The 285,406-nt window shown below is 46.8% G+C and overlaps 4 protein-coding genes and 2 long non-coding RNA genes across 31 annotated transcripts; 5 read left to right on the forward strand and 1 right to left on the reverse strand.

Annotated features, from left to right (window-relative positions):
- The first annotated feature begins 36,115 nt into the window (after positions 1-36,115).
- Positions 36,116-42,444, forward strand: SRSF1 (serine and arginine rich splicing factor 1). 4 transcript variants are annotated; one of them, XR_006693050.2, is made up of 6 exons: positions 36,116-36,418; positions 36,827-37,011; positions 37,379-37,551; positions 37,752-37,938; positions 38,312-38,430; positions 39,352-42,444. XR_006693050.2 is itself a non-coding variant. In XM_045375080.2 (5 exons), exons 1-5 carry the CDS (start codon positions 36,225-36,227, stop codon positions 38,332-38,334), a joined length of 762 nt encoding a protein of 253 aa, XP_045231015.1. In that variant the 5' UTR covers positions 36,116-36,224; the 3' UTR covers positions 38,335-42,444. The 4 variants fall into 4 exon arrangements, 2 of the variants coding, with proteins under 2 accessions (XP_045231015.1, XP_015293833.1); XR_001486067.3 differs by lacking the exon at positions 37,752-37,938; XM_045375080.2 differs by having other exon boundaries at positions 38,312-42,444.
- A 12,706-nt stretch (positions 42,445-55,150) lies between these two features.
- VEZF1 (vascular endothelial zinc finger 1) lies at positions 55,151-72,708 on the forward strand. 16 transcript variants are annotated; one of them, XM_045375075.3, is made up of 8 exons: positions 55,151-55,303; positions 57,247-57,406; positions 57,926-58,137; positions 60,007-60,701; positions 61,466-61,529; positions 62,590-62,791; positions 64,051-64,206; positions 69,342-72,708. In XM_045375075.3, the coding sequence occupies exons 3-8, from the start codon at positions 58,132-58,134 to the stop codon at positions 69,767-69,769; spliced, it is 1,551 nt and encodes a 516-aa protein (XP_045231010.1). In that variant the 5' UTR covers positions 55,151-55,303; positions 57,247-57,406; positions 57,926-58,131; the 3' UTR covers positions 69,770-72,708. The 16 variants fall into 16 exon arrangements, with proteins under 16 accessions (XP_045231010.1, XP_073875303.1, XP_045231011.1 ...); XM_074019202.1 differs by having other exon boundaries at positions 62,608-62,791; XM_045375076.3 differs by having other exon boundaries at positions 57,247-57,372.
- An 8,786-nt stretch (positions 72,709-81,494) lies between these two features.
- Positions 81,495-83,251, reverse strand: LOC123569403 (uncharacterized). The gene is made up of 2 exons (XR_012425602.1): positions 83,095-83,251; positions 81,495-82,143 (listed from the first exon to the last, which is right to left on the reverse strand). It is a non-coding gene; the product is annotated as an uncharacterized lncRNA (long non-coding RNA).
- A 5,743-nt stretch (positions 83,252-88,994) lies between these two features.
- CUEDC1 (CUE domain containing 1) lies at positions 88,995-183,296 on the forward strand. Of its 8 annotated transcripts, none has more exons than XM_074019211.1 (11): positions 88,995-89,043; positions 159,106-159,764; positions 164,848-165,146; positions 170,901-171,027; positions 171,763-171,955; positions 173,259-173,342; positions 175,437-175,508; positions 176,387-176,480; positions 177,212-177,289; positions 178,086-178,156; positions 181,576-183,296. In XM_074019211.1, exons 5-11 carry the CDS (start codon positions 171,814-171,816, stop codon positions 181,824-181,826), a joined length of 792 nt encoding a protein of 263 aa, XP_073875312.1. In that variant the 5' UTR covers positions 88,995-89,043; positions 159,106-159,764; positions 164,848-165,146; positions 170,901-171,027; positions 171,763-171,813; the 3' UTR covers positions 181,827-183,296. The 8 variants fall into 8 exon arrangements, 6 of the variants coding, with proteins under 6 accessions (XP_073875312.1, XP_015293828.3, XP_005583866.1 ...); XM_015438342.4 differs by having other exon boundaries at positions 164,848-164,975; XM_005583809.5 differs by having other exon boundaries at positions 164,848-164,975; positions 181,649-183,296.
- Positions 183,297-195,428: 12,132 nt separating this feature from the next.
- Positions 195,429-205,961, forward strand: MRPS23 (mitochondrial ribosomal protein S23). Its single transcript, XM_005583808.4, has 5 exons — positions 195,429-195,506; positions 196,043-196,213; positions 204,485-204,562; positions 204,695-204,821; positions 205,513-205,961. Exons 1-5 carry the CDS (start codon positions 195,463-195,465, stop codon positions 205,663-205,665), a joined length of 573 nt encoding a protein of 190 aa, XP_005583865.3. The 5' UTR covers positions 195,429-195,462; the 3' UTR covers positions 205,666-205,961.
- Positions 205,962-208,408: 2,447 nt separating this feature from the next.
- Positions 208,409-212,213, forward strand: LOC141408793 (uncharacterized). Its single transcript, XR_012425603.1, has 2 exons — positions 208,409-209,480; positions 210,084-212,213. It is a non-coding gene; the product is annotated as an uncharacterized lncRNA (long non-coding RNA).
- Positions 212,214-285,406: the final 73,193 nt, after the last annotated feature.

A 285,406-nucleotide genomic window follows, 5' to 3' on the forward strand; every position in this document is an offset into this window, starting at 1 on the left:
TCATGAGATCTGGCTCAATTTTTATCCAGGTACAGGCGACGTGCCAGCTCCACCAAATTTAAAGGGTTAATGAAAGAGGAAACTTGAGTTTCTTTAGAAATACATCCCATGAGTTATGCTTGTTTAATGTAACAGTTGTTCAAAGAATGTACTGATTTGTTAAATTGCTTTGCTACGAAAGCTAGAAACAGTTATGCCATTTATAAATAGACCCCGCTCCTGGGATGATGTTCAGCTTTTGGGAGGAGACAGGCCAATGAGAGACAGACCTCCACTCTCGACGTCACTGCCTTGAGGGAAGCGTCCAGGCAGGAGCAGACCTGCTTCTACGGGCCTGGGGAAATTGTTACCCAAGGTCAGGCCTTCATCATGGTCTGCAGCTGGTGGAACACCACCGGCCTGTTCTGAGGATGCCCTGAGACTCGAGACTCTGCCAGCTTGCCTTGGACAGGAGAGACAGAGAGAATTATGCGGCTGAGCCTCAGTGCAAGAGGATCCACGAGCACAGAATCTGCTCCATTTGTCCAGATGGGAGAAATTCTACCCTGAGCTGGGTTGAAGGGGGTGTGGAGCTGTTGGTGCCACTTGCTTCTTGGTTCGCAGTGTGCCATCAATAGCCTCTTTGTACATCTGACTGCCTGGTGTAAGCACACTCACTTCAGCTGAAGCATGCTAGTGGGCAAGGGAGGATGGAAATAGAGAATGTGGAAATTACTCAAGATGGCTCAGAGGTCATGCATCTGGAAGGCACCCCAATGTGCTCATCAGACATGTCCTAGCAAGTTTGAATTCAAGCTGAGACCTAACCCCCAGGGCCCTTCTCCCTGCCCCATCACATACACACACACTCATACATGCAACATTAGGAAGTAAAATATGAAAACACCAAGAGTGAAACCCAGGACTTCTGGCACACTCCTGCCCACTGCAATAGTGTCCCCAGCGGCCTCCTTGCCTCAAAATTTTCCTCCTCAAATGCGGCCTGCACACCACCACCAGATTAATATCCCCGAATCCCTGTTTTAACCTTTCCCGTTTCTCAAGTATGGATCTTCCTGCCCCGGGAGGGCTCAACTCATCTACCTTCTTGACCTTCTCTGGGGCTTTTCTCCCATACAGCCCTCCTTCTTCTGTGGCTGCACCTCTCTCTTTACTGGCCCTGGACAGGCTTCAAGTTTCCCTCTGACCTGTTCACACGCTTCCCCCAGTGCACAGAATCCCACAAGCCTCAGGCACATGGGCCAGAGAAGCTGGCAGTGGACTGACACTGTGAGACGTAGTCACCTCTTCTGACTCTGACACTCCACTCTTCAGACCTGTGACCTACAGGAAGCAGCTTCCATCTCTAGGTCTCCTTTCTTCTATCACAAAATTATTAGACTGGATAATTTTGAAGTTTTCTTTTGTAGCTCAAAAATTTTATTACTGCCTCAGTCAGCTTATGTCTGAATACAGTCTCAACTCAGTAACTAAAATGTTCATATAATAATTATTGTCTCTCCTTCATCTCTGCTGAAAACCCAAGGAGTAAATCATATTTAGAGGGTAGCACAAAAGATAAAATGATCTGTCATGGGATTTAGGTTCACTTGGGTCTGGAATTACCAATTCCATGACCTAAATCTCATGACCTAAAAGGCTATTTCAGACCCAAGTGAACCTAAATTTTAGATAATTCCAGACCCAAGTGAATCTAAATCCCATGACAGATCATTTTATCTTTTGTGTCACCCTCTAAATATGATTTCTCTCCTTGGGTTTTCAGCAAAGACGAAGGAGAGACATATAATGATTATATAAACATTTTAATTACCAAGTTGAGACTGTATTCATACATAAGGTGACTAAGAAAGATCTAGAAAGTTATGGAATCTGCTTGAATTTTTATCCAGGTGCAGGTGACGTGCCAGCCCCACCAAGTTTAAATTTGCTTTGCTTTTGAGCATCTCAAATTTGCTTGCTTTTGAGCATCTCCACCAGCAAAGGAAACTTTGTCTTTTTTTTCTTAGCATATTCTGGGTCTCCAAATTTGTGTTTTTTAATGGCAACAGCTTGACTTGAGGCCCTGCTTCAAATGGTTGAAGGATTTTAAAGATTCTGCTGTCCAAGCTTTAATTAGACACAAAAGTTTCTGGGTTCATTTGGGGCCACAAGAATAGTTTTTTGTTTTGTTTTGTTTTGTTTTTTTAAGAGAGACAAGGTCTTACTCTGTAGCCCAGGCTGGAATGCAATGGCACAGTCTCGACTCACTGCAGCCTCAGCCTCCGGGGCTCAGGTGATTCTCCTGCCTCAGCCTCCCAAGTACCTGGGACTACAGGTGTGTGCCACCATGCCTCACTAACACAAGAATAGGATTCTAAAAGAGAGAAAGGGCAGAGGTTTAGCTGCAGTATTTTCTGACTAAATTTTCATCACTCAGGAAAGGCTAGAGACTACCACATAATAAGAACCTTGCCAAAGATGTTGAGATTTTGCCTGCTTATCTGCTCTTGGCAACTGCTCTGCTTCCACTCTGGGGATCAAGGATCACAGTGCCTACCCTCCTTTTCAATCCTAAGTCCATTTGAGAAACCCATTTAGATGGACATAGGAGCATCAAAAATGCAAAATATTTGCATTAAGGACTGGGATCCCTGGATACCAATCCTAGACAACTGTTCTATTAGTTGGATAACCATGGGCTAGAGTCTGAACCTCTCTGTGCCTCAGTTTATTACCTATAAAATGAAAAATAACAATAGGATTATCATGAGGATTAAATAAAATAATGCATGTGAAGCCCTTAGCACAATGCTTGGCAAAGGTGATTCATAGTATAATAAGGTATATATAACCACACTAAGTGCTCACAGTCACTCAGCTTTGTGCTCCTGAGAGTGAGGTTTGATAATGAGAGAACACAGAGAATGCAAGGGTCCAGGGTCTAATCCTTGTTCTCCTCATCTCCTTGCCTTTGACATGAGTTCCAAAGTATCCCTCCACCTACCTACCCTTCAGCACCATGCTACAAAAATAGGAAATAACATGCAGGCGGCAAGCAGTATGATGAGTGACCCTTAGCAGGACATAGGCATGGGCAAGGACTTCATGTCTAAAACACCAAAAGCAATGGCAATAAAAGCCAAAATTGACAAATGGGATCTAATTAAACTAAAGAGCTTCTGCACAGCAAAAGAAACTACCATCATAGTGAACAGGCAACCTACAGAATGGGAGAAAATTTTTGCAATCTACTCATCTGACAAAGGGCTAATATCCAGAAGCTACAAAGAACACAAACAAATTTACAAGAAAAAAAAAAAAAACCCCATCAAAAAGTGGGCAAAGGATATGAACAGACACTTCTCAAAAGAAGACATTCATACAGCCGACAGACACACAAAAAAATGCTCATCATCACTCACCATCAGAGAAATGCAAATCAAAACCACAATGAGATACCATCTCACACCAGTTAGAATGGCAATCATCAAAAAATCAGGAAACAACAGGTGCTGGAGAGGATGTGGAGAAATAGGAACACTTTTACAATGTTGGTGGGACTGTAAACTAGTTCAACCATTGTGGAAAACAGTGTGGCAATTCCTCAAGGACCTAGAACTAGAAATACCATTTGACCCAGCCATCCCATTACTGGGTGTATACCCAAAGGATTATAAATCATGCTGCTATAAAGACACATGCACACGTATGTTTATTGCAGCACTATTCACAATAGCAAAGACTTGGAATCAACCCAGATGTCTATCAGTGACAGACTGGATTAAGAAAATGTGGCACATATACACCATGGAATACTATGCAGCCATAAAAAAGGATGAGTTTGTGTCCTTTGTAGGGACATGGATGCAGCTAGAAACCATCATTCTCAGCAAACTATCGCAAGAACAGAAAACCAAACACTGCATGTTCTCACTCATAGGTGGGAATTGAACAATGAGATCATTTGGACACAGGAAGGGGAACATCACACACTGGGGCCTGTTGTGGGGAGGGGGAGGCGGGGAGGGATAGCATTAGGAGATACCTAATGTAAATGACAAGTTAATGGGTGCAGCACACCAACATGGCACATGTATATATATGTAACAAACCTGCACGTTGTGCCCATGTACCCTAGAACTTAAAGTATAATAATAATAAAAATAAATAAAAATAAAAATAAATGGAAAAAAAAAAAAAAAAAGGCTTAAGAGGGCCAGCCATGGTGGCTCACGCCTGTAATCCCAGCACTTTGGGAGGCCAAGGCGGGCAGATCACTTGAGCCCGGGAGTTCGAGACCAGCCTGGCCAACATGGTGAAACTCTATCTCTACTAAAAATAGAAAAAATTAGCCAGGTGTGGTGGCGGGTGCCTGTAATCCCAGCTATTTGGGAGGCTGAGGCAGGAGAATCGCTTGAACCCGGGAGGCAGAGGTTGCAGTGAGTTGAGATTGTCCCACTGCACTCCAACCGGATGACAGAGTGAGACTCCATCTCAAAAATGAGAATTTAAAAAAAGCTTAAGAGAAGGTGAAGGTAAAATGTAAGAACTGGGGCAGGGCAGGGGGGTGAGAGGACCTGGACTCCATTCACCCTTGAATTCTCTCTTTATAATAAGCAAAGGAAAATCCATAGAGTAATAGTGAATCAATGGTAAGACTAATTCAGGGAGATCTTGGTAAATGGCAGACCCAGGGAAGTAGCGCTAAGTCAAGTTTTAGGAAGCTGTGAAGAAACTGGTATTAGTTTTTGCCATTAATTGCCATTATAATTGCCATTTAGATTTATTGCCTAATAAATCTAAGCCATTTTCATTAACACCCTAAAAACTCTATACCCACTGGCAGTCACCCCCGATTTTCTCCCAATTCACACCCTAGGCAACCACTAATCTACTTTGTCTCTATGGATTTGTCTAATTAGCTTATTTCCCTTAGCATAATGTCTTCAAAGTTCATTCATGTTGTAGCATGTGTCAGTACTTTGTTTCTTTTCATTGTGAGAGAATATTCGGTTGCGTGGGTATACACATTGTGCTTATCTACTCATCAGTTGATAGAAACAGGCTGTTTCCACCTTTTGACTGCTGTAAATAATGCCTCTATAAACATTCACATACAAGCTTTTGTGTGGCCACATTTATTTGAATGGAAATGTCAGATTATGTGGTAACTCTGTTTGTTCATGTGACGAGCAGCCAGATTGTTTCCCAAAGTGGCTGCACCTTTTATACTCCTACCAGCAGAGTACGAGGGTTCCCATTTCTTCACATCCTCACCAACTTGCTACTATCTTATTTCTATTATACCCAGCCTAGTGGCTGTGAAGTGGTATCTCATTGTGGTTTTCGTTACGTTTCCCTGATGGCTAATAATGTCTAGCATCTTTTCAAGTGCTTATTGGCCATTTGTATATCTCCTTTGGAGAAATATCTATTCAGATATTTTGCCTTTTTTTTTTTTTTTTTTTGAGACGGAGTCTCGCTCTGTCGCCCAGGCTGGAGTGCAGCGGCGCTATCTCGGCTCACTGCAAGCTCCGCCTCCCGGGTTCACGCCATTCTCCTGCCTCAGCCTCCCGAGTAGCTGGGACTACAGGCGCCCACCACCTCGCCCGGCTAGTTTTTTGTATTTTTTAGTAGAGACGGGGTTTCACCGTGTTAGCCAGGATGGTCTCCATCTCCTGACCTCGTGACCGCCCGTCTCGGCCTCCCAAAGTGCAGGGATTATAGGCTTGAGCCACTGCGCCCGGCCTCATTGCCCATTTTAAAATTGAGTTGTTTGTCCTTTTATTTTATACATATACATATACACACACACACACACACACACACACATATATATACACACACATATTTAGAGAAGGGTCTTGTTCTGTTGCCCAGGCTGGCGTGCAATTGTGCAGTCTCAGCTGACTGCTGCCTCCAGTTCCTGGGCTCAAGCGATCCTCTCACCTCAGCTTCCTGAGTAGCTGGGATGACAAGTGTTCACCATCATGCCCCGCTAATTTTTAAATTTTTTACAGAGATGGGTCCTCACCATCTCACCCAGGATGGCCTCAAACTCCCAGGCTCAAGCGGTCCTCCCGGCTTGGCCTCCCAAAGTGCTGGGATTACAGGCATGAGCCACCACACCCGGCCCTGTCCTTTTATCATTGAGTTGTAAGTGTTTTTTATATAATCTGGATACTAGACTGCCATCAGAGAGATGGTTTGCAAATCTTTTCTCCTATTCTGGGTTGTATTTTCACTCTCTTGATGGTGTCCTTTGAAGCCTGTGATGGTTTTACTTTTGATGAAGTGCACTTTGTCTATTTTTTCTTTCGTCACTTCTGCTTTCAGTGTCATATCTGAAACACCAGTGCCTGATCCAAAGTAATGCATATCATTATTTGCCTCTCCAGGCATTTTGTTAGTGTGCAGCAATTTTGGGTGAATTATAAAATAACGATGTTTAATTAAGAAATTATATTTTATTCCATAAGATTTATTTTATTGTCTTTATTTCAGCAATATCACCCACTATGTTGCTATAATCTAGATTCTTCACATAATTTACATTCTATTGATCTAAGGGGTCAGCAAACTATGACCCACTGGATAAATTCAGCCCACCACATGTTTTTGTAAAGATTTATTGGCACATAGTTACACTCATTCATTTATTTATTGCAGTAATCACCTATAACCACAGAACTGAATAGCTGTGATAGAGATCACATGCCTAAAATACTTATTAGGCATGGTAAGCCTAAAATACTTATTATCTGGCTCTTATTACTTATTATTACTATCAAGCTCTTTACAGAAAAGGTTCACCAAGCCCTGATCTAAAGGATTGGGTATACAATTTAAATATATTTCATCAAAAATGTACATTAAAGGGCTGGGCGCACTGGCTCATGCCTGTAATCCCAGCACTTTGGAAGGCTGAGGTGGGTGGATCACTTTAGGTCAGGGGTTTGAGACCAGACTGGCTGACATGGTGAAACCCTGTTTCTACTAAAAATACAGACTGGGTGCAGTGGCTCACGCCTGTAATCCCAGCACTTTGGGAGGCCAAGGCGGGCAGATCACAAGGTCAGGAGATCGAGACCATCCTGGCTAACACGGTGAAACCCCGTCTCTACTAAAAATACAAAAAATTAGCCCGGCATGGTGGTGGGCACCTGTAGTCCCAGCTACTCGGGAGGCTGAGGCAGGAGAATGGCGTGAACCCGGGAGGTGGAGCTTGCAGTGAGCCAAGATCGCGCCACTGCACTCCAGCCTGGGCGACAGAGCGAGACTCCATCTCAATAAAAAAATAATAATAGTAATACAAAAGTTAGCTAAATGTGGTGGCACGCACCTGTAATCCCAGCTACTTAGGAGGCTGAGACAGGAGAATCACTTGAACCTGGGAGGCAGAGGCTGCAGTGAGCCAAGATCGCCTCACTGCACTCCGGTCTGGGTAACAGAGTGATACTGTCTCAAAAAGAAAAAAAGTACATTAAGGTCAGTGTCAAATATTGAAAAATTGAAATTATATTTCTGTTATTAAATCTTAAATTGCCTATTAAAATTAAGACAAAATTCAGACCAGGCATGGTGGCTTACGCCTGTAATCCCAGCACTTTGGGAGGCCAAGGTTGGTGGATCACCTGAGGTTAGGAGTTTGAGACCTGCCTGGCCAACGTGGTAAAACTCCATCTCTAATAAAAATACAAAAATTAGCTGGGCGTGGTGGTGTGCACCCGTAATCCAAGCTACTTAGGAAGCTGAGGCAGGAGAATCACTTGAACCCGGGAGGTGGAGGTTGGCGTGAACTGAGATCACACCATTGCACTCCAGCCTTGGTGACAGAGTGAGACTTCATCTCAAAATAAATAAATAAATAAATAAATAAGACGAAATTCAAGCTATCAACAAATAAATATCAGCATTTTAAATCAAAATAATTTAAGGCTGTGTACGGTGGCTCACACCTGTAATCCCAACACTTTGGGATGCCAAGGCCAGCAAATCATTTGAGGTCAGAAATTCTAGACTACCCTGGCCAACACGGTGAAACCCTGTCTCTACTAAAAATACAAAAATGAACTGGGCATGGTGGTGTGTGCCTGTAGTCCCAGATACTTGGGAGGCTGAGGCAGGAGAATCGCTTGAACCCAGGAGACAGAGGTTGCAGTGAGCCAAGATGGTGCCACTGCACTCCAGCCTGGGTGACAGAGCAAGACTGTTTCAAATAAATAATTAATTAATTAAATAAAATTGACTCTTTAATTTATTTTTGGACATTTTAATTAAATCTTAATATTTTTATTAAAATACAACTAATCTCCATTTGTCTTATTCCCTTAAGACTGCTATAACAAAACATCTTAGACTGAGTACCTTAGACACAACAGAAATTTCTTGCCTACTGTTCTGGAGGCTGAGAGGTCCAATATCAAGATGTCGGCAGATTTTATGTCTGATGAAGACCCACTTCCTTGTAGATGGCACCTTCTAGCTGTGTTCTTACATGGTGGGTGGAAGGAGTGAGTGAGTTCCCTTGGGCCTCTTTTAGAAGGGAACTAATCCCATTCATGAGAGCTCTACCCTCATGACCCAGTTACTTCCTAAAAGCCCTACCTCTTAATACTATTACTTAGTACTATTATACTTAATACTATTATGCTCTTGGGGGTTTGGTTTCAACATATGAATTTTAGGTGGTGCTGTAGTTTGGATGTTTGTCCCCTCCAAACCTCATGTTGAAATTTGATCCCCAGTGTTGAAAGTAAGTCCTAATGGAAGGTGTTTGGATGATGGGGGCAGATGCCTCATGAATAGATTAACGCCCTTCCTTGAGGGTGAGTTCTCATTCTATTAGGTCCCTGGAGAAGGGGTTGGTAAAAAGAGACTGGCACCTCCCATCTCTCTTGCTTCCTCTCTTGCCACGCAATCTCTACGCATGCTGAATTCCCTTCCCCTTCCACCAAGAGTGTAAGCAACCAAGGTCCTTACCAGAAGCCAAGCAGATGCCAGTGCAATGCTTCTTGTAGAGTCTGCATAATCATAAGCTAAGTAAGCCGCTTTTCTTTACACATTACCCAGCCACAGGTATTCCTTTATAGCAAAACAAAACAGACCAAGGCTGGAGACACAAACATTCAGACCATTGCACAATTCTAGTATACAATGTTCATCTAGTGACCAAAATAAAGAACCTGTCTCATGCATCACAAATCATGTTACCTACACTTTAGGCACATTTAAGACTAATATGAATTGTTCAATATTGCAAAATATTCCTCAGTCACAATGTGAAACTTTTGCAAATACCACATTAATTAGCATGAGCCACAAATGGAACAAAAAGAGAAGCAAGAAAATAGATGTGTGGTACTCCTGGGAAACAGTGCTTCATTATGCAAGAATCTATTGCATTCATGTTATCTAAGAGAAAGGATTTGACAAGTTAATTTGTCTTTTCTCTTACCTAATCCCCCTGATGCTCAAATCCAAAGCGTTCTGTCACCAGCACAGGCAGCAGCCACAAACCATTTTGTTTCATGGATACTGGGCACAGGCAGTGAAAAAGCATTGCCCTGGGGCCTGAAGAGCATTCATCATGAGAATGGATGTTTAGGATGATAGGTCATGTTGGTTCCATGCCGAGCATAGAATTCAGAATGACAAAGGCATATGTTGTTTTTAAAAATAAATGCGTGCTTGTGATACAAAGACCTATAAAGCATTGAACCCAGTGCAGGGGTCGCTCTTGCCTGCATCTAAAGGTGGTATTTCCAAGACTGTTAGAAGGAATTGGCATGAAAACCTGGGGTTTAGGTAGAATCATCTTGGAAACAGAGCTAAGAACCAATATTTTAGTACAGAATATCTTACTGTAACTCAAATCTATAACTATATTGTGGTACCGAGCCTTCGACTAAATAAGCCTAGTTGGTTGGCTTCTCTTGGATAAGGGACTTTATCTCATGAAGGTAGAGAGGTAGATGTTTGAAATGTCTTAGAAAATTTAAATTCTCTAAAATGTTAGATAATTTATTATATAAAATTTGTTATTTCAATTTGAAATGTTTAATGTCTTTAGGCATGATATTTTTAATTTTTTTTTTTTGAGACAGGGTCTCACTCTATCACTCAGGCTGGAGTGCAGTGGCACAATCACGGCTCACTGTAGCCTTGACACCTCCTGGGCTCAAGTGATCCTCCCACCTCAGGCTCCCGAGTAGCTGGGACAACAGGGACATGCCAGCACACCCATCTAACTTTTTTGCACTTTTTATGGAGACAGGGTTTTGCCATGTTGCCCAGGCTGGTCTTGAACTCCTGGCCTCAAGTGATCTGCTTGCCTTGGCCTCCCAAAATTCTAGGATTACAGGTGTGAGCTACCACAGGTGGCTGACATTTTAAAAACCTTAATCAAAGTTCTCTATGCTTAGGGATGTAAATATTTTTGTTTGTTTGTTTCAGATGGAGTCTCACTCTGTCACCCAGGCTGGAGTGCAGTGCCACGCTCTCAGCTCACTGCAACTTCTGCCTCCCAGGTTCAAGCGATTCTCCTGCCTCAGCCTCCTGAGTAGCTGGGACTATAGGCACGTGCCACCACTGTTGGCTAATTTTTAGTATTTTTAGTAGAGACAGAGTTTCACCGTGTTAGCCAGGATGGTCTCGATCTCCTGACCCCGTGATCCGCCCGCGTTGGCCTCCCAAAGTGCTGGGATTACAGGCATGAGCCACTGTGCCTGGCTGTAAATATGTTTTTAAAGATAACTTAAAAAGTGAAATGAGGGGGCCGGGCGCGGTGGCTCAAGCCTGTAATCCCAGCACTTTGGGAGGCCAACGCAGGCGGATCACGAGGTCAGGAGATCGAGACCATCCTGGCTAACACGGTGAAACCCCGTCTCTACTAAAAATACAAAAAACTAGCCGGGCGAGGTGGCAGGCGCCTGTAGTCCCAGCTACTCGGGAGGCTGAGGCAGGAGAATAGCGTGAACCCGGGAGGCGGAGGTTGCAGTGAGCTGAGATCTGGCCACTGCACTCCAGCCTGGGCGGCAGAGCCAGACTCTGTCTCAAAAAAAAAAAAAAAAAAAAAAAAAGTGAAATGAGGCCGGGCGCAGTGGCTCACGCCTGTAATCCCAGCACTTTGGGAGGCCGAGACAGGCGGATCACGAGGTCAGGAGATCGAGATCATCCTGGCTAACACGTGAAACCCCGTCTCTACTAAAAATACAAAAAAACTAGCCAAGCATGGTGGCGAGCGCCTGTAGTCCCAGCTACTCGGGAGGCTGAGGCAGGAGAATGGCGGAGCTTTCAATGAGCCGAGATCGTACCACCGCACTCTAGCCTGGGGGACTGAGCAAGAGCTGAGCAAGACTCCCTCTCAAGAAAAAAAAAAAAGTGAAATGAGCTGGGTGTAGTGGCTCATGCCTGTAATCCCAACACTTTGAGAGGCTGAGGCGTGCAGACTCAGAGTTCAAGACCAGCCTGCGCAACATGGTGAAACCCCATCTGTACAAAACAAAACAAACAACATCAACAACAAAATAAGCCGGGTATGGTGGCACGTGTCTGTAGTCCCAGCTACTTGGGAGGCTTAGGTGGGAGAATGGCTTGAGGCAGGGAGGTTGCAGTGAGTTGAGATGACACCACTGCACTCTAGCCTGTGCAACAGAGTGAGACTGTCTCAAAAATAAAAAATTTAAAATGAAATAATAATTTAAGCCTTAACAACAACAACAAAAACCATAGTTCCCCATCAGTTCCCAGTAGCATGCATTTCCAATCTTTTAGTTCCTCTAGTAATTACTTCCATATTTCTATAGCATATTGCTCTCTTTCATTTCATCAATTGCAAACAACATATATGACTTCCTATTATGGTAGATGAGAATGTTTAACTCTCTTATAGCCCCCATCCAATTTCCAAATATACTTATATCACAACTTTGCTTGGATTCATGTTTTACTTTTTTTTTTTTTAATGGAGTCTCGTTCTGTCGCCAGGCTGGAGTGCAGTGGCACGATCTTGGCTCACTGCAACCTCTGCCTCCCAAGTTCAAGCAATTCTCCTGCCTCAGCCTCCTGAGTAGCTGAGGAGCTCAGCCTCCCGAGTAGCTGTAGGTACTACAGGCACGCGCCACCACACCTGGCTAATTGTTGTATTTTCAGTAGAGACGGGGTTTCACCATGTTGGCCAGATGGTCTTGATCTCTTGACCTCATGATCCACCTGCCTCAGCTTTCCAAAGTGCTGGGATACAGGTATGAGCTACTGTGCCCAGTCCATGTTTTACATTTTAATTATGATGATTATATAAATATTGCTCAAGGTTGAGCCAATATTTTACTACGATTTTTCTTCATTTTTTGTAAACCTATTTGGTTCTCTTAGAATCAACATTGCCTCATTGTTAAAAATAAACTTTCAAAATTTGAGAATAGTTTTAGTTCACAGAGTTGTTGAGAAGATAAAACAGAGAGATCCCATATACCCCACACCCAGTTTCTCATATTACCTTAATGGGTATCTCTGTCACAATTAATGAAACACTAATGATACATTGTTATTAACTAAAGTTAATACTTCATTCAGATTTCCTCAGTGTTTCCCTAATGTCCTTTTTCTATTCCAAGATCCCAAGCATGATACTTTGTTACATTTAGTTGTCATGTCTCTGTAGACTCCTCTTGGTTATAATAGTTTCCCAGACTCTCTTTGTTTTTATAACGTTGAAGGATTTGAGGATTACTGGTCAGGTATTTTATAGAAAGACTCTCAATCAGGATTTGTCCGATGTTCTTGTAACTAGAAAGGGGTAACATTTTTGAAGAGGAAGATCACAGAAGTAAAGTGCCATTTTAATCATGCCATACCAAGGTTACATGTTATCAATATGACTTATCATTGTTAATGTTAACCTTGATTGCCCGGCTTAATGGAGTTTATCAGTTTTCTTTACTCTAAAGTTACTTTCCCCTCTTCATTTCTGGTTTTTTTTGTTTGTTTGTTTTTGTTTTTGTTTTTGTTTTTTGAGACAGTGTGTCGCTCTGTTGGCCCAGGCTGGAGTGCAGTGGTGTGATCTCGGCTCATTGCAACCTCCGCATCCCAGTTCAAGCAATTCTCCCTGCCTCAGCCTCCCGAGTAGCTGGGACTACAGGTACCCACCACCCCACCACACCCGGCTAATTTTTTAGTAGAGACAGTGTTTCGCCATGTTGGCCAGGCTGGTCTTGAACTTCTGACCTCTGGTGATCCACCTGCCTCAGCCTCCCAAAGTGCTGGGATTACAGGCATGAGCCACCACACCCTGCCTACCCCCTTCATTTCTATACTGTACTATAAAAGAAAACCACAGGCTGGGCTCCTAATACATTTAATCATGTATTTATATCATTTATACTGTGGTGATACTCCAATTCTACTTCGTGTACTTTTTTTTCTTTGTTACTTCTCAGATTGTTTTAGCTTGGGCCATTGGGTGCTCTGTCAATTGGCTCCTATATCCCTTAGACATATCCCCATTATTGTGGTGTTTTTTTGTTTTGTTTTGTTTTGTTTTTTGAGATAGAGTCTTGTTTTGTTGCCCAGGCTGGAGTGCAGTGGTGCAATCTTGTCTCACCACAGCCTCCACCTCCTGGGCTCAAGGAATTCTGCCTCAGCCTCCCAAGTAGCTGGGATTACAGGCATGCGCCACTACCATGAGCTACCGCAGCTGGCCTCATGGTGGGTTTTTAGTTTGGTTTTGGTTTTGTATGTACTTTCTTACTTTATGGCACTAAAAGATGCTCCAGACTCATTATGTATATTTCCTCTCCCAGTCCTACAATCAATCATTTCTCCAAGGAACGCTGGCTCTTTTATTGGAGAATGGTATTAGAAACCAAGATCTGGGTGCTGAGTGTGCTCATTGCTACTGTGGTGTCTTGCTTCTAGGCCCTCCCAGCTGATAGAGCAAGAAGATATATGTGTGTATACTAACATGTGTGTATATATATCTATATATATATTTATATGCATATTTATGAATATCTATATGTAGGCATCTGTGTTAGTCAGTTTTTGCATTACTATAAAGAAATACCTGGCTGGGCGCAGTGGCTCAAGCCTGTAATCCCAGCACTTTGGGAGGCCGAGACGGGTGGATCACGAGGTCAGGAGATCGAGACCATCCTGGCTAACACGGTGAAACCCCGTCTCTACTAAAAATACAAAAAAAAAAAAAACTAGCCGGGTGAGGTGGCAGGCGCCTGTAGTCCCAGCAAAGTAGTCCCAGCTACTCGGGAGGCTGAGGCAGGAGAATGGCGGGAACCCGGGAGGCGGAGCTTGCAGTGAGCTGAGATCCGGCCACTGCACTCCAGCCTGGGTGACAGAGCGAGACTCCGTCTCAAAAAAAAAAAACAAAAAAAAAACAAAAAAAAACAAAAGAAATACCTAAGGCTGGGTAATTTATCAAGAAAAACGTTCAATTGGCTCAAGATTCTGCAGGCTGTATAGAAAGCTTGACACTAGCATCTGCTTGGCTTCTGGTGAGGCCCCAAGGAGCCTTTACTCATGGTGGATGGTGAAGTGGGAGCAAGCATGTCATATGGCAAGAGAGGGAGCAAGAGAGAGAGAGAGAAAGTGGGAGGTCCTAGACTCTTTTTTTTTTTTTTTTTTTTTTGAGATGGAGTCTTGCTCTGTTGCCCAGGCTGGAGTGCAGTGGTGCAATCTTGGCTCACTGCAGCCTCCTCCTCCTGTATTCAAGCAATTCTCCCTGCCTCAGCCTTCTCTGGGTGGCAGTGGGGCTTCTTCCTGGCAAAGAGCTTTAGGAGTTCTTTTATCAGATCCTCATGGTTTTGTTTTTGTTGTTGTTTTTGAGACAGAGTCTTGCACTGTCACCCAGGCTGGAGTGCAGTGGCACGATCTTGGCTCACTGCAATCTCCACCTCCTGGGTTCAAGCGATTCTTCTTCCTCAGCTTCCTGAGTATCTGGGACTACATGCACACGCCACCACACCTGGCTAATATTTGTATTTTTAGTAGAGACGGGGTTTCACCATATTGGCCAGGCTGGTCTGGAACTCCTGACCTCATGATCCGCCTACCTCGGCTTTCCAAAGTGCTGGGATTATAGGCACGAGCCACCACGCCCGGCCCCAGGCTCTTTTAAACAACCAGATCTCGCATGAAGTAACTAAGCAAGAACTCACTCATTATCACAAGGACAGCACCAATCCATTCATGAAGGATCCACACCCAGGACCCAAACATCTCTCACCAGGCTCCACCTCTAACATTGGGGGTCTCATTTCAACATGAGCTTTGGTGGAGACATACATCCAAACCATATTAAGGTAAACATGAGTTCATGCTGATTTCTCTAATTGTAATCCATTACCACACAGATTATTCTAGCCCTTGCCCCTTGCTTGTCTGTCAGCTTTCCTTCTAACAAGGAGAGCCCCACTTTCACCATTGGCCATCCATTTTCTTTATTGTTCAATTCCAGTATACATGTATAATGATTTTGGAATTCTTAACCTGCATCCCTGTGAGAAACAACTAGGATTTTTTTTTTTAAATTAACTAGTGTATTTACAGTGTTTATATAGAATAACGTTTTCCTTATAATTACAGACTCCACTCATTTCCAAAGTTACAGAGGTCAGACCCTTATTCCCCCATCCTCTCTAGACAGATTGCTTTGTATGTTTGCAACACATTTAGATTCCTTTGTCACATTCCGCATTTCATGCTGAGTTCCCCCAACCTCCTAAATGATTTAAATTTTCATACATTAAACTTTACTCTTTGTATGGTAGTTTTAGCAATTTAAAAAATGCCTAATGTCTCGTGTTCACTATAACAGTATCATGCAGAATCATTTCATCTCCCTAAAAAATCCTGAGTACTTCACCTATTCAACCCTCCTCCTTGAGACTTTGTTGACCACTGATCTGTTTACCATTTCAGTAATTTTGCCTTTTCCAAAATGTCATGTAATTGAAATACATCATGTAGTTTTTTTCAGATTGGTGCTTTCACTTAGCAATATGCACTTAAGATTTATCCATGTCTTTTCATGGTTTGATAGCTCATTTATTTTTATTGCTAAGCAATATTCCACTGTATGAATGTGCCAATCCCATTTTTCATGCACTTAGATTACCTTAAACTTTTAGTTAAATCTTGCAACACTACCCAACATTGAAGTGTTTTCATGCAAGTTTTACATGGTCAGTTGGTCAATGCTGTCAGATGATCTACCAGTTCCTTCTCTTCCCACCTCCTGCCCAGAGATACCACACCTGAAGTTTTCCATTGTCCCTGCTCCAATCTAAACTAGCAGTCCTTGGCCGAGCATGGTGGCTCACGCCTGTAATCCCAGCACTTTGGGAGGCGGAGGTGGGCTGATCACCTGAGATCAGGAGTTTGAGACTAGCCTGGTGAAAACCGTCTCTACTAAAAATACAAAAATTAGCTGGGCTTGGTGGCACGCGCCTGTAATCCCAGCTACTCAGGAGGCTGAGGCAGGAGAACCACTTGAACCTGGGAAGCAGAGGTTGCAGTGAGCTGAGATGGCACCACTTCACTCCAGCCTGGGCACCAGAATCAGCGCTGTCTCAAAAAATAAAATAAAATAAAATAAAATAAAATAAAATAAAATAAAATAAAATAAAATAAAACAAAATAAAACAAAACAAAACAAAGCAGTCTGCTAACGAAGCTATGGAATCGTTGTCCTGGATCTGTTCCTTGACATCATGCTGAAAATTCCTTTGTCTCTCTCTGTAAACCTCTTGTTCCCTGCATCCAGTGTCTTCCTTTTTCATGGTTTATTTCTTTATTTTAGTGGAACATATCCTCCAGCAGCTTCCGGAGAAATAGTAAATGGAAAATGCACTTTAAAAATAAGAGCAAAAATGGGCAAAAGTCACAGATAAGCAAAAAAGAAAGAAACAGAGAGAGAGAGAGAGAAAGAAAATAGAAAATGCACCACTGAAAGTTGTGGCTTCACTCACAATTGAGAGTTTGGCTAGGTTTAGAATTGAACATTAAAAATAATTTTTACTCAGAAATGTAAAGAAATTGCTCCATCACTGTTATTGTTGATTTTACCTCCCCATGTTGTTGAGAAATCTAATGACATCTGATTCCTGTTTTTCATATGTAATCTATTTTGTTATTTAAAGGTTTTTAGGATATTTTCTTAATCCGTAGTGTTCTAAGATTTCATGGTGTTGGCCCTTATCAGTTTGAAGATTAATGTTCTTCAGTTCTGCAAATGTTTTGGGCTCTCTCTTTAATAATAATATTTTCTCTACCACTGTGCTTTTTTGGAGTGCCCATTTGTAGTTTTTAGACTTTGTGAATATTTTTTTAAATCTTTTTTCTCCTTAGTGGTATCTATTTAGTTTTTCTGTTCTAATTTCTAAGAAGCATCCTTGATTTTATCTTCTAACTCTTCTGTTTAGATTTTCTTTAATTTTTTCTATCATATTTTGAATTTTAAAGTGTGCTTCTGTCTTATTCCCTGATTTTTAATATATGTACATACATATGCATGATGCATGGATATGTGTGTGTGTACACATATGTATAAAAGATAGATGATAGATAGATAGATAGATAGATAGATAGATAGATAGATAGATAGATAGATAGATAGATAGATATTCCTGTTACTAGTTTGTAGAGATATGTTATATTTTATCTGTTTGGGGAAACTAATTATAGTTTCTTTGAAGTTTTTTCCTGTACCTCACATTGTATCTATTTTCTCTGAACCCTCTTTTTTTCCTGTGTTCACTTCAGTCTCTCTCATTGGACATTTTCCTTAAACATCTAGCAATCCTTGGCTGGCTATTCATATTTATAAGTAAGGCATTAAAAGTTGATTGAAAGCACCATATATATGGGTGGGACTTCACTGAAAGGAAATCTCTGACTGTAGTCTTTCTGCTTTTTGTCAAATGAAACTTTTCCAGAGATTTTATATTCTGTGCTAGCCCCACCTACCCAGGTACCTAAAATCTGTTTCTGAGCCTTTTTTGGGTTTTGAGAGAGAACCAGCTTGTTATTCAGGGTGCCCACATTTGCCCTTCTGTGACTCTCCCAGCTTGCCAAGTCATCTATCACTTCCCAATCTGCTTTCTATTTTCCTTTATGGCTCAAGGCCTCAAGTGTCTTCTTGTTTTCTTTACTTTCCTTTTTCTTTCTCTTTTTTTCTGCAAGATAGGGTCTTGCTCTGTTGCCTAGGCTGGAATGCAGTGGTGGCAGTGCAATCATAGCTCACTACAGCCTCAAACTACTGGGCTCAAGCAATCCTCCTGCCTCAGCCTCCCAAGTAGCTGGGACTATAGGTGTGTATTACCACACCCGGATAATTTTTTTTTTTTTTTTTTTTTTTTGAGACGGAGTCTAGCTCGGTCGCCCAGACTGGAGTGCAGTGGCCAGATCTCAGCTCACTGCAAGCTCCGCCTCCCGGGTTTACGCCATTCTCCTGCCTCAGCCTCCCGAGTAGCTGGGACTACAGGCGCCTGCCACCTCGCCCGGCTAGTTTTTTGTATTTTTTAGTAGAGACGGGGTTTCACCGTGTTAGCCAGGATGGTCTCGATCTCCTGACCTTGTGATCCGCCCGTCTCGGCCTCCCAAAGTGCTGGGATTACAGGCTTGAGCCACCGCGCCCGGCCGGATAATTTTTTTTTTAGTAGAAATGAGGTCTCACTATATTACACAGGTTGGTCTCGTCGAACTCCTGGGCTCAAGTGATCCTCTCCGGCCTTGGTCTCCCAAAGTGCTGAGGTGTAAGCTACCTCACCCAGCCAATATTTGTGATTTTAATTTTTAAAAATTAAAGACAATTTGGTTAATTTAATTTAATTTATTTATTCATTCATTTTTTACTTTATAGCCCAGTGTAATGTTGAAAGCCCTTTTTGTTTTCTTCTGTGGGTAGTGGAGTGGAGGGGAGGTGTGGGATGGGGACAGTGTCTTGCTCTGTTGCCCAGGCTGAGTGCAGTGGTACAAACATAGCTCACTGCAGCCTTGGATTCCTAGGCTCAAGCAATGCTTCTGCCTCAGTCTTCTGAGTATCTGGGACTATAGGCGTGAGCCACCATGCTGGCTAATTATCTAAGTTTTTTGTGGAGACACATTCTTACTATATTGCCTAAGCTGGTCTTGAACCCCTGGGTTCCAGCGATCCTCCCACTTCAGCCTTTCAAAGTGCTGGGATTATAGGCGTGAGCCATCGCACCCAGCTCCTAATTTTCTTTTCTTTCTTTCTTTTTTTTTTTTCCCGAGACAGAGTTTCACTCTTCTTGCCCGGACTGGAGTGCAATGGCACAATCCTGGCTCACTGCAACCTCCACCTCTCAGGTTCAAGCGATTCTCCTGCCTCAGCCACCCAAGTAGCTGGGATTACAGGCATGTACCACCATGCCAGGCTAATTTTGTATTTTTAGTAGAGACAGGGTTTCTCCATATTGGTCAGACTGGTCTCAAACTCCCAACCTCAGGTGATCCACCCACCTCGGCCTCCCAAAGTGCTGGGGTTACAGGCGTGAGCCACCACACCCGGCCAATTTTCTAAATATAATTATGTTATTATTGGATTGGTAAGCAGTGTTACATTAGGACATTTTTCTTTATATCAGATTTACATGATGGCCATGAGTGCCATTCCCAACACACTTGTGCAGCTAGCATTCTGGGTGTAAATTAAGTTACACCAATTAGATCTACAGGTGGACTATGCAACAAACTAAAACTTTCAGCTACAGCCAATGACTACCAGACATCTACTATCCACAGCAAAATAGCTACTTAGTAATGTCTGCAATGGATGCCTCTGTTTCTAATTGGAATTGGAAGTGCCAATGGAAGTGACCCAGTTATCCTTTCCCATTTCAATAGTGCTTTCTGTGTAAGCTCATTTGTTTTTGGTTGGTGTACCAAAAATTGAGCTAAAGAGTCTGGAAGATGAGGATAATCCATCAAAACCCAAGGCATCAAGATGACAGTATCAAAATAGAGAATACCCAACCATCAGAGTCCATTTACTGAGCAACTTCTGTTTGCCTGTGCCTCGGGCTGAAAGCTAAAAAGTCATAACACCTTTCCTCATGGAGGTTTCAGTTCACTTAGCCAAATCACAACATGTATATGAGCAACAATTACCAAACAAGACAGTGGGGAGAAAAGCGGCAAGGTCCATCTTCCTGACGCCCTGCAGTATGTGGTGCTCGTGAAATTTCGGCTTCGGTCTCTCTCTTTGGTGTTGAGAAGCCATTGCGGCAGTGGCAGCCAGGTAGCACAATTCAGTGATGAGACAGTTGTGGTTGTGGCTTCTACAGCTTCCTGATCCTGGCTTTATGATCTCTGAATGGCATTTTGATCAGTATGCCAGGGATCTTTTGATCCTAGTAGTTTACTTTTGGCCTCCTGATCTCCACTTTTCTGTCTGTGGCAAAGGAAGCATCATTCTTGATAGACCAGTTCTGCAACATTCTGGGAGTCATGCCAGAGGTATGCCTAGAGCCCACCCCTCCATCTCTTCCAAAAAGTTTCTAAATATCTAATCTAATCTACTGTATTTAACCCCTTTCTGCTTAAAATACCTAGAGTAGGCAGAGCGAGGTGGGTCATGCCTGTAATCCTAGCACTTTGGGAGGCTAAGGTGGGCAGATCACCTGAAGTCAGGAGTTCCAGACCAGCCTGACCAAAATGGAGAAACCCCGTCGCTACTAAAAAAATACAAAATTAGCTGGGCGTGGTGGCGCATGCCTGTAATCCCAGCTACTCAGGAGACTGAGGCAGGAGAATCTCTTGAACCCGGAAGGCGGAGGTTGTGGTGAGCCCAAGATCACACCATTGCATTCCAGCCTGGGCAACAAGAGCAAAACTCCATCTCAAGAACCAAAAAAAAAAAAAAAAAGAAAAAAGAAACTAGAGTGTTTCTGTTTCCTGCATTGAACCCTGACTAATGAACCTTGTTAGGAATTTGAAGTGTTTGAGAGAATAAGATATATTAAATTTTCAATTACTTGAAATATTTAATAAAAACGAATGAACTACTTATATAATACGCTAAATGTTTAAGGATTTAATTTTTTTTTTTTTTTTGAGACAGAGTTTTGCTCTTGTTGCCCAGGCTGGAGTGCAATGGTGCAATCTCAGCTCACTGCAACCTCCACTTCCTGGGTTCAAGCAATTCTCCTGCCTCAGCCTCCCAAGTAGCTGGGATTACAAGCATGCACCACTACACCCGGCTAATTTTTTGTATTTAGTAGAGATGGGGTTTCACCATGTTGGTAGGGCTGGTCTTGAACTCCTGATCTCAGGTGATCCACCTGCCTCCGCCTCCCAGAGTGCTGGGATTACAGGCGTCAGCCACTGTGCCTGGCCGGGATTTAATCTTTTACATTTAAGTATTTTAAAAAATATAAGTATTAATTGAATATTAATCACAGAACAAGTAAAAATAATGAATCTAATTTCTTATATAATACAGGATTAGATTAATAATTATCAAGATTGTAAGTTGAGTTTAAAGACTTAAGAAAAACTACTGGGTTTAGTGGCTTACACTTGTAATCCCAGTGAATCAGGAGCCCAAGGCAAGAGGATCATATGAAGTCAGGAGTTCGAGACCAGCTTGGGCAACACAGTGAGACCCTCACTACAAAAAACACAAAAATTAGCCAGGGGTGGGACATGGTGATGCACAGCTGTAGTTCCAGCTACTCAGAAGGATCATTTGATTCCAGGAGTTTCAGGCTGCAGTGAGCTATGATCACACCACTGCACTCCAGGCTGGGCAACAGAGAGACACCAACTCTAAAAAAAATTAATGTTTTTAAAAAAGAAAAACTAGGTGGGGCATGGTTGCCCAGCCTGGAGTGCAGTGGCACAATCTCTGCTCACTGCAACCTCTGCCTCCTGGATTCAAGTGATTCTTCCACCTCAGCCTCCTGAGTAGCTGGGATTGCAGGCACACACTACCACGCTTGCCTAATTTTTTGTATTTTTGGTAGAGACAGAGTTTCACCATGTTGGCCAGGCTGGTCTGGAACTCCTGACCTCAAGTGATCTGCCTGCCTCAGCCTCCCAAAGTGCTGGGATTATAGGTATAAGCCACTGCACCCAGCCTCACAATATCTAGTTAGTCATAAGATAGACTGACTTGAATTTCACATCTTATTTCTTCTGAAGAAGAGTAAAACTGGCTGGGCGCGGTGGCTCACGCCTGTAATCCCAGCACTTTGGGAGCCGAGGCGGGCAGATCACGAGGTCAGGAGATCGAGACCATCCTGGCTAACACAGTGAAACCCCGTCTCTACTAAAAATGCAAAAAATTAGCTGGGCGTGGCGGCGGGCGCCTGTAGTCCCAGCTACTCGGGAGGGTGAGGCAGGAGAATGGCGTGAACCCGGGAGGTGGAGCTTGCAGTGAGCTGAGATCACGCCACTGCACTCCAGCCTGGGCGACAGAGCGAGACTCCGTCTCAAAAAAAAAAAAAAAAAAAAAGAAGAGTAAAACTGATGAGTCTAACCACAAATGTTGAAAAAGCAAGGGAATAGGTTTTTGCAGCCTTAATAAGAAACACTGTTTATTATGGTGCAGGGCACAGAGTAGTGCAGAGCATAGATCACTACTATGTGCAGGGCACTTGACGACTAGTTGATTTCCATGTTATCTCATTTAATCTTCACAACAGCTCTGTAAGTGCTATTATTGACCCCATTTTATACATGAAGAAATAGAGGCTCAAGCAGGTTAAGAGAGTTGTGCAAGATCACACAAGTAAGAAGTGGTATTGGGGATTTAAACCCAAATCCATCTTGTTCAAAGCCCATCTTTCCACTGCACCTTCATGCCTTTTAGCGATAAGATACACGGGCCGTGCCTCTGCCAACTCGTGGCTGCCAATATGGAACATAAGCAAGAAGCAAACCTCAGTTATTTTCTTAAGCCACTGGTACGTCTGGAGTTGTTTATTACTGGAGCCTTATCTAACAGAAGTTGGCTGATAATAGGTATCTTTATTTTCTATGTACAGCGGTGTAAACCTTGGAAACTGTTTTAGTATTAATAACTTAGTACAGTGCAAAACATGCTTGGTGAGAACCTCTATTAATTTATACCATCCCCAAACAAGTACTTCTTTTTTTTTTTTTTTTTTGACAGGGTATCGCTCTGTCACCCCGGCTGAAGGGCAGTGGTGCAGTCTTGGCTCACTGCAACCTCCACTTCCCAGGTTCAAGCGATCCTCCCACCTCAGCCTCCTAAGTAGCTGGCACCACAGGTGTGCATCACCATGCCCAGCTAATTTTTGTATTTTTTGTAGAGGCGCAGCTTCACCGTGTTGCCCATGCTCTCAAACAAGTTCTTTATTTAGACAAATGCTCAACAATGATTGATGCTCTCTGGGGAAGACAATTAATCTGTTGGGGGCATGGCTTTGGCATTCAAATTTGTGGCAACATAAATTCCTGTATAAGTATCTAGAGAAGTATATTTTCTAAAGAGCAACTAGAGAATTTTAAAACTATATTGTCAGATGGGAAATGTAAATAGAGCCCCATATTTTCCTATGTGTATTTGCAAAGTAATGAAGAATTTACAAGAAACTTACTAGAATTATGACATAACATTATTAACAAGGTGCCCAGGCAAATGCCTATAATTTTTCCTACCCTGGATTTAGTTGAGGCTAAGAAAATGTATACTAAGGTGATAAGCAGTTATTGTATCTATAGAGGTGGAAAACCTGAAAAATTCTTTAGAACAGACTGTTTCCTTTGTGTTAGGAAGTCTACCTAAAGGGGCTCTTCAGTTGCACAAATTTAAAGCAACACTTGCTTATCTTGGGAAAAGTTATAAATCTTTTTTCTGAATGCAAATATATATATATGTGTGTGTGTATGTGTGTGTATATATATGTGTGTGTGTGTGTATATATACACACACATACATATTTCGAGACAGAGTCTCAGTCTGTCGCCAGGCTGGAGTACAGGTACAATTAGAGCTTACTGCAGCCTGGAACTTCTGGGCTCCAGTGATCCTCCCACCTCAACCTCCTGAGTAGCTAGAACTACTGGCATGTGCCTCCCTGGCTCTGTGTGTGTGTGTTTGTGTGTGTGTGTGTGTGTGTGTGTGTGTGTGTATCTGTAAACAGGGTCTTGCTGGTCTCCAAAAAACTGGAGACTCAGAGCCAGGGGAAATAATTTTTTTCTCCCCTGGAGTCTTAATTTGATGGAGCAGAAATTAACCTGGAGTGAATTGCAGCTGGTGAGCAGAGTGGCTCCTTGTCACATGGAAACAGATGGGAGGCAAACAAGGAAGGACACCCTGGACATGGGTCTGGACTGTAAACTGTAAACACATCTAGTAGCCTCCTGGGGACAGGGTGGTGGTACCAGCACCAGCCTGAGAGTGAGTGATCCCAGTACTGTAGAAAAACAATATGAACATTTTGGAAATATCACCTGCAAATTCCATAGTGAGTGGGCACTAATATTTACTTAGAACAAAACCTGTCATGGACTTATTGTGTGCCACATTACTTCAATGCAAGAATGGTTACAGAAACCTGCCATCATTGAACAATTTTGATCAACTAGACTGAAAAACAAAAGAAGGAAAGAAAGAAAAAAAAGATATCAACTGCAGTAGAGCAACACCTCCTCTTCTAGGCTGGGCAGATGGGCAGGATAATTTCTTTCCACCAGTTCTCAGTACCTTATTACTGAACTGTAGTAGTGGCTGATCAAACGCGTGTTAGCTACCTATCACTTGAAAAGGTTTATTATTTATGTTTACAACTAATAATATATTACCCATGACAGAAGCATCTGCAAGAGGAAAAGGACATGCATGACAGAGCTGAGTATTTGAATTAGTTAAGCACAAATGACAAATGCAGGTTATTATTTTCCTTTTGGTAAGGGGTTGACAAACTTTTTCTGTAAAGGGCCAGATAGTAAATATTTTAGGTTTGTGAGCCATTAAGTTTTTTTTTTTTTCCCCCTGAGATGGAGTCTTGATCTGTCGCCCAGGCTGGAGTGCAGTGGTGAGATCTCGGCTCACTGCAACCTCCTCCTCCAAGGTGCAAGCAGTTCTCCTGCCTCAGTCTCCTGAGTAGCTGAAACTAGAGGCACCTGCCACCACACCCGGCTAATTTTTTGTATTTTTAGTAGAGACGGAGTTTCACCGTGTAAGCCAGAATGGTCTCGATCTCCTGACTTCATGATCTGCCCTCCTCAGCTTCCCAAAGTGCTGGGATTACAGGTGTGAGGCACTATGCCCAGCAGAGCCATGAAGTCTTTGTTGAAACTACTCAACTCTGCCTTTGTTGAATGAAACCAGCCATAGACATGTAAACAAGTGGTGATGGCTGTGTTCCAATAAAACTTAAATATGGACACTGAAATTTGAGTTTCATATACTTTTCACATGCACAAAATATTATTCTCTTTTTGTGTGTTTTTTAACCACTGAAAAATATAAAAAACATCCTTAACTCATGGGCATTCCAAAGAACAGGTCATGGGTCAGAGGTCTGTAGTTTGCTGACCCAGTGCTCCCGGTCTAATAAGCTCTGCGATAGTCCTGCAAGTAAATATACAAAAGTAATTCTGAGAGATTTTTAGCTCACCTAATCTGAAATACCTTTTACAACAGTAAAGAGGAAGAAACTGTCACATACTCAAAACTTCAAACTAAAAAATTTATCAAAATTAATTTTCTAACATACTTGATAGTAGTAGTAGCATAGAATACCACCATCACTATTAATAAAGAAAGCTAACATTTATATAGGACTCACATATTTGTGATTTGTATAAGAATCACAAAAACGGCCAGGCATGGTGGCTTACGCCTGTAATCCCAGCACTTTGGGGGGCCGAGGTGGGTGGATCACCTGAGGTCAGGAGTTCAAGACCAGCCTGGCCAACATGGCGAAACCCCGTCTCTACTAAAAATACAAAATTAGCTGGGCGCAGTGGTGTGTGCCTGTAATCCCCACTACTTGGGAGGCTGAGGCAGGGGAATTGCTTGAGTCCAGGAGGTGGAGGTTGCGGTTAGCCAAGACTGCACCATCGCACTCCAGCCTGGGTGACAGAGCGAGACTCCATCTCGGGAAAAAAAAAAAAAAAAGTACAAAAACAAAGGTAGCATTTTTAGCAAATAAAGTATGCCTGCAATATGTTTTTATAGGATCTTAAAGAGCCACTTACTCTAATTAGGAAATGTACAATTTGAACTGGAGTCTGATTTTAAAAAGAAAGAACTAGGTAGAAAGAGGAGACGTAAAGTTATAGTAGTAATAGGAAAAGAAAAACATCGTGAAAATACATCTTTTCATAATTTTTTTTTTTTTTTGAGACAGAGTCTTGCTCTGTCACCTAGGCTGGAGTGCAGTGGCACGACATTAGCTCACTGCAACCTCTACCCCTCAGGTTCAAGTGATTCTCCTGCCTCAGCCTCCTCAGTAGCTGGGATTACAGGCACTTGCCACCACTCCAGGCTAATTTTTTGTATTTTTCTAGAGACGGGGTTTTGCCATGTTGGCCAGGTTGCTCTTGAACTCCTGATCTCAAGTGATCCATCTGCCTCAGCATCCCAAAGTGCTAGGATTATAGACATGAGCCACTGCACCTGGCCCATAATAGATCATTTTAAGAGCTGTTTCCTGTCAAAATCATATTCTATTATTATCAATAATGGGACAATAAAGATGGAAAGAATTAGCCAAAGATGAAACAAAATGAATGAAAGAATGAGGTGGGCAAGTCATGAAATAAGATTACTAAGACTGTATTATTAGATGAGTTATTTGGGCTTAAAAGGTGGCCATCTTTTTTATACCATGAAATAAAGAAACAGGCTGGGTGCAGTGGCTCACGCCCGTAATCCCAGCACTTTGGGAGGCTGAGGCAGGTGGATCACGAGGTCAGGAGTTCGAGACCAGCCTGGTCAGCATGGTGAGACTCCCATCTCTACTACAAAAATAAAAAATTAGCCAGACGTGGTGGCGCACACCTGTAATCTCAGCTACTCAGGAGGCTGAGGCAGGAGAATTGCTTGAATCCGGGATGTGGAGGTTGCAGTGAGCTGAGATTGCACCATCGCACTCCAGCCTGCGCAACAGACTCCGTCCCAAAAAAAGAAATAAAAAACAATCCTTATACCCATTGTGTGTATTCACTGACAGCAACATGATGAAGTTTCCATGGAAACAACATTCTGCTCACCTAACTTCCCACCTTTTTCAAAGAGCAGTCAGTAAACAGTCAATAATATTCATTTTAACAGATAACATACTGGTAATAAAGGGAGTTACAGCAGAAATCTGTCCTCAATATAATTTACTAGGGAAGATGAGACAAATATAAATGAAAAATTAAAAGACATGGTTTCTTTCCTTTTCAGGGAATATTTATCCCTGAATCAAGTGGAGTAAGGGAACAGAGAATCTTGCAACTGAATTGTTTCTGGAAGTAAACTCCTGTACACAGTGGAATCGAGTGGTAAGCCTAGCCTTTCTAAGTGTCTTTTTACCTAGTAGTAAAAATAAGAATTATCTGCTCAGAAGACAGTAGGGATTGGCACAACAAATGTTGGAAACAGAGTTTCCAAATTAGGAAAGCCATATTTCAGTACAAATTACTCTTGGACTTCCCCCACTCCCAATAATGCCTTTCGAGGACTGGTACTGAAGAGAGATTTTTCTGACTGTGGAGATACAGAGGTATTTTTTCCCCCAGTCATTTGAAAAAAAAAAAAAAAGTTACTGAGTTATAATTTACATACCATACAATTCATCTGCTTTAAGTAGACAATGCCATGATTTTACATATATGCACAGTTCTGTAACTATCACCACAGGTGGAGTTTTGAGTAGTAAGCAAATCACTGAAAAATTGTGTCTCGTGATTTCAGCTCTTACAGCAGTTAACTCTTTGAATTTCTTTCTTCTCCCACCCCCCAAGTAATCATTTCCAGGATAAAGTATGATGCTGACACTAATATGAGGGAACTTCAAGAAGTTTATGGAAAAAAATGGTATTAAAAAATAAAAATAAAAACTTTATTTCTCCATATAAGCTCCATCAAGCTCAAGACATTTCCGTAAGTAGAGATACCAGCCATTTAGTCCATCCCTAAAGAACTCCAGGTCCTGGGAATTTAACCATGTCAGCGTACTCTTTCACTTAAAAAAATTTTTTTTTTTTTTTTTAGATGGAGTCTCACTCCGTCGCCCAGGCTGGAGTGCAGCGGCGCGATCTCGGCTCACTGCAACCTCTACCTCCCGGGTTTAAGCGATTCTCCTGTATCAGTCCCCCGAGTAGCTGATTCCAGGCGTGCACCACCACGCCTGGCTAATTTTTTGTATTTTTTGTAGAGACGGGGTTTCACCATGTTGGCCAGGCTGGTCTTGAACTCCTGACCTCAAGTGATCCTCAAGTGATCTGCCTCAGCCTCCCAAAGTGCTAAGATTACAGGCATGAGCCACTGCGCCAGCCCCTTTTCACATTATTATTATTATTTTTAAAGGGTGCCATTTACACATTTTTAAAGATTAAGAAACAAAAAGATATCAGAAGGGGTCAAATAAAGACTGCAAGGTGAATGCCTAATCATTTCCCATCAAACCTCTTGCAAAATTGCCTTTGCTTGATGAGAGGAATAAGCAGGAGCATTGTCATGGTGGGGAACTCTCCAGTGACGCTTTCCTGGGCAGTTTGTTGTTATTGTTGTTTTGCTAAAGTTTTGGCTAACTTTCTCATAATAAGCCTATCTGCTTATTTTTGTAATAAGCACAAATTATCATTCTTTGGCCCTTCAGAAAGTCAACAAGCAAAATGCCTTGAGCAGCCAAAAAAACTGCTGCCATGATCTTTGCTCTGGGACTGGTCCATTTTTGCTTTGACTGGACCACTTCCACCTCCTGGTATCCATTGTTTTGATTGTGCTTTGCCTTCAGGATTGTACTGGTAAAACCATGTTTCATGTCCTGTTACAATACTTCAAAAAAAATGCTTCAGGGTCTTGATCGCACTTGTTTAAAACCTCCATGGAAAGCTCTGCTCTTGTGTGCAGCTGATCTGGGTGTGCAGTTTTAGTAACCTTTGAGTGGAAATTTTGCTCAGCTTAAATTTTTCAGTTAGAATTGTGTGAGCCAAACCAATTGCAATGTCTATGGTACTGGCTTTGGTTTCTGCTATTGTTGGTCATCTTCTATGAGAGTATGTGAGAAACAAACTTACCCATCCAAACCCAAAGAATGGACTCAGAGACCCAGAGAACTGTGAAAGTGAGACTTTTAATGACACTCTTGCAAGATTGGGTGTCTGATAGACAGGCACACCCAGCACAGTTTTTTAAATTTTATTTTATTTTTTTGAGATGGAGTTTTGCTCTTGTCGCCCAGGCTGGGGTACAGTGGCACGATCTTGGCTCACTGCAACCTCCACCTCCCAGGTTCAAGTGATTTTCCTGCCTCAGCCTCCCAAGTAGCTGGGATTATAGGTGCCTGCCACCATGCCCAGATAATGTTTATATTTTTAGTAGAGATGGAGTTTTGCCATGTTGGCTAGGCTGGTCTCAAACTCCTGACATATGCTGATCCACCCGCCTCAGCCTTCCATGGTGCTGGGATTACAGGTGTGAGCCACCACGGCTAGGCCCCAGCATAGCTGTTTTTTTTGAGACGGAGTCTCACTCTGTCAACCAGGCTGGAGTGCAATGGTGTGATCTCAGCTCACTGCAACCTCCACCTCCCAGGTTCAAATGATTCTCCTGCCTCAGCCTCCTGAGCAGCTGGGACTACAGGTGCCCGCCACCACGCCCAGCTAATTTTTGTATTTTTAGTAGAGATGGGGTTTCACCATATTGGCCAGGATGGTCTCTTGACCTCATGATCTACCTGCCTCAGCCTCCCAAAGTTCTGGGATTACAGGCGTGAGCCACCACACCCGGCCCCCAGCACAGTTTTAACAAGCAATTTATCCCCTAGTATGCAGGTCCCTCCCCCGGTTTCTCATAGGCTGAGTACTATGGGGTCACAATCTTCCCAGACATTGCCTATTAATTGTTGGGTAGGGGCTTTAGGTGTTTTTTTTTTTTTTTTTTGGCGGGGGGCGGGAGGTGTCTTGCTGCATTTTATTGCAGCCCACAATGCACTGCAATCCTAGTTAGCTCAGGGGCTTTTCAAGTATTTAACTTATGACCTAAGTAGCTAGGCAGGTTGATAAGAGAAGACAAAGTGAGCTATTTTGCAGACTAGTAAACTTTCATCTTAGACTAAACTTTTTCGGTTTGGATGAAGGCAACTAAAGGCGGAAGGAGAAGTGTTGGGGAAGACGGAGGGCGACAAGCAGGCATCAGCTATCCAAGCAGCAGCCCAGTATGTCCTGTTTCTTCTGTAGTTTGCTGACCTACGCCCATGTAAGGCATTTTGTCTTGAAAACGGGCCACTGTATACGTTATTGCCTTCAAGCATGAAAAGATTATTTTTTTCCTTGCAAATTGATGTGGGTAGTCTACCACTGCAGGCTTCCTCTTCAACACTGTCTCATCCCTTCTTAAAATTAACTCTCTAATTATAAAATACTGATATCTTTGAGGCATTGTGCCCATAAACTTTTTGTAAAGAATTAGTGATTTCACCATTCTTTCACCCAAGTTTCATCATGAATTTGATGTTTATCCTTGCTTCAATTTTAACAGAATACATGTTGCTCTGATAGGGGCTCTTTTCAAACATATGTCTTATTCTTTTTAGTACATCAAACTAGATGCTGTTCATACATGTTATAACAAGTTAGTACGAGTTTATTTTGGTGTAAAAAATTTTTCAAATCCATGCATGATTTGTTCATAACACATTTTCCATGAACTTTTAAAAGTCTCCTCCTGAGATTACTGGATTGAATCAAAAGTATTTAAAAAGTTTCTCTTGGTCGGGTGCGGTGGCTCACGCCTGTAATCCCAGCACTTTGGGAGGCCGAGGCAGGCGGATCACGAGGTCAAGAGATTGAGACCATCCTGGCTAACACAGTGAAACCCCATCTCTAGTAAAAATTTAAAAAATTAGCCAGGCATGTTGGCGGGTGCCTGTAGTCCCAGCTACTTAGGAGGCTGAGGCAGTAGAATGGCGTGAACCTGGGAGGCAGAGCTGGCAGTGAGCCGAGACCACGCCACTGCACTCCAGCCTGGGTGACAGAGTGAGACTCCGTCTCAAAAAAAAAAAAAAAAAAAGTTTCTCTTGGAGGAAGTAACTTTTACTAAACAGCAATAATGTTAAAAATTAGGTTGCGGCTGGGCGCGGTGGCTCAAGCCTGTAATCCCAGCACTTTGGGAGGCTGAGACGGGCGGGTCACGAGGTCAGGAGATCGAGACCATCCTGGCTAACACAGTGAAACCCTGTCTCTACTAAAAAATACAAAAAACTAGCCGGGCGAGGTGGCGGGCGCCTGTAGTCCCAGCTACTCCAGAGGCTGAGGCAGGAGAATGGCGTAAACCCGGGAGGCGGAGCTTGCAGTGAGCTGAGATCTGGCCACTGCACTCCAGCCTGGGCGACTCTCAAAAAAAAAAAAAAAAAAAAAAAAAAAAAAAATTAGGTTGCTTCCAACAATGAAGTTGGTAAAGTTCATGCTTAATAAATCCGCTGGTTGTGGGAGCAATTCATAAAACTGACAGTGAATGTATAACTAAGGAGTTTAGAAAACCCTCAAACTCCAATTAAGACGAGGATGTAATCTCAGGAGGCAAAACTGGAAGTGGTTGTAATTTGCTCAGCACAAAAGGAATCAACCATCTAGTATATTGTTTAGAGAATTGTGTGAAGATTAGTCTGTAGAAAGATAATTGCCAGTCTTTACCCAGCACTGTCCAGGGTACAGAGACACAGAATTCAGGTGCTGTGAATTTATCTGTCTTGGAGAGAAATACTTTGTTATGGGGGCAGGGATCATTTATCAGGTCTCAGGATCTGAATGAAATATCCCTCAAAATGATTCACCTTGTTTTGTTCTTATTTCCAAATAAGTTGTTGATTTGCTTTTTTGATGTTTTACTCTTGTGGACTGAAATATGTTAACTCTGGTTAACTGGTAATACCCTTAATTGTAATCATCACCAAGCTAACGCCATCCTGGGAGACCTGATAAAACAGCCGTCAAGACTCTTCCTGCCATATACTGACTTCATCATCAACTCCAGAACAGTTGGTTACATTCAAATACAAAAAAAGATGCCAGTGGAGAAATAAGAACGTCCTATTCACTCTCAATTAAGTTCTACTTTGTATTGTGCTGAAATGAACAAAATCAGAAATTACTGCATTAAATTAGACAGACAAGAATAAATCAAAGCAAATTCAGGTTGGGTGTGGTGGCTCACGCCTGTAATCCCAGCACTTTGGGAAGCCAAGATGGGCAGATAATTTGAGGTCAGGAGTTCGAGACCAGCCTGGCTAACATGGTGAAACCCCATCTCTACTAAAAATACAAAAATTAGCCAGGCGTGGTGGCATATGCCTGTAGTCCCAGCTACTTGGGAGGCTGAGGCACAAGAATCGCTCGAACCTGGGTGGAGGAGGTTGCAGTGAGCCGAGATCCTGCCACTGTACTCCAGCCTGGGTGACAGAGTGAGACTCCATCTCAAACAAACAAACAAAGCAAATTCAGTTATATTTTTCTGGAATGAAAATACCTTGAAATTAAAAGTACCTATGTATTGTCTCATCCCTTCTTAAAATGAACTATTCAATTATAAACTATGGATTTCAGTTATTACTTCAGTTATCATTGACTTATCATTAATTAACAGAAACTTTGCCTGCATAAATTTAAATTGATGGATAAAAGAACATAAATGTGTTCAGCAAATAACTGTTGAAAGAATCAACAGGCTGCAAGTTTTTAAAAACTCTCCTCTTTTCTGCCACTCACTTAATGAAACAATGCTAGAAACAGTAGATTTGTTGAAATAGTATCTTTTTTGGTCACTTTCTCATTTAAAAACATATCAGGCTCTGGCCAGGCACAGTGACTCATGCCTGTAATCCCCCCGCTTTGGGAGGCCGAGATGGAAGGATCGCTTGACTTCAGGAATTCAAAAGCAGCCTGGGCAACATGGCGAGACCCCATTGCTACAAAAAATACAAACATCAGTCTGAAGTGGTGGTGCATACATGTAGTCTCAGCTACGTAGGAGACTGAGGTGGGAGGATGGCTTGGGTCCAGGAGGTCGAGGCTGCAGTGAGCTGTGATTGCACCACTGCACTCCAGCCTGAGTGACAGAGCAAGACCCTGTCTCAAAGAAAAAAATTGGCCGGGTGCGGGAGCTCATGCCTGTAATCCCACTACTTTGGGAGGCCAAGGCCAAAGGATCACTTAAGGCCAGGAGTTCGAGACCAGCACGGCCAACATGACGAAACCCCGTCTCTACTAAAAATACAAAAATTAGCTAGGCATGGTGGCATATGTCTGTAATTCCAGCTACACAGAAGGCCAAGGCACAAGAATGGCTTGAGTCAGGGAAGCAGAGGTTGCACTGAGCTGAGATCACGCCATTGCACTCCAGCCTGGGTGACAGAGGGCAACTCTGTCTCAAAAAAAAAAAAAATATATATATATATATACACACACACACACACACACACACCCCCCTATATATATACTTGAAGGATGGTCTGAAGGATAGGCAATCTATCCCTCCCTTGACAATTTTCAGAAGTTCTTTTCCCTTTTGGGATCTATGGACTCCTTTAAGAAGTTGATTAAAATTTCAAATCCTCTTCCCAGAAAAAAGTACGCACATGCATATAATTTTGTACATGCATACATGCATATAATTTTGGAAAACATTACAGAAAGCTCAAGGATTACCAAAGGTCATCTGTGGATATACTGAGGATCTTCAGGCACAAGAGCAAGCATCCCTGCTCATTTCAAATTGAATATGTATTTTGGGGTCACCGAGAGACATTTGTAAAATACATTTCATCAGCTTTTAGAATTAAGAAAACATGTCCTTCTCCTGAATGACCTATTTATTTTTATCCCAAAGGCACTTTGGATTTTGAATACGCAATACTGGTGTACCCTTCTTTACCGCGACTTCTGCGAAGACTAAAGTAAAATTTGCAGTCTATCTCAACAAATTCAACAGGCTTTCACTGCAGGCATTTTGTATAGTAATTTATGCTTATTTCATTTAATCCACCCCTTATTTTCCCATTCCTCTAGTTTTTTTGTGTGTGTGTGTGAGATGGAGTCTTGTTCTGTCGCCCAGGCTGGAGTGCAGTGGCATGATCTCCGATCACTACAGCCTCCACCTCCTAAGGGTTCAAGAGATTGTCCTGTCTCACCCTTCCGAGTAGCTGGGATTACAGGCATGGGCCACCATGCCCGGCTAATGTTTTGTATTTTTAGAAGAGACGGGTTTCGACATGTTGGTCTCAAACTCCTTACCTCAGGTGATCCGCCCGCCTCGGCCTCCCAAAGTGCTGGGATTACAGGAGTGAGCCACCACGCCCAGCCTCATCTACTTTTAATAATGTTTTATGGTATCTCTGTAAGTTGCCTCACATCCTTGCGGAGAGGGACTGCTGTAAATAACATGAAGAACATTATCCCTGAAATTCAGGGTGTAGATCTGTTATCGCAAATTTATGACTGCAGGATTTGATTTTGTTGTTGTTTCCCCCTCCTTTTTTTTTTTTTTTTTTTTTTTAGGAGGAGTCTTACTCTGTAGCCCAGGCTGCAGCGCAATGGCGCGATCTCGGCTCACTGCAACCTCCACCTCCAGGGTTCTAGCGATTCTCCTGCCTCAGCCTCCCGAGTAGGCTGGATTACAGGCGCCCGCCACCAAGCCCGGCTAATTTTTTTTTTTTCAGTAGAGACGGGATTTCACCATGTTGGCCAGGCTGGTCTCGAACTCCTGACCTCAAGTGATCTGCCGCCTCTACCTCCCAAAGTGCTGGCGTGAGCCACCGCGCCCAGCCTGATTTTAATTTGAATTCATTAGCGACGTTTAAAAATCCCAGGATTTCACATAAAAATCCAGATTGCAGACGTCGAAAAAAAATGTAAAATGTTATCTCCCAATGTCGCAGGCAAATAAGATCACAGTCCTGAATAGCAACCGCGGTCTCTAGTGGATACGGCTCTCATCCATTTCGGTCCATTTTATTACCTGGGAGGACCGGTATTTTCAATTTCAGTAACTTTTAGAGGAAACTTTTGAAAAAAGGACTGCACACACGCACCTTTTCTTCCTTCTCGTTCTTTAAAAGGAAACAACAGAAACAATTCATTCTGCAGGCAATCTGCGCTAGTCCCACGGATAGGCGATTAACAAGAGATAAAGAGGTGTGGGTACCAGAAGCAGTACTGTTACCCCTTCTGGTTGGCGGGTACCACGTTGAAAGGTCGGGGTACGGGCCCACTGCGACTAGCACAAAGAGTGCTGAACTGAGCTATGCAAAGTTCTGACGAGAAGGTGGAATGGTTCTTAATGAAAAGGATTAAGGAATCTAAACCGGTTTCGCTAAATTAGACACATCTGTCTAAGCAGCCACAGCTTGTTCGCAGCAGGGGCGGGAAGACAAACCAACGCCCCAGCTCTCTATTCAGTCACCGGCAACTCAGCTCTGGACCAGACGCACTCTACGAAGATACCCGGGTTTCCGGAGCAACGGCCCGAGCCCTCCCCCTTTAGCCCCGCCTCCGAGTCTCTTTCCCGCCAAAGGCCGTTATCGCCGCAGAGCATGGTGGGACAAGGCTTTAGGCTAGGTTTCACCAAGTCCTTTGAAGGCGCCGAGTTGCTTTCAAAGCTCCTCATTCCTGGGGAAATTGACTATCCTTCAAGACTCGACCTGGATGACTAGCTCCTTTAACGAGAGTTCTTTATTTAACTTTTACCAAACGGCTGCTCACTCTATTCGCAAACCACCCCAAGCGGGGAACGCGGGGGACTTTTTTTCCCCCTTCGTGCGGAGGGTGACGTCGCGCGTGCGTGCGCGTGCGTTGCGCGTATCCCTCGCAGCACCCGTTGCGCTCCCGCGCGTGCGTGTTGGGATCGAATCGCTGTTTCCTTCCGCTTCTCTTCCTCTGTCTCCCCCCCATATCCGTGCGCCGAGCTGATAAAGGCGCCATTTTGGAGGGGCCGCGGGAGACGTGGTGCCGCTGCGGGCTCGCTCTGCGGTGCGCTAGGCTTGGTGGGAAGGCCTGTTCTCGAGTCCGCGCTTTTCGTCACCGCCATGTCGGGAGGTGGTGTGATTCGTGGCCCCGCAGGGAACAACGATTGCCGCATCTACGTGGGTAACTTACCTCCAGACATCCGAACCAAGGACATTGAGGACGTGTTCTACAAATACGGCGCTATCCGCGACATCGACCTCAAGAATCGCCGCGGGGGACCGCCCTTCGCCTTCGTTGAGTTCGAGGACCCGCGGTGAGGCGGCATGGGGCTTGCAGCCTTGAGGAAATAGGTCCGAGTAGTCGGGGAAGGCTCCAAGGCCTTAACATAGAGAACGGGGAAGCGGGGGCTCTTAGAGAGGTTGGGGCGAGACTGTATCGCCCATGCAGGAGTCGAGTAAGGAGCTGAGTTGGTGTGGCTTCTCTGGCGCCTCGCCTTGGACGTCCCCGGAGCCCATTCGCAGGCTGGAGCGGGAAACTGAGGCGCTGAGGGCTGGTGTAGTGGTTGGGAGCCTGGCGTGTTTCTGGGTGGGGGAGGGGCCATTCCTATTATGCGGCGCATGTGGGCTCTTCCACGTTGGGTGCGCATGTGCGGGGGGTTCCCGACTGAGCGAGCTTCTCCTCCTGGTCTTTCTCATGCCTTTTACTTTCTGCGATCCCGCAGAGACGCGGAAGACGCGGTGTATGGTCGCGACGGCTATGATTACGATGGGTACCGTCTGCGGGTGGAGTTTCCTCGAAGCGGCCGTGGAACAGGCCGAGGCGGCGGCGGGGGTGGAGGTGGCGGAGCTCCCCGAGGTCGCTATGGCCCCCCATCCAGGCGGTCTGAAAACAGAGTGGTTGTCTCTGGTGAGTGTACTTTGTTGTGTGGATTGATGTGAAGGGACGGAAGCTACCTAAAATTTTTGTCTTGCATGATCGGTTTAACAATTGCAAATTTTTCATGCTAGGTGTTAAATTGCTTTAGTTTTTGGGTGAATTTAATAAACGAGGATTGCTGCTGTGGTGATTTACCAAATTAGGTTGCGGTACTAGATACGAAGATCCGTTACAAATAATTTTGGACTCTGGATCCCAGAATCTTACCAGCTCTTTACCTGGTATCACTTAAGTACACCTATTAAGTATTTTAAAGTACTCTTTGTTCTAATGTATCTTACCAGCTTAACGTGAAATTTAAGATAATTGATACTAAGAAAAAAAATCACTTTTTCAGGACTGCCTCCAAGTGGAAGTTGGCAGGATTTAAAGGATCACATGCGTGAAGCAGGTGATGTATGTTATGCTGATGTTTACCGAGATGGCACTGGTGTCGTGGAGTTTGTACGGAAAGAAGATATGACCTATGCAGTTCGAAAACTGGATAACACTAAGTTTAGATCTCATGAGGTAGGTTATACGCTTATTCTTTTCTTTGACCAGAATTGGATACAGTGGTCTTAACAGTGGAATTTGAAGGTAAGAATTCAGGCAAGGGTGTCCAAGTAAATTGCCAGATTTCTGGTTGTAGTTGCATTGTATGCATTCAGCATGCCTGAAGATAGATGAAAGCTTAGATCTTTCAATGGAAAGTTCTGTCTATCCAATAGGGAGAAACTGCCTACATCCGGGTTAAAGTTGATGGGCCCAGAAGTCCAAGTTATGGAAGATCTCGATCTCGAAGCCGTAGTCGTAGCAGAAGCCGTAGCAGAAGCAACAGCAGGAGTCGCAGTTACTCCCCAAGGAGAAGCAGAGGATCACCACGCTATTCTCCCCGTCATAGCAGATCTCGCTCTCGTACATAAGATGATTGGTGACACTTTTTGTAGAACCCATGTTGTATACAGTTTTCCTTTATTCAGTACAATCTTTTCATTTTTTAATTCAAACTGTTTTGTTCAGAATGGGCTAAAGTGTTGAATTGCATTCTTGTAATATCCCCTTGCTCCTAACATCTACATTCCCCTCGTGTCTTCGATAAATTGTATTTTAAGTGATGTCATAGACAGGATTGTTTAAATTTAGTTAACTCCATACTCTTCAGACTGTGATATTGTGTAAATGTCTATTCTGCCCTGGTTTGTGTGAACTGGGATGTTGGGGGTGTTTGTGGTTATCTTACCTGGGGAAGTTCTTATGTTTATCTTGCTTTTCATGTGTCTTTCTGTAGACATATCTGAAGAGATGGATTAAGAATGCTTTGGATTAAGGATTGTGGAGCACATTTCAATCATTTTAGGATTGTCAAAAGGAGGATTGAGGAGGATCAGATCAATAATGGAGGCAATGGTATGACTCCAAGTGCTATTGTCACAGATGAAATTGGCAGTATTGACCTTATACTAAAAGGCAGGGGTTAAAAATGATTATATACGTTTTCCTTAAAACACTTGCAAACATTTTATTCAGTTATCTTTAGCTACAATTGCTTTGCTCTTTAAACCTTGGCAATTGTGGCAAAATTATATTGCCCATTTTGTAGCAACTTATTTTGCTCCCTTCCCCCCATTTTTGTTTTAATAGGGACTAATGTGGGAAGAACTGGCTAATTTGTCACAGTGCTTAGTTACAACTGTTAATGTGTGACCTGCTGTTGGTGTACATGTGGGTACAGGGTGTCTTTAAATCCAACAAGATAGAGTATAATATCAATACTGCTAAATCTGCATGTCCTCTGTGTGACTGATAGAGCGTTGCTATTTCATTTTTTTAAGACAAAATGAAAGCAAAATATAGAGTTCCAATGTATTGGTGTAGATAATCTAGTTGGGAATACTTTTAAGTCTCACCTTCCCCTTTAAACTAATATTCATAATTGATTCATATGTTTAAAAGACTTTAATTTACAAATTAAATTGCAAATGGGAGCATTAGATATAGTTTTAGACTTAGGTGGGTAGCAATGCCAGTAAACTTAAATTACGTAACTTCTTGCAACCACGAAACCTGTAATACGCTGTACAGTAACAAGTGTTGGCATTATCAGTTGAACTGTAAATACAAAATGCTTCTTCCAATTAGTCTCTATGATGATTAAGTTTCTAAAATTTATCTGAACACCATTCAGAAACTTGTTTTGGGGAATTTGATAGTTATTGATGTGCATCTGTTAAACTGATGACAGACATAACTCATCATTCCCCAGAAACCTTTTTTGATTACAGTATCTAACATTTTGCCTCCTCTTTTTTGGTTTTGCTGGTTATAAAGGTTTGGATTGGAGAGGGCTCACTGGATCCCAATCCTTGGAGCTGGATCATTGGATTCAAATCATAATGTGGATAGGATAGGGAGGATGAATTACCAGGATTCATGGAGCGGGATCAGATTACCAGGAACATAGGAGTGGATTCCTGCCCCAACCAAACCGCATTCGTGTGGATTTTTTTATTCAACTTAATTGGCTATTCCAAAGATTTTTTTTTTTCCTATTTTTGACGATTGGAGCCCTTAAGATGCACGATGGAATTGTGTTTTGCGTTTTTTGGTAAAAGGAGCAAAGCGAGGACCTGGAGATAAACGCTGGAGCAATCTCCTTGGAAGGATTCAGCACGAGTAGATGGTAAACATTTAAAGGGGAAAGGGGGGGTTTGTTTAAAATAGTAAATCAGTAAGTCACTTCTAAATTTAAAGAAAACAAAATTGGAGTTGAAGAATAAGTAGGTTTCCAATTGGCTATTGCCGTTTTTCTTTGAAAAAATAAACATTTTTTAAAAAACTATGCATGGTTGTCCTTTTTCCTCTTCATGTAAGATTCTAACTGGGTCTATCAGTTAATCTTTAAATTGTTAAGTAAGATAAGATTTTGACTCTTGTATTAATGTGTTAGCAAATTAAAAGTTCTTAAAAGGCACTATAATGGTATTAGCCATCTTTTATTGTTAATTGTAAAAGTCTTCAGGGGAAGGCAAAAGGGGAGAATAAGGCATTTGTGTATGTAACTTGGTAAATGACGGTGGGGGGTTGGATCTAGCATCTGAAAGATAAGCTTCTCTACTTTGTTATAAATTGGTTAAAAAACTGTAGATGCTGCTTATTTTCTGGTGGTCATAGACAACATAGGCTTTTGTGCAAAGTTGGTTGATGGCTAGTAAATTAATGTTCACTTGGAGATAGCTTTTGATATTTTCAATGAAACCCATCTCAAAAAAAGGTAAGTATTAAATGTTAACATCAGCACAGAGGTATTAGAACTGTTTTTTGTTTTTGAGACAGAGTCTCGCTTATTCCCCAGACTGGAGTGCAGTGGTGTAATCTGGGCTTACTGCAACCTCCACCTCCTGGATTCGAGTGATTCTCGTGCCTCAGTCTCCCGAGTAGCTGGGATTACAAGTGTGTGCCACACTTGCCTGGCTAATTTTGTATTTTTAGTAGAGGTGCAGTTTCTTTGTGTTACCCAGGCTGGTCCCAAAACTCCTGGCCTCAAGTGATCTGCCTGCCTTGGCCTCCCAAAGTGTTAGGATTACAGGTGTGAGCCACCATGCTCGGCCTGTAGAACTTTTAACACAAGTCACATTTCTTTTTTGAAAGGGAAAGTGTGTACAAGATTAACTGCTTCTTTGGATGAATCATTGCTAATAAAAAGCTGGGCATTTAGAATTTTGCCTTATAAGCCCTTCTCAACCATAAGATTATTTTGTACCTAAAACTTTGGTGTTCTCTACCAAAGCAGTCGTTAAAAACTTGTAGTCTGCTACTTTTTGTATTTGTCTACTGACAGCCCCCGATACTATTTAGGTTGGGGGAGGGGACCTAAAATAAGTAACTAGACTTTAACATTTCCCTTGGGTGCTAATCATAGTTGGAAGTTGAATTTAAGGTGATTATTCGGGTGACAATTAAAAACCTAGGGAAAACCAGAAATCTTAGTAGTGGAAGAAATGTGTAAGGTTACCCCAATCAGATTTTAATGAACGTTGTGGAATGTTGGGAAGAGGGGATGTTGAATGCAGAATTTCACTAAGTAAAGTACTTAGTTTAAATTTATTAAGGATGTAGCTCTTTTTATGTAAGAATTTAATATAATGGCCAAAAGGCAGATTTACTGTTTAAAATTTGAATAATTTTACATGACATTCTTGAAGTTCTAAATTCTGTTTTATGTGTAGAACATTTTTAAAATTCAGATTATTAAGGGGAAAATAAATGATTAATGATCATTTTGTAAGGTTAATGTGAGCTAGACTTAAGCAAACTTTGGTTCATTTGTGTTCATTGAATGTTTTGGAAACCACCAAAAAATGTAAATGGCCTTCACTCAAGTTTGAGTGTTTAAAGTTGAAAGATGTGCTCTACTAAAAGTTACAGTAATTCTAACTTCACATTGAAATGAGACAGCATTCCTTGTTATACAGGCTGAATTTGAAGATTAGAGAGGACCTCATGTTTACTTATGAAAGGTAAAGGGGCATAGATTTTGTAGTTAAGATGACCAGACAGCTAAAAGCTGTGATGGGAAGTATGGACTGCTCCTATTTATAGTTTCAGAAAATGGACCTTTAGGTCTCTATCCATATTGGCAATTATTAAAGGCACACCCTTTTGAAACTACAAAAGCTGTCTTGGAATTTCCCCTTCTCCCTATTTATGTCCCCTTAGAATGTTTTAGGGAGCCTATAATTATTTTCTAACCAAGGAAAAACTTAAGTCTCTTTAAGAAGCAATTATTTTTCATAACATCAGATTGAATAACCCACCTTGCTGTTCAGCCCACATCCTACTGGAAACAAAAGGTAAGAAACCCATTTTCTGGTTCCTGATTGTTTGGGTCTGAATTTTGTTTTTAAAACGAAGCTAAGTTTAATATTTTCAAAAATGCTGTTTGGAATATGTGAATAGATTCCCCATAAAATGGTTTTTCCTGTTTTATGCTTTAGAAAATATTCAGTGCTCACGTCTGCGCATCATAGTACTTGCATTTAATATGATTTATTGTAGAATCTCAACTTTTCTTGGTGTTGCCTTTGAAACATTGTCTTGGTCATTAGGGCTGGTGTTTTCACATTTCTGTGGTCAAGGTGAATTTCTTATGTGTGCCTTTTTGCTTACTTTGTATATGAATTTTGTAATTTAAATTGCAAGTAAGTTATATATATGTATTTACCATAAATAGTATTAAAAGATGAGAAACTGTTAGACTGAAGTTCTGTTGTAACATAACCACTCTTATTTCCATCACAGTATGAAGAGTGCAAACGCAGAAAACAGATTACAGTCTCTTATCCATTTTTTGAAATCCAAAAACTATATGAAAACGAAAGATTTTCTGTTGTTGAGCTAATTAAATGTGAAACCTGACCAGAATTGCTGCCTTCATTTTGCACTTAGTGTGACTAAACTGTTTCCTGTTGAACTTCATTATTCATTGCACAGTTGCCACAGACTTTGCTGAGGGTTTTATGTAATACAGGGTATATATGTACCTTATAAAGTGCATACAGCTCTGAATCCCAGATATGTCTCCAAAGAGTTCATATAAGGGAGTGTACTAGCATACACAGGCCTAGTGCTTTTGTCTGTAACTGGGGTGTCTTGACTGAAAAACCTATTATTGTGAATCCTTTATTGATTGAATCCATCTTTTTAGGCTGAAGCAGCCACAAGAAAAAAAGGTACGGCCCACATTTCTTTACATTCTGTTGTATTAGTGGACTCAACAATTATATCCCATTGAAGCAAATACTCAGGCATCCTAGAGTGTACAATACAACATTCTTTTGAGTTATTGTTTCTGTATCAGTACTTACAGGAACACTGACCAGTTAGATCCTATAGGAAAAGCTGGGATTGGCATGAAGTAAAGAGATTATAAGGAAACATCTGTTCATTGTGTGTATTGTGATTGTCTATTGAATAAATAGTAATGCTACCAAGGTAACTTTTGCTTTAAACATGGACCCCAAGAGATTATAGTATACTTAAACCAGTACTTATTCCTGTTATTGAGACCTTTGGAATGCTTCTTGGTAGCTTTGAAAGCTAATGCCTAACAATCCTGAGGGTGGTTGTGAGCTTGTAGTGATTAAAGGAAGGATTTTTTATTATTATAAAAATCACTCCGTGCTTCATTAATGCACAGAATAAAAATTGAATAAATGACTCTGTCACATATAAGTTAACTTAGGCAGATACAACATTTGTAGTTTACAACATTTTAATAGGTGCTAGGCTGGGATTTCAGGGGGTGAAAAGTCATATATGACTTTTCATAAGAAGTTTAATACTTAGGTAAGCAAAACAGAACACTTAGTTCAGCTTGACACTCAAGCATCGGGTTAAAAAGCATCAAACTTCTGTCACCAACTTCTAAGTGCCAACTATTGGTAGAACTGTGGACATGAAGATAGTGGAAACAGCTTTTCTAGGATACTATACTCATCTCCACCAAATGCACTTTGAACAAAACTTGTAGAAATATGTCTTTTTTTTTTTTTTTTTTTTTTTTAACAACATGCTGTACTGCTCTCCATTGGAGTAAGTGCTAGGGAAAATCACTTAGCCACTAGAGGGAGCTATAACACAAAATTAAGCAGGAAATAATCCCCATTGTAGATAGGTACAACAAAGTGGAGACCAGCTTAACTACCTTGATCCTCTGTATCAGCTCTAAAGTTAGTTGGTTTGGGTAAGTTTTCTTGTAACTTTACCTTTGTTTTCCCATCTTTTGTGCAAAATTCTTCCCCTTGTCAGCTTTTGCATCCATTTAGGTTTTCGGTAGAGTTTAACTTACAGTCACTCATTTTGTAATGGAAAAATCTAGGTTCTGGGACTAAGAAAATGCTGAAGACATAAGTCTGCTTGTTTTTCTGCCTACCTTGTACATCAGGTATGGAGTAAGAAGGCCTTGAATGTGAGAATTGGCAACAGGAGTTAGGTGTGCTGGGGAAAAAAATCTAGACTCAACAATTTGGTTATGAACTGGAAGAAATGAGTATGCTTTCAGAGACCTGTAGTTTGCTTTTATGGTGCAACAGTTTCAGGCGTGATGATCTTATTTCTCAGTATTACTAAGAGGTTCTTAAAATTTGCCTTAAAATCCTACTTACGTGTCAACTTAGCTGTTTGCTATTTTCTAGGCCTCACTTAAGTAGCAAGTTGTCTTGTGATCAGAAAGTCAGTACACACAGTAGTTACATGCCATATTAACAGATGAAAATTACTGAGAATTAAACACTTCAGTATTTTAGTATTTAGTATTGACTAAACACTTTAGTCATTCCCATCATCCCTTTCTCCCCAGGTTTCTTCTATAAAAATGGGAAGGACACAAACTTATCTCCTGTTTAAAGTATGAATTGTCATTGAGAATACTAAACCTTTTAGGCCCTCATGATGGGATTTAGTCATCCAGAAGACAGGTGTGGTACAACTGGCCTTAAAATTAATTTTAGAAAGTCGATCTGTTTCAAAGAATAAGGCACTAAAAGTGGACAAAGTGGACTTCTTGTGGGGGAAAAAGGAATCAAGTTTACACAGTAGGGATTTCCCTGCCTGCTAACACTAAGTAGCAAGGAAGGCTACAGAAAGTAGTTACTGTTAACTAGTAGTCTTGCTGAAAATTGGATTGACAGCTGAAAGGGCACTAGCTAGATTGAAACCTGTCTTTAATCCTGTAGATGTTAGCTCTGGTGTGCCTTTGATAATTTTTAAATAACTTTTGAAAATGCACTCTGAAGCCACAAATGAGGCAAATGAAAATTCAGAATTCTCTTTGTAGAAAGAAAAGTGCTAAACCTGGAGACTGTAAAGTGCTAAGAAAAACCATGGTAGAATTATTCCCTCAGGTGCTGTGTATTAGAGGAGTCTTTATATGTCATTTTGGGATAAGCTTTCAACAGTTATTAAGGCTTAATACATAGGACTATAGGATCAGTCAAACAAAAGGGAAGGTATAGCCTTTAGATAGAACTGGGAAGTCCTGGGTGTATCTCTTCCTCCCTTAATGGTGGCATGCCTAGAAATTTGAACTACAAAATAATAACCACCAAGAGTGACACTCACTTTTTTTTGGGGGGGGGGGTCTGTTTTTGACACAGGGTCTCTGTCACCCAGGCTGGAGTGTAGTGGTGTAATCTCAGCTCACTGCAACCGCCACCTCCCGGGTTCAAGCGATTCTCCTGCCTCAGCCTCCCAAGTAGTTGGGATTACAGGTGTCCACCACCACACCTGGCTAATTTTTGTAGTTTTAGTAGAGACAGGGTTTCACTATGTTGGCTTGGCTGGTGTCTGAACTCCAAACCTCAAGTGATCCGCCTGCCTCGGCTTCCCAAAGTGCTGGGATTACAGGCATGAGCCACTGCACCTGGCTGACATACACAACTTAAGGCTAGAAATGTAAAATGTTGGTTCGCAGTGCAATGAGCACATTCCAAAGAAAACTCAAATGGCTCCTTTGTACTCTAAAAACAGTAAATTTGTAGCAAGATGATAGTCAAGTTCTGTGTCTTCAGGGTGTCATTGCATCTATGATTTAGACTAACCTAGAGATTTGTTTACTTGCCAAATAGAGTTCTTCAAGATGCTGTTTGGATTTGTCTTCCCATCTCTAACTGCCATATCAGCATTTTTGTCTGTACCCAAATTCATATTTCTGAAGTGTTAGATCTGGTTTCAGTGACTCCAGTTTCTTCTTAAAACTTGTCACTCCCATAATATGAGTTAACAATGGGTTATATTCTACCTTTCCAATTTATCCTGTTCTCAATTACATCTTCCCCTACCCTGGTTGGTTTGGTAAATATATATATTTTTTTAACTCTACAGACCCAGGAACTTGAATATATTTATATTTCCCAATAAGCTAAATGCAGTGCTGACAGTTTAATATTGATTGGCGAGATGGAAAGAACTTAATACTCCCTAAAAGCAAAGCACTGTAGAAGTCTGTTTCACAAGCTGTTCGTTAACTGGGTGGATTATTGGAGAAGGTATTTTGATACTAATAACTCCTCAGATGTGAAGCCAGAAATTTTGAATTAATTTAAATGCTAGCCTAAGTCCAAGTATAATGGATAAGTAAATGTTGCACCCAGAATTGGTCTTGCAAAGTAAGACCAATTGTAAGACCAAAGTAAGTGGTTTTGTTGTAAGCTACGCACACTTTCAGTACAGATCACCAAGAACTGATGACATTGTCCCCTAGAAGACTAAGTAGTTGCCTCCTAGGTATCCTTTTTCAGTCATTCTCTTTTAAGCTTCTTACAGAAGAAGCTTTAAGTTGCCTCTGAATTTAGTGGTACTGCCTCAATGAGAATTTCTGCATATTTCTCTTTAGGATAGAATCATTTTGGTTCTTTTTTGTTGTTGTTGGTAACTATACGTAAAGAGATTAATACACAATGATGTATTGTGAAGAGACTAGTGTGTATGTATATTATTCCTTGGGTTGGGAGTCTTAAGCATTATTTCAGGACCCTAACCCTGGTCTTCAGGTTTATAGGATCAGCTAGCTTAAACAATGCTCTCAAAACCAAGAGACCCAGCATTCATACGTTTTAACACCCCACACCCTAAATCCCATAAGCAGCCCTGTTCCTTTTGCCATTAAAAATCTCAGTCCTTCATGATCACACCTAATGACTGAAGCATTCTTGAACTAATTGCATTGTTTCTGCTTTGCTTTGCTTCAGCATGTTTTAAAAAGTGTGCTACACATGCATGCACATGTTGACTTTAAGCTGTTCTCTAGTTCAACATGTATGTTTTGTTTCCCTCAGCTACATAGTAAACCGGGAGCAAAGGCTGTGTTTTTTGTTTTGTTTTGTTTTTTGTTTGTTTGTTTTCTAGATGGCGTCTCGCACTGTCACCTGGGCTGGAGTGCAGTGGCGCAATCTCGGCTCACTGCAACCTCCACCTCCTGGGTTCAAGCGATTCTCCTGCCTCAGCCTCCCAAGTAGCTGGGATTACAGTTACCCGCTAATTTTTTGTATTTTTAGTAGAGACAGGGTTTCACTATGTTAGCCAGGCTGGTCTCAAACTCCTGACCTCGTGATCTGCCCGCCTCGGCCTTCAACGTGCTGGGATTAGAGGCATAAGCCACCGCGCCTGGCCCCCCAGAGGCTATGTTTTTAATTTTTTGACATTTCTTCTAAGATGTCCAGAATGCTAGTACCTATACCTTAATAAATGTTTGTGAATAAATATATTATTGAAATCTTAGGCTGGTGTGCCACGTAGCTTAAATCTGAGACACTGTTCTTCAGTCAGATCACGCATATTCCTAGAATAGTAACCTTAAATTTGGGTTTATGCCCTTGCTACCTTTTATATATTTTTTGTAGAGATAGGGTCTTGCTCTGTTTCTCAGACTGTTTTTGAACTCCTGGGCTCAAGCAGTCCTCCCACCTTGACTTCCTAAAAGTGCTGGGATTACAGGTGTGAGCCATTGTTCCCAGTCCTGATACTGTGGCTCATATTAATCCTCATGTAGTATTTAGTCTCATTTTGCAGTTTGAGGAAATAGGCTCAGAGATGTTAAAGTGGCAGGCCCAGAACTTGAATCCAGGTTTTGTGATGAGAAATTTTTGTTTGTTTTACTACCAGGTGGTTTTTTAAAGCCAGCCTGCTTTTTCCAGTTGGGAGGCCTTGGGGAGAAAAGTCTGACCCAAGTGAAAAACACCTGTAATATCTACCAGATGCCAGCAGGGTGTCCCATGGTGCTGTCTTTGATCCACGTTCTTAACCTGTGTACTGAGGGTTGTTCTAGAGTAGGACTACATCTAGTCACAGTGGCCATGGTCCAGAGCCTGGCAGCAAGAAAGTGGGATGCCTAGCTCCTTGGCTTTCCAGTGTGCAGTGCATAGCCAGCTCTCTCAGAGAAGCCCTTGCCCTCTTTTGACCTCTACCATTGAGGCTGGCCCACAGGAGTACAGCTGGTCACACAGTGGCCAGGGCCTGGTAGCCACTCAATAACTATACAGCAGCCCCACAAAAAAAAATCATAGAAAAGAACCTGTGAAAGGGTAAATGTTTAAAACATCTGCATTTGTGTTGATAGCTGAGTATACACTTAAATTTTTATTAGTAACAGATCCACAAAAATGACCCACTCTAGGAAGATGAGTTTTAAAAGCCAGTGTGTGGTAACTTCCAGTTTCCAATAAAAATGTTTGCATTACACTTAGCATATGCATACAACCTCTTAGGTATCAGTTTTTGTATTCAGCAACCCTAGTTGGTAATCTACAGTGTCAAAACTATCACGTGAAAACAAATGAGCAAATAGTCCTTTAAAAATTTCCTTTCCCAGTGCTCCTTAAACACTTTGTACAAATGTCTGTAACTGTTTTATAATTATTTCTTTGCAAGTCTTGGTTTCTTCACTAGAGAATATTCTTTGAAGTATCCCCAGTGACAGTACAGCTCCTGGCATTTAGTAGGTGCTCAGTAATTATTTTACTGAAATACTAATGCTTCCATAATAGTTCTGGGATAATTCTACACACGAGCCATTTTTCTAAGGAGAGTTCACATTAGAGAGGTCTTTGTTTTGTATTCAAGATGATTAATTATGAACTGGGAAGTTAGTCCTTGGGGTGTCCTGGCTGGCCTTTGGAAATCGTCACTACATCTTTCTGGGTTGGAATTCTCACCACAGCTTTAATGTGGGGCTGTATCTGAGCTGTCTCTGAGTGCTGTCCGTTTGATATATCGAGGACTGGGTGTTTACCAGGGCTCTTCAAGCCATTGGGAGAAACAGCTAAAGAGTAACCTACTGATTTGAGATGTGTATTTGTGCCCCATCCCTTTCTCCTCCCTGTTTCCCACAGGAGTTTTCTCTCAAACTCCTAAGTCATTTTTAAGGAGATCACTGGAACAAACTCCAAACCTGCCCTCTAAATAGTCAAGTTTACCTGAATTTTCTTAGTTCTCTGGGGAGAAGACTAATCACACGTAGTACCAACTTGGACTTTTCATGTGCTTTTCTTAACTGATTAGAGTAACGCCTCAGCTACAGTGTATAGAACATACATGGGGCTTCCTCAGGCTTCAGAATCAGCTTCACTAGATGTGCTATGTAGGAGGCCACGGAAAAATTACTGTAGGAGTAAAAGTTACCAGTTCTGATGCAAACAATCCTCTCGTCCCCAAGAAGTATCACTAAGGGATTTTTTTGTCCCATATTATAAATTGGCCTGAAAATATCCTTTCATATGTGAGGAATGAGTATATGATGACTTTCTCCTTTAAAGTATGAACTGCTAAAGGACAGAGATAATATGTATTCTGTATTCCAACACCCACTGTGTGTTTCTGGTCTTTGTACCAGGTGCTCAGGAAGTGTTTTCACTGGCTTGGGTTGACTACTTGCCATCTGCTCTCTGAGCATTCATTTCTGAATGAAAAGGGAGAAAGTGAAAGGAGTGGTGGGAAGAAAGAGGAAGCTGGAGAAATAAGAGGAAACAGCTGGAGGAGGGAGGTGAAGCTGAGGAGGTGGAACTTACGTAAGGTCAGTAAAACAAAAAGCTAGCAGAGGGCAGGGTCAGGCCCTGGGGGTAGTGGGCTAATTAACTTCTGTCAGCTAGTTGAATAGAGCCTTGTGTGCTTTGTTAGAGACCAAAGGTACTTCAAAGGAAAAAATCTAGATTCTTCCCTGTGTACCTTAATAATTGTTCATCAGGTCAAAATCTGTCCTGTCCTCTAGGAATTCTGGTCTTCCCTCAGGCCTAGCAGAGAGCTTTCTGCCACTACTCAGGCAACCAAGGGTGAAGTGCTTCAAGTAGTATTTGTGGACAGCAGCAGGTAAGCTTGGTGTGTTATTCACAGCTTAAAGAGTAAATGCTGAGTACAGCTGTTGTCCATGTGTAGAGCTTTTAACAACCAGCTCAGCAGGCCCCTTCACCTGCTTTTATGCTGGGACCAGATGACTGAATGTAGAACTTCAGGCACTTTTTTTTTTTTTTTTTTGAGATGGAGTCTCGCTTTGTCACCCAGGCTGCTGGAGTGCAGTGGCACGATCTTGGCTCACCATAAGCTCTGCCTCCTGGGTTCACGCCATTCTCCTGCCTCAGCCTCCCGAGTAGCTGGGACTACAGACGCCCACCACCATGCCTGGCTGATTTTTGTATTTTTAGTAGAGACAGGATTTCACCGTGTTAGCCAGGATGGTCTCGATCTCCTGACCTGGTGATCTACCCGCCTCGGACTCCCAAAGTGCTGGGATTACAGGTGTGAGCCACCGTGTCTGGCCCTTTAGGCACTTTCTACTTCTCAAAGTCAAGAAACATCCTTTAAAAAGTTAATTCCCTTTTCTGGAGTCTAAGGCAGATCTTATCTAAGCCTTGTGTTGCCATCTGTTGGCATTGTTTTCTAGAATGGAGCAGCTTTCTCAAAGTTTGGTCTTGCTAGACATGAGGTCATGTAAGTGTCTTAGGTCACTGCTGCTCACCTTCCTTACCCAGGGAGCATACTGCCTAGGTTTCTGAACACCTGTTTTCGTTATTCACTGTTCTTCTCACTACCAAGAATGGAGGGACCCTCAGATGAAGATCAAATTGACTCTGAAGAAAAACTGGAGATGTTTCTCTTGGAGTTTGGATAGACTATTGATAACATGTTTTTGCCCTGCCTTGCTCTTCACAAGAACATTGGGCCAGACATTAACAATTAGTAATTTTTTTTTTGCATATGAACAGTATTTTTTTTCTGGCGATGTAGATAGGTGCACATGACACTAAACAATGCTGTTAGTGTCATTATATCCCTCTTAACTGGTGGGATGTATTTGGGGTGGAGGCTAGAGCCAATGAGAAGAGGTTCACCTCTGTACCCAATAAACTTTGTATAGGAATTTATTTTTTGACTATCAGCACAATGCTATAATTGAGCTAATCTTTGTAGTTTGGTGCAGGACCACCAAGTTTGTGTGACCTATTACCTACTTTTTCCATGCTCAGCCATTACCCTGTCCTGGGGCATCTGAGGGCAGTAAGGAACAGGTGTCCAAAGGAGGAATGTTGGTGCCTATGGTATGTTTTCCAGTTGTATTGAATTTCTTACTTGGTGTATTTTTGACTTGTCTTAGTTTCTTTCCTTGTGATCTATGCTATTTTACTTGCTATTTGTTGGATATTCTCCCCTGTCATTAAAAGGGAGTTATAAAATGGAAGTTAGTATTTCTGTGCAAATGCCTAGGTTTAGCGTTGATTTTTGCAGGTGTCCTTCAACAAGTGTGAAGGTGATAAATGTGTTTCCATGGCTTTAGACTCATTTTTGAAGTATTGGATTGTGTGAACATTCTTAGAAACAATAGAATGTTTTAATTAAAAGCCCTCGACTACCAGTTGAACTCAGTGTCTACTAGGAAAATGGGTAGATTTGTTACATTGTCCCTTTGCTCTCTATGACTTTGTTCCAGTTGTCAAGGAATTTAAATGGGTATTCAGGGAAAAAGAATTCTTGTTTCCCTTTCTTCACCTTGCCAGTTAAAACAAATAACTCCTGGTGATACTTCAGGTGGTAGAATTGAAACAAAACCTGACTTCTAACCACATGGGTCAAAGGCAAATGGCTTCATTTGCCTTTAGTGTGGTTATCCAGTTTGGGTAGTGAGGAGATAACTTCTGCTTTCCTCCCTGAGGAGTTTGGAGTATTTAAGCGGGGAAGGTGGGGAGGTGTCACTTTGAAAATATGTTGCTTTTTCTCCTGATTATATTGAGGCTGATATGGAAGGGTTATTTCTTTCTGGCCAGTACTTTTTGGTATTTGTAAATATTGTAATTTTGATTTTTACTATTTGTTAATTGTCAGTTCTGGCTTTTTTTGCATAAGGAGTTGGTCCATTAACTTGTCAATTTGAAGCTTCTAACTAGATATTCCCTACTGAAAGTTTTGGATTTGTTTTTAGTTTGTGGAGCAGTCTTAGCTGGGGACAGGTAATTAACAACAGCAGAGATACTTCCTTTTCCTAGGATTCTAAGTCTGTAATCCACATCCTCAGTGTATTCACAGGACTTTAAAATTCTCTCCAAATGAGGAAGGAAATATCCTGTTGCTTTCTAATGTTTACTAAAAGTTGTGTTTAGAACAACAGATTTTAATAGGCATCTTCCTTTGTTATGTGTCATTAGCCCTTTGCCCGTTTACCTTAGGGTTCTTTGAAGGAGAAATGGATGGGAGAAAACCTGTCACTTGGAAAAAGTAAAAAGGAATAATTAACTGACTCAGAGCTTATGTGCAGAGTTCCCAGCCTCAAAGTTAATCTGGAACTGCTCGATAGCACCAATAAAAATATTTATTTCACATCTGTTATTTCTGGAAAATGTTCTAAGCATCTTATATATATTTCTCATTAAATTCACAGGTGGCCATTGTGAGGTAGATATTTTGTTCTCATTTTCCAGATGAGGAAGCTGAGACCCTAAAAGGTTAGGTGACAGGTTATACAACTTGGAGTGTGGGAGGAGGAGAGAGGAACCTGAACAGGGCAAGTTGGGGATCTGACTTTTGTTTGGGTGGGTGTAGGCACATTGTATTTTTGGTTTAGACGCTTTATTCATCATGGCTGAAGGTAATACCATTTACTCACCGAAAACTGTTTACAATAATCAAGATGAATTTACTGTCTTTGAACATCTGTCTTTTGACTGGACCCCAGTAGATAGTCTGTGGAAATTCACTTAAGGAGAGGGCTCCTTTTTGTTTGGTTAGAGAAATTGTCTGTCCTAAAGGTAGAAATAGCCCCTTCTAGGTACGGATGGAGCATTTGATCATACTGATTTCATTATATTCCTCTAACAGTTGGAACTGATTGTTTTTGAGTACTTGTTTCAAACTTCTGAATATTTTCCTTCTGGAAAGTAGCTCAGTGTTTAAAATTTATATGAACTTAAAAAGTTAATTTTCTTTTTAAAGATGTTTGAGGAGCAATCAACAATTCTGGTTTTGTCTTATGGATAGAAATAGAATTAGTCATTTTCCTCAAGAAAAGTGATTCTTCTGAATCTTATTTCTTCAGTAATGAGAACTGGACTGTTTTCACTTGACCTCTGTTTCCTGTTAGTGGGAAACCCCTCCCCAGAGGTGCTGTGTGAAAGATTGCTGGGGAAAGGGTTTCTAGATCCCAGCATAACAAGTTCAAAAGAGCCCAGTGATATTGTCATTAGAATAATGGTCTTCATTAAGTACTGGTTTTCATAATCTTGAAGCTTCATTTTCACCAATTTGAAAGGCAGTAGCTAGGGAGGAGAGACTATGCAGGGAAGAAGGAAAACTCAGGAGTGCATCACAGACCTTGAGTTAAGGCAGGGAAGAAGCAGATTTGCTGTCCACTGAATGAAAATAAAAAGAATTCCATTGTCCAAGGTCAGAGCAAGAACATAAAGGTTTTAGTTTACTTAGTTAATTCCTTAGGTTTGGACATTACAGGAGACATGGGGGTCACCCATAGCAATTTAGCTGATAAATGTATCAGAAACTCTTTCATCATTTTCTGTCCCCTCCTGTCTTAGGCTGACCGGTTCCCTGATGTGTTACCTGCTTCTGCTACTGATCCAAACTGCAGAACTTCTCCCCCAAGGCCTCCAGGCAGTATCCAATGGGGAATCAGCTCTAAAAGGAACCAGACCAACGTTTTCCAGCCCCTTCATTCTGGTGACTGAGGGGAGGAAAGAATGGGAGGGGGTATTCTTGTCTAGTAGATGGAAAGGAAACACACTGTCAAATTATTGTATCTCCTTGGTTTTCTATTACAGTAGAATTCTCCAGCCATATTTTTATTGTCTATGGGGGAAGTTGGAGATGGTGACCTTGATTAGAAGTGTCTGGAGGGGGAAAAATGGAGGGGATAAGATTCAGTTGGTTTTGGAAAATGTTGAAGTCTTAATGCGTCCATCTGAAGAATGTTTCCTAAAAGCAGAGTTTATAAAAATATCACTGATACAGCCTGCCCCCTCATTTCCCTGCCACAGGAGATGTCTTGGACTAGAGACACTTGTTTAATAATAGCTTGTCTCTGATATTCCCAGTAGCTACCCTCTGTGTGAGGAAAGGATAGAAATGTTCAGGACATCATCATACAGGCTCCTCATCTACAAAGTTCCAGTAGCAGTGACGCCTACACGGAAGACTTGGAACTGCAAACAGAGGCTGGGGTCACCTCAGTGACATCTCCTGACGCTGTCCAACCAGAAGTTCGATTTTTGTTCTGGGGGTGAAGGAGGAAACAGACTGTACTAAAGGACTAAAATAATTTCTTGTCTATACTATCTCACTTGTTTTTATTTTTGGCGGGAGAGGAGGGGTGTTGGGATAGAATTTCACATCCTATCTTGGAGTGAAGGGGAGGATGGGGAGGCTCAGCCCTTCACCCAAGAATAACCCAGTAATGACATCTCTACGCGTGGGAAGTGTTTCCCTCCACACTGGGAGGATCTGAGGCTGCACCCCAGTGGGATTCCCTGCTCCAGTTGGAAGGCCATCTAGCCATGAGATGCATATCGTAGCGAGAGCGCGGAGGGCTTAGCCGACCAGGGAGGAAATGCCAGAGGGAAGAGACACTCGAAGTCGAAAGGGCTTCCCCCAATTTGGAGGTGGGGACCATGCTGTGCATGAGCGATTGAAGAGCCGGGTGTCCGCTGTGGCCTGTGCCCTCCGCTGAGGATCTGACAGGGACGCTACGGTGCTGGACACCGTGTCTGAGTCACGGGAGACGGCCCAGCTGTGCCCAGCGGGCCAGCGCCAGACCCTGGCGTCCTCCATCTTCTCTCCTGAGCTCCCCCTGCTACAGCTGCCTGAGCCACGGACCGCAGCACCACACACCCCCGCGGGGGGGGACGCCGCGCCCCATCCCCGCCCCGGGCCCCACCCCAGCCCCCCCGCGGGGGCCCTGACCCCACCGCCAGCGGGCACTGGCTGAGCTCCGAGGCGGCGAGCCGGCAGTGGGGACGCCCGGAGGGGGTCCGGGCGACTGGGGGCGGCGGCGGCCGGGCCGGGGCTCCCCCCCCGCCCGCGCTCGCCGCCGCGGTGGTGCGTCCCGGAGGTTACCGGAAGTGGCCGCGCTCGGCGCTGCCATGTTGAGGAGCCGCCGCTGCCGTTGCCGCCGCCGCCGCCGCCGCTTTGTTGTCGCCTCCTCCGGCTGAGGAGGCTCCCCGAGCGGGGGGAGTGGGGAGGAGGGGGGTCGGCCGCCGCAGCCATGGAGGCCAACTGGACCGCGTTCCTGTTCCAGGTACTGGGGGCCCCCCCGGGGGGGCACGGGGGGGACAGGGGGGCCGGGCCCCGGGCTGGCGGGCGGGCGGGCGCTCCTCCTCCCCTCCCTCCCGGCTCCGCTCTCCGGCCCGGCCTTAATCCCCCTTTGTTTTTCCGCCCGCCCGCCCGCCCCGGCGGAGCGGGGCTGCTGAGGTGAAAGGAGGCGGCCTCACGGGGTGCGGGGGAGAGAGCAGGCCTCGGGGTGAACCCGGGGGCCCCCCAGCACACACACGCACACACACACACTCACACACACCCTTCCCTCCCGCCCTGAAGGGGAAGGGAGGAGGCCGGTCGCTGTCACCACCCCGCGGCCCAGAGAAAGGAGGGCGCCGGGCCGCTGGATAGCGCGGGCTGCTGGGCCACTGCGTGCCGGCCCGGTCCGGCACGGTGGGGTGAGGAGGTCGCCAGGTCCTGCTCTGAGTCCCCTCCCGCCACTTCATCCATCTTTCGCTTGTTCTCTTTTCATCTCCCTCTTCTTTTTGTGTGTGTGCGTGCCTGTGTTGACTTTCTGACCCCCTCTCGTGTCCCCGCGAATAGCGGGTATCCCTATGTTCCCCGCCACTCCCCCTCACCGCCACCACCCCTCTCGTGTTTACCCAGTTCGGGGGTGGGGGGAGGATGTTGTGAGTGTGTATCCCCTCCCCAAACTTTTTCACTGGATTTACATTTTTTCTTTCCCAAGCCTCAGCCGAGCCTTGGCAGCTGACACCTTCTCCCTCTGTCCAGCTCTCCCGCCGTCCCATTGAGCCCGGGGAATCCCCTAGCCGGGCCGGCCCGGGGCGGGGGGAGCGGTGGGGGCCGGGACTCTTGGAGGCCCGACCTTCTCCCGAATCGCTTTTCTTTCTCGGCCCACCTCGAACGTTTCCTCCAAGTGGAGAGAGCAAACAAAGTCCGCTTACAAAGCCCCCAGATGAGTCACTCTCTGGGATGTTGGTCTTCGCTTTTTTGCAAGAAACTTGAAAGTGACTGTAGCCGATCTGTTTTGGCAATTCTCTTGCCCGCCCACTTTAGATGGGGGACCCCTCTTTGGCAGATCTAGGCTGGAACTTATTTTTTTCCTACTCCTTTCTATTTGCAAACGAAGCATTTAGTGGGCAGTAGCGATGAGCTCACGAGGAAACTTCGGAACTGGAGGAGGTTAGGAAGCTCGTCACTTTTAAGTGCGTTCTTCCCGCCTCTCTGAGTTATTTTCCTTTGAATACTTGGTGAAATCCCAAACGCGTAGCTGGGGCGCTTGATACCTTTTGGAACTAACAGGAACGGATGCAGAATTTTCAAAAAATTATTCTCCCAGCCACTGGATTCATCCTAGTGGAGTTAATGTAGGGATTTGGATAACTCAGAAATTACCTATTGTGTAGACTGGCCTTTTGTTTTAAGACGTATTTTTTCACATGTGGGCAATTTGATCTTTAAGTAGTTACGAAAATATATTTGGGCTTCTTAAAATTGAAAATACCCAACATTATGGAATTCATGAACTTCCCCCTTTTCTCATTCTGGTCAGTGTTGTTTTATTGTACTTTGATGAGCTTGCTAATAATGTGATAAACCAACTTGAAAATGCATTGGAAAAGAAATGATATATAACTAGCATGCATCCAGGTTGGTGTAAAGGTGGCACATACTTTTCCCCAGAAAAAAGCTCAAATAGTCATTTTAAAATATGGGATTGATGGGCCACTGAAGTGTTTTTCTTATGTGATTAAAAACCATATTAAGCATGGTGTCTATACAGATTGAAAAAAAAAAAAAAAGTTCTTCATGTAAAGGAAAAACCCGTAACGCATCTTTGGAAAGCTGGTTGAAAAATCTTTTGAAATACTTTTTAAAAATTATTTTTTCACCTGGATAAAACAAATGCCAAGCGTTTATTGATCAACTTTTTAATTGGATTTTATATTATTTAATTTTTTTCAGCTATTAAAATCTTTTTTTCCACCTGATGGAGAAGTGTGAAAACAAATATTTGATCCTGGGCTTGGCAATGTGTGCAGTGAAATTTGTTGGAAAACTTAAAATTTAGAGCCGAGAGCAGTTGAATGGGTAAAGAGAATATTTCAGTCTTTTCTATGGAAAGGTATGAATAGACTTAATCAGTTCTGGTTTTAAGTAATTTTCACTGGGGATATGGAGTTAAGTTATCTTGTTTGTTTCCTGGAGCATCCTGTTGAATTTATATTTTAAAAGAATTTAATACCTGCTTGCTTTCCAGATAACTTGGTGGAAAGTGAAAGCTATAGCTATTAAAATGTTTGATGGATGATTCTTCTAACAGGACATTCAAGATATGACTCACCGATGTTAATTTGTTCAGTACAAAATCTTTTACCCTCTGGCACTGGAGATTTCATGGTGCCATATCCTACTACCCTGGGTGATGAAATAACATTTCTGTTTTGTTTCTTGCCAGCCCCAGGAAAAGGAAAGCTTGGGCAAGGTTAAAAAGCCTTGCAGTTGAAAGAGATGGGATATAAAATTAAAACTTTGGTTTGATAATGCTAGTCAAATAAAAGCCTACCCAGAAGTTATATTTTTAAAATAAATCACTTCACTGAAGGCTGGCTGTGGTTGTTATTTTACTCTGTCTCTCCCCCAGAGAACAAGTTGGGAAAACCCAGTTCCCCCTTAGAAGGCTTCATGTAGAAGTGTGGGGATCCTAGGAATCCTCAGAGAGTGATTCCTGTAGTGGTTCTACAGCATTTCACCCAAGAAGCAGGGACCTGGTGTGACCCTCGTGTGAGAGTGAGCTTCAGCAATGCTGTAAAAATACTTTATGTTGCCACAGACATCTGAATTGGTAAAATGGCAGTAAGTGCTTTTAGTACTCCATCGTACTAATGGTTGTTTAGAGTTGAAAAATGCCTCTAAATGCTATAAGTCTGAACTTTGTCCAGAAGATCTGCATTCCCTATTATCTGATCTGTTAGCCTTTGAAATTGTATATCTTCAGCTATCTTCAGCTATTAACTATTTGTATACTGTATGGAAACTTGAGTATCCTACAGCCAGGTTGGAAAAGGGATTACGACTGGAGTCCAAATTCTGTAAGTTCCTACTGATGTCACCTGGGTTGATAGACCCTTGCATTTACAGGAGCTTCACAAATTAGATTAAAAGCGGACTGTAATTTGCTAGGAGCAGTAAGTCCAGAAAGAGACTCATAAGTAACCACATAATTTCTGAGAATGCTTCCAGGACTCAAAGGGTGATTACATCAAAATTATTAAATTGAAACTGAGCACTCTGGATATTACACCTCCTAATCATTTGGGGGAGACGAGTTCCAGGCTTAACTGTTATGCTGCCACCAAGTAAACATAGAGCAACGTGTGGTAGATGTTCTTACCCATCAGAGGAGGAGCTGTGAGTGAGTGTGTGCGTTTCTCCTTGTTTTTTCGTCCTTAATCAAGTTAGCTGTGGGACTTGTGGTTATAGAGTAAGAAGGGTAAATAACTGTCTAAAGTGTCTAAGATGATGGGATGGTCCCCTAGTAGGACATTGTATGCTTAAAATATTTGAAACTCCTCTTGAGTGCATGCATCCTATTAGGATTACAAAACTCAAAGCATAGGGGCTTGGGCTCACTGTCAAGAGTTTCAAAAATAATGTTGGTAAAGAACAACATATTAGGAAGAACTATTTCAGGAATTTTTTCCATCATTTCCTAAATGTTTATCAGTATGGAGAATTTTGAAAGTATCAGAACCAAGAGAGGAACTACTCATAAATGCCAAGAACCTGATCCATGGTGAAATTTTGGTTTCAGTGCAGCCAAAAGAATTTACAGTGTGCAGCCTCCAGTTTTGGGAGTGGAGAAGCACATCATAACAGCAAATGTCTAATACTTTATTGAAACCTACAACTGCTGGAAGAAGATAAATATGAAAGGAATATAAGTGTTTATAGTTTGTTTTTCTCATTAGTCTGTCTTTGAGAGTTTGGGATTTGAACAGCTAGTGTTGCTGAAAGATGCAGACTTCAGTATACAATTAAATAATCTGAGAAACAACTGACAGGTGTTTTGCTATGGGCTACCTTCACAGATGCCTTCCAGGGTTGCTTAATAGCAGATTTTGTTTCAACTAAACCTTTTAGTAGTCAAGTGAAAACTTAAAGTTAACAACTAGCAAATGTGTTTAGAGAACTAGATTTCTTTCATCACTTAGCAACAGCCCCTTCCTCAATCTGAGTTTTCTGATAGACATGATGCTTTTCTTCTGGGTGATAGACAAATAGATGATTATGTTATTGTGTGTACGTGAGTGTGTATGTGTGTGTTGCTGCAGTAAGGTACTATTAAATACTTAAATCTGGAGTTTTTTTTTTTTTTTTTTAATATGTTATTTAAACTTGGTTTTAGCACTGACAGACTAATGCAAACTGATTTCATCAGCTGGTCTGTCCCTTATGAACCAGGATAGTGTGTAGTTTAGTCAGCTGTTTAAAAGCAAGATCACTGTCAGCAACTTAGTTGCAAAAGTTTTGTGTCTGCACAGTGATTTTTCAATGCTTTGTATTGTGAGCTCTTAGAGTAACTAGGTGGTTGCTGGATTACCACTGCAGAGTAGCTGATAGGTTCTTTGACTGTTTCTTCTAGTCTCTATTGTCTGGAGCATGTTGAATTTCGAAGGCCTTTGTGAGAGGCTGAGTTTCTGAAGTGTAAATGTTTGGTTTTAGGCCCATGAAGCTTCCCATCACCAACAGCAGGCAGCACAGAACAGTTTGCTGCCCCTCCTGAGCTCTGCTGTGGAGCCCCCTGATCAGAAACCCTTGCTTCCAATACCAATAACTCAGAAACCTCAGGGTGCACCAGAAACATTAAAGGATGCCATTGGGATTAAAAAAGAAAAACCCAAAACTTCATTTGTGTGCACTTACTGCAGTAAAGCTTTCAGGGACAGCTATCACCTGAGGCGCCACGAATCCTGCCACACAGGGATCAAGTTGGTGTCCCGGCCAAAGAAAACCCCCACCACGGTGGTTCCCCTTATTTCTACCATCGCTGGGGACAGCAGCCGAACTTCGTTGGTCTCGACCATTGCAGGCATCTTGTCAACAGTCACTACATCTTCCTCGGGCACCAACCCCAGTAGCAGTGCCAGCACCACAGCTATGCCGGTGACCCAATCTGTCAAGAAACCCAGTAAGCCTGTCAAGAAGAACCATGCTTGTGAGATGTGTGGGAAGGCCTTCCGAGATGTGTACCATCTCAATCGGCACAAGCTCTCCCATTCAGATGAGAAGCCCTTCGAGTGTCCTATTTGTAATCAGCGCTTCAAGAGGAAGGACCGGATGACTTACCATGTGAGGTCTCATGAAGGAGGCATCACCAAACCCTATACTTGCAGTGTTTGTGGGAAAGGCTTCTCAAGGTACTGCATTTTGCTTTGCTTTGCTTTGTTTCATTATGGTATCAGTGTACTTCAGTTTTGTCTCCATGTGATCTAGAATTTTTATGTGAGAACAGATGTGGACAGACCTGTGTTATTAGAGGAGATTGGTGATAGATAAAGAAGTATTAACACCTTCAGGTCTAACCCCAGTTTGGTGTGATTGACAAGTGGTGACATAGTGATTAACCTGTTTTTTTCACTTAACAAGTGCCTCGCTGGACTCAGGCATTCATTTGGAACATGAATACTTATCACTGCAAAACCACCAGTTTTCAGTTCAGTTGGGGCACTAGACATGAGGGTCACTGTGCAAATTCAAGTAACATTTCTTGGAAGTTGGTATGACCTTGGATGCTCTTAATTAAACTTTTAGACTGTTTTTTCATTTTTCTGAAAGCACCAACATTTCACTAATTTTCATTTTTTAAAGTTTTTAGAGTTAGTATAGTGGTAGCTGTTTCTGGCAGGTGTTAAGAGTAAAACTTCAGGTATTTTGTGATTGTAAAGAATCAAGACAATATGATCTGATGTTGACTAGGAGAGAAAATTAACAAGTAGAGGCCTGAGACTTTGTTTATGGTAAGAGAGGGAAGGAGACTTGCACTGGGGGAGGGAGGTTGGTAATTCTGCTAGCTTTCTGTAAAATGCACCCCCTCCCAATCTGCCAAGCATGTAAGCATCACATAAATAGCATTTCTCTGTGTGTTCGATTATATCTTCTGTTGAAACTCTCTTTTTCACAGGCCTGACCACTTAAGCTGTCACGTAAAACATGTCCATTCAACAGAAAGACCCTTCAAATGCCAAGTAAGAGTTAAAATGACTTATCCTTAGTGTAGCACTTATCCAGAAGGTCTGAAGCAGTTGAATCTCACCAGTCTTGAATAGTCTTAAAATCACTGACCTGAGTAAATGTGGCCCATTTGACTTCTAGTTTTATAAAATATAACTGACAGCCTCTGTTTCTGTAAAGCAAGATCATTTAAAAATTTAAGTGTGTTGTTTTTGTTAAGCTATATTTCCCTTTCTTTGGGCAATAGTATTTTTTGTTAGGAAAAAAACGTTACGGTCTTGCAAAGGTGGTTGTGTATTTGAAATGAATAAAGGAATAAAGGGCTTTAATTTCTGGGTTGATTATTGAAGATGTTTTAACTGTAATAGGAGAAAATAATGAATTTTTCTCCCAAATGTTATCACTTACCGGATTTTTGTCTGTTATTACCAAATTGGAGCATTTTCTAGTTGTTTAAAAATCCATTCCAGTTAATGATTTTATTTGACATCAGTTATAATAATGAAAAGATTAAGAATTTTGCTAAATCAAATGACCGTTTTAGGCATTGGTAATTCTAGTTTGTTGCTGGAAGTCTTTTAGTGCACCTTTCAGTTAAGTTTGTTAATGACTGATTTTATTAAGTAAATGATTTGAATTCTAAGAAAGATCTAATTGGAGGAAGGAAGCTAGTGTCATTGAGTGAGTGCCTGCTATGTATACCAGGCTCTTCTTAATCCACTAGTAATTTTGTGAGAGATGTTATTATCCCCATTTTACAGATGAAGAAACCTTCAGATAGGTTAACCAACTTGTTCAACATTATGCTGTTTAGTAAATTGTGGAGCTCAACTTAAACCCAGGTTTAACTTACCCTAAAGCTTAATTTTTTGTGCTACTCTGTGTTGATGTATTTTCTTCCTTTAAAATGGAAGAGTCTAAAATTTATCAAGTGTTTTATTATGATTATGATTCTAGGTAACATATGCAATTAAAATTAAACTAGTTGTCAGCTTGCATATGTGGATAGGGTAATGCATAGAATATAACGTGCTTTAAAATGAGTAGAACAGGATAGTCTATATTTAAAAAAAGTTTTCCTCCCTCATGCAGACATGCACTGCTGCCTTTGCCACCAAAGACAGACTGCGGACACACATGGTGCGCCACGAAGGCAAGGTATCATGTAACATCTGTGGGAAGCTCCTGAGTGCAGCATACATCACCAGCCACTTAAAGACTCATGGGCAGAGCCAAAGTATCAACTGTAATACATGTAAACAAGGCATCAGTAAAAGTAGGTGGTGCTTCAGATTTTATTTCTTTTATATTTCAGATTGGTGAAATATGCATGTTTTCATAATGTATCAAAGGTATTAATATGTTTATATGTTTCCTCCTATTGCCAACATGTGCAAACAGGCAACAATGGACAGAATATATTTGTGTCAGAACTATGCTTTACTTTCATGTATGCAAACAGAATTGATAAGCTGCTAATAACCTCTAAGGTGAAAGCAGTGTTAATAAGCATGCTTTTCAAACCCAAATCTGTAGAGAAATGAGATATCATATCCACTTGCAGGTTTAAATGTTTTGCTTGCCTTAAATTCAGAGTTGAAGATAGAATACTTGCATTCACCCAGGATTTTTCTTTTAAGATTGCCCTAACCACTAGAAGAAGGCATTTTCCTAATCCTTTATTCTATTATATATGTATTTTATGCAGTAAAAACATCAAATTCTCAAAAAAATAGGTGGCCACAGGAGAATGGGGAAGAAAACTTAATGTGTGTTATATCTATCCATTTTTGCTTCTTTGTAAGTATGTTGGGTTTGTTATCTAGTGTGTTGTACTTTATAAGCATTCACTTCTTTTTTTTTTTTTTTTTTTTTTTTTGAGATGGAATCTTTGCACTGTTGCCCAGGCTGGAGTGCAATGGCACGATCCCGACTCACTGCAACCTCTGCCTTCCAGGTTCAAGCGAGTCTCCTGCCTCAGCCTCCCAAGCAACTGGGATTACAGGCGCACACCGCCATGCCCAGCTACTTTTTTTGTATTTTCATAGAGACATCATTTCACCGTGCTGCTCAGGCTAGTCTCGAACTCCTGAGCTCAGACAATCCACCTGCCTTGGCCTCCCAAAGTGCTAGGATTACAGACGTGAGCCACTGTACCCGACCTATAAACATGCACTTTTAGTGTACATTGTTGTGGTCAAGTAAAAAATATTTTGTTGAATGTTGATTAGTCCTATATTAATATTATCAAACTTCCATTTTTAAAGACACTTGGTTTGTTTTTTTTTTGACACTTGGTTTTTTTTTATAGCAAAGATTCCTTTTCTCTTTTATATTGTTTTTCGCTAATTCTCTAGACTTTTTAGTGCTTGTTTGTTTCGACCAATGTAGACACAGCAATAGGAAAGATGCACTTACTAAGAGCTATCAGGTTAAATGGTTAAGATCACAGAAGCATGAGAAGTCAATTTTGAAAAAAAAAACGGCAACAGTTTTACAGGTAAATACAGTGTTTTTGGTTTGTCTTTGTAATAGCATGCATGAGTGAAGAGACCAGTAACCAAAAGCAGCAGCAGCAGCAGCAGCAGCAGCAACAACAACAACAACAACAACAACATGTGACAAGCTGGCCAGGAAAGCAGGTAGAAACACTGAGACTGTGGGAAGAAGCTGTTAAAGCAAGGAAGAAAGGTAAGGCACAGCTTCCAGTGTTGAAAATATGGCTAGAGAAGTGTTTTCATTTAGTATGCCAAGTGATCAAAGTAGAGAAGCCACAGTTTTAGGAAATGTAGCTTAATGGAAACATGGAAATAGTGCATGCTGGGAACTATCTGGTAAAGTATAGTTATTGGCAGATAAGTTATTACTAGGAATTAAAAGTTCTCAGTACTTCTATCATGTTCTTTCTTTTGATTTACTTTTTGTTACAAACTTGGAGCCAAAATTGGTCCTTTGCTATGCCCAGAGTTGCATTTTTATTTTCAAGTTGATGTCAATCTCCATGCATTGTGGGTTTTTTTTTAACCTTTCTAAAATATTCCCACTTTTAGAGGTGGATATCCTTGTGTGTACATAAGTTCATTTTCTTACAACTGTGCTATTTTTGCTCGTTAGTGTTCTTTTTCATTGTATTATTTATTACATGTTTCAGATTCTATAGTGTTGATGTCTTTTCTCTTGGTCACACCCTTAAATCTCCTTCAGTCCATCACTATGGCTGGCCTTAACATACCTAGTCTTCTGCTGCTGAGGACTTTACTGTAATTGCTTAAAAAATTTTAAATGATTTGCTTTTCTCTCGTGTGTATCTTCTAACAAATCAGTTGGAATATCAGTTTTCAATATACTTTTCAACTTACTAGTACAGCTTTGGCTTCTGGACTATTGTGCAGCCATTTCAAATGAATCATTTTGTCAATGTACCATGAGCCAAAGGGCAGATTTGTAAATTCCTTCTTCCTCCTCCACCTCTGCAGTGTCTTACTATGTTAAATGTTAAGGAATGCTCTATCTGTGGGCTCCTCTGTATGTAATTCCTTTTCTGTGTAGTTTCTTCCATCTTTTGCTTCTTTGCTTCGTGTAGCGTGGCCCTCAGAGTGATCCCTTCTGTTTTTTTTTTTTTTAGACAGTCTCTCGCTCTGTTGCCCAGGTTTGAGTGCAGTGGCGTGATCTCGGCTCACTGCAGCCTCCACCTCCTTTGTGCCTCAGCCTCCCGAGTAGCCAGGACGACAGGTGTGTGCCACCACACCTGGCTAATTTTTGTATTTTCACTAGAGACAGGGTTTTGCCATGTTGGCCAGGCTGCTCTTGAACTCCTGATCTCAAGTGATCCACCCATCTCAGACTCCCAAAGTTCTGGGATTACAGTCATGAGCCACCGCACCTGGCCAGAGTGATCTCTAAACCTCCTATACCTGGATAAAAATAAAAGGAATAGCATTCTTCTTTTTTTTTTTTTGAGATGGAGTTTCGCTCTTGTTGCCCAGGCTGGAGTGCAATGGCGTGATCTTGGCTCACTGCAACTTCTACCTCCTGGGTTCAAGCGATTCTCCTGCCTCAGCCTCCCGAGTAGCTGGGATTACAGGCATATGCCACCATGCCCAACTAATTTTGTATTTTTAGTAGAGACAGGGTTTCTCCATGTTGGTCAGTCTGGTCTCAAATTCCCGACCACAGGTGATCCGCCCGCCTCGCCCTCCCGAAGTGCTGGGATTACAGGCATGAGCCACCAGGCTCAGTCAGCTTTCTTTTTCATACATTTACTGGCATTGGAAGAAAAGAGTACAGCAGTCCATATAGGCTTTCCACCATTCCTCAGGTGCTGCTTGTTCCTAGCTTCCATTTGAAGATTTGTCATTATTTTATTTTATTTTATTTTATTTTATTTTATTTTTTTTTTTTTTTGAGGCGGAGTCTCGCTCTGTCGCCCAGGCTGGAGTGCAGTGGCGCGATCTCGGCTCACTGCAAGCTCCGCCTCCCGGGTTCCCGCCATTCTCCTGCCTCAGCCTCCCGAGTAGCTGGGACTACAGGCGCCGCCACCACGCCCGGCTAATTTTTTTGTATTTTTGGTGGAGACGGGGTTTCATTGTGTTAGCCAGGATGGTCTCGATCTCCTGACCTCGTGATCCGCCCGTCTCGGCCTCCCAAAGTGCTGGGATTACAGGCTTGAGCCACCGCGCCCGGCCTGTCATTATTTTAATAAAATGTTTTGGCCAGGTGTGATGGCTCACACCTATAATTCCAGCACTTCAGGAAGCCAAGGTGGGAGGATCACTTGAGGCCAGGAGTTTGAGACCAGCCTGGGCAACATGGCAAGACCCCGTCTCTACAAAAACTCAAAAAAAAAAAAAAAAAATTTAGCCGGACGTGACAGTGCGTGTCTATAGTCCCCACTACTCAGGAAGCTAAGGTGAGAAGGTCGCTTGAACCCAGGAGTTTGAGGCTGCAGTGAGCTACAATTGCATCACTGCACTCCAGCCTGGACAACAGATTGAGACCCCCATCTCAAAAAAAAAAAAAACAACTTTTGTGTTAGAATGGGGAGAGGGGACTGGCAATGGGGAGGAAAAAGTGTAGTGCTATGGTAATTGTATAGTGCGTTGAAAGTATATTATGAAGGGTATTTTACTTAGATAAGGAGTAAAAATGTTTAAGTCATAGTAAAAGGTCACTTAGATTAAAAAGAAAACACGGAGGAGGAGGTAAGGGGGTCAGCAAATAAGAAAGTAAAAATTCTTTGGTGAAAGCAGGCGGAGAATATCCTCAGCAATACTCCCAGCACCTTAAAGTGAATTGGTTTTCTCTCATTCTCTCTCTTGGTGTACTCCTCTATTTGGTATTGCATTTCAGTTTGCTTGCACAATAAGACTTGATTGTTTAGCTCATCTTCTGACTTCCATGAAACAAAATGTTATTGTATTCCCATTCATAGCGTGAATCTCTCTGGAAAAGACCACTGATGTTAGAAACCTCTGTATTCATATTAGTAAATGTCACATTTTAGGGGAGAGGAGACTCCTGACCTGAAAACCTAAACTTGAATTTACAGCATCCCTTTAAATATTAGGCCTAAATAAGCTAACGTAAGTTTTCAAACCTGATTGATGATCATATCATCTGGGAAGCTTTTTAAAAATACACATTTCCCAGGTTGCATCTAAATTATCTAAATTTCACTATTGATTCTCCTGGAGTCCTTTTTTATTTTTTGAAGTCCTCTAGATAGTTGATTTTGATAATCACCCAGGTTTGGGAATCCCTGATAGGGAGAATGGTGTATGCCAAAGTTACATTGTATTGCTCAAGTAAGGGCTGCTTAACTCAAGGGTCCCCCTGCGGTGATAACACCTTTGTGGATCACATACAGATCTCTATCGTTAGTTCAAGTATGTTTCTCCATTTTGACAGCCAAGTCACAGCTAGCCTACCCATCATTTTACTGCTGTTTTCTGGTGCTGAATTTTTGTTGAGGGGTGGGTTGGGGATGTTACCTTGAAGGGAAGTATTTTTTTTTTTTTTTTTTTTGAGACGGAGTCTCGCTCTGTCGCCGGGGCTGGAGCGCAGTGGCCGGATCTCAGCTCACTGCAAGCTCCGCCTCCCGGGTTTACGCCATTCTCCTGCCTCAGCCTCCTGTGTAGCTGGGACTACAGGCGCCCGCCACCTCGCCCGGCTAGTTTTTTGTATTTTTTTAGTAGAGACGGGGTTTCACCATGTTCGCCAGGATGGTCTCGATCTCCTGACCTCGTGAGCCGCCCGTCTCGGCCTCCCAAAGTGCTGGGATTACAGGCTTGAGCCACCGCGCCCGGCCAGGGAAGTATTTTTTGTTTGTTTGGTTTTTTTGAGACGGAGTCTCGCTCTGTCGCCCAGGCTGGAGTGCAGTGGCGCGATCTCGGCTCACTGCAAGCTCCGCCTCCTGGGTTTACGCCATTCTCCTGCCTCAGCCTCCTGAGTAGCTGGGACTACAGGCACCTGCCACCGCGCCCGGCTAATTTTTTGTATTTTTAGTAGAGACGGGGTTTCACCGTGGTCTCGATCTCCTGACCTTGTGATCCGCCCGCCTCGGCCTCCCAAAGTGCTGGGATTACAGGCGTGAGCCACCGCGCCCGGCCCAGAGAAGTATTTTTTAAGAAGTGTGTAGACTTGGCTCACACCTTAATCCCAGCACTTTGGGAGGCTGAGGTGGACAAATCGCTTGAGCCTAGGAGGAGACCAGCCTGGGCAACATGGTGAAACCCGATCTCTACAAAAAACACAAAAATTAGCTGGGCACGGTGGTACGTACCTGTAGTCTCAGCTACTTGGTAGACTAAAGTGGGAGGATTACTTGAGCCTTGAAGGTTTGTGGCTGCAGTAAGCCATGATCATGCTACTGCACTCCAGCGTGAGCAACAGAAGGAGACCCTGTCCCAGAAAAAAAAGTGTTCAGGTTTTGTTGGGTTAGAAGGACCAGGGACCCCTAACTCACTGCAGGGTCTCCTTGCCTAGCTAGTTCTCTTTAGTATGTTTGGTGGTATGTGTAATATGTAGAGTTAAAGATACTAGGCATAAAATAGGTGATTGTATCAACATCAGAAACAGAAGAAGAAATGGGAGTGAGGAGAACATGAACTTATTGAGGAGTGTTTTTTTTCTTTCCTAATGTAGTTAAGAGACATAACCAGAAAGAATAAGATTATTTAACTGAAACATATTTCTAAAACTGAAACAAACAGATGATACTAAAATAGCTTGTTTATCGTTCCCCAGTTATGCATTTTTAAAACCTTAACAGAATGTGACTTCATGTCTCAGGCTTTAACATACTTATTGAGTATGCACACCTCTCTGTGCTAGTTACAGTGTGCCTTATGAGAAGATTTTTCTGATTATCTGTTATTGTGTAACCATTGGCCCAGCTCTGTGTAAACAAGCTCTTTAGCCTGGCCTGCTGGAGGTTGGCTCTTCCCAGGAAAGTTTTTAGAACTCAGAGGAACTGCATGAAGTAGTAGTGAGAACACTTAGCCCTGCACTGCAGAAGTTAACTGATCCTCTCAGCATCATTGTGAGGTAGGTAAGTAAATCTGAACTTGAAACCTAAAGTGCAAGGCTAAACAAGTTGCTTAAGTCCTTACAGGAGGTATAGCATCAGAAGGTGATTCATACACTGGGATCCCTGGCCCCCAGGCTTGTGCTCAGAAAGACCCTCTGTTCTGTTGACCACTTGATAGAAAACTGGAATTTGATTAAATGTTTGACATTTTTAATGAAAAGAAATTGATTCAGAAACTGTTTGTGAATTTTGCTCACTGTTTTGAGAATCTAAAGACCCTTTTGTCTTCTTATTTTAGAAGCTGCTAACCTGTGCCAAACCTCGACGGCTGCTACGACACCTGTGACTCTCACTACTCCATTCAATATAACATCCTCTGTGTCGTCTGGAACTATGTCAAACCCAGTCACAGTGGCAGCTGCAATGAGCATGAGAAGTCCAGTAAATGTTTCAAGTGCAGTTAACATAACCAGCCCAATGAACATAGGGCATCCTGTAACTATAACCAGTCCATTATCCATGACCTCTCCTTTAACACTCACTACCCCAGTCAACCTCCCCACTCCCGTCACTGCCCCAGTGAATATAGCACACCCTGTCACCATCACATCTCCAATGAATCTGCCCACGCCTATGACATTAGCTGCCCCTCTCAATATAGCAATGAGACCTGTAGAGAGCATGCCTTTCTTGCCCCAAGCTTTGCCTACATCACCGCCTTGGTAAACAGTATTATAAAATCAAAATATGGGTTAAAGTAAATATTTACCAGCAACTTAACTTTTAGTTGATTAAAGCAAAAAGTAAACCATGAAATTGGGAGATTTTGTTATATTAGTTAATAAGAGTGTGGTAGCATTTTCCTCCAATTTGGCTGGGATTATTCAAAGTAGGGTGTGTATGTAACTTATCACTGGACCACTTTAGTTTAATCAGAAATTCCTTTTAGCTGACAACATTGCTTAAACAGGATAGTAGTTGGCAAGATGAAATGCCAGAATTAAAACCAATCATAAATAAGTAGAACCCACTTCAAAATAAAAAAAAAAAAAACAGCATTACTATTTCTAATCCCAAGGAATCACTTTATTGTAAACACTAGCAGAACTCTTCTCCCTATACAAGGTGGATGGCTGATTTTAACCTGAAATTCTAAATCCACAGATTGAGAGCTAGTGTAGAATTGTCTGTGTTTATTGTTTTTATGAGTAAATACATGCATTGTCATAATAAAATGCATTTCAGAGAATATGCATTTTACCTTTGGGAATATGTTAATTTCAGGCAGCATTCCCTATGGGAAAGGTGATACCAGCTCTGATATGCAAAGCATATGATAATTTATCATTCTAACTTCAACATATAATAGGGATTGTGACCTGATATTTGGAGATGTAAATATTGCTCAGCATATTAATCCCGATGGAAAATAGCATTGTAGTTGACTTTTTAAAAAAAAAATTTAAAAAAATCTACAAATTGTGTTTTGCTAAGAAAAGCCTCAACTGACAGAGGAGAAGTCAAGTGTGTGGACAGGCAGCCTCCTAACAAACAGAGGCCAATGGGACTCCTGTTTAGGAGCCAAGGAGTACTTTGGAACAGTTCAAATATATTGCTTTAAATTGGAAGACGCTGGAGGCACTGGGATGTGATATGCCCCTCTCTCTCCCAATCAGAGCCTGTTGATGTTACAACAGGGACAGATGTGTTAGTTGCTCACTAGAGTTTATGTCTTATATTAAATTGTATACAGTTTTTATTCTAACCACTAACTAGGTAGTATATGCCCCTTCAGAACATGCAGAGTGTATCTTTTTTAAAATTTCTCCTTCCGTTTCTTAAGTATTGCTCAGATTTGTTCAACTTTGTAAATATGGACATCACCTTTTTTTTTTTCTTTGAGAAAACACTTGTATCAGCTTTGTGGTGGTTTCAGGGAGACAGCTGTCTGCACTCCCTGTAGAAACCCAGCAATGATTGTGCACGTTGAGACATGTGCTTTTTATTTCTTAGCAGGATATTTTATCTCTGTACATAAAGTAGAAACCAAAAGCTAGGGAAACAGATACTCTTTACACCATCATGCCACACATTGTTTTTAAAGCATTGTGTTAAAAAAAAAAAGTTAAACCAAGACGCTGTGATTTTTTTTTTTTAAGTTGCAATATGTTTTTGGTTTTTTTCATTTTTTAATCATTGCAGTTAAGAGAAATGGAAATTAGTTGTGTTAATCTTGCAGAATGTTTGCAGGACTGACTATCAAACTGGATGATTTCCGTTTATACCCTACTGTGTCAGTTCAAGCATCAAAATACCTTGCATCTGAGGCAGACTTCCTACATCAGGGACAGGTATCTGTGTGTCATTATACAAAACAGTTCTAGGGGGTTGAACTACATAGTAAAAAAAATAAAATAAATAGTACTTAGTGTAAAATAATTTTATAAATGATCTTTTGTACTTTAGGACATTAAATTGTACAACTTTTGTATATATAAAAGCTTAGGAACTTTCTGTTTAGCAGGAAGGCAACACATTCCTACACTTTTAATGTATATGTTTGTTATAATGTCCATGTAAACATGCCCTATGTTTGTGCCTTTTAATTAGTTTGTCTCAATAAACAAAATGTAGAGAAAAATATGTAGCTATGACTTTGTTACAACTGTTCTTATCCACAGTACAAAAATGGTTTGTTTTTAATATGTAGAGCATTATGTGTGGACTACTGGAAGGACTCGTGTAGGGAAAGCCCAAGAATGACCCTGCTGAGGCCTGAATTGGGAGGCACAGTGGCTACATTTGGAGGAAGTCCACATTTCCTGGCATGCAGACCCAAAATTGGGTTCTGGCTCTGCCTGCTGGGATCTGTTATCTCTGATGGGCTGGCAATCATAATCCACAATTCAGACAGCCCAGACTTCCTCCACAGTGGTCCAGGGAGCAGTCCTCAGTGGGGGCAGGTGTGGGCCCTACCCCTAAGCTAGAATGTGGTTGTCAGAACCCTGAAAGTATTAGTTCTAAAAAAAAAAAAGATATATACTAGAAATAATTGTTTTATCAATTCATTGTATAATAAACAGGAGTGAGACTTCATTGTATGACTTCAGTTAAAATGCTATTTTGTATGCATTCTTTATTCACTTAAGAAGCTTGTCTGCAATAATAAAGCCACGTCATGTCTTCTTTTGGGAGGGAGAGAGTCGATGGCAGGAGGGGGTTGTGGGTGGGCCACTGAAAAGGGGGACCGAATAGGTTGTGTGGTGAAATTCTCCTGTGTCTTGGAACTGGAATTGAGTTTCGATGTTGATGAACTGATTCAACCAGGTGTTGAAGGCACGACGGCCACTGCTCTACGAAAAGGGAGAGTATGTTTTTCCCTTCTGGTTGTAACCTGGTTAAGAGCTTCCCCTTTATCAGATTGGCAGCTAAACAGTTGTATTAGATAATCCTTAAATTTGACATCCAGCCTGTTATGCTCTAGGTTTCGCTGCTTGGCCTGCATTTGCTTTTTATTGTGTATCCATTCCCCTCCTACGGTGTGCTCCTAAATGAAGGTTTCTATGTAAGCAGATGATGATTTTACCTGTCAATACCAGCACTGTATTACTAACATGCAAAATACTGCAGATTTATTTTGAAAATTAAAGTTAACCGGTCACAAATGTTATGATGGATTGCTTAATACCTCAGAAGCTTCATCAGTTTGCTCTGATAATAGAAAAATTTTTCAAGTACTATCTTTTCAGGTGTGCACATCTCAGTATTGGGTTGGAGAGAGGAAAGGTCCAGTATCAGGCTGGTTGAAGGGTGGAAGGGCACCAGACTGCCCTTGGTAGGTGCACCCTCCCAAGCAACTTGGGTAAGGCCCAGGAAGCCAGGACTGGAGGCAGTGGTCACAGGTTGAGGTCCCTGTCTTACCCAAAAGAGAAGATGGGTTTAAAACATTTCTTCTCATGCTCTAGGACCCAATTTCCTTAGTTGAAAGGGGTGTTAAGCTGAGTCCCTTGCCCATTTGTGTTCAACTGGATTTATTAGATGTCCACTGAGGACCAACAATGTGCCACACACTGTTAGGCACTAAGGGGCATGAAAAGTTGATTAAGACATGGTTGCTGCCTTCAACGAGGCTGTTAAGGGAGATATGACGAGTGATGGTATCACCAGAGAGCAAATCAGGATGAATGTGACACTTCATTCAATGAAAAAGTTTTGGATACCTACATCTGTTTTATATAGAATTGAGGCTTTCCAAACTTCCTGTGATAATTGCTTTAGTCCTTTAGTGACTCAGTGAACACAGCTGGAGGAAAGTGTTCTTCGTGCTGTTTTTGTCCTGGGAACAAGGGAAGTGTTAGTTCACCGAGTTGCTAGTTAATCATTCCAGTCCTGGCTGTTTAGGTGTCCCCACTCATCTCAAGGGGCCCTGTAGTTTGGTCCTCTCTGAACAGACCTTGGTTTAGGATGTAGAGGGGATAGTGGAGGTTTTCACTTCAGTGTACTCAAGGATCATTGGACAAAAAGTCCAATCTGTTCATGGGACAGTAATCAATTTTTCCTCCCTGCCCTAATAGTCTTGGCCATCAGTCTTGCACTTTTTCCACTTCCTCCTTAAAGAGTCTTGTATCCTGAAAGAAGGCCATTTGTCCCTGGTTTGGGTCTATAAATCTCCCCCACAGCTGGCCTGACATTGGCAGATTACTGGAAAATCTCCCCTTGTAAAAATAGGGGGCTAGGCAGGGTGCGGTGTCTCACTCTGTAATCCCAGCACTTTGGGAGGCCAAGGCAAGCAGATCACAAGGTCAGGAGATGGAGACTCTTCTGGCTAACACGGTGAAATGCTGTCTCTACTAAAAATACAAAAAATTAGCCGGGCATGGTGGTGGGTGCCTGTAGTCCCAGCTACTCGGGAGGCTGAGGCAGGAGAATGGCATGAACCCAGGAGGCGGAGGTTGCAGTGAGCCGAGACTGTGCCACTGCACTCCAGCCTGGGTGACAGAGCAAGACTCTGTCTCAAAAAAAAAAAAAAAAAAGGTGGGGACTGGCCGGTTAGTGTGTAAATGCCAGGGCAGAATACTGACTAAGTTTGTGCATTAGTCCAGATTCCAGCTTCTCTTGGTTGCCCACCTCTGAGCAATCAAAGGCCCATGTAGTTCCCAAAAAAGGAATGAAGGATCACGAGCTTTCCTTTGAATCTTTGCATGAGGTAGCCCTCTCCTTAGACCTACCCATTAGGGGTTGGCTAGTTAGCCTTCCTCTTCGCAAGATAGGCACTTGACCCAGATCTTGGCCCTGGACCATGAAGGTCAAGTACACATCACTTTACAAACCCACCCTGGATCACTTGAGGCAAGGATTTGAAGACCAGCCTGGCCAACATGGCAAAACCCTGTGTCTACTAAAAATACAAAAATTAGCTAGGTGTGGTGGTACACGCCTGTAGTCCCAGCTACTCAGGAGGCTGAGACATAAGGATTGCTTGAACCTGGGAGGCAGAGGTTGCAGTGAGCTGAGATTGTGCCACTGCACTGCAGCCTAGGCAACAGAGCAAGATGCTGTCTTAAAACAAACAAATGAACAAAAAAAAACACCCTGATAGTTTTTGTTGTTGTTGTTGTTTGTTTGTTTGTTTTTGAGATGGCGTTTTGCTCTGGTTGCCCAGACTCGAGTGCAATGGTATGATCTCGGCTCACTGGAACTTCCGCCTCCCGGGTTCAAGTGATTCTCCTGTCTCAGGCTCCCAAGTAGTTGGGATTACAGGCATGCACCACCACGCCCAGCTAATGTTGTATTTTTAGTAGAGACGGGGTTTCTCCATATTGGTCAGGCTGGTCTTGAACTCCCGACCTCAGGTGATCCACCTGCCTTGGCCTCCCGAAGTGGTGGGATTACAGGCGTGAGCCACTGTGCCAGCCCTGCCCTGATAGTTTTTACCATGACATGATAAAAGAAGGAAGTTTTATACTTCAGATTCTCTATCACTACTGACTTGCATCATAATTTGAGAAGTCTTCTTCATCTCTAATTATCTTAAATTGACATCCCACCTCCCTCCCAACCCCTAAATATCTCTTTCAAAATTACATAAAATGAGAACTTAAAATCATGACTCCTTTGTAATGTATGTAACTGCTAACCATGTAGGAAGAACTCTGATTAATGGAGTTTCCTCAAAGTGAGGTCCACCTGCATCTGGCTGTGTCAGAAACTAAAGAAGCACATTTGAGGAAAATATTCTGTTCTGCCAATGAGCTATTCCTTTGGCATGACAGCTGAGAGAATGAGGAGATCAAGCGGAATGAAAGGGAGCGATATGCCCTTCCAATGACTGGTCCAGCAGCTCTCTCTTGCTCAGGCAAGGCTGGGACAGATGCACCAATTCTAGAGGCTGCCCATGGAGAAGAGAGCCATCCTCAAAAACTGGGATGAGAAGCCAGGTCTTTGCCAATCTTAGGGACAACTGGGGACTGCCAGAGGCTTATTATCCCTACAGAGTCAGCCAGACAGATCTGTTTTGAAGGAGCTTGGGTCCCCAAGGCCCTTGCCTGTGAACCAAGGAATTCTTATATTTGTTAGTGACAGGAAAAGAGCTAGAGAGAGATCAGTCTTGCATGTGTATGGAGGAAGAAAAAGGGGAGTCTTGGAGGTTAGGAAGAAGCTAAGCAAGGGAAAAGAGATACTTTGGAGGAAATGTCCTTGTGCTACCTGTGGTATCACTCCTACCCTGACCACCCTCTCCATGCACCTGCCCTGGACTAGACATGATTACTCAGGGAACTTGGAGACAGGCTGCTATTCCGAGCCAGCTGTGATGATTTTTGTTTCAGCCAATAGGCAGGAAAGAAGACATGCTTTTCTTCACCAGATAAAGGAGAAAAGGCCAGGTGTGGTGGTTCACACCTGTAATCCCAGCACTTTGGGAGCCCAGTGCAAGCGGATCACGAGGTCAGGAGTTTGAGACCAGCCTGGCCAACATAGTGAAACCCCATCTCATACAAAAATTAGCCAGGCATGGTGGCGCGTGCCTGTAATCCCAGCTACTCGGGAGACTGAGGCAGGAGAATCACTTGAACCCGGGAGGCAGAGGCTGCAGTGAGCCTAAATCACGCCATTGCACTTCAGCCTGGGCAACAGAGTGAGACTCCGTCTCAAAAAAAAAAAAAAAGGAGAAAAATCAGAAGCTGAAGAAACAGGCAAGATTCAAGTAATTAGGAGTGGGGACCTGTGAACCGCTTCTTGCTGGAAGAAGTGGGGTCCCACCCTTTCCTGAAATCCCAGAGCTCTGTCCCAAAAGAGTAGGTCCTGATTTCAGGGTGGCCCTGTCAACGTAAGGGAAGTTCTGTCACCTTGTCAACACCAGAGATTCTGTGGCTATCAGGCACCTCTGAGGTAGAATAATGGGGAGGAGGGAGTCTTTGGGAAGAGAGAGAGAGAAAGGAGACAGTCATTGCTTCTGCTGTTTTCTAGGCCTAGAATGCTCTCCCCATAACCAGCCCTCCAACATTCTTTCTCCACCGTGAACCCCTAGACATGCAGAAAGTGTAATTTAAATGTTGCTTCCTCTGAAACCTTTCCCTGCCTACGTCAGGCAGTTAGTTTGTTCCTCCTTGGTATAACAGGAATAGGTGGGAGATATCAAAATAAAGGTGGAGGCAGTTTAGCATCCCCAGAAGGGAGGCTAGTTTCCAAATTGGATCGTAGCTTCCAAAAGTTTTGCTACATTCCTAAATCTCTGATTCCAAATTAGTGGGTTCATGGCAGCCTGTGATTGTTGCTGATTTTGCCCTGTATTGATGAATCCCAATGTCCAGGAGACCTGAAACGCAACAAGGAACCGAGTACCAAGGACAGAAACAGGAGTAAGCACCAAGGTAAGTGAGGAGGGGCCGCAGGGGATCCAGAGCAGAGGGAGATTTGGCATAAGGAACAACTGGGAGGTGCTGTAATTTAGGGTTATGATCAAGAGCAGAGACTTGGCATCTGAGAGGCCTGGGTACAAATCCAAGTTGTGCCACTTGAAGCTATGTAACCTTCAGCAAGCTATGGAGCCTCTCTGCCCTCTGTTTCCTAAGCTGTAAAACAAGCATGACAATAAATCCAACCTAGTAAAGTTTCATTTTGTTTTGTTTTGAGATGGAGCTTCACTCTTGTTGCCCAGGCTGGAGTGTGATGGTGCAATCTTGGCTCACTGCAACCTCCGCCTCCTGGATTCAAGTGATTCTCCTGCCTCAGCCTCCAGAGTAGCTGGGATTACAGGCACATATCACGACATCTGGCTAATTTTTGTATTTTTGGTAGAGACAGGGTTTCACCATGTTGGTCAGCCTGGTCTTGAACTCCTGACCTCAGGTGATCCACCCACCTCGGCCTCCCAAAGTGCTAGGATTACAAACATGAGTCACTGCACCTGCTCCTAGTAAAGTTTTAATCTGAAGCATGTAAAGTTCTTAGCCCAGGGCCTGGTACAGAGGATGGAGCCTCGAATTCAATGTAGCCCATCTCTATCTGGTCCTCCTATTTCCAGTTTGGGTCATGGCAGCATCATTTTGCTCAAAGGCACCAATTGCATCCTCTGACAGACCTGCAAAGGAGCTGAATTGCCTTCCTGCATTGCTTTCTCACCTCAGATTTTGGGGGTTGGCATCCAGCATGGGGAACGAGCTTCATCCGAGGAATGAGAAAATGAGACGGATGGCACATCTTCTGAAAAGCAGGTAACTGGAGGCTAGAGAGGTGTGGCAGGCCAGAGGTGTTCAGATTAGACCAGGGAAGAGTCACCAGGCTGGGAGACCCTATATGTGCCTATCTGGGGATGGTGCATCCTGCTTCAGAGAGGTTATTCCACCTCCTTCATTCTCCACATTCACTATATCCAGAGAAGGCACCTGTACAGCTTCCCCTGGCAATCTCACCGTCCTGACAATCAAAGAGTTCGTTCGTCCTTCTCTAGCTGCAAGCTCAGCACAGGCCAGACCTCTTTCCTTCTTAAGAAGAAAAGGAACACCACCACCTAGCCAGGTGGGATGAAGGAGAGAAGCCCAAATCCTTCTAGCCCGCTCAGTCCAGAGTCAGCCCTCGCAGCTCCAACTCCGCTCCCTAAGGCGTCGGGGACTCACTTATCCGAGAGAGGAACCAGCCCCGCAGGGTACAAGGCAAATGTGAGTGTTGCCACGGCTGGATCGATCACCTTGCTGTGGAGCCCAAACTGGCTCCACATTGGCCTGGCACTTGGTGCCCCTCACCATTTGGCCTGATCTACCCTGCCGACCTCCTGGCCTCCTCTCTGCCTCTTTCCTCCAACGGTAGGGCTGGAGGGGACCCGAGACAGACAAACAACTCTTGGGGGTGTGGGCCCTGCCCGATACTAGAGCATCGGCGGGCCGGGATTGGCTGATATCTCCCGTGTTCTGATTGGGCAGGCGGCGGCCTGTATCTCATTCACAGAAAGCTTTGCTTCTCTTCTGCTGGAGCTTGGACATCGAATGTTGCTTCACTTTCTGCACTTTGCACAGGTAGGTGTACTCATTCGATGTAAATAGATACAATTCAGCTATATGGTTTCCGCAGATGACGTGCCCCCAAATGCAGTGTTGGGCCCTCAGGGATGGCTGAATCTGTCTGTTTATTGTATCCCATATCCAAATCACAGCTGTACGACTGACTGAATGGGACCAGGCTTATGGGAACTGTGGGGGCTGCATTTTGCATATCCAGGTGAGGCCACGGTTTGTTTTGTTTTGTTGTTTAGACGGAGTCTTGCTCTGTAGCCCAGGCTGGAGTGAAGTGGCGCGATCTCGGCTGACTGCAACCTCCGCTCTCCCGGGTTCAAGCGATTCTCCTGCCTCAGCCTCCCGAGGAGCTGGGACTACAGGCGCCCACCACCACGCCCGGCTAATTTTTGTATTTTTAGTAGGACGTGGTTTCGCCATGTTGTCAGGGATGGTCTCGAACTCTTGACCTCGTGATCTGCCTGCCTCGGCCTCCCAAAGTGCTGGGATTACAGGGGTGAGCCACAACGCCTGGCGAGGCCACGGTTTTATCCGGTGAGACCTTTTGCTGGGTTAGCCTTTCACCCACTTTCACCGGCAGTCCTTTCTACCATTTATACTTGTATTTCATATTTCTTTGTCTTTAGTCATGCTGTTCCACATACTAGGAAAGCTTTCTTCTCATTCACCTACTTTTAAAATGTGGCTAAAGTTCCTGCTCACTAGGACTCTTGGAGAAAAAGCCGATTGCAGGACTTGGACAGGGAAAACACAAAGTGAGCCTGGAATATTCAATATATATTTAGAAACAAAAACTTACAAAAAGTTGCAAAAGTGAAAATAGTACAAGAAATACCTATATACCCTTTACCCAAATTCACCTATTACTAACATTTTATCCCTTGCTTAATCACCTTACGGGGCTTTATCCATTTTTTTTTTTTTCTGAACCAGGGTTTCATACATCAATTAGCTCTTACCCCTAAATATTTCTGTGTGTATTTCCTAAAAATAGAGATATGCTGTTACACCACAGCACAGTTAACTTTATACACTTACATTTATATAATATTTTTATTTAATCTACCATCCTTATTCCAATTATGTTAGTTGATCTAATTATGTCCTTTTCCTTTCTTTTTTTTTTTTTTTTTTTTGAGATGGAGTGTCGCTCTGTCACCCAGGCTGGAGTGCAGTGGTGAGATCTCAGCTCTCTGCAACCTCCGCCCCCCGGCTTCAAGCTATTCTCTTGCCTCAGCCTCCCGAGTAGCTGGGATTACAGGCGTGCACCACCACGCCCAGCTAAGTTTTGTATTTTTAGTAGAGACGGGGTTTCACCATGTGAGCCAGGATGGTCTTGATCTCTTGACCTCGTGATCCGCTCGCCTCGGGCTCCCAAAGTGTTGGGATTACAGGTGTGAGCCACTGAGCCTGGCCCTAATTATGTCTTGTACAGCATTTTCTCCATTCCAGTAAAAGATCTAGTCTAGGGTCAGGTTATTCCATCTCCTTCATTCCCCACATTCACTACATCCAGAGAAGGCATCTGTACAGCTTCCCCTTATAATCTCACCGTCCTGACAATCACAGTTCATTCTTCTCTAGCTGCAAGCCTGGCATAGGCCTGACCTCCTCTTTCCTTCCTAAGAAGAAAAGGAGCGCCACCCACCTACCCAGTAGGGTAAGGGAGAAGAGCTCAAATCCTTTTAGACTGCTCACTCTTGAGTTGTCATGTCTCTCTAGCCTCCATAAATCTGGAACATGTACATAGCTGGCATTAAAAAAATACAGACCCTGCCTTATTTTGTTTTTAATGGAACATTCTCCATTTTGTGTTTGTCTGGCTTTTCCTCATGATCAAGATGAAGTTTTGGCCAGGCATGGTGGCTCACGCCTGTAATCGCAGCACTTTGGGAGGCCGAGGTGGGCCGATCATGAGGTCAAGAGATTGAGACTATCCTGGCCAACATGGTGAAACCTCATCTCTACTAAAACTACAAAAATTAGTTGGGTGTGGTGGCACGTGCCTGTAGTCCCAGCTACTCAGGAGGCTGAGGCAGGGGAATCACTTGAACCCAGGAGGCAGAGGTTGCAGTGAGCTGAGATCGCGTCACTGCACTCCAGCCTGGTGACAGACGAGACTGTCTCAAAAAAAAAAAAAAAAAAAAAGAGAGAGAGATGAAGTTCTACATTTTCAGCGGGAATACCGCATAGGCCACGTGTCCTCAGGATATTACATCTGGAGACACACAATGTCCCTCTGTCCTTCATACATGATGTTAACTTTGATCATCTGGTCAAGGTGTTACCCATTTTCTCTACCACATAATTACTGTCCCCTGCCCTTGCAACTAATAAACAGTCTGTGGGGAGACGTTTGAAGACCGTCTATATATCCTACTCCTCAACAAAATTTTGTCTTAGATTTAGCATTCATTGATGATCTAATTAAATCTTTACCACAATGGTTGAAATGTCTCTTTGCACAAGAAAGTAAGGAAGTGCTCAAAGAAGAGGAGGATTCAGCAGCAGAATGCCAGGAGTTGGCACGTGGCCAAGTCCGAAACACTCTAAGCCAAAATAGATAAGGATAATAACAAATTATACACAATTGAAGGAAAATAGTAATCCATGAATTCATAAAGAAATGAGTGACTACATCTTCCTGCTCCCTTAAATCTCAGTTCAGCCTTCTTGTCCCTCAGTGGTAGATGTGCCCCTCTATGCTACCATCTCCTGCTGTGCTTCTCAACCTGCCACAATAATGTGACACTTTCCTGACTGCAGAATGGAGCTGAACTGAGTCCTGGGCTCTACCTTCCCTACCCTAAAGGGAGTAGGCTCTATAGACTGGAGTGTGAGGCCTGAGGCTGAGGGTCTGGCTCCTAGGAATTCAGTCTTGCCATAGCTTCAAGGTCTTCTTGCCCCAGAGGCTCAGCCCTGCCTCTAGGAGGAGGTTTCTCTTTTCTCTTTTTAAGAAACAAGTTACTCTGAAGTCAGCTCTCTATAGGGTCCTCCACCCACCACTTTGCTGTGCAACCCAAGTGAGGCTCTTCCTCCAAAGAGTAAAACATTGTTGACATTTCAGCTAGTGCCCAGAACCCTGTTCAGGGGTCAATGATTTAGTGCCAGCTTTCTCTCTCCTCCTTCCCTGACCATTTGCTGGCCCAGCAGAGGTTCCCTCCCTCCAAGAAGGGAGGATTCTTCCCCAGGACACCAGGGCCATGCGGCTCCTCCACCTGCAGCACCTGCTCCCAAGTCCCACACAGGAATATTCATCCTGCTCCACCCCGCGACCTCCTCTAGGGAGCTTCATTTCTGGGAAGAACCAGATCTGAGCATCTAGACCAAATTGATCTCAGGTATCCTTTCTTGGAATTGGAAGAATGACAGTAAGAAAAACAGGCAACATTCATTGAGTATTAGAGTGATGAGGAGCAAGCCAAGGTGATGCTGGTGCGCACCTGTAGCCCCAGCCATTTGGGAGACTGAGGCGGGGGGATCACTTGAGCCCAGGAATTTGAGGCCAGCCTGGGCAACAGGAGGCAGAGGTTGCAGTGAGCCAAGATCGTGCCACTGCACTCCAGCCTGGGTGACAGGGTGAGACTCTGTCTAAAAAAAAAAAAAAAAAAGAGCTTAAGTTAAGAATAATTATGGAGGAAAGTCATTTATGTTTAACTATCCTCCTTCCAATTATAATGATTTTGAAGGCTAAATATAGACATATATACATAATCGATTATAAAGCAATGTATGTACAATGTAGGAAATTCAGAAAATCCAGAAAAATACTAATAACAAAATAAAAGTTATCTTTAAACATTCATCTAATGATGTTAATATTTTGGCATATTTTCTTCAAGTCTTTTATGTTTAACTTTTATTTTTACCAACTAAAAATAAATAGGATCACTGCATTTTGTTTTGTAACATTCTTTTCCCCAACACTGTATCATTTTTTACATTCACTAACTGTTCCTTTCTTTTTTTTTTTTTTTTGAGACGGAGTCTCACTCTATCACCCAGGCTGGAGTGCAGTGGTGCAATCTCGGCTCACTGAAACCTCTGCCTCCCAGATTCAAGCAATTCTCCTGCCTCAGCCTCTCGAGTAGCTGGGATTACAGGCACGCGTCACCATGTCCAGCTAATTTTTGTATTTTTAGTAGAGACAGGGTTTCACCATGTTGGCCAGACTGGTCTTGAACTCCTGACGTCGTGATCTATCTGCCTCGGCCTTCCAAAGTGCTGGGATTACAGGTGTGAGCCAACGCACCTGGCCTCACTAACTATTCTTTAAGAACAATTTTAATTATTACATGGGATTCCATTTATCTAGGTCTAATCTCCACCCCACTGCCTTGTAGAGGACGAGCTGGCAGCCTCTGTACAAAGGCGCAAGATCCCTGGAACCTCACAAACTGTTACCAACCAAGGGGAAGACAGTGGTTTTTACAAAGGCAAACAGGGCATGTCTCACTCGCCTGTTAGAATTCAGGCCTTTGGCAAATATTTACTCAATCTCGTGGGGTGCAGACACTGAGATAGATGGAAAACACCCCTTACCTCCCAGGAGTTCATGAAGAGACCAACTGTAATGGCACATACTCCGTCTCTCTATAGGCTGGCGGGATGGACACAGGGACTTCAAGGGAACAATTCCTTACGCAAGGGAAGAAGGGTTCACAGGAACTACCGCAGGCACGATGTTGGTGCTGGCACCCTGGGGAAGGGGTGAAAGTCCCCAGAAATCCTTTCAGATAGTCATCAAATTGGCAAGCCCACAGGCATCCATCTAGCTATTATCTCACAAAGGAGTTGCTTATTTATTTATTTATTTTTTACGACTGCTTCCGTGGTTCACCTGTGTGTTCTTTCAAATCCCCAAGTGATGTTACCAGTTCCTTAAAAGTTTCCTGGGCTGGGCCGGGCGCGGTGGCTCACACCTGTAATCCCAGCAGTTTGGGAGGCCGAGGCGAAAGGATGGCTTGAGCCCAGGAGCTCGAGACCAGCCTGGGCGAGATGGCAAAACCTCACCTTTACAAAAAAGTTTTTTTCTTTAAATAGCCGGATGTGGTGGTACAGGCTTGTAGCCCCAGCTACTAATGAAACTGAGACATGAGAATCTCTTGAGCCCAGGAGTTCGAGGTGGGAAGTTTCCTCTGAGTTCCTTGGTTAAATTGGTCAGAAGGAGAAAGGGAGAGGATTATCCAAATTACTTGGATGTTTACACTACTTGCTTTTCTACCTCTGGCCTTCTTAAGCTGTCTTTGGTGGTCCTAGGAGGAGGGGTGGGTCTCAGGGTGACAGGGGCAATGTGGTTGGTTGCAAAGCTGCTCTTCTTATCAACCATTCATGCCCTGGCATTCGCCCTGGGCTGGGGGAACTTCAGAAGGGAAATGTCCTGTTTTCCCCACAGTCCGATCAGAGCTCACCATTTCCAAGCCTGAGCCCAATGGCTCTCCATCAACCTCATTCTCACAGTAGATAATGCCATATGCTCCAGTGATCTGAGCTTCATACAGCCACAGACTTAGCAAAAGGCTTCTATCACCTTCATATTCAGTCTGTGGAAACAGCGAGTGTTCTTGGCTGGTTCTGTTTGTTTGTTTCTTTGTTTGAGTCTTGCTCTGTCACCCAGGCTGGAGTCAAGCATGATCTCGGCTCACTGCAACCTCCACCTCCCAGGTTCAAGCAATTCTCCTACCTCAACCTCCCAAGTAGCTGGGACCACAGGCGCCTGCCACCACCCCTGGCTAATTTTTGTATTTTTAGTAGAGATAGGGTTTTACCATGTTGGCCGGGCTGGTCTTGAACTCCTGGCCTCAAGTGATACACACGCCTCAGCCTCCCAAAGTGCTGGGACTACAGATGTGAGCCACGGTGCCTGCCTTGTTCTTGGCTGGTTCTAGCCTGGGAGTGGGTGGGTGGCATGAGGACAGAAATGGGAGGAGCTGGAATGGAAGTTAAGGGCACCCTGGGAAGGGCCTCTCTTAGGAGTTTAAATTTTGTTCTCGAAGCAGTGGGAAGTCATCCACCCTGTTCAGCAGGGCAGAGACACCACCAGTTTGTACTTTAGAAAAGTAACTGCTGGCCGGGCGCGGTGGCTCACGCCTGTAATCCCAGCACTTTGGGAGGCCGAGGCGGGTGGATCACGAGATCAGGAGATTGAGACCATCCTGGCTAACATGGTGAAACCCCGTCTCTACTAAAAAAAATACAAAAAGTTAGCCGGGCGTGGCGGCGGCGCCTGTAGTCCCAGCTACTCGGGAGGCTGAGGCCGGAGAATGGCAGGAACCCGGGAGGCGCAGCTTGCAGTGAGCCGAGATTGTGCCACTGCACTCCAGCCTGGGCGACTGAGCGAGACTCCGTCTCAAAAAAATAAAAAAAAAAATAAAAAAAGAAAAGTAACTGCTGGCACTGAAGAGGATGGATTGAAAGGCAGGGCCCTGGCGCAGGGCCTGAGCCAGGGCAGAGGAGAAGGGGCAGATTCCAGAGAAACTCAGAAGCAGAAAGCCCTGAGTTTACTGAGGAGGTTGAATGTGGGAGGGGAGGAAGGCAGCATGTAACATCTGCAGCTTGAGTGAATGGGAGGCGCTCCTTATCCAGGACAGAGAATTCTGGCAAAGGATGTGGAGATGATGGGCTCCAGGCTATCCACGCTGAAGGTGCAGTGGCTGTGGGACAGCTTGTCCAATGGCAGTAACACATGCCAGTCAGGGCTTGAGAGAGGGAGTGGGGTGCTCAGATAGGTCATCAGCACACTCCACTAGGAGCAGAGGGGGTAATATTAATAACATTTGGCTGGCCACGGTGGCTCACGCCTGTAATCCCAGCACTTTGGGAGGCCAACGCAGGCGGATCAACTGAGGTCGGGAGTTTGAGACCAGCCTGACCAACATGGAGAAACCCCATCTCTACGAAAAATACAAAATTAGCTGGGTGTGGTGGCCCATGCCTTTAATCCCAGCTACTCGGGAGGCTGAGGCAGGAGAATCGCTTGAACCTGGGAGGTGGAAGTTGCGGTGAGCTGAGATCGTGCCATTGCATTCCAGCCTGGGCAACAAGAGCGAAACTATGTCTCAAAAAAAGAAAAAAAAAAAAGTAAATAAAATAAAATTAAATTAAATTAAAAAAAAAAACCGGCTGGGTGCGGTGGCTCATGCCTGTAATTCCAGCACTTTGGTAGGCCAAGGTGGGTGGAGGTTGGGAGTTTGAGACCAGCCTGGCCAACACGGTGAAACCCCGTTTCTACTAAAAATAAAAGAATTAGCTGGGCATGGGGGCGTGCACCTGTAGTTTCAGCTTCTCAGGAGGCTGAATTGGAAGAATCACTTGAACCTGGGAGGCAGAGGTTGCCATGAGCCAAGATCGCGCCACTGCACTCCAAGCTGGGCAACAGAGCGAGACTCCGTCTCAACAACAACAACAACAAAAAATGTTAGCAGTCTGCAAGTGGAGCCATGAGGGGTTGGCACCTGCCCCACTCTATTCCCTCTGTGAGAACATCTGGAAAGAAGGGTTGGTTAGAAAATTAGAGGACTCAGCCTTGGAGAAGCCCCTGGGGCAGGCAGAGCTGAAGAAACGAGGGAGTGGGTAGAAAGATGCAGAGACTAGGAAGCCATGAGGGTGGGAGGCATTAACAATATTCAGGGCTCCAATGGAGTGAAGGAGTAGGACAGGGAGGAGGCCCATGGGTTGAAGCAAAGAGGAGCCTAAGGGTGCCTCCCTTGAAATGGTATCTTCCCCTAGGATGAAGGGGAAGAAAGCCAGATTGCAGGAAGCTGAGGATTGAATGGGGCTTGAAGAAGCGGAGAGTGGGTCTGGTTGCTTCTTAGGAGCGGCCTACTGATGAATGCAGAAGAGAGAAACAGGACAATGACTTGAGGGCAGGGTAGGGTTGGGGCCAGGTTCCCTTAGAAGGGGGTATCCTGAAATGTTTGTGGTTTTGAGGCAGACGGGAGGAGAAAGAAGAACTAACAGAGTCTCCTGAAGCACACAGAAGGTTGGGCTGGAAAGCAAAAGGGACATCTCATCTTTGGAAGAGCAGAGACAATAGGGCCTGAACCAGGCAGAAGTGGAGGAGTGAGGCGGGGAGAGAAGGAGAAATGAACAGGATCTGATAACCAGTAGAGTGCCAGGGAAGATGCACAGAAGACTGAGGCTTCCAGCCTCTGAGCCAGAGGCGGATTCAGGAGAGTAGGAGGAGGTGGCTTCGGGAGGGAAGAGGTCTCAGTTGCCTTTAGCCTCCTTGAGTTTTAGGTGTCTGGGAGACTCACAGGTGGCCCTCTGTAGGCGGCTGGTGTGAGGGGCTGGAGCCCTGGGGGCTCAGAGGCAGTGGTGGGAATGGGTGGAGGTGTCTGGGGGTGGGGAGGTTGTGAGAGGCAGGGAAAGGGTCTGAGAAAAAGCTTCCAGAAAGATAGACCCAAAAGGAGGAGTATGTTGGCAAAGCCCAAGAAAAGTGTGCTTCAAGGAAGAGTGCCCATTAGAGCAACTGGTTTTATTAATGCCTATAATAACAATGTATTTAAAAATTTTATTAGCCGGGCATGGTGGCACCCACCTGTAACCCCAGCTACTCAGGAGGCTGAGGCAGGAGAATCGCTTGAACCTGGGAGGTGGAGGTTGCAGTGAGCCGAGATCGCGCCACTGCACTCCAGCCTGCGCGACAAACTCCATCTCAAAAAAAAAAAATAATAAAAAAATAAAATAAAATAATAAAAAAATGTATGAGCAATCCACAGGTAAGTGCAAATGGAAATCTCCAAGTTTGCAGATGCATTTTCCTGCTCCTGAAGTGCCAAGGTGACAGGGATGAACTGCAGAGGGATCTTGCAAGTAAGCAGAAAAGTGACAAATGAACTGCACTATGAGTAAGTATAAGGTAACACACTTGATAACATAATCTAGACTATATTGGCCAGGAGGACAAATCCTGAGCTCTCAGTTACAACCTCGGAAAGGAGCCAGGAGTCAGTGTAGACGTATGGGTCAGTCCCTCCGTATTAAGAATCTTTAACCTGGGGCCTGAAGACCATCTTCTGGGATTTCAAGCACCCTGCCTCCCCCGGAAATTGAGAAGTGTGGGGAGAGAGGAGCAGGAGAGAGGAGATCCTCAGAGGGGTTTGGAAACCCAGTCCTGGAGTTCCGTTCAACATGCTAACCTAATGTTGGGCCTCCTGAGGAGGGTGTGGTTCTGAGGTTTCTCCCCCTCCCAGTTTCCCAACTCGCTGAAGAAACTTACCCTTGACATGCAAATGATGGAAACACATTGGTGTCTGGGGCACTTTGGTTTGTGGTTTTTACCATCAGCTGTCTCTGAGGTTGAGCGTGTGGATCTGTCTCAGCAAGGCTAGCAAATTGCAAGCGCTCAGAAGGGAGAGAGGGGGCTATTCCTGGGGTCTGGGCCCAGATGGGCAAATGGGTCTGTAAGGCAGACTTTTCCAGGAGGAGGGTGCAGACCCTTTGCAAGTTGTTTGGGGACATAGCTTAGATTGCATCTGGCCTTCACCCTCCTCAGATCCCCTAGGTGGCAGGGTGCTTGGTGGTCACCACCTGATCCAGGCTACCCACTCCCAAATTGGAGTATGAAACGAAAGCACGTGGGAAAAGAATAGCAAAGGTCAATTTCCTATTTATTAAACAAGTTCTTCCATGGAAAATCTTCCCAGGGCTCAGCAGCCCTTGAAGTGATCAGGGATGCAGGGGAGGTTGGGGGAGAAGAAAATGGGAGATGGCAGGTGTAGACGAGTGATAGCTTTGATTTGTTTCCCCTTCCCACCATCTCCTGTGACCTCAGCATTTGATTTGGTTTCCTTTCCAGGGCCCTAATTCCAGGGAGCTGCCCCTCCTCCACACCTGTGTCCCAAGCCCCAGCTGTGCGTCCTCACCCTGGGTTCCTGGCACTGACCTGGAACCTGTCGGGCAGCCCTACTCTTAGCTCCCCGCGGAATCTCGGAGGTCTCAGGTCTCCTCCGCCCACCTTCTCCGCAGCTGGGAGGGGCAGGATGCCCCGCACCCCGCTCTGCGCGGGAGGTCGAGGCGCCCCGCTGACGCCCTCCTGCCCGCAAGCTGGGGAGTCACTGCGGCCCGGGAGGGAGGGACAGGGAGGGCATTTTTCCAGTCTTCACCAGGTGCTCCCCTCTCCACCCCCCGCAACCGTGTAGGTTTCTGGACCCCCAGGTCCGCTTCCCTCCTCGCTGGAAAGGGGTCGGCCATCGGGAAAGGGCCCGGGGGCGCCGCAGCCTGGCCCCCACCCCGCCCGCAGCCCCGCTCCTCCCCGCGCGGCCCCACTTGTGGCCCTGCCGACAGCCGCGCAGGGACAGCTGCATTTCTCGCTGCCCGCCGCTAGGAAGCCGGCCTCGCCTCGCTTTCTCCGCCTCCCCGCGCCCCAGCCGCGCCGCCGCCGCCGAGCCCGGCCCCGCCGCCGCCGCTGCGGATTGCAGCCCCTCCCCCGCCCGGCCCGCGGCCCGGCCCCTGCGGCCCGCGCGGAGCGGACGCGCGTGGCGCTGCCCGGTAAGATCCCCGCGCTCCCGCAGCTCCCGCCCGGCCCTGGGCGCGGTCCTCGCCGGCGCCCCGCGCGCAATCCCGGCCCCAGCCCGGCGGCCCCACCTTCTCCGGACCCGTTGCACAGGCGCCGCCGGGAGGGCCGGGCCGTCGCGAGTTTGATTCCCGGGACTGTCGGCGCGGCTCCCCGGGAGCTCCGCGTGCGGCAGGTCCCCGCCCGCCCTTCCTTCCCGAGCCCCCACCTCATCCCGGGCCCCGGGCGCGGGGGGCGTGCGGGCATCTGGGGGGCCGGGAGCGGGGCGCGCGATTAGACTGGGGGGCGCGGGCCGGCGGCGCAGGGAAGGGAGACGAGGCCTCCCGGAGCCGGCGCCGCCCGAGTCCCCTCTCCCGCGGCTCCCTCTTTTGTGTGGGCGCCCCTCCCCGCAGTGCCCGGGCCTGGGGGCGCAGGCTGGGCGGCGACGGCAGGCGGGGGCGCCTGATGGGAGCTGAGCGCCTTTCAAGGGGAGGGGAGCTTCGCTTCCTGCCCCCGCCGATGTCACAGGTCGGCTCAGCCTTTTTTGGTCCCTCCCGGTCCCCTGGGAGCTGTATCTCCCGTCAGCTCGGCCAGAGAAAGTTGGGAATGCGCTGTCCCCGCCCCTGCTCCCCCGCCCCGCCGGCTCCTGTGCCCCGGGCTCTGAGCTCCAAGGGGCTGGTGTCGGCGTTTATTCATTCCGCCCTCTTCCTTTTGTCGGTCGCATGGTCGCCTTACACCCAGCACTGCCCTGCCCATTTCTTTTCCCCCTAAAAAAAGTTTTAGCTCCGAGAAACGTGCACTGAAATGAAATTCCTGAGAAGGAATGTGTTTTAAGGGGAGACAGGGTTTAGATTTTCCTTTTTTTGGTGGGGCAGAAGGTGAGGGGACTCCCTGGGAGTTTAGAAACAGGATGTCCTAGAGGCGATAGATGCAAGAAGACCATCCACCGTGCTCCCCACCTGATCAGCAGGCAGCGTCTTGTAGCCAGAGGAATGAACCTTCCCTGGGTGATCCCGGAGCACCTGAGCCACCTGGCCCAGGAGAAAGGACTCAGGGAGATGTTCTGGGCCTCTCACCCCTTTTCTTTATAGCCAGCTGTGCCTAAAGGAGGTGAGGGGCCCCAGGAATTCTCTCATGGAGGAAGTCATGTCACCATGCGGTTGGGCCCCTGCTGGATCAAGTGTGAAGCTGGGTCCTCTCTGTTGTTGGGGGTCAGTCCCACTGGTACCTCAGTTTGAATGGAGGGTGCCATCTCTGGGATGGAGACGTGCTGCTGGGAGAAACCTGGCTCAGGCCTCCAGGAAGCTGGAGCCTGTGCAGGAGGGCTGGATGTGAAACTTCCCTGTCCACTTTCTGCAGCTGGAAGGGTCAGGACAAAGGAAACAGGATACTGCTACCGACCTGGGCACATCCTTGAATAGAAGAGAGACCCTGGACAGCAAGGATGGCCCAGGGATGTTGATATGACTAGAGCTGTATCCCCAGCTGCTGGGTCAGGCCAACTAGGCTCAGAGGTTGGAGTCATGGGCCCCTTTGAGAATCTGGTGAAAGCTCTAACTCCTCTCCCTCCAAAATGCACGTGTGTAGGGAAACACTTGTATTCAATACGAGACAGTTAATATACCCCCTTGGAACTAGGACCTCCATTGAGACCCCTGCCCTAGAGTTACTGGCCTGACTTGGGCTATCAGGAACAGTTGTCACCTTTTTGGCTGGTCAGTGAATAATCCCAAGGTTCAAAGAGCAGACTGCTTCTAAGGTCTTTTCTCATGACCTCCCTATGCAACTCTGGGCTTGTGGCCATGGAGACCTGGAGTGTCTGGATGGATCCCAGCTCCCTACAGCTAGCTAGAGGATGGGGGTAGAGATGAGGTAGCCCTTTTCCCGGGGCTCATTTTGCTGTCTGTGTGGTGGCAAGGCCCTGGGCGCTGGGCTAGGACCATTGAATTAGAGGTAAATGGATTTGGGTGGAGGTGGATATTCTGGTGTTTCAGCTGGGTGTGAGCTCCAGCTTGTTCTTGGGGAAATGGGGTTGAGGTGCTTTAGTAGAGAGTGTTAAGTGTGAAAGATGCCTCTTAAGGAGGTCTTGGGGCAGAATTGTCCAAGGCTATGATCTGAGTATTGTCGGTTCCTTAGATCCCTTCGGACTCTTGAAGGCACGTGGGGCCAGAGGGCTGCTGTCACTATCCCCAGTGCAGCCCAGAGGAGGCCTGGCCTGCCTTTCCTTTCTTGGCTCACTAGGCCCTGGGCTGCTGCATAGGTGTTTGTGGCGTCTACGCTTGCGAGGGATCTGGAAGAGCTTTAGGAGGATCTGCCATTTGTGACTTCTCTACCTTGGGATTCAGAAGACTTCCTTAGGCTCAAGTTCCCCACAGAGACCTGTAGGGGATTTTTCTTTGTTTAAGTAGAGAGCACAGTGTTTGGCATATGGCACCACTCACACTGGTATTCTTCCTTTCGTGATTCCTACATTTGCTCTGGTAATAAGCAACAGAGGCAGGAGCATTCTAGAGCCTTGGGCACAGGAAGCTGGGTGTCTGACAGGGGTCACCTCTGACTATCCAAGGTGAGCTGGAGGAGGTGGTGCTTCCGTTTTACTAGCTCTTGCACTTACAGGAAGTAAGAGCTATAAAAGGCATTGGAGGCCGGACGCAGTGGCTCACGCCTGTAATCCCACCACTTTGGGAGGCTGAGGCGGGTGGATCATGTGAGGTCAGGAGTTCCAGACCAGCCTGGCCAACATGATGAAACCCCGTCTCTACTAGAAATACAAAAATTTGCTGGGCGTGGTGGCGTGTGCCTGTAATCCCAGCTACGCAGGAGGCTGAGGCAGGAGAATCGCTTGAACCTGGGAGGCGGAGGTTGCAGTGAGCCGAAATTGTGCCATTGCACTCCAGCCTGGATGATAACAGCAAAACTCCATCTCCTAAATAAATAAATAAATTAAATAAAACAAAATAAAATAAAATAAAATGAAGGGCATTGGAGACCCTAAAGGGTTGTGGTCCAGTGGTCCTTGATTTGGGAATTGGAAGTCTCTTGGTGGCATGCAAAGATCCTTGTTGCAGTGTCTGAGGATTCACTTCCCCAGTGGCCATGACTTCTCAGTCATGCTGTGGCCCTGGCTACCATGGGTTGGCGAGTTCAGGATGCTAGCTGTGTTGGCTCACTCAGTACTCCTCTGATCCCCTTGGCTTCCAGGCTCCCAGAACCTCTGATGTGTCAGAGCATTATCACAGACTCTTGATGATGCAGCTAAATGTCTTATCTTTAAAGCAGGTCATAAATGATAAATGTGATAACAGTCCTTGTAAACATAAACTCCCTTCTTATAAATGTGACCATTTCATTTCCACTGTGGCAGCACCAAGGGTCTTTGAGGAATTCTTGGTAGGATAAAAATGTTTAGGCTGGGCATGGTGGCTCCTGCCTGTAATCCCAGCACTTTGGGAGGCTGAGGCAGGTGGATCACCCGAGGTCAGGAGTTCAAGACCAGCCTGGCCAACATGGTGAAACCTGTCTCTACTAAAAATACAAAAAATTAGCCAGGCATGGTGGTGCGTACCTGTAACCCCAGCTACTCAGGAGGCTGAGGCAGGAGAATCACTTGAGCTCGGGAGGCGGAGGTTGCAGTGAGCTGAGATTGTGCCATTGGACTCCAGCCTGAACAACAGAGTGAGACTCTGTCTCAAAAAATAAAAAATAAAAATAAATTTAAAAAGTTCCAACTCCATTGGCCTAACTTCCACCCCCAGGAAGCAACTGAGTTATTTTTGCACATTTTCATCATAGCTTAGTTGTTTAGAGTGTAAGATCTGAAGTTAGGCATCTCCAGGTAGAATCCCAGCTCTCCATCTTACTCTAAGACTTTGCAAGTGCCTGAGTTTCCTATATTTAGAAAGAGTTAAAAGAGCTCTCACGTGTATGCCAGACAAAGAGGAAGTGTTCATTACATTGAAGCTATTATTATTATTATCATTTCTGCACAGGGGTACACAAATTCTGAGGCTCATTATTAAGGAAATCTTTGGTAAAAACTGTAGGGGCTGAGGATGGTTTTTGGAAGAGTGGGAGGGGTTGGGGTGAGGCGCTTGAATGATGAGCAGAGAGGGCCGCACACTGGAGGCGGGGGTGGGGAGACTGAAATGTCATGGGTGACAGCTAAGCATATTTGGGGGCAGAATGACTCAGCATCTGTAGCCCTGCTGTGGAACCAACTCTTCTCCCTTTTCTTTGGAAAATTTGCCCCAAAAGCTGGGGGCAGGGGTAAGGAGGCATAACCAGTGAGGAGGGTTGAATGGCATAAAGTTAATGCTAACATTGGTCCAGAAGAACAGGGCAGAGTTCCCTGGAGGAAGGGAACCTAGTGAGGGGATGGGGGCAGGCCCAATAGACAGTCAAGAGTGCAAGCTGGCAGGGCGTGGTGGCTCACGCCTGTAATCCCAGCACTTTGGGAGGCCGAGGTGGGTGGATCACCTGAGGTCAGGAGTTCCAGACCAGCCTGGCCAACATGATGAAACGCTGTCTCTACTAAAAATACAAAAAACTAGCCGAGCGAGGTGGCAGGCGCCTGTAGTCCTAGCTACTCTGGAGGCTGAGGCAGGAGAATGGCGTAAACCCGGGAGGCGGAGCTTGCAGTGAGCTGAGACCCGGCCACTGCACTCCAGCCTGGGCGACAGAGCGAGACTCCATCTCAAAAAAAAAAAAAATACAAAAATTAGCTGGGCGTGGTGGTGGGTGCCTGTAATCCCAGCTACCCAGGAGGCTGAGGCAGGAGAATCGCTTGAACCCAGGAGGTGGAGCTTGCAGTGAGCCGAGATCACACCATTGCACTCCAGCCTGGGCAACAGAGCAAGACTCCGTCTCAAAAATAAAGAAAAAAAGACGCTGGGCACAGTGGCTCACATCTGTGATCCTAGCACTTTAGGAGGCCAAGGCAGGAGGATTACCCGAACTGAGGAGTTAGTTCAAGACCAGCCTGGGCAACACGGTGAAACCCCCATCTCTATTAAAGTGCAAAAAATTATCCAGGTGTGGCGGCAGGTGCCTGTAGTCCCAGCTACTTGGGAGGCTGAGGCAGGAGAATCGCTTGAACCCAGGAGGTGGAGGTTGCAGTGAGCCAAGATTGCACCATTGCACTCCAGCCTGGGTGACAGAGCGAGACTCCATCTCAAAAAAAAAAAAAAAAAAAAAAAAAAAAAAAAAAGGTGGAAGCTGTGGGGGCCAAGGGTTTCTGTGAAGGAATAGGCTTGGGAAATAACCATTGCGGCACTCACAGGGGGTCGGACCCTTTCCAAGTGCTTCACATGGATCAGCTCGTTTAATCCTCGCAGGACCTATGAGATATTATACCAATTTTTCAGGTGAAGAAATAGAGACATAAGAGACATCAAGAGTTTAAATAACTTGCCCAAGATCACATGGCTAGAAAGTGGCTGACCCAGGACTTGAATTCAGGAAGTCTGGCTGCAGGCCCACACCCTTAGAGAAACTGTCAGAGAGAGCTGGGTGTGGTAGTTCATGCCTGTAATCCTAGCACTTTGAGAGACTGAGGCTGGTAGATCGCTTGAGCTCAGGAGTTCTAAACCAGCCTGGGCAACATGGTGAAACCTCATCTCTACAAAAATTAGCTGGGTGTGGTGGCATGCGTCTGTAGTCCCAGCTACTCAGGAGGCCGAGGTGGGAAGATCGCTTGAGCTTGGGAGGCCGAGGTTGCAGTGAGCTGAAATTGCACCACTGCACTCCAGCCTGGGTGTCAGAGCCAGACCCTGCCTCAAAAAAAAAAAAAAAAAAAAAATGTCAGAGAGACCCCTACTGAGCTCATGGGGTGGTCGTGGTTGGGGAGGGTGGAGATAGGGGGTTGTGGGGTTTGTGTCCTGCTTGAAGGGCTGCCAGTGCCATGTCCAGCCATCGCTGGAACATGCCTGGAGGGTTCAGGTTAACAGAGTCTGCTAAGAACCACAGGCCAAGTGCCAGATACTCTGCTGGGGCCCATCCTGGACCACAAAGATCACCAAGCCGTGGGCCCTGCCTTCAAGATGCCTCCTGTCTAGTAAGAGAGACAAACATGTTAGCCTGGAATTTCAGTTGCTGTGGCAAGTGCTGCGATAAGACAAAGCACTGAGGAAGGGGGCACTTTGCCAGCCAGAAGAGGAGTTAGGGCAGGGAAGGCTTCCTGGAGGAGGGGCCGTTTGAGCTGAGTGAGGACAAGATAAAGTGGCTGCTGCCTCCTGGGCTTTTGATCTGGCATGGGAGCACATTGTTCTCCCCCTTGGTGAACTCTGAGTAGAGCTAAGTGGCCAGCGTGTGGGTTTCAGAGAAGGGTCAGGTTTTGTGGGTTCCGTAGCACCATTGCCAGGGTGAGGCAGGAACTGGGCAGTGTGGTCAGCTTTCCTGATGCCTTTGTGGTTTTTAATAGCTGAGAAACACTGCCACCTCTTGTAATGCCTGCAGTGAACATGGTGAAGAAGACATAAAAGTCTCTTAAGAGTCGTTGCTCAGAACGCAGTGATTCAGTCTTGTCTCTCTGCACTTAGAAACAGAACCAGAGGCAAATGAATTTAAACTACGGAGGGAGGATTCAAGTAAGGTATGAGGAAGACATTCCAGATAGGATGTGAGATGTAAGAAAAGTGACTCATAGGCAGAGAGGGGAATGGCCTCCCCTGAAGGTCTTCAGAAATGGGAACAAGTTTCATTTGTCTTTGTGGTTTAAGAGGTTTCGTCTGGAGACAGGAAGATGAAGTAGAGGCCCCTAGAGGTCCATGTCAACTTGGTGATCGGAGGATAAAAGGAGCTGGAATTTTTGAGCTAGAAGATTACTTAAATCTGGCCTAACCTCTCCTTTGACTGTTGCAGTGATTGAAGAATGCCTGATAACACTGAGCAGCTCATCCATTAATGAGTGAGCCAAGGCACAAACAGAGTCTGCCCAACAGCTGGGACCCTTGCCTGCAGTGTTCCCGGTCAGCGTCAGCGGGGGTGCTCACTGGGAGGGACCTACAGCTCTACGGGATGGAGTCCAAGCCTTGTGAGGAGAGCTCAGGAAACCTGGAAGTAGTGGAGCATTTGTCTTGGTATTGGAATACAGAAAGCATCAGCCCCCATATACACCGTCTTTCTGAGAGTGGCACTCTCAGTTGGAGCTAGTGGGTTATCTCCTAGATGCACCTAGAAGAGTTTTAGACATATATATGGGGCCCTCAGTAAACTTTGTTGGATGAATGAGTAAATAACAGATAATCCAAGACTTAATCTCTCTTTGACCATACCATGCCCTTGTTGGACCAGTGCACTTAACCCTTCTTATTCTGTTTTACTTAAGCTGACATTAGGCTTTTTTCATAATACTGCCCAGTCATAAAGAAAGGTGCCCACAAGTATGCTGGGGGCAAGGGTAAGAAGAGAAAACACGGGTTAGGATCCTTCTCAATATTTATACTTCTTTGAAGGATCATCAAGACCTGACATTATGTTCAGTCATAATGGCTTTTTCTTTTTTCTTTTTTATTGTTTCAAGCGCAAAAGTGTTTTTATTTTTTATTATTTATATATTTATGAGACAGGGTCTCGCTCTTTCACCCAGGCTGGGGTACAGTGTGGTGTGATCTCAGCTCACTGCAACCTCTGCCTCCCAGGTTCAAATGATTCTTGTGTCTCAGCCTCCTGAGTAGCTGGGATTACAGACATACACCGCCACACACAGCTAATTTTTTTGTTTTTAGTAAAGACGGGGTTTTAACATGTTGCCCTGGCTAGTCTCGAATTCCTGAGCTCAAGAGATCTGCCCGCCTTAGCCTCCCAAAGTACTGGGATACAGGTGTGAGCCACCGTGCCTGGCCCAAGCACAAAAGTAAAAGCCTTCATTTTTCAAATTTCGGAAAAACATATAGTATAACAGTCTCAGCCACATTAGAGCACGATGGTTACAGGGATCTCAGAAGAGAACAGAGCTTGCTCTTGGAAGATAATCTGATTAAGAGTGAACCAAATATGAACGGATGCTGGACAATGAGTTTAAAAATAATACCGGGTGGTGAACTTTAGCTCATGGGGTGAACTGAAATAGACTTGTGCAAATAAGATGTAGCAGCAGCAAACATGATGGCAAGAACTTTTGCTTCCTCCTTGAATCCCATGATTCCCTATTCATTAAGAAAGTATTTGGTGTTAGGAGAGCACTGCAAAGCGTTTTTTTTTTTTTTTTTTTTTTTTTTTTCCTGGTGACCAGCAAGCTGGATTTGGAGCTCTGTTAAGGGGAAGCCTGTCTGTGGTCATGTAGGGTGATCAGGCTCCTGAAATGATTTCACTTTGCTCTGGTCTGAGATTAGTTTCGGTTTCAGGCTGTACCCACAGCTGGGAGAGAGCTAGTGAGTTCCAGGGAGGGTCAACTGGGGGAGTTTCAGCGTTGGCTGTGTCAGCCGATGGCAAGGTACGTGAACAGGGAACTCCTGTGCCGAGCAGAGAGAGGAAGAAGATGCGTCTGAGATGGAATTTGGGAAGGCAGCACTTGTGTGTTCGTGTGTCCAGAGACCGGGCCGGTGATGATGAGGAGGAGGGAGTGTATGAAGTATCAGATGTGCAAAGGACAAAACCCCCACCCATATAGGACCACTGAGCCTCGGGCTAGGGAAGTCTTAAAACAGATTGCCTGGGCTGGGTGGATTTTCCCTGAGCCGGTGTACCCCTGAGAGGAAAGCAAGTGTAAGCATGCCACAGAGTCAACATACATCTTGTACTGGCATCCTTAAGATCAGCCTCTACGGTGCAGCATTTTCTTGCATATGAGTTTCCTCAAAAAAAAAAAAAAAAGTCAAATTAAAGTTTGAGAACTGATAGTTGTGAACTTGCAGACCGTTGCATGTTGGTGGATTCTCTAAGAACTTCAAGTTGTCATTTTTCCTGAGACGGCTTGAGGCCAGTCTGGTTGGTTCACAGGGCATCATTACCCTAGAAAATCAGCAGTTTTCCTCCCCTGACTGGTTCTGGGTGAGGCATACACAGATGGTTCCTTCCCTCTTAGCAGTACTAGAGCATCATTACATTTTATTTCTCAAAGTTATACATTCATTTGATTTTGAAAAGAGAGAATCACTGAATTTTACAGCCGGAAAGGATTCTGAAGACTGCTTGCTTGGTTGCCTTCTGGAGGAATCTGAGGTTCTGGGTCGTTAAGTGCTTTGAAAAGACCGATGGTATGTAATTAAGAATACTGAATCAGAATGCCTGTGCTTCATCCCAGCCTCTGCTAGTTGCTGCTGCGTTCTTGGGGCAAGTTACTCAATCTCTCTGAGTCTTAGTTTCCTGATAGACACAGTGGGAGTGATAATATTACCAAATGGTTTCTTGGTTGGTGTTTTTTTTGTTTTTTTTTAATTTTTGAGATGGAGTCTTGCTTTTTCGCCCACAGCTTCCACTCCCCGGGTTCAAGTAATTCTCCTGTCTCAGCCTCCTGAGTAGCTGGGATTACAGGCACCCACTACCATGACAAGCTCAGCTAATTTTTGTATTTTTAGTAGAGACAGGGTTTCACCATGTTGGCCAGGCTGGTCTTGAACTCCTGACCTCAACTGATCTGCCCGCCTCAGCCTCCCAACGTGCTGGGATTATAGGTATGAGCCACCATGCATGGCCAAAATATTACATAATGGTTGTTAATTAGTACCAAATACTTGTTAAGCCCCTAGCACAGTGTTTTGCATATTGTAAGTCCTCATTAAATGTTAGCTGCTACTGTTATTGTTATTATTTTCATTTTGTGAAATCACACAGCTACTTAGCGGTAAAGCCAGGGCTACAATGTTAAATTCTTTTTATTCCAATTCTTTTCAGCATGACCATAAGATTTCATCACAATCTTGAAATATGAGAAGACCTTTACGAAAATGTTTATGCAGATGTCTTCTAATGAATGTTCATAATAGAGCTAGAAGAAACGGGCTTAACCTATTTATTTATTTATTTATTTATTTATTTCTTTTTGAGACAGAGTCTCGCTTAGTCGCCCAGGCTGGAGTGCAGTGGCGCGATCTCGGCTCACTGCAAGCTCCGCCTCCCGGGTTCACGCCATTCTCCTGCCTCAGCCTCCCGAGTAGCTGGGACTACAGGCGCCCGCCGCCTCGCCCGGCTAATTTTTTGCATTTTTAGTAGAGACGGGGTTTCACAGTGTTAGCCAGGATGGTCTCGATCTCCTGACCTTGTGATCCGCCCGCCTCGGCCTCCCAAAGTGCTGGGATTACAGGCGTGAGCCACCGCGCCCGGCCTAACCTATTTATTAGATGTAGTTAGACTTTGGGCATGAGGGCATATGTCTACCAAATAATTTGTTTCCACAAATATTATTCACTCGTGTTTAAAGGTTTCCTGAATGCCAGATTTGTTGCCTCTGCTGGGAGATTGGGGTGTTTTTAGATGTTTTCATTGAAGAGTTCTTCTCAAGTTGGAAACATCCATTTCAATGAGTTGTGGTGGCAAAGCGGGCTTTTGTGTGTAAGGGAAATATTTCTGTAGCCTGGCTGCTATTTATCAAGGGTGAAGACAGTGCAGATGTTTTGAAAAAATATATGGGCTTGGCAGAAGTCCATGTGTCTCAGGCCATGCCTACACAAATCCGTTCCCAAATGATCTGTCCTGACCTTTGGCAAATCGCTGACAGCCTCGGAGCCTCCCAAGGGAGCCGTTTTTGTCTGAAACATTGTTGAGGCCAGTGTGACCGCTGGCCTTGCATGGTCTTTGACACCTCTGACGGGGTGTCACCCTCTCCCTAAGGCAGCTTTGGTGTGTTTTCTTGGAATATGAAGACGAATGGAAATGAATTTTGTTTGGTGAATCCTGAAATACTTCCTGGAGATATTGTCGCTCTCTAGAGATTATGGAATTGGAATCTGGTTTTGATGCTGATCCGTGGGACTTCTCAAATTTCCGTGCCTGAAGGAGACAGTGTGTTAAAGTGTGAAATGTGTGAGTGTGCAAATTGGAGTTGACGACTGGAGTTCCAGTCTTAGCTCTGCTGTGTGTGGGCTGTGTCATTCTGAGCAGGTCACTTAGCTTCTTTATTTGTAGTTTTCTTGAGGCCAATCTATTATTATACTCCACAACAACACATGGCTATTGACTACATATGTTAAATAGAGCTGGTAAGAATAATCTCTGTGGCACAGGATTCTCGCGATAGTCTAATAATAGCTAATGGCCGGGCGCAGTGGCTCACGCCTGTAATCCCAGCACTTTGGGAGGCCAAGGCAGGTGGATCGCCTGAGGTCAGGAGTTTGAGACCAGCCTGGCCAACATGGTGAAAACCCGTCTCTACTAAAATTACAAAAATTAGCCGGGCGTGGTGGTGGGCGCCCGTGATCCCAGCTACTCGGGAGGCTGAAGCAGGAGAATCACTTGAACCCGGGAGGCAGAGGTGGCAATGAGATCATACCACTGCACTCCAGCCTGGGTGACAGAGTGAGAGTCTGTCTCAAAAAATAAATAAATAAATAAATAAATAAATAAATAAATAAATAATAGGCTGGGCATGGTAGCTCATGCCTGTAATCCCAGCACTTTGGGAGGCCAAGGCGGGCGGATCACCTGAGGTTGGAAATTCGAGACCAGCGTGACCAACATGGAGAAACCCCGTTTATACTAAAAATACAAAATTAACCGGGCATGGTGGTGCATGCCTATAATCCCAGCTACTCGGGAGGCTGAGGCAGGAGAATCACTTGAATCTGGTAGGCGGAGATTGCAGTGAGCCGAGATTGCACTGTTGCACTCCAGCCTGTGCAACAAGAGCGAAACTCCGTCTCAAAAAAATAAATAATAATAATAGCTAACATTTATTGCATGCTTACTGCATGCCAGTAAGCTTTCTAAGCATCTTGGGAATATTAATTTATGTAATCAATCCTAGATGAGAGGGTAGTGTCATCACTTTATGCAGGAGGAGACCTAGGCACAGAGAGGTTAAGTTAACTTGCATAAGATCACACTGCTGGTTAGCTGAGGAGGCAGGATGTGAGCTCCAAAGCCAGGAGGCTGAGTCCATAGATGTATTTACAGAAGTGCTTTATAACTTTGTAGTGTTAGGATTCTTATTATTTGACTGTTACTGTTCTTATTTGACAATCCCAGGGAGGGATAAACTGAGCCTAGAGGTAGATTAAGTGTACAGATCACAGTGTTGGAAAGAATGAGGAATGGAGAATATGAGAGTTTTTTTTTTGGAGTTCTGGGGAAACAGCTGTTTCTAAGTGTGGGGCAGAGCTGAGGAGATCTGGCAGAGACAGAGAAGGATTTTTTTTGGATGGATTTTTACTTTCTGCTTTGAGGGTTGCATGTATGTGGATTTAAGAGCCATGCGACTCTTGCCCCTCCTATCCCATTTTATTTGGGAACTTATCTTTAAATTCCAACTCACCTCTCCTCCCTGGCAGCCTTAGAAACTTAGAAAACTGCCATGGATGGTGAATTCTTGAGACATGAAAGGAAAGGTGAAGGGTGGGGTTCTTAGTGGAATTTCTTCCTTGTGGTAGCATTTCTATTAAGTGCATTTGGGGAATGGGCCATGGGGTGGCTTATGTTTGGCGGAGAGACGTATGGGAACTCTGGTGACTTCCCTTTTTCTCATGAGCTGATTTAATAAGAGAAAGAATCATCCTAATAGCTTTAATTCTGGAAAAGAAAGAAAGGAGAGGCAAATGAGTGAGATGGCATTTGACTGAAGCCAGAAGCCTTCCACGTTAGTCTCCTGGGGCGGGCACTAGGCTGACACCCAGGGCCCTGGCAGTTCGTGCCAGTGGTGAGTTCCCTCCAGGGGCTTTGGGAAGGGCACCCAACTTCTGGTCACTGCCACTGTCACTGTCAGCCCTCTCATACTTGTGAGGCTCTGGAACCTAAGGCCTTGAAGGGAAATGAATAGGGAGGCATGTCAAAAATAGACTACTGGTAAAATTCACATATAGTAGTGATCATTTTGAAGACGTTAACATAAAAATTCATCTCATAAACCTAGACAATTTGGCCGGGTGCGGCGGCTCACGCCAGTAATACCAGCACTTTGGGAGGCTGAGGCGGGTGGATCACCTGAGGTCAGGAGTTCAAGATGAGCCTGGCCAATATGGTGAAAGCCCATCTCTAGTAAAAATACAAATATTAGCTGGGTGTGGTGGTGCATGCTTGTAGTCCCAGCTACTTGGGAGGCTGAGGCAGGAGAATCACTTGAACCCAGGAGGCGGAGGTTGCAGTGAGCTGAGAGCACACCATTGCACTCCAGCCTGGGTGACAGAGCAAGACTCTGTCTCAAAAACCAAATCAAACCAACCCACCCCCTCAAAAAAAAAAAAAAAAAAAAGCAAAAAATTAGACAATTCAAAAATAGTTTTTGACCTATGGGGATGTGAGTGGGCCATTCGCACCCCATGGAGGTGGCAGGTGTCTTCTCTGTGCTAATGGCTGACCTCCTGGAACATCTTAGGAAAAGTCCTGTTCTCTTTTAGGACTCAGATGTGAGCACTCCCAGGCCAGCCAGCCCCACCTCCCAGCTGCCTGGCCCTTCTCTGAGTTTGCTGGGAGGCTGGGAGCACATCCTTTTCTAAGCCACTCTTTGTGGCCTTTCTGTGGATCACTGACCTTAATTTGGATTCTGAGCCGAGCCTGGGGTCCCCAGGGAAGTGTAAAGGCTGCCAACGAAGAAGGGGTTGCATGAGAACTCCTTCAGACCAGCCCTGCCCCCCAAACTCAATTTAGGAACATGAATAGGGTGGTCGTATTTTCGGACTCTGACTTCTCGGCACACATTTCCCAAAGGCTTGCTTTTTTAGACAATGTCCCTCTGTCCCCATTCACCTCGTTCTCCTTCCTGGCCCCAGCCATCAGCAGTGGCTACTGTTAATACTTCCCATTTGTAAGAGGACTTGCTCCATGTCAAACATGCTACTTATGTAATTTAATTTAGTCCTTATGCTGACCCTAGGAGCCAGGGATTATTGTCTTTTTGGATGTGGGAACTGAGGCTGAGGGTTAAGTAACCTGGCCAAGTAACACACCCACTCACTTGGTGGGGTGTTTATTTGGTTTTGGTTTTAACCTTTTACTGTGACAAATGTCAAAAATCTACAAAAGTAGAGAGGTTAGTATAGTAACTTCCCTTTGCTGTTGTGGAGAAGCCCTGGCTCCAGTTCTTCTGTGGCATACAGCAGACACCTTTGGGTGAATTAGAAGAAGGTGCCCTTCCTCTAGGGCGCACAACTTGGTGAGCAGAGTGTAGGCTGGATTCCAGCTCCATTTGCCCCTTTGGATGGGTGCGTTGTAGTGAACAGCCTGCATAGCTGTATATGGCAACCCTGTCTACCTAACTTATTATCTAGCTTTTGGCGTAAAGAAAGGAGACTATACCCAGACACCAGTTCCTGACAGAGTAATGACTTCTCTGCTCAGTCCTCAGCTATGTGGGGTAGGGGGAGAAAAACTCAATCATGGGGGACTTTTCCAGTTAAAATGAAACAGGGACATGATTCCCAGAGGAGACATTTCTGCTGCAGAGGAGGGTGGGGAAGATGAGCGGTGTCTTTTGCTGCTTCTGTTTTCCATCAGCCACCTGCTCTCTTGACGACTCCTCCTTGATGCCCGCTCCCCTCTGTATGTGCCCAGAGCAGGGGAAGCACTTGTAGAGTTGGTAGAGCCTGGGGTGTGAAAGCCTGGTGTGAACTCACTCTTGGCTGCCACCCTCCTGGAGTCACTACGACAAGCTGTCTTTGCCTCCTGGCAGCTTAGCTTCTATGGGGCTCAGGTTAGCCAGGGGCTGCGTGGGAGTTCTGCTTTGCACCTGTAGAACTGTTTCTTTTAGTCCCAAGTGGGGCTTATGAGTCACCAGATAGGGTGCTTCTTAAGGGTAGCTATTGTATTGTTTAAAAAACGACTGTGCCCTTGATTATACCCATGACAGCACCTGGCACTGGCGCTCCAGAAATATTTGTTAAACAGATGAATGTTAAACAAATGAATGCAGCATCCTGCTGAAGGGCCCAGGCTGAAAAATTCCTGTGCTTCAGTCAGGAGAGGCTGGATTATGCTGCAGGAATAATCAAATCCTGACATCCCAGGGGCTTGACACCATCTAGGTTTATTTTTTGCTCATGGAAAGTCTTGTGGGTCGGGCAGTCCACCTCCATCTGTAGCCACATCATCTGGAATATAGGGCCTTCAAGGCTAGTGTGGGAGGGGAGGAGAGAGATGGAGGAAACTGACACCTGTTACTTCCATTCACATTGCCCAGAGCTGGTCATGTGGGGCTGACCTTACTGCAAGGAAGGCTGGGAAATGCAGAGGAGAGAAGAGCTGTCTTTGCAGTTCTAAAGAAGAGGATTTTGAATTTCTTGTTTCCAGCTTCAGTCCATTGGAGTGCCTCTGGCTGAATGGCTTACTGTGCCACCATTTTTTTTTTTCCTTTTTGTGGAGAACAGGGTCTCACTATGTTACCCAGGCAGGTCGCGAACTCCTGGGCTCAAGCTATCCTCCCGCCTCTGCCTCCCTGAGAGCTGGGATTACAGGTGTGACACCATTTTTTTTTTAAACACTGACAGAAAGGGAATACCTGCCACTCCCTTTAATCCAGGGAAGGAGGCATGGGATGGCACTGAAGGAGAGTCACATGGCAGGGTTTTTAACGGTTCCTTTATTACATGTTGACTATATGACGTTCATTTAGTCACCTCTAGAGCCTCTTTCCTCATCTGTACAGGGAGGATAGTAATGCCAGCTTGTCTCTCAGTTCAGACTCTACTGAAGGCAAGGAACAGAAACCAGCTTGAGCTATTTGAAGCCATGGGGGAATTGAAGACTCAAAGGAGGAAGTGCCTGGTCTCCCAAGTGCCGGGGGTGTGTGGGGGGGTGGTGGGGGTGGCTGGCGCAGCTGTTCTCAGTGAGTCTGCATGGTGCACCTGCAGGACGCCGCTGCTGCTGTGGACATGCACCAGGTGGTGTGGCCCCTCAGCTCCCAAATACACCTGTCCGCTTTCCAGTAACCCTCAGAGACTGAATAGCGTCTGAACCTTGATGTGAAATCCTGAGGAGTCTGATGGGCTCGTGTGGATCAGCTGTCTACCACTGGGCCAGTCAGCTGGGACCAGGAGGGCATGATCACACAGCACCATGGGGTAGGAGCTTTCCCCTGTGAATGGGAGTGGCGGCGGTCCTCACAGGAGGGATATGAGCTGGTCAGACACCTCCAAAAGCTGTTCAGGGCAGGCGAAATGGTTCGCCTGTAATCTCAGCACTCTGTGGGACCAAGGCGGGAGGATCACTTGAGGTCAGGAGTTCGAGACCAGCCTGGGCAACATAGTGAGACCCCATCTCTACACATAATTTGAAAAATTAGCTGGGCAGGCATGGTGGTGTGTGCATGTAGTCCCAGCTACTTGGGAGGCTGAGGTGAGAGAATCACCTGAGCCCAGGAGTTCAAGGCTGCGGTGAGCTGGGATTGCTCCACTGCACTCTAGTCTTCACCCAGACTGAGATCTTGTCTCAAAAAAATAAAAAGCTAGACAGGGCATGGTGGCTCATGCCTGCAATTCTAGCACTTTAAGGGGCCAAGGCGGGCAGATCACTTGAGGTCAGGAGTTCAAGACCAGCCTAGCCAACAAGGTGAAAGCCTGTCTCTACTAAAATACAAAAATTAGCCAGGCATGGTGACACACTCCTGTAGTCCCAGCTGTTCTGGAGGCTGAGACAGGAGAATCGCTTGAACCCAGAAGGTGGAGGTTGCAGTGAGCCAAGGTCATGCCACTGCACTCCTGCTTGGGTGACAGAGCAAGACTCCCCCTTAAAAAAAAAAAAAAAAAAAAAAGCCCAGGCACGGTGGCTCATGTCTGTAATCCCAGCATTTTGGGAGGCTGAGGCGGGCAGATCACCTGAGGTCAGGAGTTCGAGACCAGCCCGACCAACATGGAGAAACCCCATCTCTACTAAAAATATAAAAATAGCTGGGCGTGGTGGTGCATGCCTGTAATCCCAGCTACTCAGGAGGCTGAGGCAGGAGAATTGTTTGAACCCCGGAGGCAGAGGTTGTGCTGAGCTGAGATCGCACCATTGCATTCCAGCCTGGGCAGCAAGAGCGAAACTCTGTCTTAAAATAAATAAATAATAATAAATAAAATTAAAAAACAAAATAAAAAGCTGTCGTCCGTGCTTAGCTGGTTCAAGGTTGCTGAGCTGGCTGGGTAATGTCTGTAAGAACACCGAGAACCGTCAGGTATTGCATACATGTGCTCTGGTATGGTGGTGCCAGGTCTCTCATTAGGAATCATGGCGATTGCACTGCCCTGAAGGTGCATGGGAAGGATTATAACTCTGTGAGGGAGAATTTAAAAGTCTTGGTGGAGGCAGGTGAGCTGTTTGTTGGAAGGCCATGGAGCAGGGATGGGAGGGAGTGGTCAGGGCCAGGGCCAGCACAGGGGATTGCTGGGGTTAAGCTAGGTTTATAGGGTGTTAGGCCATGACATCATAAACCAGAGAGTAAATGTGTATTTATCACCTGTGTAAGTACAGATGCTTCTACACTTGAAACTGTGTAATGGAGAAAGGATGTTAGTCCGGATATGGCACTTTGGTCCCTAGACCAAAGTCCATGTCCCCAGACTGTCTCAACTGGCTGTGTGCCTGTGAGCAAGTTACCTCATCTCTCTGGGCTTGAGGATCCTGTGTGTGCAGCCTGTGTCCATATAGCATGGGGGTTAAGGCCTGAAGACTGGGATTAGGCAGCTGGCTTTGAGTCTTATTCTTCACTTTCTGTGTGATCTAGGCAGATTATAACAAATTTTTTATTACAATTATTTTATTTTATTTTTTGGCTTCTCATGCTTATTTCCTACTGAGGCAGATTTTTAGATTTATTTTTTAGTTTTTCTTGAGACAGGGTCTCTCTCTGTCATCCCAGCTGGAGTGCAGTAGCACCACCGCAGCTCACTGCAGCCTGGATCCCCTGGGCTCAAGGGATTTTCCCACCTCAGCTTCCCTGAGTAGCTGGGACTACAGGCACTCACCACCATGCCTGGCTAATTTTAAAAATTATTTGTAGAGACAGGGTCTTGCTATGTTGCCCAGGCTGGTCTTGAACTCCTAGGCTCAAGTGATCCTACCAACCTCCTAAAGTGTTGAGATTACAGGAGTGAGCCACTGTGCCCAGCTTCTAGGCAGATTTCTTTTCTTTTCTGTGTTTTTGAGACAGGGTCTCACTTTGTCACCCAGGCTGGAGTGCAGTGGCACAATCTCGCTTATAGCAACCTAGACCTCCCAGGTTCAAGCATCCTTCTACTTCAGCCTCCTGAGTAGCTGGGACTACAGGTGCATGCTGCCACACCTCACTAATGTTTGAATTTTTTTGTAGAGATGGGATTTCACCATGTTGCCCAGGCTGATCTTGAACTCCTGGACTCCAGCGATCCTCCCACCTCGGCTTCCCAAAGTGTTGGGATGACAGGTGTGAGCTACTGCACCAGGTCTCTGGGCAGATTTCTAAACCTCCCTGAGTTTCAGTTTCCTCATTTGTGAAATGAGGATGTTCATAGTACCTGCTTTGTGTGGTTATTGTGAGGATTACATGAAATGAATGTGCAATCAAATATTAACTAATATTATTAATAGAAGCTGAGGCCAGGCTGATTCCAGGGACCCATGGCAGGGTGCCCAGGCCCTTTAAGAGTATGAATGAGGCCCGGACGCAGTGGCTCACACCTGTAATCACAGCACTTTGAGAGGCTAAGGTGGGCGGATCACAAGGTCAAAAGATGGAGACCATCCTGGCCAATGTGGTGAAACCCCGTCTCTACTAAAAATACAAAAATTAGCTGGGCGTGGTGGCACGTGCCTATAGTCCCAGGTACTTGGGAGGCTGAGGCAGGAGAATCACTTGAACCCAGGAGGCAGAGGTTGCAGTGAGCCGAGATCACGCCACCGCACTCCAGCTTGGTGACAGAGCGAGACTCCGTCTCAAAAAAAAAAAAAAAAAAAAAAAAAAAAAGAGTGTGAATAAACACGGAGGGCTGTGTGGCGGCAGGATGGGCTGGGGGTGCAGGAAGAAGCCCTGAGAAAGGATAGACAGGAAGCTGGAGTGGCAGTGGGCAGGAGAGTGGAGCTGCTGACAGAGGTGGGTCTGAGCTTCACCCAGGTTGTGGCTCAGGTCTTTCTATTAATCCAGTTCTGCCAGCGCAGTAGTGCCATGCTCTGTGGAAACAGCCCTGGAGCCAGTACTGCCTCCTCTCCTCCCACTGCCCATCTGCGTACCAGCCACTGTCCCTGAGGCCTCAAGATGTGTTGAACCATAGGGACGAGTCTGCAGAGTCCTAGAAGTTGGTTGCCTCCTTCTCTGCCATCCTGGGCCGGGGGCTTGAGAGGCACCTGGTTGTGAGGGCTGGGATTAAAGTGCTTCCATTGCGAAACTGTGGAGCCTGGAGAGTGAAAAAATAAATGAAGAAGCTCTGACCACAGAGCAATTTGAGGGCTGAATTATTTAGAGCCTCTGCTCCCTCTGGCTTCTCCTGGGGAAGGGCCAAAGGAGGAATGTGGAGCCGGGGAGGGCTGAGCTTCCCTGGCCAGGCTTGTGCTCTCTGGGGCCCTGGGAGTCCACACTGTCCCGCTGTGTCCTCAGCTGCCTCTGTCCTTGGGTCACAAGGCCCCTGTGGTTTCCCGCAGCCTACAGGGCCTGACAGGTTCAGGTTGAGGCTGAGAGGAGAGACCCCTGCTTTCCTCTTTGCCCCACCCCCGGTCTGGCCTCCCCTGATGCTGCTTGGCTCCAGGATATAGCGATAATGAATGACATAAATAAGTCATTCTCATTAGCAGCGGGTGGGTCACTGGCCCAGGAGACAGGACAGCAGCAGCGGAGGTGGTTGTGGGCAGGGCTGGTCAAGTCCCCTGGTCTTTCTCTCAGGAGCCCCAGAGGGAGGCTTAATCCTCTTTCCATCTCTCCAGGATTATGTTTTCAGCTTGGGGGACTTGATGAAAATCCATGCTTCCAGCAGTCAAGGGGGCCTGGGAGAGGGGTGCCAGTAGGGTCCCCTAGGAAGGAGTTGGGGTGGGACGGCCAGGCGCTGAAGCTGCTCCAGGCAGGCCTGGCCCGCCAAGGTGGACCGTGGCCATGGCAACCCCTGGCTGCACCCGGGGTAAACACAGGCTTTCAAAGGGGGCCTTGTTTTGTTCCCTGTGGAAGCCTTTCAGTTCCAGCCTGCTGGGGCTTTTCAAACCTCGGGAGGAAAGGGAGGGCAGCGGGGATGGGGCGGGCCTGACTGTGAGGAAATGTCACTCCTGGACCCCCTTCACCCCGGCCCCAGGCATATTTCCTGGAGGCCCCAGTTTCTAAAGCTCCTGCTTCTGGAGAATGAAAAGAAGAGTAAGCACCAGGAATGTGTCCAGTCTCTAGGCAACAGGGTGTGTGTGTGTGTGTGTGCGCGCGCGCGTGTGTGTATGTGTGTGTCTAATGGAAGGGAGGGAAGCTTAAAAAAAAAAATTACTGTCACGCTGGTCACTCAGGATGGAAGGCTTCACTGCTCTACACTGATTTCAGCAAACTAGCCGGGGCCGCCTGAAGCAGATCTTTAAGGATTGCTCATCCTGTTGGCATGGAATATCAAATAAGTAAAATCTCAGAGAAAATGCTAAACCATTCATTAAATGTAAGGTAAACACATTGGCAATTTGCATTCTTGTGTATTAGCCAGTGAGTTTTAGTAAGAAAGCCGATCGCGGATATACTTGAATAGCCTTTGCTGTCTTGGGGAGCTTGGTCCCTGGTTTCTATCCCCATCATTTTGTCTGTAAGCTTAACCCAAGTATAAAAATCGGGAATGGGCTGGGCGCAGTGGCTCATGCCTATAATCCCAGCACTTTGGGAGGCTGAGGCAGGTGGATTACCTGAGCTCAGGAGTTTGAGACCAGCCTGGCCAACATGGCGAAACCCTGTCTCTACTAAAAATACAAAAATTAGCCAGGCATAGTGGGGCATGCCTGTAATCCCAGCTACTTGGGAGGCTGAGGCAGAAGAATTGTGTGAATCTGGGAGGCGGAGGCTGCAGTGAGCCGAGATCGCGCCACTGCGTGCCAGCCTGGACAACAGAGTGAGATTCTGTCTCAAAAAAATAACCGGGAAGGATGGCATGTCTGCCCCCTAAGGTATTCTCTATGTATCTGTTAAAAAATGAGATGACAAATGCACTTCCACTTCTTAAAAAAGATAGGGGTTCATATCCAAATATTGTCTTTCTTTCATTTTTTTTTTAAGAGAGACAGGGTCTTGCTATATTGCCCAGGCTGGAGTACAGTGTCACAATAATGACTCACTATAACCTGGAATTCGTGGGCTCAAGCAATACGCCTGCCTCAGCCTCCCAAGTAGCTGAGACTACGGGTGTGCACCACCATGCCCGGCTATTTTTATTTTTATTTATTTATTTTTTGAGACGGAGTCTCGCTCTGTTTCCCAGCCTAGAATGCAGTGGCGTGATCTCGGCTCACTGCAAGCTCCAACTCCTGGGTTCAAGCCATTCTCCTGCCTCAGCCTCCTGAGTAGCTGGGACTATAGGCACGCGCCACCACACCCAGATAATTTTTGTATTTTTAGTAGAGATGGAGTTTCACCATACTAGCCAGGCTGGTCTTGAACTCCTGACCTCATGATCTGCCCGCCTCAGCCTTCCAAAGTGTTGGGATTACAGGTGTGAGCCACCGCACCTGACCTTTATTTTTATATTGTAGAGAAGAGGTCTCGCTATGTTGCCCAGCCCAGGCTGGTCTCAAACTCCTGGGCTCAAGCAGTCCTCCAACCTTGGCTTTAAATATTCTTTCTTGACACTGCATTCCTCTTTGCCTTGTCTGAAGAGGTGGTGAGCAGGATGGGGAGAGGAGCAGGAGGCAGACATGACTACATTTGTTAACATTGGGTTGGCCTCTCTCAGCCAGGTCCCCGGATGCTCTTAGGGATTCTTGAAGGAGGTGTGGGGATAAAGATCCCAGCCCATAAGTCAGGCTCCAAATAGAGCTGTTCTGGGCCTGCGTTCATTTGTTCTCGAGTCACTGTCGGCCTGGGGAATGCAGCACCCGATCTGGTAGATGGGAGTTTACTGCTGAAGATCCCAGCCTCATGCCTTCCAGTCTGGCCAGGAGAGGTGGGGCTCAGGAAGTATGAGTATACCTAGCCCAGCATCCCGGCAGCTCAGCAAGCTTTCTCCACAGCTGGAAGGTCAGATCAGGTGGCTGGGTCCTCATGGATTCCCATCTCTTCTGTTCCTTCCTCCCTTTGCAAATTCTCCCTTGTCATATGCTGTTGAACTAGGAGAGATGAAAGTGGCTTCTTCATCTGAGGTTGGGGTGGAGGGGGGCTCATGAACTTGCCCAGCTTTTTTGATTGGTATAAAATAAGAGGCACTGCAGACAGCTTTGTGGAGGCAGGGAAAAACAAGATATGGTTCCTGCTTCTGGAGAGATTTGGTCTAATGGAGAGACCGACCAACACATTAGAACATCAAAGCTATGTAAAGTTACAGACGTTGTTACTTGTAGAATCTTAGACCGGCTAAGAGGTCCAAAATGTCCAGAGCAGCTCTGTTCAGTGGTTCTCCACCTTGCTGCCCGTGAGGCTGTCTGATTCTGCTAGTGCTGGGTGGGGCCCAGGCATCGGTAAGTTTTATACGTTGCCCAGGTGTTTCTGTTGGGCAGCCAGGGTTGAGAACCATCTATCTAGTGCGGTGGTTCACAAGTGGGGATGATTTTGCCCCCAAGGAGACATTGTCAGTGTTACAACAGGGGGTGATGTTACTATTGGCATTTGTGGGTAGAGGCCAGGGATGCTGCTAAACATCTTGCAGTATACAGGACAGCCCCTTACTCTCTATTACTCTCTAGCCCCAAATGTCAGTTGTGCCTAAGGTTGAGAACCCTTGCTCTAGCGCCTGGACCAGACTTTGTTTTTTTTATTGTTTGTTTGTTTGTTTGTTTGTTTTAAATAACAGAGTTTCGCTCTTGTTGCCCAGGCCAGAGTGCAGTGGCACAATCTCGACTCACTGCAACCTCTGCCTCCTGGGTTCAAGCGATTCTCCTGGCTCAGCCTCCCAAGTAGCTGGGATTACAGGAGCTCACCACCACGCCCAGCTAATTTTTGTATTTTTAGTAGAGATGGGGTTTCACCATGTTGGCCAGGCTGGTCTGGAATCCTGACCTCAAATGATCTGCCCACCTTGGCCTCCCAACAGACTTTTTTGGTTTTTTTCAGACAGAGTCTCGCTGTCGCCCAGGCTGGAGTGTAGTGCTGTGATCTCGGCTCACTGCAAGCTCCGCCTCCCGGGTTCACACCATTCTCCTGCCTCAGCCTCCTGAGTAGCTGGGACTACAGGTGCCCACCACCATGCCCAGCTAATTTTTTTTGTATTTTTAGTAGAGATGGGGTTTCACCGTGTTAGCCAGGATGGTCTCAATCTCCTGACCTCGTGATCCAGCCATCTCGGTCTCCTGAAGTGCTGGGGTTACAGGCGTGAGCCGCTGTGCCTGGCCTTTTTTTTTTTTTTTTCCCCAGACACAGTGTCACTTTGTTGCCCAGGCTGGAGTGCTGTCCCGCGCGATCTTGGCTCACTGCAACCTCCACCTCCCGGGTTCAAGAGATTCTCGTGCCTCAGCCTCCCGAGTAGCTGGGATTACAGGCATGCACTACAACACCCAACTATTTGTGTGTGTGTGTGTGTGTTTAGTGGAGACAGGATTTCACCACGTTGGCCAGGCTGGTCTCGAACTCCTAACCTCAGGCAATGCACCTGCCTTGGCCTGCCAAAGTGCTGGGATTACAGGCATGAGTCACCGCTCCCAGCCTAGAGATACATTTTAAGCAGAATTCTGAAAGAGGGAAGGACACAACTGGGTGAGAGGAGCAGGGTTGGGGGTATTGTGTAGGGAAGCAGCACATGGCAGGGTTTGGAGGTAGGAGAATACGATTTGATATTTGCAAAGGAGAAAGAGGCTGGTGGTTTCATGGGGGTCCTCTGCAATCCAGAGGAGGCTTTTCAGCTGGATCCTCCCTGGATTCGCGATTGTGTCTTGTTGAGACACCTTTGGTCAGGACATGAAGCCCCTCTGACTGTGTTCCTTTGTGTGTTACTAACCCTCAGGCCTTTCTTGGCCCTCTGTGAGTAAAGTGAAGGAGATCTGTCAGCCACCATCAACTTCAATACCCAGTCCCACCCTGGGGCAGGCTTTCCCTGAGTCTATGCATATGTGAGAGCTTCTGCCCAGCAACTCACTTCCCCCCGCCCCGCCCCCCCAACCCCTCCGCCACTGCCAGAACAGCAGTGCCCTTTGACTTAGTTAACGGCCTCATGACCCGTTTATTGCTTATTCCCCACTTCTTTAGAGGAGGGTAAGGAGAAGGCCCCAGCCTGTGCCTCTATGCCTGCTTCCTGACAGTGCACGGCATGTGGCAGTGGCTTCATCAGTGTTTTTGAATGAATGAGCGACTGCCCTGAATGAATGGGAGATCTGGGGTTTTTCCTGCGAATTGCACCTCTCCCGCTTTTTTTGTTTCTTTTCTTTTTTAAACAGGATCTTGCTTAGTCACCCAGGCTGGAGTGTGAACACAGCTCACTGCAGCCTTGACTTCCCAGGCTCAGGCGATCCCACACTTCAGCCCCCAAGTAGCTGAGATTATAGGTGTGTGCCACCACCTGCAGCTAATTTTTGTATTTTTTGTAGAGACATGGTTTTGCCATGTTGCCCAGGCTGGTCTCAAATTCCTGAGCTCAAGTAATCTGCCTATCTCGGCTTCCTAAAGTGCTGGGATTACAGACATAAGCCACCGCACCCGGCCAGCCCCTTTAATAAGTCCTTCAGTCCTTGTACCAGAAATGGAACTAGGAGAGACTGAGGTTGGCACTAACGAAGGTTTTTAGTGTCAAGAATTTCCAGGGAGTAGAGCAGGTCATGGGAAGGTTACCTGCAGGAAGTGGGGACCGTTCCCCCTTTGGAGTTGGTCTGTTGGTGGCTCTTTCTGGCTACAGGAGTGGTCACAGACGGGTCATTTCTGCCCTCCCGTGTTGACCACAGCACATCCCTTCCTCTGTGGCTTCCAGCTTTTAATTAGATTTCTCAGCTCTCACGATAGATGTGGATATCTTCTTCTTCTTAGGAAGTAGAAAGTGCTGTCCAAACACATGTGTGATTTTCCCAGGCCATCACTGTCTGAGACCCAGCTTCAGTCTGGCTTGAGCAGAAGCAAAGAAGTGGGCACAGTTTTCTCAAAATGCTCCCTCCTTTTGGCTGTGGTTGTGGGTAGCGTTCCTCACAATGTTTGCAAAGGCTTCTGAGCTGCTTTTCTCTGCCTTCTGTTAAACCCCTGGGACTGAAAGGGCTTTGGTTTCTGACTCAGGATAAAAGGGCCCCTGGTCATCCCAGACGCAGCCTGGAGTTGGGGAAAGGTGTTTGTAAGGGCTACCTTCTGGCCTCCTCACAGCCGGTGCTAACTGGTGAGCCTTTGCTGGAGTCCGACTTGTTTGCCAGGTGAAGTTCGCAGCATCAGCCTCGTTGGCTCCGGTCTGCTTGTGCAATTGGAGACTTGCTACCCAAAGTCAGGTCCCCAGACTAGCAGCGCTGACATCACCTGGTTAGAAATGGAGAATTGCGGGCCCCACCTTGAACTTCCTGAATCTATCTACATTTTAAGAAGGTCCCCAGTGTTCGTGTGCACATGACAGTCTGAGAAGTGACCAGGCGCAGTGGCTTACGCCTATAATCCCAGCACTTTGGGAGGCCAAGGCGGTGGATCACCTGAGGCCAGGAGTTCGATACCAGCCCCACAAACATGGTGAAACCCTGTCTCTACTAAATACAAAAAAAATTTGCTGGGCGTGGTGGCGCCTGCCTGTAATCCCAGCTACTCGGGAGGCTGAGGCAGGAGAATCGCTTGAACCCAGGAGGTGGAGATTGCAGTGAGCTGAGATTGTGCCACTGCGCTCCAGCCTGGGCAACAAGAGCAAAACTCCATCTCAATAAAGAAAGAAAGAGAGAGAGAGAGAAAGAAAGAGAAAGAAGAAAGAAAGAAAAGAGAAAAGAAAAGAAAAGAAAGGAAAGAAAGAAAGAGAAAGAAAGAGAGAGAGAAAGAAAGTAAGTCTGAGAAGTGCTGGGCTACAAGACTTTGGATGCTGCAGGGACAGCTGGGGACGTGCTGAACCTTGTTTGAGTGTCATCTATGCCCCGTCTTTGCAGTGCTTTAAAACAGTGCTTCTCAAAGTATCTGAGGTGAAGGACAACGTGTTCTATTCCTTAGTTCAGGGACCGATGAGCATGACCAGTCTGAGCCAGTCTGAGAACATCCAGACTGGTCTATACCCTGTTCTAAGAGGGAAGTCCACAGATCACATGCTTGGATATTGTACTAATGTCAGATTGCTATAAACGTTTTAAAATCCTTCCTTCCTTTCTTTTTCTGTACTTATTTGGTAAGGACCCACAACTTAACAGTTTGCAGGTGGTCTGTGGACATACTTTTAGGGGCCCTGGTCTAGAGCCCTGTCTTTCGGGTCAGATAGATCAGGTTTGAATCCTGGCACTGTCACTGACTTGCGGTGTGTTCTTGGGCAGCTGTTTAACCTCTCTGGGGCTTAATTTTGTCATCTCTGAACTGGAGATGATAATGCCCCTGCCTCATAGGACTGGAGTGAGGATTAAATGAGATAAGTTTGGGTAAAGCTTATCATTAAGAGCCCAGCACACAGAATTTGGGCTTGATAATATTGGGTGTCAAATGTTGGCAGCAGCATCATTGTCATTGTTTGCTGTCTTGGAGCATCTGGAAATGAGGACAATGGCCTCAGTTAAGGAACACCCTTGTTTTTAGACAGACGGTGGCCTTTAAAACTGTAGCAAATTAGTATGGAATGGAAACTTTTTTCCCCGCCTGCTAATTTCTGATAGTTTGGGGCTGCCGTAATGAATTATTTTTCTCAGTGTGGATCCAACTAAAACCCAGGATCAGAATTGGGACAATGTTGAAACTTGTTTTTAAGTGATGGAAAGAAGTCATAAACACAGTGTAGGAAATCTTTTAATCCCGCAGGACCTGACTGTTAACCCTTTCCCTCCTGCTCCCCACCCCGAGTATATATCCTGGATACTCTCTCCCAGTCAGGCTGGGTGGACTGCCAGTGCCAGGTGACTCTAATTCTTGAATGCCAGTCTATTCTCCATTTCTGGAGAAACTCAAGTTGCCCTCTTCGCTATTACTTGATAGCAAAGAGGTGGCCTGAAAAAGTAGAGGACTCAAATCGGAAGATCTGTGTTCTAGAATGGACTTCACAAGGCATCGGAGTGTTGCTACCTTATTGGTCCTAGGTTCTTAAGCTTTTGTCTGGTCCCAGATTCCACGGATAATCTAAAGAGAACTTTGACACCCTCCCAAAAAGCATAGGCACACACAAACACATTAAATTGTGCATTCGATTTTGGGGATGAGGGGTTCCGTAGACCTCACAGAAACCTCACAGAGCCTTTGCTAAGAACCTTGTGCCAGGCTGTAAGCTTCACAAGGCGTATTTCTACTGCCCAGTGACTATCTGAGTGCCCCGTGGCATAGAATAGGGGTTACATACACAGGCTTTGGAGTCAGGATGCCAGGGTTTGAATCCCTCCTCTGCTACTTGTGGGCTTGTTGACCTTAGGTACAGCTATTTATCCTCTCTAAGCCTCAGTTTCCCCATCTGTAAAGTGGAGGAAAGAATAGTACCTACCTCACAGGGTAGTTGTGAGGTGAGATGGGACAGTATTTTTAAAGGCTTACATTGCATGAATTGTTTTGCCTACAGAATGTCCATTGCCATCCGGAGGAGTCTCATGTTGGTAGCAAGAACTTGTACTGTCTTTGTTGCAGAGCAACAGGTTATTGGGCTGTAGGTTAATGTGAGGCTTTCTTTGGATGAGTGGGGTTGGGGGACAGACCCCTAGACATACCTTTTGGAAATATGAGGGGTTGGGAGCTTTGGAGCAAGGCTCCTAGAAGCCTGCTAGACCCAGCTGCTCCTGTTCAGTAATTTCCATGTGCTGTTGTTGATTTTGGCTTTAGGCATGGAGAGCCCTGCCTTGGGAGCTTCCTTGAAACTGGATGCCCCAACCCAGAGGGTGTGGGCAGGAGGGAAGCCTCAGTGAACACTGGAGAAGCAGACTTTTTTTCTCTCTAATTAACGCTGGCATTTTTTTTTTTTTTTTTTTTTTCCTCTCTGGGCTTTCTGCAGCAGCCCCAGCAATTACCAGGAGTGTTAACTGGGGTCAGGGCAGTGGCAGGGCTTTGGGAGACTCCCGGGGGCAGTGGGGAGGAGGAGGAAGTGCCTCTCAGGCACCCTGGAATGAGGGCTTCACCTCCTGCTGCCCAGGCCCGACTGCCCCTGAATGCCCTTTTAACTGAGCTGCCCAGAAACCCATTGGCACCATCCATAACAGCCCCACTCTGTGTCCCAGGCGTTCTGTGAGAATGGCAGGGAGTTAAAGGACTCTCAACATCGGCCCCCACCAAGCCCTTAATTACATTAACACACAAAGCAGCAGGGCCGGCCATCCCTGTGAACAATTGCCGGCCTGTTTCCCCCAGCTGCGCCTCCCTTTCATCTGGGCCTCTTTCCCAGAGATGCCGGGTTCCAACCTCCCTACTTTTCCTCCTGTTTCATTGGTTTTGTCTCTTCCTTTCCCTCTCTGAGTCATTCCTTTCCCGCTTTGGTCCAAGAGGCCTGGTGTGGCACCAGCCGCTGAGCCCCATTTCCTATGTTCCAGAAGCAGCCCCATAACTCTGTTTTACAGTGGGTACATGAGTGGTCTGAAAAGAAAAACAATGCAGTTATTTATTTTTTTTGCCTCTAATTTGCATATTGTCCTGAAAGAGAAGCAAAATGCCTTCACTTTATAATGACTTCCCATGCATCTTAATCACACTTTCCATTTGTTTAGATTTTAACAGCTTTACATTTATTTTTTATTTTAAAATTTGTAAATAGAGACAGGGTCTTGCTATATTGTCCAGGCCGGTCTTGAACTCTTGGCCTCAAGTGATCCACTCACCTCAGCCTCCCAAATCGCTGGCATTACACAGGTGTGAGTCACTGCACCTGGCCAGAATTTGGTTGTTTTTAGAAGTCCCATCTCATACATTTCTCACCGATCTGTAAATGTTTTGATGTAGTGTCTAGGATGGGTATCACACCTATTTCAGGGGGTGAAGGGGCTTGAATGGGGACAAGATCTGGCTAGTCTGACTGCTAGGCCAGTGCTCTTTCCTCCTGCCCACCTTTTGGCTTGGTGTGGGCCTCTTTGGGTCCTCTCCAGTGTCTCAGCAAAATGCCAGCAACAGGAGGCCATGCAGAGGCACCTTTGGTGATGGTGAACTTGAGCTCCTTGCTATGAGTGGCAGGTGAGGGACCCCTGGAGAACGGGCATTTTTCACCTCTGCACTTGACTGTGCCCCTCCCGCAACTTCAAGGGATGAATACTTCACTTTTTTCCATTCCAGTGTTGGTGGGTCTCTAACATTTCCAGAGAAGGAAGTTCTCTAGTTATCCCCACTTTCCAGGGTCTCCTGGCACAGGGCCCCTGACCCGAGGATGAGGACATCCCAGTAAGCTGGGCTTGGGGCCTCCCCACCCAGCTTGGGGAGCCATCAGGCCTGCAGTCCCAGCCAGACCACCCTTGCCACCTCTGGGCCAACCACAGGCGGCAGAGAACAGGCAGTCGAGGACAGGCAGCCCAGGACAGGTGGCCAGGTGAACGTTGAGCTTGAGAGCATCTTTGCTGGCAGTACCAGGCCTGGCTAAGGCAGGACGGCCCTGTAATTAGTGTTCTTTTAGAGACAGCTGCTGCAGCTCCTTCTCTTTTGACCCTCTTCCTCCTTCACATTTGCACATGGCTTGGGGACCTGCCATTCTCCCTCATTCAGGCAGGCATTCCCAGGAGGTTCCTGCGCCCCAGATGGTGAAGCTTATCTCTTTTATATCCTCATGCTTGGGGGTGGCAGCGCTGGCAGGGATCCTCATTGGCTGGGGGTCTCTAAGGGACACTGGACCCTGCAGTGGCAGCTGTCTTCTGTCTTTTTGCCTGGGGCAGAGCACCTGAGCAGGCTGTGTTTCACTGCAGCGTCTTTGCCAAACTCCTTTAGAGTACTCTAAGGGCTAACGGGCTTTTGGTTATGTTCCCTGGAGAATTTCTGCCGCTGGGGAAGGGTAACCCACTGGCTTGCTTGTTTAGGTGTGACCACAGCAGAGCCCTGAGGGCCTCCGGATTACAGCTGTGCCTGTCCCATCTCATTGCTGTGGGCTGCCTGGAGGGGTTTATGCCATCCCAGCAGCTCTTCATCCTGACTTCTCAGACACACGGATTTTAGTCAGAATGTGTTCCCCTTGCCCTCTGGGTAGTTTACGTGCTCGTTAAAGGAAAACTGGAAAATGTTTAATTTCCAGTAAAATCGATCATTCTGATAATTTCAGTACTACTGCTGAAAACATTTGGTTGTATTTCCCTCTGTTCTTTTTTTTTTTTTTTTTTTTTTTTAATGTGCACAGGTTTTAAAAACTAGTTGTGATCTTACTGATTTACATACCTTTGAATCTGGCTTTTTGGTGTAACACTACATAATGAGAATTTTTAATGGAACGGTGTGGTTTTAAGACACTCTTTTAAGTGGCTGTACAGTGTTTCATCCTGTGGCTGTACCATTGCTGACTATTGTTGACACCCCCTCCCCTCCAAACTCATCTTTATTTTAAGCCTCAGAACTTTATGGAGCGTGAAAGTCAGGAGCCATTTGTTTGGGTTCTCTTGGTGTAATATTAATCCAGAGTTGGGGCCTCTGCCAAGGCCCCTGCTTGCCAAAGTGCTAGCAGGAGGGACCTGGCTGTGGTACAGGTCTGGGGCCTTGATGGGACAGCGGCTTCTAGCATGGCCTCTTTAGCCCTCGGCTCCATAGAAGTGGGATGCTCATTTGCGCGCCCTTCGACAGCTTCAGGAAGCTTCTTGTGGCTTATACAGGAGTGGGGTGATGGGACCCAGGCTCAGGTTGGCTCTCGGTCATTCATAGAGTCTCATTTCCAGCCCTGGGCCTGGGGCTGGGTGCCTTGCTTAGCCACGCAACACATGGGATAGACACCACTTCCAGTTCTATTGATTTACACACTTTCCCCTTTCTTCTCTGCCCCAAATGAAAGAGTAAAATGAGTCGCAGAGATTTTTAAGAGTTTTGAGCAGCAACGTAAACAAGCAGGAAGAGGCCAGGCACAGTGGCTCATGCCTATAATCCTAGCACTTTGGGAGGCCGAGGCGGGCGGATCATGAGGTCAAGAGATCAAGACCATCCTGGCCAACATGGTGAAACCTTGTCTCTACTAAAAATACAGAAGTTAGCTGGGCATGGTGGCGTCCACCTGTAGTCCCAGCTACTCGGGAGGCTGAGGCATAAAAATCACTTGAACCTGGGAGGCAGAGGTTGCAGTGAGCTGAGATCATGCCACTGCACTCCAGCCTGGCAACAGAGCGAGATGCTGTCTCAAAAAAAAAAAATTAAAAAAAAAAAGAAGCAGCAGCAGCAGGAAGAATTGGAGCACAGTGGTGTATGCCTGTAGTACCAGATACTTGGGAGGCTGAGGCAGGAGGATTGATTGAGCCCAGGAGCCCAGCCTGAGCAACACAGCAAGACCTCATCTCAAAAAAAAGTAGAAGTAGGAAGTATTGGACAGGCTTGAGTTTCATTTCTGGCTCTGTCCTGTGTAAGTTCCATTGTTACTTATCTATCGAGCCTGTTTCCTCAGGTGTACAATGAAGATGATGGTGCCCGCCTTGCAAAGTTGATGTGATTATCAGATGAAAATATTTATGTAACATTGTCTGGCACATAGTAGGTGTCCAGTCAGTATTGTTTTGTTGATATTCAGGGTCACAAAATGCACCAACCTCAAAGCCAGAGGGGCCTGCCACCCAGCTCCCCACCAGCTCTTGTTTCACGGGAGCCCATCAACTGTGCCTTTACTTTGCCATCTCCTGGTGGGAAGCTTTCTTGGTTGGCTGATCAGAGGAGTCTGGTTGACCAGAGTGGCCATTGTTTCAGCTCCTTCTGGCTGGGACATCCAGCCAAGGCAGGCCATGCTCTCCTATACCCTGCTTATCTGAGTGAAAATGACCAGGCCCCTTGTCTTCTGACTCTCCCTTGGATGATCTTGAGACGGTAACTCTACGTGAAGGCAGGGTGTGGCACCATGATTAATTTGCTAGTGCATCTTTGTGGCCACACTTGTCTGCAGCTCTTGGTAGAACCCAAAAAGCCAACAGGAAACCAAAGAGAGAGAGAGAGTCACCTGGGGTCAAGCTTTGGTTCTGAGTCTTCGTGCCCCAATCATATAGTTGACTGTCTGCTTCCAGGAGGTAGTGCAATCTAGCCTGGCTGGACAGAGGTGGCGTTTGAGACTGTCCAGGGATGAAGATTCATACAGCCTTTCCAGGCATCTGCCCAAGATGTTGAGTCTTGGGTGCCATGGACCAGTGGCATTGGCATCACCTGGGAGCTAGCTGGAAATTGGTAAACAAAAAATAAAATTCACAGCCAGATGCCGAGGCTCATGCCTGTAATCCTAGCACCTCAGCAGAGGCCGAGGTGGATGGATTGCTTGAGCTCAGGAGTTTGAGACCAGCCTGGGCAACATGGCAAGACCCCGTCTCTACAAAAATTCAAAAAATGAGGTGGGAAAATCGCTTGAGTCAAGGCTGCAGTGAGCTATGTTCGTGCCACTGCACTCCAGCCTGGGCAACAGAGCAAGACCCTATTAAAAAAAAAAAAAGAGAGAGGGAGAGGGAGAAATTCCCTAGGTGATTCTAATGTGCAGCTGGATTGGAGAACTGATTTAGACCCCTGTCTTTGGGATGGATGGTCTGGAATGACAGTGATCATGATGGTAATAGTTGCTGTTTATTGAGCTCTTACTATGTATGAAGAGCTTTATCCTTATTTGTAATCTTCCTTTTAAACTGAAAAGTGGTAGCACTCTTCCTGTCTTGCATATGAGAAAACTGGAGGCTCAGAGAAGTGAATCAAGTCACCTAAGGCCACTGAAATAGTGAGTCTGGAATTTTCTGCCCTGAGGCTTCTTTTGCCATTACTTTACCGTAATGAAAGCTCATACTGGTTTAGACAGGTCTGGTTCTCCATGGAAAATCTGGCTGGGGATTCTCTTCTGGGTCAGTTTCAATGATACTTTCAGACTATGTGGTTTTAGGATTGTTCTGTTTGAGGAAAAGCACAGCAACTTTTAATCCCCGGATTCATGTCTCCTAGAATGAACAGAGGGGTGAGGTCAGTGACAGACAAGTTGCAAATGAATGATAGATAAGTCTTAAGGAAAGGAGGTTATTTCCAAAGGTCATAGAGGAAGCAAGGATAAAGAAGCCTGGACTTTGGGGCCAGCGAACCCCACCCAACTCTGTTTGTTTTAAGCCGGCTGTATGAGTTTGAGCAAGTCACTTTATCCCTCCATATTCAAACTCCACACCCTCCAGATGAGCGAGGGGTAGCATTTGCTGCTCTTTCTGCAGATCTGATTTCTTTTTGTTTTTTGAGACGGAGTCTCTCTATCCCCCAGGCTGTAGTGCAGTGGTACGATCTCGCTCACTGCAACCTCCACCTCCTGGGTTCAAGTGATTTGCCTGCCTCAGCCTCCCGAATAGCTGGAACTACAGGCACATGCCACCACGCCTGGCTAATTTCTGTATCTTTAGTAGAGACTGGTTTCACCACGTTGGCCAGGCTGGTTTTGAACTCCTGACCTCAAGTGATATGCCCATCTTGGCCTCCTAAAGTGCTGGGATTACAGGTGTGAGCCACTGCGCCTGGCCAAGTCTGACTTCTAAGATAAAAAGTGGAAAACAGAGGCAGCGGTGAGAACTGAGCCGAACCACAGACCCCAAGTCTTTTGCTCTAAGAGCAACTGAGAGGCAGCACTGGAGACAGGTGCTGGTAGAAAGCCATGAAAGCAAAGGAGAGGGCAGCCACTGTGCCCAGACAGGAAGCACACAGAACACTGGGACAGAAGCTCCCCAGACTCATGATCCTGCAGAGAAACCGGGAGAGAAGCACAAAGCAAATGGGCCAGACATTGAGAAATAGCCCTTTCTTTTCATGTTTTGAACCACGTCCAAGCCTAACTTCTAAGTTCGAATAAGGATTTGAAAATCAGCCTGAGGCTCCCACGGAATCTAAATCCAGGTTACTCTGTATATCTTCCTTATAAAGTCATGGGATATCTGTATTTGGGGAATGGAATGAGTGCGGGTGAATGTTTCACTGCTTTTTTTTTTTCGTCTCTTTTCTTTTCAAGAAAACACTTGGCCCTTGCATTGCCAAGCACCTTGCAGTTCACGAGGAACTTTTATGCCTTTCACTGCACTGTAGGTCCCTAAAAGGGGAAGGGGATTCCCCCCATTTTATAGCAGAGGAAACACAGGCCCATGAAGGAGAGCCTCACGATCGCACGGCAAATCAGGGGCAGAGCCTGGAGTGGAGTCTTCCAGCTCCAAGCACAGCGCTCCTTTTGTTCCACCAGTACCTCCCTACTAACTCCCTACCTTGGCTTTCCACAGTCTGAGGCTGGATAGCTGACAATAACCTTGGATAGACGGAGCTCATAAAATACAGCTAATTCCCAGTGATCTGTACATGTGTTTTAAAACATGCTTTCCTTTTAAATTATATAACCTATTTACAACTATACCCTGTTTATTAAACATTTCAGCTGGGCATGGTGGCTCACGCCTGTAATCCCAACACTTTGGGAGGCTGAGGTGGGCAGATCACCTGAGGTCAGGAGTTCAAGAACGACCTGGCCAACATGGCAAAACCCTGTTCTCTACTAAACATACAAAAGTTAACTTTGCATGGTGGTGGTGGGCTTCTGTAATTCCAGCTACTAAGGGAGGCTGAGGCAGGAGAATCACTCAAACCTGGGAGGTGGAGTTTGCAATGAGCCGAGATCGCACCACTACACTCCAACCTGGGTGACAGAGCAAGACTCCATATCAAAAAAAAAAAAAAAAAAGAGAAAAGAAAAGAAAATTTAGATAATAAAAAGCCACCTTTGGCTCCTCCTAATCCCCCCATCGCATCCCATTTCTCAGAGGTAACCACTGATAACAGTTTGATGTGGATCCTCTTAGCCCTTTTTTAAAAATGCATTTTGCATGTGTTGCTGATGGATTATTATAATCCCTGACCATCTTGCTTGCTTTAATTGCCAGCTGTGTATGTGTGTGTGCATGGAGAAAGCAAACATTACATTACCTTCAGCAAGATAAAACCAGGATGGTAAAATCAGCCAGACTAAAGATTTAGAGCAGTGATGATTCTAAAACTTGGATGTGCATATGAATCCCTCATAGATTTTGCTAAAATGCAGATACCGATTCAGCATGTTTGGAGCAGCTCCTGGGATCCTGCGTTGCTCATAAGGTACCAGTCTCTGTTGATGCCGCTGGTCTCAGGCTGCACTTTGAGTAGGGAGGGTTTTTAGAGCACAGTCACTGGAATCAAAAAGACCTACTGGGCCCTTAATTGCTGGCTGAGTGAGTTGAGCAAGTCTTTAAGCTTTCCATGCCTGTGGATCAGGAGTAAGAATGGTACCTTTCCTGCAGGGTTGTTGTGAAAACAAAATGAGCCAGGGCCTGTGAAGCACTTAGTCCAGTGCCTGGCACGTAGTGAGCGCTCGATAAATGTTAGTTATTAATATTGTCTAGAGACAAATACCAAGTTGTCCAAGCCAAACAGAAAACGCCTGCTGGTTGGCTATTACTGGGGGCTGTTTGTGCTGATGCCCTTTCTCTTGTTCATTTAATGTCCTCGTCATCAGGATTTTGAATATACCTTGTATGGTATTATCTCCATGTACTTAGGGAGAAACTGAGGCTTAAGGAAGATGGATGACTTAACCTTCTGAGCCACACAGCTAAGAAGTGGCAGAAATAAAGTTATACCCAGATTTCAGGTCTAGTGCTTGTTGTATACACTGCAGCTACCTTCTCTTGAGAACTTACTATGTATATGGCTTAGTGGGTCTGTTGGTATGGGAGCTTAAGCCTTTGATCATGGCTCCAGGGAAGGAAAGCAACAGGCTTCAAACTTCTTTCACTCCTACACCTCAAAAGAATTTTGAACAACTGTGTATCCCCTCATATATTAAAAAATTGGCATATATTGCTGGGCACACGCCTTAATCCCAGCACTTTGGGAGGCCAGGGAGGGAAGATCACTTGAAATCACGAGTTCAAGACCAGCTTGGCCCATGTGGTGAAACCCTCTCTCCACTAAAAATACAAAAATTAGCTGGGCATGGTGGTACATGCCTATAATCCCAGCTACTTGGGAGGCTAAGGCAGGAGAATTGCTTGAACCTGGGAGGCGGAGGTTGCAGTGAGCCGAGATCACGCCATTGCACTCCAGCCTGGGTGACAAGAGCAGAACTCTGTTTCACAAAATAAAAATTAATTAAGAAAAAAAAAATTGACATATATTTGCTGGATGCAGTGGCTCACGCCTGTAATCTCAGCAGTTTGGGAGGCCAGAGCAGGAGGATCATTTGGGGTCAGGAGTTCAAGAGCAGCCTGGCCAACATGGAGAAACCCTATCTCTACTAAAATACAAAAATTAGCCAGGCGCGGTGGCGGACGCCTGTAATCCTAGCTACTGGGGAGGCTGAGGCAGGAGAATCATTTCATCCCGGGAGGTGGAGGCTGCAGTGAGCCGAGATCACACTACTGCACTCCAGCCTGGGTGACAGAGCGAGACTCCGTCTCAAAAAAATAAAAATAAAAATTTACATATAAAATGTTTTATCATAACTTTAAGTGGAATGTATTTCCAGGCCTATTGTATGCCATATACTTGCTTCAAATTTATTTTTGTCAAAGCCTTAGAACGGCAAACCCAGCCCAGGCAGTTGTGGAAAACGTCCACCATAATTCCTAATTGCCCAGGCTGGATCTTGTGGTTAGACCAGCCAGCCAAATCATACTTTGTGTCGGAAAAACTCTGACTCCTCTTTTTAATTCAAATATTTATTAAACAGGTTAAACAGGTGTCCCTGTGTCAGCTTCCTAATTCTAATCCTAAAATAAACAGATGGGTAGGTAAGATAGATAAGGCCCCCTTCTCAACGTCTTAAGGAAGTTCTTTGTCCTCCTGGAACTCCTCCCATGAGGGCTGCATTCTTCCGTCGTCTCTTCTATAACACAGGGCAGGATACCAGGGTGAGGCTGGGATGGCTGGGGGTAGGCCTTTCTTTTGGGAAGAGTTTACGAGGGCCTTGGTGAAGAGAGAACTGGCAGACACAGAGGGTTCCCAGCTGATCAGTTTTAGGAAGAAGCACAGGAAGTGGAGCTTTTAGAAGTTGATTCGCTGGAAGGCGAATCCATGTCTGAATACCCCTGGGAAGTCCCCAGGTTCCCTGAGGGTTTTGCACATGTACTCTGGTGGGAAGACTGTTGAGTAGAGGCCTGGAGATGCTACCTAGGGTTTTGCTCTGTGGACATTACAGAGCTTGTGGATCTTTGTGACTGAGCCTGCTTCTCCTACCAGCTCGCTGGTAATACCTTGAATGCACACCCCATGTTTCTTCTCAGCTCCTCTCCGTGAGACAGCAGGGGCTCACACTCTTAATGATGCCACCTTGTTGCAGGGGGTAAACTGAGATCCAGAACAGGAAAGTGACTACACAGAGAAGTCCACATACACCACCAAGAAAGCCAGCTGGCATTCCTAGAGGAGGCCTCACAAGGCAAAAAAGCCTTGGGGTGGGTCAGGAGAACTGGTCTTCAGAGTTCAGCCTCTGCCTCAGTGCATGTCACCTGCCTTCTCTCAGCCTCACTGTCTCCACCTGTTAAATGAGGCTAATGTGGCAGGTGTTGAGCCTGCTGTTCACAGGCTCTGAAGTTGGGCAGACCTATTTTTGAATCCTAGCTTTGCCAGTTACTCGCTGTGTGACCTTGGGCGAGTTATTTACCTCTCTGTGCCTGTCTCCACATCAGTCAATGGTGAAAAGAAAGGCCTCTCTCTCATGGGAGGTTGAGAGGATCAATGAGACAAGTGTTAGCGTCAGGCCCACACGGCATGCTCAGTAAATGTTATTGTTATCCTTGGTTTTGTTCCCTGTAAGAATTATAGTCAGGAAGAGACTCAGTGGAGTGAAGGCCTGGTTGAGACTCTCCAACGGCAGGGCTGTGTTGGTGCGTGGCCTTGCCTCTTTGTCCCAGGATGACCACATGTGCTAAGTGGCACTTAGTATGTGTCACCTGATGAACGGTGAGTGCCAGTCAAGAGGCCCTTATGACAGCCTCTGAGCCCCGGCCATCTGCTGGGCCTCCTGTTGGCATCTTCCTCCAGCCTTCACGGGGAGGCATCAAGCCACTGGCCTTCTCATCACCCTGGGGGAGATTAGGCTGACCCCACATTTCCTCATAGCCCGGTGGCTTTGAGAGCGCCTGTGTGCCCTGGTGGCAACCTCAGGGACCTAGTGGGACACTTGTTGCCGCCCAGCCTTCTCTGCTGTTCATGTTCCCATGTCCTCCCTATTGGATGGGCCTCAGGCACTCAGCCTGCTCACCTTTCTCTTCTAAAGCTGCCACGTCTCCATTTTCTTGTGGGCCTCTCCTAGGAGATGTTTTATGAACAGAGTCCAGTCCCTACCCCTCCATCCCCTCATCTCTTCTCACAAACTTTCCCCTGGAAGTTACTCCCTTGGCCCCCTCCTCCTCCTGTTCAGAGAAGTGAATACTGAAACAAAACAGACAGTGCACTCCAGGTGGGATTTTGCTGCTTGGAGGAATCCCTTAGTCAAGCAAGGAATCCTTTTGTAAAGTAAGTGCTCGCTGTGGATTTCCGTCCGGGACTTTTTGCTTGGACTGGTTCTCGAGAGTGGCGCCCAGGCGAGTTTGCGGCTGGGGGTGGGGGAGGCTGCTGGCCTCCTCTCTGTGGCCTGAAAGGGCTCCCAGTGTGGCTTCTAGATCCACTGATTACCTTTCATCCTTCCGCTGTCTTCCTGTCAGGGCTCTGGTCCGCCAGCATCGATCACACTGGCTTGGAAGGTGGTGACGGGTTTGTGTTTCTCCCTGTTTTGTTCCCTTGCTTCCCCGTCGCATCTCCATGGAAACAGGTGCAGCCTTTGTGTTGCCTTTGCTTTGGGCAAATCGATGCCAAGTGGGGACTTCTCTGGACTCTCCAACCCCTCCCCTCTTTGAGATCAAAGCCGGAGGAGGGGGCAGTGCAGGGCCTGACAGGAAGCCTTTTGGGGGCCTGGAGGGCCTGGGGTGGGAGACCCTGCTGCATGGCTCCTGTCCTGGCCTGCCCTCATGCCTCAGGCATCACAAGGCCATCGGGATGGAGCAAGAGTGCTGTGATTTATAAACACTCTCAGCCCCCCTCGGCCTTCTGCGTTCTCAGAGGCAGCTGCTGGCCACCTGCGGCGGGTTGCTGGGTAGGAGTCGGAGAGCTGGCACCAGCTCGGATTCTTTGGTGGGACCTTGAGGGCGAGGCCTTTAACCTTTCCGGGCCTTGGTTTCTCCTGAGAGGGTGGAGAGGTTTTGAACTCGTGAGAAGATGCGGCTTTGGTAACATGACTCCTCTTTTACCTTAAGGAAAACCTACATCTGGGTAAACTCTGCAAAGTTTTTTTCATATGGTTGTTCTATGGTGAATAGTAAATTCTGTGTTTGATGCAAACCGGCGAGTTGCTTGGCAGGAAATGAAACCTTCGGCTTGGGAGCGTGTCTTTAGACAGCCTCCCGAGGCCTCTCCTCCCTGCCCAGCTTGTTCCGCCTTCCCAGGCTCATAACAACCTATTAGGGAGCCTTCTGTTCCAGGCCAGAGCTCAAGTGTTGGCCCAAACAGCCGGGGGCAGTGGCAGCCCTGCCTTGAGTCCCCAAGGTCCTACCAGCATTTTAGCTGTGGCACGTGGGCGAGGGTGCCCAGGCAGGACAGGGCTCCCTAAGGCCAGGTGCCAGTTTTCTGCCTGAGTTGTTGCTCAGTCCCTGCTGGTTTGATAAACTGCATCATCCAACACTCATGTGCTAACTTTATTTTATTTTATTTTATTTATTTATTTTTTTTGAGACGGAGTCTCACGCTGTTGCCCAGGCTGGAGTGCAGTGGCGCGATCTCGGCTCACTGCAAGCTCCGCCTCCTGGGTTCACGCCATTCTCCTGCCTCAGCCTCCTGAGTAGCTAGGACTACAGGCGCCCGCCACCGCGCCCGGCTAATTTTTTTTGTATTTTTAGTAGAGACGGGGTTTCACTGTGGTCTCGATCTCCTGACCTTGTGATCCGCCCGCCTCGGCCTCCCAAAGTGCTGGGATTACAGGCTTGAGCCACCGCGCCCGGCCACATGTGCTAACTTTAATGTAGCCACAGTAACCTCATTGATGACACTGGCAAACTCCAAACCCTGCCCATTCATTAAAAGAAGACTTCATTTTAATATCTGAACTCTATGCCTATCTCCTTGTTAAATTTAGCAAAGGATGTGTTTGACTTTAGATTTTGCATTGTCCACAAGCCTCACTCGAGATGGGAGATAGAGCCCAGTCACCTGAGGGGACCCCTGAGCATGCCTGTGGTGGTAAATGTCAAATTGTCCAGTCTCCTGCCTGCAGAATGGGCATTTGATGTGGTTACATCTTTCAGGGATCTGTCCTAGGAAATGAACTTTCTAATACCTCTTTACAGTCAGGAAGTTTTTCTTGGAATCCAACCTAAATCCCATTTTATTTTGTTCTGTCTTTAAGAAAGATAGCAAATGAAGAGTAAGAATCCTTAATGCTTTACTTGAAGACCCTTAAATCTCTACTTGGCCTTGGCCAAACACCCCCAGGTTTTGAGGGTTGCCTCCTGACCTTCTCTCCTTCCAGCAGAACAATGCCTGAGTTTCCTGTTGGTAAAACAAGGAAAATAGTAGCTGCCTCGTTGGGTTGGTGTGAAAATTAAATCAAGACTGTGGGGACGCACCTTGCCAAGTGCCTGGCATATGGTTCATTTTCAATTACGCTAGCTGACTCTGAATACATTTTATTTCCTGCCTACTTTAATGCCACTCAGAGTTCCTGCTTTTCTTCACAGTCTCCCTTGAGTAATGCACCCAGGATTAGTGGGCCTCCTCCTGCCTGGCCTGATCCTGGACCCAGAGAGGCCAGGTGGGGCAGGTGCAGGCCACACCCCTCTGCTTCTCTCAAACCATCAGGCTAGGAGACTTGGAAGCCTTCTCTCTCCCCTGGGAGTCTGGACATGGGAAAGAAAAGCCCTTTCATGCTAAGGCCCCAGATAGCATTAAACTGTCCCTTTTCTAAATCGAGCTCCAGGAGCTCCCAGTTGGGACTGCTGACTCCCAGACCCTCCCAAATGGATGCAACAGGATCCCTGGTACCTCACTAAGAGAGACTTCCTGCAGAGATAAATTGCTCCTGTCCCTGTACACAGCAACCTGAACCTCTGCTTTATCCAAAGGGTGAAGTTATAGAGTCACTGTGACCTCTAAGGCACAGGGAGCAAGGACTTCAGAGGTAGCTCCTCCTGACCCCCCAAGGTATAACTCTTTTTCTCTTTGAAGCAGAGATACCCTGTGGACTATTGACCCCCTGTGTCTCAGGCTTCTCTCTCTGGCACACAGGACATGCTAATATAAGTATTTGCTATAATTTTCTGGAAAATGTGCCTAGGAGAACTGTTTGATTTAAAATCTCCTCCTCTCCCTTTCTTCTGATCAGCATAAGTAGACATATTCCTTGCCTGCTCTATGCTGGGCACTGAGCAAGGTGTTGGGGACCGAGAACTGAATGAGATCCAAAAAATCCCGCACCATCTGTTGGGGCCACCAACGGGCACAGTGGCAATCGTGAGAACATGTGACTCGTGCTGCCACATTGATGCTGGAGGAGAGAGAGGGTTCAACAGGCTAAAGCCACGTGGGAGTGAGCCAAGAAGAGCATGTGAGAGGACTTTCTGAAGGAGGAGATCTACAACCTGAATCCTTGAAATAGAGAGTTGCAGTTGGCCAGGGTGAGGCTTCTGGGACCAAGGAGTTAGAACCCAGGGCCAGGGAAATATGCTGGGGTGGGGTGCTGGCCAGTGGTGGCCAGCAGGAAGAGTGGCCCAGGACTCAGCCATGCATTGGATGAATCAGTAGGTCCCTGGAGGACTGGTCAGTTCAGATAAGGAGGATGGTATTTCCTCTCTAGAAATCCCTGGATGGGAGGCAGAAAGGAGGGGTTCTTTAATGTTGACCTCTCCTCCCCAGAGTCCCTGGGCCCTGTCCCTGCTTTACAGCTCCTGCAGCCTCTGCTCCTCCCTGCACTCCTCTTTGACTTGCTTGGGGTCTTGGGGATGGCGTTTGGGTGCACCTCAGGAAATTCTGATTCAGTAGAATTGACAAAGACACCTGGGGCTTTTTCTTTGAAAAGCTTCCCAGAGGCTGGCACAGTGGTTCATGCCTGTAATCCTAGTACTTTGGGAGGCTGAGGCAGGAGTACTTGAACCCGGGAGATGAAGATCAGTCTGGGCAACACAGTGAGACCCAGTTTCTTTTATCTTTTTTTTTTTTTTTTGAGATGGAGTCTTGTTCTTGTCGTCCAGGCTGGAGTGCAGTGGCATGATCTCGGCTCACTGCAACCTCCACCTCCCGGGTTCAAGTGATTCTCCTGCCTCAGCCTCCCAAGTAGCTGGGATTACAGGCACCTGCCACCACACCCAGCTAAATTTTTTGTATTTTTAGTAGAGACGGGGTTTCACCATGTTGGCCAGGCTGGTCTCGAACCCCTGACCTCAGGTAGTCTGCCCACCTCGGCCTCCCAAAGTGCTGGGATTACAGGTGTGAGCCACCGTGCCTGGAGACACCCAGTTTCTACAAAAAAATTGTTTAAAGTTAGCAGCTGGACCTGGTGGTGTGTGCCTGTAGTCCTAGCTACTCTGGAGGCTGAGGTGGGAGGATCGCTTTTGAGCCCAGGAGGTCAAGGCTACCATAAGCTATGACCACACCACTGCACTACATACAGCTTAGGTGACAGAGTGAGACCCTGTCTCTGAAAAAAGCAAGAAAGTAAAAGGCTCCCCGGATATTCTGATGCACCCATCCAGTTGAGAATCAGTGCGCCAGGGAGGCCTTTATTCTTCTAAACGGTGTCTGTTGTCGTGTGTGTGTGTGTGTGTGTGTGTGTGTGTGTGTGTGTGTGTGTGTGTGTTTTGGCTTTACTATCTTTTTTTGAGTAGTAAATATTAGTACATAGTGAAACTGAGGCACAAAGAAGTAAAAAGTTGTCCAAGATCACAGAGAAACCAACATCTACCTTCCAGAATCTATGATCTCTTCAGCCTGCTCCAAATGTCTCGCCTGGCAGAGGGCGTAAGTGTCCGGAACCCCAGATGTTTGAAGAAATGGAACAGGAGTCTGTTCCTCCGACATTTACCGCCTATTAATTAGGAGGTAGTGTCTTCTTGACTCCCTCCAGCGGGTCCCAGGCCCGCCTGCCCGAACATCTGTTCTCCTAACAATGTCTGCCCATAAATCCTGTCCCTGAGTCCAGGGTGGCTTAGCTGGGGAACAATAGAGCCTATGATGGCAGCCAAATCCTCACCATGGTTACATGAGGGTGTGACTGCAACTGTGTGTGCTTGTTGGCAGGCACCAGCACCTGCAACTGGGGCCAAGGTTGTGTGTGTGTAGCGGTCTCCAGGGCCAGGGGTGGGGGCGTTGGACTGCATTTGGGAGGGATCCTCACAGAGCACCTTCTGTAGGCTTCTGCTGCCACTCATGCTATTGTAATTCTTGGCCTCTGTGAAGAAAAGAGGTTTTTATTTTGCATATCCTGACATACAGTAGGTGCTCAGTAAGTGTTTTTTTGGACTGCCAGTGAATGAGCGAGTGAATAATTAGAAGTCTGTGAATGTCACTGGGGTGCCTGAGAATGAGACAGATTCAGTTCACCTGGGACATGAGGAATGCCTCCTGGGTAATGAGGAGTCACTAAAGAAATGTCTGTCCCAGTCTGCCCTTAAGAGCTGATAGGGGCGGGCACGGTGGCTCATGCCTGTCATCCCAGCACTTTGGGAGGCCGAGGAGGGCAGATCACTTGAGGTCAGGAGATCAGTTGAATCAGGCCTGGCCAACATGGTGAAATCCCGTCTCTACTGAAAATACAAAAATTAGCCAGGTGTGGTGGTGCGCGCTTGTAATCCCAGCTACTCTGGACGTTGAGGCAGGAGAATTGCTTGAACCCGGGAGGCGGAGCTTGCAGTGAGCCGAGATCTACCACTGCACTCCAGCCTGGGCAACAGAGCAAGACCCTGTCTCAAAAAAAAAAAAAAAAAAAAAAAAAAAAAAAAAAAAGGAAAGAAAAAGAAAGAGAACTGATAGGATGAAGGAGAGCCAGCCACACAAGACAGCAGGTGTTGAAGTGCTACACTGCCCCTGATTATGGCCGCTAAGTGCTCTCCCCATTTACCAAACCACCCTTAAGAGGAACAGGTGTTCTGGGAGGGCGGAGAGAGATCAATATTGGCTGAAGTTCTCAGAGATTGCCTCATGGGACAGGAGAACTTGAGTGAGGTCTTGAAGGATGGACAGGGCTTGTTTAGGGAGAACAGGTGTGGTCCCTAGACCAGTGGCGTCAGCATCACCTAACAGCTTGTTAGATAGCAGATTCTTGGACCTCACCCCAGACCCAGGGAATCAGGAACTCTGGGGGTAGAGGCCAGCGATGTGTGTGTAACCAGCCCTCCAGGTGACAGTGATGCTCACTGAGCATGAGGACTGCTGATGCAGAGGGAGGGATGTGATTTTTTGTGTTTTTTTGTTTGTTTGTTTGTTTGTTTTTTTGAGACAGAGTCTCGCTGTCTCTCAGGCTGGAGTGCAGTGGCGCGATTTCAGCTCACTGCAAGCTTTGCCTCCCGGGTTCACGCCATTCTCCTGCCTCAGCCTCCCAAGTAGCTGGGACTACAGGCACCTGCCACCATGCCCGGCTAATTTTTTGTATTTTTAGTAGAGACGGCATTTCACCGTGTCAGCCAGGATGGTCTCGATCTCCTGACTTCGTGATCTGCCCACCTCGGCCTCCTAAAGTGTTGGGATTACAGACATGAGCCACCGCGCCCGGCCTGGATGTGATCTTTACATAACAGACCGAGAAGTTTGGAAGGGACCTGGCCTGCTCTTCCGTTGGTGGCGTAGAGAGAAAATGGGAGGGAGATGGCAAGAGGAGCTTGAAGGCATCAGGGAAGCAGGCTTGGGAGGCTGAGGGTCTCAGCTGGATTGGTGGTAGCCATGGTAACAGAGCAAAGCCACGGGGTACTGTGAAGGCCTGGTGATACACTGGATCTCATGCCATACTTTAAGGGCACTCTTCTTTGAAATGTTTTAAAGAGAACTTGTCACCTCATGATCACATTATGATATGCCAATTGTGGAAAAATAAAGGAAGAAAAAGGGGGTGCTCCCAAAATTTCACCATCCAGGACAGTTATTGATATATTTGGCATATTTCTTTTCTTTTTTCTTTTCTCTTTTTCCTTTCCTTTCTTTCCCTTTCCTTTTGCTTTCCTTTTTTTTTTTTTTTTTGAGACAGAGTCTTGCTCTGTCGCCCAGGCTGGAGTGCAGTGGGGTGATCTCAGCTCACTGCAAGCTCCACCTCCCGGGTTCACACCATTCTCCTGCCTCAGCCTCCCGAGTAGGTGGGACTACAGGCGCCTGCCACCATGCCCAGCTATTTTTTTTTGTATTTTTAGTAGAGATAGGGATTCATCGTGTTAGCCAGGATGATCTCCATCTCCTGACCTCGTGATCTGCCCACCTTGGCATCCCAAAGTGCTGGGATTACAGGCGTGAGTCACTGCGCCCGGCCTGCTTTCCTTTTTATAAGAGACAGGATCTCACCATGTTGTCCATGGTGGTCTCAGACACCTGGGCTCAAGTGATCCTCCTGCCCCAGCCTCCTAAAGTGCTGGGATTACAGGTGTGAACCACTGTGCCCCACCCTAGGCATAGATCTTTTTGATCCTTTTCTCTATGCGTTTTTTTTCTGTAGTTGAAAACATAACATATATATGTCAATTTGCATTCTGTGCTTATTTGCATCTTGTGTTCTTTGCTTAAACTACCATAAGCATTTCCCTATGTGCTTTCAGGTGTGTTTTTTATTTTTATTGTCACAGGATCCCCATGGGTTGAGCAGAGGAGGTCACTGAAGTTTAGCAAGAAAAAAAAAAAAAAAAAAAAACTTACTCCATGAACTCCAGTCTGTGGGGAAGGCTAACATTGAATGGCCTGTGTTCTTTAACACAGAAATTGTAAGGAAAAGAAAGGGATGGAGGGAGCTAGGCATGGTGGCCTGTGCCTGAGATCCCAGCTACTCGAGAGGCTGAGGCAGGAGGATTGCCTGAGCCCAGGAGTTTGAGGCTGCAGTGAGCTATGGTCCTGCAAGTGCGCTCCAGCCTGGGCAACAGAAGAGAGACCTCATCTCAAACAAAACAAAACCAAACCAGAATCAAACACCCAGTCATTGTGTTGCTAGAACCTTTTTCGGTTATTTCCTTAGCCTGACCATTGGGTTCTCTTTAATGTGCACTTACCTGCTCTCTACCCTCACACATATATATATCCCCGCCTCAGCTGCCCTTTTTCTCTAACTCCTTCCCATTGCTCTGGAGAAGCCCAAGAAAGCAGTTTTGCATTTGCACACCCAGGACAGGGAACAGGGGAGGAGCCTAGGGATGCTAAGACATCCTTCTCCCTGGTGAGGCAAACTGGGAGAGCCTTTCTGAGCCTGGTCCTTGGAGGCCTGGGCCCTGCTAGTGTGGACATCAGAATTTAGGCTCCCAGCTGGACCCCTGCTTCTCTCTGCCTGGGTGTCAAGTTTCACAGGAAACAGCCAGTGCTTTGATCTTGGATGAGGCTGAGGACTCAGTGATGAGAGGACACAGAGCTCACCCCAGCCGTGTCTGCCCAGGAGATATGGAGGGCTCCTCTGCCGGGGATTGACCATCCATAGTCCTTGATCTCCCCCAGAAAGTCATAATAAAGCCCTTCCAGTTACAGTGAATCAGGGCTTATGTTCTAAAATACGTCCTGTTCAATATCATGGCCATTAACCATAATGGCTGATGAACACTTGAAATGTGATGGGATGACCAAAGAACTGCATTTTACATTTTATTTAATTTCAGGCCAGGCGCGGTGGCTCACGCCTTTAATCCCAGCACTTTGGGAGGCTGAGGCAGGCGGATTGAGGTCAGGAGTTTGAGACCAGCCTGGCCAACATGGTGAAAACCCATCTCGCCATAACAGAATGAGATTTGTTCTCAAAAAAAAAAAAAAAAAAAAAAAATTAGTAAATACATTTTAATTAATTTTAATTAAAATTAAAATTTTTATTGTCACACATGACCAGCGGCTACCTTATTAGACAGTAAGTTCTAGAAGAAGTAGGTCTCTGAGACAGCCATAGTGGCTAAATTATGATCTTTCTTTTTTTTCTGAGACAGAGTCTCACTCTGTCACCCAGGCTGGAGTGAGGTGGCACCATCTCAGCTCACTGCAACTTCTGCCTCCTGGGTTCAAGGGATTCTCTTGCCTCAGCCTCCTGAGTAGCTGGGACTAGAGGTGCCCGCCACCACGCCCAGTTGATTTTTTCTATTTCTAGTAGAGACAGGGTTTCACCGTGTTAGCCAGGTTGGTCTTGATCTCCTGACCTTGTGATCCGCCCGCCTCGGCCTCCCAAAGTGCTGGGATTACAGGCATGAGCCACCACACCCAGTCACATTATGATCTTTCAAAACTGCCTGTCTTCTTTCTAATGGGTGTACACACACAAATGCATACATGTAGAGACAAATAATACCTGGCATGTTTCAGAGAGCCCCTGGATACAACATCCTTTTGTTTAAAAATCTACTCTTTAAATATCCTTATCTCAAGTGAGGCAGAGCTGCCGCTGACCACAAATGTGCTCCACGCAAGGCTTCTCTTAGTCCTTGCATGATTGGAGATAAGTGGCTAAACCTCAGGAAACCATGCCCCTGGGAAACCTGTCTTGGCATCACAGTTCTCAGCATGCGGGGTCCTACTTGGGTGTGCCCAAGCTCCTCTGTGCTTCTCTCTTTCAAGAGGAACCTGATGGCCAGGTGCGGTGGCTCACACCTGTAATCTCAGTACTTTGGGAGGCCTAGGCAGGTGGATCACCTGAGGTCAGGAGTTCGAGACCAGCCTGGCCAACATGGCAAAATCTCGTCTCTACCAAATATGCAAAAATTTGCCAGGTGTGGTGGCGAGCACCTGTAGTCCCAGCTGCTCAGGAGGCTGAGGCAGAAGAATCACTTGAACCTGGGAGGTGGAGGTTGCAGTGAGCTGAGATCACGTCACTGCACTCCAGCCTGGGAAATAGAGCAAGATTTCATCTCAAAAAGAACCTGATGCCTGGTGGCTGGCCAGTGGGCACGCGTGTGTGAACAAGGTCCAGTCACAATGGTGTTCAGCTCACCCTGGTAGTTTTCATCTTATTCCCTATTCTGGATCCTATGGCTTGGCCTCAAATCACAGGAATTTGGGCCTTCTGCAAGAATAGGGGGGTGGGGTGCACTGGCAACTTTTTCATTCTCATTTTAGATAGGTACCATATATATATATATATATATATATATATATATATATTTTTTTTTTTTTTTTTTTTTTTTTTGAGACAGAGTCTCACTCTGTTGCCCAGGCTGGAGTACAGTGGCATGATCTCAGCTCACTGCAAGCTTCACCTCCAGGGTTCAAGCAATTTTCCTGCTTCAGCCTCCTGAGTAGCTGGGATTACAGGTGCCTGCCACCACGCCCAGCTAATTTTTGTATTTTTAGTAGAGACAGGGTTTAGCCATGTTGGCCAGGCTGGTATCGAACTCCTGACCTCAAGTGATCTGCCTGTCTTGGCCTCCCAAAGTTCTGGGATTACAGGCATAAGCCACTGTGCCCGGCCCATCATGTATTTTTGAACAAGATTTGTGGGGATACTGCAGATGTACAGAGGTATTTACCAGATGTAAATAGGGTCCTCTTATCGCTTACCCCCACTTTCCCACTACCCTGAACCTGGGAGCGTGCTCTTGTCTGTGGAGTGAATGATCCAGCCTGGCTGAGGGCCCTCTAGGACAGACTGTCCACTGATGCTCTTTTCCCAGCCTCTCCTGCCCGCTTCCTCCAGCATCTCTCTTCCCTAGTCCCCTCTTGTCCAAGGTTCCCTGATGCATGCTTTGTTTTCTAGCACACTAACCTTTTAAAATAACTGTTTCCTAGCGTATCATAACCCAAGGATTTCAAATGTCTGGAAAGTATCCCTGCAGTGCCGTCTCCCCCAGCCTTGTGGCATGCGTGACTCTGCAGGCCATCTGAACAGCCCTCATCAACAGGGGTGTCATTGTCTTCCAGCCCACTCCATGCAGATGGGGACAGAGGCCCTCTGTGCAGGCCAGGATTTCCTGTGTGCTGGCTGCCCTCTCTCTAAATAGCCCAAGTAGTGCCCTCTTCTGCCTGGTGATGGTGATTCATGATGTTGTCCTTTTTTTTTTTTTTTTTTTTTTTTTGAGACGGAGTTTCATTCTTGTTGCCCAGGCTGAAGTGCAATGGCACAATCTCGGCTCATTGCAACCTCCATCTCCTGGGTTCAAGCGATTCTCCTGCCTCAGCTTCCTGAGTAGCTAGGATTAGGCACCCGCCATCATGCCTGACTAATTTTTATATTTTTAGTAGAGATGAGGTTTCACTATGTTGGCCAGGCTGGTCTCAGAACTCCCTACCTCAGGTGATCCACCCGCCTTGGCCTCCCAAAGTTCTGGGATTACAGGCATGAGCCACTGCGCCCGGCCTGACTCATAGTGTCTTCTACAACCTGGTGCCTTATTTGTCTTTCTCTCTTGGTGGTAAAACATACTAAATGTAAAACTTACCATTGTAACCATTTTTAAGCGTATTATTCAGTGGCATTTAGTACATTCACATTATTGTGCTACCATCACCACTATCCATTTCCAGAACTTGTTTATCATCCCAAACAGAAACTCTATGCCCATTAAATAATAACTCCCCAATTCTCCCCCTTCCCTCAGTCCTTGGAAACCTCTATTCTACTTTCTGTCTCCATGAATTTACCTATTGTAGGTTCCTTATATAAGTGGAATTATACAATATTTGTACTTTTATGTTTGGCTTCTGTCACTTAGTATAATGTTTTCAAGGTTCATCCACATTGTAGCCTATGTCAGCATTTCATTCCTTTTTGTGGCTGAGTAATATTCCATTGTTCTAAGTATGTAGAGTACATTTTATTTATCCATTTATCTATTTATGGACAGTTGGGTTGTTTCTAGCTGTGGAATATTGTGAATAACGCCACTATGAACATTGGTGTACAATGACCTATTTGAGTCCTGTTTCCAATTCGTTGGGGTATATACCCATGAATGGAATCACTGGAGCATAGGGTAATTCTGTGTTTAACTTTGAGGAACCACCAAACTGTGGTTTTTCACTGTGTTTCACTATCTTTTTCACAGTGGCTGTGCCATTTCACATTACCACCAACAATGAACTTTATTTTGTTTAATATCTTATTTCAGACTGCAGAAATAATGCATATTTCTTGTAAGAACACCAAAAGGTTACAGAGGTACATGAAGCAAAGAGAAGTTGCCCCCATGCAACCCTTCCTCTTAGGTAACTGCTGCCTGAGATTTGGTGCATATCCACCCAGACGTCTTCCTGTGTGTACCCAAGTATACACATGGACATCCAGACATTTGAACAAAAATGGTATAGCGTACACATGGCCTGGCCACTTAGTTTATTTCATGCGATCCTATTTGACACTGGAAGGTGTCGGCTGCATGTGGTCATGCCCTGTGTTGTTTATTGCATATAGGGTATTGAGAGACAAGTGGGTGGTTCCCCATTTTAGATCTGCATTTATGGCTTTGCACATTTGGGCCTACCTTTCACCAGATCACAGCCTGTTTGGGGAATGTGAGCTGAGCACGCACTGGGGAGGCCCTCCAGCCCAGAGCCACCTTCCCCACCAGCCTCAGTCTTTCCCGAGTTGCTTGCCACCCCCAGTGCAGCTAAACTAAGCTGAGCTGTGAGCTTCCTTGTGAAGGAGGGCCACCCACCTGGCCTCAGCATGCAGGCAGCGCAGCCAGGCATCCCCTCCCCTCTGGGAATACCGGAGTGACTTAGAGCTGGGTGGAGAGTTGAGCAGCAGGCTGGAGTGTGTGTGTGTGTGTGTGTGTGTGTGTGTGTGTGTGTGTGTGTGTCAGTCAGAGAGAGAGAAGCCGTCGCCATTAGCCTGCTGGTCTCTAGTGGTACCGGGTGGCACTGTTCTTCGTGGTGACTTGTAGGGCCCTCGAGGCGTACAGCCCCCTCGCTCACTCAGGAAGGCCCAGTTAGGCCTGGCAAAAGGCCACCTGTAAAGCCAGGGACCAGCCGGGCTTTCTCCAGCACGTTTTTCTGCAGAGCCCCGGGCAGCTGGTGGGAGAGTACAAAGAGGCCTGGAAATTCCATACACTGCATAATCAGCCCCTGCATCTTGGCCGCTTGACTCTGTTTATTGCTTCCTGTCCCCAAAAGCCCTTTACAAAAAGAGCCGCTTTCGTGAGGGGGTGAGTTGGACCTGGTGGGTGGCCTGCCCCTGTGGTCCCAGCACGGACGGAGCAGGCAGCTTCCCTAAACAAGCCACCTCTGCTGCAGCCACCCTGCAGAGCTGAGGAAGGGTGGGAATGAGGTCGCCCCCCACCGCCCCCCTGCCACGGTAGCGAGATCCACCGCCATGCCGGGCCCCTAGGGCCATTTACTTTGTAATTGCCAAAGGACAGGGTTCTTGTTTCTCCTAATTTCCTCGAAGGCCTCAAGGTTAAGCTCTCATGAAGTGCAGGAGGGGAGCAGAGTGAAATCTTAGCCTCTTGATGACCCCTGTGAAATGGGACAGGAAGCAAGGGCCCATTCCCCGGGAACGAAGGACAGGCCTGAGCCCCAGGGCTTATGAGGCTTGCTCAAAGCCTGTTTTTTTGTTGTTTGCATTATGTTTTTAGAATCAGATTTTTCCTTGTTGACTTTTTTCCTCTGGTGACCATATTCCCTTCCTTCCCTCCCACTTCCCCAGCCTTCATCCCTCTTCTCCAGAAATCAGCCTTTCCCACCACTCCTGGTGGCTGACGTGTGACTTTTTAAGGGAACAGCTGCAGCTCTGAAAAGTTGCCCGAGACACAGTGTTTCAGGGTTGCTGGGTGCCCGTGAGGACAGTTATGGGTGTTTCCCTCGCCTAGGAGATGCGGTGGGGTTGGGGGGCCAGGACACCTGCATGGTTGGAGGAGAGGTGCCATCTTTTGGCAAGGGGGTGTAGGAAGGCAGCCTTCGTAGAGCTGGGGCTGCCCCCTGCCAGCTGGGGCGAGGGGGTGTCTTTCATCTCTCCCAGACACAGGGCTCCCACTGGGGTCTGGCTGCGCAGAGTCCCATCCTTCCCTCTGTGGCCAGCCTTGTGTCTCCTTCACTTGGTCTCCTTGACTTGGAACACCTTTGACCACAAAACCCTGATTTTTATGCCTGTTGGAAATCCTTTCTGATTTCTGTTTTTGAAACAGGGTCTCTCTCTGTTACCCAGGCTGGAGTGCAGTGGAGCCATCATAGCTCACTGTAGCCTTGAACCCTGGGCTCAAGTATTCCTCCCATCTCACCCTCCTGAATAGCCGGGACTACAGGTGCGCACCACCATGCCTGGCTAATTTTTCCTTTTGTATAGAGAAAGGTGCTCAAGCTGGTCTCAAGCTCCTGGCCTCAAGTGGTCCTCTCACCTCAGCCTCCCAAAGCACTGAGATTATATAGGTTTTCATCTACTGTGCCCAGTCTCTGATTTAAAAGACAGTGGAGATGAGTTGGCCTGTACTTTCTCTGTGGACCTGCTATATGGGGCCGTGGGTTGGCCTGCACTTTTCTGCAGGTGGCCTGTCTAAGCTGACTTCCACCTGGGACCTGTCTGTGTTTGAGCCTGTGCTTTGATTGTGCAATTCTGAGCCTGCCCCACCCTCCTAGCTCCTTCCTGAAAGTGAAATGCTACAGTCTTTGCTCAAGAACAAAGGCCTCAAGCTCAGCCCTGCATGTTAATAATTTTCAAGTGTGGTCACTTCCTCTTGCCTGGCCTGACTCACCCTGGCTGCTGCCCGTTGTGGCTGCCATGGAAATACAACTCGATGAGAGCCCAGACCAGGACAGGGAGGCCATGCTGTGGGTGGCAGTGGAGCCTGGCAAGGTGCCCTCCTGGCCTGGGACTGCTGTGGCAGAGGAAGCATGTGGTGGTGCCTCACCTGCCCAGCTCAGAGCTGAGGTGCCCCGTTGCTTTTTTACCTCCCTGCTGCCTGGCTGGCCCGCTGCACCTACACACTCAATGCAGCGGCTTCGCTCCTGCTCCTGGATGGCTGGAGGTGGGATCATTGCCAGGATGGCCTCACATGTGCCCAGGTCTCCTGGAAGACTCAGTTTCCCTCTTTGTCCCATGCAGAGGCGCAGAGGTTCATTATTGTAAGTGGGGTGACAGCGTGGTGAGGGGTTGGAGTGTGGGCTCTGGGGTGGAATCCTGACCTGGTTACTCCTGGCTGCGAGGCTTGGGGCAAGGTATTTAACTCCTCTGTACCTCAATCCCCTCCTCTGCAAAATAACAGTCCCTGCTTCATAGGATTGTTGTGAGGATGGCATGGCACCCAGGCCAGCTCTCTGCTATAGGGTTTGTACCCAGCCTGGAGCCTGGCTGAATGCAAAGGGTTTGGGGACTTTCCCGCAGCATCGTAAGCTGTTGAGTGCTGTGCACACATAAAGCACAATCATTGTGGATAGTCAGTGTGGTCAGAGTGAGAGGATGATCTCTCTTGGAATTCTCAAATGGCTAAGATCAGCAGATCCTGGCTACAGTTCACAGATGCTTCCCCTGTGGAAGCTGGGTTTTCATCCTTGCCTTTCCTGTTCATCCTTCCTCTTTAGTTATTTTGCACATGCACACAGGTTCACCATACACAAAGGTAGCATGAATCTCAATTCACCCCGTGTCCAGGCTGTGGGTCTGATAATCCCCACAACTCTACTGTTAGGGATCCACAGACCTTGAAGAATGAGGCAGTCATATGTTTGCCACCAGCAAGCAGTGTTCAAGCCCTACCTGAATGCATCATGGTCTTCTTTTTGAGACGGAGTCTTGCTCTGTTGCCCAGGCTGGAGTGCAGTGGTGTGATCTCAGCTCACTGCAACCTGCGCCTCCCGGGTTCAAGCACTGAATGCATCATGTTTTTTTTTTGTTTGTTTTTTTTGTTTTTTTTTTTTTTTGAGGTAGAGTCTCGCTCTTGTCTCCCAGGCTGGAGTGCAATGGCGCAATCTCAGCTCACTGCAACCGCTGCCTCCCTGCAACCTCTGCCTCCCGGGTTCAAGCAATTCTCCTGCCTCAGCCTCCCGAGTAGCTGGGATTACAGGTGCCTGCCACCATGCGTGGTTAATTTTTGTATTTTTAGAGATGGGGTTTAACTGTGTTTCACTGTGTTGGCCAGGCTGATCTTGAACTCCTGACCTCAGGGGGTTAGCCCGCCTCTGCCTCCCAAAGTGCTGGGATTACAGGTGTGAGCCACCACGCCTGGCCAATGCATCATGTTTTAATGATGATCATCAAAGGAGCCAAGGGACTGAGAAATGTCTAGCTGCTTCTGGAAGATTCTAGCAACTGCTGGCTGCTTTTCATGCTGTTTTCTCACATCCCTTAAGTCTGATTAAACTTGTAACCCATTTGTAGGCTGGGGCCATTTCGGCTACATCCTCTATACAGCCCAGTCCCTCATGCCCATTCTGTGCTGGGAGAGGGGGAGCACACCATTCACACCTCTCAGGTGGCTGCTTCCCTGTGACAAACAGAGTAGGTGCAAGTTTGGGCTTGTGAGGTGATTTGGCAGTGCCTTTGTTTGATGACTGTTGACTAAGCCCAGGTGTGCACACTCAATGTTTACAGAGTCCTGGTTGGCTCACGGCTGGGGCTGGAATGAAGAAAATAAATATTCAGGGGAGGGATAGGTGGCATGGACGATCCAGAAGTCATCTGTTTAGGGCCTAGAGCCAGAGGTAAGGTATTTTTGCAGGTTTCCTTAAGTCAACCAGACAGGAACTTTTTGTCATGAGTATCTACAGTGTGTGCTGGCTGCTATAGGGACCAAGCAGTCTGTGAAACTCAGTTTATATACCTGTGGACCAGCTGGGAACCTAGAGTGGACACAGAGGATGTTGGAGGTGAAAGGAGTCTTGGAGATTATTTAGTCCTACCCTCCCATTTTCCAGATGGAAACCTGGAGGCCCAGGAGGTAAAATGATTTGTCCGAGGTCACTTGGCTAATTAGTGATGGGACCAAAACTGGCATCCAGGTCCTGAACTGCATCACCTTGCAAGAGAGTGGTCCTCACACTTTCCTGTGCATGGGAATGACCCAGGGAGCTTGTTAGAAAGCAAATCCCCAGGCCATGTCCTCAGAGATTCTGATTTAATAGTGGGTTAGAGAATATGGGGAGTCTGAGGAAGGTGGTCGCCACCACCCTCTGAGATACACTGCTATAGTGCAAAGAGCATTTGACTTCTTAGACTGATGGAAAAGCTCATTGCATTTCCTGAAGCCTCATCAGTAGCAGTGAGCGGAACAGGCAGAGATGCAAACAACTTGAGAGATGGGAGCATGAGGGATTAAACCCAGGCTTTAAAATGCATTGCAAGTAACTGGTATGTCAGGAGACTTGACATGTACATGCAATTTAAATGTGGCGCAGTCCTGGACAATCTCTAGGTCACACACGACTCGGTGTATCTATCTATAAAATGGTCATGATGATGGTGGAGGGTAATAACCTACATTGTCACGAGGATTAAACGATGTGATGCATGAGAAGCACTTTGCCTAGCACTCGCTAAATGGCAGCTTCTCTGATTATGCATAATTGCTGGGGGTGGATGAGGGCAGGTTTCTGTTTAATGCCTTTACATAATGGACTTCTGCTGAGGGTTTCATTTGAAGAAAGGGGTTCTGGTTCTGTAGCTAAAGAAAGTGTACAGACCCTTCCATCCCTGGGGGACTAGGATGCAGCAGGCTGTTTCTGCAGAGGATTCATCCCAGTTTGCACCTTTCTCTGGTCCTGACCTACTCCGCCAGCCCCCACCTATATATCCCTGGAAGATTTCAATGATCAGACCAAACAGGGACTGTTTCTCTCCGTTTTCTAGAAGTAGAGATTGAGGCCCTCGGGAGGCAAAGGAGGCTGGTTATGGGACCTCTAAGAGCTCTTGTTCCCTTCCCCTGATTGTTAGATTTGGGGCCGAGGCTACCAGCCCCAGCTGGCCTGAAGTCCTTCCCTGCGCTGCCTTCTAGGAGCTGGGCCTGCAGGGAACCAGGAAGCTGGTGTCTTGGCCAGGGTGTGCCACTTCCTGGTTCTGGCCAGTTTTGCTGCCAGTCAGGTCAGCCTGACCTTACCAATGCTGTAAAATGCATTCTGGGTGCAGATGGGGGAAGAGAGGGATCCCAAGGCCTCATCTGGCCCTGCTATCGGCTTAATGAAGGGGGTGGCTTGGAGGGTGGGCTGTGGGAGGGCTGAGGGTGCTGTCAGTGCACACTAGTGAGTGCGTATAGAAGAGTGACTGTAATTTTAGCTTCAGAGTTGGGCGAAGAGGGGAGTAGTACATTGAGTGCCTGGGCTGCGTGGGATGGTTCAAGAAAAATCCTAACGCGGTGTCTGTGTCCTATGGCTGCGAGGGCCTGGGAGGAGCATGTGGCACTGTGCAAGTGAATGGGGTTGAGTGAGCTGGTGTGTGTGGCAATGAGTGGGAGCCTGTGAGCACATGCAGGCATGTGAGCTGTGTGCTGGCATGTGTTGCTGTATGTGCCCATACAAGGAGAGAGCACTGGCCAGGAGTCTCACGATCTGGGTTCGAATCCCAGTGCTGCAGCCACTGGGCTCTGTGACCTTTGGCAACATGCACCATCTGGAAGTGAGAAAATGAGGTTTCTCCTGCCTCCCTAACCGTGGCAGCTCCAGAGTATATGTGTGGGCACGTGGGTGTGCGGATGGGCCGGAGAGGGGACCTAGGCAGCTGGCATCTGGGCACTCCTGACTGTGCAAGGGGAGCTCTGCTGCTACACAGGCAGAGCAGGGGCCGAGGCCGGGCGGAGGGAGCAGTCTGTGGTTGGGGGGGGGTAGTTGGCCCAGCAGTAAGTGGCTCTAAACTATCCCATCTGCTGTCTGGGCTGGGCCCGTCTCACTCTGGGTGGAATTTCTGATGGTGCCCCGGCTGCCTGAGGCGGGTGGCCTCCCAGCCGCAGCTGCTGCCTGCTCTTCTGAAGCTCAGCCCTGGGCCAGCCACCCCTCCCTCCCAGCTTCTGTTCCTCTGCCCTGGGCCTGCATTCCTCAGCTGCCAGAGAAGGCATTTCTGAGAGGGCCACTCTGCCTGTGCTCCTGCTGCCCAGGGCCCATGGAGCCCCTCCCCTGGGGGGCAGTTCCAAGCCACCTCCTTCCCCTGGGTAGGAGTGGGCACCCTGCATTATTCCAATCACTTCTCCTACCCTTGGAAGCTTAGCTGGAGGGCAGGGTATTGGCTGCTGGCCCAGCTCCCTGCTCTTCCCTTAGGGTCCCTGAGCTCTCCCAGCCTGAGGTCGTAGAGGTCCCTGAGTAGGGAGGCCTTTACACTGCACATTCGCTCCCTTCAGGGCTGGATTCAAGGTCATATTCCCAGGCCAGACGTCTGGGCCAGACTCGAGACTCAGCCCCTTGGAACTATATGGCCTTGGGGTGCTATGGCCTGTGCTCCTAGAGTCTTACCAATAGCTGCCCCTGACTGACAGCTTCCCTTGTGGGGTGCTGTGCATGCCACCACAGTGAATCCCCTGCAGGAGCTCCATCTGAGATGGTATAGGTATCCCCATATTATAGATAAGGAAATATGCTCAGAGCAATCCTGCTTGCCCAGTAAGCTGCAGGATCAGGAGGTAAACAGAGGACTGCCCAACTCCTGACCACTCAGGCTAAAGCCCCACTCCTCACCACTCAGCTCCATGGCTTCCTACCCCAGACATAGCACCAGTAAACATCAACTTGTGGTTTCCCCTCCACCAGGAGTTTCCTGGCCAGACCCCCAGCCCTGCTGTGCCCCAACAGTCCCTCCACACCATGGTTCTACCTCTGAAACAGCTATGCTATGAGCCAGCACTTTGCCCACTCAACCCTCATTCCTTCCCTGCATCCCCAGCAGGAGGCAGGTGGGTCCCTGACCAAGGTTGGAGGGTGCCCCACGGGGGTGCGGTGACTGGAGAAAGCCTGCCTAAATGATTAGAGCAGGAAGGATTGGGTTGGGATTCTTAGGATTGAAAAGGTTTAAAGCCCTGGAGCCTCTGGGGTTTGCTTCCTTAAGATTTTTTCTACCATAATTCAGTTTTTTTTTTTTTTTTTAGACCTAGTCTTGCACTGTCGCCCAGGCTGGAGTGCAGTGGTGCAATCTCGGCTCATTGCAACCTCTGCCTCCTGGATTTGAGTGATTCTCCTGCTTCAGCCTCCCAAGTAGCTGGGATTACAGGCCCCTGCCACCACACCCAGCTAATTTTTTGTATTTTTAGTAGAGATGGGGTTTCACAACATTGGCCAGGCTGGTCTCGAACTCCTGACCTCGTGATCCACCTGCCTCAGCTTCCCAAAGTGCTGGGGTTACAGGTGTGTGAGCTACTGCACCTGGCCATAATTCAGGCTTTTAAAAATTTTGTTTTAATTAGAGAGTAAAGACATTCTAGAAAAACTTTTAATTAGAGACACTATAGGTTGGAAATTAAGCAGATCATGGACTCCGGGGCCAGACTGTTTGGATTCCAAATCTGGCTCTGCCACTGACTGTGTGACCTTGTGTAAGTTATTTAATCTCTCTGAGCCTTAGTTTTCTTTTCTGTGAAGTGGATGCATTCATTGCTGTACTGTGGGGATTCGATGAGATAATGCATGCCAAGTGTATAGAAAATGCATGCACCTAGCAAGTGCTCATAGATGTTTGCTGTAATTATTATTAAATAGTAACTTATGTCTGTTGTAGATAATAGAATATGCAAAAGACATGGCTGGGTGCGGTGGCTCACACCTGTAATCCCAGCACTTTGGGAGGCCTAGGCAGGCGGATCATCTGAGATCAGGAGTTCGAGACTAGCCTGGCCAACATGGTGAAACCCCGTCTTTACTAAAAATACAAAAAATTAGTTTGGCATGGTGGCACGTGCCTGTAGTCTCAGTTACTCTGGAGGCTGAGGCAGGAGAATCACTTGAACCTGGGAGGCAGAGGTTGAAGTGAGCTGAGATCACGCCACTGCACTCCAGCCTGGATGACAGAGAGAGACTCCATATCAAAAAAAAAAAAAAAAAGCAAAAGATATAAAAATCACTGGCAATGCTATTAATGTTCTCAGTAATCCAATAATAATAGATTATTTGCATATTTTATTTTTAAATTAATAAATGAGTATCAATCAAAATTTTAAAGGTATACAGGAATCTATAGTGGAAAAGTTTCCCTGATCTATCTCTTATGACCCAGTTCTCCCCAGGGGAAACATGTAAGTTTCTTGTGAATCCTTTCAGAGTTCATACACACACACACACACACACACACACACACACACACACACCCCATAATGCACTGTAGTAGAGTGACTATACTCATTGTTTGGTACCTTGCATTGTTCCCTTAGGTCTTGGGCTAAGGAGACATATTGAAATCCCTCATTTTTGTTTGTTATTGAATAGCATTATATATAGAGAGGAGGATGCTGATAATGTATCATATTTTCATCAGCCTGCTACTGGGTAGACTTGTAGAGTGTTTCCAGTCTTCTGCTGTTACACTTACAAGGAATATCCTTATGCACATACACAGTTGCAAACATATCATCTGTAGGTAAATTTCATAGAAGTGGAATTCCTGAATCAGTAGGTAGGTGCAAAGTGTGCCTTAGTGTGGAGGGTAGGGGCAGGGGTTGGGAGTTCTGTTTGCAGGACCCTCCTCTGCCCATCCCGAGCGCTCCTTTCTAATCATGGGTTCCTTGGCCTGGATTACCTGGGCATGTTCAGATGCTAAATTGTGGGGCATTGATTGCTGCCTATCCTGGGGGCCCAGAGGTGTCTCCTGCTGCTGTCCAGATCTCAGAACTCAGCCTGTTGGAGGGCTTCAGCCTGACTGCCTATAGGAGAAGCCCAGGGAGGAGCAGCTGACCCCTTTTCCCAAGAAGCTGGGCCTGGTCCAGTATGAGCTCATGCCTGGAGCCAGCCCAGCTTCCTTGGCCGTGCACCTGAGTTACTGGTGGCCTCCTTCCTCCAGCATGGGCCCTTTGACTTGGTAGCATGAACGCACGTGTTCCTGCCAGCCCAGTGGGGTCCCCTAGAGCTGTGGCACCTGCTGGGGGGGCAGGGGGGACAGTAACCCCCCTCATCCACTGAGGTTTGATCTCCTCCCAGGCACCTGAGTCGAATATCTTGGCTGAGCTGGTGGCTTTTGTTTATGGAGAGAGGGACTGTTGTGGAGATAGTCCCCAGCCAGCCCAGGTTGTGGTGGAAAACAGTTGGTTGCTCAGGCAACTTGACAACTTCAGTAGGGTGGGAAAAAGTGTTTGTGAGGAAACTGCCACAGTGTTGTCTTCTCCCTTGCTTCCTGGACATAAGCACCATCCCTTATACCTCCAGCGGCACCCAGGCACCCCCAGCCTCTCCAGGGGCAGCCCTGCCCTTTAGAATTCAATTTAACTCCCAGTTATTGGGTTCTTGCTGTGTGCCCACCTCTGTGCTTGGCTCTAGGGAGTATGGAATGGTGATCAAGCCCAGTGGATACAGAGCGTGAAATCTGGAATCGGACCCTCTGGGTTCAAATTTCAGCTTGGCCGCTTAGCTGTGTGACCTTGAACAAGTTACTCAACTCTTCTATGCCTCATTTTTCTACTATAAAGTGGAAACAGCAGTAGTAATATGCACCTCATAGAGCTGTAGAGAGGATGAAGAGAGTTAACATGCAATAAGGCACTTCGAGTCGTGGCTAGCATATAAGGAAGCAGGCAATAAGTGTTATCTATTCTCATTATGACTGTTATGACCATTATCTTGCTAAGATGAACCAAACAAATGACATGTTTCTCTGCTGAGGAGCCTCATCTTGGATCTTTTTCACTGGAAGGCAGTGTTGGCTTCTTGATGGTGCCTTTTGTGGCAGCCACGCCTGATATTTGGGCCTCAGGAGCAGAGATGAATGATGATATCCTTAGGACTGAGGCTCTGGGACCAATTTGTCCATGAGGGACCTCATTCACCTCCTCTGGAACCTCTTGCCCTCGTCCCTGCCCCACATCTCCCATTGGCTACAGACATGGCCACAAGTGTTGAGGCAGGAGAGAGAAAAATTAGAAAAGAAAAGGTCTTTTTTAAATCTTTTTTTTTTTTTGAGACAGAGTCTCACTCTGTTGCCCAGGATGGAGTACAGTGGTGTGACCTTGACTCACTGCAACCTCCGCCTCCTGGTTCAAGTGATTCTTGTGCCTCAGCCTCCCAAGTAGCTGGGATTACAGGTGCGCACCACCACACCAGGCTAATTTTTGTATTTTCAGTAGAGACGGGGTTTTACCATGTTGGCCAGGCTGGTCTCGAACTCCTGACCTCAGATGATCTGCCCACCTTGGCCTCTCAAAGTGCTGGGATGACAGGCATAGCCACCAAGCCTGGCCTTTCTTCTGATTTTTAAAGGTTAAAAACAAATTTTAAAGGAAGGCCCCACCCTTACAGATCTAAGTGATAGGGGTGGGGGTGACCAAGGCGTCATGCCATGCCCAGCCTGCACAGCTCATGGGGTAGCCTTTGGAAGGCAGGGGCTGCCCCTAGCCTCACCCCTGCCGGCAGCCCTGCTGGGTGGGCATAGAAACCAGGTGTCCTGTTTCTCTGGGTGACAGTGGGGCTTCTTGCTGGCAAAGAGCTTGAGGAGTCCTTTCATCAAATCCTCATGGTTTTGTTTTGTTTGTTTTGTTTTTGAGACGAAGTCTTGCTCTGTCACCCAGGCTAGAGTGCAGTGGCATGATCTTGGCTCACTGCAACCTCCACCTCCTGGGTTCAAGCAGTTCTCTGCCTCAGCCTCCCAAGTAGCTGGAATCACAGGTGCCCAGCACCATGCCTGGCTAATTTTTGTATTTTTAGTAGAGATGGTGTTTCACCATTTTGGCCAGGCTGGTCTTGAACTCCTGATCTCCTGATTCACCTGCCTTGGCCTCCCAAAGTGCTGGGATTACAGGCATGAGCCACCACACTGCCAAATTCTCATGTTTTACAGATGTAGAAGAGATCAGTGGTCCAGAGAAGTACCCAAGGTCACACAGCAGCGCATGACAGCATTGTCTGTCTCCCCTGCCCTCCTCCTCCTCCCCTAAGGTCCAGCAGTCTCTTTTCTCCAATGGCTGTGCCCGAGGGTCCTCTTTGCCCTTCCTGGCTGCCTGGGGGCGGGCACAGGTGTGGCTGCCCAGCAGCTCTGGGGGCCTCGGGAATGAGGCTGGCTTTGTTGCAGCCCCAGCAGCTGTGGCCATTTGGGTCGAGTTTCCATTAAGCCTTTTCCGAGCCTTGGGCAGGAGCAGGAGGCTCAGCGTTTAAAGGTCACCCGGCTTTTGAAGCTGCAGCGACATTAATAGCTTGGGAAGAAAACAAGCCTGTGCAGGGGCAGGAGGACAAGGCGTCTCTGTCAGGGCTGCCTGACACACACACGCACACACACACACACACACACACACGCACACACACCCTGAGAGCCTCTATCTGTCTCTTGCTCTCCTCTCCCCTTCCTTTCACCCCCTTTTGGGGCCTCTTCAGCTCTGAAGCCAAGAAGCTCAGGCAGATTTCCCTGCACCCCACCCGCTCTGAGGTGACAATTGGCCGAGGATGCAGCTGCCCCAGCCCAGCAGCCTCTGCCATTACCCACTTGAGGTTTCCGCAGGACTCAACCATGGTTACACAAGCCTCCCAGGGTCATATGACCTCATTCTGGCCCCACTGGCTTTTGCAGCCTGGATTCCTAATGAGACAGTGAGCCTGGGCTGCGTCTCCCCATACGGGAAATGAGAGCACTGGCAAGTGGGTTGTCTTGCATGCCAATTCTAATCACTTGGTCGTGGCTTGCGCAGAGGCCGTGTTGCAGAGGGTTCTGAGGTTGTGTGGGTTCTGTAGGACAGTAATACCTGGATGGATTAGTGATGTCTGCCAAGGACGAGGGCTAGAAGGTGGTGGCACATGTGCCACAGATCTCCCACCTAGGACTAAACGATTTGACAACTCTGCAGGTCTTGGGTACTAAGACCCCTGAGGCAATTGGGTGGTTCTTCTCCCTTTTAGTCAGTCCAAGTGTGGGGGTGGGGCACATTCTTGGGTTCTGAGAGAAAAGCCACTCTGGCCCTTTCCCTGGGAACTGCCCAGGCCTGAGCTCTGGGACACCACCTAGTGGCCTGGTTTGGCAGTGCCACTGGGCTGGGCCCAGATCTTAGGCAAGAAGCAAATCCCTCTGCAGGTAGGCATCATGACAATCACAGATGGACGCAGGGTCTGCTTCTTGGTGATTTTCAGAGGAGGGAGGCTGGGGTGTGCAGAGACAGAGCTGGTCTGAGGAGTCCTACCCTCCTTCCAGAAGAGTGACCTCTGGGTGGGGCACAGGAAGGTGCTGGCTGTTGGGACCTGTGGCTTCCTGTTCTAACTCCCACCTTTCAGGGTTGGGCCCTGATCCTCTTGGGGGGCAGAATGGAAGGTCAAGTCAGATCTAGGAGGGGGTTGACCTCCTGCCCCCGGTGCTGGCATTGGCTTGGAAAGGGGCAGCCTGCCATCAGCCTTGTGTCCATGTCACTGGGCTGCCTTGGCCTCAGACCCCTTGTCTCTGAAGTGAGATAATAACACATTTCCTTATATATCTTATAGGTTTGTTGTGAGGAGTAAATGAGTATGTGGGGGAGAGAGGGCTTTGGAAACTGAAAAGCCCCCCGCCCACCATTGCTGTGAGCCAGAGGAGGAAGGGAAGGGAGGGAAATGCACAGTTACTGCACTCCTCCATCTTTCCTTCCCTTCTTTACTCATTCACCTCATAAATACCTATTGACCATGCCAGGCACCGATTCGGGCACTGGGGATACCACAGTGAGTATGGCAAAGCCCCTGCCCTCATGGAGCTTACATTCTAATGGAGAAGATATCAGTGACAAATGTATAATATCCATGGTGGTCTGTTTCATGAACAGGACAGGTAAGCCTAAAGGGTTAGGAACACTGGGATGTTGGGGGGTGGACTTGCCTCTTTGGTCCCCACTCAAGGTGATGGTTGAGTAGGGACCAGAAGGAAGGGAGCTGTGTAGATATGTGGGAGCAGAACATAGCAGGTGGTGGAAAAAGTAAGTTCAGAGGCCCCTGGGTGGGAGTGTGCCTGGCTCATTGGTGGACTAGCAATGATCCAGGTAACTGCCGAGAGTGAGGCTCTCTCCGTATGTGTGCATGCATATTTGACAGCAAGGTCAAAAGGTGTCATGGGCAGGACCATGTGGGTTGGCCACAGTAAAACTCTGGGTATTCTGGGAACATGGGAACCACTGGGAGGTGTGGAGCAGAGGAAGGGCATGACCCCTGCGATGAGGGGTCTCTAGGCTGGCAAGTGGGAGGCAGGGAGCTAGGGAGGGCGTGGTAGCTGTGGAGGTGGTGAGGAGTGGCCAGATTCAGAAATCATTTGGAAGACGGGGAAGACAGGCTTTGCCATAGATTGGACACAGAGTGTAAGAGAATGAGAGCGCTCCAAGATGGCTCCAAAGGTTTTGGCCGAAGCCAGGGAGAGTTGCCATTAACAGAGATGGAGAAGGCAGGGGAGGAACAGGTTGGGGTTGGAGGGAATCCCAGGTCGGATGGATCCATGTCGTTGGAGCTGCTGTTGGGTGTCCAAGTGGAGGCAGCAGGAAGGTTGTATGAGTGTGGGGTTGAGGGGAGTGCCCACAGGAGAGGCTGGAGCACATGAGAGCCAGTGTTCAGTATGCACATGGTATTCCAAGGCGTGGGGCTGGATGAGATTGCTCAGGGAGTGAGTCTACCCCGGGAAAAGGTCCCAGGCCTGTGCCCGAAGCCACAGCAGCCTGTCTCATTGGGTGCTTATTATGCTCCAGGTACCCATGTACGTTCTATTAATACTCCTTCCAAGGAGGTGCTCTCCCTATGTCTACAAATGAGGGAGCTGAGGTTCAAAGAAATGAAACAATTTCCCCAAGTCACACAGCCTTACTAGGGTCAGAAAGTGCACCCAGGGCTCTGGCTCCCCGGCTCTCACAGCCCCCATGCAGACCGTCGCTGGCCTTGATGCGCCAGGCAGGAGGCTGGCTGGGATGACCTTGGGCAAGGCCAGATGAACTGCACTGGGGCAGCTTGCCCACCTCCGTGGGCCAAGCCGGGAGTGACTCAGGCCTTGGCTGCGTGCTCATGCTAGGAGAGGAGGTTGGCTGTTTGCCGCCCCTGCCAGGCCTGGATTCCTTTACAGGGGAGGTGGAGAGCCACTCTGATCCTGGCTCCCTGGGACCTGGAGGAGGACAGGTGTGGGGTTTCTGCTTCCCAGGCCCCAGGTCATCCACAACCATGAGTTCAGGGGAGCCTCTGAGTCAGCTTCCAAGAGGTCTGATAAGCCCAGTGGGTTGTTTGCTTCCTTTTTCAGAAGCCAGTCAGGGGTTATCTCCCTTTGTTTCCCTACCAGTGCTCAGCAGCTGGGGTTCTGAGAGGTGGTATGGTTTCTCCAAGGTCACAGATCCAGCTCTGGAGCAGAGCCAAGAGACCTTGCTACCATGCTGTCTGGGTCATGTTTCCTCTGCCGAAGTGTCCTCTGGGCTATGCCCAGTCTCCTGAACCTGGGGCACACATGGCTGAATTTCTTATGCTCCTTGGCTCATAGCCCTGTGAGCCTTACTTGGCATTTTTTGCCTCTTAGGAAGTGGGTTCCTAATTCTGGCTTCTCCACGTACTGGCTGTGTGACTTTGGGCAGTTTACCTAACCTCTCTGAAGTGGTTCCCACAGCTATGAAATGGAGGCAGCAACACCTGTCTCATGGAGTTGTAGTAAAGATTAAATGTGAAAGCACGTGGCAAAAGCTCATAAACCTGTCGCCTACTTGCCTAAATCCTTTCAGGTATTTTAAACTGCTTTTCATTTGAGCAGTGCTAGTTACAAAAGGCAGCCTGGCAGGGACAACTCTGAGCCTGCTCCCAGGCACACCACAGCCAGGGCCTCAGACTCTGCCCTGAACTTAGCCAGGGGGAGAAAGGGAAAGTGCTCTGAGAATTGGGAACCTCTATAGTCCACCTGGTTCTATAGGCAGCCTGGGAGTCTCAGACCTTATAAAGTCTTGTGGAAATGGTGCTTCTGTAAATCAAAATGTTTCCCATTACTGTTTCTGAGCCACTCTCCTCATCTACAGAACCACCCTTTAATAGAAAAGTCTAGACTTTGCCTTTACTCACTGTGTGTCCTCAGGCAACTCCCTCCTAGACTTGGGTCTCAGGCTCTTCACCTGTAATGTGAGGCGGGGTGTGGGCCTGGGCTGGAGTTGTCAGTCCTTTACATTTTGTGGTCCCCACAAGGATGCTTTCAATGCTTTGCACCTGGGCCAAATGGAAGCGGCTGCATGAGCTGCTGTGTCTCCAGTTGCCCAGGCCAGCCCAGCCTCCCCCGGGGCCGTGAGGATCGATATTTCCTTCTAGAGGCCTGAAAGAGTTCCAGGGATTGACATCCAGGTGCTGGGGAAAACTCCCCTAGAATTTCCCTACCCCATCCCCCTGCGGGGGCAGCTTGGCCAGTTTACCCACTGCTCCTGGCTCTCTACCAGCCTCCTGGGGCAGTGATAACTCGAATGCCACCTTCTAGGCAGTGTGCTGAGGATTATCTTATTTCATTCCCATTGAAACCCCCTAAGGGGTGCATCGAGATGAGGACATAGGGCCATGGAGAGGATGGGAGACTTGCCTGAGGCCCCACAGCTGGGGAGTGCGGAGGGGGACCTGCAGCCCTGTCTGAACCGGTGCGTGCTTCCTATAAGTGGCTTCTGGAGCTTCTCAACACTCAGAGAGGCCCAGAACCCGAGGGAGCTGTCCAGAGGGCTGCTAATGGGGACAATGTAGGTCTTGCCATCTTCCTTCTTCCTCCCCTGGGGATGGCCCAGGTCATCTTTCTCTGAGAGATTGCCTTTGGCAGAGTGAGAGCCGGGTCCCTGCATCTCTCTTAGTAAATTACCGGAGGGGCAGGGAGATGATTGATGGCTTTACTCCAGAAGGCCTTACACAAGTCACTGACCCCTGTGTGTGATGACACTAGGGCAGCAGACAGTAGCCCAAGGCATCAGCTTCTGGGGCCTCCTGGCCCTGAGGTCTGTGTTAGAGACTTGAGGGCAGGTTCCCAGAGCCCAGGACAAAGGCGGTTGTCAGGGTGGAGCCCTGCCTCGGAGGGCATTTTGGCTGAGGCGAAGCTGCATACTCTTCTGTAGGAGATGTGGGTGTGGGGGTGTTGGGGTGTCTAAAGCCAGCTATGGGAAACCATGTCATACTTGGCTACCTTCCTGTGTTCCTTCTCACAGCAAAACTCTCTTGGACTGATCATTTGAGGTGTCTCCTTGTGAAATGGCTTTGGCCCCTCTGGGCTCTGACTTGCTCATGTGGGAAGAGATGGGATAGAGGGAGTTAGATAATAAATCATGCTTCACTCAGTCAACAGAATACTATTCAGACACTAAAAATGATGGCGTAGCCCTACATATTCTGACATGGGAAGATGGCCACAATATCTTATGTGGAAAACACTAGTTGCATAGAATTTATGGTTTGATTACATTAGTAAAATAAATTCATTTATGGTGGTATATGCAAAGAAAAAATAATGCCAGGCGCAGTGGCTCATGCCTGTAATCCCAGCACTTTGGGAGGCCGAGGCAGGTGGATCACTTGAGGCCAGGAGGTTGAGACCAGCGTGGCCAACATGGTGAAACCCCATCTCCATTAAAAATACAAAAATTAGCCCCAGGCGTGGTGGCACATGCCTGTAGTCCCAGCTACTCAGGAGGCTGAGGTGGGAGAATTGCTTGAACCTTGAAGGTGGAGGTTGCGGTGAGCCAAGATCGCGCCACTGCACTCCGGCCTGGGCTGGAGCCAGACTCCATCTCAAAAAAAAAAAGAAAAAATGAAAAATTGAGATGTAGACACACCGGAGTGTGAGCAGGTTTTCTCAGGGTTTTGATGTGCTTACAAAAACATCTTGGCCAGGCGTTGAGGCTCATGCCTGTAATCCCAGCACTTTGGGAGACCAAGGTGGGCAGATCACCTCAGGTCAGGAGTTTGAGAACAGCCTGACCAACATGGCAAAACCCCATCTCTATTAAAAATACACACACACACACACACACACACACAAAAGGCTGGGTGTGGTGGCGTGCACTTGTAGTCCTAGCTACTTGAGAGTTTGAGACAGGAGAATTTCTTGAACCTGGGAGGCAGAGGTTGCAATGAACCAAGATTGCACCACTGCAGTCCAGCCTGGGCAACAAAGGGAGACTAAAAAAAAAAAAAAAAAAAGGAATATTTCTATATTAGCTGTTAAGATTGTGACTCCAAGTCCTAGAAAAGTGAAAACAGGTTTGCACCTGTTTCATCAAACTCAAGAATATTATTTGATGGAATGGTCTCTTAAAATCTGCCACTTTTCTACAATTAATGAAATTACTGTAAGGCTTGGAGTAGGCATGAAAAAGTCAGAGGTGGTGTTTTTAGGCACACTCCCTTCCCAGTGGTCTGTGCTAACAGAAATGCAACCTTGGCGGTGGTTTACATGCGTAGGTTTGAGTGGGCCAGGCAGTTTTCTGTGGCAGATTTAGGTCCCTCATTGTGCTTGCTATTCAGTTCCACCCATACATGTTGTCAGGACACTGTGCTGACCCTGGGGGCTGAGGGACACACATTGGCTGGGGCAGGGGAACTGGGCGTGGTGGGGATAATAACAGAATTTATGATGTATATGGTTTCTCAAGACAACTTTGAGAAAAAAACTTCTGGGATTTTAAAAAATATTTAGGGACACTGAGTGTTCCACAAGAACAAACATGTCTGTGATATAAATAAAACATGTCGGCCTGACATTGGGGTGAGGATAATGAATTCCAGGAGTTGACAATGGCCTTGCATCTCTCTGCATCTCTCTGTTGGGCTGGTGCTTCTCAGGGGAGCGGACTGAGTCTTAGAGCCTGACATGAGTTTACCAAGAGTGGGAAATGGGCCTCCCCATCAGCCCCAGGCTCTGCAAGGATGGAGCTCTGTTTCCTCTCTCAGGCCAGAAGCTCCCGGTGACACTGGAGGGTCCCGTTTCTCATCACTGCTGTCCCTGGGGTTTGGTGGAGCTCTGCACAAGATGCCTGCCCTGGTGGTGGGACCACGACGTTGGGGCAGTGATGTGAGAAGATGAGAACAGGAACTAGAGATCAGAGAGGCAGGACATCTTTAAGAGCCCCTCCTGCCTCAGTCAGCTCTTCAGGGGTCCTTGGCAGTAAGTGTAATGGTAGAGACCAGTGGCTTGGGGGCCATATGTCCCAGATTCAAATCCTGACTCCTCCACTAACTCAGCATCTATACCTCACTTTTTCCATCTGCAGCATGGGGATACTAGTACCTACCTTACAGTATACTGTCATGAGTTGGCCCCCATAGAACGCTTAGGATGGTACCTGGGTCGGAGGAAGCTCTTGCTAACTGATAGCTGTCCTGTGCTAGTAAAGAACTGCAGGGATTTCATTATTGAAGCTGGGGAGAAAGCAGGAGGAAGAAGCAAGTCTCCCTTGAGCATGGTAGGGGTCGCGCCTCCCTGCCCTCATTTCTTAATAGCCCTTGGCCTGAGCTCATGTTTTGCTAGTCTCGGCCCTGACTCCATTTCCCTCGGTTTCAGGTGGGACCATCCGTGAAGCTGGTGCCAGGATGCCCCGGGGGTGTGGATGACCGGCCGCCCAGCCCCAGCACGGCCCGGTCCCGCATGCCACCGCCCCGCGAGGACCACTATCCGAGGGCCGCCTGGGGCCCCGCGCGCCCGTAGTCTCCTAACCCGGAGCCCTCGGCAGCCCATTCCTGCCTGGCCACCCGGGGCGGAGGAGGCGCTGGAGTGAGCTGCCCGAGGCCGCAGAGCAAGCAAGCGGCTGACCGCGGAAAGACCCCGGGGAAGGGGCTTTGCTGCCGGCTAGAAACATTTTCTCCAAGCGGCTCCGCAAAATGACCAGCCTGTTCCGCCGGAGCAGCAGCGGCAGCGGCGGGGGTGGCACAGCCGGGGCGCGCGGGGGCGGGGGAGGCGCGGCCTCCCCCCAGGAGCTCAACAACAGCCGGCCGGCCCGCCAGGTGCGCCGCCTGGAGTTCAACCAGGCCATGGATGACTTCAAGACCATGTTCCCCAACATGGATTACGACATCATCGAATGCGTGCTGCGCGCCAACAGCGGTGCTGTGGACGCCACCATCGACCAGCTGCTGCAGATGAACTTGGAGGGCGGTGGCGGCGGCGGTGGCGGCGGTGTCTATGAGGACAGCTCCGACTCGGAGGACAGCATCCCTCCGGAGGTAGGGGCGCGGCCCAGGTAATTCCAACCACCGTTGGAACCTCTAAGAAGACCTGGGTTACTCCGCTGTCTAGGTTCTAATTAGCAAGCAGCCTTACTTCCCCTAGGGAAAAGTACCATCCGTCGTCAGTGACCTTATTTTATGGGCAGAAATCTGGCGTGTGAGACGTGGCACTAGACCCTGAGTCAGGAGGCATCACAATCAAGGTGCTTGTTACAAATGCAGGTGCCTGGGCCCCACCCCAACATACTGAACTCCACTTCCAGGCCTAGAGTTCGCTAGTGGCCAAGTTAGACCAGGTTTCTGCCTCCTGGAGCTCAGAGTCCAGTGTGGACTAGGAGCGGGAGTCCCGTACTGACAGCCAGAGTAAGTGCTCGATGGAGACGGGGAAGCAGCAGAAAGGGGTGGCTTCCCAGAGGAAGCGATGGCTAAGCCCAAACCCTAAGCGGAGACCCAAAGGAAGAGTGAAGCCGGGGGAAGGGTGTGTAGGCAAAGGGAACAGCTTGTGCAGAGGCTGGGAGGTGAAATAGTGTCTGACTGGCTAGGGAACTGGCAGCAGGACCATCTGTCAGGGTCCTAGAGTGAGAGGAGATCAGTGAGGTTGACAAAGCCCTGATGCTGAGAAAAAAGAGTGTGGCTGTATCCTGGGAGCATAGCCATGGAAAGGTAGTGAGGAATCAGACTTGCCAGTTAAATCCCTCTGACTGTGGCCTGATGGAAGCAGTAGTGAGCCATAGCCAAGCAGTCTCTCCAGGGAGGTGACTGGAGAGAGGGGACCTGCGTACTGCATCAGTACCCATCTGCTGGAGGTAGTGAGTCCCTCCCAGTCCCACCCGAGTTCAGTGGACATCTGGCCTCCTAGTATCAGCAGAGCCTGAGGTGCTTGGTGCAGAAGGGTGAGGCACACAGAGCCTGTTAATCAGAGGGGTGCTGTCCACAGGGCCATCTGGGACTTGCAGCCATGGACAAGACCAGGACCCAGATCAGGTGGGATTTAACTCCACTCTTTATTGAGTCCCGACCCATGCCAGGCATCATCCTAAGTGCTTTAGATGTATCATCTCTACTTTTTTTTTTTGGGTGGCGGGGGACAGAGTCTTCCTCTGTCACCCAGGCTGGAGTACAATGGTGCGATCTCAGCTCACTGCAACCTCCATCTCCCAGGTTCAAGCGATTCTCCTGCCTCAGCCTCCCGAGTAGCTGGGACTACAGGCATGTGCCACCACACTCGGCTAATTTTGTAGTTTTAGTAGAGACAGGGTTTCACCATGTTGGCCAGGCTGGTCTTGAACTGCTGACCTCAGGTGATCTGCCCGCCTCGGCCTTCCAACGTGTTGGGATTACAGGCATGAGCCGCCGCACCCGTCCCGATGTGTCGTCTCTTCTAATCCTCACAAACTTTGTGCTGTGGCGTTATTATTACCCTCGTCCCTGTTCTCCATCAGTCATCCTGCAAGGCGAAGTCTCCTTGCGTTTCCTCCTTAGTGTGTGCTGCTGAGACTTCTCCTGGGGGTGGAGAAGCTCTGTTGGCAAAGACATCTGGCTTATACCTGTGTCATCTGCAGCACCCAGGACGATCCAGGCACATAGCAAGCGCTTGGGGAGTGTTTGTTGAATGAATAAATGCTGCTGCTGTCTTTGTACAGTTTTCCATTGTCTCTCTCCTTGGGAGACCACTCCTTTGATCTACTTGGAGTAGGTGGTGGAAGGAGTATGGGAAAATATGGATCCTCTTTGTAGAAAGAAGGAGAGAGAGAGTGAGAGTGTGCGTGTGTATGTGTGTGTCTGCAGATACAATTGACCATTGAACAATGCAGCTGTTAGGGGCAGTGAATCCCCCCATACAGTCAAAAATTCACTTTTTAATGTAACTTTTGATTTTCCCAGAAATTGACTACTAATAGCCTATTGTTGACCTCAAGTCTTACTGTTAACAGAAACAGTTGATTAACATATATTTTGTATGTCATATGTATCATATACTGTATTCCTACAATAAAGTAAGCTAGAGAAAAGAAAATGTTAAGAAAATCATAAGCAAGACAAAATATATTTTCTCTTCATTAAGTAGAAGTAGATCATCGTAAAGGGCTTCATCCTCATCGTCTCACATTGAGTGGGCTGAGGAGGAGTGAGAGGAGAGGAGGGGCTGGTCCTGCTGTCTCAGGGGTGGTGGAGGTGGAAGAAAATCTGCCTGTAAGGGCACCCATGCAGTTCAAACTCATGTTATTCGAGAGTCAACTGTATACGCTTTAAGTGTGAACTGGAAAGAAAGCTCTCTGCAAGCTCTGACCCTTTCTGCAGTCTGATTTGCCCTGACAGTCTGGCAGGTAGGGTAGTATTTCCTCCTTTGTCCAAGGCCCCCATAGCCCTATAAACCTCTGCAAGGCTTCACCACCCCCTAAGTAGGCCCTTGCTGTATGTGCACTTCTGTTTTTCTAAGAATCTTGCTTTCCAAATTGAGCCCCCTCCCCTCCCTTGGCAGTCTCCCCAACCCCCCACCTTTGGAACTCTGCCTGGGCCCATAGGCAGGCAGCTCCTGAGCCAGCGGAAAGTGCTTCGGAAAATTTATGAGCCACAGCTGGAATGACAATAACTGCTGAATGGAAAAAAAAACCTTTCTGGGGGCTGATGGATGGTGGGCTGGCCCGAGGGGTATCCTTGCCATGGAGAAATATCTCCTGTCAGATAAATGGCCTACACCCTGCCCCCCTGGAGCACCTGGCAGGCATCCATCACCCACAATGAGTTAAGCCAGGAGGCTGAAAAGCCCAAAACTTCAGCACCTTTAGAACCAGAAGAACAACCTCTTTGTGGCTGGTGGCAGTGGGAGGGAGAGGCCAGGGAGACCAGCAGCGCTGCTGGGGTTACTCTCCTTGGGACTCAGGCCCTGCATTCTGGAGCTTGCCTGGCCGGCCATCTGCCTTCTCTGTGTTTCCCAAGTCCTCTCCAGGAGGCTCTGATGAACGTCTGTCTGGGCTTGCTGCCCTGGGAGGCTGCACGGAGGAGCTGTGTTGGGGGCCCTCCTGGTGTGGCTGGGGAGGCCTGATTGCCCTGAGTCTAGGGGGCTGACTGCTGCTGGCCACAGTCAGAGGAAACCCCAAGCAGCTTCCTTTAGGGGACAGTTTCTACTAAGCTCTCCTCCCCTCCTCAGCCACCTCACTCCGACCCACATCAGTGGGAATAGCCCAGGCCAGCCACCCAGACCCACCACTGCTAGCCTCAAGGCCGCAGCCCAGAGCCCTATCCCTCAGAGCAGAGGGGTCTGGGAAACAGGGTGTCGGGGCTGGGGGACAGCAGCAGCAAGTTCTCTGAATGAGCCAGGTACTTGCGGGGCCACTGTCCTGTGCCAGGCACCAAAGATTCGCCAGGGAACAGGAGCAGCGCTTACAGTGTTCTCTTTTTTCCTTTCTTGTGGAAATTGAGGGTAAGCAGAGCAGTGGCCTGCCAAGTGCTACATTCTTCCTTTCCTGCAAAAGCATCTGTTTAAATACTTTCGGCCTCAAAGGAAAGAACGTTAGTGCATTCCAGGGCGCGAGGCCTCCTTGGGTTGAGCTAGCTGTGTATGTGCAGAGCACTGCAGAGAGCACGTGTGCATGTGTGTGCATGTGTGCGTGTGTGTGGGTATGTGTGTGTAGGTGTGCTCACACGCACAGGCTCACCTCCCTACCCACCAGGTGCCCCTGGGAGGCTGTGTGTGCTGGGCGTGGCTGGTCTCAGGGCAGAGCTGTACCAGTGCAGCCTGGCCCAGCCCAGGCTTATACAGGCAGCGTGATTATGGTGACTTCTGCAAACTCACTCGAGGTCTGGGGGCTCTGGGGCACCTGAGAGTCACAGCCTCTCTGAGCTCCTCCCATGTTCTTTGATCTTGGAGGAGATGGGAACAGAGTTGTGGGGAGTGAGCGGGAGGTGAAGGTGTAGGCCAGGTTGGGCTGTGTGGTGAAGGATCTCCCAGTCAGGGGCCGCCTCCTGTGGTGGATTACTTGAGGTCAGGAGTTCAAGACCAGCCTGGTCAACATGGTGAAACCCCGTCCTACTGAAAATACAAAGATTAGCCAGGGGTGATGGTGCACGCCTGTAATTCCATCTACTTGGGAGGCTGAGGCAGGAGAACATATACTTTGATGTCTGTGGAGTGTGCCAGAACTGGAGAGTCAGAGGTAGCCATGTGTTTAGCTGCCCCAAACTCCTCTCTGGGTCTCTGGGGAAGAATCTAAGTTGGTCAGTGGAGCAGGACCCCAGACTTTGCCCAGTCCTTGGCCTCTCCCTGGCCCTCTTCTTGGCTCCTGGAGAAGACAAGAGCTTGGGAAGGACAGCAGGCATCCTAGGCACTCCCCTTGCTACTCTCCGCCCTGAGAGTCCAACCTGAGTGTGCAGCCAGTGTGCCTGAGGGAGGGATCCTTGTGGTCCAAGTTGAAGATCTATTCTAAAAAGCATGTGGCTTTTGCCATGTCACTTAGCCTAGGCCTGAGTTTCCTTCTGTGTCAAATGGGGTAATGAGCCATATCCTACAGCACCAGGTTGTTCGAGGTTAAGGTGACATCAGAGACGTGGAGGTACTTTGAGAGAGGGTATGAATGATGTTATCATCAAAGAATAGCGTGGGTACAGGAGCACATGAGTCACACGCATGCAGCTCAGTGGAGTTTCACAGCGTGAATAAAACACATTATCAGCACCAGCTCAAGAGCCATCATCCCCAGAACCTGGAGTGCCCCTGGTGTCCATTCCCGCCCTTACCCGCCCCACAGAGGGCACATCGCCCTGACCCTTACCACTGTGTGTTTGTTTCTGCCTGTGTTTGAACTGCACATGGAGGGAGAATGCTGCTGTGAACATTCTTTTGGGGACATATACTTTGATGTCTGTGGAGTGTGCCAGAACTAGAGGGTCAGAGGTAGCTATGTTTAGCTTTTTCAAAAAGGCAGTTTCCTAAAGTGGTGATTGTATCGATTTACACTCCCACTAGCAACACACAGAGTTCCTTTATTATACCTGCCCTCCCACACTTGATTTTGTCTAAATGGTATTTAAATTCAAGGAGGGATGATTAATATTTCTTTCTCTGTTGCCTCTGATTTAGATCTTGGAAAGGACTTTGGAACCCGATAGCTCGGATGAAGAGCCACCGCCTGTGTACTCCCCACCAGCCTACCACATGCACGTGTTCGACCGGCCCTACCCTCTGGCTCCCCCGACTCCGCCTCCCCGGTGAGAATCTGTCATGTCTCAGAGCACAGGGTGGTAGGGAAGAGGATCAGTGGCTGGGGCTGTATACATACAACAGGAAACTTGGCTGGACCCCTCAGTATATTCTCCAAGAACAGGCTTCTACTGCAGCAAGAGACATTTTAGCTAGATACCAAGGAGAACTTGCAAAAGGTAAGGATTGCAAGCGCAAACATTTCCTAAATTCCTACTGTAGGCTAGGCGGTGTGTCTCGTACCATATGGGACACAGAGTTAAGTAAAGCTCAGCCTCTGCTTTCTGGGAGCTTATAGTCAAGGGAGATGCCAGAGTAGGAATGACAAACAGGGAATGTGTACTGACACTTCCCCTCCCAAGCCCACAGCAAGCATGACTGATTCATCACTGTGCTCTTTCCTGCTGAGTCAAGACAGAGCCTCAGATCCTCCTCAACACAGAACACAGCATTCCCAGCCAGTCATCAGTAATTGATGGAATGGCTAGCTGCCATCCTTGGGCTAGGGATGTTGTGGGGATTTTTAAGCAGTGAGAGCAAGTCTCTTTCATTAAGGTAGTTTGATAACTGGAGGCAGGGAGGTAGACTGCAAGGTCCCTGGAAACTTCTTCCAGGTTAGAGACTGTAATTTGGAAGCTTAAAATGAAGCTAGGCTGGGCACAGTGGCTTACGTCTGTAATCCCAGCACTTTGGGAAGCCAAGATAGGTGGATCACTTGAGGTCAGGAGTTCAAGACCAGCCTGGGCAACATGGTGAAACCCCATCTCTACTAAAAATGCAAAGATTAGCCGGGGGTGGTGGCGTACGCCTATAATTCCATCTACTTGGGAGGCTGAGGCAGGAGAACCGCTTGAACCCAGGAGGCAGAGGTTGCAGTGAGCCAAGATGGCGCCACTGCACTCCAGCCTGGGCAGCAGAGTGAGACTCTGTCTCAATAAATAAATAAATAAATAAATCATAAATAAATAAATAAGCAAGCTAGTTGCCAACAAGGTCCCCCGGGTCTCTGGGGTGCTTGTTTTTCTGGGCTCCACGTTTGTGCTGGGGCTGCCGGAGCTGGGGTGTGGCCTCTTTGCCCTAGAGCTGCTGTTTCTTAGAATGGCTCAGGCCTGGAGTGGTGAGGGGGTGCGGAGATGATGGGACAGGGCACCTGCCCCAGTTGGATCTTCCCTTCTCCCCAGAACAGCCCTAGAGCAGTGGTGAACTCTGTTATCACACAAGTATAGCTAGCATTGACTAAGCACCCTTCCAATGCCAGAAGCAGAGCAGGTTCTTTACCTACACCATTACATTTAACGCAGAGGCGGGCACTGTTGTCATCACCCCTATTTATGGACGAGGAAACTGAGCCTTGAGAGATTCCATAACTTCCCCAAGACTAAGAGCTGGAGTTTGAATCCAGGTCATTCTGACTTAAAGCTAATCACTCTTCACTGCTGTGTCCTGTCACCTCCCGAATGAGAAAAATCTCTGTGATTGCAGCTTAGGGAGCTCATAGAGTCAGTCCTAGAAAGTTACTGAGGGAGGAGGGAGGGAAGTGTTTTGAGTCAGGGACAGGAACAGAGCTGGGATCTTTATCACGAATGGTACCAGGAGCTGGCAGGCTGTACTGGAGTGGGAGGTGGGGAGTGAGTGAGTGGGTCTGGGTGAGACATAGGCAGGACTTGCAGCCTGGGATGGATCACAGAGCCCCGGGCTAAATGATTTTCCTTTCTTTGACTTTTTGTTTTTTTGAGTCGGTGTCTCACTCTATCATCCAGGCCGGAGTGCATTGGCATGATCTCTGCTCACTGCAACCTCCGCCTCCCAGGTTCAAGTGATTCTCCTGCCTCAGCCTCCTGAGTAGCTGTGATTACAGATGTGTACCACCATGCCTGGCTAACTTTTGTATTTTTAGTAGAAGGGGTTTCACCATGTTGCCAGGCTGGTCTCGAACTCCTGATCTCAGGTGATTTGCCCACCTCGGTCTCCCAAAGTGCTGGGATTACAGATGTTAAGCCATTGGACCTGCCCCGACCCCCACCTTTTTTTTTTTTTTTTAATATTCCAAGATACTTTTGCAAAAAGTTCAGTTTCTACTAGGCAGAGTGGTTCCACCTATTTTTCAGAAGGGAAAACTGAGGCCATAAGAGAAAGGAGTTTTTTTTCTTTAAATAGAAACAGGGTCTCACTATGTTGCCCATGGTGAATTTGAACTCCTGGCCTCTAGTGGTCCTCCCGCCTCAGCCTCCCGAATAGCTGGGACTACAGGGCATACCATCAGGCTTGGCTGAAAATCCCAGTATAAATGTGGTATGGATATCCACGCCACATCCTCCCTCCCTACTCTGGCTGGGTGTTCAGCCTGCTGTGGGGGCGGGGGAGGGCAGGGTGGTGCAGTTCAGTGATGGGAGTCCCACTTGGGGGCAAGGTAACCTCAGCACTAGACCAAGGCTCAGGAGACCCTGTGGGCTTTCGACAAGTTACTGCTCTTGCTTGAGGTTCTGGAGCCTGACTCAGGAAATGAAGGCTTTGCTGGGTTGGGAGTGGATGCACTGAGGAGAACTTGACTAGTGGAGTCAGACAGAAGCAGTCTGTTTTCCCCACCCCTTCCTTCACCTGCCTAGCTTAGAATTCTCCAGGCACCTTTGCAATGTGACCTTTGGCTCATTGCTTGACCTCTCTGAGCTTTGTTTGCCTCCCCTGAAATGGGAATAGTAATTTCCATGTTAGCACTGAGGAGGACTGAATGAGATGTGTGTGGAGCACTTAGCACAGTCCCAGTTATAGACCAGATCTATAATCAGTGGTTTACTGCTCCCTCCTGTCCCCCAGCTACACTGGCTGGCCTCTGAGTTTAGCTCTAACATTGAACATTGAGACCAGAGGCGAGGCTTCCCCCAGAGGCCAGTGTTCAGTAGAGCCACGGGTCCCTTTGCCCCAGGATGGCTCTGCTAGACCTGGGCCTCTAGGCCATCTCCAGTGCCTTGTCCAGTCCCTCTATCCAAGACATTCATTTCCAGCATTGACTGAATTGCCTGCTGTGTATGCAGGTGCTGAGCCATGTGTGTGATGAGGTGGTGAGGACAGCACTCCTGAACCATGTGTGTGAACCATGTGCTGAGCCATGTGTGTGATGTGGAGGTGAATACGGTGCTGCCTGTTTCCCCACACACTGCCAAGGAGATCAGGGTCTAGGGAAGCCCAAGACACAGGGGCAGGGAAGGCTGCCAGGAGAAACTGATATCCAGGCTGTGACCTGAAGGTCACATTGGCAGTAATGTGGAGAAGCAGAGGACAGGGAGGCGCTCAGGCAAAGAAGGAGCATGTGCAGAGGCCTGGAGGCAGGAAAGAGGGCCCATCTGGGGGCCTCCTGGAAGTATCTACCGGTGGGTAAGGCTGGAGAGGTAAGCAGATCAAGGGCCCTGTGGCCTTCCAGGGAGCTTCCATGTTCTCTTGCAGCCAGCCGGGGAGCCATTCAAGGGCCTTAACCTGGAGAGTGACACAATCAGGCTCATGTTTTAGGATTCTTCCTCTGGCTGCTGAGGGAGATCAAATTTGAGTGGGGGAATGGCCTGGCCCCCTTCTGCTACCTCCAGTCACTGGGGTGCCGAGAACCTGCAGATGGAGCAGAGTTTGGGAGCGTGGGCATTGGCCTGCTAGGGCAAGAGAGGCAGGGCCACCCCCCGGGAGCATGCTTCAAATGTCACGATCCCTGGGTCCAGGTTTTGCCTGGATGATGTGTGTGTCCTGGGACATGGCTTGAACCACCTCTGGACTTCAATGTCCAGTTTTTACCAAAAATTTTACCTGGAAGGCCTGTCTCTGAAATCCCTTTCCATCAGGTCTGATGTTCCATGGGTAAACCTAGGGGTCCGATGGGGCTTGAAGTTGTAGTTTTGGGGTCCAGAGTCAGAGACTCTGGGCTGGGAAATCCTCCCGCCTCTCTCCTTCCCCTCCCCCAGCCTGTCCTTCCCTCCATCTGTCTGAAAGAAAGACGGTCTCTGAAACCCAGGGGACCCATCCACACAGGCCGCCTGCTGTTTTTCCGTTAAAATTACAGCCTTGGAAGTTTTTTTTTTATTTGCGTCTCAGCTCATTTCTGACATTCCTTTCCGACCACAATGGAGTTGCCTGGGCTGCCTGTGCTCAGGGCCCCCTGGCTCACGCAGCTGTGGGCTGACCTCATCTCTACCAGTGCCAGGCAAGGGGCCAGGAGGGGGCTGGGCCTGGCCTTCCTTCAGGACCACAGGCCCAGCAGCAAGGAAACTCAGCTGAGAACAGGGGCCTCCTCCACCTTGTCCCCTTCTGCACTTGGAGTCCTCGTGGCTAGAGGAGTCCAGATGCACCTTCTGAGGTTCTCCCTCCGCTGCTTTCCTGGGTGGCTCCGAGGTGTGGTTAAGATGGGGGTGGGCACCCGTGTCCCAGATGAAGACCCTGAGACCCCAAGAACGGGTAATACCCCTGGCGAGGGTCCCTCCCTGCTGTAGCCTGGGGTGGTCTGCGAGTCCCTGAGAGATGGGGCTTCCTCACTCCCCATCTCTGGCCTTTGGAGAAAAATGAAGCCTCCAACAGTGGCAGAAGGTGGCAGTGATGTAGAAAAAATTTGGCCTAGGAATGGGAGTCCCGGGTTGTGATGCAAGCTCCTCTCCAGACCATTCCCTCTCCCCTTGTGTCTGTGCAGCCAGAGGGTGGACGAGGCGTGCTGGGGTTCCCTTGGCTCCAGTCTGCAAGAGCTGAGCTCCCACCAGGCACTTAGCAGCTGGTTATCCCGTCTGCTGCCGCCCCCGCCCCTTCCCCTCGCCCCCGCCGCCGGCCACCCGCCCAAAATAGAAAAGGAAAGGAAGTTATTTCCATAGTCAGCTGCAGCCCGGAAAAGCTCCCCTCCAGTGAGGGGGCGGGCGGGATTCCTAGAGCTGGAGACCAAATCAAAGCCAGGCCCGAGAGAGCGAGAGCGGCCCCCACCGCCCGGCCCTCGGCTGCCTTCTCAGTGTGCCGTTTCCCTGACTCAGCGGAACACGTGTCCTGCGGTTGCCACGCTGCAGGCTGCCATGGAGCTGTGGGGAGCTCCTGGCTGGGCTCCGAGCTGCCCTCAGGCCCAGGGCGGTAGGGCGGGAGCCTGGGGGTCAGGGAGGGTGTGTGTGCCACCCCCTCTTCCTCTACTGCCTTGCCCAGCTGTTGGCTCTGCCATGGCACGGAGCTCCTGCCACACACACACCAGGCCTGGAAAGAGTGGTCCCAGAGCACCCTGAGAGCGAGATCCCTTCCACACTCACCTCTCCACACACTTTTCAGAACACTGCTCAGGACATGGCCTCCTGAGGGGCTCCCCAGTACCTGGGCAGGGAGGTAGCAGTTTCTAGCTAAGGAAACCGAACCCGAGAGGGGAACAGGGGCCCACCTAAGACTACCCCGCCGGCTGGTGGTTGAGCCAGAACTGGAGCTTGGATCTGCTTTACCCTCTGTACGGATCCTGGCGTCCCCATATGCCCCCTCTTCAGCAAACCAACATGCAGCAGGCTGTGCTGTTGGTGGCTTATGTGTCTGTTCCTTTGGACCATACCTGTCACTCAGCACCATGAGCCTGGCACTGTGTAGGTGCTAGCATAGAAGCATGAAAGAATACAATCCCTGCTGTCTTTAGGGCACATTTGTAAACATCTATAGCTAAATCCACAGAGTTCCACATGTGCACCATGGACAGACAGCGCTGAAGGTCTAGAGACCTGGGCGGGCATGTGACTGGACAGCATGAATGGCTGGGGAGTTCGCTGAGGCCAGTGGAGACATCTCCAGTGATGACACAAAGTGACGGGCCTTTGTTCCGGGGGCAGTGGAGGCCATGGGAATCTCTGAGCAGGATCTGACCTGCCTGAGGACCTGGTGTGATGGGGCCAGGAGACCTGGGGTTGGGCTTAATGACTCCCTCTTCCCTGTCACCTCCCATCCCCTAGTATCGACGTGCTGAGCTCTGCAGCCCCTACAAGCCAGAGACGCTATCGGAACTGGAACCCACCACTACTGGGCAACCTCCCGGATGACTTTCTCCGCATCCTCCCCCAGCAGCTGGACAGCATACAGGTAACAGGGGCCGCCCCCGCCTTCCACTCCCACCTGCCTGTCCAGCATCTCTCTTTGCCCACACAATTTGTGCCAGCCAGTTTTACTTCCTGATGTTTAAACCCAGGCTGAGCTATTTCTGTTGCCCTGGGTTCGTAGGGAAAGAATGCTGAACTGAAAGCCTCACTTCCTGCCTGGGTCTGGAGGTTTCCTGTTCTATCCAGGGAAGGTGGCAGCCTAAGGAGGCTGTCTGCTGCAGCAGTCACCTCAGGCTGGAGAGAGGCGGGCATGGGGTGGCCAATGGTGGAGGGCCAGAGCACCCCCCTTCCTCCCTCGGGAAAGGGCCAGAGGCAGCTTCTCGATAGATGTTGGCATGCTCCAAGGTGCCCCACAGCGGGGCAGGTCCACCCTGAGGCTGCTGGTGCCGGGAGAGGGTTGAGTTTGGGAATCCACGTATAGGCTGTTCCACAGTTTGCAGATTTCTTTTCAGGACTGTTCAGGTTGTAGATGAAGGTATGAGGTGGTCCGTGGCGTGGAGGAAAAATAGTTTTTAGGCTACTGCTGTGTCCCCTGCAGTGAGGGCTCTGACCTGTCCGTTGGATTTTGGCTTGCCACTAGGTTCCATTAGGAGGTGTGAGCCTCAGGTGAGGGCTAGAGGATCTTGGACAGGGCGTGTGTGCAACCAGAGGGATGTGGATGTTTGTGCAACATGTACCCTTGTGTGTACATGTTCAACATGCTCGCCTCCCTCCTCAGGGTAATGCTGGGGGCCCCAAGCCTGGGAGCGGAGACGGAGGTCCGCCTGCCATGACTGGGCCAGGGCCCCGAGACCAGGAGAGCCGCTGGAAGCAGTACCTGGAGGATGAGAGGATCGCGCTTTTCCTACAGAACGAGGAGTTCATGAAGGAGCTGCAACGAAACCGCGACTTCCTCCTTGCCCTGGAGAGAGGTGGGCAGTGCCTGCAGCCACTTCTCCCTGGCTGAAGAAGGGAGGTGATGCTGGCTTTAGCCTTGGGGCTCAGGAAAGCACTGAGCTGGGGGCTGAGGGGCCAGGTGCTTTCTGTCCTACTGAGCCTTGACTCCCACCAAGTTATCCCATGGGAGCCTCAGAATTCTGCCTATGGGGACCTGGGTCACTAACCCACCCCTTTCTCCCTCGGGACTCAGAGGAAGAAGGGTGTGCACTCTTAGGCCTTCTTCCCTTTGCACACCTGCTCTGTGCCAGGAACTGGCCTTGGCACAGGGCAGCAGGGAGAAGAGCACTGCCCCTCCTCACAGAGCCCCAGCCCCAAGGCAGGCGTGATGTGTCTGGAGCTCCGGGAACAGAATGACTGGGTTCGTGAACGCCAGGGTTGGGGAGGCTCTTGAGTGGAAGACCTTAGAGCAGGGGCTCTGGAACTTTGCAGGTATTTGGGTTGTCTCTGGGTTGGAGACCCTGCTCCCCAGCCTGGCTACCTTTCCGCTGCAGGGTGGGAGTGCGTTTGGGATAGAGGAAATGAGAGGGCAGTGGAGCTCTGTCCCTGTGATGGTCACAGCGTGAGAGCTTATGTGTGTAACTGATGGTGTGTTGGTGGGGGAGGAGCAAGTTGTGCAGGGAGAATGCTGGGCTGAGGCCCAAGGTTAGCCCCAGCTCTGCAGCAAAGGTGCTGGAAGGCTCAAGGCCTTTCTGTTTATTATTTATTTATTTATTTTTTTGAGACAGAGTCTCCCTCTTGTCGCCCAGGTTGAAATGCAGTGGCTCAATCTCGGCTCACTGCAATCTCCGCCTCCCAGGTTCAAGTGTTTCTCCTGCCTCAGCCTTTCAAGTAGGTGGGATTATAGGCACACACCACTGCACCTGGCTGATTTTTGTACTTTTGGTAGAGATGGGGTTTCACCATGTTGGCCAGGCTGGTCTCGAACTCCTGACCTCAGGTGGTCTGCCCACCTTAGCCTCCCAAAGTGCTGCAATTACAGGCGTGAGCCACCACCCCTGGCCAAGCCTTTCCTTTTAAATGAGAGAGTTTGGACTCTACAATCTCTCTGAGTCTTTTAATTCTGACATTTGAGATGGCTGTCAGGCAGTAGTTTCTCTTACTGCTGGTTCTTTGAGAGCTGGTAGATGTTGTGTGCACTCATATTTTGGGTGCCCGTGTGTGCTCATGTGCGATTCTGGGGACTTAGCCTCTAGCAAACTACCGTATCCCAGCCCAGCCTGTCCCTGGGAGCCCAGGAGCTAACCTCCCTGACCTATGAATGTGGTCCTTTTCCAGATCGATTGAAATACGAATCCCAGAAATCTAAATCCAGCAGCGTGGCTGTCGGAAACGACTTTGGCTTTCCGTCTCCTGTCCCAGGTAACTTTGCCTTCTGGGGAAGAAAACCTAGAGTCATGGGGGGGCTCATACCCAACTTTGCTTTGCATATTTGGAGTTTGGGAGTAGGGTGAAAAAACAGATTGTAGGAGGGGGTGTGGGCCTCCTCAGCAGGCTGGTGGGGCCGCTTCTCCCCCCACCTCCATATCCACTCCATTTAGCTGCTCTGGGGTCTTTCCAATCCAGCCACTGCTGGGCTTCTGAGCCCCCATTTGTGATCAAATAACATAGGCTGGCTGAACTCTCAACCTATGCCTTGAGTATAGGCTAGTCAAGGACACATGGCCAGGTGCAGTGGCTCACACCTGTAATCCCAACACTTTGAGAGGCCGAGGCAGATGGATTGCTTGAGTCCAGGAGTTCAAGACCAGCTTGGGCAACAAAGTAAGTCCCCCTGTCTCTACCAAAAAAGTACCAAAAATTAGGGCATATTGGCATGTGCTTGTAGTCCCAGCTACTCAGGAGGCTGAGGTGGGAGGATCACTTGAGCCCAGGAGGTTGAGGCTGCAGTGAGCTGTGATTATGCCACTGCACTCCAGCTTGGGTGACAGAGTGAGACCCTATCTCCAAAAAAAAAAAAGAAAAAGAAAGAAAAGAAAAGGACTCCAAACTGCCTTATGGTGGGACTCAGAGACTGATAACTCTTGGTCTGTTTCCTGAGGAAGTTTATGGTCTTGTAAGGAGAAATGCCCAGAAAACAGGTAGAACAAACTAGCAAAGCTGAGGACTTATTGATTTTAGCAAATGCATGGAAGAAAAGGAGGGCAGGATTAATCTGGGGAGTTGACTCATTCATTCATGACGTAGCTGGAGAATATCTCCCATCTGTTGGGCCCTGCCCTAGGTGTTGGAGGAAGAGGAATTTCTAGCTTTGTGTACAAGGTGGTGGGAAGTAAGAATTGCTGGTAAAGAGGGCCAGGCTCTTCTGCTCAGAAGCTCTAATGGCTGAAGGAGGGTTGGATGGGGGTGAGGGGTAGCAGTGCTCCTGGGATGCACAGACTACTAGGTTGAGCCACAGCTGGGAATGATGACCTGGTGCCTGTGTGTGAACAGTGGCCCCTCGTCAGTCAGTGCCTCCTGCCCCACGCGTACACAAGCCGCCCGCCTCGGAGAAAGGCTCTTGCCTGGAATAGACCTTGCATCATGCAGTGGAGTTGGGGGTGGAGGAGCAGAGGGATGGGGAGCTGAGCTGACCCCAGCTTGAAGGGAGAAAATCCTGTGGAACTGACTCATAAGCAGCAGGCTGGGTGCTTAGGCCTCAGCAGATGTGCAGCTGAGAGTTTTAAGCAGGAGCCTCTTGTCCTTGATCCTGAATTAACTAGAGATACCAGGGCTGCTGAGATGGATCAGAATGACTCAAAGGGGACTTAGCAGGCAAGGTGACTGGGGATTAACCACGTTGCGGGACAGAGAGCAGGGGTTTCAGAAAGGCAGCAAAAGACCCAAGCGGATGCCGAGCGAGCCCAGGAGACCGCGTGGCCAGTAGGGTTCTGACTCCAGGACTAGTCCCATTCTATTCCTACTCATTGTCTAATAGCCAGAAACCCTGTGGCTGGGAGGGAGCAGTGGATGGGCTTACCCTGGCAGGAAGGACAAGGGACTTGCTACAGGTGAATGCCGGCTCTGAACCAGCACCTCATTTGACCGTCACATGAATGTTGGGGTGCAGGAGGCCCCTTGTGTGCTGGTGAATGTTTCACAGCCAACTCTGGGTGCAGCAGGAGCCTGATATGTAGTGCTTGGTGACCTCCATGGTGGAAATACTCCCAAGCTACCACGGTGATGTCATGAAACATGGAGTTGGTCAGAGCGTGAACAGTTGGGAGCAGACACAAGCCGGCTCTCCGCACACACAGTAGACCACTAAACCCTCCCCATTTTTACAGAGGAGGAAACAAAGTCCACAAGGGGAAAGAGGAGCTCTTGGAACTCCACATCCTCCTTGCTTTAAACTCCCTCCTGGTCAGGGAAGAATCCTGCTCGCTCTTTGCATTTGTCCTCAGATGGGTGGGTATGGCTGGGACAGCGGCCATGGCTGGCCACACTGGCCGGCCTTCAGCAGGTGTCTCCTTCCAGGAACTGGCGACGCCAACCCTGCTGTGTCTGAAGATGCCTTATTCAGGGACAAGCTGAAACACATGGGAAAATGTGAGTCTCGCTCAGGCCCCGCTTCTCTCCCCAGCTTTTCTGAGACAGGCCCTGTGGCCTCCCAGGAGTAAGGGAGCCCTCCAGAATGTGTAATGCAGCTGACTCTTGGTGAACCAGTGACATTTTCATCACAGGCTGGCTCCTTCAGCCTTCCTACCTCACTTCCCTCTACAGCTGAGTCTAGAAACAAATTAAGTTTTAAATCCTCTTGAGCCAGATGTCTACAGAAAAATAACGTGCCGCACATGCCCTCACCACAGTCCTCATGTTCACGTTCTCTGTGACTTGAGGAGGCTTGGCCGGAGCTGACTGCACAGAGAGGCCCTTGCTAAGCCTCTGTGGGGGTGGAGGACCTCTTTCCACAAAGTCCTAGCAGCCTTGAATGCCCCCTTCCCTCCCCCTCACCTCCCCGCCACATAGACCCACAGCCATGTGTGAATGAGGCTTCGATCCTCTCAGGCTCCATTTCAGGGAAAATCTCGGATTAGTCATGGAAATCCCAGAACCAACTTTGGAGGTGGCTAGGGGAGGGGCGGGAAGGCGGTGGCGGTGGGAAAGCGAGCCAAGATGCGTTGCAGTGTGTTGCAGCTGGGGAGGGAATACTCGGATCTTGAGCCGCCTGCAGTCCCTGGGCCTGGCTCAGGGTGTCCTGTGCTGCCCCTGCAGGCTGACCCAGGATGCAGCCTCTCACTCCTGGGGTGGTATCCTCAGGGATCTGTGATTCCTGTCACCTCTCTCTCCCCAGCTCCCACCCTTGCCTGCCCCCTGCTCCCACTCCAAGGGGTCTGGGTCCTCCCCTGGCCTTGCCCATACCTGGGAGGAGGCCATCTGGTGTGCTGGCTGCCAAGAGAATGACTCACAGGTCTCTCTGCCCCCAGCCACCCGGAGGAAGCTGTTTGAACTTGCCCGAGCCTTCTCAGAGAAGACCAAAATGAGGAAGTCAAAGAGGAAACACTTGTTGAAGCATCAGTCGTATCCTTTCCAGCCTGGCACTGGTGGGGGTGGTGGAAGCCAAGGGCTACGGAGCAAGACCCCTGCTGAACTCCCTGCAGCTGTGCCCTCCCCTGGGAGTGGGACGAGGCTCTGTGGCCTTCCCTTCCTCCTCCCCTTCCCTCCATGAGCTTGGCCACCAGTCCACTGCCCATCTCTCGTTGCCAACAAGGGACCAGACCTAAGGACTAGGGTAGCAGCTCCTATCTCCCTTCTGTAGGCCCAGAAGTTGTCCTATAACTTTTTTTGGTCTGAGGTCATGTACTTCTTGGGAGAAAAAGTGGTTCTTCCGTCAAAATCAAACCTTCCCCTCATTTCTCTAGTTGAACTAGTGCACGAGTCCTCCTCACTCCAAGCATGTTGGCCCTGCCTTCCTCGAGTAGAAATACGGCTTTGCACATTTTTACCCGAACTCCTATTCATACTTCTCAAACAGGGCCTAGGATAGCAGAGACTCAGCAGCCAGAGGGAAACAGGGAGGAAGCTTCTTCTCCATCCCCAGAGATGTAAGCGGGGTGAGAGTGTCAGGGCCTGGCCATACCACTGACCTCAGGAAAAGGAGCCCGGGGGACAGTACTAGGGGTGTGGGGGGTCAGGTGGCTGTGTCAGATACCTCCAGAGCCTTGAGGGGTGGGGCAGAGAGTGGGTGGGACTGGGGGGACTAGGGCAGTGTCCTCTCATCCCTGGGATGGTTTTCCTGAATGGTCTGGCAGGCTGGGGGCTGCCGCGTCAACAGCCAACCTCCTGGATGATGTGGAGGGCCACGCGTGTGGTGAGGCTGGAGGGGAGTCGTAAGCTCCAACTTCTCTATGATCGGTGATCTCCCAGCGGAGTTCCTGGGTGTTTCATGGGAGCACCCACCCTGTCCCTTGGAGGAGACACTGCGGGTTGGTGGGCAGGTGACCCAAAGAAATGGATCCCCCCGACTTGGTCGACATCGCCTCTCCCTTCCTGCAACCCCCGAAAGGGGACCCTCCCCTACTTCCATCTAGATGTGTACCTGTAGCATGAAGTGCCAGGTACTGTTTCTGGGGAATATTCTCTTGGCTGTGAAGTGGCAGACAGGCCTACCCCCTTGGGGGACCCTCGGCCTGTCTGAACCAAGAACCAAGCACTGGGCAGCTTCCGTCTGTGGGCCCAGAGGCTTCTCAACTTTCACCCAGTCCCTTCCAAAGGCCACATGGGCCAGAAGACTGCCTCAGACCCTACTGGGCCCGCAGCGGATCCTTGATCCTCATGCCACATTCGAGGGTTGGGAGGCATCCAGAAACAAGGACCGGAAGGGCCTTGGAGGTCATCTAGATAGTCCAGCTTTTCCATCCCTTTTATAGATGAGGAAATTGAGGCTCAAAGACGAGGGGAGAACTTGTCCAAGGTCTCAGAGCTCAGTGGTGGACCCTGGCCAGCACCTGAGTGTCCTGCTGCCTCTCTCCCTGGACCCATGCATCATCCACCTGGGGGGAATCTTCATGGGCCCCAAATGAAGGGGGCAGAGAGAGTCGGGTCAGCTGTCTTGGCCAGTCTGGGGCCGTGGCTGAGCGAGGCCCTGCGGGGTAGAGAATGAGGTAGCTTCCCTCTCCTTTTCAGACGAAGACTTCCGGGGAAGGCGTCAGGAGGCGCCCAAGGTGGAGGAAGGCCTGCGAGAAGGACAGTAAAAGGTAAGGCCTGGAGCCATAGCTACCCAGGGACTGCCCAAGGCCAGGGCCCCCCACACTGTGCACCCCTTGTGTCCTCCCAGGTGTCCAGAGGCGCTGGGTTCAGGCAACTGGGTAGTACAGGCCCCACGTGTCTTCCCTCATAGTTGCGGCAGGGACACGGGAGTGGGAACTAGTCCATTGCATGTCTTTTTTGGTTATTTATTCATTTGACAAAAGATAAGCACACCTGCCTATGACAGATGCTGAGAACAGGAAAACAAAATCAGCTTTGACCTTGAAGAGTTTACAGTCCAGTTGAGAAGACAGTCCAGGACACACACAGCACACTGAGAGGACAATTTAAGAAAAACTGGCTGGGCACGGTGTCTCATGCCTGTAATCCCAGCACTTTGGGAGGCCGAGGTGGGTGGATCACCTGAGGTCAGGAGTTCGAGACCAGCCTGGCCAGTATGGTGAAACCCTGTCTTTGCTAAAAAATACAAAAGTTAGCCTGGCGTGGTGGCACGCACCTGTAATCCCAGCTACTTGGGAGGCTGAGGCAGGAGAATCACTTGAATCTGGGAGGCGGAGGTTGCAGTGAGCCCCGAGATCGCGCCATTGCATGCCAGCCTGGGTGACGAGTGAAACTTCATCTCAAAACAACAACAACAACAAAAAAAAGAAACAAAAGAAAAACTGAGGTGGTCTCAACCCGGCTATGCACACACAGAGCTCTTTCCAGCCCCCTGCTCGGGTTGGGTGGGCTGCGATCTGCCACACCAGGATGAGGAGACCCCTCCTGAGGCAGCGGTTTCTGGCTGAAGCCCCGGGCCTCCAAGCCACTCCTCCTCCTCTCTTCCTGCGCACCCTCTTGGGGAGAAAGAGAAAATGCCAAGGCCTCCTCCAGGACTTGGCCAGGACAGCTGTCCCTCTTCCAGCCCCCCCTTCCCATGGGAGAAGGGAAGCTGCCCGGCCTTCCCCAGCCACTGGTCTGGTCCCAGTGGGCAGCATCTACAAGGCTTTCTTGAGTTGATGGCGTGGCAGGCATGGCCCTGTGGCAGACCGTGGAGAAATACTCGCCTGCCTCAAGATAGTCACAATGGAGGGAAACCAGGAACAAGTAAATACAAGTGTCCTCTCCCCTCTGCCTGGGCAGCTGGCCCCCATACCTGTTCCACCTGACTCCCTACCACATCTACCAGGCACTGCAGCCCCTTCCATTCCCCTCAGGCTTTCCTCAAACACAGAGCCGCAGCCCACTTCCCACTGTCCTGGAATGCCCAGATAGAGCCTGCCAGGGAAACGCCCCCACTGTCACCCCACGCTGCTACTGTCTCCACGTCGTCCTCCTTCCTACTGGTCCCCAGGGAAAACAGGTCCTGTCCAAACCACGCCTACATCAGAACCTTGCTCATCATTCATTCATTCATTCATTCATTCATTCACTCACTCATTCATTCATTCATTCATTCATTCATTTATTTTGAGATGGAGTCTCCTTCTGTGGCCCTGGCTGGAGTGCAGCGGCGCAATCTTGGCTCACTGCAAGCTCCGCCTCCCGGGTTCACGCCATTCTCCTGCCTCAGCCTCCTGAGTAGCTGGGACTACAGGCGCCCACCACCATGCCCGGCTAATATTTTGTATTTTTTTAGTAGAGACGGGGTTTCACCATGTTAGCCAGGATGGTCTTGGTCTCCTGACCTCCTAATCTGCCCACCTCGGCCTCCCGAAGTGCTGGGATTACAGGAGTGAGCCACCGTGCCCGGTTATTTATTTATTTATTTTGAGACAGAGTCTCACTCTGTTGCCCAGGCTGGAGTGCAGTGGCGCACTCTCAGCTCATTGCAACCTCTGCCTCTAAGGTTCAAGCAATTCTCCTGCCTCAGCCTCCTGGATAGCTGGGATTATAGGCACCCACTATCGTGCCTGGCTAATTTGTTTTTGTATTTTTAGTAGAGAAGGATTTTCGCCATGTTGGCCAGGCTGGTTTCGAACATCTGACCCCAGGTGATCCGCCCACCTGGACCTCCCAAAGTGCTAGGATTACAGGTGTGAGCCACTGCACCCGGCCTCATCATTTATTTCTGTCCTAGGACTTCCAGCTTGTCCCTTTCCAGCTCGTTTGACAAGTTGACATCCTCTTCCTCCTCCCCTTAAATACCAGGGGTCTTTGAGTCTCCCTTGCTATCCTTCATCCTCTACAGGCTAACAGCCCCTCCCATCATCCAGATTGACTCGGAGGTTACCCAGCAGCTCAGGGCCTTAGCCTATTCTGCATTCTTCTGGTGCTCTTCCACACACACTCCCCTGATCTTTCCCGAAACTGCCCTCCCTTGGCTCCTGTGACCCCGCGAAGCCTGGTTCTCCTTCCTCTGACTGGCTCTCCTTGTTGCTCTGCCCTTGACCCTCTTTGAAGTCTTCTCACTGCCCACTCTGGCAGTGCCTCCGCCCTCTTTTATAGCACCAGCAACACTTCTGTGCATCTGGCTCCTACATCTGAATCTCCATCGCAGTTAGGCTTCCAGAGCTGCTTTGTGTCCCCAGCTGCACCCAAGATTTTCTTTTCAGTCTTGGGTGGCAACTCAGTCTCTCCTGCTGACTGCCGCCTTTCATTCTCTTTTCTATTCCTTCTATTACCACCCTGATAGATGCTCATCACCTAGGTCACAGCCCTGTTCTCTTCACTGCCCCTGACTACTATGATTATCCCACCACCAAAACCCCACTTTAGTTCCATTTCTCCTATGCTCTTTGAATAAACCTTTTTTTTTTCTATTTTTTTTTTGGGGAGGGATGGAGTCTTGCTATGTTGCCCAGGCTGGAGTGTAGTGATGCAATCTCTGCTCCCTGCAACCTCCCCCTCCCAAGTTCAAGCCATTCTCCTGCCTCAGCCTCCTGAGTAGCTGGGATTACAGGCACCCGCTACCACGCCCGGCTAATTTTTGTATTTTTGGTAGAGACGGGGTTTCACCATGCTGGTCAGGCTGGTCTTGAACCCCCGACCTCATGATCCGTCTGCCTTGGCCTCCCAAAGTGCTGAGATTACAGACGTGAGCCACCGTGCCCAGCCTGAATGAGTCTTCTGAGTAAAGTCTTAGGATCTCTTCAGCTTGGTGTCTGAGGCCTACCAGGTTCTGCCCCCAGTTTACTTTTTTCCACCTACAGATCTCTGTGGCCTAGCTCTCTTGAGCTATGACATATTAGAATGGGCCAGGTACCCTCCCACCTTGAAGCCCTCCCCTATAGCTGCTTCCCCCCAGGATTCCATTCCTCCGCTCCATCTCCTGCTGCCAGAGTCCCTGCAGCTCCGCAAGCTGGAATGGTTCTAGGAATTCGAATGGTGGGGATGACCCAGGCAGAGTTCTACAGTTGACCTCGAGTCCCTTGAGAAAGGGGAGGGCTTAGGTCTTTGGTAACTTCTCCCAAAACTGTCTCTCCAGGAACCAGTGACCAGGAAAGACCATTGGGCTCCTTTGAAAAAGACTCCTCCCATCCCCTTTTTCCCCCTGCCAGATGCCAGCAGCTCTTCCTTGCCAGAGATGATCTGAACCGGTGGGGGCAGCTGGAAAGCAACACTGGCCCCCAGCTGAAGGGCCCAGCTGCAGCCGGACAGATGGTGCTTGAGAACCGAGGCCCAGTGATCCTCCAGCCACAGTCCAGCCCAACCACTGCCACTTTCCATGGGACTTAGAACTTCCGAGTTGCTGCCTTGCAATTGGAGGAAGGACCTGGGGCCCCTAGAGGCAGCAGCCAATTACAGCTCCTTTTGTAGCCAGGCGTTCCTATGGTCAATGAGTGGAAATGCAGGAACCAACCTCCCTTGAAAAAAAAAAAATCCAGAAAGCAGATAAAAATTGGAATATGGAAAAGGGCAAGATGACCCCACCAGAGGCTCTTTGGCCAGGAGGTGGAGTCCCTGCCTCCCTCCGTTCCCTATCTGTCCTGTCCCAGACTCTGCCTGACCCCCTGTCCCCTTCCTCAGCTCCCTCCAGGCACTTGGGTCCCTCCCTTCCAGGGCCTCCCATATCTCAGCCTTCCCCCAGGGCTGCTGGCCCAGCACACAAGCCCTGCACCTAGCCTGGGTGGGAGGTCCCCGGCCAGTCCCCCAGGCACTCTGAGGTGCTATGGGCTGCTGCAGAGCGCATCTCCTGACTGCCCCATCTGGTCTCATCAGGCTGCTGCTGTTGGGGATGGGCTCACTCCCAGCAGCTCCCCATCACACAGCAGGGGTGGGGAGGGTGGCCACCCCAGGGTGGCAGGGTCTTTAATTTGGCAGCAGACAAAAGCCAGTTCTGGAGTCACACCACAGTGGGGGCTCACAGGGGCTCTGACTCCCCAGCTGGACTGGAAGCCCAGCTGTCCGAGGGTGGACAGCAGTGGGCCCTGGAGTGACCCCTTTGAGCAGGTAGCAGGGCTGAAGAGCAAGGTGGAAAGGCCGCCAGCCTGGGTGGGAGTGCCTAGGGCAGAAGGGCTTGCTGGGTGCCCCTGAGACGGGCGGGTGATCTGAGGAGGAGAACGCTGATTCTAGGAAGGCTTACACGGCACCCACCACTGCCACGGGGAGGGAGGCTGCCCAGCCCGTGGCCCCGCCCTGGACATGGGAGCGCGCAGACCTTCTGGAGAGCCGGGAAGCCTGGGCAGGCACGAGGCTTCGGCGCGGCTTCGGGAGGTTGGGAGTGGGATCCGATCCTTGGCGCGGCCCTGGTGGCCTCAGTGACCCCAAGATCACAAGGGCGTAGCGAAGGCGAGCCGGCGATTGCACCTCGTCCCACCCACCCTGCCCGGACTCCCGACGCCGAATTTCCCCTCTCTGGGGAGGGCCGGGACGCGCCGTCGCCGCCGAGCGTGACCAAGTTTGGAAACGCGCACGGGGCCGGGACGCTGGCTCGGGGGCCCTGCCGAGGAGCGGCCGCCCCCTCCACTGCTCCTCGCGCCAGGCCTGAGGTCCTGGAGGGAGGGGAAGGTCTCCGAGGAGTGCCTCGGGTCCCCAGCTCGAGTTCCCGACGGGTCTCTAAGCCTTCCCCGCGCCAGGACGGGCGCACTGCGGGGGAAGCCCCAGCCCCACGTCTGTGAGTGTTGCTTGTTATTTTTTTTCCTCCTATGTGTGGGTTTTTTCTTGGAGCTGTTTCATAGGAATTCCTGTAATAAAGAGTTGGTGTTCTCTTGGTGCTCTGATGTGGCCAGCGGCGTGGGCTGGATCCTCCTGCTCCCTCCTCCCTCCCCGCCTGGGGCAGGGTTTGTCCCCCTGGAGCCCCGCGTCGCATTCCTAGGGTACCCCTGCCTTGCCTCGCCCATTCACCCGCAGCGCTCTCCGACTGCACTCTCGAGGTGACACCTGCGGCACCGCTGCACCGCTGCACCGCATCTTTGCGGACCGGCTATGTCTAGCGCTGTCGCCTTCCTGTTTGGCCCAGGACAGTAAACCGCTTGCTGATAGGCAAGGGAAACACCCCTATGGGGAAAGCCAATCTGTTGCGAAAGCTCCAGACGGCCACCTCCCTAAATAAACAGCTTCTGGATTAAAGGCAGACTGGAGGCTGCAGGGAAGTGCAATTGCAGACTTCAAAGGGAACTCAGAGATCGCCCAGTTGATACATCTCTCCTTCCTCCTCCTCTCCAGCTCAGCTGGACTACCCCCCATCCTCCGCCACAGGGACAGGGCCCTCGCTGCCAGAAGAGGAAGCTGGTGCCGTTTCCAGACAGGGCAGTTCTCAAGGTCGAAGTTTTTCCTTGTGTTGAGCCAACAGCCTTCTAGGGCTTCCAACCACACGTCTTGCTCTTGGGCTCTGGGTCACCGTTGCCAAGGCTGCCTCTCTTGCCCCTGATGCCATGTTTCAGCTCAGTGACCTCACCCTCTCTCTTCCCTGACAACTCATGTGCTTCCTGCACTCCCTGCGGGGGCCTCCCCACCCATCAGGGTCTGGCCCCACCCCCAGTCAGACCCAGGGGGCTTGTAAAGTGGCACACCTGGGACAGGGTGATGCTCCACACGAGCTGTCCTGAGCAAACCAGGATTATCCTCTAGCCCCGGTTCTCTGCATCATATTCATTGCCTGGGAAGCTGTTCCAAATGCCAATTCCGAGACCTACTGAGTCGGAAACTCTGGGGGTGCAGCCCAGCAACCTGTATTCTGATGTGCACCACAGTTTGGGAATCATGGTACCAGGCCAGTACCTAGCACGGGCTGTACAGAATTACTTGAGTAGCTTTAAAAAAAATCCTGGCCAAGACCAGGCTCGGTGGCCACACTTATAATCCCAGCACTTTGACAGGTTGAGGCAGCAGGATCGCTTGAGCCCAGGAATTCAAGACCAACCCGGGCAACAAAGTGAGACCCACCCCCGCAAACCCCCACATCTCTACAAAAAAAAAAAAAGCTGGGTTGGTGGTACACACATGTAATCCCAGCTACACGGGAGGCTGAGGTGGGAGGATCGCTTGAGCCCAGGAGGTCGAGGCCGCAGTGAGCTGTGATCATGCCACTATATTCCAGGCTGGGTGACAGAGCAAGACCCTGTCTCAATTAAAAAAAAATAGATCCTGGCCAGCCCTTGTGGTTCATGCCTGTAATCCCAGCACTTTGGGAGGCCAAAGTGGGAGGATTGTTTGAGGTCAGGAATCTGACGTTACAGTGAGCTATAATTGAGCCACCGCACTCCAGCCTGGGTGACAGAGCAAGACCTCATCTCTATTAAAGAAAAAAAATCCTGATGTTCAGTACCCTAGACCAATTAAATCAACTATGGGTTTTTTTGTTTTTTGTTTTTTTAAAGCTCCCAAGGTAATTAAATTTGCCATCAAGTTTGAGGACCAGCCCACTTGGCAATCTGTTAGGTGTTTTATATTAGCCCATTTGATCTTGCCCAGTAATGATCACTTTACAGATAGTATAATTACAGTTCAGAGACATTAAGTAACTTATCCAAGATCACAGAGCTAGAATGTCATGAGGCCAGAAAATGAGGCCGAGAGCTGCCTGACTCCAAAACTTGTGTTGCCTCCTCTGCACCCACCATCCCCTGGGAGCTTGTTAGGAATGCATATTATCAGGCCCCATTCCAGATCTGAATCTGAAACAGGCGTGCATTTTAACAAGCCCTTCGGATCATTCTGATACATGCTTAAGTTTAAGAACCACAGCTCCACAATCTGACTACTCACAGCTTGGTCTACAGACCAGCAACATTCTTTATTACTTGGGAGCTTATTAGAAACAGAATCTCAGGCTCTGCCCCAGCCTTACTGGATCAGAATTTGCATTTTAACAAGCTCTTCAGGTGACTTCTATGCACATTAAAGCTAGAGAAACACTGCTCTAGAACACTGGTCCTCAAACTTGCTGTACATTAGAATCATTTCTGATGTGTGGGTCTCATTCCCAGAAATTCTGATTTAATTGGTTTGGGATTTAGCCTGAGAATCAGATTGTAAAATCCCAGGTGCTTCTAATATGCAGCAAGTTTGAGACCCTTACACCATTTTGCCTGTTAGTGTAGATGACACTGGAGATGACGATAATCAGAGAGAGAAAGAGAGGGAGAATGCTTACCAGGTCTACCAAGGAGTGCAGGAGATGAAGCCTCTGCCGGAGCCCCTGACTCCTGGTTAAAGATGGCTATGGGTCCGGGGATAGGGACAGGCTGGACCAGATGACTGCCTTAGCCACCTACCCTGACGCTGCTTGCTCATCTGCAAGTGCTGAGCTCCTGGTATCCACAAGGTGATACCTGCAGATTTATCCTCTGCAAAAATGCAGAGCTGGACTATCCGAAGTCTGGTCCAGCCAGGGCCCCTTCCCCATCTTGATGATGCTTTGATGTCCTCAGGGATCAACCCCAACTTGAAAGGCGATCATGGGTCTGGAAAATGCTGTGCCCACAAGAATTGGCCTGGTTATTACCAGGCTGGGGTCTCAACCCTCCCTCTGTTTTCTTGAAGCAACTGGTTGGAGATAGGGTCTGGGGGGAAAACAGGAGAATTTGCTCTGAAGAATGAGGGAGGCAGGCAAGGTATGGTATGATGAAGATGGTAGCTCTTTATCGAGTGTTTATTGTGTGCCAGACACTCTCCTAGGGTACTTTACATGCATTATTTCACCGAATCCTTCACAACAATTATATGAAATCAGTATTACTACTTGTGTTTCACACAGAGATGTGAAAGGCCTTGCTCAACATCTACCCTCAGTAAGAGGTGGTAGGACCTGCATATGAACCCAGGCAGCTGAGCTCCCGAGATGATACCTAAACACTAAGCATGGCGGGGTCGGGTTGGGATGCAGGGGGATGGGGTTAAGATGCAGCACCCCTGCACAGATGCAATCTGTGGAGCACAGAAAGGGCCCACTTGCTCAAAAACGTCACCACAGTGATCCGTGATCCAACAGAGTGCCTGGAACGCCTCCATTAGCATTCTTTATCTAGTTTAAAAAAAAATCTCTTAGCATTTCCATTAAATGGCAAATATGCTATTGAGAGAGAAGCACATGAACTCCTTATGCCCATTATCACAGCATAGATTAATTTGTTGGATTAATGGGCTGCACCGGCTGGAGGAAGAGTTGGAAATTTCTGGAGGTGGCCAGGTGGGAGAGGGCGGGCATGTGAAAGGGGCTGTGTGAATCGACTGCCACCTGGTGGTCATCTTGCAGAAGTGGCAGTCACTGGCCACTGAGACACCCAGAACGATTTTCCCAGAAGGAAGATGTGACCACCTGTTTGACCTTAGGCCAAAGAGACAGAGGGAAATTTACTCTGTTCACATGGTCATATGTTTTGTAAAATTTGCAAAACAAAGATATTTTCTTTTTCTTTTCTTCTCTTTTTTTTTTTTTTTTTTTGAGATGGAGTTTCACTCTTATTGCCCAGGCTGGAGTGCAATGGCATGATCTCAGCTCACTGCAACCCCTGCCTTCCGGGTTCAAGCGATTCTCCTGCCTCAGCGTCCTGAGTAGCTGGAATTACAGGCCCCCTGCCACCACGCCTGGCTAAATTTTTGTATTTTTAGTAGAGACGGGATTTCCCCATGTTGGCCAGGCTGGTCTCGAACTCCTGACCTCAGGTGATCCACTCACCTCGGCCTCCCAAAGTGCTGGGATTATAGGCTGTGAGCCACCGCGCCTGGCCAGATTTTTTCTTTTTTTTTCTTTTTTTTTTTTGAGACAGAGTCTCGCTCTGTCGCCCAGGCTGGAGTGCAGTGGCCGGATCTCAGCTCACTGCAAGCTCCGCCTCCCAGGTTTACGCCATTCTCCTGCCTCAGCCTCCCGAGTAGCTGGGACTACAGGTGCCTGCCACCTCGCCCGGCTAGTTTTTTGTATTTTTTAGTAGAGACGGGGTTTCACCGTGTTAGCCAGGTGGTCTCGATCTCCTGACCTCGTGATCTGCCCTCTCGGCCTCCCAAAGTGCTGGGATTACAGGCTTGAGCCACCGCGCCCGGCCAGATTTTTTCTTAAGAGAGCCACTAAGATTAGATAAGCTTCAGGACCCACAAAACCAGCATCTACCCTGAAGAGCTGAGGCTTGGAGTCAGGTGTCCTTTCCAGAGAGTAAAGGGTCACAATTCTTTATCAGGACAAGAGGATTATTCCAGGGACTCCAGTAGGAGGAATTGTGAAGCTCAGTACAAACAGCACGTGCTTCTTTGCTCTGACCTTGCCATTCAAAATGTGGTCTATGGATACAGCGACCAACTGTCCTAGTTTCCCTGGATGCAGAACTTTCAGTGCCAAAACTGGGAAAGTCGTGGGCATACTTGGGTGGGTTGGTTATCCCAACTGCAGATTTGCAGCATTGGCATCAACCTGGAAGGTTGCTAGAAATGCAGACCTAGACCTACTGAGTCACACTGCATTTTCCAAGATCTGCAGCAAATTCATGTGCATATTAAAGACTGAGTTGCTGTGACTTCCCCAGAAAGAGAAGGGCCCACATTGGCCCTGAAATGTATGCCTTCAAGGGGTTTGGTGGGCTGCAAAACCCCACAGAGTGATTCCAACTGGCTTTGAATTCCAACAATAAAAGGCCAGCTTCTTGCTCCAGGCCAAGCTGGCCCCTTTTCCCCTGGTCACAGTGACATAGGCCCCCCAGGGCGTAAAGTTCTTATTTCTCTTCCTGAACTGGATTCTTCCTGGAGGCAAGCCCAGGTTTGGTGAAGAAAAGAGTGGGTAGCTAAATGAAAATAGTTTGTAGGCCGGGGCACGATGGCTTACACCTGTAAATCCTAGCACTTTGGGAGGTCAAGGTGGGTGGATCATCTGAGGTCAGGAATTCGAGACCAGCCTGGCCAACATGGTGAAACCTGGTCTCTACTAAAAATACAAAAATTAGCTGGGCGTGGTGGCGCACGCCTGTAATCCCAGCTACTCAAGAGGTTGAGGCAGGAGAATCACTTGAACCCAGGAGGTGGAGGTTGCAGTGAGCCGAGATTGTGCCGCTGCACTCCAGCTTGGGTGACAGAGCAAGATTCCATCTGAAAAAAAAAGGAAAGGAAAGAGGAAAGGAAAATAGCTTGTATGTTGTTAGGTGAGTTATTTTCTTTTCTTTTTTTTTTTTTTTTTTGAGAGAGTCTCAGCTCTGTCACCCAGGCTGGAGTGCAGTGCTACAATCATAGCTCACTGCAGCCTTGACTTCTGGGGCTCAAGTGATCCTCCCACCTTAGCCTCCCGAGGAGCTGGGACCACAGGCTCCTACTACTATGCCTGGCTAATTTTTTGATTTTTAATAGAGACAAGGTCTCTCTGTATTGCTCAGGCTTTTCTCAAACTCCTGGACTCAATTGATCCTCCCACCTCGGCCTCCCAAAGTGCTGGATTACAGGCATGAGTCATGGCAGCCAGTCTCAGGTGAGATTTAATTCAAGAACATTGTTGCTCTTAAGCGTAGTCAGAAATTACCATCACTCATATTTATTGAGTAGTTACCATACACCGGGTACTGTTTTAAGCACTTAGCAGGTATGAACCCACTGGTGCCTCACTACAAATCCTCTGCTAGGTGCTATCATTATCCCCACTTTACAAATGAAGCTGAGGCCCAGGGGACTGTAAAAGAGAACTACCTGTCAGTGAGGCACACAGGACAGTCAGACCGGAAATGCTCATGATGTGCAGTGAATGGTGAGGTAGGGGATTATTTCCGTTCATCCACAGCTCTCTCCCTATCTGTGTATCTGGGGAAGGCCTCAAAGGAAAGCTGGGCTTGGGAGGGAGGGAGGGAGGGCTGGGTGTGGACAGGCAGTGAAAGGAAGGCGGAGATGACAGCATCCTCATTTGTCCTAATTTGGCTTTATTTATCCATGAGGTTCACTAGAAAACTCTAAGTAAGAGCTGTGGGCCAAGCACCAGGCCTGGTGTGGGGAGGCAGAGCTAAAAGTCCTAGTTCCTGCCCTCAAAAAGGCCCCTGTAGCCAGACTCAGACAGGTAAACAGACTTCCAACACATACAGAGCCCTCAAAGAGATAAGCATAGGGAGGGAGGGAGCAGGTCTGGGCACTCACGTGATCTTACTGACTGTGTGCTGGGGGCCAAAAGCTTTCCCACCTGAACTTGACAGTTCCTTGAAGCCTAGGAATGGGGTCTGAAGGGGAACTCTCAGAATAGGGGCACAAGCCCCGCAGCCGGAAGCAAAGAGAAGGCACTCTGCCTCCTTTTTTTTTTTTTTTTTTTTTTTGAGATGGAGTCTTGCTCTATCACCCCGACTGGAATGCAGGGGCGCGATCTCAGTTCACTGTAACCTCCACCTCCCAGGTTCAAGCAATTCTCTTGGCTCAGCCTCCCAAGTAGCTAGGATTGCAGGCGCCCACCACCATGCCTGGCTAACTTTTTGTATTTGTAGTAGAGACGGGGTTTACATGATGTTGGCCAGGCTGGTCTCGAACTCCTGACCTCAAGTGATCCACCCACCCCAGCCTTCCAAAGTGCTGGGATTACAGGCTTGAGCCACCGCGTCTGGCTGCCTCCTCCTTTAATAGCCCTCCCTGCCCTTCATCCTCCTGGACCTCAGACTCATGAAGCCTATAATTATTTATTTATTTATTTATTTATTTATTTATTTTATTTTTTTTTTTTTTTGAGGCGGAGTCTTCACTCTGTCGCCCAGGCTGGAGTGCAGTGGCACCATCTCGGCTCACTGCAAGCTCCGCCTCCCGGGTTCGCGCCATTCTCCTGCCTCAGCCTCCCGAGTAGCTGGGACTACAGGCGCCCGCCACCGCGCCCGGCTAATTTTTTTTTTTGTATTTTAGTAGAGACGGGGTTTCACCGTGTTAGCCAGGATGGTCTCGATCTCCTGACCTCGTGATCCGCCCATCTCGGCCTCCCAAAGTGCAGGGATTACAGGCGTGAGCCACCGTGCCCGGCCGATTTATTTATTTTTAACTGATCCTGATATAATCCTCTCTCTCTCTCTCTCTCTCTTAAAGTTCTCACTTTGTCACCTAGGCTGGGGTGCAGTGGCACAATCATAGTTCACTGCAGCCTCGAACGCCTAGGCTCAAGCAATTCTCCTCTCTCAGCCTCATGAGTAGCTAGCACTACCAGCTTGTGCCACTGCACTGGCTAACTTTTTTCTTTCTTTTCTTTTCTTTTCCTTTTTTTTTTTTTTTTTTTTTTGTAGAGACAAGGTCTCGCTATGTTGGCCAGGCTGGTCTCAAACTCCTGGCCTCAAGTGATCCTCCCACCTCGGCCTCCTAAAGTGCTGGGATTACAGACATGATCCTCCACAGCTGGCCTGATATAATTCTTAAACCACGTATTGAATATACTGTATTGCTTTTCTCCCTTTAAAGCTAATTGCTCCCTGATTTTAGCTGTCTGCCATAGATGAGTAGCAGCATTCATGATTTCATCAATATGCTGGGAGTTTCACAAAGCTGTTCCACTATTGGGGATGATGCTCTTCCTCATTTTGTGTGACAAATTCCCACACACTATTTATTTATTTATTTTTGAGATGGAGTCTTGCTGTGTTACCCAGGGTGGAGTGCAGTGGTGCAATCTTAGCTCACTGCAACCTCCGCTTCCTGGGTTCAAGTGATTCTCCTGCCTCAGCCTCCCAAGTAGCTGGGATTACAGGCGTGTGCCATGACACCCGCCTAATTTTATTTATTTATTTATTTATTTATTATTATTTTTTATTTTTAGTAGAGACGGGGTTTCGCCATGTTGGCCATGCTGGTCTCAAACTCCTGACCTCAAGTGATCCACCCGCCTCGGCCTCCCAAAGTACTGGGATTACAGGCATGAGCCGCCACGCCTGACCTCCACGCACTATTTAAATAAGGGCATTGTCACAAAGATGCAGGCAGAGTGATGGGAAGCCACAAGGGATGGCCTAGACCCCATGGTTAATAACAGAGGGGCATAGCTTGCCAACTATGTCTAGGCTTGAAGGGGCAGGAGAGGGACAGTGGCTGGAACCTGGTGAGAGAGCTGTGATTTTGTGTTCTAGAACTTTATGTTCCAGGAGGGAGCCAGTTGGCAGTACCAACTGGAATCCAACCAGAAGCAGAGGGCAAGGAGCTGGTGGATGCAGGCCACAGAAGCCAGCCTCCCGAGGCGCAGAGCAGGGCGAAGGACAGCAGAGAGTGGGTGTGGAACTGCTTGGGCAAATGGGAACTATTCAGCACTTACCGATCAATGTTAGGGGCTGAGTTGTGTCTCCCTGAAAATCGTACGTTGAGGTCCTAACTCTCAGTACCTCAGAATGTGACTATAATAGGAGGTAGTCTTTGAAGAGGTAATTAAGTTAAAAATGAAGTCAGTAGGGTGGGCCCTAATCCAATAAGACTGGTGTCCTCATAAGAAGAGATTAGGACAAAACCTTCCCACAAAGAAGAAAGACCATGTGAAGACGCTGGAGAAGAAAGCTGTCTCCAAGGCAAGGAGAAACTAGCCATGTGCACAATAAACTAAACTTGCAGACACCTTGATCTTGGACTTCTGGCCTCCAGAACAGGGAGAAAATTTGTGTGTAAGCCACCCACTCTGTGTGCAAGTGGTGTTAGGGCAGGCCTAGCAAACTTCATACAATCAACAAGCTATTCAGCACATAACTTAATATGTATGTATTTGCCTCTGTTTTCCCTACTGGACAGTTGGATTCTCTAAGACTCAGAATAGTCAAGGAGGTGTTTACATGCTTCTGGAATGAATGGATCATCTAACAAGAAAGTAAAACAGTAAGGCAATCTATGAAATATTATCAAAATGCTGCAGTCCAGGTGGCAATGGGTGGATGACACAGCACAACAGCAATAGCGATGCCATTACAGTCACCAGGCGTGTCGCTGCTCACAGGCACTCACTATGTCCCAGGTGCTGTGAATAGTGCTTTACATGAATGATCTCTTTTACTTTTGCCACAAGCCACGAAGATAGTTGACACTGCCATCCATATTATTATTATTACTATTTTTGAGACAGGGTCTCAGTTCTGTTGACCAGGCTGGAGTGCAGTGGTGTGATCATGGCTCACTGCAACCTTGAACTCCTGGGCTCAAGCCATCCTCCCACCTCAGTCCCCTGAGTAGCTGGGACTACAGGCATGCACCACCACACCTGGCTAATTTTGCCCAGGCTGGTTTTGAACTCCTGGTTTAAGCAATCCTCCCACATTGGCCTCCCAAAATGTTGGGATTACAAGCACGAGCCACTGAGCCCAGCTCCACATTTTAACTGTTGGAGAAACAGAGGCTTGAAAAGTTACGTAGCTTGCCCAGAGTGATGCAATTAGTGGGCACATCTACAATGAGACAGTGGGATTAATATGAGGCTGAGTGGTGTTGTAGTGGAAGGAACGTGGCCTTTGTGAGAGTTTACAAGCACCACTTCCTTATCTGTAAAATTATCAGGACATTACGTATGGCAGCAGGTGGTTGAACGACTGAATGAGACACTTGAGGTTCCTTGGTACCTCCTGCAGCATGGTAGTGCATGGTGTAAGTGCCCCAGCCCCTCACAGCCTTGGGTGGCTGTGGTCCCTACTCTAGAAGACAGTCTCAGATGTCCATTCTGCCTGCCCCCTGCTGCCCAACAACTCCCTCCTGTATTATGAATGAATGCTTCTTGGGTGTGTACTTCTTGTGCAGCCTCGGAAGGCTGTTATCCCAAAAGTACCTACAGTCTGCCCACCAATATTCTGCTCTCAGTCATAGAAGCAGGCTGGAAAGGCAAACTTCAAAGGATTGGAAGAGGAAGGGACCACCCCAAGATTAGAGAGAACATTTCTGCCTTGCAGTTCTTCCCCTATTGAGGGTTTGTGTCTTTGTTCCCCCTCCTTGTTCTTAGAATAAACCCTTTAACTCTTTAGCTGCAGTGACTGCACTAACCTACAGTAGCAGTTCCTGGTGGGAGAAGAGAAGTGTGCCTGTAATCTGGGCTGGCAGATAGTGCTGGCTGGGACAGAATTAGAAAGTTGTTAGGAGGCCTGGGAAGACTATATTTAGCTGGGAGCATGTTTACTCTCCCCAGAGCATGGCCTTTTAGACCTCCTGAGGGCTGGGAGACTACAGCCTTTACACTTGGCCTGGGGCCAGAGCTGTGCTGTCTCTTCTCTGTTACAGAGGATCTGGAGGCAGCAGTGAAATCCACTACAGGTTAGCCCTGGGCCTCAAATCAGTGGATTCCTGCTCTGTGTGTGTGTGTGTGTGTGTGTGTGTGTGTGTGTGTGTGTGTTGTGGGGAGAGGGGCGGGGGAGCGGCCTTCTGCTGGGCTCTTGAGCCTACCAGCCTCCAGCTTTAGGCATAGCTTAGGCAGCAGTGTGAGGTCCTGGAAAGGGCCCTGTCTGCCCCGCCCCCACAGGCTGGCTCTATCAGTTGCTTATCAGACAAGTTTAACTTCCTGAGGCCTTGCTTTCTCATCTATAATGAGGATGTTAATAGCTACCTTATGGGAAGGTATGTGGATTCAGTAAGATAACACACACAAGTAGTAAGTGCTCATCAAACAGTCCCTTCTTCCCCCTCACCAGCCTCTGAGTGGGAGGACTCTAGCATGACTTGACTAGGTTCCCAGGAGACATTGTGTGTGATTCAAAACATTCATTGGATTAAAAGTTCAAATATGAATACCATCTCTTTACAAGTCACACTCTGAAGCACGTATAAAGGAAGAAAAAATTCTCCCTTCCCTGCCTGCAGTTTCACTCCAAGATACCCCATGTTCACAGCCTTGGGTGTCCTTCTGCAGAATTTCTATCCTCAAACACAAACATATATAGAGGTGTTTCTTTTTCTTTTATTTTTCCTAACACGTTGAGATTCCATTAAACATGTTTCTTTGCCACTTCGTCTTTCATTTAAACATGTCATGTACGTTAACCTAGGTAAATACATATGGATCTAGCTCATTCATTTTAATAGCTGCATAGGGTTTCAAAGAAAGTATGAACAATAATTTTCCAGCCATTTCTCATCTGATAGATTTTTTTTCCCACTACAAACAATGCTGCAACGATGATCCTTAAGCAAACATCCTCATGAATTGATGTTTTAATTTCTACGAGATTCTTTCCCCGAAATATGATTACTGGGTCAAAGGGTATACGCTACACACAGTTTATATTTTTTTACAGTTTAACACTGAGAGATGACTTTCTGCAGATTTTTTCGTTTCCTTCTCGGCGTTTGTTTGTTCCGGACACTTTCACTTTTCGAGTTCCAAGGAGGAGGTAGCCCGCGACGCCGGCCGCGGGAAACACGAGTTGCAGCCAGCACCCCAGTTAGCGTGGATGCAGGTGGCACTCCGGGGACGAGGGGCTTAGTGGGAGCACTACACAGCCAGAGGCGGAGGCCCGAAATCTAGCACGACGCTGGGCAAGTGACGGCCCCTCTCCGGCCTTCGTTTTCTTCTGCGTAGTCTGTGACTCTGAACAACATTAGGCTCAGCGTGGGCCTAGAGCTGGTGACCTCAAATCTCGGCCTTTGTTGGCTTCCCCAGGACCGTAGGCTGCGCCTCACCCCCACTCTGCCCCACTACTTCTCCTCCGCGTGGCTCCACCTTTTCAGAGGAGTTGGCTCAACAAGGCGACAGAGAGTAAAGCAACCACCATAATGAATCCCTCCCCCAGCTCGGTCATTTATTATTTCTGTCCGGCTTTGGCTCGCTCCCTCCCTTTTGGCTCTGCTATCGAGTGCTCCTGCCTGAAACTGGCAAGTAACCTCGGAGCGCGCCCGTTCGGCCTATCACTTGCTTCTGCCTGCGCCGCTCTCCCGCAGGGGCTGTGGTGAAAGCACAGTGATCCTCGGCTCGGCCAGCAACTTACGCGCCCTTTATCTGGAGCAGCCGCTTCCGGTTCCGGTAGCAGCTAGTCACGCTTGATCCCAGGCGCAGATCATGGCAGGCAGCCGGCTGGAAACCGTAGGGAGCGTCTTCTCGCGGTGTGTGCTCCGAGCCGCGGTGGGCTGAGGGTGCTTCCCCCAGGCTGGGGTTCTCAGCTGGTCACGCTCTTCCTTGGGGCGGACCTGAGCAGGGCGAGGCGTTCTGCAGGGTGCGGGGGCTGAGCTGGGTGAGACTCCCATGTTTTCTTCTGGCTTCGAATAGTTGTGCCTGAGGATGCCTCTCCTTGCGTTTATGTGTCATGTTAAAGATTATTGCAGCCGCCTCTCCCCGAGTGGAGGTCTCTGGGAAGAGGAAGGGAGGAAGAGCCCGATGGGCCTGACTAGACCGCTCTTGAATTTTTCCGTGACGGAACGTGGGTGGGACGCACAAAAGAAGATAGAGGGATTTAACCCCTGAGCGTTGTTAGTTTGGTTTGGGATGTGGACAGACCTTCCCTGTAGGTGGGGAGCAGTCCTCCCCCTATCTGTGTTGCAAACCGCGTAATACCTTTAATGTCCCAAGCTGTGCTAGACTGATTAAGGGGCTTTGGCAGGCTACTGCAAATGACCCAGTTTCGTTCTGTTCCCTCTCTAAGGACTCGGAACCTGATTCGGGCCGGGGTGCTGAAGGAGAAACCTCTGTGGTTGGACATATATAACGCCTTTCCCCCGCTGAGGGAGCCCGTCTTCCAAAGACCCCGATTGCGATATGGCAAAGCCAAAGCTTCCATCCAGGACATCTGGTACCACGAGGATCAGATTAGAGCGTGAGTGCTCAGCCCTGTAGTGGACAGGAGGCAACAGAACTTAAGAAGGGGAGGTTTCGGTAGCAGTCTGGGAATTCAAATATGAAATTGAGTCAGGGGCTTGCCCTGTGGAGAAGACTTATCTAGCCAAATTAGGGAGTCAGCACCCCTTCCCCATAGTGAAACTGAAGTTCTGAAAACTGGAATCTGGAGCCCAGCAACTGAAAGATCATTGCAATTATAGCTGCCTGTTTCTGGGCATCTGCTTTGGGCCAGAAACTGTACTTTTGCAAGCATTATCTCATTCTCTAAAGGCCTTACTCTAACTTACAAGGAAGTATTGCTTCCGTTTTATTCAAGGAGACTGCGAAGCTCCGGGAAATTAGCTAACTTCTATTAATTACTAAATACATAGGAGGGTGGCAGATCTGAGAATCACATCTCTGACTCCAAGCTTATGGTGATCATTATGCCTGCCTTCTCCAGGAGTAGAGATAGGAGGAACGTGGTCTATGGATCTAGTAGTCCGGATCTTTGAAGCCACTCAGATGAAAGCATGCTTAAAAGTCTAAGAGAGGCCGGGTGTGGTGTTTCACGCCTGTAATCCCAACACTTTGGGAGGCCAAGGCGGGCGGATCACCTGAGGTCAGGAGTTCGAGACGAATCAGACCAATATGGTGAAACCCCGTCTCTACTAAAAATACAAAAATTAGCCGGGCATGATGGTGGGTGCCTGTAGTCCCAGCTACTCGGGAGGCTGAGACAGGAGAATTGCTTGAACCTGGGAGGTGGAGGTTGCAGTGAGCCGAGATTGCACCACTGCACTCCAGCCTGGGCGACAGAGTGAGACAAATCACTAGGAATTTAAAGGAAAATCATGTGTTCTTTGTTTATTTTTTTTAGCATCCGTTTTCTCTTTTTTTCTTAAGCTCAGTGGCAAGAGTATTTCCTCTTTTGTTCTAAAAGCAACACATGCTACTTGTAGAAAATTTAGATACATGAGGAAAGCATAAAGAAGAAATCACAGGCTGAATGTGGTAGCTTGTGCCTGTAATCCCAGTGCTCTGGGAGGCGTAGGCGAGGATAGCTTGTGCCCAGGAGTTTGAGACCAGCCTGAGCAACATAGCAGGACTTGTCTCTACCGAAAAAAAAAAAAAGGAGTTGTCTTAGTTTACACTCTGATTAGCAGTTTCTGAGAGTTCTTACTTTATCCTTGTCAGTATTGGTAATGATTATTTAAGATTTTTTTTTTTTCTGAGCCAGGTATGGTGGCCCATGCCTGTAATCCTAGCACTTTGGGAGGCTGAGGCGGGCAGATTGCCTGAGTTCAGGAGTTCGAGACCACTTTGGGCAACATGGTGAAACCCTGTCTTGACTAAAATACCAAAAATTAGCCGGGCATGGTGGTGGGTGCCTGTAGTCCCAGCTACTCTGGAGGCTGAGGTGGGAGAATTGCTTGAACCTAGAAGGTGGAGGTTTCAGTGAGCTGAGATTGCACCACTGCACTCCAGCCTGGGCAACAGAGGGAGACCCTGTCTCCAAAAGAGACAGGATCCTGATCTAGGTAGTTTTTTTTTTTTTTGAATCGGAGTCTCACTCTGTCTCCCAGGCTGGTGTGCAGTGGCACGATCTTGGCTCACTGTAAGCTCTGCCTTCCGGGTTCACGCCATTCTCTTGCCTCAGCCTCCCGAGTAGCTGGGACTATAGGCGACTGCCACCACGCCTGGCTAATTTGTGTATTTTTAGTAGAGACGGTGTTTCACCGCGTTAGCCATGATGGTCTCGATCTCCTGACCTCATGATCCGCCTGCCTTGGCCTCCCAAAGTGCTGGGATTATAGGCATGAGCCACTGCACCTGGCTGATCTAGGTGGTTTTAAAATAATAACCCCAGCACTTTGGGAAGCCCAGGCAGGCGGATCACGAGATCAGGAGTTTGAAACCAACCTGGCCAACATGATGAAACCCCGTCTCTACTAAAAATTAAAAAATTAGCTGGGTGTGGTGGCCCGGGCATGTAATCCCAGCTGCTTGGGAGGCTGAGGCAGGAGAATAGCTTGAACCTGGGTGGCGGAGGTTGCAGTGAGCTGAGATGATGCCACTGCACTCCAGCCTGGGCGACAGAGCAAGACTCTGTCTTGGGAAAAGAAAACCAGTAATTGTGTCTAGAGATTTTAATTTCTGTTTCTTTGACAAGTTTCTCTACTTTCATGATTATTGGCCATTTGAATTTATTTTTGAAATATCTGTCTTCTTTACCTATTTTAATAATTGTTATTCTTGATCAGTAAGAATTCTTTATTGAATTGAAGATACTAAGTCTTTGACATACACTCCAGACATTTATTTATATGTTATTTGTTATTAATAATGCTTGTTTAATTTATAGAAGCTGGTTATTTCATTCCACTAATTTTTTTGGTGCCTTCTATGTGTTAAGCATTGTGCTAAACATTGTGCTAGGCACTGAAGTATTTTATGTATTCAAATCTACCCACTTTTTCTTTTTGCTGGCTTCATTGCCTTTAGGCTTAGCGGGTTTGGGAAAGTCTTTTTCAGTAAACTCAACTCTCTTTTTCTGAGTTATCTTTCAAAGTGCAAATGAGGGGTTGAAACTAGTAGAAATATTCATTCTTTAATCTTCTTTCCTCCTTCACTCTCCTTTTCCCAAAACTTAGTCACAGAAAATGTGCTTCTAATGGTTTCCTAGCAACATTCTTTGTTGTTGTTGTTGTTGTTGTTGTTTTTGAGATGGAGTCTCACTCTATCACCCAGGCTGGAGTGCAGTGGTGTAATTTTGGCTCACTGCAACCTCCACTTCCCGGGTCCAAGCAGTTCTTCTGCCTCAGCCTCCTAAGTAGCTGGAATTACAAGTGCACGCCACCATGTCTGGTTAATTTTTGTATTTTTAGTAGAGATGGGGTTTTACCATGTTGGTCAGGCTGGTCTCGAACTCCTGACCTTGTGATCCGCCCACGTCGGCTTCCTAAAGTGTTGGGATTACAGTTATGAGCCACCCTGCCCGGCCTCCTAGCAACATTCTTAAAAATATCTTTAAAGTTCTCTATTTTTTTCATACTAAAAAAAAAAGAAAATAGATATCACAACTTTTTTGGGACTACTTTTCTGCTGCCAGTCAGTTTTCATGTTTCCCCTTTTGTATGCCCTGAGAGCTTTGTTCATACTGCCCCTGTTGTGGCCTTAGCTTGTCTTTAATAGCTCTACATTACAAATGCCCTGTCTTTATTCAATAACAAACATTCATTAAGCACTGTCATGGGCCAGGCATTGTCACATTCATTCCTGTAACTTCAGTGCCTAGCCCAATGTGTGGCATGTAAGTTGCTTATTAATTGTCTCTTGAATGAAGAAGCTAATGGATTAATGAACAGATGAACTATGAGGCTGGTAGAGAGAAATGCAAGAAAATTCCTTGGAGAGGAATGGTGGAGGGCCAGAATTGGGACTGTTTGGAAAATGGCCATCAGAGTTTTATTAGTTTTCTGAAACAATTTCAGCAACAGTAGGCTAGAAACCACTTCTATGGCCACATTTAGCATCCCTATACATTTATCTGAGATCTAAATAAGTGGTAAATCTCTCACTAGGAGTTTAGTGACAAAGCCCCTCCCCTTGAATACTGATGTTAGTTAGCTTTTAGTACCTAGAATTTGTCTAGTTCCTTTTTCTCTTAAATATTTAGACCAATGAATGTGCCTAATTGACTTTGATAATACACATCCATTATTCTTACTGTTATTTCAGGATGCTAGAAAATGGAATTTATAAGGTCATTATGTTCTGAATTGGAGCCCAGGCTTCCCCCTGGGACCCCTAACCCCAGCACTCTTTTAAGGTAGTAGAACAAGTATGTTCTTGCTCTACTTGGAAATTTTCGGCATAGGACATGAGATCTTTAAGGAGATTAAATGCTTTTTCAGCACCTTTCTTCTCAGACCCATTGCATGCACTTTGTGGTTCATTGATACATTAAAATCATTTGTGCTTTGCTCTCAGGTATAATCCCGGCACTTTAGGAGGCTGAGGCGGGTGGATCACTTCAGGTCAGGAGTTTGAAAGCAGCCTGGGCAACATGGTGAAACCCCATCTCTACTAAAAATGCAAAAATCAGCCAGGCGTGGTGGCGTGCACGTGTAGTCCCAGCTAATCTGGAGGCTGAAGTGGGAGGATCGCTTTAACCCAGGAGGCGGAGGTTGCAGTGAGCCGAGTTTGCACCACTGCACTCCAGCCTGGGCGACAGAGCGAGACTCCGTCTCAAAAATAAAGAAATAAAAAAAAAATTAAAAAAAAATCATTTGTGCTTCTGCTGTAGATAACATTGGAACTGGGTGATAAATGATTGGAGAATGTGGAATAGTTTACTGGTCCCTCTTGTTAAATACTACCTTTTTTTTTTTTTTTTTTTTTTTTTGCGACAGAGTGTTGCGCTCTCTCTCTCTCCCAGACTGGAGTGCAGTGGCTCAATCTCAGCTCACTGCAACCTTCACCTCCCAGGTTCAAGCGATTCTCCTCCTAGGCCTCCCGAGTAGCTGGAATTAAAAGCATGTGTCACCACGCCTGGCTAATTTTTTTTTTTTTTTTTGTATTTTTAGGGAGACGGGGTTTCACCATGTTGGCCAGGCTGGTCTTAAACTCTTGACCTCTAGTGATCCACCCACCTCGGCCTCCCAAAGTGCTGGGATTACAGGCATGAGCCACCATGCCCAGCCTGTTAAATATTATTTCTTTAAATTCTTTTTTTATTCTTAAATTTTTTACTATTGTCAGAACATATAAAAATTATTTCTATTAATGCCAAAATATTATCTTGTATTTATATAATTTATGGAAGCTCTTTGTGGCCCTCTTTTTTTTTTTTTTTTTTTTTTTGGTGTTTTTGATATTTAAAAAAGCTTATAGAGTGGTTGTACATGCCAGTAGTTCCAGCTACTTGGGAGGCTGAGGAAGGAGGACCATTGGAGTCTAGGAGTTCAAGGTTGTAGTACACTATGATTGTACCTGTGAATAGCCACTGCACTCAGAACAGCCTGGCAACATGGCAAGACCCCATCTCTAAAAAAAAAAAAAAAAAAAAAAAAAAAAGAAGGCACTTACAACAAAATAAATAAAACAAAAAGATGTATTAAAACCTAAGTGTAAAAAGTGAGATCATAACAGTACTGGAAGAAAACATAGGAGAATTAAAAAATCATCTGAGTGATAAAGGTCTTTTTAAGCATGATATAAAACTCCGAAGCCATAAAAGAAAATATTGGCCAGGCGCGGTGGCTCAAGCCTGTAATCCCAGCACTTTGGGAGGCCGACACGAGCGGATCACAAGGTCAGGAGATCGAGACCATCCTGGCTAACACGGTGAAATCCTGTCTCTACTAAAAAATACAAAAAACTAGCTGGGCGAGGTGGCGGGCGCCTGTAGTCCCAGCTACTCGGGAGGCTGAGGCAGGAGAATGGTGTAAACCTGGGAGGTGGAGCTTGCAGTGAGCTGAGATCCAGCCACTGCACTCCAGCCTGGGCGACAGAGCGAGACTCCCTCTCAAAAAACAAAAAAAAGAAAATATTAAAATTTTCTGTATAAAAAAGTACCATAAGCAAAATCAAAAGACAGCCAACAAACTGGGAAAGATCTTTGCAATGGACTTTTGCAATATGACAAAGGACTAATTTTCTATGTATGTGGCTACAAAGTTTGCTTAGAAATCATTAAGAAAGAGACCACTGTCATAGTTTGGGCTGCTATAACAAATTACCCTAGACCAGGTGGCTTATAAACAAACGAAATTTCTTTCTCATAGTTCCAGATGCTGGGAAGTCTGAGATCAGGGTGCCAGTAGGGTCAGGTTCTGGGTAGGACTGTCTTCCTGATTCCTCACATTGAGAGAGTGGAAGCAAGCTCTCCTATCTCTTATCGGGGCACTCATCGCATCATGAGGGCTGATTACCATGACCTGATTATCTCCAAAAGTCTCCATCTCTAAATATCATCACATTGGGGATTAGGATTTCAACATACTAATTTTGGTGGGACACATTTAGTCCATAGCAGCCATCAAATCAAAAAGTGGACAAAGAACTTGGACAGTTCACAGTAAAGGAAATTCAGTTTGCTCTTAAACTCGAAAAGATGTCCAGTCTCTTTCAAAAGAAAAGCAAATTAAAACTATAAATAGAGTTCTGGTTTCTTACCTATCAGGTTGGCTAAGATCAAAAAGTTGGAGAACGTGTGTGCGTGTGTATGTGTGTATGTGTGTGTGTGTGTGTGTTTGTGTATTTTTTTGTTTTTGTTTTTGAGACAGGATCTCACCCAGGGTGGGATGCAGTGGCGCCTGTCATGGCTCACTGCAGCCTTGACCTCCTGGTCTCAAGTGATCCTCCCACCTCAGCCTCCTGAGTAGCTGGGACTACAGGTGTATGCCACCATTCCTGGCTAATTTTTAATTTTTTTGTAGAGATGGGGTCCCACTATATTGCTCAGGCTGGTCTTGAACTCCTGGCCTCAAGTGATCCTCCTGCCTTGGCTTCCCAAAGTGCTGGAATTACAGGCATCAGTCACCACACCTGGTCTAAATATATATATATTTTTTCACTGGGATTACAGGTGTGAGCCACTGCACCTGGCTCATGTGTGTGTGTATATATTTTTTTGTTTTGTTTTGTTTTGTTTCTTTTTCTTTTTGAGACAGGGTCTCAGGTCTCACCATATTGCCCAAGCTGGTGGTGAGCTTCTGGCCTCAAAAGATCCTCCTGCCTCAGCTTCCCAAGCAGGTGGGATTATATGTATGAGCCTCTATGCTCAGCTGGAGAATGTCATTTGGTCAGGGTGTGCGGAGATAGGCACTCATGTATTACCGATGTGAATGTAAATTGGTGCGGCCACTTTGGAAAGCATTTTGGCAATTTGGAAGGCTTAATTACAAAGGCACGTACCTTGATCCAGTAATACCACATTTGTGAATTTATGCCACAGACTTATTTACGTGGTGCGCTAAAATTATAGAGATAATGATTGCAGCACGGTTTAGAGTAGCAAAGGACTGGAAACAATCTCCATGCACTGATAAGGCAAGATGTAGGGAGGAGAAATGGGGAGTGACTGCTCAGATACAGTGCCTCCTTTGGGGGTGATGACAGTGTTTTGGAACTAGATAGAGGTGTTAGTTGCACAGCTTTGTGAGTTTTCTACATGTCGCTTAATTGCACACTGAAAAATGTTAAATTTGGGCTGGGGACAGTGGCTCATACCTGTAAGCCCAGGATTTTTGGAAGCCAAGGTGAGAGGATCTCTTGAGGCTAGCAGTTCAAGACCAGCCTGGGCAACATAGTGAGACTGTATCTCTACAAAAAAATTTAAAACTTAGCCAGGCATGGTGGTGCTGCGAACCTGTAGTTCCAGCTACTCAGGAGGCTGAGGCAGGAGGATTGCTTGAGCCCAGGAGTTTGAGGCTGCAGTGAGCTATGATCACAGCACTGCTACCTGCCTGGGTGACACAGCGAGACCCTGTCTCTTTGGGCGGAGGGGGGGGAGTTAATTTTATGATGTGTGAATTTTATCTCAGTTTTTATTATTTATTTTTATTTTGTTATTATTTTTTGCGACAGAGTCTTGTTCTGTCGCCCAGGCTGGAGTGCAGTGGTGCGATCTCCACTTACTGCAACCTCCGCCTCCTGGATTCAAGCGATTCTCCCACCTAACCCTCCCAAGTAGCTGTGACTACAGGCATATGCCACCATGCCTGCTAATTTCTTTGTATTTTTAGTAGAGATGGAGTTTCACCATGTTGAACTCCTGGTCTCAAGTAATCTGCCTGCCTCAGCCTCCCAAACTGCTGGGATTATAGGCATGAGCCACTGTGCATAGCCATACCTCAGTTTTTAAAAAGGCAAGATGTAGAGCAAGGTTTACTATTCTTTGGGTTAAAAATGTGGCTGGGGACAGGGAATGATAGTGTATATGTGCTAGTATATTAGTGGAATATTTCTGGATGGATATACAAGAAATTGGTTAGTATTGCTTCCTGGGAAGGGAACTGGGGGGCTGGGGTACAGAAATGGGAGGGAGTGTTACTTTTCACTGGCCACCCTTTTGTGCTATTTGATGTATTTACCATGTGCATGTGTGCATTACTTATCTAAAAAAACAAAACTGTTCAGCTTAGGCTTTGTGGGTTGTACTGTACTTAACTCTTCAGGAACTAGCACTTATTTATTTCTTTTATTCCATTCTCATTCACAGTCTATAATCAGAGATTTATATTATGTTGTTTGCATTTTCTAGGAAGTTTTATTCAGCGTATGGGTCTGGTCAAAGAGCTTTTGATCTGTTCAATCCAAACTACAAGTCTACCTGTCAACGGTAAGCCATTTTATAAGTCCTAGGCTATTCATATTATTTTTTAAGGATTTCATTATCCATTTGATACTGTGTAACAGCGTGTCTTAACAACGCTTACAAACAGACCTAAAATGTGACTGCTTGGAATTACAGGTTTGTGGAGAAGTACACTGAGCTGCAGAAACTTGGAGAAACAGATGAAGAGAAGTTATTTGTGGAAACAGGGAAGGCTTTATTGGCAGAAGGTGTCATTTTAAGACGAGTTGGCGAAGCAAGGACTGTGAGTAGTTCATTGTTAAAATTGTTACTGGGTTTATAGTTGTCCCTCAGTATGCACAGGGGTTTGGTACTAGGGCCCCTGCGGATACCAAAATTCACGGATGCTCAAATCCCTTTTATAAAGTGCTGTAGGTTTTGCATATAACCTACACATATCCTCCCATATACTTTAATCATATCTAAATCACTTACATAACACAATGTAAATGCTATATAAGTAGTTATACTCTATTTTTAAAAATTTATATTTTTTTATTGTTATTTTTTAATTTATTTACTGCTAAAATATTTTTGATCTGTGGTTTGTTGAATCTGCATATGTAGAACCTGCAGATGCAGAGGGTTGACCAGAGTTGCCAATCTGATGGAAGTTAAAGAGAGACTTGGTTTTCTTTCCCTAACCTTGGCTTATGTTCTTAAACTCCAGGTCAAATACTGTTACACTGAATATACTAGAATTTTGTGGTAATGAGTGCTACTTGAAACAAGTGAGTCGTCATTAGGGCTTTTGAAATTGTGGTTCTATAGACTTTTTAAAATCATGTTTACTATTTGTTATAGTAGAATTGGATCTGAGATATTAGTGCTAAATTTTTCACTCAGTGATAGAATATGCCTAGTTATATATCTTTAGCCAATTAATTGAGTGAAAATATAACACCTGTGTGATACTTAACATCTGGTCTTTTAAGCAACATGAAGGTAGTCACGATTCCTGGAAATCCGAACACTTGAGTGTCAGACCACAGACTGCGGTGGAAGAGAACGAGACTCAGAAAGAAGTTCCACAGGACCAGCATTTGGAGGCACCTGCAGACCAGTTGAAAGGTCTCTCGCCTCCCTGAAGGACCTGTATACTGTGTATGCTGGCATTCACGCTACTCACTGGCTGAATGTTGAGCTATTTTTAAAACAGTTGAACTGTGTAAATGTTTCCTGATCTCTAAGGTATTATGTTTGCCTTCTCTTAGTTATTTCTGGGTTGTCATAAAGCTCGGTATCATAGTTTGACAGAAGCAGTTATGCGAACTTTTATGTTAGGACATTACTAAATAAAGAATTCCCTAGCTGCTTATAAAGTAAATTTACTTTGAATTGTAAATAACATGAAGAAACCTTTATAAAGATTGTTCAAATGGGACTCAGTCTGACCAGGCTTGCTTTGATGTTTGTTAGTATGTGGGCTGGCTACATTTGATTCCCTGGTACATATTTCTTCTGATCCATCAAACTTCTACATGTACACATGCTGTGATCCCTTGGCTAACTGGTTTTGTCTGCAGAGAATCTTTGTACTTCTTGCTATAGAATGATTATCTTTCCACTTGAGAGGCCAAGCTGACTTGCACTTTGTGGTAAGAGTGGGGACCTGTCATTGCTAATGCACAAAGGCCAAAACTGTAACTTTAATGTCATGGATTGAGTGTGCTGGAGACAGTTAACATAGGTCTGCACAGACTAGGCTGTTCAGTAAATACTTGCTGAATGAATAAGTGAATGAATGGTTATATCCAGCTAAAGACTGGATTCATATGGTATAGATAACAGGATTGCCAAGAAAGGAGGCAGCTAATTTAGGTGATGCTCTCCACCAGCATCCACCTGCCTCCCTGGGGCCAAGGTGTACCTACAAGTCTTTATCAACTGCCCTGCCTTCCTCATTTCCCTAGGTTTTACTAAATACATGAAATATCCCTCTGAGATTGCAGCCTTTGTATATGTGGTCAAGCCAGTGGTTTTCAGCTGTCAGTAGTAAGCTGCTTCAGAAATTCCCTATTTTAAAACTCATGTAGCTTTTCTATCCAGTGGTTCTTTGTGTGTGGTCTCGTCTCTCCTGGTACGCTGTGAGGCAGGTCCACATCTCACAGTCTGGACATGGTACACATCCATGCACGTGGGTGCTCAGTTATGCAGGTGAATGAATACATGAGGCAAAAGCAGCTCTCAGCCGTGCTGCTTCCCTCTCGACCTTTATCACTGTTTCACAATTGCTTGCATTTGGAGAATGCTTTGCTTTTTGGTAGGGAAGTAAATTTCATCCATTCAAAGACATTACACAACCATTGAGACCAAACATTGGGCCAGACCTTGGGAAGAGGACTTAAAAAGCAGATGAAAGACACAGTCTGTTCTCAGAGGAACAAAGAATTGAGGGGTCACTCATCTCTTTAAACCTTAGGTTTCTGGGTTTTTTAGGGCAGGTTTTTTTTTGCCACAATGATGAAGACTTAAAAAAATTTTTTTCCTTCATGTCTGGGTTGATGTCCCATTTTTGTTTGTTTTCCTCCTCTTGTAGATTTTTAATTTTTTTTTTTTTTTTTTTTAAGCGATGGAGTATCACTCTGTTTCCCAGGCTGGAGTACAGTGGAGCCATCTTGGCTCACTGCAACCTCTGCCTCCTGGGTTCGAGCAGTTCTCCTGCCTCAGCCTCCCGAGTAGCTGGGATTACAGGTGTATGCCATGAAGCCTGGCTAATTTTTGTATGTTTAGTAGAGACAGGTTTTACCATGTTGCCCAGGCTGATCTCAAACTGCTGGCCTCAAGTGATCCACCCGTCTCAACCTCCCAAAATGCTGGGATTACAGGCGTGAGCCACCATGCCTGGCCTTACATTTTTTATAAATTTTAGGAGATGGGGGTCTCACTGGGTCACCCAGGCTGGGTGCAGTGGCGCATATGCCGCTGCAGTCTTAAACTCCTGGGCCGAAGCCATCCTGGCTCACCTCCCGAATAGCTAGGACTACAGGCATGTGCCACCATGCCTGGCTCTTTAACCTTTTTTTTTTTTTTTTTTTTTGTAGAGATGGAATCTTGCTATGTTGCCCAGGCTGGCCTGATCTCAAACTCCTGGCCTCAAGCGATCCTCCTGCCTCAGCCTCCCGAAGTGCTGGGATTACAGGCCTGAGCCACTGTACTGGGGCTGAAGACTTTTAAAGAAGTTATTTGTTGCATAATTCTTTAAAAAAATTATACATGCACATGGTTCAAAACTTAACAGTAAAAAGCTAGTCTACCACCCCTGTTCACCAGCCACCCTTTTTCCCTTCCCTGAGGCCACCACTGTCACCATTTCCTTGTGTGTTCTTCCAGAAATATTTTGGGCATGGATGGGACACTATGCATACTGTTCTGTACCTTGCTTTTCTAGTTAATATGTCTCAGAGATCCACTGTGATTTAATCAGTGCCTGACTGAAGAAAGTGTTCTTTGTTTTACTGTGTTGCAATTGGGCTGCTAGAGTTACGGGATGCTGGATCAAGGAGTAGATCATTTTGAGTTTGCAAATCTTCGTCCATAGAAATTGTGCTGGCTGGGTGCGGTGGCTCACGCCTGTAATCCCAGCACTTTGGGAGGCCGAGGCGGGCGGATCACAAGGTCAGGAGATCGAGACCACGGTGAAACCCCGTCTCTACTAAAAATACAAAAAATTAGCCGAGCGTGGTTGTGGGCGCCTGTAGTCCCAGCTACTCGGGAGGCTGAGGCAGGAGAATGGCGTGAACCCGGGAGGCGGAGCTTGCAGTGAGCCGAGATCGCGCCACTGCACTCCAGCCTGGGCGACAGAGCGAGACTCCGTCTCAAAAAAAAAAGAAATTGTGCTTAACTAGACTCTCATAGCAATGTATGAGAATGCATTTCCCTACACATTCTGATCTTGTTAAACCAGACTGGGACTCTGGACCAGAAGGGAAAGACCATCCCTGTATAGCAAATTTCTGGATGGGGAAAAAAGCTGCTGTCACTCATTGACTTCTTTAGGTTGAGTCTCAGTGATCAAAACATAGTGAAAGGTGTGAAGCTTACTCTGGAAACTCAGAACTATTCCCACAGTTTGGGCAAAAGCCATCATCAGATCCCCATCACGTTTTGGAGAGAATGGAAGCATGACTGCATTCTTGGCTTTAAAGAGCTTAAAATCAGGCCGGGCTCCGTGGCTCATGCCTGTAATCCCAGCACTTTGGGAGGCCAAGGCGGGCGGATCACCTGAGGTCAGGAGTTTGAGACCAGCCTGGCCAACATAGTGAAACCTCATCTTTCCTAAAAATACAAAAAAATTAGCTGGGCGTGGTGGCGTGTGCCTATAATACCAGCTACCTAGGAGGCTGAGGCAGGAGAATTGCTGGAACCCAGGGGGCAGAAACTGCAGTTGAGCTGAAATCGTGCCACTGCACTCCAGCTTGGGCGACAGAGCAAGACCCTGTCTCAAAAACAACAACAACAACAACAACAAAAGCTTAAAATCGAGTTGGGACCACAGGAGTGACTTGTGAAACAGCAAGATGAACAGGAATCCTTTTAAACTCTGATATAAAAGTACAGTAGAGGTTCAGGGGCAAGGAATCAGTTCTGGATTTGTCTAGGAATACTGCATGAGACCCTGGAAAGGCAGTGGGATGGACATGTACATGCAGTTTCTTTGGCCAGGAACACCGTCCCTTCCACCATGGTCTGTAGGAATTGAACCTTCCGTGCCCTTTTCAAATGGTGTCTGTGCTCAGAAACTACATAATATCAAGTCCCTTACTGAACCCCCTACAGATTGTATTCATAAGGTGCTTCACTGCTGTTGGTCTACCTGGTCTACTGTTTGTACTCCTGCCTCATTTACTGTGGCCTTCATTCAAGTAGTAATGATTCTCTACCTATTAAGAGTATAGGGTGGGTGTGGTGGCTCATGCCTGTAATCCTAGCACTTTGGGAAGCCAAAATGGGCAGATCACCTGAGGTCAGGAGTTTGAGACCAGCCTGGGCAACATGATGAAACCCTGTCTCTACTAAAAATACAAAAATTAGCCAGGTGTGGTGGCAGGCACCTGTAATCCCAGCTACTTGGCAGGCTGAGGCAGGAGAATCGCTTGAACCCAGGAGGTGGAGATTACAGTGAGCTGAGATCATGCTACAGCACCCCAGCCTGGGCAACAGAGGAGACGCCTTCTCGAAAAATAAAATTAAAAAAAAAAAAAAAGTAGTATAAAAGAGGGCAGACATTCCTTTTTTTTTTTTTTTTGAGATGGAGTCTCGCTCTGTCACCCAGGTTGGAGGGCAGTGGTGCGATCTCACCTCACTGCAAGCTCTGCCTCCTGAGTTCACGCCATTCTCCTGCCTCGGCCTCCCGAGTAGCTGGGACTACAGGCGCCCACTACCACGCCCGGCCAATTTTTTGTATTTTTAGTAGAGACGGGGTTTCACCGTGTTAGCCAGATGGTCTCAATCTCCTGACCTCATGATCAGCTCGCCTCGGCCTCCCAAAGTGCTGGGATTACAGGTGTGAGCCAGCGCGCCCAGTCAGGAGGGCAGAAATTCTTATTCTTTTAACCCATTGAAACGTTAAACAGCCTTTCAGGAGCAGACCCTCCTACGGGTTTGCTGAATCCAAGGCGCGAGGAAGGCATATATCCAGGTTACAGCGAAGTTTGCACCAGACAAGAAGATTTGGGTTCTAGATCTAGATACTCTAGGCAGTTTTTACTGTGTGACCCTGTGCCTGTCACAGTATTTCAGCCTGTAAAATATGGACACTGTTTGCCTTTTTGGCTTCCAGTTAGTGCTGTGAGGATTAATTGAGATATTGAGTGCAAAGCTCATTTGTAATGTGTGGCAGGTGGTTTTATTGCTATTTTGAGCAGTGGTGGAAAAGCCCATTTGAACAGAGAGGATGAGATAAGAGCACGGTGGCCTTGACAACTACCTGGAGGAGCCAGTTGGGTATGGGGAGGTTTGAACAGGGAAAGAATGTAGTGAAAGCAGTGTCAGGTCAAAGAAAGGTTTGCCTAGGAGTGATATAAAGAATGGGATGGAGGAGTGGGCAGCTGAAGGAGGAAAGAGGAGACATGTCAGAGGGACCAAAAAGGAGGCAGCAAGTCCAAGGTCACAAACCTGAGTAATTAGAAAACTTAGCAGCATCACTAACACCCAGTTGGTGACGTGGAACTGGTGCTCTCCGGGGAGAGAGCTTCAATTCTCAACCAACTAAGTTGAAGGTGATGGTACCATGTAAGTGGCAGACAGAGATAAGGGATAGGTGTCTACAGGGGTAAGATTTGGAGCCAGGAGAATAAACGAGCTTTCCAAGGGTAGTGGAGAGAGACCCAGGATGTGGGGGGCTGGCAGGTAAATGCTTTAAGTGATAGAATAGGAGGGATGAGAAAGCTAGCAAGAGAAATTCACATCCCACATCATCCATCACTTACATGTCCAGACTTATTGAAGTGGTCCCGGATTCACCAAATTTTATAGAGCTCTGCCTTTGCTTTTATTGGGTAGGCCTGATTTTTGATGGTGTCCTTAAAAGGCTAGCCCGATTCTTTTTGTAGTTTTGTAGAACACTTTGTATCGAGAGTTCTCTGATAATGAAAGTGGTATTACAGAATAATCTGCCCCCGGAAGGATTCCTGATTTTGTTAAAGTGATACCTTTCTCTGTAAATAAATGATGGTGTGCCACTTAAAAACCTTCAGCAGATTTCTTTTTTTAAGCAAAGCCACTCAAGTGGGACAGTAAGATTTTCTCTGAGGCTGGCTCTGGTGCCTGCCTCTGCTCCGGGGAATCCAGACGTGGCACACCGGAGTTGGGCCTCATCCATCCTCAGTTTTCATCTGCGACCAAGCCTGACTCAGAATGGGCTGGCAGTTTTCCTGAGTACATGGGAGTTAGGGCAGAGAACACGATGTGGTGCTGATAGTCAACGCAAACTGGCACAGCCTCAGCCGGAAGACTGGAGCTAGGGGCAAGCAAAGGCGAGTGGAGGAGGGGATGGGGAAGGCCGAGGCTGTTTTCTTCCTGGTCTCTATGTTCCTGAGCTCAATTCCAGAACAGCTGAAAGGTGGGAGCCTGACTCGGGCTAAGTTAGTCATGCGTTCTGAGCCTTTGACCATGCTGGGTAAGATGAGGGATGGCTGAGCAGGTTCAGTGAGCAACTTGGTCGAGGTCACCTTGGCTGGCAGAGGAAGGGCACCTGCCCTCCTGTGGAAAAGACAGGAAATGGCTTTCATGTCACTCCTAGGGTAGCGCTCAATGTGGCAGGCGGGTCCCTGATTGGATGAGCCCAGCCCTGAAGCAGTTTCTGTGGTGATGCTGAACCAGACAAGTGGTTATTGCTGCAGCACGAAAAAGAAAAGGTTGCTAGGGGAAGGCAGAGGAGGCAGGAAGTTAAGTGTTACGTTCCCTACAAAATGTTGCCACTGCCAGCCACCACCACCACCACCACCACCCTCCATCCATGCAGATTACAGATGGGGTTTCTGGGGAATACTGGCTGACAACGAAAATGCATTTCAAGTATCATTTTACCCTCAACAAACGCTTTTCCTGGACTGCAACTGAAATAAATGTCAGTCACCTGACCTTCTAGCTGCTCAGTTCTTTTAATTAAAAGATAGTTCTAAGCAAGATCCAATAGTGGTCTATTTATTATTTATCAAGCATTTTCCTTCCAGCAGTTAGTGAAAGGTCAGTGGCTTCAACTGAGCTTTGTTTTTGGTGAGCAGCTTGGATGAAAAAGATACACAATCAATCTCTCCTGTTTGCTCATGGGCAGGACACTGTTGAATAGTCATTGTGGCATTTAGGATCGCAGGCCTCTGAAACATGCAGAAAAGTGCACGTGCCCTTGCTGCTGAACATTTCTCTAAAAGTAAACATCAGGTTGTGATTATGGTTAATAATGAGATATTGATTGTTTGAAAATGTCACCGCCTGGGACCTGTTGGTTTCAGCACCACTAGATGGCGCTGCACTCTCATGCTGTTCAACTACAGTCATGTCATTTCCTTGCCTCGGGGTACCTTGCCTTTCAAGGTTGACGAGTGTCCTTGTAAAATAATGTTCTGGCTGAAATTTAGGAAGCTGAGGTCCTGGGGTGCTATTGGGATGGGGTAGAGATGGAGGGGACAGGCCACGGGACAAATGACAAAGGCCTGCCGGGGACAGCGGCACTGTTTGTACCATAATAGGAGCTGGAGAAGAAGGAGCTTACTGCGCTGAGCCCCTGGAGACTCTGCCCAGAGCAATGTTTCCTAACCTTCTCCAGTCAATGACACATCTGCGAATTGGCTGTGGAGGACAGCGGGAGAGAGAACAGTGCAGGCAGGGAGGCGGAGCAGCGGAAAAAACCCAGGCCTTGGAGAACAGACCTGGATTTGAAACCCTGATCTGTTGCTTTGTCTGGTGACATTAGGGGAGTTAGTAAACAGTCTGAACCTCAATTTCCTTATCTGTAAAACAAGGGTAATAACGTCTACCTCACTGAGTTGCTGTGAGGACTGAATGAGAACGTGAACAAAGTTCTTGCAGAGTACTGTCTTTGCTGTCAATGCCTAGAAGGCTTTCAGCCACTGTCTTGGGCGGGGAGGGATTAACATGTGCTAGGTTAACACGGAGAAGAAACAAGAAGGGGTATTGTGTCCCCTTTCACCAGCCACTCGTCTAAACACAGCTTTCTGTGTCCCTCACCCCCAGTAGTTATCTCCTTCCAAACTTCTAGCACCAAGTAAATGAATCAAATTAAAAAAAACACCACCAACAACAACAAAGGAAGAAACTAGAGAACATCTTGGGAACTATCCACTTTTGGAACTTATCCCATGCTGGTAGGTTCCACTGGAAAATGTGCATTTATTTAGTAACTTCTTGGATTGTGTATGCGCGTGGGCAAGCGTGTGTGTGGAAACTAGCATTTTAAATGACACTCAATGACACTCGTTCTGTTTCTTCTTTCCTGCTTCCTTTTTTAAAAACTAGGGACAAAGTCTCGCTCTGTCACTCAGCCTGGGGTGCAGTGGTGCAATCATAGCTCACTTCAGCCTGAACCTCCTGGGCTCAAGCGGTCCTCCTGCCTCAGCCTCCCAAGTAGCTAGGGCTACAGATTCATGCCACTATGCCAAGCTAATTTTTAATTTTTAATTTTTTTGTAGAGATAGGGTCTCTATCCTATGTCGCTCAGGCTGGTCTCAAATTCCTGGCCTCAAGTGACTCTCCCACCTTGGCCTCCCAAAATGCTGGGATTACAGGCGTGAGCCACCGTGCCCGGCCCTTTTCTGCCTCCTTGCTGCCCCGCTGCACTCCCCCCCACTGCCTTCCTTTCATGCACACTTTTCTGCTTTCTTCCTCCACCCTCTTTGCCCCAGATTATGGAGGAAAGCCAGAGGGTCACTACCTAGAGGCCTGGCCAGGGAAAATGGGTCCCACGTCAGAGATGTTGTTTTGGGGATGTGGGGCTAGTCAGCAATTAGGGAGGAGTTTCTGAAACTCTTTCTGGAGCTTCTCCCTATGAAGGGCAGGGGGAGGCAGTGGGTGCCAGGGCAGAAATGATGGGCAGGGTGGGGGTGAGGCCTGGAGGACCAGAAAGATCTATCCATAACCTTCCTGCCCTTCCTACTGTCTCATACCCTCCCACTCTATTTTGCTCTGGTGGTCTGCAGGTGTATGGTGAGCCCGTCTGCCTTGGATTACCTGGGTTGTGAGGCCAGAGGAGCACAGAGCTAAGGGTGCCACCCAGGTGGGTTACAGGGGAAGGGCTCTGACCTTTTTCCTCTCTCAGTCAAAAGGACTGGGTTCAAACCAGTCCTTTGTGGCCATGGCTTTGGAGAAATCACTTGACCATTTTGAGCCACATCCAGCCCCAGGAGAGAATCTGGAACCTAATAGATTTTTGGAAGTACATTTGTCAAGTGAACAAATGAATGATTTCCCTGTTTTTGACACGGGGAAAATAATATTAGCATCAAGTATGTTTTGGGGTGCAAAACCCAAACAAGATGCTGGCCGTGCAGAACTTTGTAAACTCTATGGCCTTCTACTGTTACACAAAATAACAATTCAGAAAAGAAGAACATGGCTGTGGGGCGGGTGGTGATGCTACTGGCCTTCAACCCAGAAGCAGTGTGGATTCCAAGATGAGGGCCTCCGGAGAGGGAGTGTGGCAGGATGAGGGACAACTAGTGGAAAAGTTCAGCTTTCTGGTCTCTGCCTCCTAGAAAATTCTGCAGGAAATGCAGGATTGTTCTGCAAAGCCTCTCCTCTCCCAGTTGCTCGGGGGAAACCCTAGGTGTGCTCAGGGTTATCTCTGGAACATTCAGTGCATACGAGGAGGTCCTGAGCTTTATCATCAGCCCCCACTGGCTCCCGCCCAGTGGGGTGAAATGGCCCTGCCCCTTCTCTGCAGCTCAGGTGACCTCCTCTGCCCTCCCGGAGCCCATTGCCTTCTCGGGTCTGGCTTCCCTCTGAGAACCAGGCTGCTACAGATGTCACTTGACTGGCTCCTCAAGGCTTCCAGCCCCCTTGAGTGTGACGTCAGGGACGATAGGCTGGCTTTGCCACTACTGCCAGCAGCCACAGGCTGACTCCCATAGCATGGGCAGGGGCTCCATTTTCAGATGGGAAAAGGGAAGGCTCAGTGCCCGGGATCCAGGTCACCTCGGTGAGTGTGCCTGAGCCACATCTGGTTTCTCTGCCTATCCACTCTTCTAGGGCCCCCAAGGTTAGAACAAGAGGTAGTGGGCTCAATCCCAGAAAAATTCCAATTTAAATGTAAGAGGTAAAGCCTGTCTTTGGCAACTTTGCCCCATCCCCAACTTTCCTACTTTTGTATGTGAGAGAAGACAAAAGCGCCGTGGGAGATGGGCCAGATAAGGAGGAGGGTCTGGCAACCCAAGCTCCAGGCAGACAGAAGGCACCAGAGTGTCCCACAGTCCTGTAGCATTCTGACCAGGCCCCTTCTGGCTTATTGGGCAACCTAACCTCTGATACTTGGGACTGTTTATTTCTTCCCTTTTGATTATTGAAATGGGCCTAGACTGGCTTTTTTTTTTTTTTAATTTAGATTTAAATTTTAATTTTTTTAGACGGAGTTTCAATCTTGTCACCCAGGATGGAGTGCAGTGGTGCGATCTCCAGTCACTCCAACCTCTGCCTCCTGGGTTCAAGTGATTCTCCAGCCTCAGCCTCCCCAGTAGCTGGGATTACAGGCATCCACCACCACACCAGCTAATTTTTGTGTTTTTAGTAGAGACAGGGTTTCACCATGTTGGTCAGGCTGGTCTCGAACTCCCGACCTCAGTTGATCCGCCAGCCTCGGTCTCCTAAAGTGCTGGGGTTACAGGCGTAAGCCACTGCCCCCGGGCTTTTTTTTTCTTTTTTTTTTTTTGAGATGGAGCCTTGCTCTGTAGCAGCCCAGGCTGGACTGCAGTGGCGTGATCTTGGCTCACTGCAACCTCCGCCTCCTGGGCTCACATGATTCTCCTGCCTCAGCCTTCCAAGTAGCTGGGACTACAGGCATGTGCCATCACACCCAACTAATTTTTGTATTTTTAGTAGAGATGGGGGTTTCACCGTGTTGGCCAGGCTGGTCTCGAACTCCTGACCTCAAGTGATCCACCCTCCTTGGCCTCCCAAACTGCTGGGATTACAGGTGTAAGCCACTGTGCCCAGCCATAGACTGGCTTCTTAAAAGAACCACTTTAAACACCTGTGAAGTCTAAGAAGGTCAAATTTAGGAAAATCTCATCTGCAGGACTGAGGTCCCCTGAGCCACTGGCCACTTGTAATTAATATTAATGAGCTCTAGATGACAGATGTTTATTGCTCGACTGACACATGCTTTGCCAACCCCCAAAGGAGTGCCTCTAAGATCTAAAGGACTTGAATATACCTCACTGTTATGTTGAAGAGAAGAAAACTTTCAGGGTATAGTCAGGGTTTGTTTTTTACGTATGAGATCCCAGTGACCCATGGGCAATGTCTGCCTTAAGAAAAAAAGAACTGAGCGTACTCCGGTTGCTTATTGACATTTAAAAATAGCTCCTTTTGTCCAAAAATGAGGCAGACGTGAGACTGTAGACAGGACACTGGGTAAGGCTCCTGGAGACCCCAGCCTGGCCCCAGCTCATCCACTTGTTGGCTGTATGACTTTGGTAAGTCTTTCAAACCTTTTTAGCCATTGGTAAGATGAGGGGGTTGAGCTACAGGATCCCTGAAGTCCTGTTCTTTGGGTCCATAGGTCCAAGCGGAGCTCCAAGATGAATAGAATCAGCACCTTCCAAGATTTATTAAATACTTATTTAAAATCTTTTCAGACTGGGCACGGTGACTCACACATGTAATCCCAACACTTTGGGATACCAAGGTAGGCAGATCACTTGAGGCCAGGCGTTCAGGACTAGCCTGGGTATCATAGTGAGACCCCATTTCTACAAAAAAATTTTTTAAAAATTAGCCAGGCATGTGTGGTAGTGTGTGCCTGTAGTTCCAGATACTCCAGAGGCTGAAGTGGGAGGATCCCCTGAGCCCAGGAGTTTGAGGTTTCAGTGAAACCTCGATCTGTGATCATGCCACTGCACCCCAGGCTAAGGGACAGAGCAAGACCCTGTCTCAAACCAAACCAAACCAAAACAAAACAAGCACATTTTTAAAATTTGATTATGGAAGCATTCATAAAAGTAGAGAGAATTGGCTGGGTGTGGTGGCTCACACCTGTAATCCCAGCACTTTGGGAGGCCGAGGCAGGTGGACTGCCTGAGCTCAGGAGTTCGAGACCAGCCTGGGCAATATGGTGAAACCCCGTCTCTACTAAAATACAAAAAGTTAGCCAGGCATGGCAGCGTACACCTGTAATCCCACCTACTTGGGAGGCTGAGACAAGAGAATTGCTTGAACCTGGGAGGTGGAGGTTGCAGTGAGCTGAGATTGCACCTCTGCACTCCAGCCTGGGTGACAGAGCAAGACTCCATCTCAAAAAAAAAAAAAAAAAAAAGAATCATATAAAGATCCTCCATATGTTTATCATGTAGACTAAGCCATTATTAATATTTTGCTATTTTTGCTCATCTATATTTTTTCTGAAGTGTTTTTTGTTATTTTTTGTTTGTTTTTTTGAGTCAGGGTTTTGCTGTATCACTCAGGCGAGAGTACAAGTGGTGCAATCATGGCTCATTGCAGCCTCAACCTCCTGGGCTCAAGGGATCTGCCCGCCTCATTTTTTGATTTTTTGTAGAGACAGGATCTCACCAGGTTGTTCAGGCTGGTCTCGAACTCCCGGACTCAAGCAATCCCTCCAGTTTGGCTTCCCAAAGTGCTGGGATTACAAGCATGAGCGATAGCTTCCAGCTTTTCTAAGGTATTTTAAAGCAAGTTCCCGCAAAACCTCTCTCACCCAAGGCTTCAGCCTACTTCTCTGGAAAATAAGACCCTTTCTTGTATCAATACCATACCATTATCAAACCCAACAACATGGTATTGAACAGCCAGTTTTTGAAGATTTCCTCATACTCAGTCCATTTTCAAATTTCTCCACAATTTTCTGAACAGGCTATCCACCCCTCCGACCCCAGGCCTGTTCTTGGGGCCAACTAGTTTTAACCATTTCTGTTTTTAGTGCGTCTGGTGGGTACCTTTACATCTCTAAATAATCAGCTTTTTTTTTTTTTGTTTGAGACAGAGTTTCACTTTTGTTGCCCAGTCTGGAGTGCAATGGCACGATCCCAGCTCACTGGAACCTCCGCCTCCTGGGTTCAAGCGATTCTCCTGCCTCAGCCTCCCACATAGCTGGGATAATAGGCATGTGCCACCAAGCCTGGCTAATTTTGTATATTTAGTAGAGATGGGTTGGTCAGGCTGGTCTCGAACTCCCAACCTCAGGTGATCTGCCTGCCTTGGCCTCCCAAAGTGCTGGGATTACAGGTGTGAACCACGGCGCCTAGCTGGCTCCCTCCTTTGTAAGATGAAGGTAAGAGCCAACGGTTTCAACAGACCGCTGGATGGACTCAGGGTCCAAGATTTCTGAGTGATCACGAGAAGAACTAAACAAAGGGTGAATGCTTTCAGATCCCAGGACTGTAGGATATCCTGATGACTTGTCTGCAGCTACGGGTCCCAGGCCCCTGAGCAGGAGTCTGAAGGAGGGTCCTTCCCAGAGTTAAGGCTGTGTCAGTCCACAGGCTACCGTGGCCAAGTCGGCCCGCTTCCCTCTTTCTCACGAAGGTCTGTTCTCTCTGGAAATATCCCAGAAGCTGGCAATAAAGACAGTTCCCCTTATAGAGCAGCTTCTTCTTTTTTAAAATTTAATTATTTTTATTTTTTATTTTGGAAACAGGGTCTCGCTGTGTCACCCAGGCTTGAGTGCAGGGGCGTGATCAAAGCTCACTGTAGCCTCAACTTCCCAGGCTCAAGCTATCCTCCTGCCTCAGCCTCCTGAATAGCTGGGACTACAGGTGTATGAGACCCTGTCTCATTTTTCAATTTTTTTTTTTTTGTGTGTGTGTAGACAGGGTCTTTCTTTGTTGCCCAGCCTGGTCTTGAACTCCTAGGCTCAAGCGATCCTCCTGCCTTGACCTCCCAAAGTGCTGGGATTACAGGTCTGAGCCACCTCGCCCGGCTGAGCCGCTTCTTCCGAACGCTGCTTTGGCATTAAGCCATTACAATGCATCGAGGGATGCTAGGAAATGGTTGTATGAGGCAGACTTTTGTTTTTTTCTGTAGGAATGTTATTGCCCATTTTTTCCTCTATGAAGGCCCATGGGAGAAATATCTTTCACGTTTTAGCTTAAGAAAAACAAAAACTGTGCTGCTTTTGAACAACTGGGGTGGTTTGCTTCTGTGGTCGTGGCAAATTTGGTGTCTTAGTTTCCCTCTTAGCTTTGGCTGTGGGGAAATTCAGAGCTTAATTTACAGTTACATGCAGCTCTGGAATAGGAGATGGCACTGTTTTTGATTATTATGAAATACTTCAGGCATTCAAAAATTACAGAGACTATACAACAAATATCCATGTACCCATCACCCAGGTTAAGACATAAGCCTCTTGTATCCATTCCTGATCTCTTTCTTCTTATCCCTACTCTTGTGGTGGATGTTTTCCTGGACTTTTCCCACTTAAAAAATAATATTTTTTTTCTACAAACATATGCATCTATAACAAACATACAATATTGTTTTACACATTTTAAAATATTATAAAAGTGGCTTTATACTGCCTGTATCCCTCTGTAATTTGATCTTTTTACTCAAGAGTTTTCTTTAGAAACTCACCTGTTTTGCCACATGTAACTCTAGTTAATTCATTTTCACTGCTGTATAGTAATCTATTCTAAGACTAGTGTATGAATACGTAGGGTTTAAGAGTACGGCTCTGGGGCCAGGCTGCCTTGGTTCAAACCCCAGCCCTGCCACTTACTAGTTCTGTGACTTGGGCACATGACTTAACCTCCTCTTCTTGTGTCTGTTTCTTCATCTGTAAAATGGGGCTGATGATACCACCTGTCTAACAGAGGTGAAAATAAATGATTCAATAGGTGAAAAGCATTTAAAATATTCCCAGTATGTAGTGTAAGACTTGGTCTCATAAGCACTAATGGAACATTCTTTTAAGAAATGCCATATCACTAATGTCCTTCATAGAACAGAACAGGAAGGTATGTAGAAAAGCGCAGACATCAATGACATGGAGTCCGAAAGGGATTCATACATGTCAGACTGAACAGGAAGATGTTTTAAGACCACATTAATAAACTTAATTCACCTGTAGCTTCTATTTTTATGTATGTAGTAGAATGAAAACACTATGTAAATAAATTAAAAAGAGTTCATAATTAAAAAATAAACATTAGAAGTAATTTTTGGCTGAGCATGGTGTCTCACACCTGTAATCCCAGCACTTTGGGAGGCCAAGGCGGGAGGATCACCTGAGGTCAGGAGTTTGAGACCAGCCTGGCTAACATGGCGAAACCTCGTCTCTACTAAAAATAAAAAAATTAGGCTGGTATAGTGGCGCATGCCTGTAATCCTAGCTACACGGGAGGCCGAGGCAAGAGAATCACTTGAACCCAGGAGGTGGAGGTTTTGGTGAGCCGAGATTGCGCCACTGCACTCCAGCCTGGGCAACAAGAGCGAAACTCTGTCTTAAAAAAATAAATAAATAAAAATATAAATAAATAAATAAAAACAATAACAACAAAACGATTATCCTGGCTTGGTGGTGGACACCTGTAGTCTCAGCTACTTGGGAACATCCCTTGAACTGCAGTGAGTTATGACTGTGTCACCGCACTCCAGACTGGGCGACAGAGCTGAGACCCTGTCTCAAAAAAAAACCTGATTTTTTAAAAAGAGAGTTGGTTATTATTGTTATATATTTATTTTCGTCTTGGTGGAGGTTTAAGTTGTTTATTTATTTATTTATTTATTTTAATTTTTTTTTTTTTTAGACGGAGTCTTGCTTCGTCGCCCAGGCTGGAGTGCAGTGGTGTGATCTCGGCTCACTGCAAGCTCCGCCTTCCGGGTTATGCCATTCTCCTGCCTCAACCTCCCGAGTAGCTGGGACTACAGGCGCCCGCCACCACGCCCGGCTAATTTTTTGTGTTTTTTTTAGTAGAGACGGGGTTTCACCGTGTTGGCCAGGATGGTCTCGATCTCCTGACCTCGTGATGCACTCGCCTCAGCCTCCCAAAGTGCTGGGATTACAGGCGTGAGCCACCGCGCCCGGCCAAGTTGTTTATTTTTATTTTTATTTTTGCTGTCCCTAGGATGTTGCAGGGAACATGATTATCCCTGTTTCTTTGTACATGTGTGCAGGGAAGAGTCCCTGTGAGCCAGGGTATGCCATTGGGAGTGAAATTGCTGGGCGGTAGAGCTCATCTTTCCCTTTCTGGGTGATGCCAAGTTGCGCTCCAGAGTGGCTGCACCGACTTGCTCCCACTGGAGGGAATGGGTGTGCCCGTCACCCTACTCTTACTGATTCTTGGCATTGTTTTTGTACATTACTTTCGCTTAAACTTCATTTTATCTTTCTCCCCCTTTTCCCAGATGTCCCCATTCTTTATATTCATCCTATTATGTATTTCCATAAGCACCTTTTTTTTTTTTTTTTTTGAGACTGAGTCTCGCTCTGTTGCCAGGCTGGAGTACAGCAGCGGGATATCGGCTCACTGCAACCTCTGACTCCTGGGTTCAAGCGATTCTCCTGCCTCAGCCTCCCAAGTAGCTGGGATTACAGGCATATGCAAGCATGCCCAGCTAATTTTTGTATTTTTAGAAGAGACAGGGTTTTACCATGTTGGCCAGGATGGTCTCGATCTCCTGACCTCGTGATTCGGCTGCCTCAGCCTCCCAAAGTGCTGGGATTACAGGCGTGAGCCATCGCACCTGGCCCCATAAGCACCTTTTTATCTACTCTCCCCCTTTTTTCTTTTGAATGAAGCAGCATATAAATACATAAAAATTAGACAGCATCCCCCAGAATGAAGAACACAATCTCTAGGGGCAGCCTGCTACCCTAGGCCTGGACCTAAAGGCTTCCTGGCACTCAGCATTGTGAAGGTAGCTATTAGAAGAGGCTAACATTTGCTGCGTGTTTATTACATGATAAGTGCTCTACAAACATTACCTTATTTAATCTCACAGCAACTCCATGAAATAGGACTGTTATTCCAGGAATTTTGATTCAAACAAGGCAGAATGATGCCAGAGTCTATGCTTTTAACCATAGGTCTTCCTACAGGGCTGCCATGTGGGGTGACTCAGGCCGCACATTGCACAATTCCAGGGGGCACCATTTGTGCAGACTACAATGTGAATGGCACCCTCTGGGGGTGTGCGTCGCAGTGGTCCTGGCCTTCTACTGAGTAGGAGCTTAAAATGCTTAGAAATGACAGGCTTAGAAGAGTAAGCCCCACTACACACTGAGGGGCCTTTCTGCTCTGGATTTATGGTGCTTTCTGAAGGTCATGGTTCTTCATGTTTTAAAAGCCTATTGGCATGAGAGCCCTCCCACCTATACAAACATTTGTTTAGGAGGGGAGAGCCCAGCGTGGATCCTGTGCTCTGACACCAGCCGTGTAAGGGCACAGACTCGGCCACTGGTCGTGGCTTTCTCCCTTGGCCACTGCAGACTTATTGAGCAATATATTATGAGTGTGCCTCACTCTGATGATGTGTTATGGATAAATCATTAAGGAGGCAGCTCACCGCGGTGATGTATTGGTGTAATAGATCATCAGAGTGAAGTCTTCTACCGACATACGGGCTGGCTCAAAGGGTGGTGTCATTCAGGGAAGAATTAGCCCAGCAGCAGATCTGGCTTAATTACAGGATAAAAGGTTTGTGAATGATAGGCTGAAGTCTGCGGCACCAGCATTTTGATTCTTGATGTAAAAATATAATTGGGCTTCCCGAGGGAATTTTTGATTATTTTCAAACAGCCTTCCGCTTTATCATAACAGCACAACTTGCCACGTGGCTGCAGGGGGACCTTTTATCCGGGGGGATCTCCAGGCCCTTTCCCCATCTGAATTATTGTCCTCCTTTCAATTTGTAGGTCACAGAATGAGTTAAGGGAGATAAAACTCAGGAGACCTGCCTTTCAGGCCTTCAGAATAATGTCTTTAGCAACTGGACCATTGGAATCCAGTGATTTATTCAAATCATCATTAACTAAGGCAGTGGTTTCCAACTACTGAACTAAGACTGCGAGCATCTGTGGGGGAGAGGGGATGGTCTGGTGAGTGTGTGTCTCAGGCCATCAGCACCTTAGGGATAATAATAATACATGTTTTTCCAACACTTAACAGGTGTTGTTGTGCTAAACGTTGAGCTAAAGGCTTTGCATGTATCATTTAATTTCATTCAATCCACATGACAACATTGTGAGACAGGCATCATGATTTTTTTCTTTTTTTTTTTTTGAAACAGTCTCTCTCTGTTGCCCAGACTGGAGTGCGGTGGTGCAATTTCGGCTCACTGCAACCTCTGCCTCCCAGGTTCAAGCGATTTTCCTGCCTTAGCCTCCTGAGTAGCTGGGATTACAGGCGCCTGCCACCACACCCGGCTAATTTTTGTATTTTGTATTTTTAGTAGAGACAGAGTTTCACCATGTTGGCCAGGCTGGTCTCGAACTCCTGACCTCAGGTGATCTGCCCACCTTGGCCTCTAAAGTCCTGGGATTACAGGTTGTGAGCCACTGTGCCTGGCCTATGATTTTTATTATTCCCATTTTCCAGATGAGAAAACCAGCCAAGAGCTGGCCTTATTGGCCAAGGTTGTACAACTGCTCAGTAACAGAGCCGGTGCACCTGAGGCTGTGGGTGATTCGTGTGCACTTCCCTTCCCACCCCCAATGCCCCCGTTCCTTTGAAGACCCTAAACCAGTGCTTCTGGAACTACAGGCCTCAGTAAGCAGAAAGATGTGTTTGTGAAAACTCAATTATTTTGTTTTAAAATACATACATCAACTTTAGGTCTTTCTTAACACCTATTAGTAGGGTCCCCAGTTTGGCCTAAGTTGGTTTTTTCTTGAGAAGCCTATAGGGTGAGACTTCCTAGCAATGGTAGGCTAAACTATGTGGACCAACTCTCCCACTGAAGACAAATAACAAAGCTACATAACCTATTATTTAGAAATCTTCAGTAGTATGAAATTGCTGACAAGATATAAATGACTAGGTCAGGCGGGGCGCGGTGGCTCATGCCTGTAATCCCAGCACTTTGGGAGGCCGAGGCAGGCAGATCATGAGGTCAGGGGATCGAGACCATCCTGGCTAACACGGTGAAACCCCATCTCTACTAAAAATAAAAAAAATAATAAAAATAAAAAAATTAGCCGGGCGTGATGGCGGGCGCCTGTAGTCCCAGCTACTCCGGAGGCTGAGGCAGGAGAATGGCGTGAACCTGGGAGGCGGAGCTTGCAGTGAGCCGAGATCGCGCCACTGCACTCCAGCCTGGGCGACAGAGGGAGACTCCGTGACTCCGTCTCAAAAAAAAAAAAAAAAAAAAAAAAAAAAGGAAAGAAATGACTAGGGCAACAGGGAAGAGAGAGGGAAGAGAGAGAATAGGAACCAGAGAGGTGAAGGAGCACCAAAGCTGTTTTTGCCCGGCAGGTATTTGCTGGTCCTTTGTGGGGAACTTCCCAGGATGGGCTGCAACCTGGCTGGAAATGGAAGCCAGGAGCCAGCCAAGGAGAGGCGGCCCTCCTACAGTACACTGGGACTTCCCAGCGGGGAGGGTGGCTAGAAGTGGAGCAGCCCTCTTGAAGAATCATAACTCAGGTTCCAATTACTCAGATTGTCCAGGTCCAGGAAATCTCAGGCCTTGGATTTGGCTTAAGGTGGTCCCAAACTGATATGACCCCAACACGTTAAAGAAGCAGATCATCTCTGGGTATATCTACACCCAGAGGCCTCATGTTATTCCTATACATAATGTTTAAAATACTAGAATATTGTCAAAGATAACCAGGTACGCAAGGAAACCAGATAGAATAGAAGCAGATCTATAAAGATGTAAGCTATTGAGATTATCGAACTACAGACAATAGGTGACTTTTCTTGCTTATTATGGTTAAATAAATAAAAGATAAACTTGAATATATCTCCAGAGAACAAAAAAATTTTTTTAATTTGTTATGGGACAAATATGTCACTAACAATCTTGTTCTTACCTCCCACTCTACCTCCCCAAGGCAGAATAAAATTCTGGAAAGAAAATTTATTTATTTATTTATTTATTTATTTATTTTTATTTTTGAGACGGAATCTTACTCTGTCGCTCAGACTGGAGTGTCGTGGCATGATCTTGGCTCACTGCAACCTCTGCCTCCTGGGTTCAAACGATTCTCCTACCTCAGCCTCCTGCGTAGCTGGAATTACAGGCACCCACTACCACGCCCAGCTGATTTTTGTATTTTTAATAGAGACTGGGTTTTACCATGTTGGCCAGGCTTGTCTCGAACTCCTGACCTCAAGTGATCTACCCACCTCGGCCTCCCAAAGTGCTGAGATTACAGGCGTGAGCCTCCGTGCCCAGACTGAACAGCAAAATTTAATATGAAAATCTCACAGTATTAGGCAAACTACAGAAGACATTGTCCTGTCCTCAGTATATTTATTTTTAACAAAGAAGGTCAAACATAGAACTTCCTTTTGGCTTTTACTTGTGACTCTAAAAAATTAGAATTTGAAGCTGGGTGTGGTGTCTCATGCCTGTAATCCCAGCACTTTGGGAGGCCAAGGGGGGCGGATCACTTGAGGTCAGGGGTTTGAGACCAGTCTGGGCAACATGGTGAAAACCCGTTCCCAGCTACTTGGGAAGCTGAGGCAGGAGAATCACTTGAACCTGGGAGGTGGAGGTTGCAGTGAGCCCAGATCACTGCACTCCAGCCTGGGTGACAAAGTTAGACTCCATCTCAAAAAAATAAAAAAAAATTAGAATTCGCATTTTATTATTAATATGGAAGTAAGAAATACCTTTCAATAAATTGACTAAAAAGTCTTGAGAAAATACAATGGACAATATACTATACTCCCATTCCCCAAAAAGCAGGGAGGAAATACAAACTGAAAATTTTAAATCACTGTAGAAAATATTCAATTTGATATATAAGTGTTGAAGTATGAAATGTAAGTGGATGTGATGTTATGATGTATAGATGACATGGCCAAAAATACTTAGGATATTGGAGTATAACGTCATAGTTTAAGAACACAGGCTCCACATCAGACACACCAGGTTGGGGTCCAGCTCTGACACATTTTTGAATCTTGGGCAAGTTATTTAACTTCTGAGAGCTTTAGTTTGGTTATCTGCAATATGGAGATAATAAGAGCATTGCCCCTGCTTCTCGGAGTTGTAAGGAGTCAAAAGAGATTCTGGATGTTAAGAATTCGGCATTCTGCCAACATGAAACTTGCCACCGTGACTTTAGTTTCTTGGAGAAGCATTACTGCATCCAGATGAAAGTGGCATTTGCATTTTGCTTGCACTTCAAATCCAGGAAAGTTTTATGTAAAGAGAGTGATTGCCTATGTGTAACTAGTCACAAAAACTCTCTTACCATAAAAAGTTGATGAAATTTGGTTCCTGAGGACTGACTCAGGGCTGCTCAACTTGGACATTGACAGTGAGCCTTTTGACAAAGAAGGCACTTATTCTGGCCTCTAAAATCAAGGCCATCTCCTTGTGAAGGGTAGAAATCCAGGTGAGATAAGATTGATAATCCTGTATTACAGAATTTATTGAAGATGTCCAGATTAAAAATTGGGTTGTCTGTCAGTCTATCAGCCTGTTTTCTACATTTTTCTCTGTCATTTACAAAAACTATTCCTGTATAACACTGAATTCCCTGTGGACCTCATCAATGCTAATAGCCCTTCTTCTTTCATTCAGAAGGACAAGCTTAGTCATGTTTCCTAGCAGAGGTCCCTGGGTTTGTCCTTGCCTTGCTGAAGGCTTCGCTATTACTATTTAAAGTTTTTTCAGTTATTTGGTTTCAAGTGGGGAAGGAGGGCACATGAATGGACATGACCATTGAAGTGTGGTATAGGCGGGATTCTTTTTCTTTTGGGTAATTTCCTTGAATCTCAGTGAGAGGGTACAGGTTGGAAACAACCAATCTGAAGACCAGTCAAAGGCTCAACTGTTGATTGGCAGATCACTGTGTAACGGTTTGGGTCCCTTGAGTCAGGCGACTGAGTCAGTATCATTTGTGTTTCCCAGTATCTCAGCCTGAGTTTGGGAGATGCCTGAGGTTGGGTTCCCTGGAAACAGACTCTGAGATAGAGAGCTGCATGCAGAACATTAATTAGGAGTGTTCTTGGGAGATGTACATGTAAGGGGGCAAGGGAGGCAGGACGGGGCAGAGGGAGAAGCTGCCCCACAATGTGCTGGCCATGGAGACCTCAGTTAATTCTACAGGGAGCTCTGGAGCTGGGATGGCCCTCCAGAGTTGTCCTATTGTGGGAGAGCTGGGCCTTTGCATCCCCCATCAGCCAGTCATTGACTAAGGCTCTCCCCCAGGAGGGGATGTGCCTTGGGTCACGCATTTCCCAATGAGGGATGAACCTCTGAGCCATTAGCAGCCCCTATTCTCAGTAGCTAGGGGATGGGTGTGTGGGCCCTGAAAAGGGATCTGGGTGGGCAGTGTCTCTGAGAGACGACCCTTCGACGAGTGGCTCTTTTCTTCCTTCCTTCCTTCCTTCCCTCCTGTCTTTCTTTCTCTTTCTTTCTTTCTTTCTTTCTTTCTTTCTTTCTTTCTTTCTTTCTTTCTTTCTTTCTTTCTTTCTTTCTTTCTTTCTCTTTCTTCTCTTTCTTTCTTTCTTTTCTTTTCTTTCTTTCTTTTTTCTTTCTCTTTTCTTTCCCTTCCTTCCTTCCTTCCTTCCCTTCTTTCTTTCTTTCTTTCTTTCTTTCTTTCTTTCTTTCTTTCTTTCTTTCTTTCTTTCTTTCTTTCTTTCTTTCTTTCTTTCTTTCTTTCTTTCTTTCTTTCTTTTGCTTTCTCTCTCTCTTTATTTCTCTCTTTCTTTCTCCTTACTCTGTTGTCCAGGGTTGAGTGCAGTGGCAAGATCTTGCTGCAAGCTCTGCCTCCTGGGCTCAGATGATTCTCCTGCCTCAGTCTCCCAAGTAGCTGGGATTACAGGCACCTGCCACCACGGCAAGCTAATTTTTGTATTCTTAGTAGAGACGGGGTTTCACCATGTTGGCCAGGCTGGTCTTGAACTCCTGACCTCAGGTGATCTGCCAGACTTGGCCTCCCAAAGTGCTGGGATTACAGGCATGAGCCACCGCGCCTGGCCTGGGAGCTACTTTTCAATGGGTGTGTAGTTTTTCTTGCAGAGGGCATGCCCTGCTTCAGAACTCTAGGCATCTATAATATTATTTCTTATTGGGGCTCACCAGAAACTCCATGTGGTGTTTCTTCCTCCACAAAAAACACAGAACCTTTAGTACCACAGAGTCTGCCGAGTCACACAGTGCAGGAGGCAGGGCTTTCTGATCACAGCCTGAACCTGCTGCAGAGTCCTTTCCGGCTCTGGGTCGCTTTCAATGCTGGCAGCCTTCTTTGTTACCTGCAGGGTTAGGGTAGTATTCCGTAGTGTGGACTATGGCACCTCCAGAACCTGATGAAACCCACCAAGCATCATACTTCTTGATTCATTGTGGAAGCTGAGGCTCTGGAGCTCTGGAGGGGGAATGGCTATTTAGAGTTCTTCTAAAGTGATACAAAACAAAACAAAACAAAAAAGTAGGTGTTTGCATCCCTGCCTCAGCCAGTCCTTGATCATAATCTGTCCTGGAAGGGGCATAATATTGGACAGGGCAGTTCCTTGTGGCCAGAGTAATTCTCAATGAGGGATGTAGCTGTGAGCTTAGTCCCCAGAGCTGGAACAGGTGAAGAGGGGATCTGGGGAGGGGAGCACAGCTTTCATGACACCCAACCCAACTCCAGGGGTAGGACTAGGGTGAGGCAAGTGAGACACATAGGAACAAGTGTAGCGAGTCCCTCAGACTCGGGTTATGTGAGTGCAGATTCAGCTCTTGCCTCACCCTAGTCCTGGGCCTGTCAAACACCCGTGGGACACTAATAGCAGGAAATCATAGGAAGTTCAGTTTGGCTAGGAGAAACTTCATGTCTCCATGAAGACAGACTCTTTCTGGAATGGGTGGAATGATGTGTTGGACAGCATTGTCCTAGACTATTTCCTTTCCACTTCTCTGCAGGGGACCGGGAAGGTGGACACTAGAGAAAGGTGTCAGCTGTCACTACTGCCAAAAAATTCAAAACACCTTTCCTATCAGTTATTCTATGACTTTATTTTTCTGAGCCCCATGGTCATCTTTGTGTTGTGGAATGAAGTCAAAGGAAGGAGTTTAAGCTAGAAAATTTTGAAATTTCCTTCTGTTATTATGGCATTGAAGATATTGTCTAATCCTGATCCTACTGGCCAGCTTCCGTGGGTAGAACCAGCCTGGAAGCATCAGGTCTCACCGGTGTGAGGGGGTGGATTACACAATGGCCAAAAAACAGAAGACCAGCCATGCCATTCTGGGAGAGGAGGAGATGATTTGAAGGCTAGGCACATAACTCATAGGCAAGTAGGAATTAGAATTAGAGCTTGTTATGCTCTGAATGTTTGTGTCTCACCAAAATTTATAGGTTGAAACCTAACCCCTGAGGTGATGGTATTAAGAGATAGGGCCTTTGGGAGGTGATTAGGTCATGAGGGCAGCATGAATGGCGTTAGTCCCTTATAAACGAGGTAGAGTGGCTGGGTGTGGTGGTTCATGTCTGTCATCCCAGCACTTTGGAAGGCTGAGGTGGGTGGTCAGGAGTTCGAGACCAGTCTGGCCAACATGGCGAAACCCTGTTTCTACTAAAAAATACAAAAATTAGCCAGACATCGTGGCGGGTGCCTGTAATCCCAGCTACTCGGAAGGCTGAGGCAAAAGAATCACTTGAACCCGTGAGGCATAGGTTGCAGTGAGCTGAGATCATGCCATTGCACTCCAGCCAGAGTGACAAGAGTGAAACTGTGCCTCAAAAATAAAATAAAATAAAATCAAAATAAATAGAAGAGGTGGAGCCTGTTTGCCCCTTCTGCTGTGTAAGGATGTAGCAAGAGGTGCCATCTATGAAGAATGGGCCTCCACCAGGCACTGCATCTGCTGGTGCCTTAATCGTGAACTTCCCAGCCTCCAGCACTGTGAGCAATAAATTTCTGTTGTTTACAATTTACTCAGTCTAAGGTATTTTGCTGTAGCAGCCCAAATGTACAAAGACAGAACCCCATGGGAAGAGAGAACAGGAGTTGAGTACAGAGCAGGCTGAGTGAAGTAAGACATGAGTGTGGGGCTAGATCATTCCTAGACTGGCCCTGAGCACACTGAATTCTGGTCATGGCATCCAGTGTATGTGTTGGCATCCATGGATAGTTTTGTCTTTCAGGATCTTGGACCACTTTTCCCAACTTAATATATACAACTTAAACATTTCTAATCAGTTTTCTCATTGCAGTTTTTACTTTTAACTTAACAATTTGATAATAAAGTTTAACTGGAAGGATAAAATTAGCCAAAATAAAACTTTGAAATATAAGCATACAATATTATGTATATAATACTATCTATCAAATGTGTTATAAAGCAACAACCATGAAAACAGCATGGTACATGTATAGGAATAGGCAATTAGACCAGGGGAATATGTACAACAGGGAGCCTAGAAAAAAATATGTGTGTATATGATAATTAAATAGATGACAAAAATAGCATTTCACATCAGTGAGAAAAGGATGGTTTATTACAGAAACAGTATTAGGGATAGGTTGTGAATTTCAGATAAAATTTAAATTTGGTTCCTGTGCCCATTTTCTGGTTCCATACCTGAAATAAATCCGAAATGGATTAAAGGTCTAAAAATAAAAATTAAAACGATAAAAGTGCTAGAAAAAAATATAGGTCCTTTTTGAGCATGACACTAAAACCAGAAGACAGCAGGAAAAGAACGACAGTCCTAACTACATAAACAAACAAACAACAATAACAGCTTCTGTATGGTGAAAAATGCCACAGACAGGTTAAAGAGTGGAAGAAAATATTTTAAACATACGTAACTGATAAAAGTGTAACATCCATAATATACAAAAATGTCCTACAAATCAGTGAGAAAAAGAAATACCATAGATAAATGAACACAGGTGACATCCGGGCAATTCACCAAAGAAGAAACACATGTGGCATAGAAAGCATGAAATGATACTCTAAATTAGCAACAAAATACAAAACAACACAACTAAAATCAAAAGAAGATGTAGTTTCCCTACCAAAATTAGCCAAAATTAAACAGATTGCTAGTACTCAGTGTTTGGAAGGATACAGATAAAAAGGCATCCATAGCTGACAAAACTAAAACTTGCCATAACATTTTTGATGAAGAGTCTGGCAGTTGCAGTCAAATTTAAAATACATTTTCCCACTGAGCCAGAAATTATGCTTTTAGGAATGTATCATAGGGAAACCTTCTTCAAGAGAAAAGAGATGTATGCTTAAAGTATGTTTACTTAGCATTCTTTGTTATAGAAAAACACTGCAAATAATTCTTCAGGGTAACAGAGGTTGGATAAGTTGTAGAAAATCCGTACAATGGAAAACTATTAGAAAGAACAGCTGTGCAGACATGGAGCTATGTGCACAAGTTGTTAGTTTTTTTTGAAGAGTAAACTGATGAATGGCACATAAAGCAAAATTCCATTTTTTAAAAGTTAAAAAAGGTAAAACAGTAGTTAAAAATGTAAGCTATGATTGTAGTTTTTGTTTGTTTGTTTGTTGAGACAGAGTCTCTCTCTGTCAGCTAGGCTGGAATTCAGTGATGTAGTCAGGGCTCACTGTAGCCCTGAAATCCTGGGCTCAAGCAATCCTCCTACCTCAGCCTCCTCAGCAGCTGGGACTACAGGTGCTCACCACCATGCCGGGCTAACTCAAAATTTTTTTTTTTCTTTTGTAGAGACGGGGATCTTACTATGTTGACCAGGTCAGTTTTGAATTCCTGACCTCAAGGGATCCTCCTGCCTTGACCTCCAAGTGTTGGGATAATAGGCATGAGCCACTGTACTTGGTGTATTGTAGTTTTTTTTTTTTTTTTTTTTGAGAAGGTCTCATTTTGTCACCCAGGCTGAAATGCAGTGGTGAGATCCCGGCTCACTGCAGCTTCCACTCCCAGGTTCAAGCAATTCTTCTGCCTCTGCCACCCCAGTAGCTGGGACTACGGGCATGAGCCAACACGGCCGGCTAATGTTTGTATTTTTTGTAGAGATGGGGTTTTGCCATGTTGCTCAGGCTGGTCTTGAACTCCTGACCTCAAGCAATCTGCCCTCCTCGGCCTCCCAAAGTGCAAGGATTATAGACGTGAGCCACCGCCTGCAGCATTTTAAAAACACATTAAAAGTAAAGAGTATAGTATATGAAACTCCATATCTCATCACCTGGTTGCAAATATATATACATGTTTGTGTGTGTATGTGTATATATATATATATTTATTTATTTTTTTTGAGACGGAGCCTCACTCTGTCGCCCAGGCTGGAGTGTAGTGGTGCGATCTTGGCTCACTGCAACCTCTGCCTCCCAGGTTCAAGCAATTCTCCTGCCTCAACCTCCTGAGTAGCTGGTATTACAGGCGTATACCACCACGCTCAGCTAATTTTTGTACTATTTTTAGTAGAGACAGAGTTTCACCATGTTGGCCAGGCTGGTCTTGAACTGCTGACCTCAAATGATCCACACCTTAGGCCTCCTAAAGTGCAGGGATTACAGGCGTGAGCCACCGCGCCTGGCTGGTTGCAACAATTTTAAGCTCTTGGCTATTATTTTTCCATCCCATTCATTGCCTCCTTTACCCATGGATTAATGTGAAGCAAATCCCATATACCCTAACATTGTACCTGTAAATAACCTTGGGGCCATTTTCACATTTAAAGGATGGCTCAGGCAGAGAAGAAAGGCTCAGAGGATACACACCAACTTGATGTTAGTGATCATCATTGGGGAGTAGGATTGAGGAGTATGAGTTTTTATTTTAAACACTTTAGATTACTAAATATATAATTTATTTTTGCATTTCTTTGTTTTTTAAAAATTGAGATTTGTACGCACGAAAGTGAGAGGCTGGGTGAGGTGACTCACACCTGCAATCCCAGCACTTTGGGAGGCCAAGACAGGTGCAATTGTTTGAACCTAGGAATTCGAGACCAGCCTGGGCAACATGGTGAAACCCTGTCTCTACAAAAAAATACAAAAGTTAACCAGGTGTGGTAGTGCGCATCCATAGTCCCAGCTACTTGGGAGCCTGAGGTGGGAGGATCACTTGAGTCCAGGAATTCGAGGCTGTAGTGAGCTACGATTGCACGCCACTGCACTGCAGCCCAGGTGACAGCAAGAGTCTGTCAAAAAAAGAAAAAAAGAAAAAAAAAAGAGAGACCTCAACAACTATCCTTCTTATCTATATAGAAACCCCTTTTAAACTTTAAAAACAGCAAACAGAATTATTCTTACTTGAGTTTTTCAAAAGCCACCTCAAATCTTTTATGGAATGGTTTGGGAATTCATCAGTAAATATATTAAAACTTGAATACACAATCAATACCTAGAATATCCCGTTTAGGTCAAGTTTTTGACAGTTGAGTTGCAGCCTTTATATGTGCATGTCCTGTATGTATATTATAATATTGGGAAGTGCTTATACATCAATCTGTACGTGTATGACCGTTTTGTAGAAATAGCTCAGTGGCTCACCTGCAAAGTTTCCAGAGGAAGAATTTGATTGGCCCACTTTGGGTCAGCTGTTCACCCCTGTCCCAATCAGCTGTGACCAGGGGCCAGGGAAGGCGGGGCATCTGCAGACTGAGCGGACTTCTCACTTCTTCTACTACTTCCTGTACATGCCTAGCACCAAGTAGCCCCTAAGCTCCTCTTTATCATCACGTGTGAGCCTGGGCTCCTCATTCGTTCAAGGACATGCTCCACACATACAGTGTGGAGGCCTGGAGTTGCCACAGCACGGGCCCTGTCACTGCAGACCATGGGGGAGGGCCTTCTCCTTTGCCTCCATTTCCCTACTCTGCTCCTCCTTTGCCTCCATTCCCCGGCCCAGCAAGCACTGTTTTCACGACAGGGCTCCTCCGCGCTTCCCCTTGACCTTGGAGTTCAGCCCCCCGGGTGCTTCCTTATAGGCCTCGCCTTCCTGCTCAGGCCCATCTCCCCTCACCACAGGCCTCTCCACAAACCCACTCGGATATGAGCTAATGCCATTATCTTCCTGAAATTAAAATCAAGCCTCAACCTATAATGTTTCACAGAGAGGGAATTGGGGTTGTATATTCCTGCGCTGAGCGGTATTCTATTTCAGTCATAGCATTTAATTACGATTGGTATGTTAGTGCCCATCGGAGCATAACAAATTGTCATTATGTTATTCTGCTGAGTCTAATTTAATTGGCAAGTTGTCACAAAAGCAATTATCCATCATTTATTTTGTTGCCATAACCACATCTCGAAGAGCACCTGCTGTCTGCCAGGAGAAATGCGCCACAGTCTCTCAGCCCTGGATCCAGGCCACGTATCTGACACAAAGACATTGCTTCCCCCTTCTGATTTAAAAATATGTTCCTCATTTCCTGCTGCGGTTTCATGAATCCTCCTGGGGGAGCCTCAAAGTGCCAAAGGAAATTCATGGTCTGGGAAGTTGCCCGAGAGGTCTGCCCTGCCCTGTCAGGGGTGGGTGGGAGGCAGCGGGAGGACACAGACCCCCGTGGAGGGCCCGGGACCCGACTGGGTCAGGCTTCGCTCCGTCAGCTGTTTCAGCTGCCACCTCAGTGATGGATTTATAAATATTTGTTGCTCTTTTCTCCCCGGGCACGCCGCGTGCTCGCTCCCTGGGAGGCGGGATTGTTCGGTCATTTCACAGAGAGAGAACCCGAGGCCCAGAGAACTGAAGGCCCCGGGTCGTGAGGGAAGTCTGGAGAGCGGCCAGGACCCCAGCGAAGACCTACGGAGTCCAAAGGCTTTTTCCATTCTTTGGATCAAACATGTGCAGGCAAAAGCTAGTTACTTTAGGCCTGCCAGAGCTCCAGACTGTGCCTCTGGGTGCAGGGGGGACCTTTCTCTGTCGTCCTAGGTCTAGATCTCATTGGCCCCATTTCCCATGGAAGCATCAGGCTGGGAGCTCATGATAGCACGTGGGACAGCGACTGCCCAATCTCCCTGGAGCCTCTGAGCCTAAATCTCTGGGAGGCCGTTTTATCCTGCTCCTACTTGGGTGCCTCTCCGTGCCTGGACCGTAACCCCCACACCCACACGCAAGCCAAGGCAAGCAACATTGTCATATGATTTTTTTTTTTTTCCCCTGAAGCAGGGAAGATAGTCAGTCCTAGGGGAAGATAAAGCCTGCAGGTCTGTCTCTGTTCTGGAGGCTGGAAGTGGGTGAAAAAATTATCAATGTTCTTGCTTCCATGATTTTTTTTTTTTTAGTATAGTCACCAAAGAACTCGTTAAAAACAAAAACAAAACAACAACAAAAAAAACACACCACCAATAAAACAAACCAAAAACCTACCACTGCATTGCAAAGGGGAAAAAGGAACCAGACTTTTAAATAAACCAGTTTTTTCTTTTGGGTCAGTCAGGTACAATTTCCAGGCTTTCTATTTGAGGGCAGTGGAAGATGACCAGCTCCTTGAACAGGCAGATCATCTCTTGCAACTCCAAACAAACAAACAAACAAACAAACAAACAAAACCCTCTCATTGCAATTGCTGATAAAATAAACTAGGGATGTTCAGACTCCTCCCTCCCGGACCAGCATTATCTCTAAATAATATTCCTTGTGGCTACAGAGAAATCACTTTTTCTACCACAACACAATGTTTAGGATCTCTGCTTACTGCGGAGGGCCCCACTTGAGCCTGAAGTTATACAGCCGATATTGGAGCAGGAAAAAGTTGAATGTGCAAGGAGGGGACTGGGCATGCGTCCCCTGCTGGGCGCAGTTGTGGCAGAAGGTCGTGCTTTCCCACATCATGAGTGAGTGTGTAGATTCGTGCAAACTCTGTGGAAAGTAAGCTGGCTAAATGAGTGAAGAGCCATACAACATGTGCGTCATTTTTGACTCATTAATTTCATTTAGGATAAACAAATTTCATCAAAAACAGAAGAAAGATGCTTGCTCTAGTGTTATTTATTTATTTATTTATTTATTTATTTATTTTTGAAATGGAATCTCACTGTGTTGCCCAGGCTGGAGTGCAGTGGTGTGATCTCAGCTCACTGCAACCTCCACCTCCCAGGTTCAAGTGATTCTCCTGCCTCAGCCTGCTGAGTAACTGGGATTACAGGCGCCCACCACTGTGCCCGGCTAATTTTTGTACTGTTAGTAGAGACGGAGTTCCCCCATGTTGGCCAGGCTGATCTCAAACTCCAGACCTCTAATGATCCACCGCCTCGGCCTCCCAAAGTGCTGGGATTACGGGTGTGAGTCACCAAGCCTGGCTGGCTCTAGTGTTATTTATAATAGCAAAATCAAAGTCTGTGCTAAAGAGCAAACTGACTTGGAGCACACGGCTACAAGCAATGGGTGTAGATGGAGTTCGGTTTTTGTTTTCTGGGAGAGATGTTGAAACAAGAAGAATTCTTTTTTAAAAAATAATTTCAACTTTTATATTAAGGGGATACATGTGCGGATTTGTTACCTGGGCATATTGTGTGATGTGGAGATTTGGGTATGATTGATTCCTGTCACTCAGGTAGTGGGCACTGAACCCAATAGTTAGTTTTTCAGCCCTTGCCTCCCTCCCCCTCTCCCCACTCTAGTAGTCCCCAGTGTCTATTGTTATCATCTTTATGTCCATGAATACTCAAGGGTTAGCTCCCACTTATAAGTGAGGACACATGGTATTTGGTTTTCTGTTCCTGCATTTATTGGTTTAGGATAATGGCCTCCAGCTGCATCCATGTTGTTGCAAAGAACATGATTTCATTCATTTTTAGTGATTCATAGTATTTCTTGGTGTATATGTACACCATTTTCTTTGTCCAATCCACCATTGATGGACACCTAGGTTGATTCCATGCCTTTGCTACTGTAAATAATACTGTGATGAAAATAATTTATTTTTGAGGCAGGGTCTCTTCTCTCTGTCACTCAGGCTGAAACTCAGTGGCAAGATCATGGCTCACTGCAGCTGTCAACCTCGTGGGCTCAAGAGATCCTCCTGCTTCAGCCTCCCATGTAACTGGGACAACAGGCATGCACCACAATGTCTGACCAAATTTTTTATTTTTAATAGAGATAAAGTCTTGCTATGTTGCCCAAGCTGGACTTGATACTCCTGGGCTCAAGCAATCCTCCCGTATTGGCCTCCCAAAGCGCTGGGATTACGGGCATGAGCCACCGCGCCTGACCAAAAGGAATTCTTTATGTAATTTCACAAAGTAAGCATTTACTGAACACCTCAATTTATTGTAGCCAGGTTATGCATGTATGTAAATACAGACGAGACATATACACATATAGGTCCCTCCTATATTAGTTTCCCATTGCTGTTGTAACAAATTACCTTCCATTTCGTGCCTTAAACCAGTAGTCCCCAACCTTTTTGCCACCAGGGACTGGTTTTGTGGAAGATAGTTTTTCCATGGATGGGGGTGGGGTGGGGGGAGATGGTTTGTGGATGAAACTGTTCCACCTCAGATCATCAAGCATTCGATTCTAATAAAGCGTGTGCAACCTAAATCCCTCACATGCACAGTTCACAATACAGTTCACTCTCCTATGAGAATCTAATGCCACCACTGATCTGACAGGAGGCAGAGCCCGGGCAGTAATGCTTGCTCGCCTGCCGCTCACCTCTTGCTATGCGTCCCGGTTCCTAACAGGTCACTGACTGGTACTGGTCCACTGCCTGGGGACTGGGGCCTCCCTACCTTAACCAATACCAATTGTCTTATGGTTTTCTGGGTTGGAAGTCCGAAATGGGTCTCCTGGGCTAAAATCAAGATGTTGGCAGGGTCATGTTCCTTTCTAGAGGCTCTGGGGGGAGCCTATCTCCTTGCCTTTTCCAGCCTCTAGAGCCCCCAACATTCCTTGACTTCTTGCCTCCTTTATCCATTCTCTTTTTTGTGTTTTTGAGACAGAGTTTCACTGTTGCCCAGGCTGGAGTGCAATGGTGCAATCTCGGCTCACTGCAACCTCTGCCTCCCAGGTTCAAACAATTCTCCTGCCTCAGCCTCCTATGTAGCTGGGTTTACATGTGCACACCACCACGCCTAGCTAATTTTTGTACTTTTAGTAGAGATGGGGTTTCACCATGTTGCCCAGGCTTGTCTGGAACTCCTGATCTCAGGTAATCCGCCTGCCTCAGCCTCCCAAACTACTGGGATTGCAGGTGTGAGCCATGGCGCCCAGCCTTCCTCCATTCTCAAAGCCAGCAATGTTGAGCCAAATCCTTCCCACTGTGTCACCCTGACCTTCTGTAAGCACATTTCCCTCTGACTCTCTGCTTCTGTTACACTTTGAAGGATCCATGTGATTACATTGGGCTCACTCCAATCACCCAGATCATCTCCCTGTTTTAAAGTGAGTTGGTTAGTGACCTTAATTCCAGCTGCTAGCTTAATTCGTTTTTGCCATGTAAGGAAACATATTCACAGGTTCCAGGCATTAGGTTGTGGACATCTTTGTGTGGGGGTAGGGGGTGGGGGGAGTGGCATTATTCTGCCAATCACACTCCAGACCGACCAGAAGCCCTCAATTGAGTGGGAGAAACACGTGAACACATCTTTGGCGTACATGGCAGAGCGCCATAATCAGCTCTTGGAATCTGGGAGGCAATATGCATATTTATACATAATTCAGAAATTCCTTGCCGGGAGGCTAGATGCTGTCCAACTCAGTTTTCCTTCTCTTCCCAGCACAAATTCTCAGTTCTGGTCACTTCAGTCCCTCCACTGTTTCTAGTACTTAAATATTATAGAATATTATGGAGGTACTGAAGAATTCTAGCTACGGAGGAGGCTGATGCGGGAGGATCACTTGAGTCCAGGAGTTTGAGATTTCAGTGAACCATGATAGTACCATTGCACTTCAGCCTGGATGATGGGGCGAGACCCTGTCTTTAAAAATAACACCCATACTTTTTCCCATTTCCCTCTTACCAGCTGCCTTCACCTCCTCTTACCCTCTGTCCAAATCCCACCCACCCTTAAGTCCCACATTCAGACTTTGCCCACATTCAAGATCCAAATCAAGTCCCACATTCTCCATGATCCTTTCCTGTGCCCCCCTCACATTACAGCCCAGGCCTTCTGGAACACATGCATTCTCAATGACATAATAGTCTACTTCAGTGTAATTGCTTTCACAGGCTGTTGTTTCAATGTTAGTGTGTTCTTATATCTCAGCTAGTTTTTGATCTGACATCAGGGGTCATGTGCTATAGTCCATCTGTCACCTCCACAGCACCTGGCACAGTGCTGCTGAAGAACAATTTGCTAAATTTGTTCAAGTCCTTTTTTGAATACTCTCAGAGGGGCTAGACCCTGAGGGTGGCACTGTGCTCCAGGGGGTGTCCTGCTCTAAAGGAGCACTCAGTCTGAAAGGGAGACCGACAAGAAACTGGCGGGTCAGGGTGTGATGTGACAAGTGCTAGAATAGAATTACGCACAGAGGGGTCTCCAGGTCAGCTTGTGGGTGGATCAAAGATGGCTTTTCAGAGGCAGTGATGTTTGAGCTGGGTTTTGAAGGATGAGTAGGAGTGAGCTGGATAAAGGGATGTGGGAGAAGGGTTCTATTTGCTTAAGAGGAGGTCCATTTAAAGCAGAACAAAGAGATTGACTGAATTCTGGAAAAGCTACTTACCTCTCTCTATCAGCTGTGAGTATTATAGGCCAAACACGATGGATAAGCTCTAGAGATCTACTGTACAACATTGTAACTGTAGTGAACAATAAGGCATTGTATACTTAAAACCTTGCTCAGAGGGCAGATCTCATGTTAAGTGTTCTTACCACAATAAAATAATAAAATAATTGAACAGAAGAAAAGACAAAGAGTAGTATAGACGCCAAATCCTGTCCAACTTGGTTTTCCCAGCCTCCTGGAGCAAACTCTTCTCTGATTACTTCAGCCTCCTCTGTATTCTATGGTCGTGGCCTGCCTCTTCCCAGTCCCATATCTTTGCCTGTTAAATTAGAAAAAATGGTGAAAGTTGACATTCACAAGTGAAGCTGAGAGGGAAGGGACAAAAATCATCCAGTCACTCTGAGTCAAAAGATTAATGACAATACATATGACAGACAAGAAACAATATTCCTAATATGTAACCTGATAAGAAGAAAAGACAAAGCTTTTTAAAAAAATGGACAAAGAACATGAACAAACTTTTTCTTTTTCTTTTTTCTTTTTTTTTTTTGAGATGGAGTCTTGCTCTGTCACCTAGGCTGGAGTGCAATAGCACAATCTTGGCTCACTGCAACCTCTACCTCCCAGATTCAAACAATTTTTGTGCCTCAGCCTCCTGAGTAGCTGGGATTACAGGCATGTGCCACCACACCTGGCTAATTTTTGTATTTTTAGTAGAGATAGAGTTTCACCATGTTGCCCAGGCTGGTCTTGAACTCCTGACCTCAGGTGATCCACCCGTCTTGACCCCACAAAGTGCTGGGATTACAGGCGTGAGCTACTGTGCTTGGCCTATGAACAAACATTTTACAGATGAGAGAATACAAATAGCTGATAAGTACATGAAAAGATACTCAACTATATTTGTAGTCAGGGAAATGCAAGATAAAACAACAATTAATACCATTTTCACTCATCAGATTGGCAAAAATTAAAGATTGATAACATCCAATGTTGTCAAGGGTTTGAGTAAACAGGGACTCTGGTACATTGTTAATGGATATATGAATTGCTAAATCCTTTCGAGAAAGCAATCACAAAGTGACTGTTAGAATTACAAATGAACACATCCTAGCTGTTGGCATACATCTGTAGTCCTAGCTACTTGGGAGGCTGAAGTGGGAGGATTTCTTCAGGCCAGGAGTCTGAGACCAGCCTGGACAACATAGAGCGACCTCGTCTCTACAAAAAAAAAAATTTAAATTAGTCAGGCTTGGTGGTGTGTGCTTATAGATCTAGCTACTTGGGAGGTTGGGGTGGGAGGAACACTTGAATTCAGGAGTTTGTGTTACAGTGAGCTCTGATCATGCCACTGCACTTCAGCCTGGGCAATGGAGTGAGACTCTCCTTGTCTAAAAAAAAAGAAAAAGAAAAAATCCTTTGGCGCAGAAATCTCAATTTGAGAATGTATTTTAAGGAGATATATACATATAATATTTATTGCAAGGTTGTTTCTAGTAGCAAAAACTGGATAGAATCTGAATTTCCATTAATAGGGGAATTTTAGGTAAATTATAGTACTTAAATATTATAGAATATTACAGAAATATTGAAGAGTGCATTAAACCCATACATGTTGACCTGGAGGAATCCCCATGCTACCATGATATAATGTTAAGCAGTGAAAGCAAAAAGCAATCAGCAAGGACAGTGTCATAGTGCGCGAGGCGGGAGGGAGAGACATATGGGGAATGGCTGTGTACTATTAAATGATCTCAAAGAAAGATACAGAAGGCTGCATACTCTAGGACGTTAACAGTCATTACCTGAAGGGACAGAAATGGGAGCTAAGGAAGGGAAGACATTAACTTTAAAAGTCTGTGTTGGTCCAGGTGCAGTAGCTCAGTGCTTTGGGAAGGTAAGTCAGAAGGAGTCTGAACCCAGGAGTTCAAGGTTACAGTGAGCCATGATTACACCACTGCACTCTAGCGTGGGTGACAGCATGAGAGCCTGTTGCTAAAAAGTTAATTTGTAATGACAAATATTGGCCGGGTGCAGTGGCTCATGACTGTAATCCCAGCATTTTGGGAGGCTGAGGTGGGTGGATCACAAGGTCAGGAGTTTGAGACCAGCCTAGCCAACATGGTGAAACCTCGTCTCTACTAAAAATACAAAAAAAACCTAGCCAGGCATTGTGGTGGGCACCTGTAGTCCCAGCTACTCAGGAGGCTGAGGCAGGAGAATGGTGTGAACCCAGGAGGTAGAGCTTGCAGTGAGCTGAGATAGTGCCACTGCACTCCAGCCTGAGTGACAAAGTGAGACTCCGTCTCAAAAAAAAAAAAAAGATAAATATTAATAACATGGAAAAAAAGTACTGAAAAAAGAAATAATTGAGTGAGGTCTCAATGTTCAGGGGTGGGCAAGTTCCTGAGTTCAGGGCTATTTACCCCTCCCTGGCTTCTCTCCTATTCAACTATTCAAATAAGCTAATTCAACAAAAGTGAGGTAGTTTGCATTTTCTTGGTTAAATGGGTTTAGATGCTGGGGTAAAAACAGCCTCATTTACATATGTAGTTTGACCCTCTGTGGATATCAGTGAGCTCCAATAATGAATTAGAGCCAGTCAGTCCCAACTGCCTCCCTGAGGGTGACTTTCTTTTGGTGCAGGCATCTGTCTGAACTAGGATCAGGGCGAGTGTATTGTTAACGCCTCTACCCATGAGTAGCAGGGTGGGCCCAGAGTCAGTTGTGCTGCATCTGAAGATGGTCCAACACTTTCCCCCCAAAACACCTCGACATAAACTCATTAAACATCTGCCCATTGACTGAAGAGAATGCCATTTGTCTCTCTGTTCCCTGCTTCTCAGCCACCCTGGGGAAAATCCTTTCTTCTGAGCCTGAGCTACCCTGGAGGTCATAGTCCCACAGTCACCATGGCAACTCCCTTCAGGGTATGATGGAGGGAGCTGAGGAAAAGAGTCAGAAACTTACCAGGAGGCCCCAAGAGAAAGCCACTTTCACAGAGAAAAATTTCAAAGTCTCAATGATTGGGTTGGTATACGGGGCACTGCCTCGTATGGGATATGTTATTTCTGGAAAGTTGCCCTATGTCATTCTTTGGGGTAAAATTTTGTAATGTTACTTTAAACATACACTAGAGTTCCCTATATTGGGAACCTTGTTGTGAATTCTTTTACAAAGTGAATAAAAACCCTCATTATTCTTTGAATGCAAGCATAGATATTCAGATGTCAACTGGTTTTGCAGTTCAGCACACCAGTGCTTTTGGATTTGGAAGGTGTTGGCTAGTAAGAGTGTGAGTGGGGCCTGGGAAGGAATCTACTCTGAGTGATGCTTTGGGTGTTATCTGGATGCTGTCTTAAAGTTAGTTACTACCAAAAGAAAAGCCTGGGCCGAGAAGTCCAGTGTAGGTGATTTATAAAGGAACTGCTCTCAGGAGAAATCTGTAGGATGGGAGAAACAGGATAGGGAAAGAAAAGAATCCAGGCAAAGGTCAGATATCAGGTCCCAGACTCAGCCTGATCCCATGGGGAGTTTTGGGGTGAATTACACCCCAGCATTTACCACCTTGAATCAAAGGAGCTTGGGCTTCATACTCTCGAATTAGTCAATTATTGCTTATAGGTTTCCCAGGATAAAGTGTAAAATTTTCAGAGGGAAGCAGCTTTGGTACCCCTGGTCAGTCTTCTGAAAGTCATCAGTGCAAGCTGTTAGCAACAAAGAACACAGAGGTGGAGAGTGGGCATGTGGAGCTGGTGATAGGGATTTCAGGGGATCTGGGAGGGCTTCAACAGAGTCTACTATAGGTGCCAAATATGGTACATAAATGACTCTCCAAGGGCTCGACCTTAACAACAAAAAATCAGTGAAATTAATTAGCTTCCCACAACACAGTATTTAGAACCATGTTTTAGAAGAAAGATAATAGTATATGTAGGCAGATACAGAATTGGTTGAGTGAATATTTCTGAAGAATATGGCAGGAATGGCTGTCGATTGGGTAGCTAGCTCTAAAAGTATAACACAGGACTCCACCTAGGGCTTGTATTGTGAAATATTTATATCTACATCTTAGAGCAGATGGAGAACTCTTGCCAAGTATATCTGTGGATTCTCCTAAACTGAGAGGAAAGCTAATGGAACAAATGACAAAAGAGTTGAAAGGAAGATTCCAATGAATGAATAACTGTAAGATTAACATTAAAGAAGTAAATGTAAATGTAATATGAAGTTAATTTCATTATGATCATCCACGTAATGGAATATTATATAGCCACTCTATTAGTCTGTTCTCGCATTGCTATAAAGAAATACCTGAGACTGGGTAATTTATAGAGAAAAGAGGTTTAATTGACTCACAGCTCTGCAGGCTGTACAGAAGGCATGGCAGCATCTGCTTAGCTTCTGGGGAGGCCTCAATAAACTTACAATCATGGCAGAAGGTGAAAGGGGAGCTGACATTTCACATTGCTGGAGCAGGAGGAAAAGAGAGAGTGAGGAGGTACTACACACTTGTAAACAACCAGATCTCATGAGAAATCACTATCCCCATTCAGTCCTTCTAGGCCTCAAGGCCTGTGATGGGTGGGGCTTCCAGGAAAGCCTCTGAAATGCCTTCCAGTCCTTTTCCCTATTTTCTTGGCTGTTCATAGTTGGCTCCTTCTTTTCACTTATGCAAATTTCTGCAGCCTGTTTGAATTCCTCCGCTGAAAATGGGATTTTCTTTTGTACCACATGGTCAGGCTGCAGATTTTTCCAACTTTTGTGCTCTGCTTTTCTTTTTAAATATAAGTTCCAGTTTTAGATTATTTCTTTGCTCATGCGCATGAGCACAGGCTGTTAGAAGCAGCCAGGCCACATCTTCCACATCTTGAACGCTTTGCTGGTTAGGTATCGTAAATTATCACTCTCAAGTTCAAAGTTCCACAGATTCCTAAAGCAGGGACGTAATGTAGCTAGGCTTTTTGCTAAAGTGTAGCAAAAGTGACCTTTACTCCAGTTTCCAGTAAGTTCCTCATTTCCATCTGAGACCTCCCTAGCCTGGACTTCATTTTCCATATCACTATCAGCATTTTGGTCAAAGCCACCCAATAAGTCTCTAAGAAGTTTCAAACTTTCCCTTATCTTCCATCTTTTCTGCCCCTTACACTCTTCAAACCTCTGCCTGTTGCCTAGTTCCAAAACTGCTTCCACATTTTCAGATATTTTTATAGCAATGTCCCACTCCTCAGTACCAATTTTCCATATTAGTCCATTCTTCCACTGCTGTAAAGAAATACCTGAGACGAGGTAATATATAGAGAAAAGAGGTTTAATTGTCTCGTGGTTCTGCAGGCTGTACAGGAAACATAGTGGCTTCTGCTTCTGGGGAGGCCTCAGGAAGCTTCCAATCATGGCAGAAGGTAAAGGGAGAGGGAGGCACTTCACATTGCCAGAGCAGGAGGAAGAGAGAGAGAGAGAGAGAGAGAAGGTTCTACACAGTTCTAAACTGGCAGATCTCATCAGAACTCATTATTGTGATGACAACACCAAGGAGGATGGTGCTAAACCATTCATGAGAAACTGCCCCTGTGATCCAATCACCTCACACCAGGCCCCACCTCCAGCATTGGGGATTACATTTCAATATGAGATTTGGGCTGGGACACAGATCCAAACCATATCAGCTGCTAAAAATAATGTCGAAAAATAATAATGACATGGAAAAATATTCATAATTATTTGGTTATAAAAGGCCATCACAATGTGCATGGAAAACATTTTCAAAGACATATTCTAAAATGATGTGATTCTGTAGGTGGAATATAATTGATTTTTGCTCTCTCATTTTGCTCACCTCTATTTATATATTTTTAAAGATTATAAATCGTGAAAAAACCAAGTAGCAGTTGTTTTTGGTTGTTTTTTGTTTTGCTATATGGGGAAAATATAACTAAAAACAAAAGACATAATTCTAAATCTGAATGCATTCATTAACAGAGCTTCAAAATGCATGAAGCAAAATTTATAGAGCAATGATCAATAATTAATAGAAGGCCAGGCGCGGTGGCTCACGCCTGTAATCCCAGCACTTTGGGAGGCTGAGTCGGGCAGATCATGAGGTCAGGAGATCCAGACCATCCTGGCTAACACAGTGAAACCTCATCTCTACTAAAAATACAAAAAATTAGCCGGGCGTAGTGGCGGGCGCCTGTTGTCCCAGCTACTCAGGAGGCTGAGGCAGGAGAATGGCATGAACCGGGGAGGCGGAGCTTGCAGTGAGCTGAGATTTCACCACTGCACTTCAGCCTGGGCAACAGAGCGAGACTCTGTCTCAATAATAATAATAATTAATAGAAAAACTAGACAGAAAATCAGTAAGGCTATAGAAAACTTGAACACCATCAACCAAACCAACCTAGTTGACATTTGTAGAACCTCTTCTGCCTCTGCCACCCCTGGGACAGCACGACCAACACCTCCTCTTACTCCTCTGCCTCAGCCTACTCAATGTGAAGATGATAAGGATGAAGACCTTTAGAATGATCTGCTTCCACTTAATGAATAGCAAATATATTTTCTTTTCTTTATTTTGTTTTTAACATTTTTTTTCTCTAGCTTATGTCACAGTAAGACTACAGTATATAATACGTATAACACACAAAATATGTGTTAATCGATTGTTAATGTTAGTGTTAAGGCTTCTAGTCAAGAAGGCTATTAGTACTTAAGTTCTGACTGGGGGAGTCAAAAGTTATACACAGATTTTTTAACTGTGTGTGTGTATCAGTACTCCTAACCCTACATTGTTCAAGAGTGAATTGTATAGAACAACATTCCTCATGAACATCGATGTAAAAATTCTTAACAAAATATTATGAAATCAAACACAGAAGTATATAAAAAGGATAATGCATCATGACCTAGTGGATTTTATACCAGGAATTCATGATTGGTTTAATATTTGAAAACCAATGAGGCCAGGTGTGGTGGCTCACACCTGTAATCCCGGCACTTTGGGAGGCTGAGGCAGGCAGATCACCTGAGGTCAGGAGTTCAAGACCAACCTGGCCAACAAGGTGAAACCCTGTCTCTGCTAAAATGAGAATTATACCAAAGGAAAATCTGCATTTACATAAAAGAATGAAGAACACCGGAAATAGTAGTAAATATGTGGAGAAATATAAAAGATTTCTTTTCTTTTCTTTTCTTTTCTTTTCTTTTTTTTTGAGACAGAGTCTCCCTCTGTCACCCAGGCTGGAGTGCAGTGGCATGATCTCGGCTCACTGCAAGCTCCGCCTCCTAGGTTCACGCCATTCTCCTGCCTCAGCCTCCTGAGGAGCTGGGACTACAGGCGCCTGCCACCATGCCTGGCTAATTTTTTGTATTTTTTTTTAGTAGAGACGGGGTTTCACCGTGTTATCCAGGATGGTCTCGATCTCCTGATCTCGTGATCCACCTGCCTCAGCCTCCCAAAGTGCTAGGATTACAGGCGTGAGCCACCACGCCCAGCCAAAAGACTTATTTTCTTATTACTTAAGCCACCTTAAGAGGTAATTGATGGTTTAAAGCAAAAGTAACCTGGCATGGTGGATTTTCTAATCCATGTAGAAGTAAAACGTATGACAACTATAGCACAAAGGCCAGAAGAGGGGAAAGGAAAGTACAGTGTTGTAAGGTTCTTATACTGTACGTGAAGTGTTATAATATTTCTTGAAGGTATATGTGATAAGTTAATGTGCATTATAAATCCTAAAGCCATCACTAAAAGAACAAAACAAAGCCGTTTAGCTAATAAGTCAATAAAGGTGATAAAATAAAATCATAAAAAGAATACTCAATACAAAAGAAAGCAGTAAAAGAGGAAAAAGGAACAAAAACTAGATGGCAGAAACAGAAAACAAATAGTAAAATGGTACACTGAAATCCAACCACATTGGCTGGCCGTGGTGGCTCACACCTGTAATCCCAGAACTTTGGTAAACTGAGGTGGGTGGATCACCTAAGGTCAGGAGTCCGAGACCAGCCTGACCAACATGGTGAAGCCCTGTCTCTACTAAAAGTACAAAAAAAATTAACTGGGCATGGTGGTGCACGCCTGTAATCCCAGCTACTCGGGAGGCTGAGGCAGGAGAATCGCTTGAACCCGGGAGGTGGAGGCTGCAGTGAAAGACTTTCTCAGTGTATAGAATTTTATGGTTTGTTTCCCTCTAGTACCTTAAAGATGTCACTCCATTATCGTCTCATTTTTTTTTTTTTTTAATTTTTTAAATGAGACGCAGTCTCACTCTGTCTCCCAGGCTGGTGTGCAAGGGTGTGATTTTGGCCCACTGCAACCTCTGCCTCCCAAATTCAGGTGATTCTTGTGCCTCAGCCATCCAAGTAGCTGGGATTACATGCGTGCGCCATCATGCCTGGCTAATTTTTGTATTTTTAGTAGAGATGAGGTTCCGCCATGTTGGTGGAAAAATAAATTTTTATTTATTTATTTATTTACTGAGGCAGAGTCTTGCTTTGTCGCCCAGGCTGGAGTGCAGTGGCGTGATTCCGGCTCACCACAGCCTCCACTTCCTGGGTTCAAGAGATTCTCCTGCCTCAGCCTCCCAAGTAGCTGGGATTACAGGTGCATGCCATCACGCCCAGCTAACTTTTTCTATTTAGTAGAAACAGGGGTTTTACCATGTTGGCCAGGCTGGTCTCGAACTCCTGACCACTAGGTTCAGCCTCCCAAAGTGCTGGGATTACAGGCATGAGCCACCATGCCCGACCGAGAATGCTTGTAAAAATACTTCATCTTTTAGATTTATATATAGTGAACTCTTTATGAATAAAATAATGTAATGTTTGACATTTACTCCCAAATAATTGGTGGGGAAGAAGGAAGTGGGTGGGAATGCCGATGAAACAAGATTGGCCCTGAGTTGATAATTACTGAATCTGGGACAAGGGTATATGGGGTTTATTATACTCTTAAATTTTCCTTATAAAAGTGAAAAAATTGTTTAGCTCTTTGATTGGCTGAACAAAAGATAAATGGCCAGGAGTGAGATGGGTGTTCAGGATGGGGAAGGGTGTGGAAGAGAAGGAAGTTAGAGGTTTCAAAGATGCAGGACCCTCCAAGAAGTTGCCTGGAGGCTACCAAACCAGAGCTGTCTCTGACAAAATGAGGGGGCTTCTGACAGTGGTCCTTTTGTTTGTTTCCTTATGCATTTGTCTACCAATCTCTTTCCGTTTCACAAACAGAATACTCACAATTAAAAGGTGAGTCTAACAGGCTCTCAAGCAGTATGCAAAAAACAAAAAAACAAAAAAAACAACAAAAATAACGCCCACCCCCTCCCTAGCTCCTAGCTCACTCACTCTGGAGCTCCCTCGAGACCTGCCAATTCTGCCTTTACAGGGGGTGTCAGCCCTTTGGGACAGAGATGCAGGTGGTGCTGCTTGGGCTTCCTGCCTGGTATCCACCCAGGTATTCCCTGAAGTAGTTCTGTGTCTTTAGGATTCAGGATGCTGCACACAGGTCACTGTGATTAGTTGTTTCTCCTTTTCGCAGGGGTTGCTGGGGGTGGGTGGGGAGGACTTCTGAGTGGCCCTGGCTCATTCCACAGTTCACAGCACACAGGTTCTGGACTGTTTCGGCAGGCTTGAAGGAAATGGGTTCGCACACTCAAACTCTTCTTCCTCCTCCATTTCTGGGGTCCTCTCATATCTGTGTCTGCAACACAAAAGACGGGTATTCCTGAAAGATCTGCCTGGGACTGCCCATAAAGAGATGCAGTATTTTAGGTAAATCAGGTCATCTGATGCAAGGCTTTATCCTAACTTTCTTGGGGTGTTCCTGCGTAAACAGCGGTCTATAGTTGGCCGTATATATCATAATTGCTTCTGCCCCCACTCGACATCCCTCCTGTTTGGAGACAAAAGCTCAGAAAGCATGGGTATTTTCAGGGAGCAAAGATGTGTGAATACACTTCCAGTGGCAGAACCTGAGAGCTTGTTTGGAGGTTCTAGCAGGGGAGCGCAGCTACTCATATGCCCTGACCGAAGATTGGTCCTCCTCTGTCGGGGATGGTCATCCTCTTCAGCCTCGGGAGGGTCGCACGTGGAGTGGTGAGGGAGGAAGGGAACACCCACCTAGCCAGCCAGATCCGCCGAATCAACCCTTACGATCAATGGAGTGACAGATGTTGCAGCCAGATCGCCCTCACACCCGGAACTTGCAAGCCAATAGACTTTTCAGTGGAATGAAAGAAATTCTGGAAAAATGACTTCCATGAAAAACTTTTCATTTTGAGGTTAGAACAAAAACTTTTGATGGATTTTCTAATTTGAAGAGACCCATACTTATTTTCCACTTTAAAAGTAAAACACCTCATCAAAGAACTCTTGAAAAATACAAAAGAAGGGGAAAAAAGAAAAAAAAAAATCTAGCCATAGTTCTGGATAAATCCATTTTCGTCTATTTCATTCTGTTCGTTTTCTTTTGAAGTGCACTGTCTCCACCATCTCCAGCCAATGGTTGAAATTCTAGCACACAAATGTTAGTGTAACTGTTGTTTCCAGCCTTGTTACAAAATGTCTCCATGTTTTCATGTACTCTTCGTAAGAGACATGTTGCCAGATGGTTTCTCAAGGAGCTCCTCCTGATTTTTTTCACCCTTCCCCTGTAAATGGGCAGATGGGATGTTTCCATTTTTGCCCCATAGCAGATATATTTTTCTGTATTTGGAGTAATTTCCTTAGGATTGAATGCAGAAGTGAGAGTTCTGAGTCAAAGATAACGGATATTTTTATGACTCTTGACTCATTTGGCCAATTTGCTTTTCACAGATTTTGCATAAACTTACACTCCCACGAGAGTTCGGATTTGAGTCTTTAAATTTTGAACATTGTTCCATGTACCACACCTTCTGTAGTAAATATTTTCCTGCTCAGATACAAACTTTAAAGTTTCTGACACCAGAGACAGTGTCCTCTCCTATGTAAAGCCTTCAGTTCTTTTTGAAAAATGCTGTAAAGCAGGCTTGTGGTGGAGGACATGCTTAGAGTCTGTCCTTGTTCTCCGATTTCTCACCTTAGACCATTGGTGTTTATTCCTGCCTTTTCCTCCTGGGAACAGTTCCCTAATCGGAATGTCCTGTAGCAATTCAGAAACCAATTCTCCCAGCTAGACCCTACCTGGTGCCTACTAGTCTGTGGTCATGTTGGCCACTCCCTGGTTCGGGGTCTTTCTAATGCTTCTCAAAGTCCTAGTGGAGGTGGAGGGATTAATGCTAAGGGGTTAAGAGCTCAAATTCTCTGGTCAAGGAATGCAACATTCTTAGCCCCCTTCGATATGCAATAAAGTTGTTGGCAGGTTTTGCCAATTTAAACTCCACCCAGGAGAAAAAGATACTCCCTGCTTCTTTTGATATTAGGAGAGAGGGAAAAGAGAGAGATTAACATATTTACAAGTAGCCAATCATCCCCCCCTCTTTTGGAAGTCAAGTATTAGAGGAAAACAGACAGACATCTGTGAGCATTTAGAGAGTGGAAAAAGAAACAAGCAGGTTTCAACTGGAGCCAGGCAGGTGGTTGGCAGCACCCACCCAGGGCATGGAGTTTCTGTCCTGATTATATTGTTTCATTTGGCTGTGGATGCAGCAGAAGCGGAGTGCTGGGGGTGCCGAGGGAGCCATCTCCATGTTTAATTCAGCTTACTTTGAGAGTAAGTTAAAGTCTTGCAGCAAAGAGTTCCTCCACAGCAGAAATTTGGGAATCTAAAAAATGCCAGAAAAATAAAGCTTGGAAAGATGTGAGACTGTGCATAGACCTAGAGCAGAGGAGCCAAGAACACACGGATAGCTCCTTGAGGTGGGAAAGAAGCACAGTGGTTCAGGATGGACGGTTGGGAAGAAATGATGACCATAATGACAATGACCATAGCTAACATTTCTTGAGTGCTTATTATGTCTCAAGTACTATCCAAAACACTTTACACATATTAACTGTTTATTCCTCACTGCTAACTTACATGGAAACGACTATTATTGCTTCCATTTATGGATGAGGAAACTGAGTCACAGAGAGGGTGTGTGATGAGACTGGTAGGTTGGAGCTGTGAGTATACTGGGGACAATTACACAGGCTGGATCTTGAAGATAAGGAAGAGAAAGGAAAAAGGGGTGGCAAACAGTCTTTCTGGGGATGTGGATGTCTAGTTATCTGCACCCAAAAGCTGGGAGTATCCCTGGACTTGCCCCTCTCCCTCTTCTCCAGTTACTCCTGTAATTTCCCTGGTTTGGTCTATCCCCAGCACCGTCCCCACCACTCACAGCTGCTCTACCAGTGTCTTGCCTGGGCTATTGCAGTGACTTCCCAACTGGTGAGCCACCTTCAGCCCCCAACCCTAATCCATCTTCTAGATTCTTTCCCAACCCAATAATCTTCCTCTAGGATTCCTTGGCACCTTATAAATATCTCTATTTAGTATTTAGCACACGAGTGGTAACTGAATTTATATCAGTTTATCCAGTCCAAGTATTTGTTGAATGAAAGAATGAGGTCATATTCAAGGAGAGGAATTAACATTTGAAGGCTGAGGGGTAAACTTTGGACCCATAGAGAAGGGACTTTGCATTCCCAGGGCCCAAGAGCACCAAGAAGAAGTGAATCAGACCTTAGACTGAAAAAGGGTGAACTAGCATGGGAGGCTAGGGATAGAACCAAGTGGATCAGGGGGTTGCTGGAAGATGTCAGTGCTTTGCACCTATGCCCATAGATATTAATAATACAAGACATGATTCTGATAAGTTAAAAGTACCATGAATATCAGAAGCAGGATCTTCTGCATGGTGGCAGCTCAAGGTACTCCATAATAAACAGAAGTGGGAGCCAGTTGAAACAGCTTTTATTTATTTGGAGATGTCTCACTTACCCAAAGGCATCCCCATCTAGGCAAGATGAACACAGGAAAGTGATATTGCATGTGGCTGGGAAGTTGATAGACTCTGGGAGGGTGCAATTTGTGGAAAAGCGCGGATTTCTAAGCCACTCTCCTTCTGTCAATTTTTGAGTATATTCTTGGTCTTTCTTGCAGTGCACACAATTCTACAGTTGATCTTTAGGTGAAATAGTTGGGAGATTTAGATTTCGAAGCATTGACCCTCTTTCTCCTGAAGATGCTACAAGGTCAGGTGCATTTCTGCTTTTATTTAAGAGTGTGATTAGAAACAGCCAGGGCCATCCCGGACCCAGCTGGCATTTCCCTGAATGTTCATTATTTTGAATGTATCACTAGGACAATGAGTGATAGAAGTGATGACGTGATGTAACAGAGAGAAAATCTGGGGTGAATTATTTCACAAGTTTGTCTCTGCTCCTGTGATGGGAAAAAATGAAATCTGATTGTCCAGCTCAGAAGTGGAAGATATCATGTTATCTCACAACCTTTAAAGGTTTTACATAATATTTTTGAGACCGAGAAGGCTAAGGCATTATTGCTCATGTTCTAGTTATAGGCCTATCTAGTGGGTTATTGGTGAAAGACAAAGCACAGAGTCATGAATATGTCTCTGAAGTCAGTGCTGGGGCTGCCCTTGGATCTTTTGCCTCCTAACCAGGCAGTGGGGGGTTGCCAGTATGGACTAACTCATTCCTGTAGTCACACTTTTTTTTTTTTTTTTGGATCAGAGTCTTGCTTTGTTGCTCAGGCTGGAGTGCAGTGGCACAATCTTGGCTCACTGCACTCTCCACCTCCCAGGTTCAAGCAATTATCCTGCCTCAGCCTCCCGAGTAGCTGGGATTACAGGCATGCACCATCACACCCGGCTAATGTTTATATTTTTAGTAGAGACGAGGTTTCATCGTGTTGCCCAGGTTGGTTGTGAACTTCTGACCTCAGGTGATCCAACCACCACGGCCTCCCAAAGTGCTGGGATTGTAGGCAGGAGCCACTGTGCCTGGCCAGTCAACACATATTTATTGAGCAGCTGCTATGTGCCAGGCACTGTACTAGGAACTGGGGATACAGCAGTGAATACAACAAAGTTCCTGTTCTCATGGAGCTTACAATCTAGTTGGGTGAGACAAAAAATAACTATTAAACTTATACTATGTCAAGTGATGATACATGCTATGAAGAAAAACTACACATAGTAAGGGGAAAGGGTGGGGTTTCTATCTTACAGAGAGTGGTCAGGGAAGGCCTTGCTACTGCAATGAGCACAGATTGAATGGAGTGAGGGAAGGAGCCTTGTGGTTGTCTGGGATCAGAGTGTTACAGGAAAAGAGAGTAGTAAGGACAAAGGCCTCGGGCGGAATCATGCTCGGCACACTCCACCAATGGCAAGGAGGCCAATGTGGCCAGAGTGACGTGAGCACGGAGAGGGTACGAGATGAGGTTGGAGAAGAAGCCCGGGGCAAGACTACATGTGGCCCTGGAGTCCGTGCAAGGACCCTGCATCCTCTTCTCTTAGTGAGAAGAGAAAGCTTTGGAGAGTTTAAACCAAGGAGTGACACAATTCGGCTGTTGTCATAAAAGATTCTTCTCTGCTGCTATGTGGAAATGTCCACAGAGGAACAGGGTGAAACCTGGGAGCCCAGCCAGGAGATGGCCATGGCTGGGACTGAGTGTAGCAGTGGAGATTTCAAGAAGTGGGCAGATTCTAGACACATCTTGAAGGTGAAACTGATTGGATTTGCTGATAGATTAGTGGAAGGTGTGAAAGAGAGACAAATAAAGATAAGCACTCTGTTTGACCTGAGCAACTGGAACTGTGAAGTTACCCACATTAGGATGGGAAAGATTTCTCAGGAGAAACCAGTGAAGAAAAAAAAAAAAACGATGGGAAAGACAGGGAGGAGAGAGGAATCAAGAGCTCTGTCTGGATATGTTAAGTTAGATGTCTATGTTAGATGTCTATGGGGCACCCAAGTGCAGATGGCGAAGGCGCTGCGGGATATGCAAATGTGGAGTTCACGAGAGGTGCTCAGCTAGAGATATGCATGTGGGCAGCGTCAGTGTGCAGCAGTTAAGGCATAAGGCTGAGAGGACGAACAGATACAGCAGAGGCTGGACACTGAGCCAGAGTGTCCTGACATTTGGGGGTTGAGAACAGGAGCTTAGAGTCAAAGGTGACAGAGAAGGACTGGCCAGAGAGGTAGGAGGAGAACCAGGGGTGAGTGGAAGGAAGAAGTTCTTCAAGGTGGAGGAAGGAGCTGCCCATCAACTACGTCAATATCACTGATGGGTGGAGGGACGAGGCCTGAGAATGGGCCACGTAATGAGTGGTGTGGGGTCATGGTGTTTTTGACAAGGGCAGGGAAGGTGAAGTGGGCACAGACAGTTGATTAAGTGGGTTCAAGAGCTAACAGGACAGGAAGGGAGTCACTGAACATGTTTCAAGAAATTTGGCCCTCTCGGGGAGGAAAGAAATCTGGTGTAAGGGGCTAGCTGGAGGGAGATATGGTGCAAGGGAGTTTTTTTGTTTGTTTGCTTTCTTACATGGGAGATGTTTCAGCATGTTTGTAGTTAATAGACATCCAGCAAAAGGAGGGAAGATTGGAGAATGCAGGGCCAAACTGCCCTAAACATAACTTCCCTTTTCTTTATTGTACAGCTTAGAGCATTGATCAATGTGTTCTGTAATTGTTTGTGGTTGTTTCCGCGAATATCTCTGGCATTTATTTCCCCTTTAGGCAAAGTTGCTTCCCTCAAATATGCCCATGCGACCAGATCAGATCCATTTAATGATGAAAATGCTTTGAAAAAACAAATCTCCTGACTTTTGTCCACCAGACCCTTTCAGTTGTTCTCTTATCGCTTAGTTGTAGAGGTGTCAGCTGAATCAGTAATAATGTTACTATTACTGAAAGTTTAGGATGTGCTTTACATGAATTATCTCTGTAAAACATCAGTGTGATGCGGGTACAACTGATGATCTCAATTTAATGATGAAGAAACGAAAGCTTCAGAGGTTAAACCATATGTCCATAGTGGGGCAGGCAGTGCATTGGTAAAGCCAGGTTCCCAACCAGCCCCCATTGACTTAAGCGAGACGCCCTAGAGAACTGCCCCCCAACAGGGGCTGCTGCAAGCCTTGGCCACTGCCGGCAGACGTCGGTACCGAGAGACTGCATCCTCTTCCCGCCTTGCTGGGAAAGCAGCTCCGCCCCCTCCCCATCCTGGCTGTGCGACACTACCCGGGCTCGGGCAGCAGGGGGCGCTCTGCTGTCACGAGAGGCGGACCCAACGCGCCGAGAGCCTGGCTCCTGGACTGCGACGACTCCCTCCTCCGCCACCCAAACCACCAGGCTCTCCCCTTACCCATTCTGCATCTGAGTTTGCTGCTGCTGCTGCTAGCAAAGCCATCTCTATGGAGATTTGTGAAAAACCTCTGCTCTGGTGAAAGGGTCCTGGGGTAGGGGCGGAGTAGTGGTGGGGGGTCCTGGCCCATGGTTTCAGGGTGTTGGTGTTAAAATAGTGGAGACCCGGTGGGGACAGCAGGCTAAGGCCCTCTGCTATGCCCTGGGTCTGGCTGGTAGTAGGTGTCTCGCTCAGCTCCTGGAACAGGTAGATCCGCTGCGGGGCAGGCACTCAAACATCGATTTGTTTCCTAAGTTCTTTCTGAGCAGGCTTCTTTCTAAGGTCCCAAGCACTAGAACTGCTGAATTACAAATTCCTAGTTGGGAAAATCAGATTCCCGTATCTGCAACAAAGAAGGGCAGCAGTGTCCTGTAGCTTTGAAATGCATGTCACATGAAGCAGGGCGAGGAGGGAAGCAGGTGGCGTTAGTCCTTCCCCACCCTCCTCTGCCCCTTCTCTGAGGACACCACTGGCCATTTGCTGCCCTGGTAGCGGGGGAGGCACAGCTGGCCAGGGAGGGCCCAAATCAAAAGGAAGCCATGTCGGCCGGGTGCGATGGCTCAGGTCTGTAATCCCAGCACTTTGGGAGGTCCAGGTGGGCGGATCACGAAGTCAGGAGTTCGAGACCAGCCTGGCCAATGTGGTGAAACCCTGTCTCTACTAAAAACACAAAAAATAGCCAGGTGTGGTGGCGGGCGCCTGTAATCCCAGCTACTTGGGAGGCTGAGGCAGGAGAATCGCTTGAGCCTGGGAGGCGGAGGTTGCAGTAAGCCGAGATCGTGCCATCGCACTCCAGCCTGGGTGACAGTGAGACTCTGTCTCAAAAAAAAAAAAAAAAAAAGGAAGCCATGTGGTAGGTGCCTGAGCCTGACGCTACCACAGCTGATGGCTGCATGTGACAGCTCTGGTCCTGACCAGAGGGCCTCAGGTTGCAGGGGAAGGAGTGGGTGGGCACACAGCTGCTCCCACCAGGAGCATGGCACTCCTTAGCCCAAGCTGGTACCCACAAGCCCAGACCAGAAGCAGAGATGTGAGGGAGGAGGGGCCGGATGTTCCCTCTTTCCAAAAGATTCCAGAATTGGCTTGGCTGCGTGGCCCCTTGCCCCTGCTGGCAGCCCCCACACTTCCTGATTAAGTCTGGCTTCCCCAGGTGGCTGCTGCCCAGGACTCCCAGATGCAGCTGTGGGTGGCAGGAAGCAACCAGTGTCCTGGCATCACCCCAGACACAAACCTAGTCCCTGATTTGACAGCACCGCGCTGCCCTCCACCCACTGATGTGGTTAGAGCCACACACTGAGCGGCACAGAAAGTCCCCTCCTGCTGCGAGTTCTTTGCATTCTGCCTTTCCCCCTTGGAAGCTGCCAGTCTCAGAGCTGTCCTGATCTGTTTAGAACTACAGCTCTTCCACCCTGCGCCTGCCAACTGTAGCTGTACTTCGTGTGGACTAGATCTAAACAAACACAAAAATTCAATGTGCAACAAGTATCAATCACCTACTGAATGCGAAAAGTAAAGGAAGCACCTCACCCTCAAGGGACTTGTAATCTAGTTGAAGAGATGAGACCCAAATACATGGGGAGTTCAGTATCTGGGGACAGTGAACATATCAGTTTCGACTACAGAAGAAGAGATGTCACAGGTCCCTTTGTGATTAATTATCAAATGAGTGGTTCTGACAGTGAGTGCTCTCCTTGTCTAGGGGAGAGAGGGCGTGTTTCAGGCTTTTGTGGTCAGGAGCACTGCACTGGGGCAGGGGGCAGTGATGGTGCTGATGGGAGGGAGGCCTGGGTTTGAGTTGCTTCTTGAAGGCTAAATGCATCAGATCCTATAAATAGAACTCATGATTCTTTTTGCTTTGGAAAACATACAGACTAACCATCCTTTCTAGATTAGTGCCTGATTCCAGTTTACTGCCCTCCCATCATCAGGGTGCTCGGAAAATGTAATTCGATAAGTAAAAATGACCTTTGATGAGCACCTACAATGTGCCAATGATTGCACAGTGCACATTACAAATATTATTTCTGGTATTTTTCAGCAACACTTATTGGATGGCCATCCCCTACCCTCAACTACAAATGAAGCAAATGGGGCTCAGAGAATGTAGGTATCTTTCCTGAGGTCGCACATTCCGAGTCAGGCATGGTGAAGCTAGAATTCAAGGCCTGTTCTTTCCTACCCCGAAGCCGTGGGGCTGAGATTTGCAGAAGGGTCTGTAGCTGTTTTCCAAGGGGTTTCCCATATAGATGCCAAATGTCCCGCCTTCAGGCAGACCTGGTCTCTTGGAGCCTTCCTAACATACTGTGTGGATGGAGGACCCAGCTTTGATATTATTTCTTGCCTTTTTTTTTTTTTTAGGATAAAGGAAGAGAAGCCCAAACAAATAGTGTTGCTGCAGATTCCAGAATTGAACTGAAGGTCTGAACCAGAGGAAACTTTTCAGAAGGCAGGGATCCCAGTGGTTCAAAAGTCCCTTGAGAGAAAACGGATGCCTCCCCCCTCCCCCCGTTCAGCTTTTTTTTTTTTTTGTAAGACAGAGTCTGACAAGGCTGGAGTGCAGTGACACTATCTTGGCTCACTGCAACATCTGCCTTCTGGGTTTAAGTGATTCTCTTACCTCAGCATCCCGAGTAGCTGGAATTACAGGCACCCACCACCACATCCACATTTTGTATTTTTAGTATTTTTAGTAGAGGCAGAGTTTCACCGTATTGGGAGGCTGGTCTCAAAGTCCTGACCTCAAGTGATCCGCCCGCCTCAGCCTCCCAAAGTGCTGGGATTACAGGCATAAGCCACTGTGCCTGGCCCCTGTTCATCCTTGACCCTCTCTCCTCTCCCTCTCTGTTGATGAGCTAGACCGCTGCTCCTGGAAGAAGCTGAAACCTCAGTCTGTGGAGTGGGGAGAGGCTGGCCCTTTAAGCCCCTACCCACCAGGCTCTCAGCAGTGGAGGATGGAGCAGGGTGAAGGAGTATGTGGTGAGGCTGTATCCACAGAGCACGCTTCTGGCCTGTCAGTTTGGTGGAATGGAGTGTAAATCTCTCCCTTCCCTCTATTTGCTTTCCTGACCCTATAGAAATGAGGTGATTAACACCCACCTTCACTTTTCTATTTTCACAGAATCTCTGATCAACTTGGCACCTGTCTTAGTCTGTTTGGGCTGCTGTACCTTAGATTGGGTGGTTTATAAACAACAGAAATTTATTTCTCACAGTTCTGGAGGCCGGGAAGTTCAAGATCAAGGCCCTGGCAGATTTGGTGTCTCATGAAGGTCGGCTTCCTGGTTGAGCGATGGCCATGTTCTCACTGAGTCCTCATGTGGAGGAAAGATGATGGAAGTCTCTGGGGCCTCTTTCTAAGGGCACTAATCCCATTCATGAGAGCTCTACCCTCATGACCTCAGCAACTCCTAAAGGCCCCACCTCCTGATACCATCACACTGAAGGTTAGGATTTCAACATAGGAACATTCAGTTCATGACAGCACTCTTCGAAAACCCCTAGAATTCAAGATAACATGCAGGTTCCCCCTCATGAAAATAAAACCAAAATGTTCTAGAACAAAAAATGTATATGAGTATAAAAAAGAAAACCAAATCATACACTCCTCTGAAGATAACTATTGTGCTATTGTGACATTTGGGTATCCTCTCGTTGTAATATTTCTTTTTAATACAACTGTGATGAAACTACATATGATTTTGTATCCTATTTATTCACTTAGCATTTCCCCAAATTATTTATAAACTCTGTGAACATCATTTTAGTTACTGTATGTCATATGGAAGTATCATAATTTGTTTTTATTTTATTTTAGTTTTTGAGATAGGGTCTCACTGTCTTGTCTATGCTGGAGTGCAGTGGGGCAAACTCGGCTCACTACAATCTCCACCTCCTGGGCTCAATCATCCTTCCATCTCAGCCTCCTGAGTAGCTGGGACTTACAGGCATGTGCTACCATGCCTGGCTGATTTTTTTTTTTTTTTTTTTTTTTTTCGTAGAGATGGGGTTTTGCCATTTTGACCAGGCTGGTCTCAAACTCCTGGGCTTAAGCAATCCACCTACTTTGGCCTCCAAAAGTGCTGGGCTTATAGGCATGAGCCACTGCACATGGCCTCATAATTTATTTAACTTCTATATAACTAACCACCTAAGTGGTTCTAGCTTTTTGCTACTAGCAGTCAAATCACAATTGATATATTTGTGCATAAAGATTTTTGACATTTTAGTTTATAACCTTAGGATGGATTCCCAGAAGTGAAATTAGGGGCCAGGAGTAGGAACATGTTTAAGGCTCTTGATATATTTTTCCAAATTGCTTTCCAAAAGGGTTATATTAATTTATGCTTTATTAGGAATCTTATAAGGGTGTTAAACATGTCACTCCAACCATCAATATACTATTTTAAAAATTAGTTTTTAACTACCTAAGTCTACTATCCTTATAAAACAAAGCATAACAGATCAGGCCAAGGTTGGCTTTGCCCATTCCTCATTCTGTTCCACTCCTCTTCTCTCTGTACATACCCACTGCTAGCTGTCGCTTTCAGTTCTTCCAGGCTCTTCACTTTACCTTTACATACGTCATCCAGTCTACTGTTTGATTATGTTCCCCTGTTGATGTTTTTAACCATGTGTTCTTTTTCTCCTCCTAGAACAGAAATTGGCAGACTTTCTTTGTGAAGAGCCAGAGAGTAAGAATTTTGGCTTTGTGGGCCGTGTCTGCTGCAGTACAAAACTCTGCTGCTGTAGTGTAACAGCAGCCACAGACAATATATAAACAATTGAGTGTGACCATTTTCTACTAAAACTTTATCTGCAAAAATAGCTGTCAGGCTAGATTTTGCCAGCAGGCTATAGTTTATGGATTCCTGTTCTAGATTGTAACTTCCTTGGGGCAAGGACCAAGTGGATTCCCCAAGCCCCTGGACCAGGGTTATGCACAGTTATCCTTGGCAATGACTACAGTAAGAGGGCTGGCATTTTTTTTTCTTTTTTTTTAAAGGACGGTGTCTCACTATGTTGCCCAGGCTGGTCTCAAATTCCTGGACTCAAGCAATCCTCCCGCCTCAGCTGGGATTACAGGTTTGAGCCATCACACCCGGCCTGGCATTTTCAATACGAACTTGGGGCTTGAGATGGATAAAAAGGACACAGAGACATCATTCTGCATCACCTCCTCTGTCCTCTCTTCTCCTTGTCCCTCTGGTGGGAAAAGGGAGAGGAAAAAAGAAGGGACATTCCAAAGTGACTTGAGTCCTTTAGGCCCTGGGAGTGGGAAATTAAAGAGATGTACTGTAACCTTTCTTCCCCACTCCCTTAGTTGAGCGCAAACGCAATTCTGCCTTTGGGCAAGGGTGTGTACCAGGCAGGGTAACAGTTGAGAGCATCAATAATGCCACTATAGGCAGAGGAATGACAAAAACTAGCATTTGCCAAGCACTTACCATGCACCGGAGCACTGTAGCTTCCTATATAATCCATCGAATAATCAAACAACAATAGTATTGCTGACAATGAGGTCAGTACTGTGGTTACTCCGAGTATAAAGATGAGGACATAGAAAAACAGAGGGATTAAGTAACTCATCCAAACTCTCCCACCTAGTGATTAGTGGAGCAGAGGATGGCATCTGGTTCTAGTGCTTCTAACTCCTCCTCACCACTCTGATTGCCTCTGTGGCAAACACTCTCAGTTGCTTTCCTGATATCCATTATACTCTTCTTCCTTCGTGTCAGGACCTTGGACAACATGCCCAGGTGACAAACTAGTTTCTAGTCTCCTTTGCCATTAGATGTAGTCAATTAAGTGGTAGCTCTTTGGCTGCTTCTCTTTCCTCCTGCTTGGAATATAAGCATGATGACTGGAGCTCTAGCAGCCACTGTGAACCCATGGTGTGGATGGAAGCCGCATGCCAAGGATGGTGGAACAGAGGCAAAAAGGATCCTGGGAGCTCTCAGATGAGCTCTGGGCTGCCTTATTCTGGACTGGACTCTTTCTTTTTTTTCTATAACACAAGAGAGAAATAAATCTCTATCCTGTTTAGGCCACATCGATCAGATCTCTCTTACAGGAAGATAAATGTAATTCCTAAGTGTTAAAGCCTTGAAGAAGAAACCAGAGCTGCTCTTATAACACCCAGAGATTTGTGAAGAGGAGTCCATCTGGCAGATTCAAACGCATATCTCATTCCCCATCCCTAAGTTCAGAGTCATCAAATGCAATGGGAAAAAATGACTAAGATTTGTCCCAGGGAGTGAACAGAAGTGGAACCCAAAGGGAGGGGAGGAAGTGGGCTAAAAGGAGAAGAAAAAGCCCCAAGACAGGAGGAAAGGGTTTTTCTTACCAACTTTGAGAGGGGTGGCCACATGGAGCCAAGAGCTGAGGCTGAAGGCCTTGTGTCCTTTGAGGAGAGGGACCCCAAATTATCTGTGGCTTCTGAACAGATAAGACAATACAACGTGGACCTCAAACAAGTAATTGTTGTTTATGGTCTGGATCTATGTGGGTCGACCATCAGTCAGGCTGCGTGACAAGGACCTGCACTCTCCTTCCTTTCCACTGGCCCGTGCCCGAGTGGTGAGGTTACTCATCAAGAGGCTATGGTTTGGTGGGAGTGAAGACAGCTGGCAGCCCAATATCCATGCACTTTCCCAGGGAGTGAGCCATATGCAAAGTCCATCCATCGCCAAAGCTGAGGGGGCTTAGGGTTATTCAGTAAGGCCTGCCACTCAGAGATTTGGTTTCGGATCCAGCAATCCTCTTTAAAAAGAACAGATTTTCACCTGCCATCCTCCCCACGTTCTGATCTCCAGGAGGGGGAACAACGTAGTCAAAGGAGAGATTCTCTGATTCGAGAGCCTCAGGATTCCAGGTAGCAAAGATGGAACTTTTCTCTCAAACTTAGGTTGTTGAGTTCTGCTGGGAGCTCTCTACTGATACTTGCAGTAATCTGCAAATGGCACACTGGTGTCACAGGTAGGAAGCCTGGGGCTCAGGAACTCATGGGTCAAGGTGATCTGCGGCCAGGTGAGGGGGTGTGGTGAGGAGTAAACCTATTCCGTGGGAGGACAAAGATACAGAGGAAGGTCTCTTTCTGAACTGAAACAAAGAGGAGGAGAATCCTTACAAAAGCCTCTGGAAGAGGCTTGCACCATGCGGTTAACCTTGAAAGAAAGTCACTGACTGAGGTTTCACACTTCATCCTTGTCCTGACAAGTCCAGCGTTTTCAAGTTTTCCCTCAGATGACTCCCTATCAAGACAATCTGTAGATTTTTTTTTTCCAGTTGGCATATTGGCTAAAAAGATAATGTAGGTATTTTCAGTCAGCCCAGAGCAGGAGAGATAAGAGGGGAGAGAGCCAGGGAGAACTTGATTGAGTGACCAAGATAAATTTACTATACCACAGGAAATCGAAATGCAAAAATAAGGATTGGGAGCAACTGAAATATTTAAAAAGATAGAGAAGGGACTGGCGGTCTAAGGAACAGCCTTACCCCTTCATTGCCTGAGCTCCTGAATATTGCAAAAGAGAATAGGGTTGAAAACGGACCAGAATAGAAACTAGCCATTAAGCGAGACAGAATGAAGAGTTTGGCTTACAAATGGGATTATAATTAAGAAAGGAGGAGAAATCAGAAGGGTTTGGGGTTTGTCTTCTTGGCCTCTGGTCTCACCTAGGTGACGCCTCAGACAGAATGCTTCTCTATATTGTGGTTTCTACTTCCAAGAAACCTTTCTCTTGCCCTCCCTCCCTGGGGTGAGAACTGCTGCGTTCTTGGTCGGGAGGCAGTGGGGGTGTTGGTAAGAAAACAGGCTTGGCTGCTGTAACCCAAGAGACCCAATAGTAATTAAGCAGCTTATGTAGACAGTTTACTTCTCTGTTGGGTAACGGTTTGAGGTATGTTCCACAGAGTCCTTGAGGGGCTCAAGTTCCTTCCATCAGGCCTTGGTTTTGTCTATAGGTTGAGGCTTAGTTGCTGTGGTTCCAGCCACTGGGAAGGGAGAGAACGTAGAGAAGGCTCAGGCTTGAACGTGACACCCTTCATTTCCACTCACATTTCTTTGAGGACATCTTAGTTATATGGCTGCCACCTAACTGCAAGGGAAGCTGGGAGATGTAGTTTCACCATGTGCTCAGGAAGAATGGAGAGCCATCTTGGGGGACAAGCAGTGTTCAAGGCCACAAAGAACTAGTGGAAGGAGGAACAGAAGAGGCTGAGGTGCTGATAGGTAGCAGAATGTGATGAGGGCTTGATAAATAAGAGAGCCACCCCATCAATCAGGGGCCTGGATGTCCTCCTGCTGGCGGGCACATCACAACCAACAAGCTGACCACATTCCACTCTCAGTACAAGCGGTCTCTGGCAGCAGATGTGCTTCTCCGTGAAGGTGTGGCAATATCTCTCCACATCTCCTTGCAAATGATCAGCTCTCACCTCCACCATGACACCAACCTGGGCTGCAGGAAGCTGAAAGGCATGTTGCCCCTTATCATGAATGGAAGCATCATCTTTGCAGAAGGTCTCCCTTCTTTATCCTTGCAAATTGAGAGTACAATCCAGGATGGAAGGAGACCACATTCAGCCATCAGCATCTAGCGAGGGAATGAGGCCTCCTGAATTGAGCACTGGGCTCAGAAGGGGCCTGAAGGTCCACAAAGCACAGACCACGCTTTGCAATGAACAGCAAGGTGGGTGTCTCTTTCACAGGTGGAATGGGGTGGGGTGTTTCCATCCAGAGGGCCCCAATCAGCTCAAACCCAGCCGGCTCTTCTCAGATGGACTTGGGTTCCATGGGTGCCAATTATCAGGTACTGGCAACCTCTCCAGGGCCGGTAGCTTTGGATCAGTATTCACATCTTTTTCCCAGGGCCTCCACAATCAATAGGCAGACATCATCTGGGGCTGGCCACCGGGCAATCCAGATCTGATGTTTCAGCCCTTCCAAACGTAACCTAATTCCCCTTTCTATTTTTAAGGATAAAAATCTATGCATAAAGCACCTGAATGATTCAAAGGGCATGGTGTAGCTTATCCATTTTCTTCCCCTCATATCTTCAGCTTGGCATTTCTTTAAAACAATGAAACTATTTTTTTTTTCTTAGACATGAAACATGGCCTCAGAGGCCCCGACTTGAAGTCAGAAGATCTAGAATCTCTTGAGGTCTCTGTAAAGAGCTCACCCAGGCTGTGAACAATTCTCTCGCTGAGGTCACTCCCCTGTGTGACCTGAGAGCAGGTTGAGTGTTCACTTCTCAGGAATTTGCAAGAAAGAAAGTGTTTATGCTAGAAGAAGCCTTTCATATTCTAAAATTGCCAGCTATGCCAGTCTAAAATTGCCAGACTATGTTTTCTGGGGCAAGGTAGCTGGATCGCACTGTTGTTCAGGGTGGCTAATGTACTTCGGAGCTTGCTATTTAACTTGTTTTTGCTGAAGTCTGTAGTCTTATTTAGACACAAAACCTTGAAGAAACCTACTTCCCGATTCCCAGGCATATGCCTCATTTCCTTCCTCTCCTGGTCAACCCAGACTCTTATCAGGACGCTGTCTCATCAATCTTAAAACTTTGAAATGTAGAGTGCAAAGCTCTTTTCTTCTCTTTTAAAAATAGAGTTTATTCTTCATTCTCTCTGTAAGTCATGTCAGTTTAATATAAAGAATGGAAAATATAAAGTAACCAGGTAAATGAATGAGTTGGGCTGGCTTGGTGGGGTGCAGGCAGAAAGCAACTCTGCTTTTCCCTGGACTTGCCCTGCACACTGGCTCTGTGGATTCATTTTTCCTTTCTCTTGCTTTTTGGATACTCCCAGGTATTAATTAAGAGTCTTGTGGCCGGGCGCGGTGGCTCAAGCCTGTAATCCCAGCACTTTGGGAGGCCGAGACGGGCGGATCACGAGGTCGGGAGATCGAGACCATCCTGGTTAACACGGTGAAACCCCGTCTCTACTAAAAAATACAAAAAACTAGCCGGGCGAGGTGGCGGGCGCCTGTAGTCCCAGCTACTCGGGAGGCTGAGGCAGGAGAATGGCGTGAACCCGGGAGGCGGAGCTTGCAGTGAGCTGAGATCTGGCCACTGCACTCCAGCCTGGGTGACAGAGCGAGACTCCGTCTCAAAAAAAAAAAAAAAAAAAAAAAAAAGAGTCTTGTTCCTTCAGGTAATAAAATGTCAAGTCCCAGTCTCCTATCAAACTTTCATGCAGTTTATAACTTCTCCCCTTGCTGAGCTTGGCCTGTGGGCACAGGCATGTATGTGGTCGCCACTTCTCTGTTGTCTCCCTTGCGCCTCCTCTCGGTAGTAGGCTTCTGCCGCCTGGGCCAGTGTGGGAGGAAGATGGGGGAGAGGCTTAGGGGGCCAGCAAAGTCTTGGTTGACTGGAACAGCTGTAACCTGGTATCCCGAGGGTGTGTTTCTCCTGTTTGTGCTCTTTAGGGTTCTTCGGAGACACCATCTCCCCGCTGGCTGAGGGTTTTCCTGGACGGTGCTTCCTCTAGCTGTCTCCATACAATCGCTAATTTACAGCAGTCAGCTCCTCTGTTGTGGTCCCCTCACTTCTCCAGCAGGGAGCAGTCGCTTCTAGGGGATCCATATCTGACCCATAGGCAGGCATTTTTCTCAGAGGAAGTCCATGTCTGGTCCATGGGAAGCGCACCTGTATCCTCGCACCACCAAACCTTACAAGTGCAGCGCTTCCCACCCGTGCCCTGCCTCTTGGCTGCCCATCCATGCAGGCCATCCCAGCTGGCCCTCTGTCTTTGATTTTGGAGCATGACTCAGGTTGCATTCCTGCATCCTTCAAATTCTAGAGGCATAGAACAAATTCTTTGAGTGGTTCTAAGTGCCCCCGCCTTTGCATTTAACAACTAACTCTCTCTCTCTGTCTTTAAAGAAATCTTTACTCTCAATCTCTTCACCCTGATTCATGCATTCACAGTCTTCTCTTAAAACAGTCAATGATGTTTAAGTGCTGACTGAACTGGAGATCCTACCATGCTGGCCCAGCATCCTGCTTCACTCTGCACCCATTATTTTCTACTTTCAGGCCTCAGAAATGCCGAGACAAGAATCCCATTTTAACATCTAGCACAGTAGTTGTAGTAGGTTTTTTATGGCTCCGGATTCATTTCAATCCAGGATTATGACCCTTTGCAATACAGCTTTGCAACACCTCCCATCCAGAGGAGAAGTCTGCTTGTCTACGCCTTGCAATTTGGTTGGCTTTGAGACCAGCTTTGTCCACATAGAAAGGGGCAGAAAGCAAAGCTAGGCAACTTCTGAGGCTAGGCCTTATGAGTCATTGCTGCTTCCACCTTTGCTCTCCTCTAGGAACATTGCCCTGAGACTGACATCCATGAAGAAGCCTGAGATGAAAGACCACATGGAGAGAAAGGCCCACCATCACTCTGCACCAACTACCAATGGCATAAGGGAGGTCGACTTGGATCTCTGACCCCAGTTAACTCTCCAGCTGAGAGCAACTGCCTGAGTGAGCCCAGACAAAACCTGCTGAGGAACCTCCCTGCTAGCAAAGGGAATCAGGAGAAATAATAAAGAGTTCTGTTGTTTTAAGTCACCAGCTCACAAACAGAGTATAAGAAATAATCAATGGATGCAGTTTTAAGTCTCTGGGTGGTGGGATGGTTTGATATAACAATAGGTAACTGAAAGAGTAGAATATTAGAAAGAGAAAAAATAATTACCCATAATCCCATCACATCATCACATAAAGATGACGGGGTTTTTTTTGTTTTTTTTTTTTTTGAGATGAAGTCTTACTCTGTTGCCCAGGCTGGAGTGCAGTGGCACAGTCTCGGCTCACTGTAACCTCTGCTTCCTGGGATCAAGTGATTCTCCTGCCTCAGCCTCTGGAGTAGCTGGGACTGAAGGCATGTGCCACCATGCCTGGCTAATTTTTTTTATTATTATTTTTTATTTTTAGTAGAGATGGGTTTTCACTATGTTGGCCAGGCTGGTCTCGAACTGTTGACCTCAGGCGATCCAACTGCCTCAGCCTCCCAAAGTGCTGAGATTACAGGCGTGAACCATCGCGCCTGGCCAAAGATGACTGTTCTTAACATCTGTAAGCTTTTCCTTTCACTCTTTTTTTTTTCTACACATATTTTTCAACATTTTATTCTGAAAATTTTCAAACACATAAAGTGAACATTCCATACCCACTATTTAGATTCTACAATTATCTTATTTTTAGTGCATTTCAAAGCAATGAACATCAGTACCCTTCACCTATAAGCACTTTAGCATTCTGAATATGATATTTTAAGTAGTTGTAATAATCAAATGCCTAATATATAATGTTATATCCTGCTTCATTCAATTATTTTGATATTATTAATACACTTGAATGTTAACAAACTTTTTGTGAAACTTATTTTTAATGACTGATAATGTAAAATGAAGCAAGTATACCATCATTTGTTTTTTTCAATTTCCGACTGTTGGATAGCTATGATTTTTCTACCTTTGTATCTGTTAATGTAAGCTATACTTCAAATACTCTCATTTCCAGGTACAGAAAAGAGGCCAGTGGGGTTACATGACTCATCTGATTTGCTCTGGGATAAAAGACAGTGTGTTAAATCTTGTTAAGTAAAATATTTTCTCTGGTGGGAGAACATGTGTTTTGGCATCAAAGAGAGCTAGTTCCATCACTTTTCTATTTTGTGACCTTGATCAAATTCCACAGCCTCTTTAATCTTACTTTTCCTCATCTATGAAATGGGAGTAGTAATTGTAGGTACCTCAGCTAAAGAATCAGAATGAGATAATTCACATAAAACTCCTAGGACAGTACCTGACACGTCTTCTTTATCACCCTTAATATCCATATCCACGAAGTTTTAGAAACAAAGGTATTTGCACATACCAGTGTATTGTAAGTGGAAGTAAAATTAAACAAAACTTAATTCACAAACAATGCAAAAGCCAAATGTAATCAAGAAAGTTCATGAACAGTACACTTTGATAGAACCCAAAACAATGCCTTCCTATTGATATCCAGACAACCAGGGCAGACATTTGACTGGCATGCAAGGGCACAGTTACTCTGGTTGTTTGCAACAGGTGTCCATTCTGGTTGGTCAGTGACTCTGCTTTTCTAGTTGTTACAGTTTTTGGGCCCCACCTACCAATAAAACCAAAAGCAGACAGAGAGCTAGCTCTCAGTCCTTGCTAACATTTATTTTGAAGAGGAAAATGATGCCAACTTTGAAGTTCTCCATAGGAGTTGCCTCCGACACTAGGGAGAAGACCTGAGCAAGGCTTATGGGTTGAGTCCCAGAGCCAATGTCAGATCACGTCTAAGGAATCACCTCACTGGCCAAAGCTGGCAGTCTGTGTGCAAGAACGATCATCACAAAAGGGGTCGTAGGTAGGGAGACAAGGTGATTGGCAAGTCTGGGAACAGGCTAAGGAGATGGGGTCTCAGTCAACATGGGAGATTGTTTCTGTTGAGCCAAGGCTAGAGGTGGATCACATGGGCAGAAAAGCTCCTCTTAAGGGGCCAGGCTGGAAAGGACTGCTGCATGTTGCTTTCCTCAGGCCCACTGGACTCTAATGATAAATCTTGACAATCTCATCAAGGTCATGGTCTTCATTATAGTCATGATCATCATTATCATCACGAACAACAGCATCATAAAATGAGGGAGAACAATGAGGTTCTTTGAAGGACTAGGAGACCCTTGGGGGCAATCTTACCACCTGGATTACATTTGGCTACTTCCTTACCCTCTTCTTCTTTCTCCTAAGGAAAGAAACATTCTGGCCCCAATAGCTCTGCTGAGTTTTTTCCTTAGAGAGTGGTAGAAAGCCTCTTTCCAATTAGTCCACTAAGATGAGAATTATCTCCCACCACTTCTCCATCCCCTTTGTCCTATAAAAAAGGGAGAGAATCAACACAAGAGCCATGAACTCAAGATGGGATCCATGTACAAGACTAACACACATTTTGCTCATTGTTAAAAAGGCGGAAATGCTTCCCATCTTTCATGGTCTTCTCAAATTTTTTGACTCACTTGATCAAGTCTGTTACGATTCCCAAAGCTTTGGGGCTTACGTAGCAAGAAACCCCAAACTTTCCAGAGATATTTACAGCTCTCAATTCAGAATTTTTTATTTCTTTTCACCCAGATTATTCAGGGAACAGAGTGGGGGTGGGTTAGGAAAGAGAGAGATCAATGTAAGTGTTGAGGCTGATGGCTAATGGCCTTTAGATTGCAAAGATTGGGTAAACAGATTTAGCACACTGATTCAACATATTAATTGTTTGTTAACCTTTGCATAACCTTTAGGAAGCCTCTGAATGTGTGGATTTAAAACCCAAAGTACACTAGAGGTATTCCCACAGCACAACCCACTTTTACAAGGTGTTAAAACTCATTAATTTTCTGTTGAAGCAGGGCAGGAAAGGGGGGTTTGGGGGAACAAAGCACACTAAATAGAGAACTAATCAAGCAAATTAATGTATGCAGAAGGCTCTCTCCCAGGCTTGCAGAAATATCCATTTGTTACCTATATAAACTATAATTACATAAAATGCAAGTGATAGCGAGATAGAGTGTGATTTAAGGGTTGAGAGAGCAAACATAATAACAATAGTGTAATCCTAATAGCCATCATCCCTCTAATAATGTCGGCCCTTGGCTAACGCCCTCGTTTAGGGATCTCCGGGCATGTTAGCAACATTAATTAATCCTCTCGCTGTATGGCTGTGAGGGTTGCTCAGGGCCATTACCCCCTCACACCTCAGGTAAGAGAGAGGGCATCAGAGCTGGGAAGCTGGGAAGAGGTTGTGGAATCCTATTCCCCACCCCACTCTCCTGGCCCTGTGCTCAATCAAGCTCCAAGCTGAAAGCCAGCTCTAGACTGGAAGGTCATGGCCTTGGTTCTATGACGCTTGAACAAGAAGAATGGATAGCCCATGCTATCCATTTAGTAAATGAACCATTCAAACAAATACTCTTTTGGTAGGGAGAAACCCTTAGAGGCCATCTTGTCCACCTCAAGGTCTGAAACCTTCAAACTCCTTCCAAAGACCATTGTCTACCCTGTCCTTCAAGCCCTGGAGAAACAGATTGCTGATTCTTTGGGTCCCCTGGGCTTCTCCCTTGTGATGTCTGGGACTGATGTTCTCTCTTTCAATTAAGTCCCATGGACTGTAACCCCAACTGACTTGAGGCTGTAAGTTCTCCCCCGAAGGAAGAGAGTCATTTTAACACTTCACACTGTCTCACATCAGTCTCTCCAAAGCTATAGAATTAGCAATCATCAGATTCTTTTTACTGAAGATGGGCCTTTGGAGTCTCCCCCAAATGATCTAGCCCCAGAATATGAGTGATCTTGCTCTGTATATTGTCTCTGCAATCTTCCCTAATAGGCCATTTATCTTCATGTCAATTCACTTTTTGGAATGAACTGAACAAGGGCTTGGGCCTCTTTTCCTGTACAGACATCCTGAGCAGTCCCCGAAGTCCCTTTCCTGCAGAAGCGTTCCCTGTCAATCCCTTTCTTTCTTGCCCTGGGGCCCTGTCTCTTCCTTTCTTCTCCTCTGCCCACTACCTTCTCTAATCAGTTGCATAAAACCCAGCTCAACCACTCTAGCTGTGTGACTTTGAGAATTATTTCTCAGCCTCTTTCTGCCTCAGTTTCATCTCCTGCAAAACAAAATGTTTGGACAAGATGACTTCCCAGGTTGCTTCCAGCGCACAGAGTAAGAGGTGAGATTCAATCTTGCATCCTGGCCCCACTGGGGGTGGCTGTGGAAATGAGAACCCTGCCCTCCTACAGGGTGGTAGGAAGAGGTGGGGCTTCCGATCCCTTATACAGTCCTCAAAAGATGCAGCTGCTCTCTAGGCCTCCCGAACCTGGGGTGGGTCAGTCCAGCCCGGCATCCGGCAAACCTCCCCACCCACAGCCCGTCTTTCCCCCTCTTTCCATCAAGTGGACCCTCTCCCCTCACACACCTGACCCTCATCACTCTGTGCTTTCTCTACAGTCTTGGCTTTTGAGCTGCTCAGCCCACACCTAGGTTTCCAGGAGGATGACTTGGACCAACAGAAGTGATGGGAAGACATCAGCTTCTTAAAGTTCTGCCTTACCTCTTGGTTAGAAGCACAAACAAACAGCAACAACGAAAGCCAAAACAAAAAACAGAGAGAGAGAGAGAGAGAGAGAGCAATAGAGAGAAACAGAGAGAAAGAGAGAGAGAGAGACGGAGAGAGAGACAGAGAGAGAGAGAAAAGAGAAAGTAAAAAGAATCTCATCTTTCAAACTTATCAGAAATGTCTTCAACCTAGGCATGGAACAAGCCCTAGAGTGGGAACCCTGAAGCCGGGTTGTAGCTGTGGGGCCTTGGCAAGGCACTAGGCCTCCCTTCTTTCTGTTTCTCAGTGAGATGACTGGAAGGACTACCTCCTGCTCCAGCAACAGATGAGATGTGCAGGAAACTGTACTGCCTGTGTGTAGCGGCACAAGTGCACATGGAGCCCTTTTCTGTGTGGAGCGCTGTTTCCCCCAACACTCCCAGCGACCCTGTGAGGTCGGCAATAGGGTTGGCACCATTCGCCTCTCCCCTTTGTAGCTGGGAAAACTGAAGCTCAGAGAGTAACTTTCCCTAAGTCACATGCTAGTAAGTGTCCTGGCAGAGATTTGTACCCAGGATCACTGATGCCCAATCTTGATGAGGTGGTTGTCTCCTAAATGTCATTACAGTTTGCGTTGCTGTCTCAAGCTTGCATTGTTCGCTTTGGGTTGGGGTAAAGAAAGATTCATGCCGTAGGTGGTGCCTAGAAACAGGAAGAGCAGCAAGCACGGCAGTGTCCTTCTTGGCAAAGCTCCCTGGGCTCACAGAGCTGGGTCCTCTGGCTGAAGAAGAGTTTCCTTGCTAGAGTTTGGGGGCTGCCCCTGCCCAGTGAGCTGGCCAGGCCTTCTCTGGGGCTCACACAACCTCAACCATCATGGAATTGTTACTCATGCCCCACCTCGCCTGAGTTTTTTCTGTCCTGGATGTGGCTGCAGCTCTTGGTTGACTCATTCTCATCAATTTCTAAAGCTCAGTTCTGTCCTATCCCACCCAGTGCCTAGCCTGGCCTCCTGCTGCTGGGTCTCTTTACAAATGTGCCTTGTACCTACCAAATCTTGAATTTCTTTCCTGTGCCTCCCAGTTTGCACCCACCCATCCCAGCCCCAACACACATGCACCCTGGCATTGCAACCAGACACCTGAAGGAAACTGACTTGGCTAGGAGCCTAGAACTGCAGCACTAGCTGTTAGCTAGCCAGTACTTGCAATGTGCCTGGTCCTTGTTGAGATGTGCTGGAAGAATGAAATACACAGCAGAGTTTCAAAGACTTAGTATAAAACACAAAGATGGAAAATCTGTCTCTCTCTCTCCCTCTCTCTCTCTCTCTCCGTCTCTTGATAGCATCTCACTTGGTTGCCCAGGCTCTAGTGCAGTGGGTGCCATCATAGCTCACTGTAACCTCAAACTCCTGGGCTCAATAGTGGCTGAGGCTGACGGAGCACACCACCACACTGGCTAATTTTATTTATTTATTTTTACATTTTTGTTTCTTTTTTTATTTTTATTTTTCCCACATCGACTAAAGCAAAAAAAAATTTTTTTTAGAGACAGGATCTCACTATGTTGCCCAGGCTGATCTTGAACTGCCAGCCTCAAGCATGAGCCACCATTCCCAGCCTATATATATATTTTTTTTGAGACGGAGTCTCGCTCTGTCGCCCAGGCTGGGGTGCAGTGGCCGGATCTCAGCTCACTGCAAGCTCCGCCTCCCAGGTTCATGCCATTCTCCTGCCTCAGCCTCCTGAGTAGCTGGGACTACAGGCGCCCGCCACCTTGTCCGGCTAGTTTTTTGTATTTTTTAGTAGAGACGGGGTTTCACCATGTTAGCCAGGATGGTCTCGATCTCCTGACCTCGTGATCCGCCCATCTCGGCCTCCCAAAGTGCTGGGATTACAGGCTTGAGCCACAGTGCCCGGCCTGCCTATATTTTTAATATAGATTGTATGTTAAATAGTATTTTAGATATATTACATAAATATAATGTTACAATTTATTTTACCTGTCTCATTTTCTTTTTCGATATGGCTATGCCATGAGTTTGAAACACATATATGGCTCTTTTTGTATGTCTCTTGAACAGCACTGATCTAGAAACTCAAGATCAGATTCCACCTGGGCCATTCACTTGCTGGGTATCTCTAGAAGAACTCTCACCTTTTCTGGCTTCAGTTTCCTCAGAATAAAATAGACACCCAAACGGCTGCCATGCACATCTCTTCCAGTTCGCTCTGAGTGGCCCTTCTGAGAGGACATCCAGGGACACGCCTGGCTTTCTTAGGGGGTGAATCTCTTTTCTTTCTCTTTTTCTATTTTTTGCTCATTCCTTTAACATGTATTTAATAAGCTCAAACAATGTGAGTCAACCCCCTCTGCCTTCTCAGTTGATAGCCTTGGTGATCACTTTTCTAACCTAACAAACATTCTTTTGGGGACAGGAAGTCATTCTAAATGAGAGCAAATCCCCTTGATGGCCAAGGACCCTAGAAGCCACAACCAGGGAGACAGCTCTTGGAAAAAGATGCGTCCTGTGTTTTTGTCATTACCTAGGGGTGATGGGACCCCTCATTTGACACTGGTCTGCGGGCCCAAAATTCAAACTTCTGTCTCTGTTACCTGAATTCACAAGGCAGGGAGGTAACGAGAATCCACCCAGACCTGTTGGTCCAAGAGACAAAGAGGAAGTTACACTAGTCAGTGAGTTCCTTTATGTCCTCAGTTTACAGATCATCCCAGGACCTTGGATATTTTTGAGACTTTTGCTCATTGGGTAATTTGGGCTCCTCTGTTGCTCTCCCTCCTTCCTTTCCCACTCCTGAGAGACACTTAGAGGCACTCGGTCTATAATACATCAAATGGTGCTATTTACTGAGCACTGAGGGTATATCAGGCACTGAGCTTTTATGTGCATATCTCATCTAAATCTTTCAATAACCTTGTGGGGTAAATACTATTACTACTTCTGGCCTACAGTGGGGGAAACCAAAGCTCAAAGACACACAACATGGTTCTATTACAAACCATGCTGCCATGAAACACAAGCTCAGAGGACTTTGCCTGAAATCATAACCAAGAGAGAGATGAAGCCAGGACTCATGGCCTGATCAGACTTCAAGTTCATGCTTAAAACACTTTGATGTTTGTTGAATGTGTATTTTAATTTTTAAATTATGAATCATGCAGATTCTCTGTCTGTCTGTCTGTCTGTCTCTCATGTTGCCCAGACTGGAGTGAAGTGGTACGATCTCGGCTCACCGCAACCTCCGCCTCCCTCCTGGCTTCAAGCGATTCTCCTGCCTCAGCCACTTGAATAGCTGGAATTACAGGTACATGCCACCACACCTGACTAATTTTTATATTTTTAGTAGAGATGAAGTTTTACCATGTTGTCCAGGCTGGTCTCGAACTCCTGACCTCAAGTGATCCACCTGCCTCAGCCTCTCAAAGTGCTGGGATTACAGGTGTGAGTCACTGCACCCAGCTGTCATTTTCATTATAAAAATTTACAAGTAAAATGTTAAAGAGCTCCTTCACAAGCTTCTTCCTACCATCTCTTTTACCTAAACCCTCCAAAGGTAGCCACTGCCTGTGTATTTATGTATATAGATTTGCTGATGCACCCACATTTAGATATTGAGGTGGGTTTTTTTTTACATAGTGTTATCATATTGTATGCATTGTTTTTTGACTAGTTTTTTTTTCTCTTAACAAGCTGTCTTAAAAGTCTTTCTACATCAGTAGGTGTAGTCACTTCATTGTGTTTTAGTAACTGCAGAGTATTCTATCTTATGTAAGTACCACCAGTTTCCCTAATGAGGAATAGCAAAGGTTGTTTCTCTCTTTTTATTATGATCCATGTTGCCATGAACACCCTTATGTCTACAACTTTGCATACATCTGTGCTACTGCTGTAGGGTGGATTCCTGAGATTGCAGGGTGAAAGGGTGCGTACATTTACATTTTTTTCTTTTTGAGACAGAGTCTCACTCTGTTTCTCAGGCTGGAGTGCAGTGGCGCGATCTCGGCTCACTGCATCTTCCATCTCCCAGGTTCAAGCCATGCTCCCACTTCAGCCTCCCAAGCAGCTGGGACTAAAGGTGCACATCACCACACCTGGCGAATTTTTGTATTTTTTGCAGAGGTGGGATTTCACTATGTTGCCCAGGCTGGCCTCGAACTCCTGGGCTCAAGCAATCCACCCACCTCAGCCTTTCAGAGTGCTGGGATTACAGGCAAGAGCCACTGTGCCTGGCCATTTACATTTTAATCACTATTGATACATTATTTTTGGAAAAGCCTTTACTCCTTCTCCTCTACCATGATCTGAGAGTGCCTGTTTCCCCACATCCTCACCAGAACCATGCATCTTCTGGCTTTATCATTTTTGTCTAAGAGGCTCTTTGTAATATCCACTAACCCTCCTGCCCCATTTCCCTGCCTCAGAACCCCTAACCCATCATGCCTTAAGTTTCGTGCTATATAGCCATAGTGACCACACCATAGTCCCAGTGTGGAGTCATCCCCTGGGTGACAATTTGTCTCCTACGGTGACATCTGGAGACATCACTACCATCCGCTGTTTAATATTTATTGGGAACCTGCTGTGTGCTGGGCCTACACAGCAACCAGGACCTTTGGGAAGAAAACATGCAGTGATCTGAAAGGCAGAGATTACTTAATAAAAAGCGACAGCCCTATCAGAGGCCACGGGGGACCACTGTTTCCCTGGGCTTCTGTGTGCTCCTGGTGAAGCAGGTCGGGGTGTGTTCCCCTCTGAGAAGCCACATTAATACGGCAGCTGGCAGACATCTACAGGATGTCTGTGCAATTCGATGGAGCTCATCACTTTTCGGTATATGAGCAATTAAATTGTACCAGGAAGCCCTGTATCTTTATATCATCCCCTAATGACTTGGGGTGGGGAGAAAAGTGTGGACACAAACAGCCCACATCCTTGGGTAATTGGCAAAGTTATCACATTTCTTCCAAGGCCAAATGTCCAGTGTATTTCCAATTCCTCTACCCCTGCCAAGACCAGAAAACAACTGGCTTTGTTCCTGGCGTGCACCTCTGGAATTAAATGTCATTTGCAAAGCCCATAATTGCTCAACGAGACAGCCACTTCTTTTTGTCTTTCTCAGGCTCTGATACCTTTAACCCAGCCCACTCCCGCTCCCCGCTCTGCAGACTTTTGTTTCTCTGAGTCCCATCCCAGGGCCTGTCAGATTACATTTTTTATTGCATCGAGACAAAAAAGCCATCTGGAGCTCCTGGTCTCCACTGTCAGTGGGCTGCCATTCCCAGGCTCTCTTGCCAGGCCCCTGATTAGGAGTCAAACCCCCCCAGCCCTCAGTCTTTATGTTTCACCCCTCGCTCTGCCTCTCCTCGGCTGTGCTGCCTTTGTCCCCCTGCTGCTCTCGCCCTATCACTGGGCTGCAGCGTACCTTGTCGTGGCAGAACAATGCAGGCTGTCAGCTCTTATTAAGTGCGTGGGGTGGGGAAAGCGCCACAATTTCAGGTGGCTGAAAGCTTACAAATTCTTCATTTGGTTCTACGAGCCCCGAGTTTCTCTCCTGGTTGCCAATAATACTTATTTTAGGCTGCAGCTATTCTTCTTTTCTTTTCTTCTTGCCCCTTAAACCTAAATAGCACTTTCGGTGAGAGCCTTTGTAAGGTCATGGGAGCCAAGGACACAGCCCTGGAAGTTGGTGGAAGACAAACTTGTCCCGCCTTAGCTCCAACAGCCCAGCAGGGAGCAGATCGGTGGATGCCGGTGTAGGGGGCTGGGGGTGGAGGGGTCGTGAGGATAAAGAGAGGCCACTGCCCCTCCCCTGCAGGCTGGGCAGGGTGCTAGGAATTCTACTTGTGGTTTTGTATTTGTGTGCGTGCGTGTGTGTGTGTGTGTGCGCGTGTGCATGTGTGTGCATGAGTGTGCGTGTCTGTATTGCAGGGTTAAACCCCAGGCCCAGGTAACCTCTGGAGTCCCAGTGTGCAGAGAAAGGACCCCTGGTGGAAAGTGTAGGCCCCTGCCTATCATGTGTCTTTTCCAAGCAGAAGGGGAGTTTTGCCCTAAGGTGGGATGAGGTGCAGGTGTGGCTGCTGGGATTCTCTTGTGGGAGCACTGAAGGAATCAATGTGTTTGGGGAAACTGTGTGACCAGCAGGTAAGGGTGTGGGCGTCACTCGTACGTAGCTCCCACTCTGCTCGGTAAGAGCCACGTGGCTTTTGGGCAACAGGTGTAACTTCTCAGTATTTTCAGTTATGACACTAATCATATCTACCTCATAGGGCTGATAGGAAGCTTGGATGCAATACAGGGTTTAAAGCTTCAAGCATCGGCCAGGTGCAGTGGCTCACGCCTATAATCCCAGCACTTTGGGAGGCCAAGCCGGGTGGATTACCTGAGGTCACGAGTTCAAGACTAGCCTTACCAACATGGTGAAACCTCGTCTGTAATAAAAATATAAAAATTAGCGGGCTGTGATGGTGCGTACCTGTAATCCCAGCTACTCAGGAGGCTGAGGCAGGAGAATTGCTTAAACCCGGGAAGCAGAGTTTGTGGTAAGCCCGGATTGTAGCACTGCACTCCAGCCTGAGCAACAGAGACTCCATCTCAAAAAAAAAAAAAAAAAAAAGAAAAAAGAAAGCTTCAAGCCTCATGCTTAGCTCAGAGTGAAAGCTCAATGAATGTTGGCTGTCATCGTTAGCTCTAGTTCAGGCTTCAGACTCCAGGCCCCCTACTCCCTCAGTTTTTATTTGGCAGTGGTGTCATTCACTTTGAACACCCAAGGTAGATAGTCATCCACCCTTGGGGAACTTCCCGAGAGCTGAAGGATAGGCCAGAGGTCTCCTGCATGGGATGTGCCTTCTCAATATCCTCTCAGGGCCAGTACCTCACCCCACATTGGTGCTCAGGGAGATACCTCACAATTCTTCTCTCAGATTGCTTCAGGATGGTGAAAGGTTGCAGAAAGGTCAGTAAATCAAAAATAGTGTGCTTAGACTGAAACTCAGCCAGAACTCTGACTTCAGATGCCACATCATCTCCAAAGAGGGTGCAGACTCTTATTTAAATAACTCAACAATTGGTCTTTAGATCAGAAGCCTAAACAGAAGCATAAAGCATGATGTGTTCATTGTTCTCCCCTCTCATTTGACATCAACCTAAATTTGGCTTTGAGTTGATTCATCCCAGCAGTTAGCAAGGGGCTCCGTACAAGAGCCCCACGGTGAATGCCCGTCCACAGATGAACACTCGCCTCATCTTTCTGGAGGGGATGCGGCGGGCTGGGAGGGATCTCACATTTCCTGAGCACATACGTTTTTTCTTTGTGTTTAATTCTCACAAAGTCTATGAAGCAGGTTTTATTACCCCATTTCCCACACAAATAAATGGAGACCCAGAGAGTTTAAGAAACTAGCCCAAGGCCTTAAAGCCAAGTAAGGAGTCAGGATCTATCCCCAAATCTATCTATCACCAAATCTAGGCTTTTCACACAGTGCCACCACCTCCAGCAGCCTTTAATTAATCTCCTAATAAAGGCAGACATGATACCTGTCAAGGTTTGTCAACAGTTAACATGTTCAAGTGTTCAATTTTCACAAACGATCAACTGGTTTGACCTTAATGCATCAAGCCAGTATGGAAAGACATACAGCATCTTTCTCAAAACATCGAAATTGCTTTGAGGCTCAGCCTTTCACTAATGATCACAAACTACCTTGGGGAACGATGATTTTTGAAAATGAAGCTGGTCATACACTTGCAGTGGACAAATACAGCCCTGAGTCATCTCACAAATCTTTCTTTAATGAGCACAGCAGTGGACGTTATGCAGTGTTGGCTATGCTGACATTGCTGGAATATTTGGGAGTCTGAAGACTTGTATGGCTTTGCTTTTAAATATATTTGTAGTAGAAACTTTCCTTATTTCCAATGGGGTTATGGCAGGAAAACAAAATGGTTGGCATAGGGCTATGCAAATGGTTAAAAGTGAACTATCGCCTGTAATTCCAGCACTTTGGAAGGCTGAGGCGGGCAGATTGTCTGAGCTCAGGAGTTCGAGACCACCCTGGTCAACATGGTGAAACCCCGTCTCTACTAAAATACAAAAAATTAGCCAGGGGTGGTGGCGCACCTGTCGTCCAAGCTACTCGGGAGGCTGAGGCATGAGAATCGCTTGAGCTTGGGAGGCGGAGGTTGTGTGCAGTGAGCCGAGATCGTGCCACTGCACTCCATCTTGGGCTACAGAGTGAGACTCTGTTTCAAAAAAAAAAAAGTGAACTGTCTTTGTAGGAATGCAGAGATTTTCACATGTGCCTGCTACAGAAATTAAACTATTTTGTATCTTGGGACCCCGGCTTTTCTTTTTTTTTCCTCTCTTGAATAATCAAACTAGGAATGGTTTCTGAGGTTCCTCCCAGACTCAGCTTCCTATAATGTTGTGTCTCAAAAACCAGGCACTTTTGAAGATGGTATAATACATGATTATATTATATAACAACAATAATTTATAGAACACTTGCCCTGGGACAGGCTCTGTTTTATGCTACTTTTATTTATTATTATTTTTTTAGAGATGGGATCTTGCTCTGTTGTCCAGGCTAGAGTACAATGGCACAATCACAACTTACTCGTTCTATGCTACTTTTAATCTTCAGAACAATCTTCTGAGGTAGATATTATTATCCCCATTTCTGAAATGAGAAAACTAAAGCCCAGAGAAGTTGAGTAACTTGTCTGAAGTCGCATAGCTACTAAGTGGCAGAGAGTGGATTTGAAAAGGTAGTTTGGCTCCCCAGCTCCAGTGTTTAGCTATGGCCAAGTGGGTAACACACCTCTACAGAGCCGGCAGCCCACAGCATAACTGGAGGGCCACAGAGCAGCCCTTCCTGTCCGCCTGCCCCAGGCCGCTATAGCACCCACATAGAGAAGCACCCAGGGCTAGTTTTTTTTAGGTAGAAAAATTAAATGCTTATGATATCAAAGGTACAGCAATAATCACTCGGGTCTTGTCCAATTTAGTCTCTTCTCTGCTTTCACAGTGAAGGTGTGAAATCAGGGTTCTTCTCTTCATTCTTAGCCCTTTCGTTGCCCTCCAATGAGCTTATCTATTCATAATAATTGGTCGCATATGTGCTTCCATATTCAGATCTGGAGCAGAGAGCACTGGGCTGGGAGTCTAAATCAGGCTCTTGCACTGGCCCTGCCAGATGTGTGATCTTTGCAGTTACCAGCCTCTCTGGGCCTCCTGGTCCTTACTGGCACCAAGGCAGGTGGATTCCAACAGGCACCAATTCCAGGCCTGGGGCCAAACTGGACCTGCCTATGGGTTTTATTTAGTATGCCCAGTGATTAAAAAAAATTTTTTTTTGAATATGTTGCCAATGATTAAAATACAGAATTTTTTTTTTTTTTTTTGAGACGGAGTCTCACTCTGTCACCCAGGCTGGAGTGCAATGGCACAATCTCGTCTCACTGCAACCTCCGCCTTCCAGGTTCAAGCCACTCCCCTGCCTCAGCCTCCTGAGTAGCTGGGATTACAGGTGCCCGCCACCATGCCCAGGTAATCTTTTGTATTTTTAGTAGAGACGGGGTTTCACTGTGTTGGGCAGGCTGGTCTCAAACTCCTGAGCTTGTGATCCACCCTCCTCTGCCTCCCAAAGTGCTGGGATTACAGGTGTGAGCCACTGCGCCCGGCCTAAAATACAGAGTATTAACATAAAAACCTGAGTCTCCGGAATCTCATGGAACTGGAAAGATCTGGGGGATTGGAGCTCCCCTTCCCACAGTGTGGTGAGAGGGAACGGGGTCATTGCACCCCTGCAGGCAGGCTTGTGCGGAGCACTCTCTTGCTGGACTCCTCACTGCTCCCAGCGGGTTTCCCACAGCCTGCTTCCCTGGTTTACATTCCTTCCTGGGCCCTTGAGGCATCTCCATTTGTAGCCCCGGAGACCACGGTCTCCAAGGCCCTGGTCCCATCTAAGTTGACTTAGGCGTTTCATGTGCTCCCCGTGGTCTCTACACTTCAAAGGAATTAGAAGTGTCCCCTTCACTTATGACCCCCACAGGGCCTCTACTGGTGGGCTCGGTACCTGATGGGTGACTGTCTGAGTCTGTCACACAATCGGGAGACCCGGAGGGCTGAGGTCTTTGCGCTGCTCTGTCCTGGTGTTTTTTCATTCCGTTCTGTTTTGTTGTTGCTGCAGCTGTTGACACTGGTTGGTAGAGAGTGAGGGGGAAGCTCGGAAGTTTGGTCTCTCATGCTTTTGCAGCCCCAGGTCTCCACCGGACTCCACTCTGGAAGAGGGATGGGCGCACAGGGAATGGACAGATCCCCGTTGTGTGGATCCCCAGAACCCGCTTTGGACACATTTCTGTCTGTTCCTTTGTACAAAGCCCCTGCTTTTCAGAGATTAATTGTTGTCAAATGCAACTTATTTTCTAATGCTTTCAGGCCCCATTTAAAACCTTCTGCTTTATTTTACCTTTTTTGATAGAGTCACCGAGGGTTTTTTTTTTTTTTTATGGATTTGCCAGTGATTGTCCAGTTTGACAAATTGGATTCTTAAAGCTGATCCTTTGAAGAAAAGGATGCAGTGTGACAAGACAAGAAACAGCTCATCCTCAAATCAGGAGGATATATTAAAAAAAATAAAAGCAACTCCAATCTCCAGCTTTCCTGTGACTCAAAGGGTGTCTCAGTTGTCACTGATAATCTAATCTTTCTATGATAGGTGAGGAGCAGGACAATGGCGACCCAGCCAGGCTGTGGGTACGATAGGCCTCTGATTAATAGGACTGTCCAATAAGCCCCTAGCCCCCAGGAAGAAGATTAATGACATTTGATGTGAACTCTGACCTCCCCTGGCAAGAGCAGAGGGAGAAAAGGGAGCTGCTCAGACAGAATGGTGCATGCTGCAGCCATTGATTGATTCCTGAAGGCTTTGTTAACCGGAGGTGGTGTATTTGGGGAGGGAGCCTGAGCATCTCGCTGCCTGCTCGCGGGCTTTGACCGGAACCCTAGCCTAGCAGGGTTTTGCAGTTGACACCTCTCCCAAAGACCAGCCTTTTATTTGCCCCCAGGAACACTGTGTCTGAAAAGTAACAACCTCCGGAGCCTTGGCCAACCTCTGCTGACCTGTCATCCTCAACCGGTGGGATCACTTTGACCCCTCCCCAACCCCAGTGCTAGGAATCAAATGAAGCAGGCTTTAAAAGCCAGACTCGGCTGGGCGCAGTGGCTCATGCCTGTAATCCCAGCATTTTGGGAGGCCAAAGTGGGCGGATCACCTGAGGTCAGGAGTTTGGGACCAGCCTGACCAACATGAAGAAACCCCATCTCTACTAAAAATACAAAGTTAGCCAAGCATGGTGGCACATGCTTATAATCCCAGCTACTCCGGAGGCTGAGGCAAGAGAATCGCTTGAATCTGGGAGGCAAAGGTTGCTGTGAGCTGAGATCGCACCATTGCACTCTGGCCTGGGCAAAAAGAGCGAAACTCTGTCTCAAAAAAAACCCCAAAAAAACAAGAAAAAAAACCCAGGCTCACAAGCCCTCCTTGGGGCTTTTTACCTCATTCTCTGGGTCTAGGATCAGGGGAAGTAACTGACTTTATGGCAAAAAACTGTTTCTGTAGCAGGAAGCAGCTGAGATGCTCCCAGCACAGAAACCAGAGGGAAAAGGGCATGAGGTGGGCATCTACCTGGCTACCAGAGGACATTCAGGGGGTGGGAGGAGAGAAGGAGACAGCCTGCTTGCCTCCCACAGCTTGGATGCAAAACCGAAGTCAGGCTCGGCAGTGGTTGGGTCTTTTTGCCTTGCTCTGAGGCTGACTCTCCAAATTGCCTGCCCTTAACAGTATGGCCATCGCATAGCCTTAAATGTTTTTTTTTTTTTTTTCCCACTTAATGCCCTTTTCTGACTTTACTGCTTATCTCGACTATTGTATGAGAGGGACCATTTGGCATCCAGGCCTTGATTATAACAATGATCACATGATGATGGCCAAGAAAAGTATGAATCATGAGTTAGATCGACCACTGGAGTGTGTAGGCCAGTGACCACCCAGGAGCTGGAAGTATGTCTGCCTGTGAGTGTGAGCAAGACCCGACCATCGGGGGGCCCTGCTCCTGGAAGCAGCCTTGCTTGTTGGTAGACTGTAAACAAGGATGGCTGGAGGGGGCCCTCTGAAAGGTGCGCCCAAGACAAGACTCATGGCAGTGGGAGCCAGAGATCCACAGACCCCCTGACTAGAGAGGCAAGGCAGAACTTTGGTACAGCCCTCACTTTCTGATAACACACTTCAAAACCATTGAAAGCTGAATTCACTTTTTCAGAACCTTAGCAGATGGACCGCCCTCTCAGCTACCCAGGGGCTCTGCAGGCCAGTGGGTCCTTGTCGGCAGTCTTGCCAGCTTGCACCACACAACAGAAGTGGGGCAAGTGTTTGAATATTTTATGGCATTTGGCTTTATTTGATACATTTGAGTGGGAGATGGGCAACATAAAGCTGCTATGATACGACTCATAAACCTCATTTCACCCGGACAAAGGTGAGCCTTGGCGGGCATGCCTGGGCTGGTGACTCTTGACTTCAAAACATGATGCATATGGAGTCCCTGTGTCTGGCACAAAGAAAATGCTTTAAGGGTGATAATTTATATTTTTAAAAAAATAAATGATTATTCACAATGTGATGCTCATTGGACGATCCTTTGACAGCGTGCTCAGTTGTAAAGAGGAAGATTCAGAAGCATATGTGAAATACCGAAAATTATTTTTGAAGAAATATTCCAAAGAAGAGGTATAATTAGGGATTTTATCATTTCCTTTTTTTTTTTTTTGAGATGGAGTTTTGTTCTTGTTGCCCAGGTAGGAGTGCAATGGTGCGATCTTGGCTCACTACAACCTCTGCCTCCTGGGTTCCAGCAATTCTCCTGCCTCGGCCTCCCTAGTAGCTGGCATTATAGGCATGAACTACCACGCCTGGCTAATTTTTTGTA

Source organism: Macaca fascicularis, chromosome 16, assembly GCF_037993035.2.
Source record: "Macaca fascicularis isolate 582-1 chromosome 16, T2T-MFA8v1.1".
In the NCBI taxonomy this organism is placed as follows: Eukaryota; Metazoa; Chordata; class Mammalia; order Primates; family Cercopithecidae; genus Macaca; species Macaca fascicularis.

What these genes read in the sequence shown, in the direction of transcription:
- SRSF1 (XM_045375080.2), top strand. Translation starts at nt 36,225, where the DNA reads ATGTCGGGAGGTGGTGTGATTCGTGGCCCCGCAGGGAACAACGATTGC. An exon ending in CTAAGTTTAGATCTCATGAG is followed by an intron (nt 37,552 to 37,751) that starts GTAGGTTATACG and finishes TCTATCCAATAG; the next exon opens with GGAGAAACTGCCTACATCCG. An exon ending in TCATAGCAGATCTCGCTCTC is followed by an intron (nt 37,939 to 38,311) that starts GTACATAAGATG and finishes GTCTTTCTGTAG; the next exon opens with ACATATCTGAAGAGATGGAT.
- MRPS23 (XM_005583808.4), top strand. Translation starts at nt 195,463, where the DNA reads ATGGCAGGCAGCCGGCTGGAAACCGTAGGGAGCGTCTTCTCGCG. An exon ending in CACGAGGATCAGATTAGAGC is followed by an intron (nt 196,214 to 204,484) that starts GTGAGTGCTCAG and finishes TGCATTTTCTAG; the next exon opens with GAAGTTTTATTCAGCGTATG. An exon ending in GAGTTGGCGAAGCAAGGACT is followed by an intron (nt 204,822 to 205,512) that starts GTGAGTAGTTCA and finishes TGGTCTTTTAAG; the next exon opens with CAACATGAAGGTAGTCACGA.
- CUEDC1 (XM_015438342.4), top strand. Translation starts at nt 159,423, where the DNA reads ATGACCAGCCTGTTCCGCCGGAGCAGCAGCGGCAGCGGCGGGGGTGGC. An exon ending in AGGACAGCATCCCTCCGGAG is followed by an intron (nt 159,765 to 164,847) that starts GTAGGGGCGCGG and finishes CCTCTGATTTAG; the next exon opens with ATCTTGGAAAGGACTTTGGA. An exon ending in AGCAGCTGGACAGCATACAG is followed by an intron (nt 171,028 to 171,762) that starts GTAACAGGGGCC and finishes CTCCCTCCTCAG; the next exon opens with GGTAATGCTGGGGGCCCCAA.
- VEZF1 (XM_045375073.3), top strand. Translation starts at nt 55,271, where the DNA reads ATGGAGGCCAACTGGACCGCGTTCCTGTTCCAG. An exon ending in TAAACAAGGCATCAGTAAAA is followed by an intron (nt 62,792 to 64,050) that starts GTAGGTGGTGCT and finishes TCTTTGTAATAG; the next exon opens with CATGCATGAGTGAAGAGACC. An exon ending in TGTTAAAGCAAGGAAGAAAG is followed by an intron (nt 64,207 to 69,341) that starts GTAAGGCACAGC and finishes TTCTTATTTTAG; the next exon opens with AAGCTGCTAACCTGTGCCAA.